A 287,182-nucleotide genomic window follows, 5' to 3' on the forward strand; every position below is an offset into this window, starting at 1 on the left:
CGAGCAAGATCACTTCGCATTTTTACACTTCACCTCACAATGATAAGAGTATCATACAGTTTGTAGACAGGCATCATGTAGTAATAGTTCATTAAAAGATAAAAATGGTTGCATTTGTCTCACTTTATTTCTTTTTTTTAAAACCCATTTGATGCAAGAATCAGTTGGCCCCCCAGGTATTTTCACATAGTTTTATCTGGTCCCCATTCAAAAAAGTTTGGACACCCCTGGCTTAGCTAATAAAGACAATGATCAACCTTACAATAGAGAACACACACACAAGACAACAAAGCCCCATAACAATGTTAGGGTGGACCTATAGATGGTGATATTTCCTTAGTAAGAGCTTTTATTCTGTTGATTTCCCAGCTGAGACTTAAGAGTAATAACACAAGGATGAAGATATTCTGACAAACCTGAAACATTCGGGGCTGAAGCTTCAGAGACCACACCGCCGCTCCCCTGTGGGATTTAAGTTCAGTGACATGGTGTGTTATCCTGCTGGAAGTAGCCGTCAGAAGATTTACACTGTCATAAAGGAACGGACACGGTCCGCAACAACCCCCAGGTCGGCTGTGATGTTTAAGCAATGCTCACATTGTAAAGGGCCCCAAGTGTGCCAAGGAAATACCCCCAACACCACGGTGAAGACGTACTTGATTTATTGTGATATTGTTCTGCCATAAACGGTTACACAATGCTTAAAAGCAATTGAACACATCAGAGTACCTGATATCACAACACGAGATAAATAGTAAGGAACGTAAAGTAATGTCATAAATCTATATTTATATGGAAGTGTCAGATCTTTTACTCACTGTGCGTCAAAGTATCAACACCACACTATAGTAATGGAATAGAACAGAAAGCCTTTATTGTATATACAACGAGATCAGGAGTGCTACATCGGATCAGGTGCCAACTAGTCATTACAACAAGCAAGTAAAAAAACAGCATAGTCATTCAAAAAATAAGGCATAGATAGTGGAAAACCTCATCACATATCGACGTTTGGTCATGGACTTTCCATGTCCACATACAATGTGCAAGGTACCCTGGGTGTGTTGGTTGTAGACGCTCTGGGACGCCGTGTCAAGTTCTGCCTGTTACATGCTGTGTCTCCCCCGACGCTGCCAGGCGCCATTAAACTATAACAGCAACCGAACGCATATCAGGGCGACAGTGAAGAATGTCTTCTTTTGTTGGTTTCTGATGCCGCATGTCACCACCCAAGCATCGGATTTCAAGAACTTCGGAGCGGAGGTCCTCAGAGATTTGCACCCCCAAGAGCTTTAAAGTGGAGACCCTCTCCACCCTGTCCCCGTTGATGTTGAAGGGGGGCAGGTTCTGCTCGGCGTCTCCTGAAGTCTATGATCAGTTCTTTATTTTTGCTGGTGTTGACAGACGGCCTCTGGATCTCATCTCTACACGCCGACTCATCTCCACCATGTACGAGCCACAGTGGTGTCATCAGCAAACTTAATGATGGTGTTGGTGTTGTGTAGGAGTGGGCTCGGCACACAACCCAAGGTGGAGGAACGGCGAGGGCCTGTTTGTGGCCGGTTTGTGAGGAAGTCTTCGATGTCGGGGATGATGACGTTGAAGGCTGAACTGTGATCAGCAGAAGGCATCGTGACGTAGTTAGCCAAGGTGGCGCAGAGCTGTGTGGAGGGCTGTGGCGATGGCGTCATCGGTAGATCTGTTTGCTCTATAAGCAAACTGATGAGGGTCAAAGGTGGGAGGGAGGCTGGCTTTGACTACAGATGTTAGAGCTGTTGGCCTGTGACTGTTGGCTCTCTGGGGACAGGGATGATGGTAGCTTGTGTCAGGGACAGGTTGAATATCCTGGTGAGGACCCACGAATACTGATATGCATCAATCTGAAATGAGCAACTTTGTATAATCAGCACTTTTGGTGCTTTAGGAATATTTTGCTGATACTTTTGTACTTTTATTCTGGACTTTTGCTTAATCTAAATACGTCTCCCACACTCTTCTTGTCTGAGTGTTTTCACACAGAACAATGTTCGATCTACAGAAATACATGCATTCATTATTTTCTGGAGGTTTTCCTCCTTTATCTCGTCTTGGTTTGACACAAAGGACCCGAGCACACTGACCTTTGTCTTTCTATCGTCCTGAGTGGAACATCCAGGTGTGAGCAATCATCCAATCACACCTCACCTGTTTAAAGCCAGCTCTGCTGAGACGCCTGCAGTCCGGTGCCTAAAATCTAACACTTGCGCTGCTGCATTTCTTTGATGCATTTCTGAGTTAATTAAAACGTAACTGATTTGGTGTTAATTATATACGTCTTATTTGTTCCAGAGAAGCAGCAAGAAGACAGAGCGGTGCTGGTTGGTAAGAGTTGCTCCAGTGTTGTAAATACACAAACTGCACCTTCACACTGCTGGACGTCGTCTCAGCTTTACGTCCTTTCAGATCATTTTTGAGCCTTTAAGTGTCTTTAAAAGTGAGTAGGAGAGCAGTGGTAGAATGTCACCAAGTGAATTTACTTGAGTACATTTTTCAGGTACTTGTACTTTATTATAGTATTTCCATTGTACCTCTACTCAACTACATTAGTGTCATTTGTAGTTCCTTATTTTACAGATTATTTTCATACAAAACATATGATGAGTTTCTAAAAACCAGGGGTGGAAGGTAACTATGTACAAATTTGGGACATATTGAACTTTTTACTTTACTTTTTACTTCTTTGTGACAGAAAAGTACAAGAAAAGAAAGTCGTTTTTCAAAATTTGAAAAATAAATAAAAATGAATATTCTTCCTATCCTTGTTAATCCATAAAGGAAACTCTGAAGCCAGCATTGGTGAAAATAAAAAATAAATAGATTAAAATAAAAAAACATGAAAAATTGTTAAACAAGTTGCTTTTAATATTTAAAACAGGTTAAATATAGTTAATGTATTTCAAACGCGTTCAAAACCAGCTCAACTTTAACCAACGACAACAAATAAGCGATAATAATCCTAAAATAGAAAAATAACACTTGGAGTTATTTGAAATTAAATATATCAGAATTTCAGCCGGGTTTTGTAGCGCTATGCTGGCAGGAAACGAAGCAATGTCTCAGTAACCACTTTTTGTGTCAATGTCTCGTCAAGAAATGCAGCAATGCCTTGGTAAAACATAACCGCTTTTCATCGCGCTATCCCCGCAGGAAACACAACGACGTCTTAGTAAAAAACAACCGCTTTTCATCGCGCTATCCCCGCAGGAGACACAGCGACGTCTTAGTAAAAAACAACCGTTTTTCATCGCGCTATCCCCGCAGGAGACACAGCGACGTCTTAGTAAAAAACAACCGCTTTTCATCGCGCTATCCCCGCAGGAAACAGCGATGTCTTGGTAAAAGACAACCAGTTTTGTGGCATTATCCCCGGTAGAAAAACAGTGACAAGTCACTAAAAAACATCCAAGTGTGGTGGCTAAAAAGTCATTGGAAATGCAGCAATGACTCTGTGTGGTCTGCTGCTTGGCAGGCATCTCACCTTGGTGTCACGCCTTCCACCATCGCCTCCACCACCTGGCGACAAAGTCAGCTCATATGCTACCTTGATATGGTGCGTATGAAACATACAAAGGTAAAGCTGACAGAGAATAGATATTTCAAGGTAACTTTATCCAACCAGAAAGAGCTGAATTATAAAACCTCTTTCAACCAACTCCTTGAGACACAAATGGGACTTTAACGAGGATCTGATCAGCTTGTTCATGAATAATTTACAGTATAAGAAATAAAAATGATTTTAAATAATTAATCTAACGCATTTTGAAATCAATAAGTTCCAGTGACATTGACTTCATGTATCGAGAGGGAGACACATGAGTGAGTCTGACATTGTGCAATGATGTGCAGTAAAGAAGAACCACCCCGAATAAATCTGCAGAGTCTGCAGAGTTCTGTTACCGCACTGATAATCTGTGCTTTTCTGAACGCAGGAATTTTTGTGTTTCACAGTGACGCAGGCTTTTACTCCTTTTTACTGAAGTGACGGATTGGAAACACGACTTCCAGCTGTGGAGAAGTGAAAGACAGAGAGTCTCACACACTCACTGCTGCCCTTCACCCCACTTCTCTTATCAAGCCTTCAGTCATAAAACAGGGCTGAACACACACGCACACACACTCACAGGGAGCACTGAACAAACTGCTCTCCCTGCAGTCAGTGTCCCGTGGTCTGGACCTCCGTCAGCAGCTCTTCTCACGGGGACTTTGTCACTTCAGCAGGTGAGCGATGAACTCTTTCGCACTCTTGTTGTCACCTGTATGAGGATTAATCTGCAGCAGGTTCAAGCACAGTGAGGTGAGAGCTTCTCTTGACTGAATATCAGTGGCGGGAAGTACTAAGTAATTTCATTTAATTTTCATTTTAATTTCAGCTACTTTGTTCCTCTGCTCTTCTACATTTTATAGACCAATATTGTGAATGTACTCCACAGCTTTAGTTGCTACCTCCTTTGCAGATTTAGATTATTAATACAAATTATGATGTGATATTACAGATTAAAATAAAACCTTATTGATCCTCGCTGGGAAATTCATTTGAAGTTACCCAGCAGTATATAAAGTAATTTAAATGAGCTGAATCTTTAAAGTGATGATGATTACTGCATTAAAATTTAAATATAATACATAATATTATAAAATGAGCCATACCGCATAATGAGCATTTTCACTTTTGGTACTTTTTGATTCCTAGATTTTTGTACTTTTTGCATGGACCTACTTGCATACTTTGTATTACTGAGTATTTTTACACTGTGGTATTTCTACTTATACTTCAGTAAATAAATAAAGAAAAGAGCCTGTGTACTTCTGTCACCACTGCTGAGTAATAGGAAGTTAGGTTTAACTGCTCCGCTCTTCCAGAGAGACTTCTGTTTTAGTTCAGTTTCTTGATCAGCAAAATTGCAGCGAGGTCAAAGGTCAGATACTCTACTGACCCTGGAAGAGAACCTTAGAGACGTTAATATGCAGTACTTTCAGCTGACTGAGCCTCAGTTGTAAGAAACCAGTTAAACACTGAAACTGCAGTGCTGGTTGTTGTGTACATTGAGATATAAATTAGGGGAGAACGGGGCTGGTTGTCACATACATTAGATCTCGCTCCCTACAGAGCGCTGTGTTACCGGCTCACCCTTTTCCACGTCCACGCGTGACTTGCAAGGTACCCTGGGTGTGTTGGTTGTTGTCGTTCTGGGACGCCGTGTCAAGTTCTGCCTGTTACGTTGTGTTCTTTCAAAGTACACTTCTGTTTTCACAGGAAATTTCACATTTACATTCATGTTAGGGTTAGGAGAAAACAATAGGGTTTGGCTTTAGAATCTTATGGGACGTGAACACCGCTCTCTGGGGTGAAAGTCTGTGTTCATTGGACCCATCCACCACTGCCGCCTTAACCTTTGTCCTTGTCCCACCACGCATTATTAAACTAACTAACTGGCCGCGTATCATGCCAACATTAAAGGGACATTGTGTAACATTTTCAGTTGTTTATTGGCAAAAATTGATGTCTGCATTCATAAATATGTCATCACTGGTGTACTATTACCTCCACCAATAATCTGACTTATTCTCGTAAAAGGAGAATTTCGGATTTGTTTGTACATTGTGCGGGTAAGTCGTGTGTGGGGTTCCATTACGTTTCGCCATCTTGAGAATACACCCGCCAGCAAGGGACATACAGCACCGCCTTCGGCGTTTTCGTTGAGAGCCAGGCCAGCACTGCGTGACTGAGGAGCCGAAGGAGAGGAGGAAGAGTCGCTTTGCTACTACCCTGGCAAATCTGAAACAAAGTCCCACTCTTTGAGCATAATGCAGGATCATGCATATGCAGCATCATGGGAGACGGAATCCTCGTCACCAAGAAAGCACAAAAGGGAATAGAAAAGGCAGCGTGACAGGCGAATTAAAAAAACAAAGGCCCACATAGGGGTAGCCTTTCCCAGGTTGAGAAAGCTGCTGAGGGAGAATGGTAATGCAATCACAGGCCAGCGCCGCTGTTGGCTGTTAGCCGCTGTTAGCGGCCAGTCGCTAACAGCCTCATCCCTCTCCTCGCATCACTGCGTCGCTGTTAGCGGTTAGCCGCTGTTAGCGCTGGCCTGTGATTGTATTACCTTTCTCCTTCAGCAGCTCTCTCCACCTGGGAAAGGCAACCCCAATGCTGACCCTTGTTTTTTTAATTCGCCGGTCACGCTGCCTTTTTGATTCCCTTTTGCACTTTCTTGGTGACGAGGATTCCGTCTCCCGTGATGCTGCATAATACATGATCCTGCATTATGCTCAAAGAGTGGGACTTTATTATGCGGCAGTAGTGCCGCTGGCCACTGACAGCTGTTAGGAGAGGGATAAGGTGTGTGAGGTTGAGCCACTTGTCAGTTGTCAAAGGACAAGACGTGACTGGTTTGTTTCAATTTACATCCGCCCCAACAGTCCTACGTTGTAAACACAGCCAGCATGGTGAGGAGGGGGTTTGTCAACTCACGTCGCGTGTGTCTGTGTAGGAGCCTGAATGAATACTCCATGTAGTATCGGATGACATGGTTTCATCAGTGTTATCATAGCTTTTTGGTACACAGCGGTTACAGTTGTTGCAATACGTGTTTGAAACAGTGAGGCGCTAAAGTGTGCCATCTGTTTGAATACAATATATTCATATATAGATTTCAACGTTAGATGGGAGAAATTCCTACACACTGTGGCTTTAAAGGACGCCTTTTTTCATGGGTTTCTGATGTCACTGCCCAAGCATCAGATTTTCACGACTTCAGAGTGTGATCGGGCTCTCTGCAGAGTGGTCCAGACTGCTAGAAGCTAGTTACCAGCTAATAACGAGCCAAGGTGAAGTTAACATCGATAAGCCAGTGTGTTCCCAACTACGATTCGGAGCCGGTAAGCTGACACAGAGAGAGGTAACAGCTGTTAAAAAAAGTTGGAACTGAAATCTTAAGAATCGGGCTCAGAAGTCAAAAAATGATACCGTATGCTAGGCACCCTTCTGCGTCACTTTTGGACATTCTGGGACGGCGTGTCAATTTATGCTTGTTACATACAGTGTGTCCACAGACTGTATATGAAGATGGACGACTCATCTCTGACAGTTTAGGCTCCGATTGCACATTGAAAGGGGATCTATCAAGGACACTATTTTGAGTGACGATCAACCCCATTTTCCCCCAATTCTTAACGAAAAAACTAAATAAAGTGCACAAAAATGCTCAGGTAGGATCGAGCTTTCTATAAGATGTGTTAGCTGCAGTAAAATGTTTCTTCGGGGTTTCAGGAGGAGAGAGGTCGAGGATGTCGGAGAGCAAAGTGACGATAGAGTTTGGGCAGAATGGAGCCTCAAAACACCAGGTACCTTCCGCTCTTTATGCTAGCATCACACATTTTGGAAATATGTCAGTGTTTTGGGTGTGAATTAACCCCTTCACAGTCTGCAGGTTTGGGCCAACAGCAGCATGGCGCCACCGTCAGTTTTCACAACATCAACTACAAGGTGACGCAGGGAGGAGGCTGCCTGTGTTGGAAGAAGGGTACGACCAAAGACATCCTCATTGATCTCAAGTGAGTTTCTTAAACTACTGCTACTGTCAAAAGGAACTCTTGAGTTTGTGGTTTCAACATAAGAACCCATGTACACAATATGCTTGTCATTAAAGAGCACCGCTGCTAGGCGAGGGCAACATGGATGCTACTGCTGGTGTCTAGAACATAGATTGGTTGCTCAGTGGCACTTGAAGCCAGCATAGTTCAGCAGGCAGGTATAAAATTACCCAGGTGATCCAGGGATTATTGGCACTACTTCTGCACTGTGCGGCCCGTAGAGCATGTGTACTAGACACTTATGTCTAGTGTGGCCAAGGGGCGAACTTCTGCCGGCCGATGGAGATAAAATGTTTAAATCTTGCGGCTCTTCCAGACTTTCCAGATGTTATCAGACCGAATGGATCAAATCCTGATGGTGGAGTGAGTCACTGAACAACACATTCTCACTCTGACCTCGTCACATATCGACGTTTTGGTTGTGGACTTTCTACGTCCACATACGACGTGCGAGGTACCCTGGGTGTGTTGGTGGTTGGTGTTCTGGGACGCCGTGTCATACTATGTTGAATGCTAGTGGTTACCTTGCTAGCTACAGTAGTTGACCAGCTAGCCATGTTAGTTTTCTCTCTGTCACAAAGCCTCAAAAACTAAATATTATGCAAAGACATGTGGACATTTTGCTGTTCAACTCTCTCGTGGAATCTGACCTTTAGCAAGTTTGTTAGCTCAGAGGAGGCTTTATAAAAAAAAAATGAATTGAATTGATTTTCTGCAACATGTCAAACTTTTAAATGCTGGAGTGGCTTTAGCACACAAAGACACCAAAGCATGTTTCAGCCCTCTGAGGCATGAAAGTTCGAGCCATGAGTTCGGTAAACTGAGGCTGTATGTGCACTTATTGTGTGTGTGTTTGTCTACGTGCTGACTGGAAGACACCTGGGAGGTAAACGTGACTCGAACAAGGCCCACGTGGATCAAACACACACACATTTACACACGTTTGGAGGCAAAGGAAGGAAGTTTGCTTTGTCAAGAAACTCACTTTTCCTCCGTGACACACACTCATACAGAAGCTTGAAGGAAAACAATGACCCTCAGCTTAAATCAACAAACAGAGACAGTGGCAGGATGCTGAACTGCCTTCGTACCTTTTTAAATTTGACTCACTGAGAAAGTTCAGGGTGTTAAATTCACAGAAATGTGTTGGCCTGAACAAATCTGTCTTTCCACCACTTTGGTCCGGACTGAAATATCTCAACAACTACTGGATGGATTGCCTTGAAATTTGGTATAAATGTTAATGGTCATCAAAGGATGAATCCATCTGACTTTGGTGATCCTCTGATTTTTCCTCTAGTGCCACTAACGGGTCAAACTTTTCACTTATCCTGTGAAATACCTCAATATTTACACAAAGGATTGGCACAACATTTACATTCATGGTGCTCAGAAGATGAATCCTCCTGACTGTCTTCTGACTTTTCTTCTAACACCATCATGAGATTGATGAATGTGTTTTAATGTGTGAGTAAAATATCTCAACGACAACAAACTGACGCAGGGATGATCTTTTTCTGTAGGCCGACGCCAAAGTTAGCTCCACCCTTGTTCCCTTGTCAAAAAGCCTCTAAGATCTGCAGCAAACTAATTTTTATGACACGTACACATTTGACAAATGAACACCTCTTTTATTTTTTTTTTAAGAGTAAATGCAATCACCAGAAATAAAAAGCTAACTTTAGGTTATAAACAAACTGCACTTCAGTCACATGACTTTAACGTTGCCACCACAACGGGGCAGTAAAGCCATGTTGTTGGCGTGATGATGCTCTGTAGTCTCATTTAGCCACTTTGTTTGCAACCACCTTTTTTAAGACATGAAAAGCTTCAAAATTCACCAGTGAAGTATTTACCGACGAATCTTATGTTGTAGAACAAAACGTGAAAGTATCATCAGCTTGCGTCAACCACAGACTCATTGACTTCAAGACGAAGGAACCGGAAGTACAAAAATGCTAATTAACATCCCCGTTTTAGGACTCATTCCTGCAGCACTCTATTAGGTAGATTGTCATGCTAGCTGGTTCAGACATTCATGTTCCCCTGTGGATGAACTGTAATAACTTTAGTGATTCTTTGACTTTTCATCTAGCGTCATCGTCAACTCAACATTTTAACGTGTACAATCTTACTATATAATGACGAAAACTGTCTGTGTGTCTGTTCCACGTTTTTCTCCTCACTGACTTGGTCAATCCATGTGAAATTTGGCACAGTGGTAGAGGGTCATGGGAGGATGCCAATGAAGCAATATTACATCAATTGGCCAAAGGGGGGCGCTATAGCAACCAATTGAAATTGCAAACTTTGAATGGGCATATCTCATGCCCCGTATGTCGTAGAGACATGAAACTTTGCACAGAGATGCCTCTCCTCATGAGGAACACATTTGCCTCAAGAACCCATAACTTCCACTTATATAGATTTTCCACCATTTTGAATTTTTTGAAAAACACTTAAAATGGATCTCTTCCTAGGAAGTTTGAGCGATCTGCATGAAACTGGGAGAACATAATCTAGGGACCAATATCTAAAGTTTCCTCTTGGCAAAAGTTGGAAAACTTACTAAAACTGAGCTTCTATAAGGCAATGAATATTGCGGAGGGCGTGGCTCATCACATAAAGGTGTATAACATCTCAAGGGTTTCACCCATCACCACGCAACTTTGTAGGCATATGACCACACATAATCTGAGGGGACCCCTCCATTAATGACCCCATCAAACAAAATGGGGGCGCTAGAGAGCTCATTTCTTATCTAGGCCTAACCGCCATATGGATTTTTACTAAACTTGGTAGATATGTAGAACAGGACGCCTCAAGGTGACTGGAGAAATTTAACTCTAATTGGCAACTGGGTGGCGCTATAACAACAGAAAAATGCTTAAAAATGGCTAAAATGCGACCGATCGCTGTGGCTCCCCCTGTGGACCAATGTTTTGTTTTTTTCTTCTAATTTTTGGTATGACTAAGTCATGGTATGGTATGCTGCTGCAACAAGGGCTAGCCACACCTAACCACATTCCCACCAGACTCCGCCGTACTTTGTGTTTTGTGCTAATTAGCCAACGTTAGCATGCTAACTTGTGAAATTAAGATGGTAAACATTATACCTGCCAAACGTCAGCATGTTAGTATTGTCATCTGTGAGCATGTTAGCATGCTCATATTAGCATTCAGCTCAAAGCTACAGACTGTAAAAATAATGGATGTAGCTACTGTGACATCACCCATTGGTTTGTGGACTGATGTTTTAAAGTCACTGTTAAAAGACTATTGGTATATGATTCTCTGACCATCTTTATTGTCTCTGATAATGATCTGTTATGAAAAAGATCTTTGATTATAAGATAAGATACACCTTTAAACACCTTTTTATGTATCGTGAGAAATGCAGTCTGACAAAGTGCAGTGTGTGTATGTGTGTGTGGTTTATAGAGGGTGGTATCTCTGGTATTTTATTGTTCAGTGTGTGTAATCATTGACCGGTCTGAGTCAAAGTTGAAGGCTGGTTCAGAGCGTTTTTTTCCCTCTGTTTTGTTTGGGGTATTTGCTGCTTCAGTTAATCTGCTCAGGTCCTGTTGTCTGTATTCTGTCATGACAGCTTGTTTTTTTTAACCCAGAGTTTATGAAAATGTATTTTACCATCGCTTATGATTTTGCATAGAACAGTTTCACCTGTTTGTTTTGAGTCAAGGAACCTCTGGACTTGATCTATCGTCCATTCAACAGCAGCAGTACGACCTTTTCTTTTTGAGGTTTCTTTTTTTGCTACAACCTGTAGTTTTGATTAAAAAAAAAAACCTCTGCGAGCACACTGTACAGGAGGACTGGTTATTCTGTCACCACAAGGAGGCAGGAAGTTAAACGTTTGGTCAGAAATAACATTTCTAAGCTGCAGGTTTCGATGACTTTGGAGTGAGACTGAACTAAAAAAAAAAAAACACAGACTGCTTAAAATTAAAAACTGAAGGAAGAAAAGAGACAAAAGATTAAAAATAAAGAAATAAGCCCCCATCATATTAAACCCAACAAAACTGCAGCATCATGGTTTGAGTGATGAAAATAAATCGCAGTGTCATGTTTTGCTGACGAATAACCTGACAGATGATTCAATCAAAAACTGAACTGTCATGTTTTTCTGAGAAGGCTGAAAAAAAAAACATAAAAACTCTCAGTTCCTTAAAAAGAGCTTAAAATACATATAAAGGACAGAATAACAGAACCATCATGTAGGAGGCGAAATAAAACTGCACCGTCATGTGTCAGCATCTGATTTGGTGATTCATTCAGGAGGAAGTTTCAGGTCCTGAGTCAGCAAAAACACCAGAAGATGAATCAGAATGTTTAAAACCAGCAACTGAAATGTCACAACTTACTCTGATTGCAAAAACCACAACAAAACCTTTCAGTTCCTTAAAAACATGAAAGAACTGAAACTGCCTCGTCATTGTAACCAAAACAGATGAGTCGAGATGAATGAGTCACATGAGTGTGTAGACCAAGAGAGTCAGTCTGTGAACCTAACGCCACAATAAATGTTGGCACTGTACGTTTCTTGATGTTCTCCTGCTGTGCTTCTTCAAACATGGAAAAAGGGGGGTTTATGTGGAAGTTGCTCTTTAATTCTGGTGAATAGACGAAAAAGTTGGCTGGTTGAAAATCTGAGTTTGACAGTTATTTGCTTGTTTGTCTTACAATTTGTTTAAACAAGGGCTGTAAATGGATTAAAATATTTAATGGCCATTAATCGCATGATTGTCTATAGTTAGATCGCACATTTTTTATCTGATCTAAATGTACCTTAAAGGGATACTTTAAAGTTTTTACAGAGTAACTAAACCCTAAAACCACTTTTTTCAGCTGATAATCATTGTTTCTGGTTGTATAGTAGTGTTACTGACTGATCCTGCACATTAAAAATGTGGTATGGAGCGCCCTCTACAGCTTGAAACCTGGTTACTACACTTGAATTCACATTACATGACATTGGAGGCGAATGATTCTTTTTCGAGGCGAATGACGTCACTAACCTTCCACGCTAAAGCCTGCCGTCCTCCCTTTAATCCTCCCCTTACTATAAAACCATTCTGTCCGCGCAGAGAGAGCCGAGCCTCGGGGGTATATGTGCGGGGCCGCGAGGGGGGGGGGGTGGATGGATGGATGGATGCGGTGGGCTTCTGCGCGGTGAGCCCAGGCTCCCAGAGAGGGAGAAATAGAACCAAGTAGAATAAAATAAGTCAAAGTGTGGAGAAGGGGACCGGCTGAGCTCCATCGGAACAGCCCAGAGGATTGTGGGAAGTCCTCTCCCAGACCTGGACTCGGTGTACGCTGGCCGCCTCCAGAGGAAGGCCAGCAGCATTGTCACAGATCCCACCCACCCGGGTCACAGACTGTTCTCTCCCCTGCCCTCAGGATGGAGGTACAGGGCCCTCAAAGCAAGGACAAATAGAGTGAGGAACAGCTTTTTCCCCAGGGCTGTGGCCTCCATCAACCCCCCTGCACTCACATACACACCAGCCCCAAACTGAGGAACTGACCTTTGCACTTTGAACTGCACCGTTGCACTTTACCTCACCTTGCTGCTGTTTTTACACTGCCTGCTGCCTCGAAGTTTTTATACTGCTGCTATATTTCTCACACACTTTATTGTTTTTATACCTTACTGACATCTTTTTATATTTATATTTATGTACTGTCTGTCCTTTTTATTGTGTTGTTATCTTGCCGAGGGTACTCCATGTAATTTCGTTGTGCAATGCACAATGACAATAAAGTCTTCTAAACGGGGGATGGAAACAGTTATGTTCGAATTAAGTCTGACGTAGCGCACCTCTCTCCATGGTGATATCCACACGCCGGGTCGGGAAGGCGGTAATGCATTTACAAGCTGGTTGCCAACCGCCAGAAAACGTAGAAGAAGAAGAATGCGAGACTTGTTTTGTTTCCGGTTCTGCGGAAAACTCGCGCGAGTTCGTAGTTTTCACCAAAGTCTGTACATTTAATGGAAACACACAGGATTCATAATTCTTTTAATGCACATTTCCCAATGATTTGAATCACTTTTGGACGGAAACATAGCTACTGTCTGTCAACCTGCATTAAGTGTTCGGCATGTGTCGGCGAAGTGCCTCTCCGATGTCTTCATAACAGTCAAAAGCATCTGACCAAAGTTCCCACTGTGGGTCAAAATAATGTGCTGTGGCCCCGAGGTAACTGTCATTACTGAGAGAATTGCATTTGGCGAGGGGGAGGACGTCTCTCTGCATTGGCTGTGTGCTTGGCCAGCAAGTGGTATTTGAGACTTGACGAACTCTGGTGGTTCACATCCACAGTAAATGCAGATAACGGTGGTGTTGTGGAGAGAACCATCTGGCAGGGCTTTGAAGGTGACCTTGCCATTCTAGAGACGCCTTTCTATGGGATGTGCTGAGGGTCATGATTACGGAACATGTGTGTTAATCATGTGTCAAGAAATTAAAGGAATGTGAGTTTGAATGTGAATTTGATCTAGTTCTCATGAGTTTGCTGTGTTTTGAATCTCCATGACTGGTAATATTAACTGTCTCTCTCTCACAGTGGGATCATGAAGCCGGGTCTGAACGCCATCATGGGAGCAACAGGAAGCGGCAAGTCGTCGTGAGTGTCTTTACCTTAGTGTTTCCATTTTGTGCTACCATTTACAAGAGGACCAGATCAAATGCCTTGTGTGAGAAAGCTGCTCTTGATTGGTCAGAATTTCCATGTGGGAAAAATCCAGGAAGTAAACGTTGAAGAAGAGTACACTTGCAAGATAAATGTGACACTTTCTAATGTCACAATGGAGGGACAACTACGCAGGTTGATTTTAGCGCTGCTCATCGTGGACCAGACCGAAACCACCTCTTCAAGAAGGTCTCGGTCCAGTCGTTTTGGTGCGCACCTGAGTGCGATTGCTGTGTTCACACCTGCCCAAACGAACCACACTGAGGGGGCAAACAAACTTAAGTTCGACTGTCCCAAACCACACAGGGCAGGTGTGAAAGCACCCTAAACTGAAGGATGAAGTGTTCCTGAATAAACTCTATAAAAACCCTTTTGGATCAACTTGAAAAGTCGTCGTCACAAACCTGAAAACAGGCTGTTTTCCTGACTTTTTAGAGACACCTGGTTCATGATGATCTTATAGCCCATGATGCATTGCTGTAGATTAAACTACCCACATTAATGCAGCAGGAATATTAATATAAATTATCAGGTAGCAAAATACTGACAGGAAACATCACCTGCACTACGAGTACTTTGAGAGCTGGCTGTTTCACATTTACTAAAATCTTTTTCAGGTTTCTGGATGTTTTGGCGGCCAGGAAGGATCCTGCCGGTCTGTCAGGAGAGGTTTTGATCAACGGAGCTCATCAGCCTCCAAACTTCAAGTGTCTGTCTGGATACGTGGTGCAGGTGAGTGAGTGAGACAGACAGGAAGTCATCGACAGGAGAACGGCTTTGATTCAGGGGAGTTTCTGCAGGCAATTATAAGATCAGCTTCTCTGGGCCATAATTAAAATCTACTGTGGAAAGACATCCTGGAAATGAAAGTTCATTCATCATCTGTCTGGTGTTGATGGTCGTTTCTTGTCTCCAGGACGACGTGGTGATGGGAACGCTGACGGTCAGAGAGAACTTCACCTTCTCTGCAGCGCTGCGGCTCCCGACGAGCATCTCTCAGGAGGAGAAAAAACAAAAAGTCGACAGACTGATCCAGGAGCTGGGACTGGGCCGGGTGGCCGACTCAAGGGTGAGGAGAGAGGGAGGAGGAAGGAAGGAGAGAGGAAGAAAGAAAAGACAGTGATAAAAAATAATGATTGGAAAACAGACCAGTGGGACAGAGGAGGGCTACAAAAAGACAGAGAAAGCAACGATAGAGGAAGAGAGAAGACAGAAAGGAAAAAAAGAGCGTCAAAAGAAAGAAACAACAGATTCCATCGTCCAGAATGCAAAACAAAACTGCAGCGTCATGGTTTAACTGGTAAAAAATAAACCTCAGTGTCATGTTTTAGGAGATCTGCTGACAGATGATAAAAAGAGGTTTCTCAATACATTATTTCGAAACTGAACTGTCAGGAGAACTGTCTCCGAGAAAGAGCTGAGGAAATTAAGAATAAGAGAGAAAGAAAGAAAGAAAGAAAGAAAGAACCATCATTTAGGAGGCAAAATGAAACTGCGGCGTTGGAGCAGAAGGACAAAATAACAAAAAGCAAAAAAAAGGGAAAGAAAGAGATAATTAAATTAAAATAAGACAAAGAAGAAGAAAAGAGGAAGCAAAAGAAAGAAGGAACAAAAGAGGCAGGGTGAGGAGAAAGTGAGGACGACTGAAAGAGTGACAGAAAGTATAATGACAGAGAAGACAACAAATGCAAAAAAGCAAAGACAGAATCAGGAAAAGAAATAAAGATGAATGGAAACTGAACTCCTTCAGGATGAGTTGTGACGATGGTTAGAGGCGTGGAGGGTCCTCACAAGTACACGAGTTCACACTTCTGTCTGTGTGTGTGTGTGTGTGTGTGTGTGTGTTCAGGTGGGCACTCAGCTGATTCGTGGGATCTCCGGTGGCGAGAGGAAGAGGACGAACATCGGCATGGAGCTGATCATCGACCCGCCCGTCCTCTTCCTGGACGAACCGACCACCGGCCTCGACGCAAGCACTGCCAACTCTGTACTGCTGCTGCTCAAGAGGTCAGCGCACACACACACACATGCACACACACATGCACACAGTGGCAACGGCAGGATTAAATTTCATAGAATGCACGTGAACTGCCTGCCCACTTGTAGGGTACCTTGAACACGTAGGTTTCCAGGTATGGACATACGCAGTCTGCCCAGTGAGTGAGCAGGAGATTAACATTAACGTTACCGACACAACGCCACCATCAAACTCTGATTAGCCGACCACGTGCCTTTAAAGCGGAAAGGATATAGGATTCATACTTCCCGGCCAGTAGGTGTCGCACTCACACTCACCCGCTCTCGCTCCACTCTTCAATTCTACAGGTTGCCAGGTTCGTAAATGACAGACACTAGAGACAGCGAGCCAAGTTAGCTAACATTAGCTATAAGTTAGCTGCGTTAGTTAGCAAACATTAGCTTACCTGTACAGAAGGAAAGCGGCAACCTCTGCGTGGCTTTTTAGCCCTTTTTCTGCCTTCAGCTGACACCAACGATCAAAAACTGAACCGATGTTGATTCTGGTTTTGCTTGCCGTTGGTTGGCTAGAATTTGTGCCGGATAGCGCTGGGACAATGCCATCCCTCTGCAGGTATCACAATCTGGCAACCCTGAGTCCTGCCCCCCCCCCCCTTAATCAACGTAACCAAATCAAAATATTGACATATTTTGGGCCCCTCAAAATTTCTAAAACAATTATTTCTCTACTGTAATTATTTTTTTCAGGAAAATTTAGACTTTAATTCTACACCTTTCTAGGCGTTCTGTGGATGTATTATTTTTGAAAAATTATTTGTTTTGATGAAACAGCTATACATATGACCTTTAAAAGACAAGCCAACAGACCTGACAACAGCAACATCAACATTTACGTTAAAAAAAAAAAAAAAGAATACAGCATCAATTTGTCACACGAAAGATCCTGGACATGTAGCTAGCTGCTAGCCTCTGTCATTGTAACGTTAATGCTAGTAGCAGCGACGTTAGCAGACCCCGTGCTCGTACAGGTGCTCTCTGCATATTCTTCTCTGCTGAGGTTTGTTCACTTTATTTCAAAAGCCTGAAAAATGCTAAGTTGTTTCTGTTAGCTCATTTCCAACTACTAGTGGACACCGCCAAAAAATGCATCTCAGGCACATGGAAAAAAAATTGTAGGCACAGCGCGTACAGGAGGACAGGCCAAAATGTCCTCACTTTGCAAAAATGTCCTCGCTATGTTGTGAAAATCCAATCTTTGGTCCTCACTATGTAGCATGTACAAGTATACAAACACACACAAACTTTTCTGTCCTCAGACCTTTGCTTTCAGTTAAATCCACACGTCTACGATTGATGAAACTTTAAACACGTTTTTCCTCCTCGTTTCCTCAGGATGGCAAACAGCGGTCGCACCATCATCCTGTCCATCCACCAGCCTCGATACTCCATCTACCGCCTGTTCGACCGGCTCACCCTGCTGGTCAACGGCAAACAGGTCGCCAACGTCTGCTAACTGAAATACATTTAATCAGATTTACAGTGTACCCATCCGTGGATGCTTCATGTTCGACTCTTCTTCTTTTCTGTTTTTCTCTTTTTCTTGCTCTCGCTATCTTTCATTTTTTCTTTCATTCTTTTTCGCTCCCTTTATTTTTTTTGTAACTTTTGCTTTCTTTATTCTTTTTGTCGCTCTCTTTTCTGTTGCTTTTGCTTTACTGTCGAGCGTCCTCACCTGTTCGTCTCAAAATCAATTATTGTAATATTGACTTTATTAATATAGAAACTGACCCAGACTCTTGTGTTCACTGTAATCAAACTGATCAGGTTTACCACGGCCCGGCACAGAGCGCTCTAGAGTATTTCTCAGACATCGGTAAGAGCATGAAATCAATCCAATACAACACGACATGATGCAGAAGTGATGTAATTGTATGTAAGCGGGTTTGGAACTTCATTTCCCAGGATACACCTGTGAGCCCCACAACAACCCTGCTGACTTCTTCCTGGACATCATTAACGGAGACTCAACCGCTGTCGCTCTCAGCAGCATGGACAATGAAGGTGTGTGTGTGTGTGTGTGCTCAGGTTTGGATCAGAGTTTAAAAGCTAAGTGGAATTGAGAGGCATGAAACTGTATCTTATGCAGTGCCCCTGTTGATTTTAGCACCTCCCTTCTGGGTGGCGCCCTAGGGGGTCACCTGTAGCCCCATTTCCACCAAACACCTTCGGTATGGTACCTTTGGAACCAAGACCCTCGGTCTGTTCAGACAGTCCTCCTCCGAGAGATTATTGGGTTACATGCCATCCCTGTCAAAATTAATATATGTAAATGCTAAAAGATCCACTCATTACTAAAAGTGTAATGCCAGGTTCACACTACATGATGTTTTTGTCTGTTCTGACAGTCACTGTGTCACATTAGGCGACCATGAAGTCATAAAATCATGCTGTGACTTCACGGACAGACATGACCGACAGGATTCTGAGTGCCCCTTTCTTCCCTCCAGATCCAGATCCAGAGCCAGACTCAGACACGGTGTCGATGTCCAGACGGGGGATCGAGGACAAACTCGTAGAGGAATACAGAAACTGTCACGACTACAAACAGACCAAAGCAGAGCTGGGTACGTACAAAAAGGTCAAGGTCAATACTTCACACAGAAACTCAGGTTTTATATGAATACAGCACATCTAAACCACTGTCCCTTTGTGTCTCTCTCAGAAAGGATCATTCAGGGTAGGCAGATCATCACCACTGCTCCTTCCAGAACCATCACCTACAACACCAGCTTCCTGACCCAGTTCAGATGGGTTCTCAAGAGAACGTTCCGCAACCTCATGCTCAACCCTCAGACCTCCATCGCTCAGGTAGGAACATCGAGCAGGCGTCAGTTTCCATCTTAAAAAGTCCGTAAAGTGGAAATTTAAGGAATCAAACTGACAATTCAGGGAGTATTTTTCGACATATAAATGAATGATACTGAATCCATAAAATTCAAAGTGAAGTCTAAAATGATGTCCTGACTGTCATAAACTGAGACATTAACATGAAAATGTTGAAAAATGAAATGATGTGGGGAGCTCACTCTGTCGCTGTTGTACATTTTGAGTGTAGTTGGAGCAGCATCTGGTGGCCATAAGACGAACTGCAGCTTCACATACTTAACAGTTTGACATTTTGTAAAATGTGTTTATTCATTTAGCAGAAAATCAATACCACTCTCATGCCCGTCTGTGAAATATAAAGCTCATCGGGAGACAAAAACAAGGTCCCCACAATGTGAGATCACTTCATCTCACTGTATTAACACACAGTTGTTGATACAGACACATTATGGGGACTCACCTCCCAACTGGGGACAATAAATCAGGTCCCCACAAGGATAACATTTTATGTTTATGGTTAAAGGAATGGTTAATTTTGTTAAATACGCATCTTCACTTTTACTTCTGAGAGTGATGACCTGTCTGCACAAACACAGATATTTTTGTAAATTAATATTTTCCCCCTTGTTTTAAAAAATAATTCTGTCCACATAACCTTCGTTTTAAAAATATCTCTGGGGTTATTTTTGCTTTATTGTGTGGACAAACAATCAATGGTGAGTGTCAACTTGAGATCTCATCACCGTTGATTACCCTTCAAAGTAAAGGTGGATTTATATTACACACATTAAACACACATTAAACATGGCTTAATAGAGACAGTTTCAAACACAAGTACACAAATCAGCTTCACTATAACTTGCAGCATTCACAGACAAACACTTGTCTTTATCTGGACACATTTTCCCTACAAATACAACATGCTAACGTTATTAGCACAAGTCTATGGCATTTTACATTGTATAAATTAGCCTAGCAGCTAGCCGAGATTTCCTCTACTCATATGAAGCCAGGGACAACAGCAACATTTAACAAAGGTAACATTACAAAAATCAGCTCCATTACAGTTCACAACATTCACCGACAAAACAACTGTCTTATACTAAACACATTTTCCAAACAAATACAAATGCTAACGTTATTAGCACAAGCCTATGGCATTTTACATTGTATAAATTAGCCTAGTGACTAGCGGAGATTTCCTCTACTCCTCTACCAGGATAAATCACACACAAGACTTAAAATGCTATTTTTGTGGAGGCTTTATTGTCTTCACAATTTATTGTTTCTTATCTGTGAAATTAAAGTAAATAAAGTTTTGTTTCCACTGAGGGAAATGGTTTCAGCTTACAGAAACAGACAGGAGGTCTGCGTCGCTGCGACGTTACATTTCTGGGGAGGTGTACGTCAGTATACAGCGTAGGTTCAGCATCAAATCAACGCAGAAGTAGATGAAAGGGCTCACTAACAATCCCACTCTTGAAAGTGTCCGGCCATCTGCTGGTTCAACCGCTCCTGATCCAAAACCATCGGTTCATGCAGGCAGACTTAAAACCGTGGATGCTGAGGTGGTGCAAAAACACTGGCGAAGTGGTGTAAAGTTGTCATCAGACCAAACAGTGTGAACAAAATGTCAGAAAACCAATAGTTAGCTGTTGTTTCTAGCCTACGCTCATCACACAAATTAAAAAGGGACATGCGTGTAATAAGAAGATGATGTCATTGTTTCCTAAATGCTCAGTTTTACACGTCTACACACATTAACAATAACCTGAGCTCCAATAAATCTTCACCTACGAAACCTTAAACTCTTTTTGCACGTGGACGAGAGGCCAAAACGCAGGGGAAATATTAACAAAAATATCTGTATACATGTAGACAGAGCCTGAGAATCTCATGTCTTTATGGTGGAATCAGGATGCAGTTAGCTTAGCTTAGCATAAAGACTGGAAACAGGGGGAAACAGCTAGCCTGGCTCTGTCTAAAGGGAACAAAATCTGCCCACCAACACATCTTAAGCTCACCAATTAACACGTTACATTTTAAAGTCAGTCAGTCAGTCATTGTTTTATGAGGTAGATCAAATTTCTTTTCTTACACTCCACCAGAATAGAATTAGCATGCCTCCCAAAATCTTCGTCTAAAATTCAACACTCAGTTGTTGTGGTTTGTTTATGGTATGTTTACCACGCTTATACCAAGTTTTTTTTTTTCTGTGCAGGTAGCAGTGACCTTGTTCCTCGCTCTGGTCGTAGGAGCTATTTTCTTTGATGTCAAGGAGGATCCAAGTGGAATACAGAACAGGTATTTTGTAATGTTTTATTCTGGTTTGATTAATTCCATACAATTCAGTATTTGGTGCCACTGCCTTCATCAGCTTGTAAATTTAGTTTTCCTTTTTAAAAGTTAGCAGCAGCCATCGTAGTCGTTGTTTCATTAGTGGAAACAAGCAGTGGTATTGTTGTGGCAGTAAAATCATACATGCAGTAAAACTATGAGCAGAAGCAGCACAAGGATCAGCATCAAGGTTAGTACATAGTAAGTTTTTACATACAAAAAAAATAGGTTGGTATTTTGGTGCAAAACGAAAAAAAGCATCGCAAAGGTGAAGAATTGGAAATATACAAATATTATTTTTTATTAATTTGACAGGGGTAATACATATGGGCATTGATGCATTTAAAATAAATAAATTAATTAATATTGAATAAAATAAAACAAAAGAGAAATTTGAAATAAAGATTTTTTAAATGGAAAAGATCAGTACAGTGTTTTAAAACGAAGAGGATGGTGTGCGCAAGTTTTCACTTCTACACTGTGCATATTGTGCTGGGTTTAACCAGAGATATTGGATGAAGGGCGATACCCAACTGTAGGCTTATCCAATGTTAAGAAAACGGTTACTGTTCCTGTCTCCTAAGTGGGCGTGGTTAGCTCTCCCTCCAATCAGAGCCTGTTCTCCGTCTCCAGAATATTGGGAAGATGTGTGGCTTGTGGAAAATGAACCCAATATTTACTTTTGTGACTACAGGGCGAAAGAACTGACCATAAATTGTGATCACGTTCATTTTCCTCATTGACGACAATACATTCAGAGCTGCCAAGTCTCCTACGGGGGCGTGGTGCTGATGTCACTGAATCAGGAAGTGAGCTGAGTTGGGTATCTCGCTTCATCCAATATCTCTGGTTTAACTGCTCATTTATCGGTCTGTGTATTGAGGAGTTTGTGGTTGTGTTTCTAGGTTTGGCGCTCTCTTCTTCATCACTGTGAATCAGTGTTTCAGCTCGCTGTCATCTGCTGAACTCTTCATCTCAGAGAGGAAACTCTTCATGTGGGTTTAACACAATAGTACACACATACTTATGAGGACATTATATTGATTTCCATGAATCCCCCCTAAAACTTTAATCTTTAAGTTGTTTAAAGAGGCAACAGATAGGATTTGTTTTTTTTTTTGTTTGGCATTAAACACACATTAAACACACATTAAACATGGCTTAATAGAAACAATTTCAAACACAAGTACACAAATCAGCTTCACTATAACTCGCAGCATTCACAGACAAACACTTGTCTTTATCTGGACACATTTTCCCTAAAAATACAACATGCTAATGTTTTTAGCACAAGCCTATGGCATTTTACATTGTATAAATTAGCCTAGCAGCTAGCAGACTTTTTCCTCTGCTCATATGAAGCCAGGGACAACAGCAACATTTAACAAAGGTAACGTTACAAAACTCAGCTCCATTACAGCTCACAAGATTCACTGACAAAACAACTGTCTTATACTAAACACGTTTTCCAAACAAATACAACATGCTAACGTTATTAGCACAAGCCTCAAAGCTTCGTTTCCACTGAGGGAAATGGTTTCAGCTTACAAAAATATACAGGTCTGCGTCACCGCAATGTGTAGCTACATTTCTGGGGAGGTGCACATCAGGCTATGGCGTAGGGTACGGCGTCAATACAATGCAGAAAGATAAATCCTGCTTAAGAGTAAAAGGGATCAACAGCACTGTCTTTCTTTGTTGTTGTTGTTGCGGGAATGAGGTTAGCTTATCTTAGCATTAAGACTGGAAACGAGGGTAAACAGCTAGTCTGGCTCAGTCCAAAATTTTCTTCACTTGATGTATTCACACAGTTTATCTAATTGGTTGAACTGGTGTATAAACAGAACTATTAAAGCACAATTTGAGGTTACAGGGAGTTACCTGCTAGTTTCACTGTGTTTTTAGTGTTTATGCTAAGCTAAGCTAATGCCCTGACTCTGTACACAAATATGAGACCGATATCTCATCTTACTGTCTGAAAAAAGTTAAGATGCATACTTCCAAAAATGTATGGCTCCTTCAAATTAAAAATAAATGTTACCCTTGTGGGGACCTGAATTTTGTCCCCATATGGTACACAAGTTCCCACGAGTGCACACACGCACACATATTTAACATTTTTGTGTATCTGTGCCTATTTGTTTTCCAGTGTCGTTGAATGAATGAATGAATAATCCAAAAGCTAATACTACTTGATGAGGTTTATTGATAAAATTTTGACGTATTTTTCTCCCATCAGTCACGAGTATATCAGCGGCTACTACCGGCTATCTGTGTACTTCCTGTGTAAGATCCTGTCTGACATCATCACGCTGAGGACCATCCCCGCCATAGTCTTCAGCTGCGTGGCGTACTTCATGATTGGTGAGTAGGAGGACACACACTGTGCTCTGAGCTTTGATTACACTATATTAATAACAGGAACTTTAAACATGAAAATTATAATCAATTTATTCATATTTTATATTAATTACATTTTATAATATATATATTGTAAATTGTAAACTGTTGGTCAGATAAAATGAACTGTTTGACCCTTCAGCTCTTGAAGCTTGTAACGGGCATTTTTCACTATATTTATATCTTTTTAACAGATTAAACAACTAACTGATACATCCCGAAAAAATATTCAACAGATAAATTGAAAATTTAAGTGATAGTTGCAGCTCTAAATGTATTTTCATATACAAATTTATACACTATGCTATGTTCTGAGCTTTGTTTATACTAAATTTATGACCAAAAATTAATCGTCAAAAATTTAAGTAATCAAGTGATCGTTTCAGTAATTTAACAAGAACATTTTTTGGTTCCATGTTCCATCTTTTATTTTAGAGCTTTAGACTGTAGGTTGAACAAATGAAACTACTTTAGGAATGGGAATTTTTCCAATTTTTGTACATACACTTTATAGACAAAATGATTGACACACCCCCCAATTATATTTTCGACATTGCTCTTTTTATTAGTGTTCCAAAATCAGTTTTTTGTTTGTTTTGGGTTTTTTTTTCCATTCTCCTGGGATTTTTAAAGTTTGGGTTTATTTTTTCTTCAATTGAAAAATCGTAGTTTAATTTCTTGTGACAGCTTTAGAGTATTTACAAAGTGCTGCTTTGGCTTAAAATTCTGGTAGGAGCGAAGTGCAAACAATTCAGGCCGTCCACAGTACATCGAAGTTGGAAATAATTATTTTTATGAAAAAAATAAATCCATAAAATTGAGTTAGTAATAAAAACCCTACATTTACTTTTATTAAAATGTGATCACAAAAGTAACTTTCTATGTTTTGGTGTGCAGCAGTTTCAAATTGTTATTGTTCTTATGCTCTGGATTTAATTTAATATATATATAATATTTTTTTATATATATTAATTGCTGAGAAATTATTTGTTTTGACAAATTATTTGACAACATTAGGTTTGGTTAGGTTAAATCCTTGGTCCTCTGATTGTTTGCTCGCACAGGTCTGAAGCCGACAGTTGAAGCGTTCTTCTTGTTCATGTTCACTGTGGCTCTGGTTGCCTACACCGCCACCGCCATGGCTCTGGCCATCTCCGCCGACCAGACTGTGGTGGCCATCGCCAACATCTTCATGACCATCGCCTGCGTCTTCATGATGGTGACACACACACACATCAAAACACAGCAGCAAAAAGCACTTTAACATGCAATTCATCAATCAATCGCCAAGCTGGACAATCGTACCATTCTCACAACACATACGGTTTATCATTGAAATTCATTTCTAGCTTCTCGTTTATAGCCAGCGATCAATTTTGTAGCTGAAATGACAACTGCCGCTGGCTAGCTAATTAGCTACTGTAGCTAGCTAAATAATGCTAACTGTAAGGTGGTAAAGAAAAAAAACACCTTTAACTCCACAAAAGTGGCATCGATTCAAAGCAGAAGTATAAATTCCACCTAAGTCTGACATGCTAACGTCTGCAGCGTACATAAGAGATGCAACTCTAAGAATACATGTTTACACATATAGCACTTTAAAAAACAAACACTGTTACTGAGTGTTTCCGAGGCAAAGACCAAGATAAGCAATCAAAGATAGAAATGGAAAGGGAGTGTAATTTTCTATAAAGATATCAATCCTTTTTATCCGTTTCATACTAATGTGGCATTATTAATGTTTACTATTAAATCTTGTTCTATTTCTACGTGAGAAAAGTTGTAGTTTGGAATAAAGAGCAAAAGTGAAGGCAGATTTCACTTTAAAAATCAGAATAATTATGACCTCTGTTTTAATCTTGTAACCATAAGACATGCGAACACTTACCTGTAAACCTGTTTTTCTGCAGATCTTTGCAGGTTTACTCGTGAATCTTCCCTCAATCGTCAACTGGCTCGCTTGGTTGAAGTACTTCAGTATACCACGATACGGCCTCAGTGTATGTACACACTCTCTGTCTCACACACACATACACACACACCTTTATTTCTTGTAGCTGTTGCTTATGATGTTCCTGTGTTTCCTTTCTTCTGTGGAGTCGATTTCACGTTACCGCCAACGCTCGTTGGCACCAGGAATACTAATCAAATAAACTTTTCATTGAAGTTGTTATTATACACAACTATGTGAAAATGTCATAATAATCAGGCACATTTCCTAAAGGTCTGTTGTTTGATAACTTTTATTTAGTGTTTTGTAGGGTACTCTGTAATGTTCGTAATGCACAGTGCAAAGCGCCTTCCATGTTTTTTCATTTTCCGCTCACAGAACACAAGGCAGGACTTGACAAACCATTTTCTGCACAAACACTGCACGAATCTTTGGATCTCTGTAAATTTAAAAAGATAATATGAGAGTATGATGGTGTTAATAAAGACCTCTGTCTCTCTCCAGGCTCTGCAGATTAATGAGTTTAAAGGACTGAAGTTCTGTCACGTGTCGAATTACACACCTGAGCGCGCGTAAGTACCAATATTTATGCCTCATTGTAAAGTGATGTCATTGATGTACGAGACATAAAGGTTCTGTTTGCAACCTTCGGAAAATCCTTGTTTTTAGTGACGCCTCTCTCTGAGCATCCTCTGGTGCTTGTACCCAGTAGGTGTGAGCGAGCACCTGAGCATTGGCCAAAACAAGAGATTGAACATGATTGACCGACATCACGTTGATAAAATGCTGGAAAATAAATTTCAATAATGGTACGATCAGTGTTACTATGTAGACCATTGGCAACATGATACGAAGTTGCTTCACATTTGGAAATTACTTCATCATCTTACAGCACAGCACTCTAGGGATGATGTTTTCCTGCGGGCCGACGTTAGCGACGCCCTGCATGAAACTGGGTGAACATAATCTAGGGACCAATATCTAAAGTTCCCTCTTAGCAAAAGTTGGAAAACTTACTAAAACTGAGCTTCTATAAGGCAATGAATATTGCTGAGGGCGTGGCTCATCACATAAAGGTGTATAACATCTCAAGGGTTTCACCCATCACCACGCAACTTTGTAGGCATATGACCACACATAATCTGAGGGGACCCCTCCATTACTGACCCCATCAAACAAAATGGGGGCGCTAGAGAGCTCATTTCTTATCTAGGCCTAACCGCCATATGGATTTTACTGAACTTGGTAGATATGTAGAACAGGACGCCTCAAGGTGACTGGAGAAATTTGACTCTAATTGGCAACTGGGTGGCGCTATAACAACAGAAAAATGCGACCAATTGCTGTGGCTCCCCCTGTGGCGGAATGTTTGTTTTTTTCCCCTAATTTTTGGTATAACTAACTCATGGTATGGTATGCTTTACTCAGTGGGTATGGACCAGTTTAATTAATTTGTGAATTAATTTTCTCGGTTAAACCTTAATGTCACATAATGTGTTTGTCACTCACTGATGATGTCGTGTTTCCAGGTGTACTGGGGAGGAATTTCTGGAGGAGCAGGGTGTAGATTTCTCCACCTGGGGCTTCTGGCAGAACCACATGGCTCTGGGCATCATGACCATCAGCTTCCTCACCATCGCTTATCTCAAACTGCGCTTCATCAAGAAGTTCACCTAGACCTTCATCACCATCATCATCATCATCGTCACTGTTGTAGTTTAACACAAGAAAGAAGTGCAGCTCAAGACTGTGTTCGTACATCTCACATTTTTTTGCAGATGGTTTCTATTTTTTTGTTTGTGTGTTTCATCTGCAGTTGATTCATGTGATAAAACATGACACAGTAATCCTCCAGATCAATACTGATGATTTGTTTGTCATTTGTTGTTTACGGAGCTGTTATGGCACAGATTAATTAATTATTTATTTACTCCTTACTAACCCCAGAGCCCTTCAGTGTAGTAACTACTAATAAACTGTATCATGATTTTTGCACTTTAAAGTTCAGAGCCAAAAAAGTAAAAAAAAATGTTCACACAAATACAAGAATATTATATTTATGATTTTGTAAAAAATAAAATAGTGAATTTGCATTCTGAATCTTTTTTTTTTATTCTTTTTTAAATTTCAGCCAGTTTTATAAATTACTTTTGATTTTATTCTTGGAAACCACTTTAGTGCTTTAGTTCAGGACACAAATATTATGCAATTTTTTTTTTCTGGAACAAGGTCAGTTCTTCTGAGCTTTCGCACGACGCGCTGTGTCACAACATCAGGACAATGGCGGACCTGCTGAAACTATCACGAATTTGCATTGCTGCCAGTATGAATAGTTTTGCTATGAAATATTTGTGTAATTTATTCTTCACACCGGTGTGTAACGATCTGAGTCTACAGCTGTACTTGAAGCTAAATGCTAACGACAGAATGCTATCATGCTCATGTTTAGCAGGTGTATTGTTCACTGTGTCTGCTAATCAGCACTTAAAGTACAACTGATACATAAGGCTGGGCGCTAAAACGATCTCGAAACTGGATCGCAATAAAATGTATGTCGATGGCGATGATAAACTATCATCATTTTTACTCAGTATTGTCAGACCACCAGTGTTTTCCATCGCCTGAAAAGGTGGCATCCCAGCGACTACACTGAGCATGAAAATCCGGGCCAAAACTGCAGTAAGTCCTACAACAAGTGTTGCTCAATGGCTGAGCACTTCTGCTGCTGTGGAAAACAGCAATCAGTTGTGTCCATTTTTGCCACTATAACCCTGTATGAGAAGCGATGGGAAAGGTACAGCGATATAACAGATGCACTGTCATACTGTCTAGCGCCAGAAAGACGGCTTCAAGAAATTAATTAAAGCGCCAAGACTGCAGGTACGAGCTCCCGGGCAGGAAATATAATTTTCAAACTTCTCTGCCCCAGCTTTACGATGAGTGCCGTGGGAAGCATCAAATTATCAAATCATATATCGAATCAAATATCGATATCAATCAATACAAGGAAAATTATCGTGATAGTATTTTTTGCCATATCGCCTAGCCCTCACTGAGGCTGGTGGGAAAGTCATTCCCGAGGGTAACATGACTGTCTGAACCAAATTTCATGGTCCCATCCAATAGTTGAGATATTTCACTGTAAACTATGACACTTCACCTTATGGTGGCGCTACAGGAAAAGTCAAAGGATCCCCAAAGTCTTCAGGATTCTTTGAAGAAACCAGAATACCTGCACCAAAATTCATGCCAATCCATCCAATAGCTTTTGAGATATTTCAGTCTGGACCAAAGAGGTGGACCGAATGACGTTTCCATCTGAAGAGTTTAAAAACACAAAGTGCCTTTTGTTTAGATATGACAAGATAATAGGAGAGGCTCATGAACACACACACAAGATTAGAGCATTACGGTTGACTACAGTAGGTGTGTATGTAAGCAGACACTTCCATAGCAACCATGGATATATAAGCAGTCACAGTGTGTGTGTGTGTGTGTGTGTGTGTGTGTGTGTGATGAAATCTCTAGTTCCAGTTGTGTAACATCAGTAATGGCTGGAGGGATACAGGTAACACACCTGGGTTGTGGTGTCAGTGTTAGGAGAAATCTTGGTGTGGGTAGTGAATGAGTCAATATCTCCATGAACTGTTGAATGTGCCTTTGAGCAAGGCACCGATGAAATAAAAGCAAAAGTAACAGACGAAATCAAATGGTCATTTTAAGAGCTGAAGAAAAGATGAATATGCAGACTACTGAGGGGAAAGATGAGAAACCTTTGGGTTTATGGCTGTGAGATGTTTATATTTTGCTTTTCATTAATGGGGCTGGGGTTAAAATGTCACATATATTCAGTGGAAGAAGAAAAAAAGGTATTCAGAGCCTTAATTAAAGTAAAAGTGGTTGTACCACACTTTGAAAAGGGTTCATTACAAGTAACAGTCCTGCATTCATAATCTTACTTTAGTAAACATACTGTAAATATTATCAGCAAAATGTACTTCAAGTATCAAAAGTAAAAGTACCAACGAAGAATTAGACAGTTTGCTACACTAGAAATAGAAAAAGTTTAATTTAAAAAAGTACTTGAAACAAGTCGGTTGGAGTAATCGATCAGTACTGCCAGACTTTGTCACCTGCCCTGTTTGGTTCAATCGAACTCAAGTTCCTTTCCCCCAAAGTGCAGTTCGTCCGTGAACACAGCAATCGCACTCGGGTGTGCACCAAAACAACCAGACCGAGACCTTCTTGAAGAGGTGGTCTCTGACCGGTTACAAATGATGGAGTTCGAGCCGTGCCTCGATTTCAAACTGTATGGTTTGACTAAAATGAACAATGACAGCAATATAGTCCACGATGAGCAGCGCTAAAATCAACCTGCGTAGTTGTCCCTCCATTGTGACATTAAAAAGTGTCACATTTATCTTGCAAGTGTACTCTTCTTCAACGTTTGCTTTGGATTTTTCCCACATGGAAATTCGGACCAATCAAGAGCAGCTTTCTCGCTCAAGGCATTTGATCTGGTCCTCTTGTAAATGCTGCCGTGAGAACACGAACCAACTCCAGGCAATTATACAACTTTGGAACAAAATTAGTCCCTGATTCGGACCAAAGCAAGACAACTCTTGGACTAAAAGCAGCCTTAGACAGCATGCCGGCATCACGGAGGCAAAAGAAGCATGAAGCGCAAGACATGTCAGCCTCTAGTGTGACATATAACGTATGCATCAACAGCGCTTTATAAACAATAACAATGGAATAACAATCATTTAACATTTCTCTATATGGTGGCTGATCTTGTCCTCTACTCAGAGGGTTCAAGGACCTCATTGTCTCCCCAATTTGCAGAACCTTTCGGCCACTGCTCTCCTGCTTTGAGTTAGCTGCTAACTGCTTCTTGCTGTTTTTTAAGTCTCCCGACAGAGGGTAGCACACATGACAAGTCATCAAAACGCCTCGCCCATCCTGTCCGTGGTCCCGTCCTGCAGGCTGTCTCTTTTACACTGACATCGAACATGTGCTGTTATTGTCTTGGCTGCCAGCTTAAACGTGAGAAAGCTCTGTCCTCCTGTTCCATGACTGTATCTTTTATAAAAACCGGCGAGGGGGATAACGGCGATGCATTCCTGCCTTGAACAGGCAGTGTGAAAGGGGTTTCAGATTTTAATTAATCAAACAAATTTCGTGCATCATAGTTTACAAACTGTCATGTTGCCTGTTAAATTTTAGTTTGCAAATTAACTTCAACTGTGAAAAATGTTTTTATGTAAGTGGTATAATTTCTCTCTGACTTGTAGCGTAGAAGCATAAAGTAGCAGAAAAATGACATTCATGTATGTGCAAGCACCTTGATAAGTACAGGATATCAAAATATCCGATGTTTGCAAGATAACTCAAGTCTAGACTGGATCCTAGATAAACTGAAACACCACACTGTGGTGATGATTTCTCTTTGCGTCACACTTCTACTGGTAATCACCTTTCAGAGATCAAAAGAAGATTTAATGCTTCACTGATCTCTGCGGGAATAAAATTACACAATCTGTTATGAGGTTTAGTAAGACGGCAAAACGGATTAGGAAAACCTGGCAGGGAAACTCCAAGTGGAAGAAGTGACGTCTCTTTGTCTGTTTCAACTGATGTCAGAGGGAGAAAAGCATTTAAAGCACAGACTTGTCTGGCTCGTCACCGTCTTCCATTCAACCTCAGACAGCAAAGAACACAACTGACTAACTCTTTGTTCACTGACATGAGCTATGTCTAAACAAATAAGAAGACCAGCTGTCAGCAACACAGTATATTATGCTTTTTAGCTAAAAGTAGTTTCACCGGATTGCTTTGCAAAGCAAAAAAAGGATGTGGTAGCTAAAAAAAAATTCAAACAACTGAACCAGGAGTTTGCATAAGTTTGCTAAACCCTTTCCCTGAGTAGGAATAGTGCAATTTTGGCAATTACGCTGTTGTTGTTTTGGAAAAGCAATGGGTCAGATATTAGCAAGCTAACGATAGCTTTGTCAGTTGGTTAGCTTTGTCAGTTGGTTCAGTTAGCTTACGTTAGCTTTGTCAGTTAGTTTAGTTAGCTAATGTTAGCTTTGTCACTTGGTTCAGTTAGCTAATAGCTTTGTCACTTGGTTCAGTTAGCTATACAACATTTAGTCTTATGCTGGGGTATGTTTTGAGGTATGTTGTATTATTTTTGTTAAGTGTAATTCAAAATCTTCCCAGTTTAAATTATCAGTAATAGCATTCTGTCATTTTCATCATGTTAGTCTTAAGGGGTTAAATATTAGCAAGCTTGCGTAAGCTTTGTCAGTTAGTTCAGTTAGCAATATTAGCTTTGTCCGTTGGTTCAGTTAGCTAACGTTAGCTCCGTCAGTTGGTTCAGTTAGCTACACAACATTTCGGCCTATGCTGCATTCATGTGCTCCTATGGTCCTATTTCACAAGTCTGTAAGTCGTTCCTCTGTCTTTGGTGCACTCATGAGCTTAAAGCTTGTAACTCATTTCCTAAAACCACTAAAATATTACTTAACCTGACTTATTATCAAAGTTAATGCTAAAAATTAACTTTTCGAATTAATCTCGATCACTTTATGTGGATAGCAACTACAACCAACGTGATGTTAGAATTGTGTACCAAAATTTTCACTGCTTTCCAAATTGCTGTTGTTGTTGAGACTTCAAGGGGCAATCGTGTGAATTTAATAATAGATAACAACAGCAACTGTCCAATCATAGCTAAGTAACAATAACCAAGCACAGCAGGCCTGTAAACCTTTGGCTTTCTCTCAAATGTTGAAGCTATAGTTTGCACTTTTGGCTAACTACCTTATGACCAGAAGTAACTGGCGTCCTGTTTTAAAACATGAAAAAGTCGGTTGAAGCAAATAAAGCAAATGCACGTTAGCTTAATTAGCTAGCTAGCTACATCTGATACAATCTGCTACAGTTGTGATTTTGGCTGAGGAACTGTTTGTCTACCTCTGTGTGAAATAAAGGAACCATTGTTTTAAAAATGACTCATGTTTAGTGGTAAATCTAACTGTTCTCATTAAGCTGCAAATCAAGTGAAGTGAACACAGTGTGAAACATCTGTAAATCAGGGTGTAGCTGAGGTTAGTGGACGTGTCTCCGTAAGTCTTCCCTGTTGCAACTCAGAACCACAAACCCTGTCAGATCTGCTCAGACGAACTTTACCGTCTAGACGTTATCCATCATTTCCCTTCATCTCTCCTCCCTCCTCATATTCCCTCCCTTTTTTATTCTATCACTTTCATCATCTCAGTCTTCTTCAGTCAGTCTGCAGTCTGTCCTCCTCCAACTCTTCTTCATACCAGCTATAATCCTTCTCCAGTTTTAATATCTTTGCCCTCTTCAAAATTTTTAATTTGTTCTGTTATTTCTGTTCGCCAACATGATGTCCTGCAGGCCCACAGCTCTGCCCTTCCTTTTCCTCCTCTTCCTCAGAGTTCAGAACGTCGACTTGACTCAAGGTAAGTATTAACATGCTCATCTTCATCTGAGGAAACTTTACTGAACACAACCATTTTTATATTTGCAGTGCATGTTTTAAAAAAAATGCCAGTTTGACCTCTGTGATTGTCTTGGAACACAGAGCTTGCTTCTAAAGCATGTTCTCTGCATCATAGCTTAACTGCAAACAAAAGGAAAAACACACCTTAGACCTGTCATCATGAAATATGCAACACAGACTAACAGATCAGATAGCAGCACAGACACCTTGGTGTTCACAGACAGGTAAAGGCAACAACACCTGTTGACCCCAGTAAAGATAAATAAAAGGTTCACTGTTACATGGTGTAAACACCTGTAAAAAAAGGGATGCAAAGGTTTTTAAAGAGCAAATATGGTCAGTAAGACAATTCATCAACATACTGAAAGTGTTTGGTGGAAACATGGCTTAACTGTAACATAACCTCCAAAAATGATGGGATTAGAGAGGCAAACAGTACATCACTTTCAAAAGCCAATTCTCCGTAGAGGTAAGTTTGACTTTTGTTTGATTTATATGGGCATACATGAAGAAGTTCACATTGACGGTAGACAACAAACCGGATATCATGCCAATGGATGAGAACAGTACGACAGTGTCAGGTCAGGCCAGCAGAGAATACCGGCAACTGTAACAGCAGACAGCATTGCTTTTGAAAATTAAAATATTTCAACTTTTTTGCGTGATGTTATGTAGCTCCCTCATATGAAAAGAAAACACAGGCAACCTAATCAATTACTGGACATTACTAGAAAAATTAGCCTACATAACATAATAAACATGAAATAGTTTTATTTAATATACAACCCCAAGTCCAAACAAGTTGGGACGCCAAAACGTAAATAAAAACAGAAAGCAATATTTGTTTGGGTTTTTTTTTACCTATATTCAGCTGAATACAGTACAAATATAAGATATTTAAATATTAAACTGATAAACTTCATAGTTTTCTGTAAAGTGAAAACCTACTTGTCAAAAAATCCTTTTCTGATTCTTAGACAACTGGTTTCTGATGTTCGGATATTTTTGGTCACTAACAGTACTGATTCTAATTTCTATAGTTGACACATCCCTTTGTACACTCCACTGATTGACAGTGATATTAAAAGCTGAAAATTAATCAACATGCCTTTAATCTCTCTCCATCAGAGTTTGAGCCTCCAGAGGTCGATGGTTCTGCCGTGGACATCTGCAGCATTTTCTTTGTCACCACGCCTGCACCCTTCACCACCACAACCACACCTACAACTACAACCACCAAAAAAACAACCACGACCACGCCTGCAACTACAACCACCACAACTACAACTACAACCACCACAAAACCAACCACGACCACATCCACCACCAAGAAGGTATGTTGGTGAAGAGTCTCAGTCATCCAAGTGGACTTGTTTGTGTATCTTGAGGACGTTTCATCTCTCATCAAAGAACTCAAGAAGCCTCTTGGATGGGAGATGAAACGTCTTAAAGAAACTCAAGCAAGTCCAGATGTCTACAATATAGCACTTAGAAGTTCACAACTCTGAACTCCTCAAGTTGAAAGAAGCCATCATGGAAGAGGAGCTCCTGGACCAACTGGTGGTACTCCCCATGACCCAACCTCTTGTTTAGGGTCTCACGTACCCGCACACATCTCAGTTTCTCTATGCCCAAGAAACTATTTACTGACAGCCTCTCACCCTCAACCAGAGCTACAGCAAGTACCCTCTGCCACAACATTTTAGGAACTAGACACTAATTATTGTGAAATAATTAACATAATTAAACAGTAGATTGATTACACGGGAAGGTTCACGTAAGGAGTTGATGGTGTGGTTGCCTGACGACAATAAAAAGGTGCAGCAAGCATATTTTTTTTCGGCATGCCTCATGTTTTGCAACCTGAAAACACTTTCTATATGATCAGGGCCTGAGGCTGAACTTGAGCTAAATGCTAACATTAGCTTGCTTACATGCTTTTACTTTTCTCCTCATTGTGTTTTAAATGTTGCTCCAGTGAATGTCTTTGCAACGTGTCTCACAAATAAGCTTCTCTTGCTCTGTTTTAATCTCTTGCGTATAATCCTCCAGCAGGTTGCGACCACAACCAAAAAGCCAGCTGTCCCATCATCACCAAGGAAACCAGAATCCAAAAACACGAGAACACCCATCAGGCCAAAGCCAGCTCCAGCACGACCAGTCACTGTCAGCCGCTCCAACGCTGTTGCCAGCCTCCTCCACTACCTCCTGAACATTAACAGAGCACACGCAGCTCATTCGCCCCCACGGTATATATATAACAATATATTCTCCAAGCCAATGGGATGGCCGCCTCAAAGAGGTTATGCTATGACATCAGATAGCGACGAGTCAGCTGCAACGCCTCTGAAAAGACTAAGGTGGACGGACAAGAACAGATGGAAAATAGGTTCATCTTCTTCAGAGGACTCCAGTGACGAGTCTTAAAATGACATCATGATATTTTCATCTTATTGGTATTTTCATATTTTTGGTTTTTAATGAAAATAACTGGAAGTGAAAGAGATTACAGTTTTGTACCAGTTCCTCGTTGGTTTACTACTGGCTAAAAGTTGTAGCTATCTGCATTGTTGTTGTAATATCAGTAAATATTTTGTATGTTGTTGCTATCAGAGTTCAAGGAAAATGTACATGTATGTACAGTTTGTTAGTTTACAGCCTTTAGCTTAGCTGCTGCTATAAACCCACACAAGCGATTTTCATTTTTTAAAAGCTTTATTCTTAAAATGTCCACGTAAAACTGTTTAATAACCACTTAAAAAATATTCACATATGAATATCCTGTTTGCAGCTTTGAAAAGGTGTAGCTAACTAAACAAAACAAACCTGGAATCTGAAACATTTGTCTCTTTTTCATTAAAGATGCTCAAAACTTATAATTCTATTCCTGCATTTCATCATTATTTGGCTTACCTCTTGATAAATAACCAGCCTAATTATGTCCATGTTGACATCACATTAAACTAGAGAGGTGCATGTCTGACAGGGGCGTCCGTTATGGTGATTGTGTCTCAGTGCTGTTGTGTCCGTGCTGCTGTGGTTCTGATGGAAGAACTTGCTGTTTGTCTTTCCTCTGATCCTTCGAAATTCCTTTGTTGTGTTTGCCTGAGAAAATATCGGAGTTATCACTTCATTTACCTTCAGTTTGATCAGCCTATCTTCAAACAACAGTGTGTATTATATCCTACATATTAGCACCCCACAAATGACATTACTTCCTTAACTTATGTAATTAATGTAAAGTTATGTTGGGTTTAGCAAAAGGAACATGGTGAGCACGGACCTTAAAATGACTCAGAGTTCACATGGTTCTGAACACCAGTCTCCTGGGGAAAGTCATGTGTTTTTTTGACCAATCCACCCCCCCAACGTGCCTCCAATCTGGGCAGCTCAGGACTGCTTCCTTGTTTAGTCCTGTCAGCGCACTGATTAAGTCATTGCAGGTTACGTGGGTTATGCATGAATTACTGGCTCAACATTGCACTGTATATGCACAACTTTTGGTGTATTACTTTTCGTAGGAAACATACGAATGGTGCATGACAACAGCCTGGTTCGACTGTTTGGTTCTAAGTATGAATAAATAAATTGGTGAAAGTATGAATATTTATTTGTTTGTAGCAACTAGCCACAAAAATACATCATTTTACATGTTGACCACAAAATCTGTTATCAAAATTAACTTGCAATGGATGTTTTATGTCTGTGTCTTATCTATCTATAACTCAGAAGCCACTGAAAGGACTTATGGCAAATGTAAGAAAACTATGCTTGTCATTGTTTCGGAGGCAAAGTCCTGAAATGCTTTTCTTTTTTGCGTACAAAAATGAATGTCCTGAAGGGAGCGCTACAACATTTCTGAATTTGTTTTTCTCTGTGCAATGAAGTTTCAGCCAGCACTTCCCATTTTCTAAAACCCAGACCTTAAGCCTGTGTTCACCTGGCATTAACGTGCGTTTCAGTTGTCCGAACACAAGTGGACAGCCGTTCATGTCCATCATGCATCTCCAACTGAATACAGATTTCGTGACTGCCCAAGTCACTTACACTAGATGGTCAAAGGGCCTCGGACACAGTTATGATGTAGACGATCTCGCTAGCTGCTTCCTAGCATGCTCGCCAGTCCCCTTAGCAGTTGGCAGAATTCAACAGGTCTCCTGGCACAGGGCAAAATGATGGACGATCACGCAAAATTTCGTATGTCGTTGTAAAATGGGCAAGTTATAGAGCATTAGCATGCTGTCATCAAAACAATCACCACGTTCTGCATTAATTATGTAGCTGATGTCAAGGACACATCTGAATACATTAGCGTTAACACTACAACAGATATGTGGTGTTTCAGACCGCCTCACCAACCAGTAATCGGATCACCTTACGACTACATTTGTATTTAGCGCTGTCCACTTGTGATGGGATCACCTCAGGGTGCTTTAATACCTGCCCTGTTTGGTTCTATTGAACTCAAGTTCGTTTGCCCCCTAAGTGCGGTTCGTTCGGGCAGGTGTGAACACAACAATTGCACTTAGATGTGCACCAAAACAACCAGACCTATACCTTCTTGAAGAGATGGCCCATGTTAATACCAGGTGTAAACAAGCTCTATGAACATTTCATTACTCATTTTTGAAATTTCTAAACCATTGTTCAGATAAAGGGGGTGGGTACAGTTAAAGTTAACATAAAGAGACTACCTATTAATTGGCCTTGACAGAGCCTGATACTTTAAAAGATGTTCTCTTTTGTTTTGCTAATATGTGGGTGCTATACTAAGGCCTGTTTGTATACCTTCTCTTCCTCTGAGCTCTGGCAGCACTGAGCTTCTCAGATCTGGGAAATGGATGTCTGACTTCTTTTTGGTTGCTGTAATGCCACTGCTGTTGCCAAGGTTACAGCGATCAGACAGACTCTTCTCTGACACCTGAAGGGGGAGAAAGTAATAACTTTGGAGGCACACTATAGCGGCCATGTCAACATACCAAAGTTCCTAGGCCACTTCGTCTTGAAGGTATCTCAGTTTTGACTCGTTTTCCTGCTCCTTTTGTGAAGATCCACAGTACTCACACGAGGCAGGGAAAAAGTTGAAAACGAAAACCCCCTAACAAACATTCCCGGTGTAATCAGGCCTTTACAAAAGCAAAATTCAAATCAATGGGGTAAAGACTTCATCAAACAATAAAAACTAAGATTAACCAAAAACACAGCAGTTAAAGACTGTAACCCCATTGCTTCTTCCACGCTTCACACTTGCTTGAGTACACCTGCCTTTAAATAAAGGTTCCTGAGGTGCCAGGTCAGGTGGTGCATTAAAATGACTCAAAAAAAAGGAAACTAGGACTTGCTAAAAATGGTTCTAACAATAACCTTAGCATAATCTACTACTATACACTACTCAAAATATACAGAAACTGTTGTGTAAACTTTAAATATCATCAGATGTGATACGTCATATCAAGACAGGCATTTTTACCAAATATAAATATGTTCTTAAGTGGCTTTTACATGCACATTCACATTCATTGTGATTCTGTTGTATAACAAGTTAAACACACACACACACACACACACACACACAGAGTTTACCTGTGCAGCGAGGGATCCGGTAATGTGGCCAGACAGTCGACTGTAAATGCCACCATGATGCCTGGACTTGTCTGAACACCTGTGATAAACACAAAGTTACACATTCTAGCATATATTTACAACAAAATATTTGATTAACAATGAACCTTACGGATGAAACAAATTTAGGCGCAGTTCAGGAATATTTTCACATGCATGGTTTGGTTCTAAAATATAGAAACTTACCAAATAATTAATGTATGTCAATGAACAATTACAACGCACAGCAGTAGAGACATAGACAGTTTTACAAATAAAACCAGCTAGCTTTAGCTAACTTTTTTGGCTAGGTGTTAGATCATTAATCATGAAAAATGTAAACAAACAAATAGAAGAACTTTTAACACTGGCCAATTTGTCAAGTTGTGCTTTTGTTCTTTTAGAATTTAACTTGGTTCCTCTAAATTAACGCCACATTGCAGATTTGTTGAGTGATTCAAAAGGGTTTGGTGTTGTGGTCATTAACAGCAGTAACCCTGATGCAAATTTGGGTTTCCTAGGACAGTGACAGCATGACCTGCCATACTCAGACTCTGACTGGCTTACGCTGATATTCTTTCCCGAACCTTAACCAATCTCAGTCCTCTCCAATAAAGGCAGCAAGTACAAGCCAATCAGAAAAGTGTGAAGTAGGGCGTGTCATGCCCTCACTACCCTTAGAAGTTCATATTTGCTTCCATTTGATAATTTATAGCTTGGTTCCAGACTAAGCTATAAATTACCATATGGAAGGTTCCAGACCTCTAAATTAACGGCACATTGGAGATTTGTTGAGTGATTCAAAAAGGTTTGGTTTTGTGGTCATTGACAGCAGTTTCCCTGATGCTAATTTGGGTAAAGTAGGGCGTGTCATGCCTTTGCTACCCTTGGAAATGCATATTTGCTTCCATTTGATAATCTATAACTTGGTTCCAGACCTCTAAATTAATGCCACATCATGGATTTGTTCAGTGATTCAAATAGGTTGGGTGTTGTGGTCATTGAAACTGGAAGACAATCGTCCAGTTGAGAGCTTTGTGGGTGGAAAATTTGTCTATGTAGTTAGCTAGCTACTTCTATGCAAAATAGCAACAAGAAATAGCCACAAAATGGTGACAAGTATTTAAATGACATTGTGACAATGACATGACATTGTCACCCCTGGTAAATTCTACCTCAAACTCAGAGTCAACTGAAAATGACAATCTTGCAAAAACTGTGCTTAAAAGGCTTGAAACGTTTGTGCAGTTCTTTATGGTACTGAAAAGTGAAAAGTGGAGTACCTATGGCTGTGGGTCCCAGGATGGACACCTGCCCCCGGGGAAAGGTGATTTCCGGCGGCTGGTTCGACAACAGAGAAGGGGGGGATAAAGGGTGTTGAGGATGGAGGGAGGAGTAGAGGAGTGGAAGAGGGAGGAGGAGGAGGAGGCGGTGGAGAGGAATGGGGTACACTGGGGGAAAACTCATGAACATCTGCAGTGTCCATGTTGTGAAAGATGGAGCTTCTTGATGAAACTTTGTGGTCTGGAGTCGTTGCAGAGGTGAATGAAGTTGAATCTGTGATAGTGGATATAATTGCTGTGCCGTCCCTTTCTGGGTTGTCTCTTTTCTTTCTTGCCTCTACAGGAAAAGTAGTTTTCTGAGTCTTTAGGGTCATTGTTGCAGTAGACTTGGTGTGGTTGCTAAAAGATCCAAGCTTTGTTTTTGGTTCGCCTGTCAAAGATTTAAAATGAGGAGGTTTCACAGATTTTGTGTTCGGTTCAGCTTCACTGCTGTTGTTCTTTTGCTCAATATTTGAGATTCCAGAAACCTTTGAGGTTTGATTTACTAAAGACTTGGTTGTTGGACTAATGGATAAAGAATGCTCTGAGTCCTCTTTGTTCTCTTTATCCGAGACGGTCAATGTGTTCGGAATAATGGCCTCTAGTGACATAGTAGTTTTAAGTATATTACTTGGCATGGATGTTGAAGTTGTTCTGGATTCTGTTATGATCTTGGATTTCGAAGTGCTCTGCAGATGGACACTAGAGGGCTCTGAAGATCCAGGATTCTCTTTGTAATCTCCACCTGAAGCATTGGATATCTCAAAGTGGTTTGCAGCTGGGCTCATCCTCAAGCACCCATGATCCTCATTGATACCCTGCTGATTTTTGGTTGTAATAGATACTTCTGTAAGTTCCCCGTCTATTGGAGCACCCCTTGAAGATTTGTTAGGTACACAGGTGTCATTTGTGGGTTTAGGATCTGATGATGAGTATGTTTTAGGCACCTTTGAAGTTGAGGTTTCTTGAGGTAGTGTTGCAGTGCTGTGGGCAGGACTGGCCTCCATAAAGACTGTGGAGGACTGCCTTGAATGATCTGAGGTTAGAGTCTTTGAGGGACTGGTGGACAAAGATGTGTTGTTTTTGGTCATTTTGGGGACCGAGTTTGAGGTATTCTTGGATGGCTTAGGATTTGAGGCTAAGACTTTTGGACACTCAGAGGTTCTTGTTTGCTCTCTGTCCGGCGCTGAGCAATTGGTGTGATGCTCCAGAGTTGTAGTTGTCTTGCATGGCTTGGTGTCAGAGGGGATAGTTGGGGGATAGATGTGGTCATTGCTTGACTGTTGTGATGATTGAAGTGTCATGCTTGTCTCAACTTGGTCACTGTTTGATATTTTAGAAGTTACAACTGTTGAAGCACCTTCAGGGCATTCTGTAGTGGAATTTTTACTAACTTTCTGTGTTAAGTGTGGGTCTGTATGATCAATGGTTGACTTCAAAGAGGCTTTCTGTGATGTACTCCAATATGAATGGTCAATGGTTGAGTTCTTAGACAAGTTGGGTACTTTTGTGTTTGAATTGTTCAAGCTCTTCCCAAAGCCTTGACTTGGCTCTGATTGGTAGGTCACACCTGACACAATGTTGTTGGGGTAACTAGAATGCAAGCAACCAGAATCTCTGCCTTTTGTATCCATAGTTTTCAAATGATCTTCCATGTTCTCTGGAGAAGCGACTTTCCCATATTTAGGTTTAGCTACCACTGTGTTGTTATCCCTCAGATCAGGCTTTTCTGCCCCAAATAAATCAGAATTAAGGGTCTTGATTGATTTAGAAATCTCAGGTTCTTTTCTCAGATCCACACCAGTGGCCTTTCCTGCTTTACCTTTAATGGCCACAGTCGTTTTTGCTGCATTATCAATAATCTTGGCGCCTAACGTTTTAGATTGTTTGGTGGAAATCAATGGTTCTGAAGTGTTCCGAATACTTTTAGAAAGCTTCGAAGGTTGCTTTCCTTTTGTTTTCATCATCTTCTCTTCTTCCTTCCTCTCCTTTTCCTTGTTAACTTTCTCACCGGCAGTCTTGTCTTTGCTTCTCCAGTTCTTGTCATCCCCTTCGCTCCTTTCTCGTCTTGGGGTTTTGGTTATTTTGGGAAGGGTTGAATTTTCTCTGTGGTCTTTTTGGATCTTGGCATTCAGCTCATCCAAAAATCTGTATAGAAACAGGCAAAAATGGTGGCTACTCAACAATCAAAATGCTGGTGGTTTGATGTGGTATGACTACTGCTCTGGCTAACACAGTTCAAAGCTTATTCTAATGACAGAACTGAAGCTATGACAAAACTCGACAAGATCTTGTGTACAATAAGCTCTGGTGGATGCATCTGTTGGAACTTTGTAAAAATCACACACAACTACTTGTTAACTTCAAACACACAGACATACCTTATATGGAAAGAGTCTTGTGTGAACAGAGGATGTTCTAGCAGTTCTGAACACTCAGCTCGTCTTTCTGGATCCATCTGGAGACAGTTCTGAAATAAACAACACAAAGATATGACTGGATTTTATATGTCTAACTTAGAATCTGACAGTGAATTGAAATACCAATACCAAATTCATAGCTGGCATATTTTGAGAACCAAAGATGCTGAGTTTTGGTGCCAATATGAAAGATGGTCAATAGATGATTTCCTATTGTGTCAACTACTGTACCTTGATTACTACTGCTGTTTGTATGATGTGACCTCAGCTTTTCAGATGGACTGACAAAACAAAGTCAAAATATGCTGGGTAACTAGCTATCAAATGTCGCATGTCATCTCGCCCTCCTACACCTAACAAGATGGCAAACTAAGGGCTTTGGAAAATCTCCATCAGAAACTTTAAGTTGAAGTCACAGACTTGTCATTTGATCTGATCTAGCTCTTGTTGCTATGGAGCTGAAGGCACTTATAGTAAGAACCTTTGGTCAAAAGCTGAAGTCAAATTGATATAATGTATATTTTTATTTGATCACGTAAAGTTATCTTAAATATTTGTATTGTGGTATTCCAGTCCGTAAAGTAACTAAACTGCACCTGAGCCAGGTCCAGAGCACTGGGTGTGATTGTAGGGAAGCGCTGCTCCAGTGGGACTTTTCCAGAACATTCAGGCAGTCTGACTCCAGAGAAGACGGGGTTCCTGTAGAACATCTCCTGGTGATGAGCTGTCAGGTTACCTAGGAGAATCCAAAACAACTGAGTTAACAGAGTTAAAGAAGATATTTTGCACATTTGTTTCTAAGGCTGTTTTCAGACCTTGAGTCGTCTTGCTTTGGTCCAGTTGTATAACTGCGTAATTGCCTAGAGTTGGTTCATGTTCTCACAGCAGCATTTACAAGAGGACCTGATCAAATGGCTTGCGCGAGAAAGCTGCTCTTGATTGGTCAGAATTTCCATGTGGGAAAAATCCAGGAAGTAAAGCAAACATTGAAGAAGAGTACACTTGCAAGATAAATGTGACACTTTCTAATGTCACAATGGAGGAACAACTACGCAGGTTGATTTTAGCGCTGCTCATCGTGGACTATATTGCTGTCATTGTTCATTTTAGTCAAACCATACAGTTTGAAAACGAGGCGCGGCTCCGACTAGAAAACAATGTTTTGATGCATTGGATGTGCTGAATGTGCATATTAAGGCAGTACAGGAGGAGGTGCATTAATAATCCTCCAGGACTGTAACATGCTCATGTTTAACCCAAACAATGTGTCATGTGACTGCAGTTGCTTCACATCCAGGTCGGAACACCTTCTCACACAAATGAACCGCATCAGAGTTTGTTTATAACCGGACTGAGACCACCTCTTCAAGAAGGTCTTGGTCTGGTTGTTTTGGTGCACACCTGAATGTGATTGCTGTGTTCACACCTGCTCAAACAAACCGCACTTAGGGGGCAAACAAACTTGAATTCAATTGAATCAAACCAAACAGGGCAGGCGTGAAAGCCCCCTAATACACATACAGTACTTACCAAAGCACCTGACAATGTGGTAGATTTGGTCGAGGTCGGAGTCTCCAGGAAAGAGAGGCTGACCTGTTAACATCTCTAATAACAGACAACCAACAGCCCACACATCTACCGGTCTACACACCACAGACACATACACACAGTCGTTAGCATCTTTATCAACAGACAATAAACACTAACACATCCTCGGGTGTACATGTCAACACCTACTTTCCGTACTTGGTGTCTCCCACCAGCAGTTCAGGTGCTCTGTACCAGCGAGTGGCCACATAGTCAGTGTAGACGCCCCCCTCAGCTGGCGATGTCATGGTCCTGGCAAAGCCGAAGTCGCACATCTTAACCACACCCCCCTGAGAGATGAGAATGTTCTCTGGTTTGATGTCCCGGTGGATGATCTAAGAAGAAAAAGGGATGATAACAACACAGGAAAATGTTTAATCCTTCCTCCGTCAGCCATACTGGAGAAGATGTGGTTAATTTCTCTGAGCTTGTCCTCACATTTTGCTGGTGGCAGAAAGCAGCAGCCCTCAGGATCTGGTACAGGTACTGCCGGCTGGTGTTCAGGTCCAGTCCACTGGGGTTTTGCTCCAGGTCATCCAGAAGGGTTCGCTCCACAAACTCGAAAACCAGATACCAACGGCGGCGACGCTTCCAGACTTCAAGAAGGTTCACCAGGTTGTCGTGATGCAGTTGCTTTATGGTGAGAAAGATGAGAGCGGAGAGGCAAATGTTTTATCACAGCATCTTTTACTTGGTACCAATTGGCCTAAACCTGGTGATGAAGCCTGATGGAGCTTTTCTCTTTGTGCCAAATAAAGGTTTGAAGTTCATGACTTCTTTAATTGTTTTAGTTTCATAAGTGTGCGATAAAAAGTCTGAGGGAATTTCTTTAAATTTAGCAAAACAATGCTTACAATCAAAAATGTACTTATTCAACTTTGGTGGTCAAAGGTCATAGTCACTGTGACCTTGTCTGTCTCATTTTCATGAATGTGATATCTCACCTTGACGGAATTTTTTTCAAATTTGACACAAACATCTAGGTTAGGTTAGGTTAGGTTAGGTAGGTTAATCTACTTTAAGTCAAGGATGAACTGATTAGATTTTGGTGGTCACACATTAAACGCCAAAATCACTATGTCCTTGAGTCCATCTCGTTCTTGTGAACGTAGGCCTTGAGGGAATTTCTTTATATTTGGTACAAATGTCCACTTGGACTCAAGAATGAATTGATTAGAATTTAGTGGTTGATGGTTAAAGGTCAAGGCCATTGTGACCTTGCTTCAGTCACGTTCTTGTGAACGTGATATCTGAAGAAGGCCTTGACTGAATTTCCTCGTATTTGACACAAATGTCCAATAAGACTCATCGATGAACTGACTAGGCTTTGATGGTCAAAGGTCGAGGTGACTGTTCCATTGTGTGTCTCATTTTCATGAAAGAGATATCTCAAGAACAACTTGAGGAAACCAACAGGTTTGTGAAGGTATACAACTGCGAGGTGATAATTCTGGTTCTGTTGACTCTTACATTAAAGACTGAGACTATACATTTAAAAATCCTGGCAACACGTCTCGTCTTCCAGTCCTTCCTCTCATGTCAAGAATATGACTCTGAGTTGTTCTGGGTTTGTCTCGTGATTGACAGGCTGCCTTTGTGTTTTGCTTCACTCAGGTTTCAGGCTCATACAGACCACCCGATGCTCAGTGACTGATTGATTGATTGACAGATACCTTCAGCAGCTTGATCTCCCTCAGGGCGATCTTCTTCACCGTCTTGTCATCGTCTGAGTCCACGAACTTCTTGATGGCGACGAGGCGTCCGGAGTCTCGGTGACGGCACTTCAGCACAGTGCCGTAACTGCCCTCCCCGACCAGACCCAGAGACTCATAACGCTCCATTAAACACTGGAGGGACAACAACACATCACTACTATCACTCAAAATACAGTACATAAGTATCTACTGTGAATGTTATAGGGATTTTGATCTGACCGTCACCCAAACAAACACAGCCTCCAGGAGGTTAACTGAATTTAGAAAGAGACAGAAACATGTAGAAATTTCAAGACAGTTAAAAAAAAGAAAAGTGAAAGTAATAAAAAGAAGCTCTTACTTAAGTTAAAAACATTTGATGGTTCCAGCTTATCAAATGTGACGATTTGCAGCTTTTCCTTTGAATAATGTTAATAATTATAACGCATTAGTGATAACGATGAGGCTTGGACAAGGGCTGGGTGATATGGACAAAAATTCATATCAGTATTTACAAGCTGACTGGCCATACACGATATACATCTGAAGTGCTGTAGAGTTTAGTTGATTTAAAACACACATTTAACACACATTAAACATAGCTTCATAGAGACGGTTTCAAACACAAGAACACAAATCAGCTTCACTATAACTCAAAGCATTCACAGACAAACACTTGTCTTCATCTGGACACATTTTCCCCACAAATACAACATGCTAATGTTTTTAGCACAAGCCTATGGCATTTTACATTGTATAAATTAGCCTAGCAGCTAGCAAACTTTTCCTCTTCTCATATAAAGCCAGGGACAACAGCAACATTTAACAAAGGTAACTGTTGCAAAATTCGACTCCATTACAGCTCACAAGGTTCACTGACAAACAACTGTCTTATACTAAACACGTTTTCCAAACAAATACAACATGCTAACGTTATTAGCACGTGTGTATGGCATTTTACATTGTATAAATTAGCCTAGAGACGAGAGGAGATTTCCTCTACTCATATGAAGCCAGGATAAATCACACACAAGACTAATATATTATATTGATATATTATATTAATACTTTAACTACATTTTACTGTTTACACTGACATACACTCACCGGCCACTTTATTAGGTACACCTTGCTAGTACCAGGTTGGACTCCATTTTTAATTCTTGGTGTCACAGATTCAACAAGGAGCTGGAAACATTCCTCAGAGACTTTGGTCCATATTGACATGATGACATCACACAGTTGCTGCAGATTTGTCGGCTCCACATCCATGATGAGAATCTCCCGTTCCAGCACATCCCAAAGGTGCTCTATTGGACTGAGATCTGGTGACTGTGGAGGCCATTGGAGTACAGTGAACTCATTGTCCTGTTTGAGATGATGTGAGTTTTGTGACATGGTGCGTTATCCTGCTGGAAGTAGCCATCAGAAGATGGGTACACTGTGGTCATAAAGGGATGGACACGCTCAGCAACAATACTCAGGTAGGCTGTGGTGTTTAAACCATGCTCAGTTGGTACTAAGAAAATCTCCCCCACACCATTACACCACCAGCAGCAGCCTGAAGCGTTGATACAAGGCAGGATGGATCCATGCTTTCATGTGAATGTGGTTTTTCCAATCTTCTATTGTCCAGTTTTGGTGAGAAAACCCGTGTGAATTGTAGCCTCAGTTTCCTGTTGTTAGCTGACAGGAGTGGCACCTGGTGTGGTCTTCTGCTGCTGTAGCCCATCTGCTTCAAGGTTGGACAAGGTGTTGTTGCTTCAGAGATGGTCTTCTGCACACCTTGGTTGGAACCAGTGGTTATTCGACTTCTTGTTGCCTTTCTATCATCTTGGACCAGTCTGGCCATTCTCCTCTGACCTCTGGCATCAACAAGGCATTTTGGCTCACTGGATATTTTCTCTTTTTGGGACCATCCTCTGTAAACCCTAGAGATGGTTGTGCTGAAAATCCCAGTAAATACTCAGAGCAGCCCGTCTGGCACCAACAACCATGCCACGTTCAAAGTCACTTAAATCACCTTTCTTCATCCTTCTGATGCTCAGTTTGAACTTCAGCAGCTCATCTTCACCATGTCTGCATGACTAAATGCACTGAGCTGCTGCCACATGATTGGCTGATTGTGTTAAGGAGCAGTTGAACAGGTGTACCTAATAAAGTGGCCGGTGAGTGTATCTTTACAGTGTGGTCGCCCACTAGTATTTTAACAGAGCTGACTCCTTCCAACACCGATAAACTTCCGTTAATAAAGTAACACCACACACACACACACACACACACACACACACTGACCTTACAGCTGAGCTCCTTTAACGGTTCGATCGCCGCGCTGAACTTCCGTTATCAGCGTAAACACTGGAGTAACGGTTTGTTTGCGTGTGTGTTTTGTCCCACGGTCACCGGAGAAGTCAACTCGACCCCTGCGCGCGTGTGTGTAAGCCAACACGTTGCCATGGTGACACCTCCTGCCGCGGAGGCATTTTGTTTGAAACACCGTGTGACGTAATGCACATGTTGTACAGTCTGTCCAGTGAATCCTGTTATTATTTCCACATGTGGACGTTGATTCATTTATTTTCTCAGTGCAGAGCTGCTCTGGTCTGATGAACAAAACAAGTGACACGTTTGTAGAATATTTTTAATTGAATTTTTTAATTTGGTTTTTGTTTTCTAATCTCCATTCTCACTTTATTATTTGTTCAACTTCAGCTCTTCGTTTTATACCTGGCATTTTTTTGCACATTGTATTGCTGAATTAAGTTTTCAATACAAACAAAAGTAAAAAATATTGTTTTAATTGTAGCACTATGATTTACATGTCCTTCAATTTAAAAAAAAAAGTCAGAAAAAAAGACTTTATGTGCTATAAGTGCATTTTATTTTAAAGGTTTAAATTTTCTAAAAAAAAATAGTATAGAAAAAAATAGTATTTTATGTATATATAAATTTAAAAAATGCTTTATGGTATTTATTTTTTAAAGTAATTTAAATATTAGGTCACTTAAATGAGGTTTAGCTATTATTGAAACCAAATGAATGAATGAATAAATTGCATTTTATAAAATCTAAATGTATTTAGCAGTTAGCAAACGAGCTGTAAACAAAGGACATCACCTCTTTTGATTTTCTGTCCTTGTATGAAAATATCATCTGTTCTTTGTCCTGTTTGTTGTGTATTTTAAGTTGAAGATTAAAGTTTAATTTGAATTTTAACTTCAGTTTTTACACATAGACACAAGTCAGACTACACACACTGGAGTTCTATACTAGACTATAAACAACACTAAATAAACAATACAAAACACAATCCCATCCTTGACAAACAAATAAACATAGAAGTGTTAATTATTAAATTAACTTAAAAAATTAGAATATTATCAAACTCCAAAAATCAAATGACCGCACAGCAGTAGGAAGAGTGACATGTGGGTTTAATCTCCCTCCATCTGACCTTTATTATTTTCTACTGCAATTATAACTGGCACTGAGATTTACAGCTTCAATTTACAGCCGTGACTCCGGTCATATAAACTCTGACGTGGCTCTGACACACTGGGCTCCTGTGAGGAAGGTAAACCTGACAAAAGCTCTCTGACGCCACCTGCTGACACTTCAGGTGGACTGCTGCTCCCTTCACTCATTCACAATTAAACTTCCCATTGTAGATAAAACTAACATAGTGTAATAGAACAGGACTTACATGAATCATCATCATCATCATCATCATGAAGGTATACATATATACATATGCATATACATTCATATATAAAGAGCCTCAGTGTGATGTCACTGTCACAGAGATGATGTCATCTGAAAAGTCAAAGTTCACATGTGAAGATCAGCGTTCGTCCATGAGATAACATGATTCATGACTCATGACTTTTCACATCACATTTTGTTTTTGTATTTTCAGTGTGTTTGTGTGAAGGTAAAAAAAAAACATCTGTGTAAGAACGTCATCTGAAAGTTTTAATGAAAAAATATTTATTTACAATAACAGTTTGTTTACATTTATGACGACAGTAAAAACAGTTTGATAATCAGCAGTATGATGATGATGATTTATGTGTGTGTGTGTGTGTGTGTGTGTGTGTTAATCTGGATTTTCTGCCAGTTTCCTGATTTCCGCCAGGAGCTCTGAGAAAGATGGCCGACCCTGAGGCTTCTACACCACCACCACCGAAGAGGATGAAGATGAAGATGAAGACGAATGGATGAAGAACAGAGGGGGTGTGAGGTGAAGAAGAGGAGGGTGAAGAAGATGTGAAGTTGTAGTTAAAGACAGGAAACAGGCAAGTGATGACAACATTATTACTGTGAACGTGTGAACACTTCGTTTAATCATCTGATTTGTCCCTGATACTTGTGAATGAGTGAATGGATGGATGTATAAATTAACCAATAAGTGAGTGGATGAATGAGTGAGTGAGTGAGTGAGTGAGTGAGTGAATTAATAAATCAACCAATAAGTAAGTAAGTGAGTGAGTGAGTGAGTGAGTGAGTGGATGGATGTATAAATTAACCAATAAGTGGGTTGATGAATGAATGAATGAATGAGTGAGTGAGTGAGTGAGTGAGTGAATGGGTGAGTGATGAATGAGTGAATTAATAAATCAACCAATAAGTAAGTGAGTGAGTGGATGGATGTATAAATTAACCAATAAGTGAGTGGATGAATGAATGAGTGAGTGAGTGAGTGAGTGAGTGAGCGAATGAGTAAGTGAATGAATGGATGAGTGACGAATGAGTGAATTAATAAATTAACCAATAAGTGAGTGGATGACTGACTGACTGACTGACTGAATGAATGAATGAATGAATGCATTAACCAATAAGTGAATGGGTGAATTAATGAGTTTGTGAATGAATGAATGAATGAATGAATGGATGAATAAATTAACCAATAAGTGAGTGGATGTATGAATATATGAAGTAATGAATGAATGAACCAATAAGTGAGTGGATTAATGCATGAATGAGTGAAGAAATGAGTGAGTGAATGAATGACAGCTGAATTTCCATTCAGGGATAAATGACGTTCTTTCTATTCTATTCTGAATGAGTGAATAAATGGATGGAGGAATGGATGAGTGAATAACTGGATGAATGTATGATGAACGGGTAAACCAATAAGTGAGTGAGTGACTTAACCAATGAGTGAGTTGATGAATGAATGAATAAATTAAAGGGGAGACTAATGAGTGAGTGGGCGGATGAATGGGTGAGTAAAAGTGTGAGTATGTGGGCACGTGAATGATCGAATGGATGGTTGAGTGAGTGAGTGAGTGAGTGAGTGAGTGAATGGATACATTGGTGAATGATGAGTGAGTGAAAGAATGATTGGATGAATGAATAACAGAATGACTGAATGAATGGATGAATGAGTAATTAAGTGAATGAAAAAATGGATGACTGAATGTATAAATGAATGGGTTAATGAAAGAGTGAGTCAGTGAATGAATAAATGGATGAATGAATGAGTAACTCATGAATGAATGAGTGAATGAATGAGTACCTCGTGCCAGCAGCGGTACATGATGGCGTAGAGCGACTGTGAGGCTCGGTGTGGTCGGTACAGTCGGATTCCTCTGGTGATTTCATTCACTACGTCCAGGTTGGATCTGTTTTCAAACGGAGTCCGACCCTCCGAGTAGATCTCCCACATCACCACACCTGTGAGCACGCACACATACACACACACACACACACACAGATACTTAATACACATAACCTCTGCTCAGTACGACCACAGTTCTTCTAGATGAACAGAGAAAGCCAGAATGAGCAGATGGTGGAGTGAGTCTGTGGTTCCTCACCGAAGGACCAGACGTCCGACTTGCTGCTGTATTTACTGTAGTGGAGAACTTCAGGAGGAGACCACTTCACAGGGAACTTGGCTCCACTGGAGCTGGTGTACTGGTTGTCTAGGACGTACCTGCGAACACAAAGTCAAAACAACACAACTGTCAGAGAACACCTGGAACACAACACACCGTTTAACCTCTGGAGACCTGAGCTTTTGTTTAGTATGCATTTTTAATTTCTCCAAGCTGTGTGTGATCTGCTGGACCTGATAAGTATGAAAAATTAAGCATTTTCTTTGAACAGGAAGTAGTTTTGAAATAAACACTGAAAGGACATTGGATTCATTTTTGATGGCCACAAGTATGTAATAAAGTATAATATGCTAAGCTAAGCTACGCTAAGCTAAGCAGCTGCTGGCCCTGGACAAATGTTGAACTCTTTTCCTTTAAAACTTGAAATAAAATGTCCGTCACACCTGGTCATTCCAAAGTCGCTGACCTTCACCACGTTGTGCTCGTTAACCAGACAGTTCCTCGCTGCCTGCATGAGAGAAAAATAACCACAAACATTTTACTTCAATACAAATTCAAGGTACTTGAATACTGATTACTTTCTGAATGTCTCTTCATACTTCGACTCCACTACATCTCAGAGTCTGACAGCTTTAGTTACTTTTGAGATTACAGAAACAATGTATCTCCAGATGTTTTGGTTTGACACGCTTTGAATGATACCAGCCCATTAAATGGCCGTGATCAGCTGTCATCAGGAGCATAGATTTGAGGTAGTATGGCTCTCCTCTGCCTCCTATATTTACATTTATTTTTAGGCAGCGACCTCCAGTGGCGGAAGCAATTATCACTGGAGCCGAGAAGGAAGTCTGGTGATTTATATTGAAGAGCAACAAAGTCTGCGCAGAAAGGAGGTCAGAGCAGATGGAAGGGTCAAACAAACACAGGACTTTGATGCAGGAGATGGCGGTTTGTGTCCCATGTGAAACCAAAAGTCAATGCCGACTTACTTACTGAGTTAACGTACATCAGTACCTTTCAGCGAGTAGTTACATAAGTAGAAGACGAACTGATCTCCAAAAGTCATGAAGTTAAAGATGAAACATGGAAGATCAGAGTATTATTTTTGTTTTGCACAATATCAGTGTGGAGAAAAGGAAAGGAGCACCGCAAGACATTTGAGCCCTCAGACAACTTTCATCAGGGCCTCAGACCTTGATGAGTTTGTTAGGGCTCATTTATGGGACTTAACATCCCATCATAGCTCCATCTGAGAATGAAGGAGATTACGTGAAGTCATTTCACAGCAATTCAATGAACCTCAGCCTAATATTGACAGAATGACACAAGTCTCAGCAAAACTTTCACCAGTCTGTACAATATCTTTGTGTTTGATCTGGAGTTTCTGCCCAGTGTGTTTGGGCCCCATCAGATTACAGCTGAATAAGAGGATACAGCAAATTATATTAACATATATAAACACTGTTAAGATATAAAAACACACACACTCAGTGACTCACCAGGTCTCTGTGGATGAAACTTTGCGTCTCCAGGTACTCCATCCCCTCACAGACGTCCTGACACATGGACAGCAGCCACGCCTCCTTCAGAGCTCGACTCCTCTGCCTCAGGAAGTTCAGCAGGCAGCCGTTCTCCATGAACTCGGCCACGATCAGCAGGGGGCGCTGCTGCAAGCAAACACCGTACAGCTGCACCAGCTTCGGGTGGCACAGCCTCCTGGGAGAGACGACAAACACACACAGTTTCACTTCCTTGCGTCAGCAATAAGGAGAAGTCGCCAAAACTGCGAGTCTGCTCTGTCTACATCTGGTCCCTGTCCTCCCTCCTTACATCATGACTTTGGCCTCCTCGATGAAGTCCTCCTCATACATGGCTCCCTCTCTGATGGCCTTGATGGCCACTCTGTGCTGAGCCCTCCACTTGCCGAGTCTCACCACACCAAACTGACCACTGCCCAGCTCCTTCATGAAGGTCAACTCACTGGGGTTGATCTCCCACTTCTCTGGAGGGAGAAGAAGAAGAAGAAGAAGAAGAAGAAGAGAGAAGAAATTGGTGAATACACCTTTCAGGTGTTCACGAGGTGCTCCTAATTTCAGTTTGCTTTAAAAATCTACTTCTTAATGTTAAATGGAGGAACTCAGAGTTAAGGTGTGATTTTACCTGAGCTGAATCCTGATGTGGCGGGTACACACCTTCCCATTGGACCCACTGCATACCGCAACCTGGTGACTAAACCTACACACACACACCGAACCATGTCAGATGAAGCATTATCTGCAGCACTGGTGTCTCGACTGTAGCATGTACAAAGAGTGTAAGTGTGTGTGTGTGTGTACCTGCTGCGTTGTGTTCGTGGTAGTGTATGACATCAGGTATGGATTTAAAGGTGTGTTTTTCAGCCAGGAAGAACTGACCAGTGTCAGTTATTTTGATCTGGTAATGCCGAATATCCCCGTTACTACTGAACACAAACAAACAAAACATGAATATTACAGTTTATTTTTACTCTGTATGTGTTTGTGTGTGTGTGTGTTTCTCAGCCATACTTTGGGTTTTAACCTTCAGTCTAGATGAATCACCTTAATGTTTTGGTGTAGACAGAGACGGTGTAGACTCCCTTCTGACTGGACTCCCGCACCACGAAACCGCCCTCTTTGTCCTGGAAAACATCCAGAAACAATTTCACACAATAACAATAATCTGTCCGTTATTAATATTATTATATGATCTATAAAATGTGAGAAAACAGCACAAAATGCTTCCCAGAGGTCAAGGTGATGCCTGTTTTGTTCGACTAACGGTCCAAAACCATGAGATATTCAGTTTATTATCACATCAGACAAAGAAAAGCTGGAACTAAAAAATGTTTTTGGCATTTTCGCTTTAAAAAAAAGACCAAAACAATTATTAAAGCTGTGGATTGATTTTCTTTCCATATTCTAATCGAGGGGCTTTCAACATTTCTCAGGCTGAGGACCCCTTAGCTAAGACAGAGATGCAGCAGGTTACATGTAGAGTTTAAAACTGCACTGCATATTAAACCAGGTGGATGAAGGGTGGCAAAAGGCCATATCAGCCTCATGCTACAGTCTTTATCTATATTTGGTTTTCAGGTAGGTGAGAGGGGAAACTCTAGAGGAATACTCCCAAGTCCGTTTTACGAGCCCAGTGTGGCTACACATTTTGACAAATAAACGTCAAATAAACGTCCCTGCTGGTTCATATAAACAGAAAGATAAACAAACATTGAACCAGACGGACCGACAGTAGTTACCTCTTGTCTCAGCAGCTGCTCGGCTTCTGTCCTGGTGATGTTCTTGCAGTACCACCTGCAGAAAGAAAAACAAAACACAGATACTTTGTTGCCTTTTGATCATTACAATTAACAGTTTTAATGTCAATGTTGACACACACACAAAAGAATTAAGGATTTGCAGAAGACCTAAATGGTACAAGAATAGAAGAGTGGTAAGTGGCATTCCTCAAGGAAGCATCCTCGGCCCACTTTTGTGTTCAGTATATATACTTCCACTTGGAAACGTTATTAGCCATCACCACGTTAATTACCATTTTTATGCTGATGACGCACACTTAATGCCCCCTTTAGTTCTTTTACTTGTTTATAAATCTTTAAATGACCTCGCCCCTCTATACTTCAGAGAGTTTCCATCATTTTATGTTTCAGACGGATCACAGAGGACCTCCACTGCTTTACATAGAAATGTTCCTCATGTGTCCCGTAAAAGCCCTGGTGAGAGCACTCTTCATGCCCCTAAACTGTGGAATACGTTACCTCTGGATATTAAAACAGCTGATGCTTCTTTGTATTTTTAAACGCAAATTAAAGACCCCTCTTTTTTAATCCGACTTTTAATGTGGAGTAGCGTTACAGTCTTGTTTTTTAACCATTGATTTTTGCCTTGCCAAACAAACATGAAAAATGAACTGCACTGAGACTCACGAGTTTGCCTCGATTCTGTTTTTCTCTGTCACGTAGTTGCTGGGGATGAAACCTTTGTTCCTGATGGAAACAAGCAGAAACAGAGAAAAACAAACTCAGAAATGTTTTAGCTCTCCCTTCAGGACATTCATTTTTGTACAGATAAAAGAAAAACATTTCAGGACTTTGGCACCAAAGCAACAACAAGCATAGTTTACTTACATTTACCATAAGTCCTTTCAGTGGCCTTTGAGTTATAGATAGATACGACACAGACATAAAATAAATGGTCGAACAGAAGATCGGGTTGATGCGATGGTGGAAACAGCATCTTATGAATGTATCCTCAGTGGAATAAATGGCGATCAGGAGAAAGGAGGATCTCTTTGGGAACCGTTATGGACTCAAATCAAAATGGAAGATAAGCTGACATAATTATGAACTTGCTCTGTGATTATGTGAGCCTGTGGAGTGATGTATGAGGACACGTGTGGCATGTTTTTATTTGTTAGTTTGTTTCCTTCTCTTTCCTTCGTTAGACGTATTTGTTCATTTTTCTTTATGTACCAGAGTCCACATCCATATGTGTAAAATACATGCCTTGTATCCTTGTATGCGTGGAAAATAATATATTAATGACACCACCAACCAAGCCTTTCAAACCAATAGAAACCTAAATTATTTTTTAAAAAAACTTGATATTAAATTTTCTTGTTTTCAATAAACAGTTTTATTTACCCGTGTTTGTCCTGCGCTCTCCACCACAGCTGGTCCTGTTTGTGTAGGATGACGTACTCTTCTCCCTGTGGACACAACACACTGTGTTATCGCACATCCACTGCTGGGTGTGTGTGTATGTGTGCGTGTTCGTGTGTGAATACCTGTTTGAGTGTGAGGTCAGTGTCCTCCTTGGCGGTGAAGTCGTACATGGCGACGACACTTAGTAACCCTTGACCTTCACCATCCTCATAGTCAGGAGGCGGCAGGGGGAGCTTCCTTCTTGACCTGTCAACCTGAGAGACACAAAAAGAAAGGACATTAACAGATAAAGACTAATAACACACACACACACACACACACACACACTTACCCTGCAGGGGTGCCCTGGGTATCGTCGGCTCTGGAAACACAGGGAGGTGCTTCCCTCCAGCTCCATGCGGGTGCTGATCTCCCTGAAATCAACAATCAAAAATCTTTTACATGAATTTTTTTTTTATTTTCCACACAGACACAGACATACACAGACACACACACACACACACATCCAGCCTTACAAAAAAAATGTATGTCTTTGATGACTGAAAAATCTCATCAGATGTTATAAAAGATTCTCGTCTTCCAAAGCACCACACCAACGTGTTCTCAAGTGTTAGTTTGTTTACTACAGACTGCCCACACATGACACTGTCAAACCACAGATACTCAAAGTTCCTTCCAGGTCAAAGTTTTCACTTCTCCAATGAAACATCTCAACATTTACTTGATGAATTAGCACAAAAGTTTGCACAGACATCACAAACTTTGGTGACCTCTCGCGCTGTCATCAGGTCAGACCTTTAATTTATCCAACACTTTATGACCTGCAGAACTAATGAATGAATGAGAGCCGGTTCACGGTTTTTAGAGCTAATGTTAGCTTGTTCATCATCATTACTTTAGTAGAAAATATGCTCTGGTTGAGTCAGATGTTGGTTCAACTTGAAATTTGTAAGCTGAAAACAATGTTTTGAATCATTTAAAGAAATTTGGACAAATGCACATTAATTCGGATGCAATAAAAAATATATGTTGGCATTGTGTGCTTCAGCAAACCACAGATATGTAACATTTGTACATTTCACATGTTGCTGAAATGTTGAAACTTTGCCACAAACACAGCTGGAAATGTCCTGACGTCTGGTTAAATTAATACCCTGTATAGTCGCCCCAAACACGTCTAGGAATGTCCTGACATCTCGTCAAAAAGTACTTCTTGAAAGATCCAAACGTCTTATTAATAAATACTCTGTTTGGTCACCAAAAACAAAACTAGACATGTCTTGAGGTCTCATTAAAAAAACCTGCTTTTGTTGCCACAAACACAGCTGGAAATGTCCTGATGTCTGGTTAAAAAAATACCCTTTATAGTCGCCCCAAACACATCTAGGAATGTCTCGACATCTCGTCAAAAATTACTTGCGTTTGTTGCCATAAACATGGCTGGAAAGGTCCAAACGTCCTATTAAAAAATACCCAGTTGTGTCACCAAAAACACAGCAGGAAATATCTTGAGGTCTCATTAAAAAATAACTGATTTTGTTGCCACAAACACAGCTGGAAATGTTCTGACGTCTGATTAAAAAAATATCCCGTATAGTGGCATCAAACACTTCTAGAAATGTCCTGACATCTCGTCAAAAAGTACTTCTTGAAAGGTCCAAACGTCCTATTAAATAATACTCTGTTTGGTCACCAAAAACACAGCTGGAAATGTCTCCATGTCTTGTTAAAAATATGCAGTTTGGTCACCACTAACACAGCTGGCAATATCCCTACGCCTCTTTTAAAAATACCCAGTATAGTCTCCACAAACATGTCTGGAGATGTCTCAATGTGTCTTTGAAAACTACCCAGTCTGGTCACCACTAACACAACTGACCATGTCCTGACGTCTCTTTAAAAACTTCCTGATTTTTGTCACCACAAACACGGTGGTAAATGGGTCAATGTCTTGTTAGAAACTACCCAGTTTGGTCACCACAAACACAGTTGGAAATGTCCCAACACCTCTTTCAAAAATATCTGCTTTTGTCACCATAATTTGGGCTGAAAATGTCCGATGATCTTGTTGAAAATACCTGCTTCTGTCAATGCATCTTGTTAAAAAATAGCTGTTTTTTTTTTCCTTCTGTCTCACTGAGGTGTCAAACCATCCACCATCCCCTCCACCTCCTGATGAGGAACTCAGCTCACATACATGTAATCAGAACTACGTCACCTCATAACATATTCATGAACCTACAATGCCAACATTTTATACATTTTGTAGGATTTAGTGACTCACATTTAAAACTGTCAGATTGAACATTAAAATGACGGGAAGCACAAAATACAAATAACAAAAACTAAAATCACACTGGAGTTGCACTTTGCACTGGTTGTATGTTTGTAGAAATCAAAGTGAAATGATTTAATTGCTTTATCACTGAGTTGTTGGTCACATTGACGTTGGTACCTGGTCTGTACGGCACAGCAGCAGCAGAAGACCGAGCGGATCAAGTGATCTGAAGGAGGAAACAAAACAAAAGAATCCAAATCATCAGGAGGTTATGAAATTTTATAGACAAAATTAATCTCCAGGGCTGGTACCTGCGGTTATTCCACAGGCTAGTTAATAACATGTCGGGCAGGAAATCCAAAGTGTGGGATCATTTTGAGAAGGTGAAGGACGAACCCAAGGTGATATGTAAACTCATCTTCATTGGTCGACTACAAACATGACGTATCATCTGAAACATGGAAGTAGCTACATGCCCATTAGCCCACAGCGTCATTAACAGGCGGCTCGCTCAGTGTGTGACGTGCACTTGTAGATAAAATATAGGCCTATATTAATGAAGGTTCATTAGTACAGTGTTGTATTTCAAGAACAAAAATGTTCTCAAACTCAGGTTTTAGTCGAATTAAACCATGATAGGAACCTTTCAAGATTTAGAGGTAAAGGCTCAGAACTAATAAACAACCAAACTTTGATGCAAAGAGGAGTTAGTGTGGTGGCTCTTTGTACTCGTCAAGATCGGGGCGATTGATCTGTTGACGTACAGACTGGAAATAGATCAGTTGATTCGGGGGCAGGGCACAGTCAAGTTTCTCACAGTCTCTCATTGTTTCTCAGTTTTGTTTTAGTTGATCGCTCTCTTTGTGGTTTTGAGTAGGAGGTCCTTCTCAGGAAGTATAGTTTCCTTTTCTATAGAACTAACACACTCTTCCTCTCGGTAAGTGTGTGTTTCTGTGGGTGAGCGTGTGTGTGTGGGTCATTTTCTTAGCGTTCGTGTTGTATATATGTGTGTGTAGATAACTGGCAGCGTGTCTTTCTGTTTCTCGTCTTGAGCTGAAGACACACACACACACACACACACACATCTGCAAACCGCTGGCTGTCATGTGATTCACTGCCAAAATAAAAGCCCACAGAGATGAGTCTGTTAGCGTCCCATCATGACGAGTCGATGCCATAAGGAGTGATGAACTCTTCTGGTGGTTTGTGGTGAACCAACATCCCATTAAGACGCACTGTGTGATGTTTCTGAAGGTGAACCGAGGAGTTCCTTCCTCCACAGGCTCACTGAACACTTCAGATTTGGGCTTTTTGGGTAAAATTAAGAAACATTTTCGTAACATTTTAAAAGGGAATCAACAAGATTTTCATGGTTTTGACAATCAGTACTCTACTGCACTACATTTGTCCGACAGCTTTAGTTACTTTCCAGCTTTTGCAGATAATTAATCATACAGCGTTGACACATCATTCGTATCAAGTCATTTTAGACTGCAACCGACTCCTTTGAAGGCAAATTTAAATTAAAAACATGTTAAAATATTCACACTGCACTGCAAGATAAGGACTCAGTTACAAAAGAAATGTCTTCATCCATTTATTTTCCTCCGCTTATCCGGACTGGGTCACGGGGGCAGCAGGCCGAGCAAAGTACCCCAGACGTCCCTCTCCCCAGCAACGCTTTCCAGCTCCTCCTGGAGGACCCCAAAGTGTTCCCAGGCCAGATGAGATATATAATCCCTCCAGAGTGTTCTGGGTCTGCCCCGGGGCCTCCTACCAGTGGGACGTGCCAAGAACACCTCTAATGGGAGGCGCCCAGGAGGATCCTTATCAGATGCCCAAACCACCTCAACTGCGCGACGCGAAGGAGCAGCAGCTCTACTCCGAGCTCCCCCTGGATGTCCGAGCTCCTCACCCTATCTCTATCACTGGATCACTTTGATAGAAAAGAAAACCTAAAGATGTTAAGATTCTCAGGCAGATTCTGAAGTGAAAAGAAACGGCTTCTTTGCTGTTTTCTGAGTGGATTTATGGACATTTGTTAGTAAAGGACTTCACAGACAATTATACTGTCAGAAAGTGTAAGTCACAAGAGTCTGAGAATGTGTGTATCATGTCTGTGTGTTCAGATCTGACTGAGTTATGTCGATTACTCAAACTGATCTGAAACATATCTCATTTGGCTCTACATGGTGATATCTCAGCAACTCTTGGATGGACTGGATTGAAATTTGGTACATATATTCATGTTCCCTTCAGGATGCATCCTGCTGACTTTGGTGATCATCTGAGTTTCCGTCTAGCGCCACCATCTGGTCGACATTTTAATTTGGTTTGTGATCCCATTCAAAACAAATGACGTCACAGTGCTACTGTGATATTTTCTGGTGTATCATTGAAGTGTATAAACTTCACTGGAGAGTGGAGTCTCTACTGACAGAGACAAACACTGACAGCTGAGTCATATGAACATCAGCAGCAAATTTGCAGGAAAGCCCAATCAGTCTTTTTCAGCATTGGCAGTATAAAAACAAAATCGGGGAGTGCAGCAAAATGCCGCCTGCCTACTTTTGTTTATACAGAATGCGCCTTTTTCAGGGCAGTGGGGGGCGTGAGCAAGTAACAAAAACGTGTAGCTCAGCGTGTGACGTAAACAGTGACGTGGGAGGGAAGCCGCGGCTGGTCAGTCCTTCGGCGATTCTCTCGTAAGTCAACCCGTTCTTCACCGTCCCCGTCATCTGACGGTTAATGGCCTCTTCGTTTGCAAGGACAAGGAGGGCGCACAATTCCTTGTCTCCCCAGTTGCTCATCTTTACAGTGTCTGTCAGGTTTGTGTTTCCCTCTTGCTACTAGCTGCTCGCTAACTCCTGCTATCAGCTGTTTCCTGTTTATCCACCGCCAGTGGGTCGCACATGCGGCGTCATCAACAGCTCCTCCAACAAGTCTTCAGCAGTCCATCCCGTTGCGGAAGGCCGCCTCGTTCATTTTAAACCAAAAAGGCTCCGCCAATATGTCTACCCCACGAGGCAAAAAATTGGGCACCTCGGATCAACTTGCCAATCCGGCTCTGTGTCTCTAAACACTTGCAGCTTGCCGGCAAAACCGCCCAACATTCGCCGAAAATCTGGCAGTGTAAAAGAGACTAATGATTCACCTCACACATTAACACTAAACCAGAGAGGTAACACACAAATAATGGCTAACTGTAGCATCACACGGCTAGCGGTTATTAGTGTGTATGATAAGTGTCGGATGTAGGCAGCTGCTGCTAATTAGCTCGTGCTAACACTCTGGAGGCGGTCCTGCAGCGCTGCTTCTATCCTGTGTCGGCCAGTCGCAGATCAGACCCTCGCAGCAATCCTGTTGTCTTCCTCTGGAACTGTGACAGACATCCACACCACGACATGTTTTGCCCTCCTGACAGTGTGCTGCAGTTGCTGTTGTTCTTCTTGTGTTTACTGGCGGCTCGCAAACAAAGTTTAAGGGTACATGTACCACCACCCACTATGTTGGGTGTGCAGGCGCTGCCATTTTTAAATCAATGAAAGCAGTCTGTCTTTGTATTATTGGTGCTGTTGGTCGTCTGATAATTTATCGGTCCGATATTTGTTGTGCTGGGTAGTACCATGTTAACTCTCTAGCTTAAGCATTTAGCTAAAGCACAGTTGTACAGCGTTGCAGAGCTGCCAGCCTGGCTGTAGACTCTTAGTCTTGTTCAAGGGTTTTCACAGATTCATATTTAAGAGAAACAGATGTTTAACTCTGACTCCACTGTACTGATGAACACACAAGAGACACAAACATGATTTAGCTTAATTCCAAATGATGTTTGACATTTTAAGGCCACTTCAGACTTAACCCCCGTGCGGGTAATCAGCTCTTTGTACCACCGACAGAAACATAACTGAAACTTCAGCCACTACATGTTTCTATGAACTCTGCAGACAGGTGGAGCTTTCAGTCCCCGTTTCCAGCTCTCTGCACGTCAGATGCACAACGTTCACATCACAATAAAAGGGCAGAAAAAGAACCACAACACAACAAAGACTGTGTTGTTCTGTCACATCCTGGAAGGACGACTCGAATCAAACCAGTGCTTGTGAAACACAAACAAACTGAAGGACGTTTTGAGTTCGAGATCCGTCGAACGATCTTAAACATCTGCCACCAAACTGTCACTGAATGTTTCTAACGCTGACGTTTCTGAAGGTCTGAACCAGCGGTACCTTTCATTCACACTGCCATAAGTACTGATTACTTCATGTTCCTATACATTCCTCCTCCGATACAAATAATAACAGACGAGGGTCTAACTCTGCTTGTTCTCTCACATCGTCACTGTGCAAGTTTTACACACATTTTCTTTAACTCAGTCGATTCTTTGTAGTTCTTCTCGTTTCACATCATGACAGAGCTGAAAATTAATATTTTCTACACAACATCTTTGCTGAAAGCACCGGCTGTTTTTGTAAAAGTTCCTTCTTATAACCCTGTTTACACTGTAAGACATTACCAGGTGTTTACTCTGCAGATAAAAGGTAAAGGTGCTTACTTGATTGAATCATGATCGCGACCCTCTCTACGTCTCCTCTTCTTCCTCTGCAGCTCTTTCTATCTCCTCTTTTATCTCCAGCTCTTCTTCTTTAGCTCGAGTTTTTAAGGGCGGCGTTGATTTCACAGCGATCGCTTGCATCGATGGGGCTGATATGATGCCACACAGGTGGGAAACCTCGCAATAACTGAGCAACAGAGTCAGAGTGAGAGAGAGAGGCAGGTGGGTGGAGGAAGTAGAGAGGGTGAAGAAGAAGAAGAAGAAGAAGGAGAGATGACAAAAGAAAGACAGGCATGAGGAGAAAGAAGAAGAAAGATGTTATTTCATGTCCGTCTTTGTCTGCTTCAGCTACACTGAGAAAGTTTGATTTAAACCAAATCTTTTAAATGTGCAGTGTTAAGACAGACAGAGTGGGAGAGACAAAGACAGAGGTAGAGAGGAAGTGAAAGAATGACGTACATGAAACCACAAAGCATCCGTCTCTGAATAAGTGCAGGAAGAACACACACACTCATACGAAGCATGTGCTGTACAACTCATAATACAAACATCGACATTAAAGTTAGCGACTCCCTAAAAGTCCGCACCAAGTTTCACATCAGTCCATCTGGTAAATATTTAACTATTTCATCAACAGACTGTATAAAATAATGGACATAGCCACCGTGACGTCACCCATTGGCTTGTGGATTTCCGTTTTGAAGCCTTGAGTTTGGCGTTCCTGGAGCCAGAGGTGACCAAATTTGACTTAGAGGGAGGCGACTGCCGGGACGCTAGCTGCTAGCTTCTTAGCACAGTGCATTTACAATCTATGATTAACTGTGCTAATGCTAATGCTAATTTTTGCTAGCAAAAAACAGGCTTAAAACATTAAAACAAAATGTAATAACTACAAAAACTGATTATCCAACTCCTCAGAGGGTGATTTAGCAACACATTCTCACTCCGACCATACGACGTGCAAGGTACCCTGGGTGTGTTGGTTGTTGACGATCTGGGACACCGTGTCAAGTTCTGCCTGTTACATGCATTGTCTTCTTTCAAAATACACTTCTGTTTTCACAGGAAATTTAACGTTTACATACAGTCTCTTTCAAAATAAAAACACCACATCAGTACGGCAACATGATTTAATTTTTTTTTCTCCGACAATGAACGCACCTGGTTGGGTTTCGGCAACAAAGACACATGGTTAGGTTAAGGCAAAAAGAACAGGGTTTGGCTTTAAAGTCTTACGGGACGCGAACACCGCTCTCTCAGGTAAAAGTCGGGTGAAAGACGGTCATTGTTCAACTCATCCACCACCGCTCCCACCCACCCTACTCAACCTTTTGCCACCTTAACTTTCGTCCTCGTCACGTCACTCTTCCCCCTCATGCCACTGGGCGCTGTTAAACTATAGCGACAATCAGCCACGTATTATGCCGACGTTTTAGGGCAGCTTTTTTCATCACTGTCTGATGCCGCAAGTCATTGCCCAAATGCGAGATTTCGACGACTTTGGAGTGAGATCAGGTTGGTTTTAGTACAACCAAACCCTGAACAAGACTTTTTCAGTGACAGCTACGACGACACCTTTGGATGGCTGGATGGCCAGCCAGCCGGATAGATAGATGGATGGATAGATAGATCTTTAATAATCCTTTACAGGATACTCTAGGGATCTACGGTTGCACCACAGTTATGTTGCCAACGCTGCTGTCAAGTCAAGAGTTTCACCAAAGTTATTCTAATTCATCCTCTGGGAACCATGGACGTTTGTACCAAATTTTGAACCAATCCATTTAGTAAATGTTGTGACAATTCCCACAGGAAAGGTTCGGGGTTCAGCAAAACCAGTGGGAACATTCTCTCGGCGCCATGAATACTTTGTGCCAAATTTATATGGAAATCTATCCAATAGTTGTTGAAATACTTCCCTAAAAACCAAAAAAGTTACCCTCATGGTGGCACTACATCAAAGTCAGAGATTCACCAAAGTTATTATTCTTGATCTTCTGGGGACCATGAATGTCTGTAACAAATTTTGCAACAATCCATCCTGTAAATGTCGAGAGAACTCACAGGATATTCGGTATAGATTTGACCTGCTGGTGATGCCAGAGGAACAAATTCAAAGTACCACCAAACTTGGTGGGATAAATGCTCTTGGCATAATGAATACTAGTGTCACATTTCAGAGAAACCTCTCCAATTATTGTTGAGATGCTTGACTCAAAATCACTAATGTGAATCAAGCTAAAGGAAAAGTCTGACATCACCAGCGTCAGCAGGATTCATCCGCTGATGACTATGACTGTTTCTTTTGTAAGTGTTAGCTGGTTCAGTGACTTCTCTGTAGTACAGTGAGAGAGGGGAAATGATGCAACACAGAACTCAATAAGAAAATCAGTCAATTTAGTGCTCTGTTGCTCTCATGCAAACAGCCTCACTTTGTAGAGCGTTACCTCAGACTGCCTCTGAATCTTTAAAGTGTCCTGGTGTATTCAGCACAAATGTGACCCACCAAAGGGCTTTTATTTTGATAAACTTTAGCATAGCTTCAAATCAAACGTGTGTGCCAACTGGGAGCCTTTCACAGTGTTTTCTACCAAGGTCTGGTGTTCACACAGTCACGTAGGCAAAGTAAGATTGTGTGGATCAGGGAGATGAAAACCTTTCCAGCGTGTTTAATCAGAAAAGAAAACAATCTGATGTGTTAAGACATTAACTGCAGCATTTTTACTTGTTCAAAAAGTGGCAGCTGCTCGTTTTCATATGATTTAGGGGAACACCAGCGAAGCAAGATCACTTCTTTTTCTTCAGTTTTATTATTACACGCTGTCATAACACTGTCTAGTCACGCTGTTGACTCCCTTTGAAGCAGCTGCTCTTTATCTCATTATTGCAGATATATGAGTCAACAGGATGTTGAGAAACAACAGATCCACAAATGGAATCTGGACTGAGAGGATTCAGTATTGAGCCAGAGTCACATTAGGTACATCTAAAGGTGATAACACATCAAACCGACATCAAAGAACTAGCGGCAAAGAAAGCCAACTGTTGGGTCGTCTACGTCGCCTCACGTCGCCCTGTGTCAGTTGCATTTGAACACACTACACGCACTACATCTGACGGCCAAGTAGCACGTACGTTCTGCGCCTGCGTGAGAGAGAGCGGAGTGAGAGAGTGATACATCCTGTCAGCCAAGGGGTTTCCTATCTGTGCAGCCGAGCACCGCAGCACCTCCACGGACTATTACATCCAGACAGTCCCGGTGTTTCCTCCTCAGGCTCCACTTCACTCAGCTGCCCGATAAACCCGCTGCTTCTTCCCACTTTAACCTGAATAACAAACCAGGGCTCGGTGCTCCGGTTGGATCCAAACGGAGAGCTGGGGCTAGCTGGGAGGCTAGCGGAGGCTAACTGGCTGTGCTTCCCTCTGGTCATGCTCCCAGCTAGCTCCGGTTTGTTATTCAGGTTAAAGTGGGAAGAAGCAGCGGGTCTGTGGGGCAGCTGAGTGAAGTGGAGCCTGAGGAGGAAGCACCGGTTAGCCCCGGTTTCACTACAGGCAGATTCACTTGCTACAGGGGCGAGGAAATAAAACCTGAACAGCCAATCAGAGTGATCTCTCTTGCCGACAAGCTCCGCAGCCGATTCAACATGCTCAATCGGCCGAAAAGCCGCCAACGCCGAAGTGCCAACAGTGCGGGACACACCGCAAAAACTAGGCCGACAGATGCTCACCATGGCCAACCTTCGGCTTGGTGTGTCAGGGCCATTTGGATATTCGACATTTTAAGTCGGGGCTTCCTTTTGCTCCAGATAAATGAACTCAGGCAGCCTTCAAGCACCTTGATAACCTTGTTTGATAGCAAAATAGGAATCATTTGTCAAGGGTAGAGTAGTCCAGACAGGATGCTCATTTTAATAAGAGCAATCCTGCCCAGCCAGGATAAGGGTAGGGGGGGCCCAACAATCTAGGTCTGCCTTTATAGCATCCAAGCAGACAAAGTGAAAAGGAAAGGGCACTAAAAGGCTTGGGATGGATGTGAGCAACCCCAGCAGCATGGCTTCACACTTTGCAAAATTAATTGCATTAATTTTATAGCCTGAAAAAGTGCCATATGTTGAAATGCCTTGGATCAAACAGGGAACAGAAGTTTGTGATCTCGATAAAAATATTAACACATCATCTGCGTACAAGGTAATTTCATGCTTCCTCTCTCCAACATGTGATATATGAGCATTCTGCCTTATTGCTTGAGCCCGTGGTTCAGTAGCAATATCAAAGAGCTGAGAGGGTCGCCCTGTCTTTTCCCGCTGTGAAGGGGGAATTACTAGCTCTCAGACTGTCAGAACTGCCGCTGTTTATTATTGTAAAGAACCCTGACCCAGCTAACAAATTTGTCTCTCAGGCCAAATTCTTTCAATGCATACAACAAGTAAGGAAACTCAACCTGGGCAAAGCCTTCTCAGCATCCAGAGAAAGCACAAGGGCCGGGGACAACAGGATGTTAAAGCACATGTAAGACTGTGACGGGAAAATGTGGATACTTTAAAGGCCTTTGTTCATTAAAGAGTGGGGAATCTGTCATAATATTTAAAGGTGTCCACAACAACACATCACAGACAGATAATAACTGTGACAGGATCAGAACTATGGCTCTGAGAAATCTAACCATCGCACGAAAGCGTTCAAAGTTGCCTGAGTAACGTGGCGTGAAAATGTGCATCATGTTTAATGTGAACACAACATAACAGTGTCGTAATGGAGCACACACAATAGAATTTGATGTTTTTGTCCATGTGTGGTAGAAATACGAGCAGTTAAAAATCCCATCATCCTCCTAGCTGTAATTTTCTGATGATACAACAGCGACAGAAGTGTCAACAAAGTGGCGAAAACCACCTTTTCAGGGAGTCTGGGAGTCATCTACTTACTGGGAGACTACAGTTTGTTTTTACATGATTAAATGTAGATTGTCAGTTTACAATTTAGGCAACACTGACATTCATCTGGTGGGTAATTAGGGTAACAATCTATGAATAACAAGCTGTCTGTGAACGCATCACGAGGCAACAGGGAGATACTTTCTCTTATCTGCTGATCCTCACTGCTACCACTAATTTGACTGTCATCACTCCTGCTGCCTCTGATAAAGACGCCGTTGATGTCAACTGTGTATCTGCAGGAAGTTCAATGTTTCTGCACACTGATTTTCTCAGATTAGAACTAAAACCACCTGCCGACAGTGGAAAACAACCTGGTGTGTGTTAGACAGCGGCCGTTAATACAGTTCAGTTTTGCTGTTTTGTATTTTGGTTCAAACTTTTTAAAGAACAGGTGTTGGAAAATATTTATCTAGAATCGTGCTCTGTGTTTACTGTACCGTCACAGATCAGCTGTTTAAGCTGTTTATGATTAAACTCAAAGGTTTCAGTTTCACTGTTGACACCCAACACACATTTGTACCTCTATACTTGTGAGGACCATTGTCAAGATAATGCACTCCCGTACCTACTTTCCAAAAACCACCTAACTGACCAAGAAGTCTTCACTTTCCGAAAACATTCCATCTTTCCAAAATGACAATGTAAAGAGCCAAACAGGGACTGCGTTGTAGCCGGTGCTGTAAAATACAGGCCGTCAGAGGCATATTCCAAACCAGTCCCCACTTCCCAAAGCTGACCTCACTTTTTGAAAACATCATTAATTTAAAAAAAAGAAAAAAAAAAAAAAGATGGCTACTCAATTTCCAAGCCCCCCCCCCCCAAAAAAAACTTCATTTTTTTAAACTGCTCCCAGTTTCCCAAAAAAAACTTTACTTTAAAAATCTGACCACACCAAAAAAAAATTTTTTCAAAAAACATCCTAAATTTTCCTTTGTTGTTAAAACCGTCCTCATATTCTAAACAAGTCCCCACTTCCCAAAGCTGACCTCACTTTTCTGAAGAACATCATTAATTTTCCAAAAAAAAAGAGGACTACAATTTCCAAGTCTCCCCAAAAAAACGTCTTCAGTTTTTGAAACTGTTCCCAGTTTCCCTACAAAAACTTTACTTTAAAAATTTGACCACACCAAAAAAAAATAAAAATCAAAAAACATCCTAATTTTCAAACAAACAAACTACTCAAAAAAAAGTACTCAATTTTTAAAACGGTCCCCAGTTTAAAAAAAAAAAAATAACTTTCCTTATTTTAAAAATCAGACCTCTCTGAAAAAACCTGTCATTTCTCATTAACATCCTGAAAAGTCCTCATTTTCAACCATATACATACCATCGTGTCACTTTCCCAAACTGTCCCCAACTTACAGAAACATCCTCTTTGGCTAAAACGTCCTCACTTTCTAAAAGTTTCTCCAAGTAATGTACAAAACTTTTTATTTTTAACTGTCCTCATATTCTTACAAAAAAACGTCTTCACTTTCCGAACATGTCCCCACAAGAACATAATTTTAAAAAGTCTTCACTTTTAAGGCTGAAAACTGGAGGTGGTCCTCACAAGGCCAGAAGACCTCACATATACGCACAGAGACAAAAGAGTCAGGTGAAACAGTCAGAGAGCAGAGTGGAAAAATATTGACTGTTTTAGATAGTCAAATGATCTCACACACCACTGACCTCTTCCTTTATCACACACTCACACACACACGTACACACACTTCCTCGTACACAGCTCTACCCGCAGTGTGTGTGTGGGTTGTCTGCGTGTCCGCCTCCTTCTCTTCATTTCCTGAATCCCGCTCCTCTGATTCACTGCAGCGACATGGGAAACACACCGATACACTGAAACCTGGGAGATGACGAGAGAAGGTAAGAACACCACTTTGTGTCATTTAACGAGTCTTGGTGACAGTTTTCATTAAAACAAGCTGCTGAGTGGGAAGTGTGCTGCTGTCAGTCACACACACAACCCGCGACCTGCAAGTGTGACAGCGACATCAGTCCTCAGCTCTGCTCTGACACTGTTAAACTGTCTGAGACACGTCGGTAAACACATATTAACGCTGTAATGTGTGTTTCAGTGACACCACGGGAGAAATAAACACCGTAAAGTACCTTTAACTGTCATAAAACCTTCATTCAACACACACACTTATATTATAACATGTTACAGGAGACATCTGCTTTTGTTTGTTAGATAAACATGTCCTAAACAATGTTAATAATCAACCTGTTGTGAACTTAAACCACCTGTGAGCAGGTGTACACAATGCAGGGAGCGCGCGTGCTTTTCGCTTCCTTCTGCTGCGTTTAGGCGCCGTCGGAAAACTCGCTCCACACGTTAAAGAGGCCAGTCAGATATAAGTACTTATTATGCAGAATCATATTTAATATTGAGTCATAATTAATGTGTTCATTACTGATTATTAGATATTGTTGCAGCTGTAAATGTGGAGCTCATACTGCTGGGTGGATTAACCTATAGCCTAATACTCACATCATAATTTCTTCGAGGTCACTATAGGCCTAGTTGTCAAATAAATGTAGTGGAGTCGAAAATATAAAGTACACGAAATGACAATAGAGTCCCTCTGCCAGTGTTTACAATTATCTTCAACTGCATCATAAAACATTCATAACTTAGATGTTATCATTTCCTCCTGTCAGGCTGTCCATCATCATAACAACGTGAGTGGGTCTGTAGTTTATTTATTCTTTCATCACGTGTTTCCTGATATAACTCAGGAAGCTTTAGGCTGTTTCTATTTTGCCAAACTTATGTGTTTAACACTAACGTATTGAGAAATTTGGTAGTTTCATTGTTGAGTTAAAACAAGAGTTAAAACATGTTCATATTCCCCAAACTATGGTTATGAACTATGTACTGAAACTCTTGTTTCCACTCTGGACTGGGCAACATGGTGAAAATCCAACATAAAAGTATTTTGGATTAAAGGAAATGACCACTTTAGAATGAAAGTACAGACAGTACTTACTCGCCCTCATGCCGACAAGAAGTCCAGTGTAGTTTTTTAACCCACAAAACTCGTTCGGGGTATCGGAGGATGACAGCTAGCTGTATTTTTCCAAACACTTGAAGTGCATGGAACCCACATTTTGAAAATGTAATAAAACTCCACTAATGCATTTCAAAAACGTCAGAACGACTCGTCTGTCGTAATCCAAGTGCCCTGAAGCTGCGGCATGCAAAATTGACTTGAAAAGACGTAATTTACTCCACTTTTATAGCATCATTTCTCAACGTGGTCAGTTAGCCTGCAACTTGTGTGAGACTTGACAACGTTCAGAATCGTTCTTGTTCTTGAGTCTCGAGTCTTGCGAGTTGCAGGCTAACTGACCACGTTGAGAAATGATGCTATAAAAGTGGAGTAAATTACGTCTTTTCATTCAATTTTGCATGCCGCGGCTTCAGGGCACTTGGATTATGGCGGACGAGTCGTTGTGACGTATTTGAAATGCATTAGCAGAGTTTTATTACATTTTCAAAATAATTTTGGATGTGGGTTCCATGACTTAAAGTGTATCCTCCGATACCCCGAACAAGTTTTGTGGATTAAAAAAACTACACTGGACTTCTTGTCGGCATGACGGTGAGTAAGTACTGTCTGTATTTTCATTCAACAGTGGCCATTTCCTTTAAATACCGTAATATTGGTATTGGTGAAGCTGTTGTAACGTGGATATGATGACTAAGAGGGTAAAGACAAATAACAGAGCAGCTACAACAGTCTGGTAGGTTCAGAAAATTACATCACTTTACTGTAAAGGCTTATTTGTGACAAACGTGGTCGATTATGGCGATTTGCTTTTCATGACTGCCCCTGAACGGTGCCTGAAGAAGTTAAGACACTGTGTACCGTTGTGCTTTGTGCTTTATTACTGGTTGTGGAAATCTCATACACCACTGTACTCCGGAGAAATACTGCCGGAGATCATAGGGGCAGTGCAGCGTAGTTTAAGCAAGATAGTAAGAGGCGAAACAGAACAAATCAGTAATATAGAATAATATATATTGAAAATAGTGAGAAGAATTCTCTGTCCAGATGTTAGGATGGATCTATATAAATATATCATGGCTGCACTGACTACCACCATCTACAATGCTGCCTCCTTCGCCCGCTAGTGCCACCTACTGGCTGTATCTGTGCCAACATAAAGGACGTATAATAACATTACTCAGATTCATAGTGTCTTAAAACTGGATAAACAAGTTGCTTTTAATCAAACAAATTCACTGAGCTGAAGGAAACAGCCTGTTAGCCAGTTAGCAACCTTTTAGCTAAGCTAGTACACTGTCATACGGTCTCTGCGACATCCACCACTAAAGGTTTTTAAAATCCTCGAGGTATATTCTGGACTGATATATTACGAACACTATCACTAACATCTATGAGGGTTAAAATGATTTTAATCGTGCGGCTCCTGAGAGAGTAAACATATACTTAAAGGGAGTGTATGGTGGGTTTTTAGATGTAAACAAAGCCAGCGAGAGCTGTTAATTACAGTTTGAATGACAACACCAAAACAAGAAGCTAAAAGACTCTAAAACAGTCCATGAAGCCAAGGGGAGTTGGTTTCTGGGGGTAAAAATGTGTCCAAATTTTAAACCGTGCGTCCCTCCTCAGCTCAGCTCCAGCCCGCCGTGCTCTGACAACAATCCACCAATGGGCTGACGACGTGGGGGCGGGGCCAGGATGAGTGCCGAGCTGCTACTGGAGGAGACGCTCATCAAGCGTTCGCAGCAGAAGAAGAGGACGTCGCCGCTGAACTACAAGGAGAGACTGTTTGTCCTCACCAAGAGCCAGCTGACGTACTACGATGGCAAAGCAGAGGTCTGTTGTATTAGTTTACATTTCAGTTACAGATTAGTTATCAATAATCTATAAAACCAGATGATAACAAAGTCACAATGTCCTCAAACGAGTACTTCCTAATTAACAGGGTCTTAGGCTTCACTCATGTTCACAAAGAGAAATTAAAAAATGGATCAGTGAAATGTTTGCAGTAGTTCAGACCTCACAAATTCAATTTCAATACTATTCAACGACTTTCAAGGCCTTATTGTTGTAACACTGAATTCAAGATGTTTTTAAGGACCTGTAGACACCCTGATAAAGACATGCTGTTGTTTCCATCGACAGAAGAGGTTCAGGAGAGGCTCCATCGAGCTGAGCCGCATCAGATGTGCCGAGATCGTCAAGAATGGGGGAGGAATCATCCCCTGCCAGAACAAATACCCTTTTCAGGTACAGACACACAACAAATATCGGCCTACCGTTTTTAACCACAGCTGCTCTGATCTGTGTTTCTATTAGGGCTGGGCGATATGTCCTGAAAATTATATCACAGTATTTTAAGGCTGTATCTCGATACTCAATATATATGTCAATATTTTTAAATATCCCCAAAGACAAACAAACAGACAAGACAGACAAAATCGATCATAATATTTCTCACCAAATATCCTCTCTGGCACAAAAAAGTTGGAAGTATAACTATTATTTATTCATTTACTTATTTCCATTTTTCTCAGACAATATTAACACAGTGACATTTCTGATCAATAATCACCAATTATGTGGATATAATGACTAGGCCGGTTCAGGCAAGCGTTACAAAGCCTTTAAAACAAAAGGAAAATACACCATACATGCCATATCATGATACAACGATGTCCAAAGTCTAAGACGATTTATACAGTCTCATATCTCGATAACGGTAAAATATGTTCATATCGCCCAGCCCTAATTTCAATCAGTAATACTATCAGTAAAAGAGGTCAGAGAGGTTCAAAAGCTCGAGCAGTCACAAGGAAACAAACCTCCAGGTTCACAGACTTATCTGGAATAGAAAAAGAAAGTACAAAGCAACATTATTACGCAACATCCATCAATGTTTACAGATCAGTTTCCTGCTTTAAGTCTGACCTACATTTCAGGTGAGCTCACTTTTCTGAGAAAGCTCCGACGTAATAATGTGGGAGGATTTTATGTCTGACTCAAGAGTGACTCTTCAAGCTCTCAATAATATTATTTACGAAGACACACTGAAAGACAATAAAATAAAAAAATCACCCTTTAGACAGGATGGACAGGTGTGAGGGGAATGATGGCAGAGTCTTACAAGACACATCTTTAAGGGGCAGTTTGTAACTTTTGAAGGGAGGTTGTATGAGATACTTACCAGGAGTGTAAATCACCAGTGTCATCACGATATTATATCGATTCTTTACATATAAGTCTGCCATGAAGTTTTTGTGAAGTGCTGTAAAGTTCATTTGATTCAAAACACACATTAAACACACGTTAAACATGGCTTAATAGAGACAGTTTCAAACACAAGTACACAAATCAGCTTCACTATAATTCGCAGCATTCACAGACACCTAACACACTTAAGGGCCTGTCCCAATACTACCCCTCGTTATGCCCCCCACCCGAGGGGTAGGGGGCATAACAAGGGGTAGGGGGTATGAAACTAGCCCTTCGGAGCGAGGGATTTCAGGTGCTGACTTACCAGCGAGGGGTAGACGTCACCATGGCTACCACCGAGCAAGAGATGGGGGAAAAAGTTCATACGTAGCTAACCGTAGTTACCGTTGTCAGGTTGCTTGTTAGCTAGCTAGCTAGCTCACACTATCTGGCGTCTGTCATCTGTCCTGTTCTGCAAATTTGTCGGATTTGTCACATTACGATAACACGCCAGCTAGTATAACTATGCTGCCTCGTAATGTTAGCTGGTTAGTTAGGTAGCTAGCTAGCAGAAGTCCCCGATGAATACAGCAAACGTGATTGGTAGGATGAACTCAACTGGAGACTCCATTGTAGATGCCAGTTGGAAATGTAGATGGCTCGCAACTTCTTGTTTAAAATGATGCAGTGACGTAGTGAGTGGTGTCCCAATTCCTAGGGAAAGATTTCAAACCCTATCTCTCGTTGCTTCATTTCGAGGGCCAAGGGCTAAGGGGTAGTGGACAAGGGGGGGTACTGGGATTGGGCCTAACTCGCAGCATTCACAGACAATCACTTATCTTTATCTGGACACATTTTCCCCACAAATACAACATGCTAATATTTTTAGCACAAGCCTATGGCATTTTACATTGTATAGATTAGCCTAGCAGCTAGCAGACTTTTCCTCTGCTCATATGAAGCCAGGGACAACAGCAACTTTTAACAAAGGTAACGTTACAAAATCGGCTCCATTACCGACAAAACAACTGTCTTATACTAAACGCGTTTTCCAAAGAAATATAACATGCTAACGTTATTAGCACAAGCCTATGGCTTTTTACATTGTATAAATTAGCCTAGCGACGAGAGGAGGAGTGAAATTAAAGTAAATAAAAGCTTTGTTTCCACTGAGGGAAATGGTTTCAGCTTATAGAAATAGACAGGAGGTCTGTGTTGCTGCGACATGTTGTCACAGTTCTGGGGAGGTGCATGTCAGGTTACGGCGTAGATTCACAGCAGAAGTGCAAATTCCACCTAAGAGTCATGCAAAGAACCTTGGCGTTATCCTGGACTCAGATTTAAATTTCCACAGCCACATCAAATCCGTATGATCATCTGCCTACTGCCATTTATAAAACATTCTTAAAGTCAGAGGAATAATGTCAAAGCAAGACCCTTAAAGTCTCACCCACACCTTTATTTCCAGTGTATTAGATTACTGCAACTGTCTGTTTGTAGGACTTTTAAAAACAACTAGGAAATATGACCACATTACTTCACGTTCTAACATCCTTACACTGGCTACCTGTCACTCAGAGAACTGATTTCAAAATCTTGTTGCTTGTGCATAAATCACTCTGTGGCTCAGTGCCTAAATATATCTCTGACATGGTTGTGACATATGAACTCTCCAGGACCCTGAGGAGATCTGGGGCTTGCCTACTGACCATCCCAAGAGTCAGAACAAAATATGGTGAAGCAGCTTTTTGTTAATGTGCAGCAGAAACCTTTGAATTGCCCTTGTGTGTGAAATGTTCTATACAAATGTGTCTATTTTTGGATATTAGTACTTTATTCAGCCTCACCTCAAATAATTCCAACCGTCCCTTCAAACTGCAGCTGCAGCAGATTATCTACACTACGCTCTTCACTTAAATATTTCTAACCAGTTTGTGTTTGTGTCCAGGTGGTGTATGACACCAGCACTCTCTACATATTCGCTCCAAGTCACGACAGCAGAAGTCTCTGGGTGCAGAGCCTCAAAGAAGGTCAGTCTCTGTTCTGGTGGAGAGAGCAGCACAGGAGCGTGCACAGGTGTTAACATGACAGTTTACACTCACAGTTTATATTCTGAGCTGCTGCAAAGATGTTTTCACACTTTAAAACCACACATCTGAGGCTGGTTTTCACACATGGGGCAAATTTCCCAGCAGCCCCTACTGTTTCCACCCCCGCTGTCTCTGCATGTGACGTTTCACCTGGGACATTGTGGACAGACAGGTACAACTAGGTCAGGGGCTGCTTTCGTGTCTCAGGCTTGAGATGCCCACAGGTTTAGTTACCATTTAGTCTTTGCACGTGTGGTTTTAGGTTTTCTGCAACAGAAGCTAAGGAGCAGGTAGTTTAATAAACTAATGTCACCGTTGGTTAGAAAATTACAAGAGTGTCACTAAAGCTTAAACACTAAATGTGTCAATTACGTCAAAAATCCCACTCATTCTCAGAAACCTAGCTCAGTCAGATCTGAACACACACACATGATAAACATATTTTTAGATTCAGTGCGACTTACATTTCCAGAGGATGTTATTATCTCTGACGTTGATCCCAAATAAACGTCTGAGTGTCTGCTTCACCAGGAGCAGTGAATTATTGAGCGTCACAGCCTCAAAGTTAACTGACTGTTTGCTAAACTTATTCCCTAAACATTGACTTTCCTTCATTGCTCTGTAACTGTAACTCTGTGTTCTACTGTCAACATGCTGACACGCACATTTTTAACTCTTGCCATTTTCAAATGACTCATTTGGAAACATTAACAAAGTCACACAAAGTTTCCAACTGACTCGGAGTTAGCTTGCTAGCTAGAGCTGATTAAAATCAGTGTCAGCAGTTACAAATCAGAGACATGTTTAACCTTAACAGGCATAGCAACAGTCAGCTAACGTGACAGTCAGGACCTATTGATGGGAAATCACGTGACTCAAACTGTTTAACCTTTAACTCAGCTGTTTAGCATTGTTCAGCTCACTGTTAGATTTTCAGGCCTGCGAATTTACTGTTTTGGTTCACTCTCACGGCTCTCATCACCTCATTTTTGGGACGCAGCAGGCGGCAGGTTTAAGCAAAAAGGCTACATAACAAATTAATGGGCAACGGGGTGCTAACATGAAGGGCTGGCAGTGTTAACGTGTTGATCCTGATGCGATTTGTTGAAATTAGGCGGTTAATCACAACTAATCGTAACTTATAATGCGGGATTTGTACTTGTGCGTCAGCTCTATGCAGAGCCTACGATGGAGCCTACGCGCGTAGCCTACACTGTTGGGAGCATTGATAGTTGTGCTAAAATTATTAAACAGGAGGTATGCGTCGCCATGACATTTGTGGGAAGGTGTACGTCGGGCTTCGTTGTAGGGTACGGTGTCGGCAGAAATATAAATCCTGCATTAGGGAGTCTGGTTTTCACGGCTTGTTCCTTCTGCCCCCTTGTGGCCAGAAAAATAAATGATTGCAGGTTTTAAGCCATTTGGGAAGTGTTTCCAGATTGTAACTTGTCGGTGAAGATTCTCAGTCATCCAGGTCACGGTAATCGTAAGTGCTATATCGTAGGTAACGCAAGCAAGTCCAGCTGCCTACGATATATCACTTACGATTTCCAGGTTGTATTATTGTTGGCACTGCTGTCTTAAAGACACCAGATCGTTTTCTGCTGAGCAGCTACCTACAGTTACTTTTGTCTTTCCAACGTCCGCCATTTCCGCTACTGGAGATAGTGACTGAGAAGAACTTACATTGATACTCTTTGGTATTTGGGGATAGTTACTGATGGCTACTGGGAAAAACAAAAGCGCTATCCCTCTCTATCCCTCAGCCTTTTTCCCCGGAAGAATGAATAATGTGGCAGTAAGAACTGTATGGTGAAAGTGAGGCTTGTAGGGAATCAATCTAAACACAGATGGTGTCCTTATTATTCAACGGTAATTACATTGTTTAATCAACGTTTACCTCACAATGAAGAGTTAAAGCAAAAAACTTGTCCAAATTAAAGTGAGTTAGTATTTAAATCCTTTGTGTGTTCGACATGGAAATATCACAGGTTTTGTCCATGAGCTGCAAAAACAAAGACAACTGTTACTGGGTGTTGAGGAGGATTATTATATCAGCATACAGACACTGGTCCACACAAACCTTAAACACAAAAACTTTTCTGTCTGCAGAGATCAAAGACAACGCTGTCATCGTGACCAAGTTTCACCCCCAGTTCTGGCAGGAAGGGGCGTGGCTCTGCTGTCGCCAGGCGGAAAAACAGGCTCTGGGCTGCGAGGAGTACAACCTGTTTGGAGACAGTAAGAAAACTGTTTGTGTTCAGTTTGAAGTAATTTTACCAAACTTATCAATGTCAGTAACAGAAGGATTCAGACTGTGATGCAGGCACTGTGCCGGTCCTTCCTGGTGAAGAGGGAGCTGAGCTAGAAGGTGAAGCTTTCGATTTACTGGTCCATACGTCCCAACCCTCACCTATGGTCATGAGCTCTGGGTAGTGACCGAAAGAATGAGATCGCAGATACAAGTAGCCGAAATGAGTTTCCTCCGTGGGGTGTCTGGGCTCAGCCTTAGAGACAGGGTGAGGAGCTCGGAGTAGAGCCGCTGCTCCTTCGTGTGGAAAGGGGTCAGTTGAGGTGATTCGAGCATCTGATCAGGATCCTCCTGTTAGAGGTATTTCGGGCACGTCCAGCTGGTAGGAGGCTCCAGGGCAGACCCAGAACACGCTGGAGGGACTACATATCTCATCTCGCCTGGGAACACCTCAGGGTTCCCCAGGAGGAGCTGGAAAGTGTCGCTGGGGAGAGGGACGTCTGGGGTGCTTTGTTCGGCCTGGTGCCCCCGCCACCTAGCCCCGGATAAGCGGATGAAAATGAATGGACGGATGGATGTAATGTTTGTGCTCTGTACCATGTGATAAGTTCTAGAGTCAAATAAATTAAATGAGAATGGGACAGACAACATAAAAAAACACAATGCCCCGACCACGACTATCGCCAGCTTGGAGGCATAAAATATACCCCCTGAAATAAGTAAACACATGAAACGAGTGTGTGCATGAAGCACAGCGCAGTACTTGAGGTATTTGGGTGCGTGTATATTTCCACCTCAGTCTGCAGTTATATTAAGTTGCTAAAACCTGCAAAAACGGCCAAATGTTGATGTTTTAAAAGACACAAAATTCTACGTGTTGGTCCTTTTAAAGTGCTTTTTTTATTTTGCAGTGTAGAATCTGAAACACTTGACTGACCAAGCTCTACGGAAACCCAGGAAACCGATCTTAAATTTAATCCTTCAGACTGACTCACTGCGACAGTACGAGAGGCTTCGGTTAGTGATGACTAATATTAAAAAGAGATTACAGTGAGAGGTCAGAGGTCGCAGTGAGCAGCAGAGAACGCTTCAACTTTCTGCTTGGTTAACTGTTTCTGTTCCTCTTTTCTAGTTTCCAGAAAACCTTTACCCCCGATTCCTGGTGAGGAGCACAACAATGAGAGGGTAACCGCTAACCACACACACACACACACACACACACACACACACACACACTTTTAAATTTATCATTAACATATCCACCAAAGCCTTGAAGCATTTTGTTGCTCTCCTTCCTCCAGCAGCGGCGGCCCCCTCCTCCCCTCCCTCCAGGTGACGATGATGACGATGATGAAGATGAGGAGGAGGTGGTCGTGGCGCTGTACGACTTCCCGGGCACTGAGCCGCACGACCTGAGCCTGATCAAAGGAGACGAGTACGTCATCCTGGAAAAGTGTGACGTCAACTGGTACAAGGCGCGCAACAAATATGGGTGAGTGTGTGAACCATCGAACACTGACACACTCATCGTGTTGATTAATGAGTGACAGCGTGTTTTGTCTCCTAATCTCGTTTCCTTGTGTGCGTTTCTGTTTCACAGTGAGGAAGGATACATTCCCAGTAACTATGTAACCGAGAAGAAATCAGGAAACCTGGTGCAGTTTGTGTGAGTTTGTTAATTATTTCTGTTTTCTGTCACAGTAAAGTTGAAGAAATGTGTGGATTTGTTTACTCTCAGATTCTAGCACACTTCCTGCAGAGTAGGGGCATGTTATTCACGTTATATTTTTCGTAGCACAGATTACCTACATGTATCCATAAGACACGCATATTTTATGTTTAATGTATGTTTGCTCACAGATTGGTGATGGATTCAGTTCAGCCAGTTTAGAGTTTTGCACATCCAGATCTCCATCTTGTAAAAGCTTAGGGAGGACCAGATAAAGTCTCATTACAATAAAAAAAATATATCCATTAAGATATATATGACTTATTGGGATGTTTATTTATTTGTTTGTTCCAGCTGGTACAGTAAACAAGTCAACAGGAACAAGGCAGAGGAGCTGCTGAGGAAAGAGGTGAGCATTTGTCGTGTCCTGTCTTCTTTTTCCCTTTCCATGTTGCTATCTTTCTTTGTTTTATTTACGTCCTCCTGCAGTGCCAAACTATCCAAAACAAAACCAGACCAACAGCAATGTCAGGCGATCATTGAGCGCCCCCAGTTTTTGTGTTGTGCCCCGCGCTATTGGCACTGGTCAATTGTTCTTTGGCTGATTCAGCATGTTGAATTGCTGTCGAAGACGGAATTTTTCTTCTGCGTTGAATGGACGCCATAGCTACGGCATCGGCTCTGCGTCAACGTGAAGTCTATGCCGTAACCTACACCGTAACCTCACGAGAAAAGTAACTTCACGTAGCGGAGATGCAGACCTCCTGTCTGTTTCTGTAAGCTGAAACCATTTCCGCTACGGAAGCGTATTGCATTTACTTGACAAATAAAAAAAAATCTGTTTTATTGAGTAATTTTTTCTGTTTTTCGGAGTAATTTTTTTATTTTTCTGTTTTTCGGTGTATTTTTTTCTGTTTTTCGTGGTAATGTTTTTCCCTGTTTTTCGTGGTAATTTTTTTTCTGTTTTTCGTGGTATTTTTTTTCTGTTTTTCATGGTAATTTTTTTTCCTGTTTTTCATGGTAATTTTTTTTTCTGTTTTTATGGTATTTTTTTCTGTTTTTCGTTGTAATTTTTTCTGTTTTTCGTGGTATTTTTTATGTTTTTTGTGGTAATTTAGTTTCTGTTTTTCGGGGTATTTTTTTGTTTTTCGGGGTAATTTTTTCTGTTTTTCTGAGTATATTTTCTGAGTTTAAAGAGCAATAGAACAACAGACGCTTTCATTCCTTTCTTAAGAGCTCAATATAATGGAAGCAAACATGACCCGTTTGTTTAGTTTAATCCAGTTTTACTTTGTTTTGGGTTTGAGACACTGGGAGATACTCGTCTTTAAGTCAAATAGATGGTGTTATCATTAGTTTGTTGACTTTACGCAGGCACCTTAAGACTTTGCGGTTGTTCAGATGAAAAGCCCATTCAGATCTGCTGGACACTGTAGTGTTTCTCCAGAATCAGTTGGACACATAACCCAAAACAAAGTAAAACTGGATTAAACTAAACAAGCGGGTCATGTTTGCTTCCATTATATCCAGCTCTCAAGAAAGGGATGAAAGCATTTTTTGTTCTATTGCTCTCTTAACTTATAAACAGAAACTAAATTACCACAAAAAACAGGGAAAAAATTACCACTAAAAACAGAAACATAAAAAAAATTACTCAGAAAAACAGAAAAAAATTACTCAATAAAACAGATTTTTTTTTAATTTGTCAAGTGAATGCAATATGCTTCTGTAGGTGGCTAGGTCAATTTATACAACGTAAAAAGTTAAATCTGATATAGCTTCAGTGTGTGTTTGTCTCTGTCGCCCCCTGCAGGACAAAGAAGGAGCCTTCATTGTCAGAGACTCCAGCACTGCAGGAACCTACACCGTCTCTCTCTACGCCAAGTCTGCTACAGGGTAAACACACAGAGCTGCATCCCTTACACACTGAGAGAAACTAAAACAGGCAGCCACTGTAAAGGACCATACCTGCAGTGTTTTATCTTATGAACTACTGAATCATCATGGTGGCACGGTGTCGCAGTAGTTAATATTATCGCCTCGTCAAACCCAGGGTTCCGGGTTCGGAGCCCTTCTGTGTGGAGTTTGCATGTTCTCCAGTGTCAGCGTGGGTTTTCTCCAGGTGCTCCAGCTTCCTCCCACAGTCCAAAGACATGCAGGTTAACTGGTGACTCTAAATTCTCTAAATCCAGACCCAATGTTCACTGAGATGGATTACAAAAAACAAGTTTCAAGAGCGTGCTAACGTATCTGTCTACTGCACAGAAATGAATGGGAACCAATGGCTGCCTGGAACATAGAAAACACAAAAATACGATTTCCAACAAGTCCTGTACAGCATGTTTTATTGTCTGTGTTTGTTGTTGTGTGATGTAGGGATGGAGGACCGGTGATTAAACATTACCACATCAAGGAGACGCAGGGCTCGCCTCCTCAGTTCTACCTGGCTGAGAAACACTTGTTCGGCTCCATCCCCGACCTCATCGAGTACCACAAACACAACGCAGCAGGTAAACAACACGCCGTGCGTCTACATCCACACCTGACGTCCTGAACCTGCTTTGTAGCTATCTGGATATTAACAAGCGTATTTACAGCCATGTTAGCAGCGCTGTGAGGCTGTACTCAGGCACAGCAGTGTTAAGAGATAAATGCAATTTTGGATGTTTTTTCCACCCGTGTTTAAAATATGAAAGCACTTACATGTATGTCACCACATCATTTATTTGCCCTTTTGATTGTATTTTATAAGGAACATATCTCGACTTTGGAAGCAGTTGTTCCCTAGCTTTTTTTGTGACACTGGGACAAGCAAAATATACTTTATAAAATCAGTAATTAATTATTTTTTATGCATTTTAAGCTTTAAAAGTCTCTTTCATACATGTCAACATTTCTCTTTATCATCTGTCTGTACCTCAGGACTTGTTGCCAGGTTGAGGTACCCTGTTGGCAAACAAGACAAATCTGCTCCGTCCACCGCCGGCTTCAGCTACGGTGAGTCCTGACAGACCTCTCATCAGTTTTTAAACAATCCATGAACACATCCTTACTTTCCTGCTCTCTCGTTTCCCCCCCCCCTCCAGAAAAGTGGGAGATCAACCCCAGTGAGTTGACCTTCATGAAGGAGCTGGGCAGCGGTCAGTTTGGTCTGGTGAGGCTCGGCAAGTGGAGGGCTCAGCACAGAGTGGCCATCAAGGCCATCAGAGAGGGAGCCATGTACGAGGAGGACTTCATTGAGGAAGCCAAAGTCATGATGTAAGGAGGGAGAAAATATCGGGGTTAGAGGAAGTTATACACACACATATAAAAGATTAGTCTTTCCATTAGAAAACAATGAGCCCATGTACCTTTGACCTCTGCTGCCTCCTACTGGAGACTAGCAGGCACTGCAACAACATGCACTCCAGCCCTCTTCCGCTCTTCTGTGGCCTGTACACGTTCTGGTTTCTGTTTGTAGTCCAAGAAATACTCACCAATCACATTTGAACAGGCTTTGGTTTCCTGCAGGTAAACAGTGTGTGTGGAGCAAAAGAAGTGGAACACATAGGGCGAAATGCTATATCACAGTCTATAAGCTATTGTCTCACATTGATTTCGCTTTTTTAAATTTGTCTGCATTCATTCATTCAACAACAGACATAGCCCCTGTGATGTTACACATTGGTTTGAGGACTCTGACACCTAAAGACTGGCATTTTAGCCGTCGCCATCTTGGACTTATGCACAACTTTTTTCATCTTTCAGCCCTGGAAGATCATATGCAGATATCAGTCTGTAGAGATTAGCCCAAATGTTGTTTGTATCATAAGTGAAAGATTGGACTGTAAACAATGACAGATGCGTTCTTGTTGGTTTCAGCTTCCTACAGTAATCTGATATCTCGATGATGGGTGCCAAGATTGACTTAGTGAGAGCTGATATTTACTGAGGGTTGGATTTCAGATTCATTTTAGCTTGAGAACAATGCCTCCTATTTCATACATTGTATAAACTCAATGATAGATAATTGGCAACACTCCTGAAGAAGAAACTGGAAGGGTATTGGGACTATTACACAGTAGTATAGAAACTTTGTCAAATTTGGCAAAAACCAAAGCAATGTGTGCTGTTAAAAGAGTAGTTCGCCCACAAACAATATAAATTGTATATAATACTCACCTCCCGAGACTCTCTTTGATCCCAGACAAAGTTTCTATCAAACAGCGTTAACGAAAGCAGAGTGTCCGAAAAACAAAAGCATATTAATACAAACAGACTTCACCAAAGGCTCCTATCATTCCTGGGCTGATGCAAACCAAGACACTTAGATGATGCTGCAAGTTACATTGTTGTTTTTGGGTGAACTATTCCTTTAACAGAAGCGGTATGGGCTGTAGAGTATTGCTTCAGTTTGCCAAACAGTTTAAAAGGGAGGAAGGAGGGCCAGGCCGTGGTCTTGGCACACACCAGAGACCCACAGCCAGCCTCCTCTATGGTCCAGACATCCCCCAGTGTCTGGATTTGGGACTCAGTCATTTTTTCCCCGCTTGTGCCCCTGGTCCATTGTACATCCCCCGAACGTAGGGTTCGGAGATCAGGTAGAACACCATATCCTCCAAGTTGACTCTAGATCCAGAGTCAGGGAACCACAGTTAATTATGCCGTGGGCGGGTGCTACCAGACAGCCACCCACTTCCTACAGCCACCGAGACACACCCACTGCCAGGGCTCACCAGGGACGCACAACGCCAAACACTGCTGGGCCCCAGGCCTACACCAGCTAACCCCGGAGAAGCCGCCTCCTCATTCAACAGCCGGTCATGGCACAAGACTCAACTGCGCCGCCGCAGTCGCCACTAACAAGACACCCAACCTGCAGGACGAGCAACGCCGAACACCGCCGTGCCCCAGGCCTACACCAGCTAACCCTGGAGGAGCCGCCTCTTCTTTCTACAGCCGGTCATGGCACAGGACACAACGGTGCCGCCGCAGTCGCACCCGGTGAGAAGACCCACCCGCACTCACACGCCAAAATCACTGTACCCTTGGCCTACACCATCCAACCCTGGAGGAGCCGCCTCCTCCCTCTACAGCCGGTCATGGCACAAGACACGACGGCTCCCTGCAGGCACCAGACCGAGCCCCAACAGCACACCAACCTCCTGTGTGCTGTTGGGGCCTCCTGTGTGGCTGCGGACTTCATCTTAGAATCAACTGGCCCGGACTAAAGCAGGAATGCAGCATGGAATTGCATGTCAAGTGAGCAGGGACGCCCCCATACACTCCACTCCACATCAGCCTCCCCTCCCCCGGCTACAATGTGGGCTAACTTCATTGTTGCTCACTACATCCTGTGTCCGCATTTAAAGGGACGAAGTCATGGGAGTGCCTGCGACACCTCAACTGCTGAAAACCAGACATGTCCCAGCCCCACGGCCAAGGACATCTAGCAGTCCGATTGTTTAGTGGGGAACTTCGCCGCCCTATCAGGGAACGTTGCCCAAAGACCACCACGTGGAGGTATGGCCAAACCAACTGCCGCACCCGTACCAAGCATGCCATCACTCCAGACATACCCGACAGAGAAGTGCTACCGGGACTGTGCATGTCTATCTCCAGCACATGCGCAGCGGAAAGAGGAACTGCCTAACACGCCTATCATCCAGCACATGTGCGGCAGGTAAAGCATCTGGGGACCTTCACAATGCTTTTTTTTGTAATTAAACAGTCGGATTCCTCTGGTCTGCACCAGTTCTACGTCAGCAGCTGGGCACCAGCCAAGCTTGCCAAGACCCCCTTAGTGGAGTCCAACTTCCTTGACCACCGTCCTGCTGTCTATATCAACCAACATCTTTTTTGGAATCTGATGATTGTCGGATCAGGCACCTTTACCCAGCATGCGGCTCATCCTGCACCACCAATTCTGCTTACCAAAAATGTCCCACGTGGTGGCTCATAATTCATTCCCGGCGCCAAGTCAGCAAGTCAGGCTTGTTACCCGTTTGAAGTTTGAGAATAGGTTGAGATTGTCTTCGTACCAAGACCTCTAAGCCGACCTAGAACTCTAAGCACCAGCTGTCCTGAGGCAAACATCAGAGGGAACTAGATACAAGATGGCTCGACTAGTCTTTCGCCCCTGTACCCAGGTCATGATAGTTTGAGTTAGTACAGTGTGGGTCATTGTGTGGCCTGAGTGGACAGCCGTGTTGTTTAACATTAATCATCTGAGTGAAACACAGGAAGGCAATTGTTTGACAGCCTTCTATTTGTCCGTGCATCACTGTCTTTACTTTTCTCCAGGAAACTGTCTCACCCTAAACTGGTGCAGCTTTACGGAGTGTGCAGTCAGCAGAAGCCCATTTATATCGTCACAGAGTTCATGGAGCTTGGCTGCCTGCTGAACTTCCTCAGGCAGCGGCGGGGCAGCCTCAGCCTGGGGTCCCTGCTGAGTATCTGCCTGGACGTCAGCGAGGGCATGGAGCACCTGGAGGCCAACGGCTTCATCCACAGAGATCTGGTAACTGCAGGTTACTCTGATTCTCCAGTCTGGGTTCTGCTTTTTCATCCTGACTGGATTTAGTTGCCACCTTTACACCACAGGAATGTTTTGTCTTATCCCCACATGAAGACATGATAAACTACACTGTGGCTAGTTTTCACAGCTACTTTGAATTGTATTGCTGCTTTTAGCTGCAAGATAGACTGAAGTTCATGGTTGCCAATCACGATCCATCCTAAAACAAAACAAAGCAGTATTAAGGTAAATCAACATGAAGTTCAGTGATGGAGGAATAGTTTCTCTTGTTTTAACGATCAGTTTAAGGCACAAACGACAACCCAGTTGCCAGAAGAAAATGTTGGTATTGCTTCTGCAGTGCACACGTATGTTACATTTGTGCGTTTCAAACGTATCACATCAACATCTCAAAAGTGACTGGCTACTCGTATATTTGCTAACTTTGTCATCCAGAGGACGAGGGGATGGCGGATGGCATGAGACCAAAGCAAGATGGCTGCCAAGCTGCAGACCTCTGTTCAAGACTGACAAACAAAAGATTTTTAAAGATACATTGCAGCATTTTGCTCGGTGCTTGTGGCACCAAAGCTGGGTGTTATTTTAAAAGACATCAATGCATTTCCAGTGGAGACAGGCACTAAAGCTGAGTTCTTTTTAGCAAGACACTGCAGAATTTCCAGCCATGATGGTGACACCAGGTGCAGGTGTTTTAACCTAAAACATGTTTTTTGTGCCTTAAACGTGCAATAATTTTCTGCCGCTAGGGGTCTCAAACTAAAACAATAACAGAAGACGGTGTTGGATGACATCACGAAGTAGCGTGGGATCATGGGAGTTGTAGTCATATAACAGATACAGATCTGACGTTCCTCACTCCATGAAACCGAAACTGACCGTGGCAGTTTGTTTGGCAGAGCGAGCTTCAGCAGCAGAGAAATGCTCATGTTTACCGGGACAGCTTCGGTGTCAGAAGGTGCAGCAACCGTCAATGCATAATCATGATCCATGACGAGTTAGCTTAGCCTAGCAACAGTAATGTTCATTCTCTGACGTCTCATCCGGTCTTCTTCTTCTTCTTGTCCTTCATTTAATGGCTATGGTAACTGGAGTTATGTGTACATTAATACAGTTAGCAACTTTAGCCACTTTCTTGCATATGTGTGAAATTTTCACTTTGAAACAAGAGAGTCTACGGCCATGCTAGCAGCTCTTTGAGGGTGAACTTAGTCATATAGTTCTGGACTCAGTAGCTAACATGCTGATGTTAAGCAGGTATAATGTTTACCATGTCCACCATCTTAGTTTAGTGAGTTAATATGCTAACATCTGCTAACTAGCACTAAATAGATTGGACAGCTGAGGCTGATGGGAATGTGATTAGTTCTGGAGGTATTTGGTCATAAAGTATTGCACAAATTTAAATGTTGACCTGATGATAGCAATAGAAGAAAAGTCAGGATTGCTAAAACTATTATCATTCATACACGATCATTAATGTGTTTACCAAATTTCAGATTAATCAATAAAATAGTTAAATATAGTTAAGTAAATATATTTGGCTTAAAAAACAAAGCAAATTTAGTACCGCCCACTACAGGTAGACTTTGTGTCTTTGACCCACGATATCGATATCATCATTTTTCTGTTTCTTCATCTTCTCTGCAGGCTGCCAGAAACTGTCTGGTGAACGACTCTCTGGTGGTGAAGGTGTCTGACTTCGGCATGGCCAGGTACAAATTTAATCCCAGCTCTTTCACATGTTTAAAGAAGTCAGCAGGTGGAAAAGTTGCATGGAAATATTGATGTGTATTTTGCAGATACGTGTTAGACGACCAGTACACCAGCTCATCAGGAGCTAAATTTCCAGTGAAGTGGTCGCCTCCTGAAGTCTTTAACTTCTGCAAATACAGCAGCAAGTCGGACATCTGGTCCTACGGTACGCACACTGTAGCATCACACATAGTATCACATCTCTCTTTTTATATATTTTAACTATTAACTAACTACACATTAACATTTCCACATAACATTCCCGGATCTTATTAAACCTCTGTTGTTGGTGTGTATCCAGGTGTGTTGATGTGGGAGGTTTTCACTGAGGGTCGCATGCCCTTTGAACAGAGTCAGAACCATGAGGTGGTTACCTTGGTAACCAAGGGTCACCGCCTCTACAGGCCCAAAATGGCCACGCCCACCATCTATGACATCATGCAGCTCTGTTGGCACGAGGTGAGAACCATGAGAAACAATCTGTTTCACAGCATACTGTATGAAGTACCATTTATTATGGTACTCAAACTGTTTGTTGGTCATAACAATACAAACTTTATTTTTAATCCACGGCTTGTGCTCATTTAGCATCCACGAGAATCTGAATGGAATAAATTCATGACTGTTCAGTAATGGTGGGGGTGTGATCAGTTCGACAGCTCCCTTTCAGCTAAAGCAACTTCACCGTTTTATTTTCACTAGCATTTAAATGTTTTGCCGCCACTTAAATTTATCACATTTACACATTAATCACAACGTGTTAAAGTTCTGAACATCACGCATTGTCTTTTAAAATCACGTGCCGTTTTTGCCACCGCCCGTCTTTCAGACGCTATAGATGGCTGAGTTTTAAAGCAAGTTTCTCAGGAAGGTGGCTAAATAACGCTCCAAAGTTCGGCATGGCCATTTCACAGAGGTCCCTTGACGCTTGTAAATTTGATCGGCGGCCGATGGACAGGTGCATCTCTAGTGTACGCCATATTTTAAAACTGATTTGACATTTGCCAAAATGGAGGTGATCACAAGCAGCAGATGTCGGTCTCCACATCTGACGGGAACTCAAAGACAACCCTCTGCTGCACTTCTAAAGGTCACATTCAGGAGGAGCTGAATTTGCAGCCTGTGTTCTCTCTTTGTGTTTCAGAGGCCGGAGGAGCGCCCGTCATTCTCTCAGCTCTGCCTGATGATCTCCGACACTCTGGAGAGTGACACCCCTCCCCCAGTCTGATCAACTAACCAATCAGCTGCTTCCACCATCCCCACGACATCTGTGGCGGCCATGTTGGCCCCTAACCCCTGCTCCATGGTAACCACCCTGCTGTTCCTCAGGGTGTAACGGCAGTAACTGTCTTGAACAGCAGAGGAGAAAGGGCATCAATATGGAGAACATGTAATGGTACTCAGTGTCTGGAACTCACCAATCAGATGGAGAGGATGGACCAATCACACCAGCCATTTGTTTACCCAGTCAAGACGCCGGTACAGCTCACAACCCTGACCTAAAACTGAAGCTATGTCTGTTTTTAGGACGAGTGTCTGACACCAACATGAACTGACAGCTACGTAGAAAACAGGTTCTCATGATGGACGCATCAGCTCAGTAAATTTCGAGTGAATGTTTCTCTTTTGTCCTACCTGTCTGTGGGTCGGCCTCAGTGTTTCCTCCCAGTCGGACATCAAGTCCTTCGGTCAGAGATCTGTCAGTTCAAAAAAATGTACAAAGCCACAAGACAAGCTTCATCTTCCTTCCAGTAAGGACTCAGCTGTGTGTTTTGTTCCTTCAACATTTATGAAATGACGTCTTTGTTGTGTTTTATTCCATAATTTTCTGACAAATTTAAGCTGCAGTGCAAATCTGTTTTCATGTAATTACCGTCACATCCTGCACATCAATATTAAAAGTAATGTAAAGAGAAAGTAAATGATTTGGGTGTCATCATCATCAGTGTCAAAAAAAGAACAGTCAGTTTCATTGAACGTTACCTTTGAGGCACAAATCAAGAGTCTACAGCCACGCAAGCAGCTCTGAGGATCTGAATGTATACATATAGGTTAACTAAGAGTCAAAGTAAGTGTTCGCAGATCCTCTTCTCCACCATCATAAACTGCTGAGGGTGCAGCAGAATTCACACTTCCTCCATATGTCTATTTGATATATGAGGAAGTCCGTCTGGTTTCCACTTCTGTCGAAAAATCAACACACCGTTTAGATGATTTCTGGGAATCCTGAGCATAAGATGGTAAGTTTATTCCCCTGTTTACGTCACTTTTATTCAGTTTAGGAGTTTCGTTCCTACGTTTGACATTGAAATTTACATTGGAAGCACTTATTTCTATTTAAATGAACTAAACCTTTTTCTTTTTTTTGCAATTTAATGTGTGTTTCTTGAAATTTTGAATATTGACGAAGCTATGATGTCACACTTAACAGTTCTTGCCATATGTTTTCTTGTTAAAAAACAGATACAGCCGTGATCTGTGGGTCCTTGCGGCTTGATTTTTAAGTGTACTTGAAAATGTCTTCATTAATAATGTTTTCAAGAAAGACAAAAAGTGTATTTTAGTCCAGCTGTTGGCCTCTTGTGACTCCTATTAATTTGGACATACTTGAAGTAAACTCAAATATAAAAACAAAATATGGAAGTGGCTACCCAAATATTTCACTTATTACTGTAGACTGTCTAAAACAAAAAAAATAGATACACTACTGCCAAGATACAGCAATAGATTATTATTAATAATAATTAGACAGCGATACATTTTTAGCTGGTGACAACTTGGCCGGCTGATATGACAACTGTCACTAGCATTGAAGATTTAGGAATTTAGGGAACTTTGGTTCAAGGACTTGTTCAGCAGTGTGTCTGTTAGGACAGATGAACACATGCAAGCTCCATTTCAGTCTTTTATTTGGAGGCAGTTTGAGCTGACAACATTAGAAAAGAATAAAGAAAATTAAACTGGGCATCATGATTCCTGATTTGAAATAATTAATAATCCATCACAGGTAATTTAACTTCAAACACAACAGCTATATACCCAAGAATCAGTAAATAACTTCACTGAAACTTAATCAACCCAACAACTAACGATCTTCTAATGATACTCTAAATACATTTAAAGAAACTCACACATCGTGTACTCGGTTCAAACAATTTGAAGGGAGAATGAGGGTGGGCCACATGCTCCTTTGTTCTCCAGGGGAAAAGGACTTTCCCCCTGTGAGCTGTGGCTACATCTCTCTCTGAGCTTCGCCCAGTCAGGAAGAGGGAGGCAGGTAGGAGTGGTTGGGGTTTTTTCCATACAAGTAGACGACAGGTAGAGGGGTACTTGAGGATGACGTTCTGTCGTCTCATTAAGCTACTTGTTAGCAACCAAGTTTTTAAGATACATAAAAGCTTCAGAATTCACAACTGAGGTATTTACTGTATTTTATGTCGTCGAGACGTGAAAGACTCTTCTGCTTGTGTTAATCACAGACCTCATTTCAGACATCTAACCACAAAAGAACAATGACTTTGGGACGAGGGAACCAGGAGGGCAAAAATGTGAAATCATTTCCTGATTTTAGGACTTATTCCTGAGGCATACCATCAAGCAGCAGCATATAAACTTACCTGTAAATATCACTTTGGTTCGTTCAGATGCTGGTGTGGTTCTTATTCTTTAGCACCACTGCTAACAACACACAGTCTATCCATGAGGTGTAAACTCGAGCCAACACAGACATGCCTCTTCATATCTCAATGTCCATTTAATTTCTGTTTTCTTTGATCTTTCATAATAATGTTGCCGTAAATGATAGACGGGAGAATGTTAGCAGTGTAGACTAGCAACAACGCACTGCTAGGCAATACCCATAGATGCCTGGCATTCACACCAACATGCATCTCTAAGACCGGGCTTAGTTAAGACTAGACTTAAGTTCGGTTGTCTACTTAGCAATCAGGACCAGACTTAGTTAAGATCAGTTGGTGCGACCTGCTCATATCGATCAAGCTCTGGGATAGCAAGAGAACTGGAATGTTTGATGATTGTTTTGGTTCTCTCTTCTGACAAAATGACACAGTCCTGGACGATGACGCCACCGAAGACATGGTGTCTCCTGCCCCTCGCTGTCCTCCTCTTCCTGTCCATCTTTCTCACAGTGGCTGAAGTGGTAAAGTCCGTGTCGGACTGCGACCAGTTTTTCCTTGAGGAAACTCCACCACAGGTCCCAGGCATCTTGGAGGGCGGAAGAATCCTGAACCAGAACCGATACAAACCCATTTGCCAGACTTTTGAGAACGAGAGAAGGTTTGTGACGCTCTACGACATCAAGAACAAGATCCCAGTGTTTTCTGCTTACAAGTACAGAGGGGGAGTGGGAAACAGACCCTCGAATGACTGGAAGATAGAGCCTCAGGTGTGTTCTTACTGACTAATAAAAGATTAAATTCATAAATATATGTTACTTTTGTATTTTGCTGCTAGTACATCCATATCCAAAGTTCTACTACTATTGGCCACTATAAATCAAGCTGGATTCTACAGACACATCCACATCAATAGTAGTATTATTGGGATTTCACAAGAACTTTCACAACCCTTTCATATACGGGACACATGTAGGACGCTGGTCTACTGAGCGCTTGTTTAACTCACATTGGACCCATTTATATTAGACATCCAACACAGGTTAATTAAACTATGGAAACTATCTATTTTCTCTGTGGCACTCTGCCCAAAACCCACTGATTCCTACAGAAGATGTAAATCTTTAAAAACAAAAATTGAGAAACTGTGTCAGACTGATCAAAGTATTATTCAACTAGTTCTTCCTGACCTTGTTACGAAATAAGACAAAGCAGAGCCTTTCTGCGGAGCTTTATCTATGTGCTAACTAAATTACTGATTACTGTGTGTTGTATTTACTTAATTGCTGCTCTCCCTGCATCAGTAACATAGACTCAAACTCTTACAGCTTGAGGAGGAAGGAGAAGACGAGAACATGATGCTTGTGGACAAAAATAAGACCTACATCCACCAGGCTGGGAACATTGATTACAGACGCAATGGTGTGTTTGACAGGGGCCATTTATTTCCAAGCTCCCATGCGTTCAACAGATCTGACAAAAAGTCTACCTTCACCCTGACAAACATCGTTCCACAAGCCGCCAGATTCAACCAGGGAAGCTGGAACAAAATGGAGATGTGCATCAAATGTGTGATGGACAAATACTGCAGAAACAGCAATAATATTACTGAAGGCTTTGTAGTAACTGGAGCGCAACCCAGCAACAACATCATCCTCAAAAACAGGATTAATATCCCCTCCATGCTCTGGTCAGCATTCTGCTGCTACAGCTCCAACATGCACACGTGGTTAGCAAGTGCACACTGGGGCGACAATGTTACGCCTAAAAACAAATATTTGGAGACCGAAACTCTGGAAGAACTCCATCAAGAACTGAGGACAGCGGACTCTGAATTTAAAGTGTTTCCTGGGACACAGTGTCCTCTCAACACAACTGTCACTGAGTTTTACCCAGGAATCAAGGACTGCCAATGCCCACACTCCACTTCACCCACCACTGCATCTCCCAACTCAACATCTGGCACTCCCAATTCAACATCTGCCATTCTCACATCATCTGGCAATCTCACTTCAATATCTGCCACTCTCACATTAACATCTGACCCTCCTACATTAACATATGTCTCTCTTTCATCTACATCTGCCCCTCCTACATCAACATCTGTCCCTCCCACATCAACATATGTCTCTCTTTCATCAACATCTGTCCCTCCTACATCAACATTTGTCCCTCTTACATCAACATCTGTCCCTCCCACATCAACATCTGTCCCTCCCACATCAACATCTGACCCTCCCACATCTACATCTGTATCTCCTACAACATCTGACCCTCCTACATCTACATCTGCCCCTCCTACGTCAACATCTGTCCTTCCTACATCTACATCTGCCCCTCATACGTCAACATCTGTCCTTCCTACATCAACATCTGCCCCTCCTACATCAACATTTGTCCCTCCTACATCAACATCTGTCCCTCCTACATCAACATCTGCCCCTCCTACATCAACATTTGTCCCTCCTTTATCAACATCTGCCCCTCCTACATCAACATTTGTCCCTCCTTTATCAACATCTGCCCCTCCTACATCAACATCTGCCCCTCCTACATCAACATCTGGCCCAATTACACCTACAGCTGGCACTCCCACTTTAACATCTGGCCGACATTGACATCTAGCACACCTTCTTCAACACCTGGCCCAATTCAATCTATATCTGGGATTTCCACTTTAACATCTGGCCCAATCACTTAAACATCTGGCAATCTCACTTCAACATCTGCCCCTCCCAAATGAACGTCTGCCCCTCCCACATCATCTGCCCCTCCCACATCAACTTCTGTCCCTCCTACATCAACTTCTATCCCTCCTACATCAACATTTGTCCCTCCTTTATCAACATCTGCCCCTCCTACATCAACATCTGTCCCTCCTTCATCAACATCTGTACCTCCATCAACATCTGTCCCTCCTACTTCAACATCTGCCCCTCTTACATCAACATCTGCCCCTCCTACATCAACATTTGTCCCTCCTTTATCAACATCTGCCCCTCCTACATCAACATTTGTCCCTCCTACATCAACATCTGTCCCTCCTTTATCAACATCTGCCCCTCCTACATCTACATCTGCCCCTACTTTATCAACATCTGTCCCTCCTACATCTACATCTGCCCCTCCTACATCAACATTTGTCCCTCCTTCATCAACATCTGTCCCTCCTACATCAACATCTGTCCCTCCTACATCAACATCTGTCCCTCCTTCATCAACATCTGTACCGCCATCAACATCTGTCCCTCGAACATCAACATCTGCCCCTCCTACATCAACATCTGGCCCAGTCACACCTACAGTTGGCACTCCCACTTTAACATCTGGCCGACATTGACATCTAGCACACCTGCATCTACACCTGGCCATCCCACATCCACTTCTGTCCCTCTTACTGCCACATCTGGTTTTTTCAACCCAACATTATATCTAGCCCCCCTATATCAACATCTAGTTAAACTGTGTAACTGTAACCATATGCTAACCTGTTCAGTGTAAATCAGTGTAATATCCAACTGGTTAGAATCCATCTGTCCTTCGTTTAATTTTTTTTAGTCCACTGAAGTCTATAATGGACTCATTTACTGCGACCCCAGAGCACCACCTACTGTCCTTATTGTATATTTCACTTTTTTATTAAACAGTACTAATGACAAAGCTGTTGTTCAATACTGTGAATGGACAATTGTGTCTGTAATGTCTTATCTTGAGTGCTGAAATGAATCAAATGTGGCAGCCACAGTCCTGTTTTAACAATTCTGTCATAAAATGTGTTGTCATATAGTCGGACCACCGGGGTGTAGGTGGGTTAAAAGTCCAAAAGGTGTTTGTTTCAGTCTGGAAACTCCCGGTGTGATTAGAGATAAATAACCTCTTTGTGGAAAAACAAAACCACCCAAAATCTGGATTTATCTTACCTCCACTTATCAAGAGCGACTGAGAGGACCTGTTCTTTATCAGCAAGCAACACGGGCACAGCGCCGGCCCTTGAGAGAAGACCTCAGTCTATTTCAAAGTAAAAGTCTGTGAAGCTCAGGGGAGATCGTGCTTTTTCAATTGTAGCCCCAAAACTCTTGGATTGAGTTGCCTCTTCATGTGAGGCTGGCCCCTATGCTGCTTGTTTTTAAAACCCATCTTAAAACACATTTTCATTCTCTGCCTTTAAACTCACAATGAACATTAACTTTCTGTTTTTTAATGTGCCTTATAAATATATTTAGACTGGATTGCATTTGATACACACGGAAACACAAAGCAGGCTTTTTAAAATCTTTCCACTTTGGAAACAATATTTTAGTGGGGCTTAGCTTTTGGGGTGAGAAAACACAGCTTTATTCTGGACTGTGTTTTAAAACTGATTGAAAAAGATGCGTTTTAAAATTTAACCGACGGAATGTGAAACTGTTGACATGATGACATCACACAGTTGCACATCCATGCTTCCATCTCAATGTGGTTTTTCCAATCTTCTATTGTCCAGTTTTGGTGAGAAAACCCATGTGAATTGTAGCCTCAGTTTCCTGTTGTTAGCTGACAGGAGTGGCACCTGGTGTGGTCTTCTGCTGCTGTAGCCCATCTGCTTCAAGGTTGGACAAGGTGTTGTTGCTTCAGAGATGGTCTTCTGCACACCTTGGTTGGAACCAGTGCTTATTTGACTTCCTGTTGCCTTTCTATCATCTTGAACCAGTCTGGCCATTCTCCTCTGACCTCTGGCATCAACAAGGCATTTTGGCTCACTGGATATTTTCTCTTTTTGGGACCATCCTCTGTAAACCCTAGAGATGGTTGTGCTGAAAATCCCAGTAAATACTCAGAGCAGCCCGTCTGGCACCAACAACCATGCCACGTTCAAAGTCACTTAAATCACCTTTCTTCATCATTCTGATGCTCAGTTTGAACTTCAGCAGCTCATCTTCACCATGTCTACATGACTAAATGCATTGAGCTGCTGCCACGTGATTGGCTGATTAGCTATTTGCATTAACAACAGTTGAACAGGTGTACCTAATAAAGTGGCAGGTTAGTGTGATTATCCTTTAACATACAAAAAACGACCTCAGTTTAACTTTCTTATCAGTGAATATTGCTCATGCTTGTCAATGATCCGTGAGTCTTATGGCGCCTGCAGCAAAAAGAATGTGATAAAATTTTTATGCACCACATGACCTCGACTAACTCCCAGCGCTGGCGTCAGATGACACAATGACATCTAAACTCTTTCAAAACTGTCGCTTTCTCAAAGAAAAAAAACCTGACCTCCTCACGTGTCGTGTGCATGAGAGCTAATCAATAAACCCGCCCCAGGTCTTCAGTAATCCTACCATGGAATCTTCGCTGGGAATTTTATCATATAAAGGAAGTAGAGATGGCATATCTCTGAGTGTTTAAAGGGCAGCGGGCCATTTCAGTGCTGATCAGTTCAGACCGGAGCTTCTCAAACCTGCTGCAGAGGAATCGACTGACTGCACCGACAGCACAGCAAAGAGTGAGTATTAATTATTATATGTGCAGTGTATGTAATGTGATGTGTTATAATGAGTGCATTTTATCAGGCTGATCAGAGTTTAAACATGAATATGGCTATAATATTACTTTTTTATATTATATAAAACTATATTCAAGTGGTCATACCTTTTGGAAACAAAAGTATGGAAGCTAAAGTGTGCCAATAAAATAATGTGATAATAATGATAAACCTAATGCATTCAAAAACCTTAACAGAAAAAATTTACCTTTCAATAATTTAATAAAAATACCCAAAGCACGGAAAGCATTTCATTATTCTGTCTTTCAAATTACAATTAACTTTGAAAAAATAATTTCAAGGAGCCTTTTAAAAATGTAACATTATTTTACTTTTAAATGTCTTCCTATTAAAATCCTTCTCACAATTCATTTTCTTTCTTACGTATACATTTTCTGTGTTTCATCCACATTTAATTAAAGGCAAGGCAAGGCAAGTTTATTTGTAGAGCACAATTCGTACACAAAGTAATTCAAAGTGCTTTACAGAACAAGAAAATGCATTAAAATCACAATACAAAATAAAAACATAAATAATCATTATAAAATGAACTTTAAAAGAGAAGAGTGCAGATAAGATCCTTTCAGTCATATGCACAGTGAAATAGAGCAGTTTTGAGCCTAGATTTGAACATTGTCAGAGTAGAGGCCTGTCTCACATCTTCAGAAAGACTGTTCCAGATTTTAGCTGCATAAAACTGGAATCCTGATTCCCCATGTTTAGTCCTGACTCTGGGCACCAGCAGGAGGCCGGTCCCTGAGATCCTCAGAGTCCGAGATGGTTCATATGGCACTAACATGTCAGAGATGTACTTTGGTGCTAGGCCGTGGAGAGACTTGTACACAAGCAGAGCTGCTTTAAAGTCTATTCTCTGAGCCACAGGAAGCCAGTGTAGAGACCTGAGCACAGGACTAATGTGCTCGTACTTCCTGGTTCTGGTCAGGACCCGAGCAGCAGCATTCTGGATGTACTGCAGCTGTCTTACGGCCCGTTTGGAGAGGCCAGTGAGCAGGCCGTTACAGTAGTCTAACCTACTAGAGACAAATGCATGGATCAGTCTCTCCTAGTCAGGTTTAGACACTATACCTTTGATTTTGGCAATGTTTTTTAGATGGTAAAAAGCTGCTGATGTTATTGATTTGATGTGGCTGTTAAAGTTCAAGTCTGAGTCCATTATTACCCCGAGATTTCTAACCTGATTTGTAGGTTTTAGAGAGAGAGACTGGAGGTGACTGCTGACACCTTCTCTTTGTTTCTGTGGACCAAATACAATGACTTCAGTCTTGTATGAATTTAGCTGGAGAAAGTTGTTTTGCATCCACACCCTGACCTGTTGGATGCAGTGACAGAGTGAATCCACTGGTCCATATTCACCTGCTGTCAGTGTGACATAGATCTGAGTGTCATCTGCATAATTGTGGTAGGACACATTATTACTTTGTATTAACTGGCCTAAAGGCAGCATGTAGAGATTGAACATTAAAAAATGTGCAATTTTATTTTACGGAAATAAAGTCAGATTTTGACACTAAAAATTATGAATGACCGATTTCCAGTCCAGCATGCACAATACATAATTCTACTCTACTGAGAGCATAAAGTTAGAAGAAGAATATCATTATTATCGTCTACAATAATAAGAAATTACCATCAAATCCAGCAACATAAATTACAAAATTTTAACACCTGAGAACTCAAAGCAGCATTCTATACTGAAGACATGAGGTGTTTGAAAGTGCACATGCAGTCTAAAAATCTGTCTACTGAAAATCTTAACTAATCCATCTTATCAGAGATAACTGATAACAACAGTATGTAGACTAGCAGGAAATTGGGTTAAGTGAAAATAAATACCTGACACCTAACTGCCGTAACAAGAAACTCAACCAGAGATGAAACGATAAAAAATAACTCGACAGACACCCTTACTAACACTGTGGTGTTAGTAAGGGTGCTTTCAGACCTGGAGTTGTCTTGCTTTGGTCTGAATCAGGGACTCATGTTGTCAGAAAGTTGTATAATTGCCTAGAGTTGGTTCGTGTTCTCACGGCAGCATTTACAAGCGGGCCAGATCAAATGCTTTGTGTGAGAAAGCTGCTCTTGATTGGTCAGAATTTCCATGTGGGAAAAATCCAGGAAGTAAACCCAACGTTGAAGAAGAGTACACACTCATTTTATCAAGCCACGTAGTCCCATGGTGTCTGGAAGTAGTTTAATGCATGACCCAATAATAAAACTAATTAATTCATTATAATTCTGTGATTATATTGTGTGTCTGTTCTAGTGATTAAGAGCTGGGACTACCACTGCAAGCCCAACAACATCGCTCATCGTACGATAGAAATTACAGATGATCAGCTGATTGTGAGGCGGGGCCAGTCCTTCCTCCTGACCCTGGAAATGAGGCATCCTTTCAATCACTATGACACACTCAGCCTCACCGTGGAGACGGGTAGGTCACCAAACATTAATGCTGTTACAGTGGTTTGGCAGTAAAAAATTAGCATTAGATGAAATTAGACATCAAATTTTTATTCTGTGTCTAATGTTGGAACTTCAATTGTGATTACACTGCAGCCAGAAATGAGCTGGAATGTAACAAACATTTGGGTAATGACAATGTGTGAGAATACAAAGAACGACACCTCGTTCAACCCCACACATCCCGCCCTTTTCTTGCCAGGTTCTGCTCCGTCAGAAAGGCGTGGGACCAGGTCCGTGTTTGGTAACCCATCTCCCATGTATACCAGTGACACCAAAGCCATATGGAAGTACAACATCGACAGGAGCGCCAACTTACAGATGGGCATCGTGACCCTGTCCGTGACCCCGCCAGCCGATGCTCCTGTGGGGAAGTACTCTGTGTCTGCAAGGACCGAGAAAGACAGGACGAATCTGGGGGAACTGGTGGTGCTCTTCAACCCCTGGTGCTCAGGTAGGTAGTGTTACTGGATCCCTGACAAAGAAAAGACATAAAGCATCTGTGACTTTCCACAACTGATGTCAAGAATTGTGATGTAGAGGTCTTCATGGGTCCATTGAGACCTGATCCAGGATCAGAGTTAAAACCATTTCACACGAAGCACTAATTTTCGTTTCAAGGAAATGTATAAAAACAGATGTGGGTTCTTGTGAATGCTTGCACACCCCTCTGGAACATTTGAGCGGGGGAAAAAATATTTGGTTGTACCTAGTTTTAAGCGGAAATATATGTGTGACCAAAGAAGTCCTTCCTTCCAACTGATGTCATACCTCTAGGTCATAGCTAGCTTGCTGCCAAAATGAAAGAACGTCCTATCAATAGTTGGTTCTTTAACTGGGATACGATGGTGATGCGGCTGATATGCACCTGCCAACGTTGTATGTTGATCACAGAATGGGACGAGCCACAACAGCTAGTCTTAGCCTCGAATTTGGGGTCCGATTAGTTGTTGTATTGTGTAGCTAACATTAGCCCCTCACACATTCCCTGTCTGCAGAGGTTTTTGTTGTGTGGAGTGGATACGGTACTATTTTTGGAGCAAACTTTTTTTTTTTTTTAAATGAAAATGGAACATGTCTTCATGGACAACTCGCATCGGACCCGTACGCAGAAAATCAGCACGAGAACTTTCTGTATCCCCACACATTTTCATATCGTACCGGTGAGACACAGCTTCAACCGAGTCCAAATTCTATTCTTTTCTAATGAGGCCAAGGAAGGTCTTGAGTCTGTGTGTCAAAACGTCTAATATCCAGGTGGGCCAGGCGCCATAACGGGGCTTAAGATGGCTTAGCCCCCTAAGTTGTATTTTTGCCCCCTCTATTTAACATCTGTTATTCACTAGCGCCCCTGCCTGTGGGGACTGGATAACTCCATCATGGGCAACATGATGCATCATAGGGAGTTTAAATTCCTGAGGACACAGTCTTTACACCATACTGTGACAATTTCTATCTAAACCAAGCTTTAAACAAACACAACCAAACTAAGCAAGTGTACCAGCCAGCGTTGCCAGGTGTACGATAATTATCGTATTTGTACGATTATTTGGCCCTCTGTACGATGTACGATCAATAATCCCAAAAAAAGCCAAATGTACGATAATTTGACCATTTCATTAATGTGTGGTTGTAATCAGTATGCCGGAGTTTTTTTGTGAGCCCTGAAGGCATCTGTTCCCATGTGACATGTTTCCAGCCAATCGCACTTTGCTTAGCGTGAGATACGGGTGACGTTTGTCTCTGAACAATGAGCACAATTGGCTGAATGGTCAGCTGTACCCGCCCCACGAGGCACTAGGACCCGTCAGGAAGTAGAGCGAGAATGAGATTCAAAACAGAAGAAGAGGAAAAACAGAAGCAAGGAAAATGGAAAAAAAAGTAAACACTAGAGTGACTATATTTGCCTATAGCGCATCAGTAGGATTGTTATTTTGGTTATGACGGATGTACGATAATTTCCCTCAAAATACGATAATTTTGAGTGTCTGATACGATAATCCTACATTTCCCACCTGGCAACGCTGGTACCAGCAAAAAGCATTCTCTGTCAGAACACTGTCTGACATGTTGTACGGTTCGGTACGCATTACAAACCTGACAGTATGTTGAACCAAACTTTACCATCAATAAAATAAAATATACAGTCAAACTGTGTTTACTTTAATGTTCTCAGTGCCACTGCGCTCAACAAGGCAGCCCACATGACAGAACAGGAAACATGATGTCTGCCCTCCCACTCCAAAACCAGAACATCCTAATCCAGTTAGACAGGTTGTCCCAGGGACAAAACATGTTACGGTCGAACAGAGATCTTCCCCTAGACGCCTTCGCCACAAACGGACGCAGTAAATACACAGAGGAAGCACATACTGTTTCTCTGATAATGTCACATTGTGAGCAATAAATCCATTTAACTCTGCAGGACGAGAGGTGGTTAACATTAGCTGTTAGCAGCCAATGGCTGGAACTAACTGCTGAGGGCGGTTGCACTGGGTTATATTACGATGTATTCAAGCTCTATTTAGTAAAAATTAGTATTGAGTAAAGAGAAAGTGTAATGTTATCATGATGTGTTCAAATGTAACCTAGTAAAATGTTATTTTTGGGGAGAAATTTGAATAAATATAGCGGTTAGTATAGCTGTGTATTAGTTATTCTTTGCAGCTATCAACAGTATACATGCAGTATCTGTATTGTCATAGATGTGTATAATATAGATTTTATATCATTTTACTTTTATTTAATTTGTATCTTTTTATATTGTTATCCTTATCTATTCTGATGTCTGACTCCTGAGCTGAGGTTACTTGATCTGTTCAGGTTGACAGGATCTTAGTCTGGGTTTAATTACCCTCTGGACAATCTGGATTGGGTCACTATTTTTTTAAGAAATTAAACTATGCACCTCAGGCTTGGGTAGATCCATTCTGGACTGGGTCCAACATTATAGGCCAGTTAAGACCTCGACTGCTGTAACTTTAAAACATGACTTCTGTGCTTTGTTTTAAACGTTTGTCACAGTCTGGCCTCCATTAATGGTGCACAATATGCTTTAATATCAGAACCAGGACAAATATCCAATTGACAACATGCTTTGTGTGTGTGTTTGTAGATGACTGGGTATATCTTCCCGATGAGAGGGAAAGATATGAATATGTGCTGAACGAACAGGGCATTATCTACACAGGAACGTCAAGATACCTAAGGCCTATGTTCTGGGACTTTGGACAGGTGAGCGTCAGAGTGGTGATGGACTTGTTTTTTTGGATCATACAACTGCTAGCGGTCTTGGTTTTGCAACATGTTGCCAGTAATTTGCTCTGTTTTTTTGTTGCTCTTTTCACCAGAAATGTTTATAACAAACTAAAAAGACCCACTCAAGGTGCAGCCATGGGTGAGTTGGTGTGTTGGTGAACTGGTAGTTCTAACTTGTGTCTTTCTGTCCAGTTTGAGAAGAAAATGGTGGACATTTGTCTCAAGATACTGGACGTCAATCCTAAACACGCCAAAGACCCGGCCGACGATGTCTCTGCTCGCTGTAACCCCATCTATGTGAGCCGTGTGATCAGCGCCATGGTAAGACCACAGTTTTCATTTCCCAGAATGCCTTTTGACAATAAACAATGGACGTTTTCCTAAATCACATATGGAATTACTTGTAATTGGGTACTTCCTGAAATGTGGGGAATTGGTGCTAACCAATATGACGTTTAGGGTTTTGTTGGGAACCAATATACAGTGTGATGATATTCATTTACATTTTGATCTGATCTCCAGATCAACTGTAACGATGATCGAGGTGTGTTAGAGGGACGCTGGCATGAAGACTATGCTGATGGAGTAAGGCCCACCCACTGGAACGGCAGCTTTAGCATCCTTCAGCGCTGGTATCCAAACACCCAGCCAGTCAAGTATGGACAGTGCTGGGTGTATGCTGGTGTGATGTGTTCAGGTACTGTCTGACGTGTGTCACAGTGGTGCCATCAAATATGAGCAGGACTCAGGTACTGTTTGACTCTATCATTACCGTTTGTGCCTGTGTGGGTTTAAATGTGTTTATGATTCTAGTGATGCGGTTCCTGGGTATCCCGTGTCGTGTTGTCACAAACTTCCAGTCAGCTCACGACACAAACACCAGCCTCACTATCGATGAGTATTATGACGACTATGGAATACGACCCTCAGAGAGTGGGGACAGCATCTGGTAAGACAGGCAGATGGATAATATCCAAGCAAACAGATTTATTGTTCTGTTTCGTTCCTTTTTGATTGAAATGGTGCATGAAATCTATCCTCCCATTCCTTGTTTCTGCAGCACATGAGATAGAATATCTGAAAAAGCAAGGTCATATGGCGTTTGCCAAAACCACTATGAGCAGCCTTGTCTCTGCCAAACAGTTTGTTTGTTACACATTAAAAGTTATTTTTGCGTTTCCTTTGACAAAAGTTGTGGATGGTAACAACAAAACCATTTCATTCCATCCCGTTATTTGGTTACTTCTCTGTTGAGAGACCTCGCACACTGATCTGATACTAAAAGGTAGCGCTAGAAACACTGCAGTCCGTTGAATGATCAAGAGAGAATTGTCACTCTACTCAACAAGGACTGAATGCGCAAACCTGCCATTTTTAAACATACCGTTGATTACAACAGAGATTGTAAGCACAAGGGTTGGGTACCAAACTTAGTACTTTTCAGGGTACCAGCCGAATTACATGTGTACAACCAAGTACCGATTCAAGTTAAACCCATCAGTGTCAAACGCCGGTGCCTGAGAGCGCATCCGAGAGACAATGCAGGGTGAAGACAAGAGACGGAAGAGCCACAAACAACCATCTCAAACAACCTAGCAATGGCCCAACACCCTGACAACCACTCAGCAACTAAACACCAGCACCCAGACAATCATCAGGAATATAATAGAAACGATAGTTACACCCTAGCAATCAATCAGGCAACCCTAGCAACCGGAAAGCACTATTTGGTCCCCACAAGAGGACTGTGGAACTGGAAAACCTGTCTTTGTAATGCAGGAACTTCCATGTGTGGGTGGAGGGATGGATGAAACGACCAGACCTGAAGAAAGGCAGCAGGTATGACGGTTGGCAAGTCTTGGATCCGACACCACAGGAAAGGAGTGAAGGTAAACACAAGCATCAAATAAATTTTCTTATTAATTATCAGAGATTAATAATAAAATTTACTTGATGGTTTTCTTTTAGTAATGAAGTGTTTCTTTAAGTGCATGGATTTTATTGTTTTGTTTTTCTTTTTAACCATGGTATCAAATTGAGTATGGAGAATCATGGAATTTCACTCGTATTGGTATTGAATACTAAATTTCTGGTGTCCTGCCTAGTATGATTACCACAACACTTCACCAAAAGATACAAAAAAATTCAAAAGCTGTTTTTCTTGTTCCAGGGAGGTACTGCTGTGGTCCAGCCCCAGTCGCCGCCATCTTCCAGGGAGATACTGACGTAAAGTATGACGTGCCATTTGTCTTTTCTGAGGTCAACGCTGACATTGTCAGGTGGCTGGTGAGTGCCAGTGCATAATGTACACACTGTAATAGTTTTACGAGCTTTGCATAATACCTCAGTTTTCACCTGCTCTGTGCTGCTCAAATGTAGCCTCTCACACAGGTTACATGTCTTGAAACTATACTATCGACGGAGTTCATTGCCAATTGCTTTTTTTGGGTGATTTTTGTCATTTTATTTTGCTAATTTAATGGTCTGCCTCCCAAGTACAAGTCAGAGGAGACAGTGGTACACGGTTGGAAAATTTTAACATATTGCCCAACGCTATGGAAGACTTTGAAAGAGCCCAATTCCCGGTTCATGTCACAGTTTTCTTCCACTTCCATTTTACCCCCTGTGAGCAATTTTTTGGAGAGCAAATCTTGGCTACCTTCATCAAACACAACTCATTCAACGTCTTAAATGCACACATATACAGTAACATTAAATGAACCAACACTGACAGTGCTTTCACTTCTGCCCTGTTTGGTTCGGTTCAATCAAACCCAAGTTCATTTGCCCCCTAAGTGGTGGGGAACACAACAAACACATTCAGGTGTGCACCAAAACAACCGGACCAAGACCTTCTTGAAGAGGTGGTCTCAGTCTGGTTACAAACAAACTCTGGTGCGGTTCATTTGTGGTGAGAACGTGTTCCGACCTGGATCTGAAGCAACTGTAGTCACATGACACATTGTTTGGGTTAAACATGAGCATGTTACAGTCCTGGAGGATTATTAATGTGCACCTCCTCCTGTACTGCCTTAATATGCACAACCTGCGTAGTTGTCCCTCCATTGTGACATTAGAAAGTCTTGCTAGTGTACTCTTCTTCAACATTTTGTTTACTTCCTGGATTTTTCCCACATGGAAATTCTGACCAATCAAGAGCAGCTTTCTCACAGAAGGCATTTGATCTGGTCCTCTTGTAAATGCTGCTGTGAGAACATGAACCAACTCTAGGCAATTATACAACTTTGTGACAACATGAGTCCCTGATTCAGACCAAAGGAGACGACTCTAGGTCTGAAAGCGGCCTTAGTGACAAGTCCAACAGTCATTCCCTTATTCTAACTGTAGTATGAAATAATTAGTGCGTATGTAAAACATGGATAAATTGTTTTCTGCTTCTTGTTTGTCAGTCTTTTAGTCACTTGCCATGTCTGTTTTTACCGTATTTGGTTTTTATCTCTTCTTGTTAAGCACTTTGTATCATTGTTAAGAAAAGTGCTATATAAATAAAGATTATTATTATTATTATTATTATTAAGTTCTTCTCTTTATTTTTCTCACTTTTGCACAAGACAATGCTGAATTTTCTTTTCTGATCTTGCTCCTGTTCTCAGGGCAGTGCTGGTGGTACAAAGAGGAAAATGCACTCTGACACTACCACAGTAGGTCAGCACATCTCCACCAAGGCTGTTGGCGTGAACATGAGAGAGGATATAACAAACTGCTACAAACACAGTGAAGGTAAAGATTGCGTGTTAATGTGAATTCGAGCAAAAGTCCTTTATGGATTTTCAATGAGTATCTATCTTTTGAATCTCAAATCTGAAGAGTTTTTGCTAGCTCCTTCCCAGAGGACAGCAGCTAACGTCATCTTGGATTTGCATTTGTATGATGGCTGTGACCCAAATGTTGAACAGACAATAATCTACAATTTATCTCAGGCAAAGAAGGACTAGTTCATGAACCAGTAAGCTATTTTTGACTGGCAGCCTTCAGATGGCAGTTTGTACTGATTAAACAGTTTAAGAACTCATTAATTTATATAATGTTCTAGATTCTTTAAGCTATAAGCACAAATCATTCAACTGTTTCTGGGTGTTTTCTCAATAGACTTGGCTTTTTAAGGCTACAAAACCTAAATGGTGCATAACGCTGCATTGACGCCAGTTTACCCATACAATGTCTGCAGCCACTCAAACAGATTATCTTGGGAAGTATGGACATATGGGATGCGGACACCTCTTGATTGAGCCCTAACCCTAACAGTACCATATAGCTGATGTTCTCACCAAAGGGAACCATTTACCACAGCAATAAAAACCTTAATTTCTAGGTCACAAACCTTGAAAGAAGCCAACAACACACATTACAGATCCCACCAAGAAACATTCCAGCAACCACCCTGAATCACCCAGATTACGAACTCCCTGTCAACCCTCTTTAAAGGCAACATCCAAGCAACCATTTGGCAACCCGCCAATCATGCCTGAACAACAAAGCAAACATCTTGTAACTAGATACCAGCTACCCTATGACTCTCAGATCAGATTTAACTGAATGATGGGTATTTTCCCAACAGGCAGTACAAAGGAGAGGGCAGTCTTCAAGCGTGCAGTCACCAGAGTGAACTCAGGAGATGATCAGGAGGATGATAACGGGGACAAGCCACTGAAGGTGGAGATGAAAATCGAAGAGGTAAAAACTCAAGATGGCACAGGTAATGTGCAACTTTATAATGCAAGGTGGGAATATGCACCAGTCCTGTATGATATAGTGATGAATGTCTGAGGCTTGAGGGAATTCCTTTTGATATATGTATGCTTGTATGTATGCGGGAGAATGTGCGCACATTTTGGAGACACTGGGAAGTGGCGACGCACACGGCGAGGTGGAGAAGTGGAGTCGGATTTTTATTGATGTCTCACACAAATTTAATGTAACGCTATATCCACCTTAGATCCACGTTATCATTGAAATTAAATCCAGCAGCCTTATTTTGCGCTTGGAGTGAGTGATAATTGTTTCATAAAAATGTTGTAAAATCCAACTCAAATTCTGAATTGAAATTCTTTCTAAATACGTATTTAATCTGCACTGCCTCTAACGTCTCATTGTCCACTCTGTGAGTGCAGGAGGGGGAGAGGACGGCGCGAATTACACGTTGTATTTTGGGACAGGGATACCACTGGTTCATGCTGTAGTTCAGGCCGGGTGTCTGATCAGACTAATTGCCATAAACATATAAATACTGCGGTGACCCTCGTGCGTAATAGCGCAAGATGGCACATACTCCTTTTTGCCTCCACCTTTAATAAATGTGATTCTTTATGTCGCACATCAATGTCAAACATCCTCAAATTTAAAAGCAACACATTAACTACATGTTGGTAAAGGAGTAGAAATATTTGGTCTACCTTTAGATCAGACCACTTTTTTTTTTCTCTGTCACTGTCTGTGCAGTCCCACAGACACAGCTGACAGCATCAGCAGCGTTGATGTGTTGCCATTTTTTTGCTTTCTTTTATTAGTGATCCCGCTGCTGTGGCCACCAAATAAAATCCTTCTTCAGTCCTCCACCTCCCGTTAAAGGGTCTCTAGCTCAGTCTCGGAGAAATTATGTTTTTTGGTTCGTTTCTCAAACCTGTCGCCGTGACTCACAACGAGAGAACACTTGCATGCAGCTTATTTATATGCAGATCGCATTCATGAGGTGATTTGCATGACCATTTATGGTTGAACTAGGGCGTGTAGAGGGCGGAATATGAGGCGGATCTGGGTGCGCACAACTCCAGGAGGTCTGTGATTTATAAAGAGAACATTGCGTGCAAGTGTGCATGCGCACGGTTTTATAAATCAGATTATTTTTTGGCACACGCCATTTTCAGCTTTTTGGGCGCACGTCAACTTTTAGTATGAATCCTAAGCACTCTTTTATAAATGAGGCCCCTGGAGATTAGGGTCCGTAGAAATGCAACATCTTTAACTGCATGGAAAACATGAGGTTGGGCGCTGGGTGTTACTCTTGTGCCTCTTTTGTTCCAGCCCTCAAGAGCACGGCAGCAGGCTGCTTCTTCTTAACAAGCATCATATAGCCTATTTACCTGAAATCCTGAGTGCAGAGCTGATTTTCTTCCAGGAGCTGTTTATAAGTGTGTAGGCCTATCGTCTGTGGGACAGATGTAAAGCTCTGGGTAGCCCTGCACTAACATGATCAACTTTTCTGTATTTATCAGACTGAATATTTACAGAAGACAGGAAAGATATCTGTCAGTGTGATTGGTTTGTATCGTGTCTCCTGTCTGACTGCTGAGTGTGGCCACTTCCTGTGTCTGTCCTTTCAAATTAAATACCTACATAGTCCAGTCATATAGGTTTTGATTTATTTTAAGGTGCAGCTCCTAATAGAGTTTCACATTTGTTTGTTTTGTTTTTTTTCTGAAACTAAGCAACCAATGAAATCTTGCCGACTAAGGACCTTTTTGGTCGACTAACGTTTGGTCAACTATTGAGGAACAGGCCTACAACGTGGGTGCTGACCATGTAAATGCAACTGAATTGATCTGAAACTCTTACGTCAGGTGTCAGATAGGGCCCAAAGAAATAGAACAGGACATATACACAGTCATTTGCAATTTTTACAACTGGAAGGTTTATTTACAACATATTATTCATAAAAACAAACAAAACAATGAAAAGTCTCAAGGGGCCACATTTTGATCTCAGCAGCGGACCATTCAAAATCTGATTTTCTTTTTTAATAGAAACATCACTGACCCGTTTTCTCTACACCAGGACTCCAATGTGCAGAGGGGTCAGGACATTAAACTAAAGCTCAAGCTGAGGAACAAAGATCGCACCAACAAGACAATGTCCATCCGCGTCAATGCCCAGGCCATGAGGTACACCGGCAACCCAGCAGGCAACATGCAGAGTGCAGTCCAGAACAGGACGCTATCGCCAGGACAAGGTCTACAGTTATTCTTTTCTACTGTGGCTCAATTATCTGCTGTAGAATCAAAATTATCATTAGCCCATTTCTTTAACACACCTGCAAACTCCCAGAATGCACGGTGACATGTATTTAACTTTCCTATCTCTTTATGTCCCACAGATGTGACCATACCTTATGTGATCCCATTCTCAGCCTACAGTAAACACATGGTGGGCTGTGACAGCATGAAGGTTTCAGCCGTGGCCATTGACCAACAGCAGCAAGATGACATCTACGAGACAGAGACTGACATTGTCCTGGAGGACTCTCCCATATCTATACAGGTTGGCAGAATGCTCAGATGTTTAATGTGTATAACTGCAAGGAAGTGACTGGAGACTCAAGTTTATAACAAGACAGTGTCATCTGCAAAGATAATGACTGGTTGCTTGATAATCAACAAATGACATCTTTGTACCGACAGTAACAGACCTAACAAAAGGCTCCGTCAGTCCATTTTATTACACTGCCACAAACAGAGTGCAGAGGATGCATCTTTATGGACCCACTACTTTTATTGGTAAATCTCACCTTTTGGTGCTGTCTCGTACTAGCCCTATCCATGACCTCTCTGCCCTGACCCTAAACGCCTCTGACCCCAAGGCGTTGACGTGATGAGTTCTAGCCAAACACAGTTCACAGTCATGCTGTCAAATCTGTGAGGTTGAGCTTTGAGCTAAACGTTAACATCAGCATGCTAACATGCTCACAAGGACAATGCTTCCATGTTGATGTTTAGCAGGTATACTGTTCATCCTGATCACCACCTTAGCGCTCACATTTGGTAATTAACACTAAACACAAAGTACGGCTCAGGCTGATGTCATTAGTTTTGCTGGTATTTGATCATAAACAAAATTAGTGGACAAACTGAGGTGGTAATGGCCACTAATTCACTGGAGGCTGTGCACAAAGTTTCCACAGCAATGGCACCATGTGTCGGGATGACGTTAGCAGCGTGAAATCGCCAAATTAGCAGCGATACTAGCTATTTCCTACCCAACTCGGGTGGTGCACAATACAGAGTGGTGACTTGCTATCCAGGGTAGCACGACTACCTTGTTGTGTTACAGCATAGTGCTAATACTACTAAACTGAGGAGTAGAAAAAAAACAACATGCACACCCGGTCAAAAATATTCTCTGCTAGTGGTTAACCGGTGCCTCTCCTATAGTGTGTGGAGTTTGTTGACAGCATGTATGGTCAGGTGACCACCCGGCGTGCAGCAGTGACCAACATGGACGCTGAAGAAGAACATGAGCACGGCCAAGAACAGGCTGAGCTGGAGGCGAAAAAACCCAACGTCTATTAAATGGCGATACTTTGGATTCAGGTACGGCGACATTGAACTGTGCTGTGTAAAACTTTAAAAGTTAAAGTCACCACGTCCCGCGGCAACTTGAGACAGCACAGAGAAAAGTATGAGGAATGCATGCGAGAGAAAGCCAGCCAAGTAACGTTAAAGACAAAGACACAACTGAAAGCCGCAAGAACATTTGTAAGTGTCACGTCTACGACAAGACCTCAAAGAGACACGGGGAAATCACAGACCCTGTGACAAACATTGATTCATTGATAACAAATGAAAAATTGAGCACAATTTTGCTCGGGCTCAGCCCACTTGACATGCTGCTGTGTTGTGCAATGGACTATTCACATGCTGGAATTTGTCATTTATGCAATATTGTGCACCAAAATCGCAATCGTATATTTTTATCAAATTGTGCAGCACTAGTCCAAATGGACGTTTGTGCCAATTTTTTTTTTTTTTTTTAAAAATCCTCAATGCTTTTTGGATCTATTGTGTTCAGTGTGCATACACACAGATGAATGGACAGATGGACAGAGAACCCAAAAACATAAAAAGGTCTGTAGCTGCTGCGGAGGCATAAAAATCTTACAACACGAATGTAAATGACTTGTATTGAATCTAAAGATGCTGTGTAAACATGTGTCTACGCCCTTGTGTATGCTTTGTAAAGTTCATTCATAACATGCTGTGTGTTTTAGGTTTTGGGAGAGGCTCGTGTGGGCCGAATAATGAATATGAAGGTGGAATTTAAAAACCCACTCAATGAGACGCTGAGAAACTGCTCTCTGACTGTCACCGGAAGTGGCCTTTTTGAATCTGACCATGTTGAAGGGTTAGTATGTGCTTAAACCTACAATTCATGGGATGGTATTATACAGGTATCATACAATTACTTGCAACTAAGGTTTTTCTTGATTTTGATGGCTCCTTTTCTTTAAAAGTTATTTTTCTTTAAAGACTTGATGCTAAAAAACAAACACTTTCAGCAAAGCTACTCTGCATCATCCCACCTCATTTTGGAGAGCATTTTGGGAAATGTGCTTATTCCATTTCTTTCTGAAACTTATATTAAAACTAAAATAATGCCTTGTGATTGCAGTTACAGTTTACATCCATGTCTGCAAAAACATGGCAGCACAGAAGATCGATACAATCAGCTCAGTTTCAAAATGGACACCCCTAGATTAGTGTCACCAATTCAGTATCTGTCAAAACGTCTCCCCCTCTGTTTCTGAGATATGACGTTATTGCTGAACTTTATGATGTCACAGTGAAGTTGACCTTTGACCTTTTGGATATAAAATGCCAACACTTCATTATTTTATCCTACTAGACATTTGTGTGAAATTTTGTCATACCTGGCATTTGAATTCCTGAGTTAGGGCTAAAAACATGTTTTGAGGTCACAGTGACTTTGACCTTTGTCCACCAAATTCTAATCAGTTCATCCTTGACTCAAGGAGGACATTAGTGCCAAATCTGAATAAAGTCCCTCAAGGTGTTCCTAAGATATAGCGTTCACGAGAATGAGAAGGGTCCAACGTCCCCATAACCTTGACCTTTGACCGTCAAAATCTAAATTAGGCATTCTTGAGATATCACATTCACACTAATGACACAGATGAGGTCACAGTGACCTTGACCTTTCCCCTATGACCACCAAAATCTAATTAGTTCAATGTTAAGTCCAAGTGGATATTAATGCCAAATTTGAAGAAACATCGGACAGGCAATCCGAAAGCATTCTGCCCCTGGCCGTGGCCATTGCCAGTACAGAGGCATAAAAAACAATACCACTTTCATGTCTGTGCCATAAGTATGGTGCTGGAGCTAGGGATTTATTAGCCTAGCCTTAGCATAGAGACTGGAAACAAGGGTTAGCAGCAAGCCGGGCTCGCTCAAGAGATCACTAATTATTAGAACTTTGTATTTCATTTAGTTTTTTTTTTTGTTTTTTTTTTTGTAAAAAGGTAAAAACCACAGTTTGTGATTTTAGTTAAAGTTAATTGACTGGAACATTTTATCCATCTGCTCAGTGCAGCGGCTATTCGACAGAAGACTGTTTCAGCACACATCTCCCCTGTAAGGTCACAAATTTTTGTTTTCACATTCCTGTTTGTGTACGGATTAAACACATGAGAAACAGCCTGCTGTGGAGATGTTAGCAGGCATATTTTTTAAGTTTTAGCACAGTCACGCTTCTGGTTTTTCCCTGCTTCCAGTCTTTATGTGATGCTAAGCTACTCACCTCCCAGCACAGTCATAACAGCGGTATCAATCTTCTCATCTAATTCTGCTATAAGCAAATGACCATATTTCCCAAAATGGTGCACTATGTAATACAAAATAACTACGCTGCTGAAAGCAGGTAGAATAGTGGGCCATTTTGAAAACTACATGTCCTTGTGTACACTGTACTTCAAGTAGTGTTGGTGGTAATGCACCATTTTAATGTTTTGGAACGTCAGTGTGAAAAATGAACTCTGAGAAAACACTTCAAAAATGCAAAGGTTGGCTGAACGTGTACAAAATAAAAACGCAGTCATTAAAATCTGATCATTTACCTCAATGTCATGTGTGTGTGTGTCATTAGTAACATTAGGGAGCTGGGGCCAAATGCCACACTAAAGATGGACATCACAACGATTCCCTACAAGGCCGGACAGAGGGTCGTGTTTGCCGACTTCGACTGCAGCGCCTTCAAAGACGTGATGGGCAGCTGCACCGTCAGCGTCAAAACCTAAAGCTCTGCTTCCACCAACTTCCTGTTTGTTTTGTATGTGTGTTTGCACCCTTTGATTCAGGCTAAAGTAAGAAGAATGTTTAATGACTTATTATTAATTATGCTGTGGTGTAGGGTTTTTCCCCCTCATATAAAGTATCCTCCCCTTTGTGGCGTTTGTCACTTAAACACGTGTATCCATGTAACCTAACCAATGTGTTGATTGGGCTTCTGGGAATATTCTGAGCAACATTTTTCACTAGTTTCTATTGTTCTGTAACAACGTGCATTGAATATTTTTTGATCAAACTGGAATTTAACCCTTTTATTTCCCTTATTTTTAGGCTTGACTTTACTTTTCATTTTTAATGTAATGATTTTGATGACTTTTTCACGGAAAGTGTTTCTATCTGTATGTTTTGCAGTTGCAGCTCACATTAATTCTTACATCAACTTACAAAATCAAAATGAAGCCATGCGAAGCTGATATGAAATGTCTGAAAGAGCTCAATAGTGCCCTAAAAATTTGAAACACTTGTAGAATCATGATTGTCATTGCAGAAATATTTAATCTGGGGACAAATGCAGAGTTACAGGGTGGTGGATTTTGAATAAGTTTAATAAAACTGACTGTAATTTGCCTTCATATCTTTAATTTGAATAAAAATCTAACAAAAAGGTAATGGTCCGACACAATACCTGTTAGTAGATACACTCACTGTTGGGTTGAGTCTAAACATTAAAAAAAACATAGAGAATATCACTAAATTTAGTATCAAGATAAATCTGACAGGTTGCTTGTTAGCGTAGAACCTGCAGAGGGCGCTGTTAGCCAGAGTAAAGCCTTTACTATTTGCCTCTCATTCATCCATTCACATGCTCACACAGCGATGGCACCATGCTACCACACACTGGCCTGACCCGTGGGAGCAGAGTGCAAAATTAAATTAAAACAGCAAACTGCCTTTTGTGTTACATTTGCATTATTTGCAGTACATTTCATCGATATAATGAGGTATTATTTGAATACAAAGTAAGACAGGTCAGAGCAAAATCTGAAGCTAAATTATTTTAATAATAATTATTACAACAATATTTTAATGGTTTAGAAATAACTTCTGGCATTGCCTTTTTTATATGATATAAAGGAAGTACGGTAAATCAGTAACACATTCTCAGCCTCAAATTCTGATTTAATACTTTTTGGCTATGTCTCATGAAACACTTGCGGTTTTATTTCTCATATCAATATCATATCAACCTTTGGCAACAGGAACAATCCCTTTTTGTTCTGGTCACATGTTCAACACACAGTTGCTGAAGACAAAAATTTAGCTTAGACTGGTTAAGCGGGATTTATACGCGCGTCGCCTTCGCCGTTGTGAGCATTTATACTTGAGTTTCTGTTTAGTGCTGTAAAGTTAATTCAAAACACGCATTAAACACACATTAAACATGGCTTAATAGAGACAATTTCAAACACAAGTACACAAATCAGCTTCACTATAACTCGCAGCATTCACAGACAAACACTTGTCTTTATCTGGACACATTTTCCCCACAAATAAAACATGCTAATGTTTTTAGCACAAGCCTATGGCATTTTACATTGTATAAATTAGCCTAGCAGCTAGCAATCTTCTCTTCTCATAAATCTAGGGACAACAGCAACACGTAACAAAGGTAACAGTACATAATTTGGCCCCATTACAACTCACAACATTCACTGACAAAACAACTGTCTTTCCAAACAAATGCATAATGCTAATGTTATTAGCACAAGCCTATGGCATTTCACATTGTATAAATTAGCCTAGCAGCTAGCAATCTTCTCTTCTCATAAATCTAGGGACAACAGCAACATGTAACAAAGGTAACAGTACATAATTTGGCTCCATTACAACTCACAAGATTCATTGACAAAACTACTGTCTTACTAAACACGTTTTCCAAACAAATGCAAAATGCTAACGTTATTAGCTCAAGTCTATGGCATTTTACATTGTATAAATTAGCCTAGCGGCTAGCAGAGGTTTCCTCTGCTCATATGAAGCCAGGATAAATCACACACAAGACTTAAAATGCTATTTTTGTGGAGGCTTTATTGTCTTCACAATTTATTGTTTCTTATCTGTGAAATGAACATAAATAAAAGCTTTGTTTCCACTGAGGGAAATGGTTTCAGCTTACAGAAATAGACAGGAGTTCTGTGACGCCATGACGTGTATGTACATTTCTGGGGAGGTTTGTAGGCTATGCGTCGACGCTGTAGTCTATACCGTAGCTACAGCGTCAATTCAGCGCAGAACGTACAGCAGGTACCAGAGCTAGTTAAATATTTGTTAAAAAAATAAATCTGTATTTGCTAATTACTTTGAATCAGCGTTGGCGGTTAACCACCAGCAGTAACCACAGACAACCTATGGGACTCATGGTGCGTTCGTTTTGTACTCGGAGGTCGGAACTCGGTAGTGAGAATGACGTCACCTCCAAGTTGACAACAGTTTTTGTATTCTAGTTGACGACAGTGGACAAGTCCGAAAAAAACATGGATACCCGCAAGAAAGCCTTTGTTGCCCTTGCACTTTCAGAGTATAGACAGCTTCAAAACCATTATGCACTCCAACTGATGAACTCCGCAGATGAGGCTGACCTAATGTAAAACAAGTAAGATGAAATTGCTATAAACAGGACTTTAGCAGAGTGTTTACTCACTATGTACGTGACTGGCAGCCATCTTGAATTCGGTTGCTCCGAGTTGGAAATCCGATCTCAGGGTGCATTCGAGTTTAAACTTCCGACTCGGAACTGGGAATTTCCGACCTCCGAGTACAAAATGAACGCACCATAACTAGCCTACTACTTCTGCTATCTCACTGGAAGTTGCGTACATAATCATTTCTACAGTCGTGCGCTCAGGAATAAGGTGGATAGGTGCTGAGACAAAAACCGTTACAACCATGCCCGGTCTCCCCTAACACCCTATTTGGGTTATTTTACCTGATGTCCCACATTACCTGACTTCACCCTAAAGTAAAAGCTCTTTATTTATGAACACGCTGCAGAAATACTGAATTTAAACATCTGATTCTTTAAAGTTTGGCGGAAGGAACGCGACTCGCGAGTTCGGAGATCACGCGACAAGTGCAAACAGTGCGAAATTAGCCCATCACTCATGCTATTTGTCGACATAACAGCTAAAACAAACAGCGGTAAAGTTACAGATCTGAACGATGAGTCAACCGTCACATCCACAACCTCAGTCAAACACCGAGAAACAACCAAAAAGCAGCAAACTACCGATGATTAACGAATAAACTTACTCACCATTTCCTCGGTTTGAGAATAAGAAGCAGCTTGACGTTAAATCCACGTTCAGTCCCTCCAGAGACTCATTAGTCTATGTTCCTCACATCTTGTACTCTCCATGTTCTCCGTGAATGCAGCTGACACGATCTGATGAGTCGCACCTGTGTAACCGCCTGTGTGTCCTCCTGACAGGGCCGTAGCTCTGGAGTTCACGTGAGAGGGGCCCAAGTCTCATGGTGTCTCGGATTCACTCACGACCATGTTAACCAAGTTCCACGTGATTACATAAATATTAGCTCGTATAATAAACGTTAGGTTTATGAATTAACTGGAATTAACTAGCTGCTTTTTGTATTGGAAACCGGTCAGATAGTAAAATGTTCTTAAGTGCATGGACAGTGTGGTCACTTGTCGATCTGGCTGCCTCCCATTTTTAAGACATAGCTGGCTGTGTGATGTCGGATTTTTAGGGTACATGTAAAAAGTAATTGTCGGTATAGTTGTGCATTGATATAGTGATCTGTCTTTCATTTATGTTCCCACGATGGAGTGAGTTCAAATCCTGTGAAAATGTTTTTTTTTCCACCTTTCAAAGGGCTGAGCAGTTCTTTAATATGGCACATGTTTATTTAAACGGGCACCAGAGACGGAACTGTGTGGGCCTATTTAGAAAATTAGAGATATGAGTTAAATTTACAGAAAAAACAACTTGCTTCCTGTTTTCAACATTCTGTCACAACAAGTGCGATTCAAACCGCGAACAGGAGTCCAAAGACGGATCAGGTTAGCTATTGTAACGAAAATAGGACACCTACATATTCTCTTCCTGGTAAAAAAAAAAAAAAAAAAAATCAAAACAGCTGTCACTATGACAACCACAGACGCTTTTGGCTGAAAGTGGCAAATAAATTCGAAACACTGAAAAACAACCAAGGCAGAGCATTATTTACATAAATATGTGGATGCATGTATATAGACAGACAAACCTGCATGACACATATTCATCATGGTACATTTCACAAATAACAAATTGTGTATCATATTATGTTATGTACACTAGTTAACACCTCAGATTATCAGAACAGGTGCAGTCATCAGTACTACCCTGCATCCAGTAATAAGTCCTGTCCTGCACTATGAGATTCAGTGAGTGTTAAGGCCCTGACACACCAAGCTGACGGTTGGCCGTCAGTCAGTGAGCGTCTGTCGCCCTAGTTTTTGCAGTGTGTCCTGCACCGTCGGCACTTCGGTGTCGGCGGCTTTTCGGCCAATTGAGCATGTTGAATCGGCGGCGGAGCTTGTTGGTGAGAGAGATCACTCTGATTGGCTGTTCAGGTTTTATTTCCTCGCCCCTGTAGCGAGTGAATCTGCCTGTAGTGAAACCGGGGCTAACCGTTGCTTCCTCCTCAGGCTCCACTTCACTCAGCTGCCCCACAGACCCGCTGCTTCTTCCCACTTTAACCTGAATAACAAACCAGGGCTAGCTGGGAGGCTAGCGGAGCGTTAGCTGCAGCATGACCGGAGGGAAGCACAGCCAGTTAGCCTCCGCTACCAGCTAGCCCCAGCTCTCCGTTTGGATCCAACCGGAGCACCGAGCTCTGGTTTGTTATTCAGGTTAAAGTGGGAAGACGCAGCGGGTTTATCGGGCAGCTGAGTGAAGTGGAGCCTGAGGAGGAAACACCGGGACCGTCTGGATGTAATAGTCCGTGGAGGTGCTGCGGTGCTCGGCTGCAGAGATGGGAAACCCCTCGGCTGACAGGATGTACCACTCTCTCACTCCACTCTCTCTCACGCAGGCGCAGAACGTATGTGTCACTTGGCCATCAGATGTAGTCTTTAAGCCCACTCATGTTTACACATAACAGACAAAGCATTGGTGTCTGGAATGATGACGTGTCTTGTCATTTCGGATGGCAGTGTGGGTTTGCCTGTTGCGACATCACTGCCACGTTTGAGGACTTAAGACTAAACAAGTAGCTCCAGATGAATCTGAAAAAATCACACGTGGTTTAGCAAGTAACAGTGTGAGGCTACCGAACAGGATGTTATCTCCTGCTCAGTGGTACAAGTTTGTAACTGTGGTGGGGGAGGGTGTTGTTAGACAAAGGGTGTGAAAGAAGGCCTTTTATGAATGTTATTATTAAAGTGTATTTTACTGTAATTCTACATTTCATTTGATGGGACATTTCAAGCTACTCTTCTATAAGTGGAAGACGGACGGGGCTTCGGCAGAGGCCTGTACTGTGAAGCCACCTCAACTTGGTCAGAGGTTAGGGTGTTGACAGGCTGTGATCCGGAGCAGGTTAGCTGTTCAGCATCAGTTACCACAGTGATTTATCCCAGTAAAAAGAGGACAAGCTTTGTAGTACTGAAAACCCAGAGCTTTCCCTGAAGTTACCTCGCGAACTCCAAATCCTGCTTAATCGTACGGGCCTTAGGTGGCTAGATCGACAGGATGACTTTAAAATGATACATGGGTATGAAACATCTAGGATACGTAAAAAGAACATGTGGCTCAACTTATCCTTTCACTCTTACCCTTCATTCGCGGCAAGTTGAGCCAAGAGATCCCTTTTTATGTTTTTTCACTAATGCCATGAGGGAATTTCGTCAAATTTGGCACAAACATCCACTTGGACTCAAAGATTAACTGATAAGAATTTCGTGGTCAAAGATCACTTTGGTCGTAACTTAAGAATTTATACACTAATGATGACAAAACTCACACAAATGTCAAACAGAATGAAATGATGAATGATGACATTTTATATCCAAAAGGTCAAAGGTCAACTTCACTGTGACATCATCATGTTCTGCATAAAACACTTCTCTGGTCATTATTAAACGTCATATCTCAGGAACAGAAGGGGAGACATTTGGTCAGAGACTGAGTTGGTGACACTGATCTTGAAACTGTGCTGACTGTATAGATCTTCTGTGTGTGAAGCTTCCATGTTTTCACAGACATGGATATAAACTGGAAGAGAAACCAGTTTGCAGAAGCGTACAACCACAAGGCCATAATTCTAGTTTTTGGAAAGTCATATTTTGACACTTTACTTTTAGATTCAAAGTGATTACTCACAGGGATGCACCAGACCCTGAAATACTGTACATGTAGATATTTTATGTGAAGACATTACACATATATTTTCATTCTTTCTAAATTAACCAGCAAATCTTAACAGGCACTTTGTTGAAGGAAGCTTTTTTGTGTGAGCAGGAAAACTTTATCAATACATTCGTTGTTTTTCTTCACTTAACGATCATGTCAGTGAGAAGCTCACTGACGTCAGCGTAGCCAACTGTGTCGGACAAGATCTTGAAACGGAGCTTTGGCTTGATGAGATCAGGAGGCACTCCCATCTGCAGAGCCGTCTACACCCCCAGGGTGTTCATCATCAGCACCTCCTCCAGCTGGTTTGTTTCCATGGGAACCTCCTGGTCCTCCCCGGAGCCAGACCTGCCGTTTGCTGCAAACAGGTCTGCGACCAGCTCCTTCATGTCAGTGTAGTCAGCGCCGTGGGTTTGGAGCCGGCGCTGGACGATCCCAAGGACCAGGTGTTGAGGGAGGTTCATCCTCAGCGCCTCACAGACAATCCTGCAGTGTTTTGGACAGCTCCCAGGACGGATGTTAGAGCACCTGGAGAGAGTAATGGTAACAATGATGATGATGTCGCTTTAAGAAAGAGGATAGCGTACCGTTAGCTAAGCGTTACCACTGGAAAACCCTGGTTCTGGTTCAGCACCACCCATAATTCATGCAAAGCATCACGGGCACTAGGAAGAAGGTGGATAGTGATGAGCGGAAGTCTTGGCGCAGATATCTGCTGGCTACACCGGATCTCCTAAAATATTTAGCATTGCCCCCAGAGGCTCATTGAGGTCAGTGATAGCTGATGGGTTCTGAAACTGGATGATTTTATTAAACCCTGTCTCACACTGACACCCCAAGACCAGGTATCAGTATCTGGACTGAAAAAATCAGATGGGTGCATCCCTAGCAGAGATTTTAGACATTATTTAAGGAGTTTTCTTACCACTGTGTGGTACCCAAAGGACGGGGGCTTGGTCCGAAAGAGGCAGCTAAGTGTGGGTTGGCATCCTGCAGACAACAAGCACAGGGAAAACACAGTCGTCAGTTCACAGTTCCTCTAATGTCCACCAGATACTGCCTCTTAAAAAATAAATACTCAGTTCTCCTACAGCTGTGAATGAATATGATCTGTGAATACATGAATCTTCTCACCGCTGAAATGACGCACTTCAGAGTGTGCTCCAGGCGGACTCCAAATTTCATGGGAGCCTCATCAGCTTTACTGCAGCCGGTTTGCTGTGAAGCCATCGAGATGCAGAGCACCTGTAGGAAAGAATCAACAACCTATAAGTGTGAACCTGAAAGATACACTGTGCAGGATCTCCCTGAAAACAGTGTATAGACTCATACAGAAGTAATCTTTCTTAGTCATCACTTACGAGCCCATCTCTCTCAAAATGACACAGTCAATGGAAAACCATCATCAACCCACGGGGGGCTGGGTTCAAAGTCACATCTGAATATCAAAGTAAGAGTATCCAAATCATAATGGGACTCAGTAGTGTGGGCTTGCAGGACAACATTCGCTGACTCATCAGGATAAGTCAGTGAATGTTGTCTGTGGTGGTACGTGGTGAAGACTGATGCACCGATACATAATGTCCCATAGGTGCTCAGATGGATTTAGGTCTGGCCAGTCAATGGCATCAATGCCTTCATCATCCAGGAACTGTCCACTAGGGCTGTCAAAAGCACCATGAAATTGAGTTCGAATATTTTCGACTTAATTTAGTAGAGTTCGAATTTATTATTATTTTTTTTATTAATTTATTATTATTATTATATATTTTTTATTATTTAAAAAACCAACACAAATATAAATAAGATGCTTATTGGATACTTCAGTGCGTAATTTTCCACCACAAGAGTGGATCCTGGATCCTGCCTCCTGTGGTGTCTCATTCTGGTAACGTTTCATCTCTTCTTCAAAAAGGGTAGGCAGGGAGGCAGCAGGTGCACCACTCTCCCTGTATGTCTCCCTGAACAGGTCCCACATTGCGGACAGCGCAGTGGGCGCTGTTGGCGCAGCGGGCTCCTCCGTCCATGCCTCTCCCTCCGTCTCTCGCAGGAATGCGGGTCTGTTGCAGAACGGCTGTGCTAGTTATCCGCTGCGTGCACAGACACAACCAACACGCATCTGGTGGAATCTGGGGGTCTGCGTCCCTCTCTGGCCCGGCTTGTGCGCGAGCCATTTCTGCCTGAACGGGATTCGCCGTGATATACGACGTTATTAATAGTATGAATTATTAATGATATTCGAATTATCAAATGTAGGTTCGAACTTATAAAAAATATATATATTCGAATATATTTCGAACTTCGAATTTTTTTTGACAGCCCTACTGCGCGACCCTCCAAGGATATGCCTCCCCAGACCATCACTGACCCACCGGTGTCTCCAGACTCTTTCACGCCTGTCACATGTGCTCAGTGTGAACCTGCTCTCATCTGTGAAGAGAACGGGGCACCAGTGGGAGACCTGCCAATTCTGGTGTTCTCTGGTGAATGCCAAACAAGCTGCAAAGTGCTGGGCTGTGAGCACAGGTCCCACTGGAGGACGTGGGGCCCTATGCCACCCTCATGGAGTCTGTTTCTGACAGTGTGGTCAGAAACATGCACACCAGTAGCCTGCTGGAGGTCATTTTGTAGCGTAAGGTCTGACTATCTCTTTCCTCACACATTTATTCTCGAGCCTCCTCCTTAGCACAAGTCATAGAGTATGAAGGTCTTTGTGTGATGACAGCCTCAGGTCAAGTGTTTTTTGGAAGGTGTACTTAAATATTTCTTAAGTAAAAGTAGCAAGACTACAGTGTTGGAAAACCACTGGTGGTGTTATCTTTGACAATTTGATGTGACCAATCTGATCGTTTCAAGTTCACTGGAGAAAAAAAAAACCATTTCCTTTTGTGGTTAACACACCATGCAGCATTCTGTAACTGGAGGTTGTTAGAGAAACCACAACCCCCGGTTATTTCAGGTGTTGCTTTTCTATTTGTATTTTTCTTTCTTTTTATTTTGTGCTCATTTAATCACATTTTGCAATCAAAAATAAAAGAAAGAAGAATGTTTGCACATAATTTGTCATAACTCAACATGTTTCATCAGTACCTTTAAAAACTGTAAACTGTACTCACTGCTGTGGCTATTCCCCCTCATAAACCATATTAGTCAGAGACTAGAAACTACTAATTTAAAGACCAAATACCTTCTTTATTTCAACTTTCAATTCTCCTTTTACTTACTTTGAGTATTTCAATAGTGTGCAACGTTATACTTTAACTGCATTACATTATGGAAACAAATATTGTTCCTTTTACTCCATTACATTTATCCAGAAGCTGGAGTTAGGGGATATCAAAGTGCCAGTCTTACCTGTGTTCAGTAGGTCTGATGTTGACGAGATGAGAACTGTCTGATAGTGTGTTCATCAGCCAGTCAGGGCATTCTTTAGATCTGCATATAACAGGAAACACATCGCCAGAGAGGAAACATCCCCTTGGTGGAACTCACATCACACGCATGACACTCAAGTTTTTTTTGCAAGGCATCACAAATGGGGGTGTGTTTATCCTAATAATGTCTTGTATTTTATAAGATCATCATGTGTTTTTAATGTAAAAGCTTACTCTGCATTGGAAGATAAAATAAGATAATCCTTTACTGATCTCCAGAGAGGAAAATAATGTGTTCACAGAAATCAGTTACATCCAAAACATTAAAAATATATAAAATAATGAGAGGTTAATAAAACTAAAATAAGAATAGAAATGGTTCGAGGTGAAGTGACAATGGTGGTTAATGGCAGCAACAATCAAAACCATGTAAGAAATTTAGACTTCTGTAAATACAGCAGCAGGGCTTCAGACTGAGACCACTTTTGGATTCAGTGCAGGTATATTTTACAACTACTCGCTTGTTTGTGACCCACACAGCTGAAGGCATTTTTTCTTTTTTTCATTGTTGTCAAAGAAAGAGTGAGTCAGCCAGTGTGGTTCAATGTGTGTGAGTGTAGGATTGGGGAAGTTTTGGTGTGGGCGTCCAGTAAGGGAAACCAGACCACAAACTCAAGCAGCAGGGTGATGGGGTGATAACAGGTTGTTGTCAAATCTACACACCCTTGTAGACTGCAGTTCTGCGGTTAGTGATGTTTGACACATGCATGAAGTATATATCATATAAGTTAGATAACGAGATATAAATCATGTTTAGCCTTTTTGTGACTGAACAAAAATGTATTAATGCGTCTCTATATAACAGGCTATATGTGTTCAAAAACAGAAATGTTTGTAAATAGGGACTATACGTCAATAAATTGGGTACTTACTGACATACATTACAACCATTAAAATATTGTCGGACTCATATGTCAGTTTGTTCTCAGTCTCCAATTGTTTTAATTATGATAGAACCCAGGGCCCTCTGCAGCGGGAGGAACCCAGGGCCCACTGCACCAGGAGGAACCCAGGGCCCTCTGCACCGGGAGGAACCCAGGGCCCTCTGCAGCGGGAGGAACCCAGGGCCCTCTGCACCAGCGTAAGGTCTCACATTCACTCTGAGGATTTCATCCCGGTACCTAACAGCAGTCAGGGTACTGTTGGCTATGACACGAAGGTCTGTTGTCTGCTGTGGCTATTCCCCCTCATAAACCACATTAGTCAAAGACTAGAAACTACTAATTTAAAGACCAAATACCTTCTCTTTCCTTCCTTCCTTTTCTTCTCTAACCTTTCAGTTCTCCTTTTACTTACTTTGAGTAACTCAGTAGTTTGCAACTTTATACTTTAGATGCCTCCTGCTGCTGCTGCCATCATTAGTCATTAGTCATACTTCTACTGTTATTATACACATATGATTATTGTCACACATGTATACTGCCAGATATTAATATATACTTTCAACATATTGTACCACAGTAGCCAGAACTATAACTATAATATTATTACTTTCATTAATGTTGTTGTAAGCTACTGTCATTACCGTCTGTCCTGCATCTCTCTCTCTCTCTCTCTCTCTCTCTCTCTCTCTCTCTCTCATTGTGTCATACAGTTTACTGTTAATTTATTATGCTGATCTGTTCTGTACGACATCTATTGCACGTCTGTCCGTCCTGGAAGAGGGATCCCTCCTCAGTTGCTCTTCCTGAGGTTTCTACCGTTGTTTTCCCAATTAAAGGGTTTTTGGGGAGTTTTTCCTTATCCGCTGTGAGGGTCCTGAGGACAGAGGGATGTCGTATGCTGTAAAGCCCTGTGAGGCAAATTGTGATTTGTGATATTGGGCTTCATAAATAACATTGATTGAACTCCACTACATTATGGAAACAAATATTGTGCTTTTTACTCCATTACATTTATCCAGAAGCTGGAGTTAGAGGATATCAAAGTGCCAGTCTTACCTGTGTTCAGTAGGTCTGAAGTCACCAGAGGAAACATCCCCTTTGGTGGAACTCACATCAGACACATGACAAGGTGCACACTCAGTTTGGTGACGTGGTGAAGAGAGGGAGCGACAGTGGTGGTTAATGGCAGCAACAATCAAAGCCATGTGTGGGTGCTTGTTCACTGAAAACCAGACCACAAACACTCATCAGTGCACGTGTTCGAGCAGTAGAAAGAGGTGACAACAAGTTGCTGTCAAGTCTTCAGACTTAGTGATGTTTGACACATGCATGAATTATATGTCATATAAGTTGATGAACAGTGCTGAACTCATCTGTTCCTGCAGATAACAAGATATAAATCACGTTTAGCCTTTTCGTGACTGAACAAAAATGTATTAATGCGTCTCTACATAACAGGGTCCTCTGCACCGGGAGGAACCCGGGGATCTCTGCACCAGGAGGAACCCAGGGCCCCCTGGGTTCCTCCTGTCCAAGGTCTGACAGTCACTCTGAGGATTTCATCCTGGTACCTAACAACAGTCAGGGTACCGTTGGCTATGACATGAAGGTCTGTGCGACCCTGTGATATGCCTCCCCAGACCATCACTGACCCACCACCAAACCGGTCATGCTGGATGATGTCACAGGCAGCATAACGTTCACCACGGCATCTCCAGACTCTTTCACGCCTGTCACATGTGCTCAGTGTGAACCGGCTCTCATCTGTGAAGAGAACATGGTGACCAGGGCGGACCTGCGACTGGGCTGTGAGCACAGGTCCACTAAAGGACATCAGGCCCTCATGGAGTCTGTTTCTGACAGTGTGGTCAGAAACATGCACACCAGTAGCCTGCTGGAGGTCATTTTGTAGCGTAAGGTCTGACTATCTCTTTCCACACACATTTATTCTCGAGCCTCCTCCTTAGCACAAGTCATAGAGTATGAAGGTCTTTGTGTGATGACAGCCTCAGGTCAAGTGTTTTTTGGAAGGTGTACTTAAATATTTCTTAGGTAAAAGTAGCAAGACTACAGTGATAGAAAACCACTGGTCCTATCATTGACAATGTGATGGGGCAGGTCTGCAGAATTTGTTTACCCTCGTGGTTAACCTATTCAGCATTCTGTCATCAGAGGTTGTTAGAGAAACCACATCCTTCCTGGAATGTGTGTTGTTATGGCAGGTGTTGCTTTGCCTTTTGCATTTTTTCTCTTATTATGCTGTGCTAATTTGATGACTTTTTGGAATCAAACATAATTTCACTATCTGAAAAAAAAGAAAGTTTGCACAAAATAACTCAACACATGTTTCATCAGTACCTTAATTTTAAAAACTGTACTTACTGCACAGTAGCTTATTGCCTTGATAAAGCATTCTGTCTCGAAACTTCTCAGTGTCAGTAACAGCGGTAGGAAGTAAAAATACCTTCTGTACCTACCACGTTTGGTCATAGACTTTCCACGACCACATACGCGACCGCATACAAAGTACAAGGTACCGTTGTTGACGTTCTGGGACACCCTGTCAAGTTCTGCCTGTTACATGCATTGTCTTCTTTCAAAATACACTTCTGTTTTCACAGGAAATTTCACGTTAACATACAGTCTCTATCAAAATAAACACACTATGTCAGTACAGCACTGCAAATTGATGTTTTTTTTCCTTCAACAACAAAAACACGTGGTTAGGTTTAGTAAAAAAACCAACAGGGTTTGGCTTTAGAATCTTACGGGACATGAATACCGCTCTCTCAGGTGAAAGTCGGTGTTTCCACCACCGCTCCTGCCCACCCCCATTGGACTTTTGCCACCTTAACGATCGTCTTCATCCTGCTGCATTTCCCCTGATACCGCCAGGTGCCACTAAACTACAATGGCAACCGGCTGTGCATCATGTCAACGTTAAAGAACGCCTTTTTTTGTTGGTTTCTGACAATGCAAATCACTGCCCAAGTGATTCAACGACTTCAGAGTAAGACCGGGCTCTCCATTCATCTTATCAAGAGCCCAGAACGAGCTCATCAAAAGTCCACTCCTCTTCACATCCAGATCCTCAGCTCCCTCTTCATCTCATCTCACCACCACCAGCATCTAGACTCCATTGGTGGGGTTCCCTAATTTACTGTGTCTTTACCACCACCCTGGAATATATGACATCACGATGAGGTCATACTTTTGTGCATGTGCAAACAAAAATGTTCTTTTTCTCAGGACGAGTCTCACCTGACTGAAATAGCGTCGTCTCAGTTGGGCAGGGCATTGGTTCTGTGTGTAACAGTGTGTGTGTGTGTGTGTGCAGTAGTATCGGATGTAGAGGGGTGTTTGTGCACGGGCAGCCGTGCATAAAGAGCTCCGCTAATGCAGAGGGGAGGCGAGACGTCATGGATCAGGAGTGAAAACACATACAGACACACACACTGCAGTCAGAAGTCAGCAGAACAGGCGACACAGCAGTTGTACCTTTACTGTTCGTCGGCAGATTAACCAGTGCTGTCTGTAGTACCTTGGCGGTAAAAGGTGGAGTCGTAGTGGTTGTGCAGTAACAGTAATGTTAGCAGGAAGAGAACTCAGTGATTCCTACATGACTCTATCAGAGGTAAGACAATGTCCTTTTACTTTCACTAAGCTTCAGGGAGAATTCGATGACTTTATTAGAGAACAGTCGAGAAATCATGAACACGAAGAGAGAGATGAGTCATTACATGCAATCGTTCCTCTTATTTGTTAAACTAGTGTGGCACTCCTTCAAAAGGTGATCGCATGGTCTTCAGTATTGTTGCCTGCGGCTTTCTTTAGAACAGCTCATCCAATCATCTTCACACTCGACACTGCGCTTCCTTGGATCCTGAGCAACAGGCGACACCTGCCGTGACATAGTTGTGTCTTGGCAATACCAGAGTGAACACGTCGTTTTCAAACAGCTACTTGTGACCAGGCTATTTCATTTTTAAAGTTGCACCACTCATGCTTGAACATGGATGTAATATTAGGTGTGGACTGGACTCTAATGTACAATGAGAACTGCTCGCCTCGTCCATGCGCCAAAAAAGTTTCTAGCTTCTGGCTTTACCTCTGTGATATGCGGCCCGCTGAGTATGCACAGGAGTGTTTCTCCTGCTGGTCCCACTGCGAGTTCCCACTCAGCTCATAGACCTTACATCGTGACGACTTCACAGATTTTTAACTCATTTGTCTCGCCTCAAGGAAAGTCTTTCTTTAACTGCATATGTCTCGTAAGGGTCGAGGGGAGCTGGAGCCTATCTCAGCTGATATTAGGCGAAAGGCTGGGTACACCCTGGACAGATCGGCAGACTATCATGGGGCTGACACTTCTGACAGATCACGCTGCAGGACCACTACGAAGTCCCTTCTTTACACCGCCTTTGTAGATTTTTCACAGTGGCTAGAATCCTGCCACTCCAGTGTGTGATGTTAGACAGCATTCAGGCATCATGGAATCACAAGAGGCGTGACAGGCGTGATATGTAACACAGCAGTAGCCCTTTTTAGACAGGAGTTGTGCAAATTTGCAGGAAAGCCCAATCAGTCTTTTTTCAGCATTGGCAGTATAAAAACAAAATCGGGGAGTGCAGCAAAATGCCGCCTGCCTACTTTTGTTTATACAGAATGCGCCTTTTTCGGGGCAATGGGGGGCGTGAGCAAGTAACAAAACATGTAGCTCAGCGTGTGACATAAACAGTGACGTGGGAGGGAAGCCGCGGCTGGTCAGTCCTTCGGCGATTCTCTTGTAAGTCAACCCGTCCTTCACCGTCCCCGTCATCTGACGGTTAATGGGCTCTTTGTTTGCGAGGACAAGGAGGGCGCGCAATTCCTTGTCTTGTGTTCAGTTTGGTACTGTTTTTTCTGTTCCCACTGTGAAAAGTCGTGGATGGTACCAATGGAACTGTTCCTTTCCATCCCCATGTTTGGTCCCCCCTCTGTTGGGGTACCTAGCACACAGATCTGGTACTAAAAGGTGGAGCTGTGAACACTGCAGTCTGATTGGTCAATAGGGGACGGTCACTCTCCTCAGGGCTGAGTTGTAATTAGTAGTATTAGTAATGAGTGGATCTTCAAGCGTTTATATACATTAATTTTAATTTTGACCATAATCCTCACTCGGAGAAAAAAAAAGCATTGTGGAGCGTTGTTCCTGTGGGCTACAGCAACACTAAACCCTCGAGCTTGTCTGAGAAGGACTAACTTACTTTTTCTATTCATTTGGATAATCTTGCCAAAAAACTCAGGATTAAACTAGGATTTTACTTTAGAAACAAGCATTGTTTTAATCTCACTGCCAAAAAGAGACTTGTCATGGCTACCTTTCTTCCCATGATTGATTATGGTGATGTTCTTTATATGCATGCCTCTGCTGCATCCCTTAAGGCTATAGACACAGTCTATCATGGTGCCTTGCGCTTCATTTTGAATGCCAAATCTCTCACCCATCATTGTTTCTTATATGAAGGGTCTGGTCTGACATCACTAAACTATCGCAGATGGCGCCACTGGCATATTTTTATCTACAAAGCCATCTTAGGGCTACTCCCTGGCTATTTGAACCGCCTACTCAATCACTCTACTAGTGGGTACAGCCTGCGCTCTCAGGACTTCTTGTTGTTTTCGGTCCCTCGCGCCTTCACTGAATTTGGGAAGACCGCTTTTAGTTATTATGCCCCTTGGTCCTGGAATCAGCTCCAGAAAACGCTAAAATTGGCTGACCTTGTTTCCTTGGGTGATTTTAAATGTTTGTTACAGTCTGTAAAAACAGAGCTCTGCAACTGCTTTCTTTGAATTTGATGTGTACTGTATGTACTTTATGTATCTATGTACTGCTGTGTTTATGTTTTTTGTTGTTGTATTGTTGTAACATTGGTTTGCTGCCTTCTTGGCCAGGACTCCCTTGTAAAAGAGATGTCAATCTCAATGGGACTCACCTGGTTAAATAAAGGATAAATAAAAAAAATAAATAAATAAAATTAAAAAAATGCACAAAGCTGCTGTTTTTAAACATCCCATGGAGAGAGACTCTCACTGCAGCCTGTTCTGTGGACGATAAACCAGGTGCAGACTTCCATCTGTGTCACCGCTGATGAGGAAATGCATTGAGTGCTGGACGGAGCAGTGAGTGACAACAACCCTGCCCACATTTAAAAGGACTGTTTGCACAGTAAACGCTAGGGTCTAGGTACCATGTCTGAAGGGTTACTGTTGGTTCCAAAGGTACCATACTGACAGTTTTGAGGCCTGTGCTACAAAGTTTTTAACCTCCATAGATCCAGTGCTGTGTGCAGAAAACTGTTGGCGTACAGCCCTGTTAGTTGGTAAGTAAAGATGATACATTGAAGTGAAAATGCTTGCCCTCCCCCTCTCTTCTCTCCCCTCTCTACAGTAAGCTGATCTCTTAAGCCACAGTAAAGGTCAAAGGTCAGGAGGAATTTGTAACAACAGGAAGTGAGTTTGTAACCGATGAATCTTTAATAACACGAGCAAATTGTTCTAGACGAGGGATTTATCTGTGTGTGTGTGTGTGTGTGTGTGTGTGAATGATTAAGAAGTTCAGTTACTGAAGAAATTGATTTATTATTGATAAGATTATGAAAGCCAATAATGACAGCTGATTGCATTATTGATTAGTCCAGATAATGCAGCTGCTGAAGTTCCACAACACTATTATGAGATTACACAGGACTGACACACACACACACACACACACACACACACACACACACACACCTTTCCATCCCTGTCTTAAAGATGAACCCATTACAGAGAGTGTTACTAATATTTTGTTGAAGTTACACTGCTGAATTTTTTTTAAGAACCTTTAAACTTCCTGTTCCAGATGTCGTGGCGTTCGTCTTTCCGCTGCTCAAAGTTTCGTCATGTTTTCGGGAAGCCGTCCACCAAGGAGCACAGCTATGACGGGGTGCCAATCACACGCAGCGTCCACGACAACCACTACTGCTCAGCAAATCCCTGCTTCATCGCCGTGGTGACCGAGTGCGCCGGGGGCGGGTCCTTTTTAGTCCTGCCCATTCATCATGTGCGTAGTCCTTCTCGGTCATCATCTTACTCAAGAAATATTGAATGTAAACACACACACACACACACACACACACACACAGAAAAGTATACATAATTTTTTTTCTTTTCTTGCTCTCTCAGACAGGCAGGGTGGACCCTCAGCACCCGAGGGTGTGCGGTCACAGTGGGAGGGTCCTGGACGTCAAGTGGAACCCGTTTGACGATCACTGCATCGCCTCGTGCTCAGAGGACTGCACCGTAAGCACTGCGTCCTGTTCATGTTTCCTTCTGTATGTGTGTGTGTGTTCATGTTCAGATGTTTGAGCTGAAACGACAGCCCAGTGTGTGTGTGTGTGTGTGTGTGTGTGTGTGTGTGTGTGTGTGTGTATCTATGCAGGTGAAAATCTGGGACATCCCAGTCTGTGGCGTCCAACAGAACCTCACTAAGGCCAGGAAGACTCTGATTGGTCACTCCAGGAGGGTGGCGCTGATTGAGTGGCATCCGACCGCTGAGAACCTGCTGCTTAGCTCCGCCTACGACTACAAGGTCAGGAGTCTCATTGGTCAGTGACTCTAACACTTCATTGTGTCCAAAGCTTTGCACAAATATATATACAGTACATATACAATATATTTAAAATCATATGTTTTTTATGATCAGAACTTTATTCAGTTTTAGTTAAGATAACCATTATTATATTGTGCTTTTGTTGTGATAATATCTGACAAATATTTTAATGCATCATGCATATTTCCGTTCTGTACTGCAATGTTTACACATTTAATTATAAGACAATCATTTATTACTTTTGCTGCATATTTCTCAAAGAAAAGTGCATCGAAATTTGTGGCACATTACGTATGTGGACGTGGAAAGTCTATGACCAAACGTCAATATGTGACAAGGTTGGAGTGAGAATGTGTTGCTTCTGGATACTGGACCCCAACATGGTGCCTGTCCAGTCAAATGAGAACTGCTCACCTGGCACATTTGCCAAAAAATTTTCTCGCCTCTGGAGTTTACTTCTGGAGGTGGCAGCCCACTGAACTGTCTTTCGTACGCTGGCCCAGCTCCCAGGTTCCCACTTGGCTTATAGACTTTATATTGTAAGCAAATTTTTTAATTTTTAAAAAATGTTTATAAATTTTTTTTAAAAAATTCTCAGCTCAAAGAACGTTTTACCACTTTAAAACCTCTGTGGACCAAAATGTACAATAGAAAGAGTCAGTTTTTTTCTCGCTGCAATACCAGAAGTGGCCACCGGGAATAATTGGACGCAAGGCTAAGCAGCATTCCTCTGGGCCTGAAAACAGCCCTGACGTTGTCTCTGTCTTTGCCCCAGGTCCTCCTCTGGGATGTGTCCCAGGTAGGCACAGTGCTCAGGTACCCGGTCCGCGTGGTCCTGATGCCCATCTACCACCGCTACCCGTCTGATGCGCTGCTGCTGTCTGTCAGCTTCAACAGTGATGGCAGCAGGCTGGCGGTCACGTCCAAAGACAGGCGGGTTCGAGTCCTGGACCCACGGACAGGAAGGATCCTACAGGTGGGTCAATGGAGTGTTAACTTCGTCTGCAAACAGTATCTGTACTGATGTTAGTCATGTTCTTGCAGGTGTCCAACAGCAAGTCCCACAGGGCCAGTAAGGTTTTATACATCGGAGGGTTGAAGATGCTTCTGTCCACTGGCAGCTCACCCTGGAACCACAGACAGATTGTCCTGTGGGACCCTGTAAGACACAACACACACTCATATCAAATTAAGTGATTGATTAGTTGAGTAGTTTGAGTGACTGATCTATTTACTGCCATAAACAGATTGGACAGAAAAGTGTCCTGAAATGGACGGGTATTCAGGAAATCTAGAGTCATGAATATCGTCTTGTTTGGTTGCAGGACGACTTATCTGAGCCACTGTATGAAGAAGATTTGGACGGTTCTGCAGGAGTCCTCTTCCCGTTTTACGATCCAGACACACACATGCTCTACTTGGCTGGGAAGGTCACACAAAACACACGAATACCACTACTAAATCTTTGCATTTTGGATTCATTTCCTGCAGTCAGTGGGGACTGCGCCTCATAAAACTTACCTATAAATCTCTTATGTGTCAGTTTGGTTGTTTATACGGTCAATTATAGTTCTTTGGAAAATGTAACCAATTTAAAGTTGTTTAAATATGCTAGTACCAAGTGTGACAGACAAAACTGGTGTGTCCTTGATATAGGGTGACGGGAACATCCGGTACTACGAGCTGAGCACTGAGAAACCTTACATCAACTTCTTGACGGAGTACAGGTCCCTGCTGCCACAGAAAGGACTCGGTGAGATCAACAGACACCAGCAGAAGAGCGTTACTTTAAAGTTTAGTGTGTTAATGCTTTTCAATTTATTTTAAATTTGCACCCTAAAACTCAAACCAAAAAATACCAACTTTAGCGTCCAGTCCCATACTTAGTTTAAAGACCAAATACTTCAGCTTGTCAGGTGTTTTCATACCTACGGTAACTTCTTCAACTCGCTGTAGCAGTATTTTCAGGAAAGTGGTGGATTGCCTGCTCTGACTTTGGAGTGAGTTGCTGCCTCAAGCGAAGGAGTTCAAGTATCTCAGGGTCCTCTTCACAAGTAAGGGTAAAATAGAGAGTGAGACAGACAGGTGATTTGGGGTGACAAACATTAGCTAGAGCAGTACTTAATTCGGAAAAAAAACATCAATCCCTAGTACTTATTTTATTTTAGATAAAAGACAAACTAAGATAGCAATACCTATTTTCTAAAAAGATCAATTTAATGAACTTAGCATAACCAAATTTAATTTAACACCAATTGAGCCAACTGTAATGTTGCAAGACCTATTGTAGAAAAAGTCCAACTTCACTCGCTGTACAAACACTTATTTCGGAAATATGCTAACTTAGCTAGCCTCACTAGCTTTGTTAGCACTTATTTAGTAAAAGATCACTTAAGCCAGCTGTACAAAACTAATTTTAGAAAATAATAACTGAATCAAATTTAGTTTTAGCAAACGTTACCTGTCATTTTTAGACATTACAGCATTATTTCTCAATGACCTCTGACCTTTTACTTCACTTCAGGGGTGATGCCAAAGCGCGGCCTGGACGTCAGTGCCTGTGAGGTTTTCAGATTTTACCGTCTGATCGCCATCAAAGACCTGGTGGAGCCGCTGTCAATGATCGTACCACGAAAAGAGGTTAGCAGGATACGTTCACCTCGCTTTTCTCGTTTTGTTGCCTTTACTGATCAAGACAGAAACTAAAGTCACAGCGTCTTCGTCCGTCCTTCCAGTCAGGTATTTTCCAAGAGGATCTGTACCCAATGACAGCTGGAAACCAGGCGGCCATGACGGCTCAGGAGTGGCTGTTGGGGATGAACAGAAGTCAGTAGTTACAGCCTTTGAACCAAAATGGCTGGCAGATGCAGTGATCTACTGTAACCACCTGTCTCTTACATGTCTCCATCAGGCCCAGTGCTGATGTCCCTGAAGCCTGAGAGTCAAGTAGCCAACCCTTACCCAGAAACCCCTGCTGAGAAGGGGCTAGTGAGGCAGCTGAGCTCCCTGAGGTTCCAGATGGGTCCGGCTGTCGGTGCAGTGACTGGGACACATCTGCACTTTATCGAAGAGGTAGAACACTCTCTGTTTGGTTGCCATGGCTTGAACCTCAGAATCAAGCACTGAAACCTAAAACAATTGGCAGATGAGTTACAATGAGTGATTTGTTACGCACACAATATTTATTAGTAGTTACATTCACTGATTTATAACACAAATTACTATTGATCACTCCATAATCCATTAAGAGGGATACATAATTATGTTTTATATAGTATTTATAATCGTGTGTGTCCAGTTCTTCAACACTTGCATGCAGATTTGCAGCACGTCTTCGACACGTCTACTCCTGTTCGCATTTTTATCCACTAGATGGCACTAACAGCCCATTAAAATTCATCCAGCTCTCCAACTGGTTGAACAGGTAGAGCTGCACAAGTTTTCTCACATACACTTCTTCCTGTTCCTGTGCTGTTCAAACCTCATGTGCTGCTGCGAAGAGAGACAGAGGAGACATGTTTGTTTCTTTTAACTAATTATCCTCTGGGGCTTTTTAGAAGTGATTTTTAAGCAAACTACACAGCAATCTATCACCATGAACTCTGTGAGGTTCAGAGAGTCAAACAATGAGGAAACAAGCTGCAGAAACATACAAAAGCAATCTCTCATGATATTTTGACAGGAAAAAGTAAGTTTCGGATGAGGCAGCCAAACCAACTGAAATACCGCAGAGAAACAGCCACAGAGTTACTTAATGAAAACTAGAATTACTGGGGTTGTATGCATCCAAAGTGTGGTTACGGTTTAAATCAATGTCAGTCCAGACTCATATGTAGTCATGACAACAGACTAGGCTTCAAATATTGATGTTGCTGCATATTCTATTCAAGATCAGTGTTACCAACTCAGTATCTGACCAAATGTTGCCCCTTCTGTTCCTGAGATATGACGTTTAATAATGGCCAGAAAACATTATGATGTCACAGTGAAGTTGACCTTTGACCTTTTGGGTATAAAATGTCATCAAATTTTGTCTTGAGTAGTGGATGAATCCTTTAATTGTGGGTTTCTGAGGTCACAGTGACCTCTGACACCAAATTCTAGCCAGTTCATCCTTGAGTCCAAGTGGACATTTGTGCCAAATTTGAGGCTATTCCCTCGAGGTGTTCTTGAGATTTTGTGTTGAGAATGAGACAGAGGCAAGGTCATGGTGACCTTGACCTTCAACCACCAAATTCTTATCATTCATTGTTAAGTCCAAGAGATCATTTGTACCGCCTGTGAAGAAGTTCCCTCAAGGTTTTCTGGAGATATTGCGTTTATGTGTGATAATTTTTGTCATAATTAGCGAATGAATTCTTGAGTTGTGGCAAAGAACATGTTTTGTGAGGTCAGAGTGCCCTATGACCACCAAATTCTAATCAGTTCATAGTTTAATCCATGTGGACGTTTGTGCCAAAGTCAAGGAAATTCCCTCAAGGCGTTCTTGAGTCATCACATTCACTGGAATGATACGGACAAGGTCACAGTGACCTTTGACCGCCAAAATCTAATCAGTTCATAGTTTAATCCATGTTGACTTTTGTGCCAAATTTGAGGAAATTCCCTTAAGGTGTTGTGGAGATATTGCTTTCAGGAGAGTGGGATGGACAGATAATCTGAAAACATAATGCCTCTGGCCACTACCATCACCGGTGTGGAGTCACACAAAGAGAATGAGGAGCAAATTAACAGCTTTTTGACAAACATGTAAATCGTTATTTATTATTTAACCTAACTTTATTTTGAAATTTAAGAACATTTCATTGTTGCAAATATAATAATGGCAGGTCCTCTGCCTATTTATGCTTTTGTTATGTTGCCATGCAGTTAACAGAAGAAAAATAACACTTGTCAGATCATTAAAAAGAATTGGCAAGAAGTGTTTTTTTTTTTTGTTTTTTTTTGTTTATGCATTATAGCATCTTGACATGACTTGGCATGAGTCGTTTGTCACATTATTTTATAACAAACATCTAAAAAAAATTAATTGCAGTGGGAAAAAAAAGAAAAACATTGAAAACACATTTTCCTGAACCAACGATGATGCAGTTGCTTATGACCACTTCAGCGCTTAGATTTCATTTAATTTTACAACTCTAGTTCCCTCTTAAGATCACTGAGGCACAATGTAAATAAAGGAAACAAGCAGACTTTGTCCGCAAGTTGGCAAGTTGTTTGTGCCAAATTTGAAGAAAACAAAACAAAACAGATGAATGGACAACTCAAAAACAGAATGCCTCCTGCCGAGCCCTTTCAACAAGTTCTATTTGTTCAACATTTTTACACCTGTGACGAAGACACAACTTCAGTGACATCAGCAGCAATAAGATCAATCTAGAAAGTGCGGTAGTGTTTGTGCAGCAATAGTCTGGTGGCCACAGGCCCAAAGTGTCATGCTCAAAGGTGTGTTGCGCCACAGCCACACCTGCAGTCTGCATGACAGCCTTTGGCTTCCACCCAATCCTGATAAAAAGGCAACATGAGCTGTTGTGGGCTGCACTCCAAACTCTGCTCTGCCCATACTTGGAATATCATGGCTCTAAGAAAAGAAAAAGTGCAGAGATGAAGAAACTCAAGATCACCTTGAAGAATCCAGCTCTATGATTGAACCCGTTCAGCTGTCCTCTGGTTAAATCTGCATGATTCCTCCGGTGTTTGATGCAGCAACTCACATCATACAAAATATGAGTCATACAGTCATCAGCAGGCGTTAAAGAGTCAGTCTTTGCAAATTCTCCCCGATGGTATTCTGTATCCATCACTGCTGCTGGTCTGAATCCCCGAACTCATGAGACAGATGTGGAGCCGTATGACGCTCCCATCTCCATTAACATCAATCACCAACTTGCTTTTGAGCAAGGCACCTAGGCTGGAGGTGGTCAGGCTGGGGCGACGTCAAACGCTGAATGCTGTTGAAACAATTAGTTTAAGAAGAAAAAATCCTTAAAAGGTCTGGTATGATTTACACAACAAGAGGCAACACTATATATCTAACTTACATTTTGTTTTTCACGCCTGTGTTTCAATAAATATCCAACGACTCCAACTCCCAGGGTCGGTACGACGCAGGCGACCCCCATAAAGATCCACAAACCCTGATTGCTCAGACCACCTGAGGTGAAAGAAAAGCAAACAAAGACAAAAGCTACAGCAACTGGAATACAACAAACACAAATGTGAGCACACTTCAGAGTTGGACCATTTTCTCACTTTCAAAATGCGTCTCGTTTTTTGGATCTGGAGTTTGGGGATTTCCAGGGTGATGCGGCGTCGTTTCCACAGAGATTACTTCTGAGAAAACACAAGATATGTAACGATTAACAACAAAATACAAAACAACGCTATAAGAAAACAGATTTCATTACTCTCGAAATCTTACCAACAACAAGCTTAATAACTGAAGCACTCCCCAGCTGTGGGATCTGACACCTGTATCTTCCTTCATCCGAGAGTTTCACGTCCCGGATCTGAAGAGATACGTTGCCGTGTTTCAGCTCGTCTTTGAGCAGCGCCGTCCTCCCAGCGTACAATGGCATCTTCATGTCCTCTTCATCGCGGCTGTTGTGGTAACTGTGGACGTACTTGTAGTTGCTCAGTGGATCTGTGGGGTCAGGCGGTATGTCAGGCCTCCACCACTGCACCGTCAGCTCCTCCACATTGAGTAGAGGCTCCACGTGACACGGCAGGATGGCATCGTCACCCAGAGTGGCCACGATTGGCTGCAATGAACCAATCACCTGAGGCCGACCTGGAACACAGAGGCAAATTTTTTTTCCTGTCAATTCATGTCACATTTCAACGACCATATGTCACATCAGCAGTGCTAATACGGAAGCTTATATGCCTTAAATTTTGGAATTACGAACAATCACGCCCATCGCTGATTAGAAAAAAAGGCCGATAACAGTTTCCTGAAGGTCAAACTAATGTCTTTAAACTGCTTGTTGTGAACGACCAACAGTTTAAAACCCAGAGATATTCAGTTTATTATCACATAAGGAAAAGAGAAGCAGCATATCACACAACTGAGAAGCCTCAGCTAGGAATTGTTTGGCATTTGTGCATGAACAGTCAGAGATGATAGCTTTAATTTGAGGCAGCTTTTAGCAAGCAAGCTGAAGCCATGCAGTAGCCAACTTAAAATGTTTGTCAGGAGGTCAGTTGGGGACGGTTGTCTCACGTGTGACAGCTCATATTAATGGCTGTAATTTCCTTCATTGTACTGTTTCGTCACAGAGGATCATTCAAAACAAACAATCACCTCATTCAAATTAATGGTTTAAACACAGGGATGTGATGAGTGGGCTACTATTCTAGAGGTGGTATTCATTTTAAAACTTATTTGGTCTTTTTATCTTTAAAAAACTAAGGTTACACATTTAGTTTTTTAAAATGAAACCCCATTGATAACTATAGTATAGGGACAACCAGCCTTGTGATGGAATTGGTTGTCACAATGTGTCAGAGTGTCTTTGATGGTTAACTACTTCTTGTTACAATAAGTTGTATCAATGAAAGTGATGCCCATTTCAAGCCAAGACCTCAAGCTTTCATTCAATGTAGGAATGACTATTGAAAGATGCTTTGATGTTGAGCAATTCACACGAGAGTAAAAAGTGTGACAACCAACCCTACCTTCACCGGCCGTCCGGACCACCATACCCAAGAGTACAGTGAAAGTCCAGAGTGCGAAACTGAAGCCGAGCACAAAGTCTCCGAGGTGAAACATGAATAGATCCATGAGACAGACGGAAAGCTGCCGGGTGAGATGAGCTCGACTGCCGTTAAACCACAAGTGAGCAGAGTCCAAGCAATTATATAGGCGGGCTTGCCTCACATCATCACGTCGCACAACCGGCGTAGCACGTTCCAGGTACATTTTGCAGGGTGGGGCTGTGATGCAAACTGTTTTGTATGGCAACCTTGGTGATAGTTGTGATGACATCAAGTTGGACCAAGCGCAGAAAACTGTGTGAGAGGGAAGAACTTCCGTTTCCAGGCAGACAATAACAAACACACATGGCACTGAAGGGCGTGACATAACAAACAGTGGAGGAAGTGACACATCGTTCAGAAATCTTATTTACCTCTGATCCTGTTTGGCTGCGCTTCCTTTGTGATGGTGACATACCAATGATTTTGTATCCACTTATTTTACGTCAATTCTACTAAAAAAGAAAACCTAAAAGAAGAACTTGCTGCTGCAAATGTTGTCCGAAGTATTTTTTGCCAATATCCAATATGCAGAATGGGTAACAACTCATTTGACCGATAACCAATACCTATGTTGATATCTCTCTCACCGCTCTTCCCCACCTAGTTTCAGTGATCATCAAGTCTCTGATCCTGTTTGGCTGCGCTTCCTTTGTCCGTGATGGTGACATCAGTGTAGGTGCACAACACAACAACAATTGTGTATCCACTTATTTTACATCAGGGTCGGGATAGGCCTAATTTGTGCAATATTACGCAGATGAAAAAATGCAGTCCTTGAGGTTTGTTTTAAATGAGAATTAAAAGACAAATCTTGATCAAATGTTACTCCCAGGTTTCTTACGGTAGTGCTAGAGGCCGATAATGTACCGATATTACTGTGCGTCACTAGTACTTTTGTGTCACTTTCAGTCAATGAACAAAAGACGTGGAAAAACTGTTCTGACTTCACCACAGACGGAAACAAATATTTTCTCTCAGCCATCATGGAACGTATGGAACAGCATGATGGTGTGTATGTAAACCTTGATATTATCTTTCAGGGAAGGAAATCAGCACCAGCCATCGGCCAAAGGCTGGTGAAATATGCAAGTGGTTGTGAGATTTGCTTCACTCACCAGCCAGAAGAACTGTTAATCTACTGAGCTGCTGTTAGATTTTGGATTCCACCAGGCACAGTAGCAGGTGGACAATCATTCATTCATTCATATTCTGTAACCGCTTATCCTGTTTGTAGTTGCAGGGGGGCTGGAGCCTATCCCAGCTGACGTTAGGTGAGAGGCAGGGTTCACTCTGGACAGGTCGCCAGACTATCACAGGGCTGACACATAGAGACAGACAACCATTCACACTCACATTCGTCACCAATTGACCTGCATGTGGGAGGAAGTCGGAGCACTTGGAGGAAACCCACGCTGACACGAGGAGAACATGCACACTCTAAAATCCTGTCTTTGAGTACTGCAGTACGGAGGCCCTCAGGGGTCATGTGGTAAAAACAGAATATTGATGATTAAAGCCCCCCTCCAGTCAGTTGGACTTCCTGTTGAATGGTTAACGTTCTCTTGTGGGAATGGGGATGTTTTTAATAATCCGACATAATCTTAATAAATTATTTTAGCAGCCAAACTGATGAGTTTACTGTTTATCAGAGGACTAATGAGGCAACAATCAGCACAACACTGACTCCCTGTCTCTTTCACTCTCCTCTTTACTTTCTCCTAGTTTTCTGTATTTTCTGAGCCCACTAGATGGCGCTCTTGGTTTTAAAGGAAAAAAGCTCAAGGACAGAGAGTCCAGTGGGGTTGTAATGCTTTGTTAAACAGAGATCGCCATCTGGTGGGCTCAGGAAATATAGAAAATGATTCATAAGGCTTCATCCTTTCATAAAACACAGACCACTTTCAGATTGCTTTGCGGATAGCTCTACTTTAATAACCGTGCATTGAAAGATAGAAGATGAGACACACTGAACTTCAAAGGTTCAGCGTGTCAGATTTAAGGAGATTTTGTGGCGTCTAGCGTAGAGATGCACCGATCCAGCTTTTTCAGTTTCGATACCAATTCCGATGCTGTGGCTTTGAGTATCAGCCGATACCTGATACTGATCCGATACCATGGTTGACCTAAAAAGCTATATACCTTTACACGTAGAACAGAAAAGGCTAGAGGCATCAGGCATTGATGACTACACAGTTCTTTCCTAAGATAAAATGAAACAAGTTGAAACAGATTAATGCAATGATGAGCTATTTATTTTGAACAAAAACAATTGTGCAACAGCAGTTGAAACGGTGTGAAATACCACAGCAGATTCTCTCCTTCGCTCCATGACGTGTGACGTAGCTCGCGTCGCAATAGTTTAAAGGGAAAGGATCGCCTCAGGTATCGGTTGCATTTTCCGATACCTGAGCCATCTCTTTTGGTGATATCGAGGCCGATATTCGATCCAGATATCGGATCGGTGCATCCCTAGTCTAGCGGTGAGAATTGTGGATTGCAACCAGCTGAAACTTGGAATTCCTTCAGTGTTCAATGTTCAGGAGGGTTTTTCTGGAAGATGAATCATCCCCAGGGGTCTGGGGACACCAGCGGTCTCGTTTATAAAACGGTGTGTAGGGTCCATATTAAAAATGTACGTACGCACAAAATCCAAAAATTGTGTGTGTCAAAAAAAGTTTGTTTTCACAGTCAACCTTATCATCTGCGTTGCCATTTTCCTGTCTCCAAAATGTTCGTAAGCATCAAGCCTGTTTTTATCGATCGCAACTTTTGCGTGAGAAGTGGCGTACGCCTCTTTTAGGTCTCCTTTTGTGCGGACGCAATGTTTACAAATGAGACCACGGGTGATTTAAATCAGTAAAAACACTCAATAAAGCAGTTCCTGTTTCTCCGACACAATTCTTGCCCAGCACCTGCTAATGTGTGCTCACATTAGGGGCTGCTAGCTACGGCTAGTTACAGCTATGTAACGTTACTGCCATTCACGTAACGTTAGGCTACATTCATAACACTAGAACGTCGCTCACAACAGCTGTTATCACGTTAATTCAATGAAATTGGTCTTCTCTTCTGCTAAAGCTATCCTTCGGTAAAGTTGACCAGATGTAAAGAGGTGGACACATCTGGATTCACCTCTCCTTACATGAATGGCAGTAACGTTACTTAGCGAAAATAATGCGTTTGGAGTATATTTGTGGCAGTGATAAGTAGTCAAGTAGTCGTGATAGATTTGCGGCAGTACTAAATTTAAAAGTAGTTGTATATTGATGTAACGGGGTAAACCAAAACAGGCTAAGTTAGCTAGCTGGCTGACCAGCCCTTATTCGCGGTAGCTCGGAGGTGGTCGGAGGTTTCCGTCAGGGCTCTGCATATGCGGGAGTGAGCGTGGCGATCTAAACTGGGTTGCGATTTGAGTAGATGCGATCTCCATAGACTAGGACCCGCTCCCTATGGAGATAAACAGCTCATATTTTAAGGTGATTATACACTAAAGAAAACAGTCTTATTATATTTAATTTCTGCTGATATATCCTCCTAAATCCTTCACACCGGACCTTTAGGTGTAGCTACAAGATAACAAAATGCAAAGCACCTCTGTGACTCATCACATAGCTCTTATTGACAGTGAACCCTGACGTGGCTCAAAGTTCTGTCCAGCTCTGTTTTGTTGCTGTTCTATGAACCAGCTGATCATCTCTCTCGAGGCCTTCCTTGAGGAGCAGCTGTCCTACCAGGACGCCAAATACCCAAGAGAGGTGAGCGATCTGTCGGGGTGGCAGCCAGATGAGACCCAGATCCCTCTGTGGACGTACTGCTGCACGCCACACTGCTGTGAACCTGCAGAGAGGCCGCCGCCTACGACCGAGAGCGAGGTGAGGCGCCAGTGGATCAGATATGTATGTGACAATACTGTGACTGCAAATGTTTTATTCATTTCTTTTCATTTCAGCTCCTGCAGGCGTTTTACAGACAGCAAGACGAGATCAGAGGCCTGAGAGAACAACTGAATGAGAAAGACGTTCGTATTCACACACAATCACACGTTCACACAGGACAGCCAGGCAACACGTGTCCTCTAAATCAAAGGCTCAACTCTCTTGTATTTTGGTGGATGACAGTGATTCAGACTGTTTCTGTTCCGCAGGTGAGGATCGCACAGCTGGAGCGCGACATCAAAAACACCAGAAACAACATGAGGGCGACCTTCTGATTCAACCCGTCAACTCTCACGCTGCTGTTTTAACACAAACTCCTCAACGTCTCCGACCAGTAAAGGAAACGCCGCTGACATCTTCACATCGCTATGGACCCAGGTGTCCAGAAGTACTCTGATCAGATATCGACCATCGGATTGGATCAAATCTCAAAAATGGGTTCAGAGGAAAAGAAAAGGATTCTGAAATCAGATTAGATGTAATCCAGTCTCGGTTCTGATCTGGATTGAACCTTCAGTATATGTTGTTAAAAACTCTTTAGTGGGATTGGGATACCTTTGATCAGGATAATCCAAAATTGATCTTTGTTTCATTCTCTTTAGTGGCACAGATTGTGACAAGCAGTAGTTGATGTGTACTTGTTGGCAGACTAAGACTTGAAACCAGGCTTGTGAATTTATTTGTATCAGACACCCAGGTTGTGCTACTGCAGATGCAACTGTAATGTACATTTATTACTTTATCTAGTCACAACAACACAGTCAAACACAGTCTGATAGCATCAACCTGCTGTTTCTGTCTCCTAATAAAAACACATAAGTGACCCCATGCTGGATATCTGACCTGTTCTTTACAAAGCCAGTATCCTACACTGTGATAGACACATTTAGAGCACTGGTTATCTGGATTTCGTCATCTTGAGAAGTTTGTATCTTGGCCAGTGTGACCTGGTTACAACTTTTTTATGATTTAAAACACTTTTAGCAAATCAAGATGTTTCTCTTGAACTCTTTTGGTCCAGACTTAAAACAACAATTGGACGAACTGAATTTATAAAGCGATGCGTTCATGGACCCCAGATGATGAGCTGTTAGACATCTGGATAATCATCCAATATTCATGTTTTTAGAGACAACTTGAGAACGAATCCTTAAAAAACGGGGACCAAACAACATACAATCACTTAAAAAAAAAAAAATCAACTCGTCAACACCACCTGGTGGGCAAACCATCAGGATTCCCACTCCCAATTTTCATGGACAAAATTTCAAAACTTTTACATGATTTTTTTAAGGACCGGATACATCGCATAAAAACATAATTCCGGCTAGCTGCCATATCTGGATGGAGACACAGGATGTGGAGACAAATGAAGAAACGAAAGTGATGGTAAACAAAACGTCACACAACCACGCATGTTAGAGCTACAGTAGGCCTACGTTACATCAACAGTTACATAAAATAAATTGGTTGTGGAGGCTTTATTGTCTTTGCAATTTATTGTTTCTTATATGTGAAATTAAAGTAAATAACAGCTTCACCTCCATGTGAAATTTGGCACAGTGGTAGAGGGTCACGGGAGGATGCCAATGAAGCAATATTACATCAATTGGCCAAAGGGGGGCGCTATAGCAACCGATTGAAATTGCAAACTTTGAATGGACATATCTCATGCCCCGTATGTCGTAGAGACATGAAACTTTGCACAGAGATGCCTCTCCTCATGAGGAACACATTTGCCTCAAGAACACATAACTTCCGCTTATATAGATTTTCCACCATTTTGAATTTTTTGAAAAACACTTCAAATCGATCTCTTCCTAGGAAGTTTGAGTGATCTGCATGAAACTGGGTGAACATAATCTAGGGACCAATATCTAAAGTTTCCTCTTGGCAAAAGTTGGAAAACTTACTAAAACTGAGCTTCTATAAGGCAATGAATATTGCGGAGGGCGTGGCTCATCACATAAAGGTGTTTAACATCTCAAGGGTTTCACCCATCACCACACAACTTTGTAGGCATATGACCACACATAATCTGAGGGGACCCCTCCATTATTGACCCCATCAAACTGTCTGTCCCACGTTTTTCTACTCACTGACGTGGTCAATCTATGTGAAACTGCACATAGGCACTGAGGATTGACATAGGTAGAAGGTGACAAAGCTACTTTAATGGGTTCAGTTGACTATTCAATCTGCAATTTCCTATGACCTGTATCCCAAACACACACCATGTGAAACTGTACATGGGCAACTGTGCACTCAATGGGTATGGACTAGTAAGTATAAATCCTGCATCGCTTTTCAGGCTCTACTCAGGTGAATTTCACACCTTGATTTCTGACCAAATACCTGCAAAAGTAACGACATTAGTTCAGCGTTTAGCTCAATTTGAATGTGGCGAGAAAGAATTCTATCAACCATGAAGACAAAAGGCCAGAGAGGAGACGCCAGGAGCAAAATGTTAAGATTTTATTTACAAAGTCCTTTTTGTGTGTCTTTTTTTGTTGGTTTTTCCTTTAACTTACAGAAAGTAAAAAAAAAAGAAAATAAAAGAAAACAACATCAACTAGTCAGTGTAAGTGTGAAGGATCAACTGGATCTCTCTACTGAGCAGGAAGAGAAAAGAAAGGAGAGACGGAGAGAGAGAGACAGAGAGAAAGAGAGTGTCCCCAGACAACCATACAAAATTAAACAAAAACAATTTCTCTGAAAAAATATTTCTTTTAAAAAGCTCTGTTGGCAAAAAAGAGAGAACACAGTTTGCCCTGAGCGCGCTCGGCCTCGGGGGGGGGGGGGGGGGGGGGTCGGGATGTGATCGCTGTGTTTGACTGTCCGCTGATGACATCACAGAGCCTGTTGGGAGGGCGGTGATGACATCATAACAGCTGGCTCAGTCCCAGGGTGGGTGTCAGAGGAAGATGGTAAAGGACCTCCCACGAGCCCTCGTTCTGTCTCCTTCCACAGCCCCAAATTTTCTCTTTATTGTTTACGTGTTTACAAAATAATTACCCGGCCATGTCAAAAACTTGCTGACACTGAGATTTACTTGACAGTTTACATGGTCAACGTCTCTCGTGATCAAAATAGTTTCTTATCTCACAACAACAACAACAAAAAAGCAAGAAAGCTCATGTTTTTGTATGGAGATTGATTTGTGCCAATATCATCCGTGTTATCTGTAAATATAAAACAACTTCTGCAAATACAAAAGTGATTTTTAAACTCACAAAAATATTTGGCAAAATAAAACATCAGCAAAAACACAAATTTCACAAAAAAAAAAAAAAAAAAAAAAAAAAAAAAAAAAAAGCTGTGTGAAATATAAATCTGCCAGCGTAGAATTGAAATCCACAAATAAAAAACTGGATTCACAAATATTTCTTCAAATGCTGAAAATGTTAGAAAGATATTTTTAATTTATTTGTAAATAAATTTCTTCACAGATTTTTTTTTATTTGTGGAATTTGAGCATTTGCAAAACAGTTTTGTGTTTAAAATTATTTTCTGTATTTGCGAAAGTTTTTTTTTTTATCTATACATTATTAAACCTCCGGATGCGTTTACTTGTTGTTAGCGGAGTAGGAATTTGTACTTTCATTTGTCCTAAAATTTCAATCATGTACCACTTGACGAATTTATGTGCAGAGACATAAAAATGGGGTTAAAGTAATAATACGACTGTGTTTTACATGTTAACATCATTTACAGATGCAGAAAAATGACAGTTTGTAATTCCTCGTCTAAGGTTCTGGTCTGCAAATTTTGGCCTTTTGTTTTGGGAAAAAAAGGGCTTTTTAAATGTAATTTTAGAACAGAATTCAGCGGTCACCAAAACGCCTTCTTCCTACATATTCTGTCAGACGTAACAGCAAAAACCAATAACCGACTGAGTTTAAGTGTTTTTTGTGAAATAAGATTCTGATTCAAATCAGTTGGTATGAATTTCTCTGAAAATTTAAGTCCTATTAATGTCACAGAGGTACTTTATGCTGCTTTTCCTTTTTAATTACTGAGCAGTGAGGTGCCTCAGCTTTTCAAGTTCTATCCATTGTAGATTCACTTATCAGTGACAGAGAATTTACAGAACATTAACGCAATAACTGAATAAAAATGCCCAAAGTTTTCTGGTTCCAGCCTTAAAAATCTGAAGATTTCTGCTGTTCTCTGACAGATCTGACAGTTTACTGATAATATTATTACATGGTTGAAAAACCAGACATCTGGAGACGTGACTTTCAGACGAGACATAATAACGACTATTTTTTATGATTTTCTGACGATTCAGAGACAAAATGATGAAGTGAAGAAAGTTCTGATTTGTTTTGTGAATCTGAAGATCTCTCACGTTACTGTGCCGAAACACGAAGATGCCAGAGAGTATTAACATTTAGGAGAAATATATTTGCATAATTAGATGTTTGTTCATCAGGGTTGCAGAAGGTTATTTTGGGATCTGATAATGTGAATTTGAAAAGACTGAAATAACCAAATAGTGACAGACTTTTGCATAACGGAGAGAAAGAAAAAAGAAATATGAGCAACAGGTGTTTTGATGTATTAACGGAAGTTGCAAACGTGTGTTTCGGTCTGCAGGAGGAGGCGAGGGCGCAGTGGGAGGTGACCGGTTTGATAAATGGAATGCAGCCCAGGAGTCACTGAGTGAAGGGGAGGAGTCAGAGGAGGAAGGCGAGCTTGGTGGGGGGTGGGGAGAGGTCATGTAGGGAGAGGGGGAGGGGGTCACCGGGCGAGAGGTCAGAGGGGTTTGTGGGGTCTTTGTGGGTCCTTAATCATCATCTTCATCATCCTCATCTTCAGGGTCCCTCTTCCTCTTCTCTCCTTTGGCCGGAGACGAGTCCTCGTCTGCAGAAGAGAAGCCACAGGTTCAACAACAAAAACAACACAACCAGGGTTTGAATGTTTTAAAATATTTTGAACTCATCACATCCCGAAAATATTCAGTGTGACTTTTTCTCCCCACGAAAATCAGGATGAGTTTGATTTTAAAAAGACAAAAACTATGGAAGCCCATTTCTGCTAATTTGATGAAAACATAAAAAGATACTTCAAGTAATTTTAATGACACAAATTAATGAGTCAGTATCTTAAAAAAGACTTAATATCTTTAAAATAAAGATAATTCTCAAAATGAATTAATATCTCAGGATATCGAGTTAATATCTAACAAAAATATCAACTTAATATCTCAAAAACAGTATTAATATTGCAAAATATCGACTTAATATCTCAAAACAGCTAGTCAAAAATAATCAAGATATCTCAAAAATATTGAGTTAATATCTCAAAAATACTGAATTAATATCTCCAAATATTGAATTAATATCTCAAAAATATTGAGTTAGTATATCAAAATATAGAGGTAGATTGTCAAAATTATGATTAAGCGTCTCAAAATAACGAGTTAGTATATCAAAATAGAGTTAATCTCAAAAATGTCGAATTAGTTTGTCAAAAATATTGAGTTAATCTAAAAAAAAAAAAAAATCGAGTTAGTTTGTCAAAATGATGAGTTAGTATCTCAATGAGTTAATCTCAAAATATCGAGTTTGTCAAAATTATAATTAAGTATCTCAAAGTTACGAGTTAATATCTCAAAAATAGAGTTAATATCGCAAAAATATTAAGTTAATATCTCCAAATATTTCTAGTAAGTTTGTCAAAATATCAAGTTAATCTCCCAAAAAAAAAAAAAAGTGTTAGTATCTCAAAATAACGAGTTAGTATCTCAAAAATAGAGTTAATATCTCAAAAATATCAACTTAATATCTCAAAAACATCTAGTTAGTTTGTCAAAATATCAAGTTAATCTCAAAAAAAAAAAAAGATGAGTTAGTATCTCAAAATATCGAGTTAGTTTGTCAAAATTATGATTAAGTATCTCAAAATAACGAGTTAGTATCTCAAAAATAGTTAATATCTCAAAAATATCAAGTTAATATCTCAAAAATATCTAGTTAGTTTGTCAAAATATCAAGTTAATCTAAAAAAAAGAGTTAGTATCTCAAAATAACGAGTTAGTATCTCAAAATATCGAGTTAGTTTGTCAAAATTATGATTAAGTATCTCAAAATAACGAGTTAGTATCTCAAAACATCAAGTTAATCTAAAAAAAAAAAAAAATTGAGTTAGTTTGTCAAAATGATGAGCAAGTATCTCAAAGTAATGACTTAGTATCTTGAAACAATGAGTTAGTAAATGAAAATAATTGATTAATTTTTTCCTTCAATAATCTTAGTGTTAGAGTCTCAGAACATTGGGTTAGTTCCTCATCATTTTTCTGACCCCTCTGATCTTCGTATTAGCGTTTCCTGTTCATTTAATCATGACGACATAATTTAAGTACAACAACTCCTTTTTCGGCAAAGGAAATACAAACATGTTTTAGCTGACACAGATGGACTGAGGTGTGGCAAAAGAGCCACACTGTTACTGACCATCGTCCTCGTCATCTTCCTCATCCTCGTCATCGTCTTCGCTGTCTACGTCTCCGTTCACCTCTCCGTCCTGCAGAGAGAGAAGCTGCTTGTTAAGATTTTCGCTGATGGATGAATCCCGACATTCGACTTCAAGAACTCAACAAACTTTAAGGTTTAAAATATGAAGACAATCCACGTCTACAGTCCTTCAAGCACCTCAAGAGTTACTGTCAAATACAGGTCTGCAGTTAAACTCTGTATTTCGTGGATGTTGAGGAACATAAACTGCTTTAAATGGCGCCTCTACATATTAGTACAGTCGACTCTGAAGGCGAGACTTGCTGGCGGGCTACGTGCTTACGTCTTAGCCTTTAATGAACATGCTCGCACTGGTCAGTCAGCCCTAGCTTCTTTCAGTTCAGTTACATATAGATCCTTTGTTAATATGATGACTACATCATTTACAAACTTAAACAGTCTTTGGATATAATGTTCACATCAGCCCCAGACCTCATCGTCAACACTGTCATCATCTTCGTCATCATCTTCAGCTACTACATCCTCCTCGTCATCCTCCTCCTCCTCCTCGAAGTCCTCCGACTCCCCCTCTGGAAAACAGATGGGAATAATTGACAATGATCATAAATAACAAGAAGCATCAATCTCATTTATTTTGTTCCATTATGAGACCATCTTAAATCAGGGCTCCTACACATTTGTAATTTCAAAATTCCATACTTTTCCATACCCTAATCTCCAGACTTCTCTGCGTTTTTTTTTTTTTTTTCCAGAGAATATAAAACATCTGAGTAAATATATCTGTGTATTATATTTCACATCATATTTAATTATTCTTAATAGGCGATTGTAGCCAAGTACTATAATGGCATGCAAATAAAAACTGAGGTAAGTTCAATGTTTGGGCTGAGGCAAAAAGGTTGGGACTCTGGGTGCAAGTGATGCAGTAACGAGATGTCGGTGTTTTATCCTTTCATGTGGCTCAGAATCGCCTTCTACCCCTTGTTGGCGATGTCAAACGATTTCACACAAAGCTTGCATCTAGCTGTGTGTGTGAATTGGGAATCCTTGGCCAACCAGGATTTATATACGGTATTGTCAAGCCATCCATTCAAAAACTTGCATCTACCCATTATAACCACGTGAAACTCGTCTTCTTGTTGAAGGTGCAGTGTTGGAGTGAAACTTGATACCTGGAGGAGGGTCATGGGGCAGCGGACTGGACATACCACTTGTCAATCAGGTAAAAGGAGCGCTATGTTTTCTGAGATGTTTGCTCTCACACAAACTGTGCTTGGCCCAGCATAAAACACGATCCGGATTGATTAAATTATTTTTGGAAATACCTAATTTTCTATTTTAGAAAACAGTATTTTAGAACAGTGGTAATAGTCTGTAAACATAAATATTTTTCCATACTTTATTTTTCATTTTCCATACTTTTTAATACCTGGAAATTGATCAAATTTATTTCCATACTTTTCCATACTTGCGTAGGAACCCTGTTAAATGTTTATATGTTGCTTTTACCCAAGCCCTCCTCGTCCTCATCATCGACTCCGTCACCCTCTCCGTCAGAGTCAGACGCCTCACAGTCGTCGATGTCATAGCCGTCCAGGTAGGTGAGCTGGGGGAGGAGCTTGAAGATGGACTCCCTGTAGTCACCCAGGTTGGTCACCTCGCAGTTAAACAGGTCGAGACTCTTCAGCTGGGGCAACTTTTTCTGGAGGGCAAATAGACACAGACGTGATTAAAGCTGAAGGTAATGCTGTGGATTACTAACACTTTCGTGCCAACACACTGTTTGGGATACAAAATTCATCTGAACAATTCATCTCTACAGATGAAGAAAGAATCTTTCGTTTCACTTTTTCCTGAAAGTCCTCAAACGAGACAACAATAAAGTCCCAATGTCCTCAAACGAGTACTACCTATTTAACAGCATTTTAGTTTGTTACTGTTGCTAATTTTTGGTCAAATTTGTTGCCATATCCAACTACAAGCATTATTAACGATAACTAAACAAGTTTCAGCCATAAAATGCGATCAGGTTTTGGACCATGTCCACTTTTGTGTCAGGATCGGCTGCAGACTGACTTGGCAGAGATGGCTGCCATCTTGTTTTTACATGGATTAGTGTACTGTGCTCTTACTACCACTAGGTGGCACAACAAAAGTGTCCACGAACGAGGACAACAGGTTGAGGTTAAGCAGAATGAAGCATAAGGTTCAGTAAACCCAAAATGTGCTGTCCTCATATGAGGTCACAGACACGTTTTAATATTTCAGCAGTTGATAATATTTAGGGTCATGAGGTCTCAGACTCTGCCTCCACCCACCAGAGGCTCCAGGGTGCTGATGTCTTTGAACTTGTTCCCACTGAGGTTTAGGTGCGTTAGGTTCACCAGCCGCTCTGCCAGCACCTCCAGACCGCCTGATATCCTGTTGTCACTCAACTCCAACTGCACAGAGGGAGAAGAACAAAGGTTATTTTCTGGTGCTGAAACAATGAGTGAATGAACAGTCGTCAAAACGATCATTAGCTGCTGCCTTGTTGGAGCAATACTTCCAATTTAAAGCTGTCTGAGTCAACAACAATAATCACGACTGCTTTGCTACACAGAGAAGTTCAAATACCATAAATGATGATTAAAAGGTTTGTCATTATTTTTTCAATTAATTGTTTTGGCTACAAAATGTCAATAAGCAGTGGTGGTAAATAGGGGTGGGAATCACCAGAGGATCCACAACACGATATTATTATGATTTTAAATGTGTTGCAAAATGCTGAGTATTGTGATAGAAGATATTGCAATATATTACTTTTTAACTTTGGAAAAACTTTGCAAAGGAAAACTTTGTCAACATCTGTTTTATCTAATAAGATTAATAAGTCATTTTTTATCTAGTGGACTGAAACATAATTGATTATATTATTATTATTATTATTACAATATGCTACCTAAAGTTTCATCATTTGAATTTGCAATATTAATCATTTGTATAATTTAAAAAAAGCAATACTTGGCACTGTGTGACGATACGATATCTGTCACAAAATTATCGCGATACTGCTGTATCAAATCCCAGAGTCCAATGTTACACTGGAACTGGATATAAGATATCATCAATTTGTCATTTTATCTTGTTCGACGTTTGCGTGAAATTTTATCGTAGCTAGCGTATGTATTCTTAAGTTATAGCCAAAAATGTGTCAGTGACCTCTGACCTTCAACCCCACAAACTGTAATCAGTTCTTTTCTGAGTGAAAGTGGACGTTTGTGCCAAATTTTAGAAACCCCCTCATAGAGCTGTGTCATATCATCTCCTTTGCGATAATATTAGTAAATTTTTCAATTTGATAGAAAAAATTCATATCATGATACTCGCGATATTTCGGCTTGTTGACATATGACATCACACTGTTACCCACGGCAACAACAAGCATGGCTGAAAGCAAAATTATTGGCAACTACGCGGTGGCTCCAAAAAGGGGAGCAGCTTCAGTAGTGTGGAGTAAACTGTGGCGACCAGAATGTTTTATGAACAGCTCCGGACTTCTCGGAGTCTTTCTCAAACTCAAGTCTGATTTATGGTCCTGCATTAAATCAACGACGTACCTACGTCGTAGGGTACGTGGCTACACAGGAGGCTCGCCGTAGCCCCCGGCGTAGCCTGACGTGCACCTCGCAAAAAATGTAACTACACGTCAAGGTGACGCAGACCCAGCACAGACCGAGAGGGCTGTGATTGGTTTGCTTGGTAGCAACGCATTTCCGGTTTCGTATTTCCAGATTGCGCCATCCCTGCCATCTTTAAACATCTTCTGTTGCGATGTAGATGTTGCAGTATTAACATACTTTCTTCAACATCCAACAACTCCAACTCCAGCAAGTCAGTCTCTCTCTCTCTCTCTCTCTCACTCTCACTCTCTCTCACTCTCTGGAAAAGCCGGAAGCTAAACAAAGAATCAACTAGAGACGACGATAACCATTCAGGAAAGGAACGCAGCCCCCTACTGCTCTGGCGGTGAATTGCACCGCGATGAAATGGAGTGACGGAGAAGTTCGAAGGGTTCATGACGACGTCACGGCAACAACGTAGGTACGTCGTTGATTTAACGCAGGACCATAAATCAGGCTTCATTCAGTGGCTCCTCTGATCTTGTTGAGTCCAAGTAGACGTTTGTGCCACATTTGAAGAAATTCCCTCAAGGTGTTCTTGAGATATCGCGTTCACATGAATGGGACGAACAAAAGAACGGACAGGAATCAAATTCACATTCAAGACGTTGGGGCTGGAGAATATTTGGAATATTTGCTTGGCAATTTAATCCAAAAAAGTTCCAGATTAAGTTTTAGTTGATTCGATTTTTTTTTTTTAGCTCGACAACTTTGGACATCTTAACACATGAAGGAACTAGATACAAGGACGACCACGCTGAGCAAACAGCCACATGCTCATAAAACATTTATATTAATACTTGACATACAACAACATGAATCTTTCTGACACTGTCCAGGCTGGGTACGTTTGCTTCCCTTACCTTTTTGAGTTTGTCCAGTTTGGGGATGTCTGCTACGCTGGTCAGGCCGACATTGATGAGGCTGAGCAGCTCCAGATTTGAGAACTCATCTGTGATTCCTTCGATCTTCCCTTCACCAGAGCGACAGTTGTCCAGAACCAGCTCCTGGACCTGAAGATGAGGAGAGGAGTTAGTCAGCGTGGGTCGAAGGCAGAGTTTAGAAACGATCCATCTACACTGCTGATTCATTCACACTAAAACAACTGACAGTGAAAGTTACTTTCTTAATAATCAAATCAAAGCTGAAACTGGTCTCTTTCTTTAACAACTGTTGGCACATGCAGCACCGCTACACAGAAATCTGTTTCAAACTGATTGTACGTTCTTGTTCTGCCCGCTGTGGTGTCAGTATGACTAAATCACATAGTCATTTTTACACCTACGAGCTGCTTTGTGATCAAAAGTGAAGATGAGTCACAGAGACAAGAGCACAAAACAGTTTCCACTACACTTACAACCGTTTACTAGAATTTATTTAGAGGTGACGGGACGTATCATAAACAGTCAAGCCCATGCAGAATTTTTAAAAATCTTAAATTACGTATTCTTTCCTCAGATATTCACTGAATTAAATTAAAATGATAATACTTTAATTGACAAAAAGGTCCTTCGCAGCCATTGGACACATTTTTACTTGTTGGCTTCTTTGATTCAATAACAGAATACTGTTGCCCACCCAAAAAGTCAAGTGCTAGATATACCAAAGAAAGGTTGACAGCTTTGCTAGATTTTTTTTTGGCCTGTATGCCCACCAGTTTCAGCCTTCTTGTTTGCTTTACACAGTTTTATTTAGTCCTGATATGTGTTGATGTTTTTTATTTTTATTGTGTGTCACTAAGTTTAAAGGGATAGTTCAATTTTATTGTGTGGGGTACTCATCCACTGACTACACACTGAGGCTGGAGTCCGACACAGAAGTTAAAGACGGGGGTCTGCAACAAAAGCTGTTTTATTGTGGGCGGACTTGTTGTAACTCACTGCTCCGTCAAGCACTCGCTGCATTTTCTTACCAGCGGTGACACAGGTGGAAGTCTGCACCTGATTTATCGTCCATAGAACGAGGCTGCACGACCGACATTTTCAGAACAAAAGAGAACAAACTGCAGTGAGAGTCTCTCTTCATGGGATATTTAAAAAAAGCAGCTTTGTGCATTTAGTCCTTCTCAGGCAAGCTCAGGGGTTTAGTGTTGCTGTAGCCCACAGGAACGACGCTCCACGATGCTTTCCCCCTCCAGATATGTTCAGTTCACAGAATCCAGTCGAAATTAATATATATTTTTGAATGCTTGAAGATTCCCTCATTACTAAAACTGTATTTCATCCAAAAGAGACATTAAAACTAAAGTGATGGTCAAAGTTGTCACAGTGAAATTTAAGGTGTGCTGGTGGATTCACCTCGTCAACTCATGCAGTGAGTAACATTACAACTAAACGCTCCGCCTTAAAAGTTGGTGTCATTCTGCACCAGAACTGTGTGCCACGTACCCGCCAAAAAAAAAAATAAAAAAATGGAGGCTTAAGGAACGATTCCACTGGTACCATCCACGACTTTTTACAGTGGAGACAGAACAAATCATACCAAACTGAACTGCTTGATGTAAAAATCTGAACCATCTCTTTAAATACCCTTTTCTTAAAATAATTAATGAATTATGTTGGATTAATATTTCTTACTTTGTGAGCTAATTGGTATTTTGAGGGTAATGGAAGGCCGATACAAAAATGGAGCATTCGAATACTGGTTTGGACACTGATTACCGTGGCAACGAATGCAGCTTTGAAGCTTTAAAGCCCTACATGTATCAAACAACAAAATCCAGCCCTAATGAGATAACTAGAGCTGCAACAGACAATGATTTATTTTTTTTATAAGTACAGCACAACCAAAGCCCAAACGGTCATATTCAAATATATTACTTTATCCCATCAAGAGAACAAATCTCAATGATGCGACATGAATCTGCAAAACCAGGAAATACTCACGACTGACAACCAGTTAATTTAATGCATTTAAGCTGAAAAACTAAAGCTGCTGCAGCCTCTTTAATACAAACCAAGTTGTCAGGATATCACTAAGACACGAGTGCACCACGGAGGAGGAGTTACAGCCTGTGTCTGAGTGCACAGGACTCCTGTGCGGCTTCATATTGGAACGGATCCCGGCCGACACTCTGTTTATAAACTCCCAGCACATGTGACGCTGCAAAGTTAGCTCGCCTGCTAGCGCTCTGCTAACTCTTCCTCTCACTGATTATCTCATGTAATGGCCCCCAGAGTGAGCCAGGCGGAAGATAACACGGTTTATATGGGTTTAGGGGAGAAATAACAGCGACACAAGCACAAGGGCGCATTAGAGTAGTAGCCACTTTAGCAAGCTAGCGCTAGCACGCCGCTGGCTACGCGCCCTTAGCACGCAAGGGCGCCGACTAATCTCTGGAGAGGCGACAATATCAACAACGCCAGTTTGAGTTTTTAAATGTATAAACTGGGCTTTGTTAAAACAGACTAAACTCGAGTTTAAAATAAAATTAAATATGTAATTATTTAACGTGTGTACGTGTTGGGAGCGAGAAACAACGCGCATTTCCTGCTTTCCGCGTCTGCTGAGCGTAACGTTAACAACGGATGTCGTGACGAGACATTTTTGCCTGCTAACGTTATCTCAGCTTGTTCCACGATTACGTAACTACAATGGCCAATTTAGTTTGATCACAGAATACAATAAAGGCGGTTGTGTGTTTAGAGCGTGTGCCGCGTTAGGCAACGCAGACATAACCCGCCTCATAACTTTGAAATAATACGGCCCCAGATATTAGTCAGGCCCTGGAGACACATTGTGCCTTCCATTGCTGTAACAGGAGGTGCGTGCAAGTTTAGTTTCACACATGCAGCTTGTAACCATGAATTCACCGACGTGCGCTGCAGTTTGGAGCTATTTAATATTAAGTGTGAGCATAGAAATGAAAACAAGGCGGTAAACAGCTGCGCACCGCGGTTGTTTACCCGTCATTAAACTGCCGAGCTCCGGATGCGAATTAAAGTTCTTAACGGAAGCTGATAAAATCGTTTCCCACACTTTATATATCAGCTTCGCTTTAAGCAGTAAATGTACATTAAGGCACTTTTCGGGACCTGCAGACTCCCTGCCATGTGCTCGCCACCCCTCCTTCTCCGGCCGGTGAAGTTTACACCGCAAACCGATAAACAACAACACAAACCGGGCTACTCACCTCTGTCGGTGACCGGTTCCTCAATTCTAACCCAACCCTCTTCTTCATCTCCATTTTCCTCTGGTTTCTGCCTGAGTTTGGATCTCTGCGATGCGAAAAACTTGTTTCTCCTCGGTCCTCTCTCTTCAGTATCAACACGCGGAACCAGCGTGAAGCTAGCTAGAGTAAAAAGTACGACTTCCGGGTACGACTTCAAAGTAAAAGTGTCGTGAGCTCAGCGGAAAGCGCCCATGAGGCATATTTTGGAAATAAAGTGTATTTTTAACTGCAGTTCAACGCCTATTGGGTAACTGATAATTGTTAGAGATGTCTAGTGGCCTATAACGCCTATATTGAGTTGCTCAGTTTATCATTTATTTTAAAGGCCCAGTATTTCACTTCCGGTGTGTCGCTATCTTTTTTGTAGAGCTTGATGGTGCCGACGTTCCAGTGGCGTGCGCGAAAAGTGGGTCAAGCCGTGTGCTACTTCACTGCCTGCGAAGGTATCAGAATTCTGAGAAGCATAGAAGAATAAAGTATCACAAACGTGTTCTAAAGCTTATATTTTGACAATTATTATTTGTACGCTTGTGAAAATCCCTTCTCTAACAGCAAATCTCACCTTCGCGCTTGATTTACCGCGAAAAGTCTTAATCTGCCACTCTGGAGATATAAAATTTGAGTTTTTGTGGAGTGCCTGAACGCACAATATATTGATTTGTAAAAGGAGGGAAACGGCCGCAGGGGGAAAACACATATCATATCCACCGCGCCTCCAGCGGCCATTTTGGCTCATCACACGAACAAAAACAGTTGATGGCTGCGTTCAATAACATCCAAGTGTTCAGACTCAAGAGCCCCGCAGCTACTGACACAGTTTAGGTAGTATTCCGTACTTATTATATCCTTATGTAATATTTGATTTTCATCCAAAAAACAACATTACATGTACAAACAAACTAAGAAACATACTCGTTCCACATACAAAAAGAAAAACAAGAAAAAAATAAAAATAAATGAATAGTTTGAGTCTCCCAAAGTGAAACTCCGAGACCAGTTGCCTAGAACATACGGCCCAGGGGCCAGAACCGGCCCACCAAAGGGTCCAGTCAAGCCCTTTAGATGACTTTGCACAGCTAAAGTTGATGCACATGTGAAGGCTGAGAGGTTTCAGGAGCAATTTAAACAGTGAGCAGCATGTGGCCCCTGAGCTAAAATGAGTTTGCCACCCCTGATCTGGAGAAACAGACAGCACTGGTAGCCTTCCATTCCTTTAGAATAATTCACATTGCTGCTAACATGCGAACCATCAGGGACTTCTGTGCAGTAATTGGCAGAGCAAGAGAAGCTTTGGAACAGCCAAACAGGGTGAGCAGTGGGTCAAGTTCAGTCCAAATGTCCAAAGAGATCCTGTCAAAAGGAACAATCTCAGGACAAAACCAGGAAGTATGACCAAGAGTACCTTTTGTGAAGTAACATCTGTCACAGATAGCAGATACATTAGGACATATTTTGTCAATCTTTTCTTTGGAATGATGTAATGTATGCAGATTTAAACTGGTTTGAAGAAACAACAGTCACATTAGAAAACAAGGACACAGATTATAAGACAAGATGTTTAGAGCCAGGATGTTGTTTCATCAAAACAAAAAAAAGAATGAATTCCTTTGGTTGGTTTTCAGAGTTTTTAAGATTATTTTCAACAAAATGTCTGACTTGTGAATAACAAAAAAAAAGGTTTGAGAAAGAGATAAAGTTTCAGCTCAATGAAAGATGCAAAATGATTATTTATGTACAGATCTGCAGCTTGGTCAGACTGTGATGGGGTAAAATTATGATTAAAACAAATAGGAGAATATGCAGAGAATTTAGGAGCTTGAAGAACACTTTTGATGTGCTTTAAAAATTCTGACAAAACTATCTTCAGACAGATGTACTGGATAATCCATGGTGGAAAACAACAGAGCTGAAAGAGAACCGTGTCTCATAACGTGGGACTCCAGGTGCAGCCACTTGGGGGCATCAGAGTGCTCACATGACTGAGGAAACTGATCTTGCCAATAAATTAAATGCAAAATAACAGTGTTGGACAGTGTTGGTTTTTACCAGTTCAAATCACCTGGTCCGTTTGTTCTGGAGAGGAAGATTCCAAGTAAAAACCTCTTTAATGTCTGCATCTCAAGTTATCAAAGACAAAAGGTGAGCACACATTAGCAGGTGATGGGTCAACGGACTGCCTCAGACATGCATAACAGCATAGGAGAAACACTGATCTGTAACATGACACTGCTTTCTTAAGTGTGTATACCGGTTTAATCACGTGGGCCATTTGTTTTTGGGAGGAGGAGACCTTAGCGGATAATTCGGCTCCCTGTAAAAACCTGAACGATAAACACTTTATGAATTCTAACTGGGAGAAGTTTCAGCTGGTTAAAATCTGCAGTCTTCTCCACTAGATGCCACTAAATCTGAGCATCACAGAGTGTTGTTCCTGTGGGCTCCAGCAACACTAAACCCCTGAGCTTGCCTGAGAAGGACTAAATGCACAAAGCTGCTGTTTTTAAATATCCCATGGAGAGAGAGACTCTCACTGCAGCCTGTTCTATTTTGTTCTGAAAATGTCGGCGTGCAGCCTCGTTCTGTGGACGATAAACGAGGAGCAGGAGCAGAATACAGTGAGTGCTGGACGGAGCAGTGAGTGACAACAACCCCGCCCACATTTAAGAGGACTGTTTGCAGTGGAAACGCTAGGGTCTAGGTACCATGTCTGAAGGGTTACTGTTTGCTCCAAAGGTACCATACCGAAAGTGTTTGGTGCAAACGGGGCTTCAGTCTTACACACTGTTCCTTTAAGTATTAAGTCACTGTACATGCTTCCTAAATACAGAGTTCATGTGAGGTGCGATCTACCGATGAAGGACAGATTGGAGTCTGGTTGTCTGCAGTGTCATCATAGTGTTAATTCTTTATTGTCATTACATTGTAGATCATCTTCACGACAAGCAGTTATACATACAGTGGTCTTAGATTATATCACCGTCCAATACGAGGAGAGCAACAGTTAGAGTTAGTATCACAGCTAGGTTTTTCCACTGACCACACCCCCCCCCACCCCCAAATATCCCCTCATCACCCCCTCCTCCACATCATACACCAATGTATTGACAATCGTCAAATACGCCACAGGTGCCGAACCAATAAATAGGACACAGGAATAAATAAATAAATACATACATTACATAAATAAATAAATAAATAGCAACGAGGTGTGTGTATATACTCACATACACACGTGTAGCTCACCAGAAGACACCAGGTTCCATAGGCATAGGGGGCTATTTTACAGCCACAAGGCATACAGTATAATGTCACACAGCCACAGGCCAGACCAAGGCCACGTTAGCAACCTGCAGACTGCAAAGCAGCTACGACAGCAGGAGAAATCCCATTGGTTCAGTTAAATCTTGGTGGGTGGGGCCTAAAGAAAGGCGCAAAAGTTAGCTAAACAGATAACTCAATAAGATACCTGATGAATGAGAATTGTTTTTTTATTGTAACAAATTATTTTATCTCTTGAATGTTCATTTAAGTTTTTAACCTCAAGACAGATGCAGGCCAGCTGTTTCCCCTTGTTACCAGTCTTCATGCTAAGCTAAGCTAACGGGTTGCTAGCTTGTGGTTGATTCAACATGGCAAATCTGACGTACTCAAAGACTGCTCTTGAACTTTAATTGCAAAGACCATGAGCTTTTAAAGTTCATAAAAATAAGAAATATGGAGTTTTGAGATTAATGTAGATTTCCTGTGTCCCCAATTTTCTAGCATGTGTTAAGCGGCACATGAATATAACGACAGCCTGATACAAACTTCTGAGGTATGGAGATACGTTTGTTTCAACATCATTTGTGTGAACAGATTGACAATCTGTGCACTAATGTGTAATTTGTAAATCTAATACACTTTCCACAAATACAAAAAAAGTAAAATTTGTAAATTCAAAAAAATATTTTGCAAATATAAAACACAAAATATCTTGAAATACATTAAATTAATTTACAAATAAATGTAAGGCATTTCACATCTACAACTTTTGAACAGATACTTGTAAATCAAATTATTATTATTTTTTAAATCTCAATTTTACACTAGTGGATTTCAATCCAACACACACTGAGTTTTTTTTAATTTATTCGTGTATTTGCAGATCTGTTTTATATTTGCAAAATATTTTTGTGAGTTGATTTGTCTGAGTTGTTTTATATTTACAGATTACACATTTACACAAGGGTTGTCGATGTGCTCACGCGAATAATACTGAGACAAATCTACCTCCATACCTTCGAAAGTTTAGCTAAACCAGTTGGAATATTTCTATTTTCAGAGCTGCTTTACTTCTGAGGAAAGTCTGGACGGCTGAAGCTTCAGTCTGCAGGTTTGGTTTGGATTTATTGTACTTGATCTGACAATCTGAGAGCAATGCTGAAATTAAAACCGAGGCAGGTAACGTGGCCGAGGTCCAACTCTCATTAAGGTGAAAAGGGAAAATGGAGCGTAACACTGTACAAGTCCCTCATTGAGGTTAGAATACATGTCGCCATAGAGGGCAAATCAGCACAAAAGAAAAAGAGAAAATACAAATAAAAGAGGAGAAGACCAGAAAAAAAACTGTTTGGAGAAGGTGCAAAATAAATAAACACATTAAATTCAAAAGGCCTTAAAGCACTTTGTAATCGGAGAGGAGTGCTATACAAATATAGCTCAAGCAAGTCAAAAGATAAAAAATAAATACTGAACAATAGAAAATAAGGAGTATGAGTTCACACAGGCTCCAGCAGGACAAATATCTCCCCATTCTGTTTTGTTTTCTTGTTATTTTTTTGGAAAACCATCTCAAACAGCCGTAAAGACGTAAAGTAGTTCAGTTGCATGCAGCTCACAGACTTTCCACAGGCGGACTCAAGAAAATCAAGTTTCAGACTCGGAACAAACAGACAAAGAAAATCAAAAATAAAAACACTGAACACAGTTGTGCTCCAAACCCCCGTCTTTTACAACAACCTGGAAGAGTTACAGAGAAGCCGGCATGTGGCAGAAAGCGAGTAAGTTACCGAGTGTTAGTATGATTGTGTTGCTGTCACATACTGTGTGCTTTGGCAATGCAAGAGATGTCTAAGTGGTGCAGCTCCAGAGATAAATCCACAGTTTTCCCTCAGAACCATCTCTTTCTTTTATTAAAACATTAGATTTTATTGTTAGATCATCATTATTGCCTTTGTATTCAATAATTATTGACTGCTGATAGATTATATTTAATCTACGGTTAAAAATGCAGTTTTTTTTTATTTTTCTTTGTTATTATTTGTGTCGAAACACCATTATAGCTTTCAAGAGGAACTCTGAAACTTGCCCATGCTCAAACATTTTATAAAATATTTTCTTCTCTGCGGCAAACCTGATAAATTATTACTGTCGTCAGCTAACTTGTGAAAAGCCGGCACGATCAGCCTATTTTATGGCTATTGGATAATGGACTGTCTTAACTTGCTGTAATGCAATGTTCAGAATACACCTTCGGAACACAAAATAAGAAGTATCTGTACATCTTTAAACACCAAAAGGTTCTTAATAAATTCTATGAATACTTTGATACCTCATACCTATATGCTGAACGTGACATGAGATGTCTTGTTTTGAAACAAGCTACATTTTTCTCCAGTGTGCATTACGCAGTGGTGGATTTTGGGTTTGGAAAAAAGTGACAACATACCAAGTAAAATCAGGGAGTTAATTTTTGAATTAAAGAGTCATTATCGCTGACATAAGTAAACATTAGGTTTTGGTTGAAGCAAAGTTTGGTCCGGTCCATGCTCATAAAGCCCATGCTAAAAGAAATTAGCATGGCTGTTATTGTGATACATCACAGTAATACTTAAATATATGTCAGTGATTTTTCACAGTAAGGAAAAGGAAGAAAATGTGACAAAAATTATGCAAAGCACAACCATTTTACATATAAACCGTCCTTTAAACAATGGATGCCAAATTAATTTTAAATATGTGACATTTCTCTGTATTTTAACAGACTCTTACATTTAGGATGAGATATTCAGGCACTAAATACTTTTACTTTTAAGTATTCTGCTCAACTCTGCATCACCAAAACACAAGTACGGGAATGTGAAGCGAAATGCTGGTTAGCTGCATCTGGCTCATTAGCATTAGCCGTGCTAGCACACACTCCTGCTGTTGTTTGACAAATTAATAAATAATGCCTGAACAGAAAAACCCTAGGCTTTTTAATTTAATAGCACAGTCTATGCATTTAATATCAAATATAATATTCATTAAATGTCAGTTTTTATTTTTAGAAATGTTAGCATGGTAAATGAGAACAAACATCAAGGTGATTAGCTTTAGCTTCCTGTGTACACCAGAGCAGAGAATTTCTGAGTACGGCAGACCTCCAGTCTTTGACACTATTCAGATGTTTTATGTACAATGGAGTCGATATAAACCCAGCACCACACTGAACGTCCTCTCCATCAAGTCATGAATGTAACAGAAAGTTCTTAAGTCCTATGTTTGATTTTAACAGACCAACAAAACATAAGTACGGAAGAATACAATTAAACAGATCTCTTAACATTGCTGGAACATTTCCGTTGACTCAAATGGAGTCATCTCTCTTGATTGTAAGACTTGTCGGCTTGTCTTGTAGCTACTAACAGTTGTTAGTGTTCAAGCTTCAAGGTTCAACATGAGACAAAAAACAGTAACATCCAAATGTTAAAAATGTTCTGCTGCTATCAAAGGTAAAACACGAGCTGATGGTTTCCACTGCCATTAAAAGGTCAATGTGATTAATGTGAAATCAGTGATAAATAGTTGAATTACGAGACAGCCTTTAACAATAAATGACCTTTTTTCACAAGGTCTTTCTCAGAGTATTATTAGTACTATTTAATACTGCCTTATGATGAACACTTCTGAGACATACAAATGTGTACAGTAGGTAGCTCTTCAGTTACAGCCACCAAGGAAGTCCTGCTTTTCTCTGTATGTGACGCTTCCTCCAGGGAACTAGCATGGCTAACAGGAAACACCAATACCAACTGCTAAACTGTTTAGAATATTCTTGTCTTAAGGGTTCTACGATGTTCTGGTTATGCCTGAAAATATGAGAACACTCCAGGATGTAAACAAATTCTAGAAATATTCTTATACAGTTCAAAATGTCACCAAGGAACTGTTAAGTTCAAAAGTTTCTTAAGTATAACAGGGCGTTCTTGAACGTTGTCGAGACTCTGGAGTGATAAAACATTTCTAGATCATTGTGTGGGCAAGAACGCTGTCAAGGTTCTTGAATGTTTCCATTACTCCTGACTATATGAGAACACTCCAGGATGTTTACAGAGTCTAGAAATATTCGTATACAGTTCAAAATTTCACCAGGGACCTATATACCTCAAAAGTTAAATGTAATGCAGCGTTCTTTAACGTTATCGAGATTTCAGAATGATAAAACATTTCTATATCATTCTAGAGAGAAGAACGCTGTCAAGGATCTAGAATGTTCTGATTACGCCGCAACATATGAGAACAATCCAGGATGTTTATGAGATCTAGAGACATTCATATACAGTTCAAAATGTCACCAAGAAACTATAACGTTCAAAAGTTTCTTAAAGGTAACAGGGTGCTCAAGAACATTATCAAGATTCCAGAATGATGAATCATTTCCAGATCATTCTGAGGGCGAGAACGCTGCCAAGTTTTGACACTCGAGAATGTTCACGAAGTCCAGAAACATTCTTATTTAGTTCAAAAGTTTCTTGAATGTTATCAAGATTCCGCAATGGTAACACATTTCTAGATTATTCCTAGGGCAAATATTTTGTCAAGGTTCTAAAATGTTCCCCAAGGTCAAGTTACCATTGTTGTAGTCTCAATATACAGACTCTACATTCAGTGAATGTAGAGTCTGTAGGCAAACCCCCGAGATCTTGCCTCCGGAAGAAGAGCGGAAGAGCCCTGGTTTCCGGTTGTAGGCTGTTTGTAGTCCGCGTGATATTGACCAATCACGTTTGAGCCGGCTGCAGTTGTTGCCAGGTTAAATAGTCCGTGCGGTGAACTAACGAGGCGGAACATAATTGGCGTCACTGCAAACTCTGAATCCATCGCAATGGTTCAGCATATTTACTTATATATAAACGGAAGTCGGAAACGAAAATTCGCCTCCTCCACCCAAATCAAACCGGAATGCCAAAAAATCGCCGTCTACTGGAAGTCAGACGGCGAATACAGCCGATGGGTTCCGAGAATGCCATTGTTGAAATACTTAGGTTGAAGAATTTTACAAAGACCCAGATAATGTTCTGCGAAGTGTAGAATGTTGCTGAGATTCTAGAATTTGAAAGATGCTAAGAGCCGTCTGAAGGTTTTCGAATTTTGTCACCATTCTGGAATCTGATGTCTTATTAATGTAATATTAATGACATTCTGTTTTCTTAAGGGGCCACTGAGCAGCAGCCTTCCTCCAGATAACTGCAGAAAGAGGACTAAAACTGGTGATTTTAGAATGGCTACCACTGATCACACAGTCCTGCATGCAAGAGCCACACATAAGACGAGTTAACAACCATTTACTCCACACAGTACACACAAAACACCGTGAATGGGTGACTGAGAGCAGTACACGGAGAAAAAAAAGCATCTTTTCCTCTATGTATACTGGAGGAACCAACCTGGCGAAAAAGTTATGTTCAATACAACTGGCCTGTCCTGGATTGTGTTAACATGTCGCTGCTGTCTGGTAAATCATGAGAGAGCTTTACTTTTCAGCTCTGGAGCTTACAAGTTTAATGATGTGTTGAATGACTCCTCCGATCCTCACACCTTTAAAACCTTATATGATAAATGGCTTTCAGAACAAGTGATCAAGTATTCTCTTTTTCATTCTGGAAAAATCTACTTATTGCAGATACGGCTTTGTTTCAAAGGTACTCTCCCGAAAACTACATCTCACATAGCATCTTACCACTCAAATTTCTGATTTGGCTGGTTCATGCATACAGCCACTGAGCTGAGACTCTGTGCAGACTCTTGAGGAAGGCAGAGTATGTTATAAGAGTACGAGAGATACTTAAACAAAAGTAGAAGGGTCTGGTGACCTAATGTAGCTCTGAAACATGGTTTAGAGGCCTGCATACAGTATGGAGCCATGCTGAAAGGCAGTGCTAGCCAAGGAGGGAAGAGAGAAAGAAAGAAAGACAGAAAGTGGGAAAGACTGTGACAGTTGCTGAGAAATCTAGGGCTGAAGAAGAGCACAGGAAGGCAAGTCAAGGTAGAAAAGACAGAAGTACTCTGAGAGAAAAACAGCAAGAAACTTAAGAAGAGAAGAAGAAGACAGCATCACAAAAAAAGCTGTCAAGCAGGACTTTGTGCTGGCTCGGTCATAATAGAGTAAGAACAGGTCGAAATGCACATACAGACACATACATGCACGTACATTTACACCGTGCCTTAAGTCTCCAAAGCCTCATTGGTTTCCAGTGCTGCCCGGCTGAGCGGAGCACGAGTGAGTAAGCGCTGTAAAAGATCATCATCTCTTCGTCCTCTCGTCCCTCTCAATCCCTCTCTTCTACCTCTCTTCTGCATCTCTCACGCTAAAATCCTCCTCCCCCTTTCTTCTTCACTGTCCTACTGCCTCGTCTCATCCACCCCGTCTTCATCTCAGTCATTTCAGTCCGTTTTGTGAAAGCAGAATCGCACAGAAGCACAGAAGAAGAAGTAGAAGGAGGGCGTGGTTTGTTTTTTTATGCAAATACAGGCTGTTTTCAGGGGTGTCTGGATTGGTCGAAGGGGTTAAGGGCCAGATCACTGGCGGGACCTAATGAGGGAGCGGCACCAGGATATCCACGTAGTTGATGGGGAAGAAGCCCGACTGGCCGTTGATCATGCCCTCGTACCAGTTGTCATCGATCTGATTGGTCAAGGTGATGACATCGCCCTCTTTGAAGCCCAGCTCGCCTTCGTTCTCTGGTTCGAAATCGTAGAGTGCTCGGCAACAGGGCTGGTCCATGGGGGCTGTGGGGGGACAGACACAAACAGTATAAGAATTGTGAATGGAATGCGACGACCTCTAGTGGTCATATGAGCTGAGCTGACACGTTTCAAGCCCTTTGTGGGCAGTGGTGCCCCCCAGAAATTTGTCATAGGGGTAGCCAGAGGGGGTGACTAAAAATCTTGAAGTGGCCCACCAAACCCAAAAGCCATGACTGAACTTCAAGAATTTGATTATGATGTTGAAGTACATGTCATATGTCAATATCCTCCTGAGACCCTGCGTCCCCATATGAGGACATCACATTGTGGGTTTACTGCACCTTATACTTCATTCTGCTTAACATAGACCTGTTGTCCTCGTTCGTGGACTCTTCTGGGGCAAAAAACACACATCGACACAGCTCTAATGATAAATACAGACTTGCTGTGATTATGTCTGTCTGATTCTAGCAGAAGGCTGTTTGACTAAAAAGCAGATATGATGAGTCTAAAAGTCAACAGCTGTTGTAGAAATAACACAAAGGTCTTTGATGTGGTCAAACTCTCATTCTCCCACCCAGACTGCTCTCCCACCCTGTACCTGGTGATCTTCCTGGTGATTTGGCCGAGTGTATCCCTCCGTTGTGGCTCTCGCTGGGGGGCAGCAGCTCCAGGGTCATTCGGGGTTTCGGAGTGTACTCCTTCCTCGGTTTATTTGACACCTCTTTTATCCTGGGTAAGGGCCAGACACAGTTTAAAAAAAGGTTCGTCTCACCACGTGAATCTTCTTTTATTGGGTTATTTTTATCACAGGTGGGCAGAGGGATCAATACCTGTCCTCCATCTTACTGGAGAGCTGTTGGAGGATTTCGGCAGAGCGAGTGTGGTACTCCAACTGAGCCTGAACCAACGCTGCCAGCTGGCTCACCTGCTCTATCTGCAACACACACACACACACACACACACATGCATAGTTTTTTTTTTTTTTTACTGCAGCACATCCTGTTCTGTGCCCATGCTGGGCCGGGGTCTGCTGCAACACAGCATGGCACAGCGCAGGATCACTGCCCTTTGTTTTCCAGTAGTTGTAACCATAGCAACAGAAAAAACAATGTCAACCACAATCATCACAGTGAATATTTGATTATATTGAGTCATTTTCTATTATGATTTCCACGTTTGTTGTTTTCATGATTCATTGCGGTTTAAAAATGATGTTTCCCCTCAGGGGATTAATCTGATTAGATTTCTGTTTCCATTTGATTTTTTGTCGTTGTTTTTCCAAATCAATTAGCTGTTTCTTCTGCAGTAAACGTCCACTGTCATCACTCACTGGAGCAGAGACATTTACTGGACTTTCAACGCAGTTTAATGTTGGCGTCATTGGACAGAAATCTCATAATAACCTTTGAGCATGGTACAATTGTGGTTGGAGGGAAAACTAGACTTCTGCACCTCCTCTTGGCTCCGTTTTCAGGCTTCAGAAAATCTATCCTATGATGGGAGATGGGAGCCAATCACACATCATTTCAGAGAGAGAGCGTTCCTGTTGGCTGTTCTACAAATGCAGATGATTCCTTCAGATGGTGAAAGCCTGACTCAGTGGCGGAGAATCCTGCGGAGAAAGTTGTTGTCCCAGCATTGGACACAGCTGCCTACACTGCGGAGCAACTCTTTGAACCCAGCAGTAGATATGGTCTGTCAGAGCCTACATTGATACTTTTGCTTATTGTGATGTCATTTGTTAGAGTATCTTCAAATGCGCCACATCCCTAAAATCTATACATCCTAACCTAAAATGTTACACAAGTCAATAAACTGTAATAATTTATAAAAGTATTGACATTGTGTCATGACAAAAACACAAAAATCAGACGTTTTGATCAGATTTTACAAAATAAAATCACAAAACATATCGATCCAAAAGATTTTTAAATTGAGGAACATAAACAAAATATTTCTAAACACCCCATAAGTTATTTGAACTATGTACATTAGTATTTGAGATATGCTCATTTTTATGAGCAGAGCTCAAAGGCGTAGTGATAGTTTCATTGTTCATTTGGGGTTTGCACCACACGTGACGTTGTGTAATGGCGTCACTACGAGCATTAACATGACGACATGGCAGACAGAAGTCTTTGCTTTCTGCTGCTAAAAGACTGAATGCTTTAGCTATTATGGTTCTTATTTTAAATCTGTTTAAACAGGATCATGCCAACAATGATCTCTCGTGTCCGTCCACGTGTTTAAAGGTCCATTTTTAAAGGGCTAACACTAAGTCTGACAATAAACGATGAAAACACGTGTCAATATTGGCGAAGCCTCTTAAAGATAGAGAGAAAATGTTGCTTATACTTTAGCCTTCTGCTAACCAGAGCTAAAGGCTCACGGCTGTGGCTTTATATGGCTAACAGTAGCTAGAGCCATGAATCACAGTAGGTTCTCCGCCTCACTCCCTGCCACTACAGACCACCCCACTGGGAGGAGAGTGGGCGGCAGCTCTGGAAACACACCCTGAGTCAGCGGTTGCAGCAACCTGAATCCAACCAGCGCAAACTCCCCACTGGATCAGCAAACTTTCTGTTGCTGCCGACACGAAGGTTAGACCTGGTGCTGCCTCTGGCCATCAGTGCGCTTTGACACCCGGCACTAGGGGGTTTGAGCTGGTAGAATTCAAGCCGCCCAAGCTTCCAAGCTTCTGCCCACTCAACTCCCAGAGAAGTGGGCCACAGCAGCTGGCTAGCTAATTCTTGTCTTATTTGTGGTCGAATGAACAGAGAAAGAGCTCTACAGTGAAATCAGATCAAATAAATCGACATGTGGGAAACACCGAGTTACTGAATGAAGTGCGATATGCCCACGGGTGCCTGGTGGGAGGGGCTTAGGACAGAAAATAATTGGCAGATCAATCGATGATGAAAACATAAATTAAAATGAAACATGAGAGCACCCTTACATCGCTCTCCAGCAGGTTAAACATGCTCTGCTCTGCGATCTCTTTACTCTCGTCGAACTTCTCCAGCGCCTGTTTGATTTCATCGTCCTGGACTTTCCCCTGACGCTTCTTCTTGTAGTCAAAGTCCAGGCGGCGGCCCTCCATCTTCTTCAGATGGTGCTGTGGTGGAGGGGAAACAAGGCAGGAGAGGAAAATGAAAATCAATGCAGAGAACACGTCTGATTCATTAAGATAAACAGGTGTTTTATTTACCTGTATCTCTTTGAGGTCTTTGTCGTGGAGGTTCTGCAGCGGGTCAATGAAGTTCTGTTTGACCTCCATGTCCAGAGCGTCCTTTACCTCCCCGAGCTCCTTCATCGCCTCGCTGGCATCGATCAGCGCTAAACCTGGAAGGCAGGGATGAAGAAAATGGGACAGAGTAAAAAAACACATACTCATTTTTTCATAGACAGTTTTACATGACTTCTGCTTGGGTCAGCTTGAAACTCTTGTATGGAAGACTAAAGATGCTATTATGAGATGAAATAAATAAAAACAGAAATGAATGTAGACAGAAACAATAAATTAAGACATGATAAAAATAAAGTTCTATTAAATGTGCCACCATTGTACGGAGGACTAATAATACCATTATAATGAAGGGGAAATAAATAGAAAAATAAAATGAGCTTAAACAGAAAAGAATAAATAAGGAAATGATGAAAAATTATTCTGTGCGCAATTAAAGTATGGAGGACTATAGATGCCATTGTAATGAAGATGAAATAAATAGAAACAGAAATAAATGTACACAGAAAAGAATAAATTTGAAATTTATTCATTAAAAATCAAATTATCAAATGACAAAATTAGTAAAAACAGAAATAAACATAGATAGAAAAGAATTAATTAGTCAGTTTTAAAATAAAATTTTGTTTTGTGTGCCACTTCTTTATGGAGGACTAAAGATGCCATTATAATGAAGAAGAAATAGTAAAAACTGAAATAAACGTAAACAGAAAAGAACAAATTAGTAAATTAGAAAAATGAATGAATACAAAAACAGGTATTTTATCAAGTAAATACATTGTATTCATTTATGTTCTATTTCCGTGTATATATATTAATTTTTATTTAATTTTTTTCATTATTATCATTATTATTATTATCATTTTACTCAGTCATGTATTTATTTATGTGTTATAATGGCAGCTTTGTTCCCCCCTAATGTTGGGCAGGAGCTACAAATTAAAAAGGCAAATCACTGTATTTCTGTTGTGATAAGTTGAAATAATAAACCAGTTTTGCTAACAGTCCTCTGCAGACATCTTCCCACGATGAATTTATGCACCCTCCCACTTACCAAAGCTTGACTCCTCCCCTAACTCCCGTCCAAACTTCAACATGGCGTCTCCGAGGACGGACTCAGCCTGAGGGTAACCGGGTCCCTTGTCCTGGCCGCGGATCTTTGACATGGTGTTGATCATACTCAGCTTGGCTCTGGATGCTGCGGAGCGGTGAGGGTCACATCATGAGTCACAGGTGTGTTGTTTCAAGCTGCATGTTGTGTCAGTTTCACTGTGCGTTTCCTACCTGGGTTAGGTTGGAGGTACTCTGTGGTTTTGGTCATGATGTCCAACACTGCTCTGCTGGTGACGTCCACCTTCTGCAGGACCAAAAAAATCAGGAGTATTGTGAGAAACAAGCACACAAACCTGCTGAGGAGATGATTGGTTAATTGGTGACTCTAAATTGTCCATAGGTGTGAATGTGAGTGTGAATGAATAAATCTACCTTTTCCATTTCTTTGAAGTCATCATCTAGCTTGGTTCCTTCCGCCCCTCCAACCTTCTCACTGACTTTCTGTAAACAGGAAACACAAAGAAAAACAAAGACTTTAGTATTATGAACCCACCCAGAGAGAAGAAAGAGGCGACTGCTTCAAAGTCGTTGATGAGAGCAAACTTTGATTCCTGCTTCGATATGAAAGCGAGCATAGAGCTGCTGAAGAGGAGGAAAGGCAGAGAGAGATGGTAGCAGCTGAGGACAGAGTGGTGACATTGGCTTCGTAGACGACAAGATGAACGATAGATGAAAACGAGGAGTGTTTGGTGTGACCTTTAATTCCTGTGTAATTGTTCATGCTCAGCATGGAGTCTCTGCCAGCCTTGTCCTCCTTCTATAATAAAAAACTCTTTCAGCGAGTGCGATCCTTTAATGGCTTTCACATTAAAAGCCAGTGAAGAGTTCATGGAGACATCATCTGAATCTGCATTCAGCGTTCAAACTCATCAGACGTCTCAGTAAACCGAAACATTGGTTTGGCTCAGTTTGTCATCTTAATGAATTCTTAATGAATTTTTTTTTATTTTACTGCTGCAGATGTTTAAGGTTGTGCTCATTTTAATCCTTGCATATACTGTTGGGTAGTTTAACCTACAGCAACGCATCATATTCTATAAGATCATCACATGTTTGTAGCGTCTTTGTCCTGCTGGGTCTGTCACTGTGACCGCAGGAAGAGCAGCAGAGTGACACCTCTTGTTTCTAATCGCCTCGGGTTGCAGAAAAAAGGAGGAGGGGCGAGGAGGAGAGTGGGATTTTCCACAATCGTGACTCACATCACCCACCCACGCATTAGTGGACACACACACACACACTAATGCAGCATATATAGTATATACCCATAACTGCATTCATCTGAGGTACATACAGCACCAACAGGAGAGATCTGCAGAGATGGAGAAATTCACACGAAAATGTTCACTATATAAAGTAGCTGTGAGAACAACACACTGTACATTCTGCTGCTATTACTACTACTACTAATAATAATAACTAGTCCATACCCATTGGTAGCTTTGTCACCTTCTACCTATGCCAATCCTCAATGCCTATGTGCAGTTTCACATAGATTGACCACGTCAGTGAGTAGAAAAACGTGGGACAGACAGAATGACCGACTGACAGTTTCCGTGATTATGTACAGCATACCATACCATGACTTAGTCATACCAAAAATTAGAAACAACAACAACATTGGTCCACAGGGGGAGCCACAGCGATCGGTCGCATTTTAGCCATTTTTAAGCATTTTTCTGTTTTTATAGCGCCACCCAGTTGCCAATTAGAGTCAAATTTCTCCAGTCACCTTGAGGCGTCCTGTTCTACATATCTACCAAGTTTAGTAAAAATCCATATGGCGGTTAGGCCTAGATAAGAAATGAGCTCTCTAGCTACCCCATTTTGTTTGATGGGGTCAATAATGGAGGGGTCCCCTCAGATTATGTGTGGTCATATGCCTACAAAGTTGCGTGGTGATGGGTGAAACCCTTGAGATGTTATACACCTTTATGTGATGAGCCACGCCCTCCGCAATATTCATTGCCTTATAGAAGCTCAGTTTTAGTAAGTTTTCCAACTTTTGCCAAGAGGGAACTTTAGATATTGGTCCCTAGATTATGTTCACCCAGTTTCATGCAGATCGCTCAAACTTCCTGGGAAGAGATCCATTTGAAGTGTTTTTCAAAAAATTCAAAATGGCAGAAAATCTATATAAGCGGAAGTTATGGGTTCTTGAGGCAAATGTGTTCCTCATGAGGAGAGGCATCTCTGTGCAAAGTTTCATGTCTCTACGACATACGGGGCATGAGATATGCCCATTCAAAGTTTGCAATTTCAATCGGTTGCTATAGCGCCCCCTTTGGCCAATTGATGTAATATTGCTTCATTGGCATCCTCCCATGACCCTCTACCACTGTGCCAAATTTCACATGGATTGACCAAGTCAGTGAGGAGAAAAACGTGGAACAGACACACACACAGAGTTTTAATTATTACATAGTAAGATATAGTGAGATAACAATAATATTAATGAATATTAAGTTGGCAAATGAACATATGAAACATACTTTAAAAACAGAATACTATTTCCGATGCAAGCATAAAACGCTGCCAGAAAATCTCTGTTTCTGCCACTTTCTCCTCCTCCTCCACTACATTTTACTTGAAAGTATTTACTCCACTACATGTATCTAAAATAAAACTAGAGGCAAGAGAAAAAATTAGTAGAAAAATTTTGTCAAATGCACAAAAAAATTTCACCACTCAACTGCTCCAGGTCTCACAATCATGCTTCAGTATTAATGTCACATGTGATAATCTATCAGTCCTAGGTGGAACATTTTCTGCAAAATGATCACTTTTGATAGTTTCAGTAAACTCAGGTCATCATCTTAGTCTTATTAGTACTTCATTACCTAATTTAAGTAGCTGAATATTTCTATCACTGCTCTCACATTCAAGCTCATGCAAACATATCAAAATGACATGCAGTTTGTTGACTGGGCTGCTAAAGCTGCGTGTGTGTGTGTGTGTGTGTGTGTGTGTGTGTGTGTGTGTGTGTGTGTGAAGCAGATGTCACACGTCTTCCTCATCAAACTAACAAACCATGCAAACATAAAGGTAGAAACGTATAACCGCTGACACACCTGAGCACTTCATGCCTGTGTGCATGAGTGTGTGTGTGTGTTACAGAGGACATGATTTAATCAAAGAGAGACAGATGGATGTGTGTGTGTGTGTGTGTGTGTGTGTGAGAGAGAGAGAGAGAGGCGAAAACAGTGATAAAAAAAAGTGCATTATGAAATATAAAAACAATAAAACACCATAGCAGGAAAGAAAGTGAGAAGGACAGACAGATGAGGAGGAAGATGCAGTTGCCATGGAGACAGGGATCTGACTGGGTCCTCTCATGTTTCCAAGAACCACACACAGACACACACACACACACACACACACACACACACACACACACACACACACACCAGCGGTCGTCCACTTGTCTGTAAGGAACACTCAGTCTGGTTGCAGAGAGGTGTACTGACACACTGTTGCGTAACTCTCTCAGCACTGTCAGTATCTTCCACCGTCTCACTGTCTCTTCACGCTGTATTTAGCATCAGCTTATTTTTGTTTGACTGGCTTTTAACGTTCAGGAGCAGCGCTGACATTTATTACACTTCCCATGATGTCCAATCTAAGGCTCCTGCACTTTTTGAAAAGTACCCACATGCTTGAATGCACTTTTTGTGAGGTGCTCTGGATAACAGCATCAGCTAAATAAATGTAATGTACAGCATGATCTCACAGAGCTGTTAACACTGCGGTACATGGTGGGGGCAGCTAATGTGTTAAAGTTATGTGACAGCACCATGGAAACAATGCTAATGGAAAATAACAAATTCTCTGGTTCTTCAACATCACACCATGGGCGGTGATTAAAGATCTTATGACCACATCGATAATTGATACTCAATTCGCTGCCTGCAAGAGTGCTGGGTGGCCCATTGACTATTTCAATTGATTCACACCAGGATGTTTTTGTCCTTTTGATGTAAATAAGGCGTCAGAGTGCATGAAAGCATCAATATAGAGATTGTTTATCAAGAAAAAGTGCCAGGGCAGGATCAGCCTGGACTCCTGGCAGAAGTCCGGGCTAATTATTTACATATTAAATACAATATTTATTCATTTAATGGCCCCTGGCCTTCTGTCATGATGCAAAAGTGGCCCCTGGGCGAAGCAAGTTGTGTATACCTGCCATAGGTTCGAAAAGCGCGAGAAAGTTTGTGTTGGAAAGATGTCAAACAAACAACGGACTTTCACCCAGGAGAATGCGAGTGTTCGTGTGTCTTATGGATCTAAAAGTAATCGCTGACGTCTTTTATCTTCACATCCTATATGTAATAACATTTATGATGCACTTTCGTCCCATACGCAACAAACTTATTTTAACCAAAAACACAATCTATGTCTAAAGCTAACCAAGTAGTTTTGGGGCCTAAATCTAACCGTGCGAACTTGTGCGTAACAAACACAGTTATTCTTAATGGAAACACAATGTTTTTCTAAACATAACAAAGTAGTTTAGGCCTAAACCCAACCGTGCCACCCTGTACGTAACAAACATAGTTATTTCTAATGGAAGCAAAATCTTTTTCTAATCTAAGTAATTTTGGTGCCTATAAAGTTAACCGTGTTGCCAGCATGTAATTTAACACATTACCTGCCACCACACGTAGAGCAGTGTTGAGAGATCGTGCTCATGTCATGTCCTCGTGTCTGTGAGATCACGTCGGTAATGTCATAATCCAGTTTAGTTCATACAAAGTTACAAAAACATTACGGGTTTAACAATTAAGCTAAGGACAGCTATGTTAGCAGCTAAATGCTAACTAGCTAGCTTTCTGTTTTTCAGTCCATGTAGTGCTAAACTTGGAAGATTTAAAATAAAATCTTTGCCTGTCAACAAAGTTGTTTGAAACAAATCTACAGCCGTGCTTGTCATCCAGTGACGCATGCATGCTAACATGCTCACAGTGACAATGCTAACATGCTAATGTTTATCAGCTATAATGCTAACCACGTTCACTGCTTTAGTTTAGCATCTGGGGATGTTACAGATAGCTAACTGTTGCTACGTCAGTTAGCAATGGGTTGCACCTTAACCTGTTTTATGCTAGCTTACATTTGTTTACATCTAGCTAATTTGCACCATCAAAAGTATGCCGAATTAGCCATTAGCAGGTCCTGTTTGCGATGTATCCACAGATGTACAGACAGCTACAAACGTTCTCTATAAGTAAAGTTCCTTCACTATGATTTCTCAGCGGACATATGGACATTTACTTTATTATCATTATTATTATTGATAATTACACACTCGAGAAGCTAAAGTCATACTCAATCTAAAAAACACATATGTATTATGTCTGTGTTCATTCAGGGGATACAAACAGGAAATACAATGTTGCTATGTCAACCACAACTTCAATCTGTTTGTTTTAATAGCCTATATTTGTTTACCATTTAGTACTGGCACCATTAGAAGTATGCCGAACTAGCTAGTAGCCTCCCCTGGTTGTATTGTAGCTACTCATGGACGTACAGATAAGTATCATTAGAGTACTTTGATGCAGAAGAAAACCTAAAAACGTGATGATTCTCAGACAACGTGTGAAGATAAAAGATGATTATTTTTTTCCTATAGTTTCTAAGCAGATATATGGACATTTATTCTGAATGGACATCAGCGGACAAGAGGTCACACTGAATCTAAAAGTGTGTATATTATGTGTTTGTGTTCAGATTTGACTCAGGTACGTATTTTCCTTGTAGGCCCAGTTTTAGTTGTATTTTCCCTTCCTACAAGGCCACAGAAAAGTTTGCAAAAGCATTAAAGTTTTGGTGGCAGTTATCACAGGAAAAAAGCAAAAAATGGACCCATGGGTGCTGGCAGTGTAAGTCATTTCACACCCACCAACCCGCCTAAATGCACACACACACAGAAAGTAGAGCTAACCACCTTTCAGACCAGTGAGGCAGTAACAAACCCCATCTGCTCTGCATCGCTCTCCTCCTCCACAGTTGCCTGTTAGCACTTTCTCTCTTTTGTTTTGGCGACTCCTACTTCTTCAGCTATATTTTCTCCGACCTCCTCCATCTCTTGCTCACTTGTCTTCAATCCTTCCTTCCTTCTCTCATCTCTCTTTGTGCATTTTACATCAAGGCCCATTTTTTGCTGAATAATTCCCGATGAGTTCTACAGAAAAATAACTGCAAGTTCGTCACTACAAGTGGCTGACAGCGAGCAGGTCAAAAGTCAGAGGTCATGGCGCCCGGATAGCAGATGGAGTAGATATCCATCCTCCTATCCAGCTGACATTAATCCTGTGTGAAAGAGAATTAGCCAGTCAGGGGTTAGAAATAAGAACCAGGGAGGAGAGCTTTGGCAGCCGGAGTCGGCTCATCTATCAGTCTGAACGGCTGCCAAAACACTCAGACGCCATCTTGGACTGTAGATAGATAAAAGACTGGATTTATGGCCAGCTCAGGCTATTTATCCAGAATATAATATGCTCAACCCAATTTCATTATTCCATTAATATTTATAAAACTGAAAAATGTTTTAGTGGCATGAAAATGAATAGTTTAAGGGGGGACTATTATGCTCATTTTGAGGTTCACACTTGTATTTTGGGTTTCTACTGGAACACGTTTGCATGCTTTATTGTTAAAAAAACACTTTATTTTCCTCATACTGTCTGAACTGATTATACCACGTCTGTTTGAAACGCTTTTTAAGCTCTTCTTCATGAAAAAGCCCAGTCTGCTCTGATTGGTCAGTGTCTCCAGGTTTCTACTGTGAAAAATCACCAATAAAAGCTTAGAAACGCAACCGGACACGTTTCAGCACGAATATGATCCAAAATCAGGAAAATTAACAACATTTGCAACCATGACGACATGTTTCCCTGAAGTTAGCATGTAGCCACACAGCAGTGTATTATTGTACTGGCAGCAACAAAGTATAGCGGCACTTTCTACTGTGAAGAATCACAAATAAAAGCTTCAAAACAAAACCCAACATGTACCAGCAGGAATATGACCTGAACTGGGGAGACATTTTTCACATCGGGAACCAAAATTCCATGTTTTCCTGACATTAGCATGTAGCTACATGTATGTTAGCGGTGTACTACCTGCCAGGGAATGACTGTAAAGAATAACAGCACTTTCAACCATAAGAAATCACCAATTGAAGCTTCCTTTGAACATGATCCAAAAGGGGGGGAAAAGTTTCAACATCTGCAACCAAAATGACGTTTCCCTGACATTAGCATGTAGCTGTTAGCAGTGTGCCAAGAAATGACTGTCAAGAGGAATAGCAGCACTTTCTACCATGCACCGACAAAAGCTTCTAAACACAGCCAGACATGTTCCAACAGGAATATGATCTGAAATCGGGGACAAAGTTTCAACATCGGTAACCAAAATTCCATGTTTCCCTGATGTTAGCATGTAGCTACATGTATGTTAGCAGTGTACCAGCAGCCGAAGAAATACTGTAAAGAAGAATAACAGCACTTTCTACCATGCAAAATCACCAATAAAAGATTATTTCGGCAGGAATATGATCCAAAACCGAGGAGAAGTTAACAATATCAGCAACCAAGTTTGCATGTTTCTCTAGCACTAGCATGTAGCTACATGTAGCTGGGAAAGAACTGTAACAGCGACACTTTCTACCATGCAAAATTACCAATAAAGGTACTAAACACAACCATACGTGTCAGCAGCAATATGATCCAAAATGTGCAACATCAGCAACCAAGTTTGCATGTTTTCCTAACCTTAGCAAGTAGCTAAATGTCTGTTAGCAGTACACTTGTAGCCAGGGAATGACTAACAGTGACTAGTTGCATTTCTACTGTGAAAAATCACCAATAAAAGCTTCTAAACATAATCGGACACATGATCCGCAATATGACCTGAAACTGGTGAGAAATCAATAATGTTATGTTTCCCTGACATTAGCATGTAGCTACATGTAGCAGTGTAGACTATGTAATGTGAAGACTTGCAGTAGTGTGTCTGAGGCAAATGACCATATTAGGAAATCCGTCACAATCCGACGTCACCTTGCCACGAAAGTATAAAAAAGTGTTGTAAACAGAGTATTGAGAACAATCTGAAGCCCGAGGTTTTGGCTAATTATTTGAAACTCTAACCATGTTAAATATCAACATTCAACATTACATTATATGACAGAGAATAACAAAAAGCATAATGTCCCCTCTGAAGCTTCTTAATTAGCCAGAAATTCTCATAAGTTTCAAAGTTAGAAATTCTTAGTTTGCGGTTCATGTTTTCTACTTTTGGTGCGTTCAAGTGCTCAAACAGACACAGAGATACATGGACGCTGCAGCATCCACAACTGCAAAGTTTAGTTTTAACCACTTCAAAGTCTTAAAAAAAATTAATTCATATGAAGCTAAACAAAAGCAGTAGGGCATACACAATGGCCAAAAGTATGTGGACAGACTTTTACACATATTTTCATGTACTTTTGTTTTTCCAGGTTTGTGCTGGGCATAGTAGTTTCAATGGGAGTGTTAAGGTTACAGCTTACAATAATTGTGTGCCCATCCACCTGCTTTTATGCACATTTTTAATTTGTGCATAAAAAACATGACATTTATGGAAAAAAAAGTTGAAACAGCAACAAAAATTTTTTTTTTTACGCCTGGCTGCAGCGGAAAACTGATAAAATGTGATAAAGTGCAATATAAACAGTCTTTGAGCATAAAGTTACAAGGATATGTCCAATGTCTGACGTTCAAAATGATCCGTCATTTGTGTTTTTCATGTCTGGAGAAAGTGAAAGAAAGGAGGAGCTTCCTCTTCCTCTTCCTCTTCCTTTAGGAGACTTTAACTTGTAAAAGCTGACTTTACTGACTGTTTATTTCGAGAAAGCAGAATCAACATATTGTGGGAAAGAGGTGGAGAAGCTCAGCTGTCAGTGATGCTGCTGTTGCTTGTTGGTTTCATCACCTGCTGTGTGAGAGCTGAATTTAATCAAGACAGACCAGGGAGGATCCACAGGGCTACAGAGACCTGATGTCCTGTGCAGCTTTAACACGATTCAGAACCTCCAACAATAACATTTGCTTCCCAGCCGGAGAGGATTTTATAACATAAAGTGTCAAACGTTTGTCTCTGAGCCAGGTTTCTGCACACGGTCCATTTATTTTAACAGCGGCGGGGAGGGTTATATCATCAGGTGCAGAGGATTGGTAAATGTTGAGGAAAACGACGCAAGCTTTCATTGACAGAGAAACACAACATCTATTATTTCTTACTGCTTCATATATTTGAGAAATTATGATTCCTCAAATCATCACAAGTTTCTCATCAGTGAGAAAATATGAGACGCAGCAGCCATTTAATTACCACAGAGAGAGGGGGAGGTTTAACCCGGCAGTAAATCACAGTGAAACACAGAAAGCCAAAAAAGGAGAAGACGACGATAGTTTTAATGACATGTAGCGCTACAAATCAGCTTGAAGAGATGAAAGTATATTTACAGAGACAGACAGGTTTTGAGTACTACTTATTGTTATTTTGTTTTGTTTTTTGCCGGGCAGCTGAGATAGCAGGAATGGGCCAAAATTGGTAAAGCTGCTGTTCCACCAAAGAAGAGACTCAAAACAGCTACAGAGATGCAAAATGACTTTAAAGAGACCGAAAGCAACTACAAACAGCCTCAAAACAACGACCAAGAGACTGAAAATGACCACAAAAATAGACAAAATGATCTCAGATGCAAAATGACCAAAAAAAGAGATTCAAAATGACACCAAAGAGACAGAAAGCGACTACAAAGAGATGCAATACACCTGCAAAGAGACAAAAAGACTCACAACAACCACAAAAAGGGCAAAAACAACTATACAAATTATTACAAAGAGATGCAAAGCAACTGTAAAGAAACTCAAAATAACTACGGAGATGCAAAATGACTTCAAGGAGACAAAAAGCAGCTACAAAGAAACTTAAAATGACCACAGAGAGAGACAAAATGATTTTAAAGAGATGCAAAATGCCTACAAAGGACTTAAATGATGTCAAAGAAACAGAAAACAACCACAGGGAGATGCAAAACGATAACAAAGAGATTAAAATAGACTTCAAAGACACAGAAAACAACTACAAAGAGACTCAAAACACCTACAAAGAGACTCAAAATGACCACCAAGAGATGCAAAATTACTTCAAGGAGACAAAAAGCAGCTACAAAGAAACTTAAAATGACCACAGAGAGACTCAAAACTATGTCAGAGAGACAGAAAACAACCACAGGGGGATGCAAAACGACAACAAAGAGATTAAAAAAGACTTCAAAGACACAGAGAGCAACTACAAAGAGACTCAAAACACCTACAAAGAGATGCAAAATTACTTCAAAGAGAAAGCAACTACAAAGACACTCAAAACATGAAAGAGATGTGTAATGACTACAAAGAGATTCAAAACAACCACAAAAAGAGGTTTAGAAACTATAACATGTGTGTCTTCGTCTTATGGAGGAGAGGTGGTGCATGGGGCCCATTGTTTTATAATCTGTCCATGCTGACAGGAAGTTGAGGAGGAAAGGAGACTAGCGGGGAGTTCTCCATCCAGGTGTTTTTTTTTTTTTTAAAAAAAAGATACCATAGATAAGTTAATGTCCATACAATTTAATGCTGCACCCTCATGTCCAGAGTCAATCGCCTATTCTTAGCTGGATCTCCTGCTTTTTAAAAAACCTGCATATACAGGCTTTTTGTTGGCAAAGTGTCTGTCTGAGTCTGTCTGTTTGTTCCTGAGCAGGCAGGGCGCAGCGGCTTTTTGCTGCAAACCAGTGACACCTTTTAATCTGCATTAATTCACTCCCGCAGGTCTCCCGATCCAGGTGAGATATTAACACCCGGAGGAAATGCGGCCTGTAATTGGGATTTCAGATGCATCACTTGCTTTTTGAACCACAGAATCACTGATTCTGGTCCAGATTTTTTAACCTCTTGTACCATTTTGTAGCGAAAACGCCTAAAATGACATACCCAAATTAAAATGACTGTAGCGTCTGAACCGCTCTGACTACATGCATACATGAGGTCTTGCCAGAAAGAAAACTCCCTGAAGTTTCTTGTGAAAGTGTCAGAGACAGAGTAATGGGCCTCTGAAGTCAGTAAATAGTTGAAGATTTTGCCTAAAATAAAATAAAAAATGTATTTCAGGATGAATAACTGTCTGTGGCTTCATCTGAGCAGGTAAATGACACTGCAGGGCTGTAGGCACACCATCAATGAACATTTGTTTCAAATTTGTAGAAGATTGCTCAAAGTATGACCATTCTACAGTGTTTTTTCCATGAAAAGATTCACGCGGAGCTCCAAATGACAAGATAGCTACGTGTCTGCCACCGGCTCCACATGAGATCGCGAGTAATCCTTTAACTTTTCCCGTCAAAAAACAGCATGACATGGCTTGTCACCACTCATCGCGATTTTGGACTTTGTGTGTTTAGGCTGCTCTGGTGCGAAATACATAGTAAATAAAGGAAAAACGATGTTATTTTTGAAAAGTCGAGAGACTCCTGAATCCGGCAGTACCAAACATCACATGGTTTGATGACGTAGTACGCCTGGGAGATACCATTTAAAAGAGGAGGGGGGGAGCGAGGACGCTGGCGTCCTGGTGGAGTTAGAGAGGTTTAAAGTTGTAACTAGATTTGCTTCTAACATTTTGACTAGTTTCTCCTGAGCTACTGCAGTCGTTTAAATAAAGGAATCTGTTCATCACATCAGTTCATCACATGACTTCAGATGCACGTTAAGATCTTCTGTTTTAGGGACATACTAGTCCATACCCATTGACTGCACAGCTGCCGATGTACAGTTTCACATGGTGTGTGTTTGGGATACAGGTCATAGGAAATTGCAGATTAAATAGTCAACTGAACCCATTAAGTAGAGCAATGTATTCAGACAGAGTTTTTGTGAAGTTGATAGTACGATTACTTTATTGAAAGTATAGTAGTACCATTGCCTATAGTGGGATAGTTAGTGGGCTAAAACTGTACATTAGTAGTTGAGGTAGCACATTGAAAGGCAGATAGTTAAAGTGTTTATATGTTGTATTGAGTGGGGCGCACTGGTAATTCACATGGGAAAGGTGTGGCTAGCCCTTGTTGCAGCAGCATACCATACCATGACTTAGTCATACCAAAAATTAAAAAACACCAACATTGGTCCACAGGGGGAGCCACAGCGATCGGTCGCATTTTAGCCATTTTTAAGCATTTTTCTGTTTTTATAGCGCCACCCAGTTGCCAATTAGAGTCAAATTTCTCCAGTCACCTTGAGGCGTCCTGTTCTACATATCTACCAAGTTTAGTAAAAATCCATATGGCGGTTAGGCCTAGATAAGAAATGAGCTCTCTAGCTACCCCATTTTGTTTGATGGGGTCAATAATGGAGGGGTCCCCTCAGATTATGTGTGGTCATATGCCTACAAAGTTGCGTGGTGATGGGTGAAACCCTTGAGATGTTATACACCTTTATGTGATGAGCCACGCCCTCCGCAATATTCATTGCCTTATAGAAGCTCAGTTTTAGTAAGTTTTCCAACTTTTGCCAAGAGGGAACTTTAGATATTGGTCCCTAGATTATGTTCACCCAGTTTCATGCAGATCGCTCAAACTTCCTGGGAAGAGATCCATTTGAAGTGTTTTTCAAAAAATTCAAAATGGCGGAAAATCTATATAAGCGGAAGTTATGGGTTCTTGAGTCAAATGTGTTCCTCATGAGGAGAGGCATCTCTGTGCAAAGTTTCATGTCTCTACGACATACGGGGCATGAGATATGCCCATTCAAAGTTTGACATTTCAATCGGTTGCTATAGCGCCCCCCTTTGGCCAACTGATGTAATATTGCTTCATTGGAATCCTCCCATGACCCTCTACCACTGTGCCAAATTTCACATGGATTGACCAAGTCAGTGAGGAGAAAAACGTGGAACAGACACACAGACAGAGTTTTCGTCATTACATAGTAAGATAAATGTTTAACTTTGAGAATGTAACAGGCTGCATGTCAGCGTGTCCCCTGCTTTTCTCCCAGTGTAAAGCTACTTTAAAAAGCTTGCCGTGCTTTTATGACACCGACTCATCCTTCTTTTAAAGGCCCGAAACAGAAAAAAGAGACAGAGAGAAGGCATGAGACGGGAATGAAAGGGATGCAAGAAAAACACCAGAAGCATCAGCAATTCTTTTTGAGACAACAAAGCTTCAAGAGAGCGAGACTCCAGTTAGACGTCTGTTTAACCCTTAAGGGCACGAGGACGCTTAGATGGGCAGGGTTTATCCTCCGGAGGTCCTCTGTGGACATTCAGCTCTGTTTGTTTCTGTTACCCAGCTCACAAAATCTGATCCTGAAACGTCTCTGAGCTGCGATGAGGATCTGCGCTGCCTTTGAGTGGATTAAACAGATTGATCTGAGAGCAAGTCTGAGACGAGACGAGAGAGATCGGATCAGGAGTCTGATGGCGGGGAGGACAAAGAGACAGAGGAGAGGAGGGGAGGTGAGGTGAGGGGAAACTAAGAGATAAAACAGGAGAAAAGATAATTAGAGGAAAAGGATGAGAGAACATTTGAAACAGAGGGAGGAGAGGGAAACAAAGAGTGTAAAGCTCTCTGGGTGTAAACAGCTCCATTAATTGTCGGGGAGGCGATGGTTAGATTCCTGCAGGAGGCCTCTGACCAGCTGCAGTGCAACACAAACACCAACACTCAGGCATTATTAACAACAACAGCAGCAGCAGCAGAGGAGGAAGAGGAAGAGGAAGTCGTCGCAGCTTCATTCAGAGGCACGGCTCACACTTGAAAGAAAGAAAGAAAGAAATGGCGGGCAGTGAGGAGGGCTGTTTCATTTCTTGTCAGCCCTTGAGCTGCTCCTCAGGGAGTCATTTTAATGCACAATCAATTCCTGATCAATAACTGGTCGATATGTGGCACAGATCCATAACTACTCCTGTTTATGAGGACAAACACCCTGGATCGATACAGCAGGGAGCGGAGAAGAGGCTGGAGGACGATACGTTTCCTTTGCAGTTAAATTAAAATCAGCTGTTTGAAATGTGTTTGTGGCCTCGTCTGCTGAGCTGCTCAGCGTGACGGGTGAAGACGCAAAGTCTCGTGTCGTCGTGACATCGTGACATCATGACACTTCTCAATTATTACTCTAGCGAATGAGACCATGTGGACACAAACTGTCGCTGTCTGGATGCTAAAGGTGGGAATCACCAGGATACGATATGATCATGATGCTCAGGTCACAACACAACATTATTGCATGGGTTGTTTTTTTTTTGTGATGACAAACATAACGATATATTGTGATCTATTACCTTTTTCAAATGTACGTTATGTCCTGATTTATCTAAAAGGATAAAATTTTCCGTCTATTGATTTTACTTTTACTGTATTCTATCTTTTTTGTCTAATTTTTTTAAAATATATTTTATGTTTTTTTAATTCCATTTCATCTGTTTTATTGTGTTTTGACTATTTCTGACTTTTACCTAGTATTTAATCTTTTTTAAATTAAATTTTATCTATTTTATTGGACTCTATTTTGATGTATTTTTATCTGTTTTATTGTTTTTTTTATCTTTATTTATTGTATTTTATATTTTTTTTATTTAATTTTGTCTATTTTAGTGTATTGTATTTGGTAGTATTTCACCTATTCTGTTGTCTTTAATCTTTATTTATTGTATTTGATCTTTTTTAAATTTAATTGTATCTATTTTACTGCATTCGATGTTGTTGTCTTTTATCTATTTTATTGTCTTTATCTGTACTTATTGCTTTTTTTTTTAGCAGTTTTATCGTATTTTATCTTTTTTAATTAAAATTTATCTATTTTATTGTCTTTTATCTTTATTTCTTGTTTTTATCAGTTTTATTGTATTTTATCTTTTTTCAATTAAATGTATCTATTTTATTGTCTTTTATCTTTATTTCTTGTTTTTTTTAATCAGTTTTATTGTATGTTATCTACTTCACTGGTTTTTATGTATTGTCTTGTATTCTTTTGTTTCTTAACAATTTTGCTGTATTGTTGTATTCTATTTGATTATCTCTTATATTGTCTTTTATATTTTTTATTGTATTTAAAGTCTTCTTAAAAATGGTATTTTATGTGTTCTACTGTCTTTTATCTATTTTATTGTCTTTCATCTTCATTTATTGTCTATTTTATTGTCTTTCATCTTTATTTATTGTCTATTTCATTGTCGCTTATCTAATTTATTATGTTTTATATTTTTATTTGAACATAGTTTTTTCAAATAACTGTATTTTATCTAATTTATTGTTGCAATAATTTGCAACTTTAATCTTTTTATTGCTTTATTGTGCAATTTGAATTTTAATTATTTGTTTTATTGTATTTATGTACACATATATCTATCCATGCATTCATTTAAAATAAAGTGTTTTTATTTCCTATGATGTATTTTATTATCTTTTTCCTCTTTTATTGTATTACATATATATTTCACTGCCTTTCATCTATTTCATTTATTCCTATTCTCATTTTTCTTTTGTAGTTTTATTTCTTGTGTCCATTAGTCTCAAAAGTTTGTACTGTTTATACTTTATACCATGTTATTAACAGCTGTGAGCGTGTTAGCATGCTGACGTTAGCATTTAGCTCTCACTGTCACATTTCCTGAGCAACCACTCTTCAAAATAAATTGCCCTTTTATGTCAGGGTTCATTAAGAATATCTCATCATCATCATCATCATCATCATCATTATAATAATAATATAACTCATATAACTCCATGCCAGTGATGTTGCAGTGTCTCCAGATCTCTGCAGCACATGAGTACGTGAAACATTACAAAATAAGAGTCTTTCATTAAACTGAGTGCATTTTGACACTGTTAACAGGCTTCGTAGTTTTTAATCGTACCGTGTGTGTGTGTGTGTGTGTGTGTGTGTGTGTGTGTGTGTGTGTGTGTGTCTGTGTGTGTGACGATAAGTTATATAACAGGGGTCACTTGCTACTACTGTAACACACACACAGAAAGGATGTGACATTACACTCAGTGACTCAGTGGTGGGAGAGAGTGTGAAGAAACGGCGAGAAAGAGTGACAAAGAAGATAAATGGCAAAGGAGAGTTGAAGAAACTCAGAGTGCAGCGTCTGTGACTCTCATATCTCTCCATTCATTTGTATTCACATCATAACGCCGACATAACGTACACCGCAGCAGCTCTGTTCATCAGTGTGGAGCTGCAGGTAGTCACAGACTGTGAAATGACTGTGTGTGTGTTTGACGGGGTTTGAGGGAATATTCCCATCACGCTGGTGAAAATAACAGATGAGCTGCACCGTAATGTGCGACACAATGATATGGTTTCATAAACTAAACTGGAGCCTTCTGGGAAACTTCCCTCAGGGAGGAATAACCACAGATCACTTCTTAAAGGAATAATCTGCCACTTTTTCCTCTGAGTAAACTGGTTTTCTGCATCACGAGACATTCAGCCTCTTCACTGCTCATTATGTTGCTTTAAAAGAGGTGGAAATTAACATTCAGTTTATTATCACGTATGACAAAGGAAAGCTTCCCATATTTAAGAAGCATGAAACCAGCAGACGTTTGGCTTTTTGCTTCAACAAATGACTAAAATGATTATTTAATTATCAGAATAGCTGCCAGTTAATTTTCTGTCAATCAGCTAATTGCTTAACTGACTAATCGCTGCAGCTCTAATTAGCAGAGCCTGGTTTAATGAATATACATGTCTCTCATGTCAGATTGTCAGACTGTGTACTTTAGGGCCAATGTCGGGGAAAAAACTGCTCTCTGAGATTAATGTCCCAAATTTACGAGAAGAAAATTGTGTTTTTCTTGTTATGGAAACAAATGGCTTCACTTTGCAAGGCTGAACTTCATCACACAACAGACGCCACCGCAGTCATGCTTTCTTTTACACAACACTAATAAGACATAATATACAATTCACAATACAATACATAAATTCATAACTTTATTCTTGTTTTTTTGTTTGTTGTTTGTTTAAAAGTAAAATTGTGACTCTCGAATTTTTTTACTTTAAACTCAGAATTAAAAAAAAAATATGGCAAATTTGGGGCATCGGTAGCGTAGTGGATAGTGCCGGCAGCGGCCCATGTACAGAGGCGATGCCTCGCTGCAGTGGTCGCAGGTTCAACTCCGGCTTGCGACCCTTTGCTGCATGTTGACCCCCACTCTCTCTTTCTCACCCCATTTCAATCTGTCCAATCTGTTTCTTAAAAAAGAAAACTAGCAAATTTATGACTTTATAAAATCAGAATATTCACTTTTTATTGTAAATTGTAAATTTATAATTTAATCTTGAAAATTAAATTCACAGTTGTGAATCTCGTAATTTAGGGGTTTTTTTCATTGAAAATTATGACTTAATAAATATCTGAGTTTTGAGTTTTAAACATAAATCACAAATTTCCGACTTAAAAGCTTGGAAATTATGAAGATTTGTTTCAGCTTGTTAGGACCTATATTTGTAAAATTGTGACTCTTGATTCTTGATTTTTTTGTACTCACAAATTTATGACGTAGACTTATGAATTTATGAGTTTCTTGTTTCGCGTAAACTGTAAATTTATGACTTTAATTTTGGAAAATTGTGAGTGTTTTTTTTTCCTACAATGGCCTATTAGGACCTTTGCAAGAAACGTTGTGACTCTCGTAAAAAAAAATTTCTTTAAACTCAAAGAAATTCTGTTTTTTTTTTTTAAATGAAAATATATGACTTTATAATCTCAGAATATTTAAGTTTTTTATTGGAAATTGTAAATGTATGACTTTAATCTTCAAAATTTTGAGTTATTTTTTTAAAGCCTACAATGTGACTCACAGTTGTGACTCTCGTAAGTTTGTGACATAAATATCAGAGAAATTCAGGGCTATTGTTTTTTTTGGCAAAATTATGACTTTATCATCTCGGAGAACGTTTGAGGTTTAATGAGACTGACTTTTAATCGTAAATCATGAATTTTCAACTTTAATCGTGGAAATTATGAAGATTTGTTTTGGCCTGTTAGGACTTTTGTATGTAAAACTGTGAACGTAAACTGTAAATGTATTAGTTTAATTTTGGAAAATTGTGAAAAAAAAAAAAAAATTCCTACAGTGGCCTATAAGGACCTTTGCAAGCAGCACTGTGACTCTCGTAAATTTTTGTGTTTAAACTCAGAGAAATTCTGATTTTTTTTTTTATGCAAATTTATGACTTTATAATCTCAGAATATTCATGTTTTTTATTGTAAATTGTAAATTTATGTTTGTGACTTTAATCTTAGAGAATTTTGTAGAGGTTTTTTTTCTTGCAAAATTATTACCTTATAATCTCGGAGAATGTTTGAGTTTTAATGAGTTTGAGTTTTAATCATAAATCGTAAATTTTCGACTTTAATCTTGGAAATTATGAGGATTTGTTTCGGCCTGTTAGGACCTACATATAAAATTGTGACTCTCGCAAATTTATGACTTTATTATCTTTTGAGCATATTCAAGTTGGGTTGTTTTTACGTAAACTGTTGGTTTTTTTTCATTTATGACTTTAATTTTGGAAAATTATGAGTGTTTCTTTTCCTACAATGACCTATTAGGACCACAGTAAAACTGTGACTCACATAAATTTGTGACTTTAATCCCAGAGAAATTTTGTGCTCACAAAGTTTTGATTTATAATCTCAGAGAATATTCAAGGTTTTTCTTATCTTAAATCAGAAATGTATTACTTCCATCTATGAAATTGTGACTTGTAGATGTAGGACTTTAATTTCAGAGAAATTTTGATTTTGTCCACACAAATTTCTGACTTTATAATCTCAGAGAATGCTCAGTTTTTTCTTTCTCTCTCTCTTTTTGAAATCGTAAGTCATAAATTTATTACTTTAATCTTGGAAATTGTGACTTTTTATTTATTTATTTGTATCTGCAATGGCCTATGCTATAAGTAAAATTGTGACTCTTGTAGATCTAGGACGTTAATGTCTGAGAAATTCCTTGTATATTTCATATAACTTTATCGTAACTGTACATTTATAGTGCCTACAATCTCTTACATAATTCTTTTAAATACCTGCTCACAGGCGCGGCATCTGGATATATGTATTACATTTAAAACATACTTCTGTTCTTATTTATCTGAAAACACTTACAAAACCAAAAACATTACTCACTGACCATTTAAAATGAAGGAGCTGAGACGCTGTGTGAGTGCTCAGCCCTCAAACACTCGACCACATTAGAAGACGCCTCCATTCAGAATATGAGGGAGCTGCTGGAGCCCTGTAGGGTGGCCACGGTGTTGTGGCTCTTTAGAGAGCCGCTCAGGATTGATGAGGCAATAAAATCGCCCAGCAAAGAGACACATACTGTTACAGCAGGCAGCTGTAATATAGACAATTACTGTGAATTGGGTTTCTGAGGGTTGGAAAGAGCAGCAGAGGGAGAGATGGTGTGGGAGGGGAGGCTATGAGAAAGAGACAGATTGATGGTGATAACATTAGTATGCATGGACGCCCGGCAATGTGTTTACTATACGTCTCAATATATGTGACAGAAAACACAAACATGTTTATGAGGACGGAGAAAAACAAAGATAAAGAATGGAAGAAAGAAAAATAAATCTGTGGCTCCGTCTCTTCTGCCGAGGATCGATTTTCTTGTTCTAGAAGATGAATAGGTTACAACCACTGCAAACAGTTTGTTCTCAGGCCATACACACACACACACACACACACACACACACACACACTTCGACCTCGCTGGTATCTTACAGGCGTCCAGGCTATCGCTGTTGTCAGTGTGTCACTTTAGCTGCCAGAGAGTGCTTTTATTTTGAAAGGGGAGCAGAAGGTCGGAGCTTTGGGAGGAGAGCCATTAACATGCAGAGGGAGCTCCCGTTTTCTGTGCAGATGTAAATAAAGATGGCCTGAAACAACACAAACGGGGTTGGCGTTCCTTCCTCAAGACATTTTGAGCATCAAACACTTTATTTCCTGCATTTTGGTGATTTTTTTGCAGCATTTTCTGCATCATCTATGGTGGAAATGTCTGGGACTGACACGAGCACCCAGTTTGGTCTCCGAAATAGCTGAAATCCGGTGCTTGAGCAGTGATTTGTGGCATCAGAAACCAACAAAAAAGGCATCCTTTAACATCTGCATGATACGCGGCCGGTTGCCATTATAGCTTAGCAGGGCCCGGCGACATCAGGGGGAAACAAGACGGAACAAGGACGAAAGTTAAGGCGGCGGGAATCTAACTGGGGCAGCTGGGAGGGGTGGTGGATGTGTCCAACACACACTGACTTTCACTCGAGAGAGGGGTGTCCGCGTCCCTAAACCTAACCACGTGTTTTTGCTGTCAAAGGAAAAAAACATCAATTTGCAGTCGTACCGTCGTAATGCTTTTATTTTGAAAGACACTGTATGTAAACTGTAAATTTCCTGTGAAAACAGAAGTGTATTTTGAAAGAACACAATGCATGTAACAGGCGTCCCAGAACGTCAACAACCAACACACCCAGGGTACCTTGCACGTCGTATGTGGACGTGGAAAGTCCATGACCAAATGTCGATATGTGACGAGGTCGGAGTGAGAATGTGTTGCAGCGCCACAATGAGGCATGTAGACGGGGGAAGCACTTCCTCATGATATCACTAATCCTTCAGTTTATTCTGCCTGCTGCTTCGCTATTGGCTTTTCTTGGCAAGACCCGCCCTACTCCGCCTCTGATTCACCCATAGAACGGTGGACAGTAGAGAAGTAGACACAACAAGGGTGGAGAGAAGAGCTGAGAGACAGAGGACAGTATGAAGAAGGAGAGGGGACAGACTGATGTCACGAGTAATTTGCAGGACATGTTCATACGACCTTAGCTCAATGATAATTAGCTATACTTAGCTAGTGTGCCACAACAGCTGCGTTATGATAGTTCCGTCCCATGAAGCATAACACTGCAGCATTTATTACCATGATGTTGTAACGTAGGATCAGACGATGTCTATTGAAGTGGCCTATGATGATGTCTACAGCGATGTCCTGAAAATGCACGTTAGCACAAACTGGACCCAGCGTGCACACTGCCAACTTTCTGCAGGACAGCAGCACAACTGTCCAGACGGAGGACAGAGACAATGAGAACTGAGCACTGCGACACTCTGCAAGGTGTGTGTGTTATTTGAGAGAGACAGAGAGAGGGGAAGAGAAGGACTGCAATGTCTCATAACTTACTCAGACTGCTGCTTGGTCACTTTGACCTCTGAGTCTTCAGTCCCAGTGAACCTTTGAGTGAAATTTAGAGAAATTCCTTCACTAAACGTTTTTCCTTATTTCTTTGCAATTTGCAGGACAATTCTTGGCAAATTGCTCGTTGCCTTTGCTCCTATGTTTTCAGAGAAACCAAACCAATTTGCTGAGTTTTAAAAAGTTTAAATGCTTGTGAAACATGTCTTAACGCACCACAACAACATTAATGACGATCCAGGTTTCAAAGGGTTAAGATAGTCTCAGTTCGGTGAAAGAGAGAAACTGGGATTGAGAAGGTGTACAGTTGGATTTCTTGACATTTAGTAAGTTTATATCGTGTTCCCAATGATTGCTTTTAAGCATTTTGTGATTCCAAACTGACAAACCTTTAACCTGACTAAAATAAAATCACATTTTGTCTGATGCATCACGATGGAAAATCCAAGCGGTGGTGCCATACACACCAAAAGTTGAGATGAACTGTAATGCACACATGTACGTGACATCATTTGAGTCATCGCCAATATAAAAAATATTGCAACCTGATTATGGCCACACTGCCCAGCCTCAGTCTCCCACATCCAACACTCCGGCTCCGCCCCCTGACGTTTAAACCGACCGGTTGGCGTGTTTCTGCCTCAGTGAACAAAAACTAAAATCTTCCAGCTCTCACTGATTTTTGTGAGGGAGGGTGTGAACTTCTTTACTGCCTGAAGGATGCAGCTACATCCCCAACACAACAAGCAGCTGAGGAGGTCAGGAGGTCGGAGGTCAAAGGTCACAGAGGAGCAGGGACGACAGCATCCAATAAACATGCCTGAAACCAAAAGGTGAGAACACAGGAAGCTCCGGCTCTCCTTGTGCTCCTCCGCCACGTGCAAAGACCTCAAGGTTGATCAATTATTGAGTGAGCAGACCAGAGCACAGTGTGTGTGTGTGTGTGTGTGTGTGTGTAACACGCCTGCTTTCTCTTCACATGTGTGTGGTTGCCACGACAACATGGCGGCGAGGGTTTGGTGTGTTTGATCAGGAACAGAGAGATACAGGCTGATTCAGAGTCTTCATTAACACTTTCACAATAATCTCAAACTAAAGCATTAATGGCACTACTTCATATCCTTGTTTCTGCTTCGATTGATTTTATTATCATTAGGCTGCCCCCTAAAAGTCGACCAAACGTTAGTCAACCAGAAAGGTCATTAGTCGGCAAGATTTCAATCGTCGCTTAGTTGCAGAAAAAAAGCGTGAAACTATCAGGAGCTGCGCCTTGTCAAAATAAATCTATATGACTGGACCATGTGTGAATTTAATTTGAAAGGACAGACACAGGAAGTGTATTTCTCTGTAATGTAGCACAGTGTTAACAATGTTACTGACACTATCTTTAATTACCTTCTCCTCATTCGTCCTCTCTCTCTGCTTAATCTGTTCATCCACATCATATATGCAGTACATTAGTACAGTATAAGTATTCGCCTGGGTGTGTATATTTATGTTGCTGCACCTTGTTTTACCACCTTGCTTTTTTATTGTTATACTTTTTAATGATTTATTTTGCACAGCTCTGTTTTTTATTGTTTGTACTTTTGCTTCATTAATCTGTTTTTATTTCCTTGTGGAGCATGCTGTAACATTTGTTTTGAAAAGTGCTATATAAATCAAATGTATCATCTTCTCCTATTTCTGTCTTCTTTCTACCTTCTCCTTTATTTCCTCTCCCCTCCTTCGGTCATTGTCTTTTTCAGTTCTATTTTAGTTCTACCTATTTCTCTCCCTCTCTTTTCTCCTTCTATAAATGATCCAATAAAAGCCAGTATTTAAAAAGCGTTCTCAAAAATCATCTCTAAAATGTCCATGTCAACACAAACAGAAGCCACTCCGTATAAAAAGCCTAAAAAATAAACAGAGGTGAAAGCAGCTGCACTCTGACCGCTCATACTGTTTGGTGATTTCACTGTATTGTTCCCACACTTGTAACTGCATACATAAAATCATCAGAGTCATATCAGACTCTTTTATGTTGACGAACCTAAGATTGATGTCAACATGGACAAGATGTTCTCAAAGTGAGACTTAAGCGTTATGTCGCCTCGCAGTTCTGTGTAAAAGGTACGATCATGGAATGGGGGACCGAGCTGTCTCGCTTTTAAGCCGGCAGCGGACATAGAAACAGTGACTAAACCACGTTTGTGTAAAAAGCACAGCCAGAGGAACGGGATCGTGGGAGGCACAGGTGTGATGTTTTGACCAAGTCTTATGCGTGTGACCCACTGCAGAAGATCTAAAAAGCAGCTGGTAGCAGCTAGCAGCTAACTCAAAGAAGATGAACAGCAGCCGAAAGTATCCGCAAATTCAGACATTCAAACACTGAGGTCCAGGAGCTCCTTATCATCTGAGCAGAGGATGAGATCAGCCGCCATATAACGGCGATGGTAAATGATTGTTATTGACATGTTTTGCTATTGTTATTGCGTGCAAAGTGCTGGAGACTGATGCTGTTGTGTCAAATGCCATGCTGGTCACGCCTCTTTCTGTTGCGCAATGCTGGCATGCTGTTTAAAATCACACACTGAAGCAACATGATGTCATTGTTGTTTGGTACTGGGTTAAAATGCAAAGGCAGTGTAAAGAATGGACTTCATAGTGAGAAACATAAGGCAGGCTAATGATCTGGTGTTGTCAACATAACAACATTATGACCTTGATATCACAATAACAAAGCTAAAACCTAAAACATCAGGAAATAATTTGACTACACAGAAAACAAGAAAATGTGCCCTGCAAACTGTAGACCTCTGCAAATGAGGTGCATTGAGCCTAATCGTCCACTAATCGAAGATCTACAGTTCCATCCCTGGCTCCTCCAGTTGAGTAGTAGGTGGCACATGCACGGTAGCCTCAGCCTCGTGTGTGCGAGCTAGCCAAAGACTAAAAAGGCTCAAAACAAGTGCAGTCAGTTTACCATTTAGTTTGTGTTCAGTCTACTAAAAAGCAACCAAGACATTTAGAAAATGGTGGAACGAAACAAATCGGTAATATAGTAAAAACAATTCCCCGTCCACATGTCTCAATGATGTCAACGACCTCACAGACCACTGCCTCCTACTGTATGTCACTGCCTTCATTTAAAGGTACGGTATTACAAACTCCTCCACCGTCACCTAGTTGGTTGTCGTGTGAAATTTTTGACTCTAGTGCCACCTAGAGGATGTGTTGTGGTGGCGAAAAGGCCTAGTAATACTTGACTCTTAAGGTCAAATTAGAAGCAAAACATGTTTACTAAAATTGAGCAAATCCCAATGGTTTCACTCTGGGGAGAAGTCTTGGAGCAGAGTGACTTAGCAAACATTGTGATGGAGAAACATTGTGATGGGGAAACATTGTGATAGAGAAACACTGTTATAGAGAAACATTGTGATGGGGAAACATTGTGATGGAAAAACATTGTGATGGAGATACATTGTGATGGGGAAATTGTGATGGAGATACATTGTGATGGGGAAACATTGTGATGGGGAAATACATGTCGCTGGCAGAACAAATTGTGGTAGAACACCAAGTATTAAGATGAAGATAAGCGCGAGTTCTGGAAACGGCAGGAAATCACACGCACACACATACACACACACACGTAAAGTTCGGTATTATGTTTATCTGAGGAGGAGTATAAGAATGTTCAGTGAACTGCTCTATGGAGCTGTCTCATTGTTGCCGTGTTTGAAGCTGTACATTGTGTCTGCAATAAGCCCGCTCAGGCTGTAAGATCGTCCCCGAGTCAAACAAGTCTTTTTTCAACAGTGTAGGAGCCAGTTAAGTTTTTCACTCAGCAGACGTGAATTGTATTTACCATTTATATACACTGGGTGGTACTGCATTGATATTTTTAGTATCAGGGTATAAAGGTAAGAACAACATTGTTGCCATCAGGTGTTGAAGCTGCACCAACAACATGAGCTCCTCGGAGGAGGTAAAGAGGTCAACATGGACGTTTTTGCATCCACAACAAAATAAAACAGTAGCAGATCAGAATACAGCAAGTCCTCTTCCTAAAATATGACGAAATATTGAGCCATTATTTGAGAAGTTTACTGTATTTCTGCCCTCAGTCACGCTCCCCCTTATACCATCTCCCCCTGATGTACATCTCATCATTGATCTCTCTCTCTCATGTTTTATTCAGCCAGGTGAGACCGAGGTGTCCCGTTTCCTGCCTGCTGGCAGCGGTGGCAGCGGCAACCATCTTGGTCGAGGGCACCCTGACTTTGGCTTCATACTGCCATCACTTGCTCAGCTCTGGTTTTTATCATCCATCTGTGAAAACACGAGAGCCACATGTATGAAAACACACACACACACACACACACACACACACACGCTGAGATGTGTCCTACATTCAGGTCTCAGTGGACGGGAAGTCAGCGTTCAAATCAAGTTTTAATGTTCCCTCAGATCCTCACACCTGATTGGCTGAGTCACCATCGACAGCCAATAAGCACACACCTGAGACCACAGGCGCAATCAACCCTGATCGGAAAGCGAGAGTGCTCACTCCCACCGACTTTCATCCTCCAGAATATTCCAAAAAAAGCAGCTGAGAGTGGAATTTTGACTGAAATAAATAAATGAAGAGGCTCTGTGAGAACTGAAATATGTGGGTCAGTCCTGTTATATGCAGCAACATTTCTGTTCCCATGAAATACTTCCTCATATTTTCTTAAAAATGTGTCAAATATTTATAAAAAATGGCTTAAATGATTGATTAAGGTCTTCTTTATCACAAATATAGAATAATGCATTTAGATATATATATATTTTTAACTATACTGAGCTTTTTTTGGTACATGTGCTTGATTTGTTTTTCCTGTGCAAAGTAATCAACTTCGACAACAACTAAAAGGCATAAAATCATAAAGTACTCAAATTATTTTAGAGGACATAATAACTGATTATATACTGCACATATATATGAGGAAGAACTGGACATTTATAATTACCATTTTCATCATTTACTGTGTCACTGAAGTCATTTTTCACCCTGTTTATAGTTTCTCGCCTGCAATTCCACTGAGACCATTTTCATGAAGTGACCCAATTTTTTGGGAGAACTCAAAGGAGAAAAGTAGGATAAGAATAAACTTTTCTTCATGTTTTATGATGTTAATCTGTTTGTCACAACACGTTTTCACTCACAACTGCGTTACATAGCTACGCTTTGTCAGCGACACATCAAACTACAGCCCGATTTCCACTAAGCAGTGTGGTACGGTACAGTTCGGTACGCTTTTTTTTTTTCAATTCCTGTGGATGGTACCAATGGAACCGTTCTGTACCGTCCCCATGTTTGGTCCCCCCTCTGTTGGGGTACCTAGCACACAGATCTGGTACAAAAAGGTGGAGCTGTGAACACTGCAGTCTGATTGGTCAGTAGAGGACGGTCACTCTGCTCAGGGCTGAGTTGTGGCTGGTTTTGAGGCTCATGTAACCACTGTTCATACTGTGGAGAGTTTTATTAGTAAACTGTAACTATAAAATGAAAGGATGTTTTGCTGCCTCTCACAGCAGCTGGAGTCTGAGAAAAAATAACTTCATTCACTGGGCCGACTGCCGGCGACTTTTAAGGTGGTTTTTATATGACAGACACTTAGTAATGAGTGAATCTTCAAGTGTTCAACTGGATTATGGAATCCTCAGCATCATGGAGCGTCGTTCCTGTGGGCTCCGGCAACACTAAACCCCTGTCCAGGTGGATAAATACATTTAACTGCAACCCTGTCCACAGCAGTACACTGCTTAGCTTCAGTATTTGGTAGACCTGGTATATCAAAGATGGGAGCAAAGCAACAAAATACATAAGCACAGCACACACAGTGTAGTCCAGAAAGGTCTCACCACCATTTTAAACTATACGTCTTTAAACGTTACAGTTATGACTGAAAATGACGACAAAAATCAACAAGTTTTCCGATGATATACCTCTCTGCAACCGAAATCAGTTAACAGTGGGGCAATATGACCTCAGATAAATATCACAAGTAACTGAACATTTTACCAAGTAACGTTCAGTTTGTTTGTTTGTTTTGCCCTCATAGGTCACTGACGAGGTTTGAACTGTAAATATGCTCAATGGGATTTTCTTTCTAATCAAAGAGTGCATATCTTATCTTGTGATTTTAAAGTGTCGTCGTCATGAAAGCCAAAATGTGTCCAAACGACATACTTGGCATTTCTCTTTGGTACAGGCTGCTTAAGTTGTTTGAATTCTCCTCCATGTTGCTTCAAGGTTGCGGACCGGATGGGGCGGAGTCACATAACTACACACAGTATAATTTTTTTAAGGGGACAAAATATGAAACCACACAGTGGGAAAGTAAGAACGGGAAAAAAAATGACATGGGCAAAATTATGTCAGTTAGAGGTTCTCAATGTTTGGTTTCAATTAATTGCCCAGCCCTGATTAACAGTTCTGGATCTGTTCTTGCTAGCATGACGTCATGGTGATTTGGTCTTTATATGTCCCTGACAGGTAAATAAGTGCTGTTCTCATATAATGCACGAAAACTCAATTTTTTTACACAAGTATGATCCGTTTTTTTATAAGTAGTAAATTGTAAGTATACACAAATTTATTTTTTAACACACTTAAAGTTATGATCCATGAAAGTCTAGCCTTTCTGTTCATTGTTTGTTTACATGTTTGTTTGTTTGCGATTTTTAGCTCCACAGCATCTCCTGTCACGACTGTCCAGCGTTTGTTATGTGATAGAATTTTAATGTGAAACTAAACGTCCAGGATTTGGAGGGAAATCTGCTGAAGCACAGAACAGGAAAAGGGCACTGAGAGTGGAGGAGGTTGAGAAGGAACATTCCCCCCCCCCCACGTGTCTTAAATTTATAATAATACACTCTGCCTTTAAATCCGCAGGGTTGTGACTTTCCTCAGTGTTTTTTATTCACACCGAGTGACATTTTTTGAACCTGCAATTACTCTGAAATGCAGGAAAGATGTTTTGTGTCAGCGCTGCATATAATCAGCTGTAATTATCCATCATCTCCCCTGAACAACATCCACCCTGTTGCCCCCGGTTACAGGTCCGCCTGATGTGTGTTTATGTGTGTGTTCCACTGTGCTCGGCTTTGCCATGAATAAACCATGTTGATGAACTAGATCACAGCGGCTGGTGATAATCAACACCAGAGAGAGACGACGAACCAGGTTCAAATCACACTAACAGATTAGATTAGGATATTGATATAAATACATGAATAGACTCTCTCCTGGTTTCCAGAGTTACCGCTCTGTGACGTCTCGTGCCACCCCCGCTCTTTCCGTTAACGTCTGCTGTTGATTCACAGATCTATTTTGGGCCTCGCTCCCCGCCTGCTCGCCATCACACTGTTGACATCTCACCTTGAAAAGACGCTGCCGCTGCAGATCAACCATGTGACTCCTGTGATTGGTAGTTTCTCATGTGACACAGGTCGGCTGTTTTTAGCTCATTATTACAAAAGATCCATATGATTCACACCTGTCTCTGTATTAACAGATATGAGAGGTGATATTCTGGGATGGTCGATAGCGTGGTCATCACCTAGGAACCTGATCATCTTGATACAGTGCAACATTCTCCTTGGAAACCTTTGGCCCTGACACGCTCCATCCACCCAAACACCATTACAGACCAAGTACTCCACTCGTGGCAACAAAACGTTCTTGATGGCAGTTGCGCCACATCATAAAAACTGCTCAGGAATGTGACAAAAAGCTCAAGGTGTCAACCTGGCCTCCAAATTCCCCAGATCCCAATCTGATGGAGCATGTGTGGAACATGGCAGTACACCAGAGGCCCTGGTTCTGTGCCTCAACAGATCAGAGCCAAGTCCGACCCATGGTGGATCCTCTGACTTGTAGAGGCATGAACACAGGACCTTTAAAGGAACCGTGGCGTTGGCGGTGAACCCTTTGAGTCCTGCAGGTTATGAGGTGGATTGATTGATTGGTTTGTAAAAGTAGGTGATAAATGTTCGTCACAGTGACCCAAAGTGACCTTCGCACTGTTAGCTTTGTCCAAACCTCAACATCATTAGAACAAGTACCTCCTGTTTGGACTTTTGTACAGCACTCGAGTAGTTTCCACGATGTGTTTGATGTCTGAGCCTTCAGGACGCTCTCTGTCTGCTGCTGCTGTACTTTTTATTTGTATTTCCTATTCTGATCTGCTGCAGTGACCCAGTTTCCCCCTCAGGGATCAATAAACATCATCTCCTCTCTTTATCAGCATCGCTTCGTCTGACAAATGCAACAAATGTGCAGGCATTTGTCTCGCTGACAGTCGGGAGAAACGACAGACATGAAGGAAACGTTCTGCTCTGTGTCGATGTTGATCCGGTTTCTTTTTTACACGTTTTAATGAAGCGCTCAGTATCAGACTGTGAAATAAACAACATTTTCATTGATTTGGACTCTCGCGCAGCACAGTGGAGGCAGACTAAACGGTTGTTTTGTTGAACCATAATTGGATTTTTGATGCTGCTATATTTATCCCCAAAACAGTTTATTTCATCACAACAGACTTCATAACAAATATCTGCATGTTACAAATGTACAAAACAAGAGTTGAGAGGCTGTACATTAGGGTAGCAGCACACGCTACAGTTTAAAAGTCGACATATTTACTGTGTAAAGGTGGCACTGTTTCTAAATTTACAGTTTTGTACTGCATCTCTTTTTTATAATTTTTTTTAATTTTTAATTTTAATTTTATATACTTCATTAATCCCCGAGGGGAAATTCAATTTTTCACTCTGTTGTCAATTACACACAGGTCCGAACACACACATGCACAAACAGGACCTATACATGCACTAAGTGGAGAGATGTCAGAGTGGGCTGCCCATGACAGGCGCTCTGAGCGGTTGGGGGGTTCGGTGCCTTGCTCGGCAGTGCCCAGGAGGCACCTCTCCAGCTACCAGTCCACACTCCATATTTTTGGTCCGGACGGGGACTTGAACTCTTTACTCTTTACCTATTGTCAGACAAACACTGATTAGTGCTGTCCTGAATACCATTTTTTGACTCTCGAGACTTTTCAACGAGATCCATCTCTGCACTTTTTGTGACATAATAACAGCTAGTGACATTTTTTTTTATCATGGATAAATTATGAACCTAATGCTCACAATAACAGGGTCAGAATCTGAGACAATTCAGGACAAAGTGCCTTGAAAACAGAAGCGCAGCGGCAGCACACTTGCTCCAACAAATCAACAAATAGATTTGAGATCCAGATGATTCAGTGTTTCTGTTACAGGTTAGACACAGCACTGAAGGACCGTCTCTGGAGCCACTCTCCTCCGGGCGAATGGTTAGTTCAATGTCTGCTTGGTTAGCACAAGCTAACACAGCAGCAGCTAACATCCAACACCGAGCCGTTAAACAGTCCCAACAAACTCACACCGGCACAGAAACTGCTGGACTCTGTCGTTAAAACCATTGTTAACTGGAAGGTAACATTAGCCGTGTGATGCTAACAGTTAGCCCTGTCACTGTGTGTGTGCTGGCTAACTTTCACGTGCACTCACGAGCACTCAGCAAGCTCTTATGATAAACAGAGAGAAAGAGAATGTGGCCGAATACTTAGTAAAAAAATTATACTACATTTTTTAATAAAAGAAAAGAAATAAGTGAAGTTCAATGTTGATATTGTGGCGGGCAATCACAAATAAATCAATGTATAGAAAACACTAAGATTTATTTATAATTAAAGTCCAACCCTCGTTGTTTAAAGGTGCGGACACACCAAACCGACATCAAAGACCTAGCGGCGACGAGAGCCAACTGTTGTGTCGTCTATGTCGCCTCACATCACCCTGTGTCAGTTGCATTTGAAAACACTACAAAGACTACATCCGACGGCCAAGTAGCACGTACGTTGTGCGCCTGCGTGAGAGGAAATAACACAAAAAGGGAAACCAAAAGTCAGAGGAATGCTTGAGATAAACAAAGTAGCAGAGTGAGAGAGTGGTACATCCTGTCAGCCGAGGGGTTTCCTATCTGTGCAGCCGAGCACCGCAGCACCTTCACGGACTATTACATCCAGACGGTCCCGGTGTTTCCTCCTCAGGCTTCACTTCACTCAGCTGCCCGACAAACCCGCTGCTTCTTCCCACTTTAACCTGAATAACAAACCAGGGCTCGGTGCTCCGCTAGCCTCACAGTTAGCTCCGGTTTCAACATGCTCAATCAACACGCTCAATCGGCCGATAAGCCGCCGACAGTGCCAGACGCACTGCAAAAACTAGGCTGACAGACGCTCACCAACGGCCTGACTTTGAGCAACGGCCAACTATCGGCTTGGTGTGTCAGGGCCTTAAGGGTTAGTTTGGATTGACCAAATTCACACAACAGGACAGACAAACTGACCGAGGCAGCGGTAGACCAGCAACTCCTGTCTTCAGGGAGGTAAAATTACTGTTTTTGTCAATGGAGTCTGGCTTTGAAGAGAGCAAAGATAAGTTCAGCCCCCTGTCAGACTGAGAGAATACAACTGGATAAATGAGACTTGGATTATACTGCACAAGTTGTGTGAGAGTTTATGAACAGATGTTTTGATGTAGTTTTGCTGTAGTTAAACGTGGACCCTGTTGACCTCAATTCATCAAGACTTTTCTCCTTTTTTGGATTCTTCGTTCTCCGTGGAGGCGTGTGACAATAACCGAAGTTCTCTTCACAAATGTAATGCCACATGGAGTGAGTCATTAGCTAGTTTCCACCAAACACGTCACGTCGTCAACTCATGAATTAAATAACGTTACAAGTTAACGTTCCACCATAAAATTTGCCGGCAGTCGACCAGGTGAATTATTTTTTTCTCAGACTCCAGCTGCTGCAAGAGGCAGCAAAACATCCTTTATTTTATAGGTACAGTTTACTAATAAAACTCTCCACAGTATGAACAGTGGTTACATGAGCCTCAAAACCAGTGCTCTTGTAGATAAAAGGGATTCCACGTCGAATTTACAGCAGACATGATGACAGGAGGAGGTGTAAGGTGTTTTGGGTGGAGTCTGAGTGAACAGACGTCTGGACCGTCTCATACAGCCACTGTCTGTCTGTCACATCAGCCTGTCTCTGCCTTCATCTCACATTCAGACTCGACACCACCGAGCAGCAGCAGAGGGGGTAAAAGGTCAAAAGGATTCCTCGTTTTTTGTTCACGTCAGCTTCTATTATTCTGCCCTGAACAGAAAAGGTCATAAAACCTGGTCAGCATCCGCAGACACTTTACTCATTCTTCCCCTTCATCGTGATCGCTACAGAACAAACATAAACTGAAAAACATCAGTCAGAAATACGAGGAAAAGTCAGATTGATGTAGGAGGGGTGACAGATGGATATATATCAGAAGATGGAGGAATATTTACAACAGGTACAGAGTGATGTCAATAAATAAAGATGTTCAGAGAGAAGAGATGGGGGGTGTAAAGAGGGTGAAAGGAGAGGGATGATGGAGGAACATCTGGAAGACTGGTGAAGGTAAAGGACGAAGGAGTGATTATAACATGAAGGATGATGATTGGTGGGTGATTTTCAATTTGGAAGGACAGAAAGGCAACATAAAAAGATGAAGGGGTGATAGAGGGATGTTTTGAGCGACAAGACAAAGGATGGAAGGGGTGATTTCAGGATAACGGAAGATGGAGGACTGACCACACAGATGATAGAGGGATGTAAATGAAAATGAGGGATGATGGAGGGATGTTAACGAGGTCGGGGTTTTGTGTTATGTTGATCATAGGGATATCAGTTTGGCTAATTTTGCTTTCGATAGCTTGACGCCCAATAATCCGTAACTAACTAGTTAATTTTAAGAAGAAAAATGCAAAATAATGTGACATACGAGAGACCTTTCTTTTTCGTCGATATGCAGTGTGTTTTCTTTAGTGTATGATCACCTGAAAATAAGAATCATTATGTTTTCGTCACCTTAAAATGGGCAGAACGGACATTTTATTAGCTACAGTTAGTTCTTAATTAGTTAGTAATTAATTCTAGAGTTAGTGAGCTCACACTGACCTTTGACCTTCAACTACAAAATTCCAATCAGTTTATTCTTCAGTCCAAGTGGACGTTTGTGCCAAATTTAAAGAAATTCCCTGACGGTGCTCTTGAAATATCACGAGAATGAGATAGATGCAAGGTCACAGTGACCTTTGACCACCAAAATCTAATCTATTCATCTTCGAGTCCAAGTGGACGTTTGTGCCAAATCTGATGAAATTCCCTTACAGTGTTGGGACTAACAACCCAAAAACATTATGCCTCCAGCCTTGACTATCACTGGTGTGGGGGCAACCTGAAACATCCACAGCAGTAAAATGTAACATTTATGCAGCAGTAATATTAATCTTTATTCAGTGTTTTTTTTTTACTGGTTTAAATCAACGAAAAACCTCCTAAACAATGAACACTGAACGAATCCTAACCAGGGGAAGTGTGAGCTGGTTGCAACCTGCACTCCTCATCACTAGACGCCACTAAATCCCCCCTAAATCTGACACATTAAACCTTTGATGTTTTGTGGCTGAGTTAACATGCGGCAACCTTGGACGTGGAACAATCTCCAAAAAAATCAAAAATTACAAACACCTACATCGAAAGATGAATTTGAAGGCATCGTGAAGAACGTGGTGATAGAGAATAGGGATGTGCAGGATTAGACGTCCGCCCCCTCGCTAGTCGGCACCAAAAATATTAGTTGGTTAATTCATATACAAGGCAGGTTAACTGTCATGCAGCCGCCCACCACTAGTGGGTGCCACAGAGCCGTCAAACAGCAGTCTCCCTCCCCACGGTAATGCTCGAGTAGACTGGAGTTTTAAAACAGCACGGTGGGAAATAAGAGAGATGACGGCTTGAGTGAGTGTTCCCACTGCCCACCCTCAGGTCTCCACCATAGACTGTATAAATAATGGAAGTAGCTACTGTGACGTCACCCATTGGTTTGCGGACTCCCGATTTGAAACCTCGAGTTTGGCATTTGGCCGTACATATAACTCTAAGCCTTCCCAGTACAGTTGTCATGAGGGATAACTTAACTGTAGAGACCAAAACTGTTTTTTGTACGAGGCTGTAAACATGTTTATTTCTGCTTTAAACATTTCACATTCAAACTGGCCTCTGGAGCCAGCCCCTAGTGGCCATTTGAGGAACTGCAGTTTTTGGTACTTCTGTGTTGGCCTCACTTGTCAGCCCTGATATCGTCTCCCTTCGATCACAGGCCCCGGAATAAAAACAAATCAAAAACGTATCAAGACAGTTACAGACTTGGTGATATCAGCAGAAACTGTATTGCTGTCCAAAAAAATCAAAACAATATGGTATCGTGATAAAACCTTTGATATAAGCTCCACAGAGGTGTATAAGAGGAGACGGAAAAGATGGAGGGATGGAGGAATATTTACAGAGTAACAAATGATGGAGGGATGACTTCAAGATAGACAAAGAGGGATGTAAAGACGATGTAAGGATGTTCGGAGGGCGTCATACGGAAGGATGAAGGACTGATGGAGGGATCAAACCGTGTTTAGAAGGACCACAGAAAGATGGAGAGGTGGAGGGTGGAGGGACGACTACAGAGGGACAGGACGTGGAGGGACTGCTTATAAGATCGATGCATGGATGGAAAAAGAAGGAGGGATGATCAGAGGCGTCACACCACAGGATGAAAGGATGACAGAGGGGTGTAAAGATGGACAGAGGGATGTAAAGGAGGATGGAGGGAATTCCCTGTTGCGTGTGGCAACAGCCAATCAGCTCTGCAGACACACACACACACACACACACACTTTCAACTCATAGTCTGTTACGTAACATAACATCCTGACGTGTGTGTGTGTGTGTGTGTGTGTGTGTGTGAGTGAGAGAGAGAGAGAGAGAGAGAGAGAGAGGGGGGGGGGTATACCCTGCTTTTGAATGTACACCCACGAAAACACCGCGAGAAAAAAAAACACACGTTGGGAGAAAAACATAATTTACGATTTGCACACATTTTTAAAACATAAATATTTATCTATAATTACAATATACATGTTCTCCATATTAGACAACAATGGATAAAAAGCTGATCCTGATTCTACTGGTGTTTTATTGTCGCTAATGGACCACAGGAAACGCGTTTTATAGCGGCATCACTCCACCGCAGAATCAAACGCATAAATAAACATCTGTGGTGATATAAGCTGTAAATAAATGAACAAACACACACGGAGATGAACACACAGGTTTGTTCTTACCTGGGTGGCTTTATGGAACTGCTTTTTCAACCCCGCGACAGACATCACTTCGGTTGAGGGGGGAAAAAACACACAAATTAAAGCTGAATTAGATTTTAAAATATATTTGCAGGCTGGCGGGAGGAGATACGAGCAGGAAATGGCGGTAAATCCTCCGGTTAACGGTCAGCAGACGTCGGTATTGTCCGTTTATTTTGGTGAAATCGGTGGCGGAGACGGATGCCGATGATTAACCAGACCAAACCCAGCTGGACCTATTTTCAGTCTGAGAGAGAGACACAGAGAGAGAGAGAGAGAGAGAGAGAGAGAGAGGGGGAGAGACAGAGATCGTCTAATGATAAGATGGATCACACGGGTCGTAAACTACACACATTTTAGTTTGGGCTGAATGTTATTAAAACTGAGATCATTTTGTTTTGTTTGTTTGTTTGTTTGTTTGCTTTGCACATCTCTGCTACAAATAAACAGCTGTTGTTTTTTTCTGGAACTTTTCGAGAACGTTTGGTTATTATCCGCAATTGTCTCCCCTTCTGTTCCTGAGATATGACATTTAAAAATGGCCAGAAAAGTGTTTTATGCAGAACATTGTGATGTCACACTGAAACTGACCTTTGACCTTTTAAATATGAAATGTCATCACTTCCAATCCGGTCACACTCCAGTCAAAATGTGGCGCTTGGGCAGTGACTTGCGGCGTCACACACTGATGAAAAAGCCATCCTTTAACGTCAGCACGATACACGTCATGCTTTAATGGCGCTCGGCAGCGTCAGGGGGAAACACAACAGGTGAAGACTGAAAGTTAAGGTGACGAAAGCCCCAACAGGGGGACAGGAGCGGTGGTGGATGGGTCCAACAAACACCGACCTTTACAGGAGATCAGTGTTTGCATCCCGTAAGATTCTAAAGCCAGACCTTGTTGTTTTTTCCCTAAACCTAACCATGTGTTTTTGTTGTCAAAGGCAAAAAAAAAGGTAAATTCTCAATGTTGTACCGACGTAGTGCTTTTATTTTGAAAGAGACTGTATGTAAATGTTAAATTTCCTGTGAAAACAAAGGTGTATTTTGAAAGAAGACAATGCATGCGACAGGCAGAACTTGACACGGTGTCCCAGAGCATCAACAACCAACACACCCAGGGTACCTTGTACGTCGTATGTTGATGTGGAAAGTCCATGACCAAACGTTGATATTTGACGAGGTCGGAGTGAGAATGTGTTGTCACTTCATTATTTTATCCTGTTAGACATTTGTGGGAAGCCTTGTCATAGGGATATCAGTTTGGCTAATTTTGCTTTCGATAGCTTGACGCCCAATAATCCGTAACTAACTAGTTAATTTTAAGAAGAAAAATGCAAAATAATGTGACATACGAGAGACCTTTCTTTTTCATCGATATGTAGTATGTTTTCTTTAGTGTATGATCACCTGAAAATAAGAATCATTATGTTTTCGTCACCTTAAAATGGGCAGAACAGACAATTTATTAGCTACAGTTAGTTCTTAATTAGTTAGTAATTAATTCTAGAGCAAGTGAGCTCACACTGACCTTTGACCTTCAACTACAAAATTCCAATCAGTTTATTCTTCAGTCCAAGTGGACGTTTGTGCCAAATTTAAAGAAATCCCCTGACGGTATTCTTGAGATATCGTGCTCACAAGGTCCAGTGTGTCAGATTTAGTGGGATTTGGTGGCATCTAGTGGTCAAGACTGCAGATTGCAACCAGCCCAAAATTCTCCCGGTTAGACTATCATTTTTTCAATTTCAATTTCTTTTTGCTTTACTTTTTTGGAAACCTAAATTCCCTTTCATTGGTGCTCCAGCAGTCATTCACTTGGTTTAGCTGCCTTTAGAGCTGAATCCTAGTGCAGAGGCAGACTAAACCATTTTGCATCTTGAAGGGGTGAGAGGGGCCTCGGAGAGCTTCCACTATATACTTTTTTTTCTGTGCACAAAGTTCAGTTTTTCAACCAATTTATGTGGTCATATTTTAATTAATCAGAAATAAAAGGGTTATCTTGGTAACCAGTCCCACTTTCACCCCACTATAATGCTCCTGGTCATGACAATTTAACAATATTAAATGTGAATTTTAGTGGATCTACTGCTCCTTGTTTTCCTCATATTCAGGCTGTGACATTAATGTTGGAATGGTATAACATGACTAGAATAGACCTAAAGAAAGACCGTACAATATATCAAAATAAAAAATGTAAAAACAAACTGAAGATAAATGTTGTCTAATAATGTCAAGTCATAAAGTTTTTAGAAGATTATTGTAGTTCCCGGAGATACAGGCAGAGTGACAACTCTTAAATGTTTTTGGTTCAAAAAACATTTAAAATATTCTTTCTGTTTCACCATTACAAGCGAACTGTGTGGTCATTTCCCTTTCTCCCTCTCTTTCAGTTGTGTTACTATGGTAACAATATGTTAATCTCTGCATTAAGATGTGTTTGAACAGACCATGATACTGGCCGAGCAGCGCCTGTGTCTCCATCTGTCAAACACAAACGATCTTCGGCAGGGAGGGCGCGTCACGTTCCGTGTGACGCTACCGCGTCGCCGTCCGCCACCCGCGAGCGTCCCCGCGTCGCACGGGGCATTCCGCCGTGCTCTCGTGCCGCTCTCAGAGAATAGCAGCATGTTCACGTGACGGCACGAGACGGATCATCATGTGAATATGTGATGAGGGAGAGAAGAGTGGAGAGGCGTTCAGGGGTTTCAGCACCGCGGACAGCTCCGCGGGGGTGCATTCAATTGCAGCTGGGAAATAAGGGATTTCATACAAATAGGAGAATTCCATCAGAAACTCAGAGAAATGACAAAATAATACAAATTATATCATTTAATTGGAATAAAAATTGCTTTATTTTTGTCCCATAATGCAACATGTGTCCACAGCCATGCCAGCTGCTCTGTGAGACTGTATTTAGACACAGTGCTAGGCCTGCTTTGAGCTAACGTCAGCGTGCTAACATGTTCACATTGTTTACAGAGGCGTAGATTTCAGGGGGATGTAGGAGACACGTCCCCCTCAATATGCACAGCATGAGCATTTGTCCCGCTTTTATTTTGATAAAATTAAAGACACTTCCTCTTTAAATAAATGCAGAAATGACACAAACTGGTGCACAAAAATTCACCATAATGCAGCAAATTGAATGTTTGATGCTCAAACTGTCCACAGGGAGGACCACCAACAACCTGTTTTACATGCGTCTCCTCCAGTGTTGAAACAAAACCTGCACCCTGCAGTGTTTAATTCATCCTGAGGGGGACATGAATGATGAACATTTCATGGTTGTAAGCGTCCACGATCTCTTTAAGAATGAGAGATTAAAAACACTGAAATCACTTAAGGATTTCATCAGAAAGGCAACACACTGGGATTTCCAAATGACTCTCACTGCTAGAGATGTCATTTATTTATTTATTACTGGGACCACAAAACCACTTTGTATCTAAATCTGATTCAGAGGTAATAAGTATGAACTTCAGGGTTCTCAGACATTTTTATTAAAAAAAATTCAAAACCTTTCCCACAACATTTTACCCCATTTCCACAACCTTATTCAGTAGTTTAAAACAAGTAGGCCTCGTCAGTCAAGAAGAAAAAAGATGTACAAGTATTTAACAAAATAAAACGAGATAAGAATAATCATGTTAATCTGACATGCTTTTATCAGAAATGTAGGACTCCCTCTTTCTGTAGAAGTCCACCAGTCTCCAGCAGATGGTGAGCAGGGAGCTGCGGGGTGCCAACTCACTGTGTTTCTGTCGCCGCCTGCTGACCAACTGAAGCTATAACAGCAATAAATGAAGGTTGAATGATAGTAACCAGGGTGACTGCAGGTTATCAGACACTTAAATGAAATGCTCTGAAAATAATCCACAGACCTCGCTGTGAGCAGTTTCATGTAGGAACTATTTTCTTTCAATTGAAGTACACCTACCAACCATATCACTGTTCAGAAGGAAGCGTGCATCTACTCATGGACAAGAGGTTCATGACAGCACGAGATGGAAACATATATGACGTCCTCCTTTGCTGAGCTGTAAGATTGGCTAGCAGTGGTGCTAGGTGAGCTTGTGGATGCATGATTGCTTGGCGGGTGTAGTTAGGTAGAAAGAAAATAGTTCCTACATGAAACTGCTTACAACAAGGTCTGTGGATTATCCTGAGTAACCCGATCCTGATTTCTGGAAAAAGATATTGTTGAGTTTTTCAAATGTATTTTTTTGGCACTTTGAGCACCACAAGCAGAGTGCCATCTGGTTCCATTATACTGGAGAGAAGGCAGTCATCTCGAGGGCCGATATCTCCAGCACCAAAACTATCTAGACCGACAAATTGCACGACAGGTAAGAGGAAACGTGTGCTTGATTTGGGGTGGACTCTTAAGTTTGAGGAAAGCAGAGCGCTAAAAAAATATATCCAAATGAAAGATGGCAAAAAAAAATTTAATAAAACAAATGCAAACCTCTGAAAATTCCATTATCCAAGTGTCTTGTGTCCAGGAATTTTTGGAAAATTTTTCAGATTCAACCCAACTGACTGAATAAATGCTGGCATTGTACGTTTCTGCGAACCACAGGATACATTACATGTGTATATTATGATGCACAGCAACACAAGAAACACTTGGTTATGGTGTGAAAAAGATCATGTTTTGGATTAAACAACTTTACATGGCACTACTCCCACTGCAAAAGAGCAGTAGGTCACTGAACAACACCCACATTTGGTGCCTCTAAAGCCGCTGGAAACGCAGTAATGGATCATTTGTGTCTCTGCTGTGCTGCTGTGTATACATGTAAATGAAACCTTGATGAAAATGCATTGTTAAAGAAAGGATAAGAACAAAAAAATCTGCATATTTCTAGACCGCACAGCAGGGCTAGACTAACAGTAGCATGCTCTACTTCAGCATATGTCATGATCTCTCTCTGACAGACAATGTGAGTGTGACAATGTGAACAAAAAAACTGTTCACATGTTAAAAAAACAGCAGTCTGCAAAGTCTCAAACCACCAAAACCACACGAGCAAGAAGCAGCTTCTCTTCCTCTGCAGGTGCTGTTATAGTTCTGTTTGATCCCCTGTGAGTGCAGAGACATTCTCCCTTTTAAACCACATTATTGGCTTGCAGTTAGAGTCTCTAATGCTTTGGTTTGCTTTGGTTTGGTAAATATATATTCTTCTGTGAGCCAGGGACAAAAAAAAGTACACAAATAAAATGTAATACAGGCTTACATAGACATTATAATATTCAATATGTGTGCGGTCTGGTCCTTTATTCCACCTCCATGATGACATCATGTCGTCTGTCCTCTGCAACGAGCTGAGCAGCTGCAACGTGGAGAAGAAACATGACGAAGAAAGAAGAGATGCACAAATGCAGCAGTCAGTTGTGTTTGGTTCTCACCTCTTCTGTCTCTGTATATGAGTCCCAGTATGATGGTGGACAGCAGGTACGGAGTCCCTACGATGACATGACATACCAGTCTGGAGACGGACATCACTGGAGCATCAGGAGCATCAGGAGCTTCAGGAGCATCAGGAGCTGCAGGGTCTGACACTGCAGTTTTAATTCATTGCACAAGTTAAATGACAACAAAATGACAAATATGCACGCGTTCTCTCTGAGTTTAAAGGACTATTTCACCCCTAACATCTAATCAGTTCATCATTGAGTCCAAGCGGACATCTGTGACAAATTTGGGGAAATTCCCTTAAGGTGTTCTTGTGATATCTGGTTCAAGAGAATACAGCGGATGCATGGTCACTCTGACCTTGACCTTTGACCATGGAAATCCAGTTCAGTATTGAGTCCAAGTGGGTGTTTGTGCCAAATTTTAAGAAATTCCCTCAAAGGCCTTCTTGAGATATTGTGCTCACGAGAATGAGACAGACAAGGTCACAGACACCTTTACCTTTGACTGCCAAAAACTAATCGGTTCATCGTTGAGTCCAAGTGGATGTTCGTGCCAAATTTGAAGAAATTCCCTCAAAGGCCTTCTTGAAATATTGTGTTCACAAGAATGTGACAGACATTAAAAATAAATCTATGAGCCTCAGTAGGAACAAATCTGTTTGTAAGCAGATCAGAATTACGTCCTCACCTCTGACAGTCAGCCAGCTGTCTGCTGATCCTCCAGCTCCAGAGACGTTACACTTGTAGAGTCCTTCATCAGACGTGGCAACACTGTGGATGGTCATGTTTCCTGTGGAGCTGCTCCTGATGAAGACGCCATCTTTGTAGAAATCAGCTGTGAGGTTGGAGGAGGAAGTCTTCCTGTTTGTACAGCTCAGAGTCACAGCGTCTCCCTCCATCACAGGAAGAGCAGGACTGTCCAGGATTACCGGATCAGCTGAGTGACAGAAACAAGCCAGTCTTAACAAACAAGACTGAAGTCCTTCACACACTCAGGCAGTTTTTTTATGCTATTAATATGCACATCAATATATTTTTTTCCAACTGTCGTTTGTGTCATGACCACTCACACACACAACACGAATACTACACTGTGAAAAAGGTAAATTATTTCCTTTTGAACCGAGTCAAACAGATTCAGATGTTCAGGGATGTCTGTGCATATTCGGGCAAGTTTTTTCAACCAGATTTTACCATCAGTCCATACCTGTTACTGTGATGTGTACAGTCTGGCTTTGGTCCCCTGATTCGGACTCACACCAGTAGAGTCCAGTGTCTGACACGTACAGTGTGGTGATGGTGCAGGTGGAGCCATTCAGAGCTCCCCAGCCGTACGGGCAGGACTCAGTTCCTCTGGTGGTTGTGTTCCTCCTCAGCCGACTGCCTCCAGCTGAGACCTCACAGCTCAGAGAGACACGCTCATACTGAAAGAACTGGGACCTGCTGGGAGTCATTTGTATGAAGACTGAAGGGAAAAAAATTGAAACTAGAATTACCACAGTTACAGTTTACATCCATGTCAGTGAAAACATGGAAGCTTCACACACAGAAGATCTATACAATCAGCAAAGTTTCAAGATCAGTGTCACCAACTCAGTCTCTGACCAAATGTCTCCCCTTCTGTTCCTGAGATATGACGTTTAATAATGACCAGAGAAGTGTTTTATGCAGAACATGATGATGTCACAGTGAAGTTGACCTTTGACCTTTTGGATATAAAATCTCATCACTTCATTATTTTATCCTGTTAGACATTAGTGTGAAGTTTTGTCGTAATTAGTGAATAAATTCTTGGGTTCTTCTTCTTCTTGGGATACCTCGTTCACAAGAATGCGACGGACATGGTCCATGGTCTTTGAACACCAAAATCTAATTAGTCCGCTCTCAAATTGGATGTTTGTGCCAAATTTAAAGCAATACCCTCAAGGCGCTCTGAAGATGTCACCTTCAGGAGAATGAGACAGAAGTAAGGTTACAGTAACCTTGACCTTTGGCCACCAAATTCTGACGAGTTCATCATTGAGTCCAAGAAGACGTTTGTGCCAAATTTAAAGAAATTGCCCCAAGGTGTTCTTTACTTATCTCGCTCACGAGAAAGGGACGGACAGATGGACCGGAAAACATAATGTCGCCAGATATGTTTGTGTTATTAATTTTTTTTTAACTTGTTTTTTTGTTTTCTGATTTTTTGGATCACTGTACATTAATTTTGTTGATCTGTTCTGTAAAACACTTATTGCACGTCTGTCCGTCCTGGAAGAGGGACCCCTCCTCAGTTGCTCTTCCTGAGGTTTCTACCATTTTTTTACCCATTAAAAGGGATTTGTTTGTGGAGTTGTTCATTTTCTGCTGTGAGGGTCCAAGGACAGAGGGATGTTGTATGCCGTAAAGTCTTCTGAGGCAAATTGTGATTTGTGATCTTGGGCTTTATCAATAAAATGTATTGAATTGAATGGCGGTTTCTCCAGCGCTGTTTGGTTGACAAACAAGAGATTGCTAGATTGCTAGCATAAGCATTAGAGAAAACAGGGGAGAGATTCAGCCAGACATGTCTGAGCCTCACTCAGACCCAGACTCATACAAGGAGTCTGTTTTGCACCAAAATCAGCAGCTAGCAGACATATCAAAATGATAAGTGTAGTTACCATCTTGTTTGTTAGCCTGTTAGCTTGTGGGCTAACTGGCAGTGGCTGCCACCATGGTGTTTGGGGTTGTGAAACGTACAACATTTGCTGCGATGGGGTTTTTGGAAGATGGCGGAAGGTCATCCAAAAACACTCTGCCATGATTGCTAACAAAATTTTCACAATGCTAATGCTAACACTGCTGCCTATACTGACAAGTCCGCTCTGTGCTAGAGGTTTCCTGTTTCTTTGGCGGTGTTGTGTTGAAGTTTATTCCCCCGGAGGTAAGTGTTTCCCATATTAGACAGTGCTTGGTGTTCATATTAGTGGCGTACCTAATCTGGCTCAAACTGCAGGAGGAATGTGAAAACACCTCTCTCGTGACAAACTTTGCACAGGTATAAGTCAGTAAGTCAAAGTCGGACATTTTAGGGAACATAAGCATTGCAAGAAGACATTCTTAAGTGGAGGGGGACCTTAAAAGCAGCAGAAATGCATGGGTTGGCAGTTTTTGTCAGAATCTTCAGGAAATAGAAATCTCACAGAAAATATATGAATCAAGTTTATACTAAGTGAATAATAAGTGTTCAGAAAGAGTTCAATACCTTCTTTATTGGTAGCAGATGAGGTGAGTGTATGAAGCACACCTAAAAAACACACAGCAGAGAGAAAAGAGAAGATTCAAATAATACTTAATATTGACAGTGGTGGTATGTAACTAAGTACATTTACATAGTACTGTACTTAAGTATAAATTCAAGGTACTTTGACTTTACTTGAGTATTTCCATGTTATGCCACTTTATACTTTTACTCCACTCCATATCAGAGGTAAATATTGTTTATCAGATTACAGTTGTTCATCCCCTTGCTGTCCAGGAAAAACCATGTGTTGATTTTGAGTGTTTAACCCCAGAAAAAAACATACATGGATATATTACATTTATACATTGTTTTGTATTGAATATGATGAAACTAACATGTGGGTAGGGTTGAGGCATAAAAAGCATTTGGTTATGGTTAGGAAAAGATCATTCTTTAGGTTAAAACACCCACTTTTGGGGGCACAAAAGCTGCTGGAAAAGCAGGGATGGGTTGATGAAAAACACCCTGTTTCAATGGCTCAAACACTGCTGGGAAACATTGAAATGTCACGCTAAAGACTCCCAGTTTTGGTTAAAAAACACCAAGAGTCGGTGGCTGAAACGCAGCTGGGAAACTCTGCAATGTGTTGGTAAAAAAGAGTAGCATATATATTACGCAACTTAAAAATGTTCAAATGATACATGTGAAATGTACAAATGTGACACAGTTGTGGTTTTGCAGAAACGTACACATTTTCCTCTGGAGACTGGTCTGGAATGTTTGTGATAAAGTGAAGGATGCAATGAAAATTCTCCTCCTTCTTAAGCTGAATAAACCCGAAAACAGGCTGTTTTTCTGACTTTTTGGAGAGCCGTGGTTCTTACAGGACAGCCACGCAACAAACATATGATGATCTGACAAAATATGTTCGCTATAGATTAAACTATCCAACAAGATATAAGGAACTGAAATGAGCTCAACCTTAAACATCTACAGCAGGAAAATGACACATACACATGAATGAAGCAGGAATATTAATCCACAAACGTCAGTCTGTTGAGTCCGAGACTTTCTGATACTGTCAGTCAAAGCACAAACAAAAAGACATGGTTACTCACAAAAGCCGAGATAAAACACACCGATCTTCATCCTTTCTCACTGCTGACTGACAAATGGCGGACGTCTACGGGGTCTGCTCACCACTTCCTCTGTGGAGCTGTGAAAAAAACAAACCACCTTGACATGTGCGACACCCAACCTAACCCAACGTCTGTGCCATTGCCACCTACACTTTGCAAAAACAACAAAAACGTTTGCAGCAATCTTCACGGGAAAACAGTCAAACCGTGACCTCACTGAGCCATCAGTTTTGATCCATAATTATATTGTGTCTTGAATTTAAAACCCTACTGACTGATCCTCACGGTTTCTTTCTAAGTATTATTCATAGTGAGTTGTTTAACAGCAATTACAAAACTCTTCAGTGATGCCTTCAGTTACTTTGATTACTCCACGAGACGGAGCTTTGACACTTTGACTTGTCACAGGAGGAAAAGCGCAGGTGAAACTGATGACAATAACAATAGTCTTGTTCCATTTGATGCCGTTTGATGTATTCTACATTCCACATCTAGAGACATGCAGTATCGTCCGTGGACCAAACTACGTCTCGTCCTGTGTCCTTGCAAGCGTGTGATCTAGCTGGCTAAATACCTGGAGCGCTTTGTGTTTACAACGCACAGGTTAAGTGAACTGTACTGTGGGTTTGAAGCAAACCGAGTATGGTTCGCTTCAGAAGGGTCTGAGTTCTCTTGGATACCCTGAGTCACTGCTCTGAGTCTGTTTCAAGGGCTGAAAAGGACACCCTTTTTCTTTAAACTTACAATCACTGACTTATTTCGCCACTTGGGGGCAGTAGAAACAAGTTCAGAATCAGGTTTATCACCAAGTAGGCTTTAACATAAAAGGAACTTTGCCTTGTGTCTGGTGCAGAAACAAACAAACAAACAAACAAAGCAAAACAAGTATTGTAAGAGTCAAAAACATAGCAGACAATAGAAAAGTCCAAAATATTTAATTCGTACAACAGGCAGAGGTTAAAACCAAGTCGGCAGAGAGAGAAGGTTAACTCAAAGCTAACCGAGGCTACTTTACCCTACCTACCAAAAGTGCTTTACAGATTATTCACAGTTCATTATAGCACAGTCACAAAGTCTGACTCTAAAGGCTGTACAAATACTAACTTCTATTCAATTTCAGTTTCAATTTTTCCCATAAAGCCTAATATCACAAATCACAATCTACAACTTAACCAAGCAAGTGGTAGATGATGAATCAGAGTTGGGGAAATCAGGCAGGCAGAGCTAGATGGTGCTTTCCACAAAATCTGCAGACGTGCAGCCCTTTCTGACTTTTGTCTCTGCCTTTCTGTTGCTGCTATCATCTGCCTGCGTAACATCATTGCAGCCCACAAGTTCCTCCCGTCCGATCAACCTGCTGGTCAGAGCGAGAGGCTTGAGCAAGCATCATGTGGCTGGTCTTAACCATAAACACATCAGCAGCCTCTTTGCCGCTGACAGATTTGTAGAAAAAAAAAAAAAAAAAAAAAAATCCTCTGCTGTCATCTCAATCAACCCCTCCTAATTGGTCCCTGCATATTTGCAAGACACACATGTTTTGTGAGGTCGTAGTGACCTTTGACCACCAAATTGTAAGAGCCCGGTCTCACTCAGAAGTCATTGAAATCTGGCGCTTGGGCAGTGACTTGCGGCGTCAGAAACCAACGACAAAAGGTGTCCTTTAATGTCGGCATGATACGTGGCTGTTTGCTGTTATAGTTTAACAGTGTCTAGCGGCGTCAGGAGGAAGTGCAGCAGGACAAGGATGAAAGTTAAGGCAACAAATGTCCTAATGGAGCAGGCGGGTGGGAGCTGTGGTGGACGGGTCCAACAAACACTGACTTTCACCCGAGGGAGCAGTATAAGTGTCCCGTGAGATACTGAAGCCAAACCCTGTTGTTTTTTCCTAAACCCACAAAGTGCTTTTGTTGTTGAAAGAAAAAAAAGGCCAATTTGCGGTGTTGTGCCAATGTAGCGCTTTTATTTTGAAAGAGACTGTATGTAAATGTTAAATTTCCTGTGAAAACTGAAGTATTTTATGGAAGAAGACAATGCATGTTACAGGGAGAACTTGTGTCTCAAATTGTCACGTCGTATGTGGACGTGGGAAGTCCATGACCAAGCACGTCAGCATGTGACGAGGTTGGAGCGAGAATGTGTTGATTCCAATCAGTTTATTCTTGAGTCCGAGTTTTTTGGCAAATTTGAGAAAACTCCCCCAAGACCCGTTCAGGAGAATGAGACAGGTGGAAAATCACAGGGACCTTGACCTTTGACCAACAAAATCTATCAGTTCATTGTTAAGTCCAAGTGGACGTTTGTGCCAAATCTGAAGAAATTCCCCCAAGGTGTTCATGAGAAATTGCATTCACTAGAATGAGACGAATACATGTATAGGCAACCTGACTCCCACCATGGCTGTTCCTGGTCGGGAGGTATAAATATCCTCTACTGTCATCTGAATCAACCCATCTTTCAGCATCTTACGGACACACACTGCCGCTGGGAGGAAGTGAACGAAAGAGAGGAAGGGACGTAGAGCACATTGCATTTTGGTGTTTGGTGTTTTCGTGGTGACCAAGCCGGCTGAAGGGAATGGATTTCCGTTTTCCGTCCTGGCCAATCGATGAGCCAAGTTTTCTTCTACCTAATGCTTTTTTTCTTCCTGGTCAGTGCTCGTTTGGGGCATAACCTCCCCCGAACGAGCAGCTGTTGAAACTGTCCAGGAGGTTTGGTCCACTTCCTCGCCCAATCGAACTGAGTCCCCTGGACTATCCTGGTGTGAATGCAACTTAACTGAGGGCATGATGAGTCTGTCCAGGCCTGAGGGTCAGTCTCTGAAAGGCTCAGTAAAGAATGAACACTTGCACCATAAATTGTTTTGGAGTTTGATTTGGATCAGGACCAGTAGTCTGATTATATGCATATTTGCCTCGTGCGCCTTTTGGCACTTTATTTTTATCTTTGTATTTTAGTGTCCTGGCAGAACCCCTTTTAGTTTTACTTTTGCTCTGGGACTCTTCCATTCCTGTCTCCCAACAGGACATCGAGTCAGAAACGTGTCCTTTCTCGTTTTTCTTTTCTGTTTACTCGGTGTGAAACTCAACACCGGCACAGGCCGGCCCACAGAGATGGCTAGGCCCAAACAATAAACACTAAAGATTAACACAGTGTTTTTAACTGCTTTTAAATGGTATCATTTAACATGCACAGGAAAAAAAATTCCAAAAGAGTCAAATCAATTATGCTACTCAACTACAAATTATCTGCAGATATTTCTTGGCAGTGTGACAGCCCTGCTCAGTCATTACAGCATCAGTTTCCTGTCTCAGTTTCTCTATGACTGCCTGGCTCCCCCCATGTCACTGAAGCATAGGCTTCACCTACTGGAAACCTGTTTAGGCCAGGCGAGGTCAAGATGGCTCCCTTCCTCTCCCTCCAAGAAGGCAACTTTTTGCGTTTGGTTACGATTGTGTTGACTTTTACCTTGTTTCACGCCACAGGAAGTTTAAGTTAACATCTACATTTTCCTTACACTCATCACCCTCACCTCTCACTGATTGCTGTGTACATACATTATAGTTTTGCTTCTGTTGAGTTATCATTAACCCTTTAAAACCCGGAGCAACATCACTTTTCTTGTGCTTTCAGGCATCTTTCAAAAATATTCAGACCTTTGAACTCTGAGCAAATTGGTGTGATTTCTTTCAAAGACATGGGGAAAAAAGGCAATGAGCAACTCGTTAAGAAATGTTTTACAAATTGCAAAAAAATAATAGATTCAGAAAATTCTTTTTAAAAAGCTAAAGCATGAAGAAAACTATATTTATATTTATCATTAATATATATATAAAATTAGGTTACAAAATTATTATAATGTTTTTACTAATTTTCTTGTTTTTAATTTATTTTTATTTTTTTTACAATTAATTTAGAATTTTTGAATCTTATTTTTCAATAATTTGATGCTATTTTTAAGGGTCATTTATTCTTTCACTGCTTCTTGCCTTCTTCCCCGTGTTTTTGAAAGAAACCAAACCAATTTGCTCAGGTTTCAAAGGCTTAATACATTTCTGTTGTATTGAAACGGTTGCTCTGTGGAATTCCCCCACTGTGCTTGCTGAGAACTGCCCTAGCTGTCACCAGATCAAAATCTGCATAAGCATGGCTAAAATAAACACAATTCTGACAGTGCTCGTGAAAAAAGGGAAGTCAGTTAATTTGCCTTCCTCTGTAAACACAGACGGGTGTGACCAGTGTAAATAATGATGAATGGCAGAAGGAGAAAAGAGAAAGGAAAAAATGCTCCTCAAAGATGATGACATGATGATCATATGCTGATCAATGACAGGACAAGAAAATATGCAGATGGTGTAGAATAAGAGATTTGAGTAATCAGTCTTACAAAGCCCTCACTCACTGACACACCACACAGACACAGCATTGACCTTGAAAGGACTGTATGGTCTGGCTGAAGTCTTTTTGTTCACAACTTTGTTTTCTGCTGTCAAAGGTAAGCTTTAAGACAAGTTCTTTATCCTTATGATCACCTGCTCTTTTTCTTCCTTTTTAAGAAATGTAAAAACATATATTTTATAATATGTAAAAGTTCATCCTAGTAGTTGATTCCATTTTGTACTTTGGCTGTGTGGTTCACTCAGGAGGGGACTTTAAGGGGACTTCACTTTATCAGGGATATTTAAAGATTTCATCTTGTAGGAAATTTTTTCACTTTGTTTCTTGCAGAGGATGTGGCGCTTTCAGAGAGTGTGTTCAAACATTATTTTAACTGGGTAACAATGGCTGTTCTCCCTGCTCAAACGTCGCGTCGAAGCCCTCAAATCTCAACTTCCAGAATGGTAGCATTGGTGTCAGTGTGACAACCGCACGTTTTAGTTGAGTTCATGGGTTGTAAAACAGTCTGAAGGTTGAATAGATCATGTGAAATCAGTGGAAGTTTACTTTTCACACAACAGTCTCTGTAAATGTGTTCATAGTTGTGGCTCATACAACAAACAAAAAATGTCCAGATCAAAACTTAAATCTAATCATTTGGATCCAAATCTTAAAATCCACAAGGGATAAGTGATGAACATTCAAAAGACTGTGAGGACTTAATTTCAGATGGCATTTAGCATGCACAACAAAACATAAAAATCCAAAACTTCCAAAATGGGTTCTTCAGTAGGCATGGTGCTGTATGCAAGGTCCCAGTTGAAACACAAAGTACAATGCTTCCTATTTTAGCTGGATCTTTCCTCTTCTTGTTACACAAGACATGACTCAGTGACGTGCGTTGTGGTCTGGCTCTGAGACAAGCACACATGAGGGAATAACCAAAAGAAATGTTTTCTATTTAACAAAGGTTGAATCAATTTAACAAATGGTAACAAAATACAGAGTCTACCAAATGAAACTGACAGGAAAAGGTACTGCCAGGCTAACTAAAGTAATACTTAAGGGCCCATCCCAATACCCCCCTTGGCCCTACCCCTAGATTTGTGCGTTCCCACAAAAGGGTAGGGGTGTCCCATTTCTTTTTTGCGTGTAGGGGTAGGGGGCATAACGAGGGGTAGTGGGTATGAAACTAGCCCTTTGGAGCGAGGAATTTCAGATGCTGACTTGCCAGCGAGGGGTAGACGTCGCCATGGCTACCAGCGAGCAAGAGACGGGAGAAAAAGTTCATACATTGCTAACGTTACTGTCATCAGGTTGCTTGTTAGCTAGCTAGCTAGCTCACACTATCTGGCGTCTGTCATCTGGATTTTTCACATAACAATTACACGCTAGCTAGTATAACTGTGCTGCCTCATGATGTTAGCTGGTTAGCTAGGTAGCTAGCAGAAATCCCCTGTCGAACGAAGCATGATGAATACAGCAAATGCAACAACTGGTAGGATGAACTTAGCTGGAGACTCCGTTGTAGATGCCGGTTGGAAATGTAGATGGCTCGCAGCTTCCTGTTTAAAATAGTTACGTATGCGTGAACATAACCAACGCAGTGACGTAGTGAGTGGTGTCCTGATTCCTAGGGAAAGATTTCAGCCCCTACCCGTTGCTTCATTTTGAGGGCCAAGGGCTAAGGGGTAGTGGACAAGGGGGGGTATTGGGATTGGACCTAACTGATGTATGCAGCAAATCAAAAGTCCAACGTGGAAACAAGGTGGTGCCAGGGCAGAGGGAGCCGGCAGACTACCAGGATGGGATGATTATACAATAGCCAGCTGCCTCCAACCTCCAATTCCTTGATGGTGACCTGCTCTAACCAACCAGGAACCAGCAACAGTGCTAGACACACCCGACATAGCAACAACACACACACACACAAGCCTTGGCAGAGGCCATGGGGCCAATAAAACAAGTTTGATCTCACAGCTGACAAAACAGGCACAAGAAATTATGGCGCTGCATTATGGGAAGTGCAGTGTTTTTGGAGCTTGACACATACAGATTAATGAATGTCTTAGCATAACGTCTTAGCTGTCCTGTATGACAGTATCAGTCTCCTGCCTCCCTCTACATTTTCCTCACACCCATCACCCTCACCTCTCACTGATTGCTGTGTACATACATCATAGTTTTGCCTCTGTTGAGTTATCATTCATAAATTTTCTGTTGTATGTAAATGGTTGCTGTGTGGAATTGTACTGTGTGTGCCTGCTGATACAGATCTGCCCAGTCAGCAGCATGGTTACATAAACATAATCTTCACTTCTTATCTGCTTCATTCATTCCCCTCTCTGTGTCAACACAGAGAAAAAGCTTTTTCTTTGTTTGTCAGATCAATTAGGCTACTCAACTACAAATGAATAATGAATGTCTTCACAGTGTGAAGATTTGAGTCTCAATACTATTTAGCATGCACATATGAAAAGGAAACCATGTCAGCCTCTTCCTTATTTGTGTGATCAAATAGTCAACTGTAAAAAAAAGGGGGAAGGCAAATGGTTCACATACCATGCAAACCACAACTTTAACTACCTATGCTTGTAATGCTGACACACTGGTCTAATAATCTGCAAATCACTCGCAGATAATGAGACACAAAACAGCCACATGATGCCACATGCTGATGAATGACGAGACAAGCAGATGTGCAGATAGTTAAGTGGATCATGAGAGACTTTGAATCAGTGATCGGTTTCATCCATCACTCACTCACACACGACACAGAAGCAGGATGACCTTGAGAGGACTGCGTGCTTGGGCCACACTCTTCTTGCTCACAACTTTGCTTTCTGCTATCAAAGGTAAGCATGACGAGTGTTTGTTTCACAAGTTCTTTGCAGCTTCCATACGTCTGTGGACGTCCAATACAAAATCAATGAAATACTTTGAAATCAAGTAACCTCTTTAACTTTTAGAAGTAGCTATTATTAAGGTAGAAATGTATCTACTTGTTTATTTGCTCTTTCTAGGTGAGCCTCAGTTACTCGGATCATCGGAGCCGGTCGTAGGGTTAGTTGGTCATCATGTCATCCTGCCGTGTAGCGTGCAACCTGCAAGGAGTGTTACTGAGAAGACAGTGGAGTGGACAAGATCCGACCTGAAGTCCAAGTTTGTCCATGTTTTCCGTCAGGGGCGGGAGTTGTATGACGAGCAAAACCCATCCTTCCAACAACGGACGAGTTTGTTTCTACATGAAGTGAAGAACGGCAACGTATCGTTAAAACTGAGTGATCTTAAACTCTCGGATGAAGGGAGCTACACGTGCAAACTGGTGCCCTCAAATCTGGAAACTTCCATCCAAGTGGGTAAGCCTGCAGAATGGCTCTACATTTTCTGTGTGACCAATGTGTTTAATCAAAGTATTAGGGCTGCTGTGAGACTCTCCTACTTAGGGCAACGAGAGAGTTTGTCTTGGGTGCGTCGGTACAGTGGATAAACAAGAAAGGATGACAGAGGAGATACCACAGAGAGGTCCACGAGCTGCAATCAATGCAAAAACTAGTCAATTTACTCAGGACATCCGTGCATAAGAAGGGTGCTCAAAGTGCAAAAAAGAGGTTAACTACATCAATGCCAACTGAGTGCAGTAGCTGGCTGGATTTGCCGACATATTGCAGACCACAGGGACATAGAATAAAGTTGATAACACGAGTGGAATGACTAGAAATACATTTCTTAATCTTAGATTGCTTTTTGGTGATAGGACTATAAAATTATCTGATCAAGTTTTTTATAGTGGGAGGCCCAGTGGATGAGGCATAGGAGCGAGCTTTGGATAAAGCTAAATTAAGCCAGCTCTCAGGGTAGCCCCTTAATACAAACTGATCATGGAGTTTTTTCACCGCCAACTCAAAATCAGCACGATAACTGCAAATTTGTTGAATATGTAAAAGTTAGCTGCAGGGCAGAAACCTTTTCAGTGGTAATGTGTGAAAACAAGTTGCATGAAGAAGACTGTTCTTGTCTGTGGGCTTCACATAAAGTGATGACGAGAGTGTTCCGTCAATCAGTGTAATCTGAGTATGTAAAAATCGAATAGTAGAAGTGCTGAATTCCCCTGAAGATCAAAAAATTGGCATCAGTGTAACGTCGATAAAAGATAAAGTTAGACGCCTCACCAGCTGATAGATTCATCACACCTTGTAGTAATCTGTCGGTGGTTATATCTGTTCTGTGAAGCACTCATGTCAGTAGCACTGATGATAGTCAAGGACTGAAACATTTGCTGCTGTTTTCATTTCCCTTTTTGCACTTTGAGCAACCTTATTTTTGTGCACAGATGTCTTAAATAAATAACATAAATAAACTATTTTTTACATGGATTTCAGCCTGTGGTTTGTGGCTGTCCAGCCCAGTTGCATTGGTGTTGGTGCAATTATGACATACTACACATTTTAATGAGGCCTGAAGGGCTGAAATTTTGTTGTTTTTGTGTCAATTTGTAAAAAATTTTCAGGAATGTTTTCATGAATTCCCATCAGCTAGTGCGTCATAGATACATGAAACTTTTTGCCAATGATTGGATGTCATGTGCAAATGCTGCCAAGGAAATATCACCCCAGTTGGCCTGATGGTGGCGCTGTAATAAAGGTCCACAAATTTTGTAAAGGCCATGCCCCTGACACTGTAAGTCCGATTGAATTGAAATTTTACACAAAAGTCTAGCTCAATGTGCTCTACAAAAACACCTATGCATAATTAAAGTTGCGCAGCTAGATTTTCAGCCTTTTGAAATTTTTGAAAATGACATATTTGTCATCTCCTCCTAAATCGTGGGTTTGTTTTACACCAAAGTTTCTGTGAGTCATTGTTGGACATAGCTTATCAAAATAATAAAAAGCCTGCTTATATTTCGTTGCATTTTGAAAATGTTGACCAATGAACTTCAGAAGGGGCGTGGCTCACTACATAAACACAACTAAATCCACAACCACTGAGCCAATCATCACAAAATTTGCTATATACTGTATACCCACATTAATACTTGAAACACACCCCTGTAAGTTACATTTAAATCAATCATAAATCAATAAATAAACTGGCGTGGCCTCACACAAATCAGACTATAATTTAGAAATTGTTTATCCAATCATTACAAAACTCCCAAATTATGTTTCACAATGATGTTGAGCCACTTGAATAAAATTATTTTGAAATGACTCATTGAATCACTGAAATCCCTCAATAGGGGGCACCACCACTTCCAAACAAGTGCATTGACCTTGTGCAAAATTCAGCCAGAAATCAATGACAGCTTGTTCAAACATCACCAAATCAGATGGATATATTTAATTAAGCCACTGAATCTTGTCCCAAAAATGTTTGTGCAACTGACCAATAGGAAGCCACCATGTTGTTAAAGAAGAGCGTCTCTGTCCGATTTTCATAAAACCTGTTTGTTATCTTTAATGCAGGTGTCAGAAACCGTCAGAGGTCTTGATCCTTTGCAGCCTGCAAGTTTTAACGGCCCATGTTGGCTCAAACCCCGAAATTGTTTTCTATTCCTCAGTTATAGGTGCTGTTTCTGAGCCAAAAATCTCTGCTGTGGAGGGCACTAGTAATGTTCTTCAGTGTGATGCCCTGAACTGGTTCCCAAAGCCTGAGATGGAGTGGAGGGACGGAAAGGGAAACATCATCCCTCATCATGACGACAACACAGAGCACAATGAATACTACTCTGTCTCCAGCAAAATCACAGTGAAGATGATGGTCAACAACAATTTCACCTGTACAGTTCGACAACAGAGCATCAGACAATCCAGGCAGACAAGTTACACTGTTCCCTGCAAGTCCTCTTTAGTTTATTTCATGATAAGACAACTCCAGCAGCCTCAGCTGAACTTAATGCTAACAGCATGCTAATCAATAACACAATACAAGCTGCTTTCTGTTAACATACTTACAAGCTCCTATTAACATGTGTAAACATTACTCAACATAACATTATAGCATGCTAACATAGCGCTGCTTATGGCTGTAGACTATGGAAATCAGGTTATTTAGCGTCATTTCAACTGTTATTCTTTACTGAAAATTCATAGTATTAACTAACGTAACTTAGGAATAATTAACTATTTTCAAACATATATAAATTGTTTAGAAATAAATCACTGATTTTGCTTCACCAGGATTTAAAGCTGTGTCAACAGCAAAAATCCCATCAACAATCAACTGTGGAGAAACATACAGAATATATGAATTGCACTAACAGGATTAACAACAGTGGCGTGCACAGACTTTTTGAAGGGCAGGGGCGAAAAGAAAAAAAAGGGCACTTTAGCACGCGTTTTGGCTCCCAGGATGGCACTTTAGCGCGCATTTTGGCTCCCAAGAGGGCACTTTAACATGCGTTTCGGCTCCCAGGGGGGCACTTTAGTGTGCGTTTTGGCTCCCAAGAGGGCACTTTAGCGCGCCTTTTGGCTCCCAGGAGGGCACTTTAGCGCGCATTTTGGCTCCCAAGAGGGCACTTTAGCGTGCGTTTTGGCTCCCAGGAGGGCACTTTAGCGCGCATTTTGGCTCCCAAGAGGGCACTTTAACACGCGTTTCGGCTCCCAGGGGGGCACTTTAGCGTGCGTTTTGGCTCCCAAGAGGGCACTTTAGCGCACGTTTTGGCTCCCAAGAGGGCACTTTAGCGCACGTTTTGGCTCCCAAGAGGGCACTTTAGCGCGCATTTTGGCTCCCACGAGGGCACTTTAACACGCGTTTCGGCTCCCAGGGGGGCACTTTAGCGTGCGTTTTGGCTCCCAAGAGGGCACTTTAGCGCACGTTTTGGCTCCCAGGGGGGCACTTTAGCGCACGTTTTGGCTCCCAAGAGGGCACTTTAGCGCGCATTTTGGCTCCCACGAGGGCACTTTAGCATGCGTTTTTCAACAGTTGGGCCCCCCCTGTGCACACCACTGATTAACAAGATCGATTATAAAGCAAACCACTTTAATCCATCCTCTGATCTGTTTCTTTTCTTTCTTTTCCAGATGTCTACACAGAATTATTTGCACTGAAAAATTCAAAGGATGCACTGATCGGGTTTTTCATATTTAGTTTGATGTTTATTCTCGCACTGATTTTGGCGATTGTGTTGTACATGAACGGTAAGTCATTCAGCTTTTTTACGAGACAAATGTCGCCACAAACATAATTATTTTGTTGTTAATGCATCTATCCGTACTGCAGGATCGACACGTCAGTGTGTGAGAAGGACTATCGGCATTGGTAATTTATTTAGATTCATTTTTATCTTTAACTGAATTTCGTCACCTGTGTGTGTGACAGTGGTTGCTACAAAATATCACACTTAAGAATAATACCCCATGAATACAGCATACAATCTGACACCAACCACTCTTCTTTCTCAGATGAGGTTGATGGGTCCACCAGGGAGCAAGAAAAATGTCTGCAGTGTGAAAATGAGCGTCTGGAAAAGGAAGTTAGTCGCCTCACAGCAGAACTTGGAAGGTGCCAGCGAGAAAATGAGCATCTGGAAAAGGAAGTTAGTCGCCTCACAGCAGAACTTAGAAGTCGCCAGCAAGAAAATTAGGACCTGAGAAGCAAGCTGAAGTGACGCTGAATGTCAGAGGCCTAAGTCAAATGTTTACTTTGGTCTGTGAGGATGTCCAACCAGGAATTTAGATTAATTCTTGATTGGTCTTCATCATGTCAACAGCCAATGCCAATGTAGTCTGTCCATCATGTCTCCAGACTTAAGTATTAAATATTTAAGCAGTTATTTGATGGATTGTGACTAAATGTGGTTCAGACATTTACATCCCCCTAACGATGAATATAGTATCAACTGTGGTGAGCCTCCGACTGTCCTCTGGCACCACCATATGGTTAGCATTGATGGTTTTGTAAAGGTAGACCGCACACTGGACTGCCATTCCTTGAGCCTTTTTCTGCAAATCAAGAGCGCCATCTAGTGTGCTCTGAAAGTAAAGACAAGGGTTCGTGAGGCTTCAGTTGGCCGACACTAGCAATGACGGAAATCAGATGACTCCCCAAGGGGAAGCTCTTTGTCCAGTACTTTGGTTTATGACCAAATCCCTACAAAGCTAATGACATCCCCATCTCCATTCCCAAATGATAGCATGCCACATTAAAGACTGCTTTCAAAATATAAAGCCATTTCCACCAGTGTGATAAAAAAAACAGATCCTCTAAGTCATTGTAAGGAGAAACTTCCTTGACAGGATCAGGCTTAGCATTTCAAAAAATGATGTAGTATTTCAAAAGAATGACTTAGTATGTTTAGCTAATTAAAGGCTTTCTCCAAATACTGAGTTAGCTTCTCAAAATAATGACAAACTTTCTCAGAATGACTCAGTATCACATGGTGGTTGTTGTTAGATGATTCTGTCAATAAAAAGGAATATTAAAACAAAACGTTACAGCTCTGCATATTGTTAAACAATAATTATGATAAGAATAATATTAGGAAATTAGGTTATCATATAAGTCACGTCATTAATGCATCCACTATGCCATCACTCTTTTTCCTTCTTAACAACAGTTTAAAGTCAAGAATCTTAGAACAATAAACACAAAACAATCTGTTAACTTTAAATAATACAGACAGGATTAACAAAATAAATAAAGGTGAAGCACATGTGCTCTCTTTGTTCTGCCCGGCGTGTTTGGAGGGAAAAAGAGAGTCACAGGCCTGAAGGGTGGAGTTATATAATCTTGGAGGAAGCGGTCTAATCAGGAGTGAACAAATGACTCAGTATCTCAAAATAATGACTTTCTCAAAAAAGAGAAACCCCTCAAAATCATGAATTATTATTTCAAAAATAATAAGTTATCGCAAAATAATAAGTTAGTGTCTTAAAAAAAATGAGTAAAATAATGAATGTTAAAAAAATAAGGAGAAAGTTTCTCACAGATAATGCATCTCAAAATAATACATTTCTTAAAAAAAATTATTTTATCTCAAATTGATAAGTTAGTATCTTTAAAAAAAAAAGAGAAACATTCTCAAAATACTGAATAACTAACTCAAACATAATGAGAACATTTTTTAAAATAGTGTTTTAACATCTTAAATAATGAATCAATCTCAAAATACTGACAAAGATTCTCAAAATAATAAATTATTATTTCAAAAATAATAAGTTTTCTCAAAGTTATGAGTTGGTATCTTTAAGAAAATGAGAAAAATTAACTCAAAGTAGTAACTCAAAAATAATGCGAAAATTTCTCAAAAATAATGTTTTAACATCTCAAAATAATTACTCATTCTCAAAATAATGAATAAGTTACTCAAAAATAATGAGTATATTTTTCAAAATAATGTTTTAACATCTTAAATAATGAATCAATCTCGAAATATATATATTAAATAGTGACTTAGTATCTCAAAGTAATGACCTTACATCTAAAAATAATGAAAGATGATACAAAGCCATTATTTTGAGAAAATGTCTTATAATGACTTTCAGGATCCTTCTTTATCGTACTGGAGGAAATTGGCCTCCACTGTTTTGCAAATCATGTGGTGACACATGTTCCTGTATCTCCTTTTTTTCTTTAAAAATACTTTCATTTATGAAATCTGAAATCAGATTATTGTGGGTTTGTTCGTGTCTAATCCACCACCTGCTTGTCCCGCTGACTCTGAATGACATTTCAGGGTTATAAAAACTAAAAGCTAGGTTAGTGTCACTTTTGTAACACTAGAGGGAGCCACACAACAGGACAAATGCAGAAGTTGTGACTTGAGAGAAGTGAGTGAGTGAACCTTTTTTTGTTTGTCAGACTTTGTCAGTTCAGAAATAAACATCTAAGCAACATGCTCATAAAATTATATTTCATACAGATTCATTTTTGGAGCAAAACAAAAGTTAGAAGTAAAATCACGCCATTCCAAATGAGAAACCTGTTTGTGATTCTCATTCCGAATAAATACCAAACATTCTCATTTTCATTTCACATTCTTCCCTCTGATATTCCGTTGTATGCTCATCTAATTCTCTGACTAACTTTTCATGCGTGGTCTTCTTTATTGTTTCCTGCTGAGATGTGGTGGCAGCAGCTTCACTTACGGATGGTACAGCAGATTTGGAGGGGAGTACACACTCACTGTGCACTGACTCTTCCAACCTGTTCAGATTTCTTTCCTCTGAAAAATGAACACTGTTAGAAGCACAAATGAACTCCTGTGATCCTCAGAATAAAAACAGTATAAAGACTGACAGACAGTGGAATATGCTGTATTTTAAAGGCAAACTCAAGACCTACCTTTTTAGCCTGGCTTTTAATTGAACTGCATTTTGTTTTATTTTTAGTTGATTTTATTTTATTTCAATTTTAGTCAATTTTATTTTATTTAGTTTTTAGTCTATTATATTTTATTTTATTTCATTTTTAGTTAATTTTACTTCATTTTATTTTATTTTTAGTTCATTTTTAGTTCATTTTATTTTATGTCATTTTTAGTTCATTTTATTTAAGTTCATTGTATTTTAATTTATTTATATTTAATTCATTTTTAGTTCATTTTATTTTAGTTCATTTTATTTCAATTTTAAATGATTTTATTTCATTTTATTTTTGGTTCATTTTATTTCATTTCATTTCATTTTTAAATCATATTAGTTTATTTAATTTTATCTTATTTTATTTAATTTTTAGTCAATTTTATTTTATTTTTATTATTATTGCATTTGTTTGTTAGCTGTCATAATCTTCTATTTTGTTATTTATTTCAACTTATTTATCTACTTATTTATTAATGGATCGAAATTTGTTTTCTATTCTGAGTTTTCACCTGCCTCTGGTGTTTCCCCGCTTATGATAGTGTTTCCTCAGTTTCCATTTTTCATGAGTGCTGTTATAATTTTAGTCCTTACCATTACAGTCTTTGCTTTATGTGTGTGTGTGTGTGTGTGTGTGATCATTGTCTGGTATACCACCATTTTTTTTCCTCTCAGAGAGCTCCTAGCGTAGCTTTCAAACTTTTGGTAAGGAGTCCTAGCTTAGGAGTGATTTAGGACATTTCTCAGAGCAACTCTGAGCAAAGACAGGACAGACATTTTCATCTTAGTGAGGAGGTGTGGTCGACCCTGACGCTAGGTGTGATGCAGTCTTTTAACAGGTGGGATTGGTTGTCACAGACACGCCCTTTCGTGAGCGTGTAAGATGTGGACACAGTGGAAATGAAATGACCTGCTGACTGTGTCACTGTTAGTATGATCCCTCTGCTGATAAAGGCTGTTAAAGTCATCACTGCTTCATTTTTCTGCATGTCTTAGTGTTGTGATCATTTTATTTAAAGCCATGTAATGTTCTAGTCTCTGTTTGTAAAGCCGGCCCCCAGTCTTCTTTCATATGAAGTCAAGGTGCAACAATTCACAGATCTGTTTTGGCTCAAACACTGTGAACGTCAGACAAAGGTCAGCTGAGAGATAAGCTGCCCTGATGGCTGTCACTCAAAGACACTTCACAAGGGTGAACATGTCATCTTGAACTTATCATTACGGCCAACATTTTTAAAGTCAGCCGTTGAGCTGACCTCAACAAGGCATGGTCAGAGTGTGGTATCTCTTAACTGACAGACAAATGCAGACAGACAGATAGGAGGGTGTGACATTGAACTCCACCTTCATGCAAAGCGAGAGCAGAAAGATTAAAGACAACACACTGTAGTTATTTTAGAAATATAGTTTATTCGGTCTCTTGTACCCTGTGTTCAATTAAACATTGAAGCATACAATACTTTAATGTAAAGGCATACAATACTTGTACGTAAAAGCATACAATACTTTGATGTAAAAACTCTAAATACTGTGCTGCATTGTAATATCCCTGAAACAGAAAGTAACATTTAATCCGCTTTTTTTCTTCAGATTTTAAGTCAGTGCTTAAACAGATTAACATAGCAGAGGTCAGTCTTATAAACTGATTCAAAGTGCAAGAGGTACAGAAAAACACATCCAAACTTTTTTGGACTTTTTTTTTTTTAAAATATTGAACATAACAATGCAACAATGAATATACAGAACTACAGCGAGGGCTCGGTGTCCTGCTCAAAGGCACGCTCACGGTAGATGTCAACAGCATGGAGATGGCTTCAACTTCAGCTGAGCTATTTCTTAATCTTAAAGAATCACATGTGCCAGAAAATTGCCGTTTGAAGTCTATCATTTTATCATGTTTCAATTTAGGACACACCCGGTCACACACCCTCACTGTGGGCTCACTTTCAGTCACACTGACACATGAAACAAGGTGTGGTGACCTCAAATCAGTTATTACTCAAACATAAGTAAGTGTCAGACACACCACCCTCTTTTAAATCACACTGATTATGTTTACATGCACAATATATTTCAGTTTTTGCCCTTTTTCCAAAAAAGACAACATACCGACTAATGAAAATGAATATCAAACTAAAATTTACATTTACATGCAGCCGTGCGCACTCTGATTAACGTGTCACAACAAGTCATTTATCACACCAAAATATGGAAAATTGGAACGGCTGTCACTTGTGCCAGAATTTGGCCAGAAATAAAAAAGCCTAATTCTTTATATCGACATGGAATATTGCTGTTTAAATTTGAAATAACAGCTGAATATTAGTGTGCATGTAAACATAGCCACTGTTGTAACACTATTAACTGTGATTTATAATCAGTCTAAACAGGTGGGAGAATTAATTACATGTTAAATAAATTAATCATAAAAAAACAAAAAATATACCCATTTTTCTTCTTCATCCAGTGTAAATAAGCTGAAACTCTGGATTGGGTTGCACCAGATATTCAGTGATTTGCTAAATCAAGTTGCACCATTAAACGTCTTAGCTCAGGAAAGACTTTGGCAATGTGTTGATCAATTGCTTGGAAATGCCAGACAAGTTAGCCCAACCTCGGAAAATAACAGTTTCACAGGCACAACAGATTAATCTTTTTTTATTCTGTGTATTTATTACTTTGGTTTAGCTTATGTTGGCAATCATCTGTTAAGTAACAAAACGGTTAAGTGTACCTTACAGTTCTGGTCATGTGATACATTCTGAATGGTCATGGGAATGCCATAAAGGGTCCTTGGAAAGTCGTGGAAAACTTAGGAAATTCTGTCCATGACAATGAGTCGGACTCTTTGCTAAGCAGACATTTTTACAATTTTGGCCCTAAAAAATACAAAGTGCCACACATGAGAGATGCTGCCTGGCTGACAGCGATTTAGGAGACAGGCATGAAATGTAAGAAAATGGAATATGCACAGATAACATCATGCTTTAGAGAGGTAGTTCTGCGTCACATCAGGCACTGCCCACGCTCATCATGAATATCGCCTCGTTAGACGACGATCACTCGCCCACATTTGCTCATGTGTTAACCTTATTCTTAACTCAGGTGAGATATTAGCAAGCTAACGTTACACCTGGAGATTAGTGGTTGCAGGGCGGAGCAATATTGGCTATAACTGATATCACAATATTTTTAGGCTAAATCATGATACACAGTCTATATCGTGATATTTTGAAATTCATCTTTACTACCGTAGACAACTAAAATGAAGTGCTTAAGTGCTAAATAACATATTGTTACAATAGATTTAAATAAAGTAGCTAGTGTTACATAATAACATTAAAGTACTGTCATAAAAATAATTCAAGTAAAGTAAATAAAGTGGCACCTTGTCTCTGGTAGGAAGCGTTGATGTTTTTGATGTGAACGTGAAGGTTCTGGTCAACAGTTGTTGTTAGCAGTTGGAGTTAAGTTAAACCGTGAGGATGTATTCAATGTGAGCAGGAAGTAAACTATCAGCTCTCAAGTTTATACATTCGTATTTGCAATTTGCACTGGTGCTCCATGGTCGCAAAATGCCACTACATATTTGCAGTCTGGAGCCCGGCAGATTCAAAAATATGCGTCTCAACTGCTCAAACTATTGTTAAACAAATTAGGTTAAGCTGTTACTGTAGTGGCTTTAACATTGATAGTTTACTTCCTGCTCACAGTGAATAAACTAACAGCTCTCCAATTCATGCATTAATAGTATTTGCAAGTTGCACGGGTGCTCCATGGTCGCAAAATGCCACTAAATAGTTGCAGTCTGGAGCCCGGCAGATACATAAACACACACCTCGCTTGCTCACACTATCGCCCAGGAAAGAGTGGTCTGGATGGGCGGTGGTGTGTGTGTGTGACGCATCATTTTTGTGATAGAGGTACTTTGTAAGGTGCAAACTGTTTTTATTTAGTGACTAGGCTAAGTTACAAACAACTGGTGCAACCAGCTCGTAGCAAAATGTCGTGGAGGTTACCAACAGAGCCTGATGTGTCATCTACTACAACAACAGGCCTAAAAAAGTCTGTTTGCTAATGAAGTATTTCACTCACAATTATCCTCTTTTGGAAGGGCAGACGATGACGAAACAAACTTGTCGTCATCCTTTCCATCCGTCATGGCTCTCTTTGAGGTCAGGTGAAATACCATAGCTATCATCTTCACGAAAAGATAGTCCAAAAAAAGTACTGCTGGCCTAAATTTGGCTTCTTTCTTTTAACAGAAAACAAAAGTCTTTGGCAGATGCACAGCAATCCTGTTGCTGATCGTGGTGAGTCCAAAATAGGGTTCAAGGTTTTGGCACAGTTCTTCTGCGGGCTGGACTTCTTTTGACCAAACATGCTCAGGAAGATTTCATCAGGTGTTGCTTTTGAATTTGCCTGTTTTCACAGGGATCGGATTCCTCCAGCGAATCATACAGTCGTCAAAGGCCATTGAGGGTCACCTTCAAATCAGACTGTGCATTCTGTTCCGATGATAATCTGCATCCATCAAGGAGATCTCTCTGCTGCTGGTCCCGTCAGATATGCTGATGATTTAAATCCTAGCTCCGATCTCCATTAACAAATACCTCAAACGTGTCTTTGAGCAAGGCACCTAGGTTGGAAGGGCTATGGTTGAGGCCATGTCATACTTTGTATGCTGGAGGGACAAGAAACACAAGTTTAATATTAATAATAAAACCTAAAAAAGTCTGGTATGATTTACACAACAAGAGGCAACAATATATTCTAACTTACATTTTGTTTTTCACGCCTGTGTATCAATAAATATCCAGCGACTCCACTGCCCAGGATCAGTAAGATGCAGGCAACCCCCATAAAGATCCACAAACCATGATTGCTCCGACCACCTGAGGTGAAAAAAAAAAAAGCAGTCAGCGACTGGAATACAGCAGATAGATGAATATGAGCAGCATACAGCGTCTTCTTTAACGCAAAGCACTAACAGAGCTGGCGACTCTTCATTTTAAGAATTTAAATGTTTGGGACCATTTTCTCACCTTTAACATCTGTCTCATTTGGATCTGGAGTCTGGGGATGCAGCGGCGTCTCTGTTGTTGTAACAGTTTTTGGTACTGAAAAAAGAAAAGATACGTGATGATTTACAGCACAATATTCAAGAGAAAACAATGACAGATTGCATAAGTTGTTGACAAAACAATTCTTAAATCCCTCCACTGATTTTGATGAAACAAGAGTCTTACAAACATCTACACAAAGTTACTCACCAACAGTAAGGTAAATAACCGACTCCTTCACTCTGCTTTTTAACTTGGGGATGAAACATCTGTATCTGCCCGCATCTGCAAGCGTCACGTTCATGATCTTCAGCGAAATGTTTCCCTCTCTCAGCTCGTCAGTGAACAGAGCCGTCCTCCTGATGTACGACTCGATCTTCATGTCCGGGACTTCTTGTCGGTCCCTGTAAAGGTGCACGTACTCGACCCGGCTCAGCGGGTCCAAGGGGTCTGGCTTGAGGTCAGGCTTCGACCATTCTACTGTCAGACGCTGCACGTTGAATTTGGGCTCCAGGTGGCATGGCAGAATGACATCATCGCCCAGAACAGCAACAATTGGCTCAAGGGATCCAATCACCTGAGGCTGAGCTGGAAATCACAGAGGGGAAATTTAAAACTTTTGAAAAGAGTTTGAAAATTGCAGTAGCAGCAGTGTTGTGTCACGACCAAATTTCCAGGACCAGTATAATGTAACGTGTATTTTACAACAGCAGTGCTAATAAGGAAGCTGGAATTTTGAAACTCAGGCCGCAACTAACAAGTATTTCCATCATGGGGTCCCAACACAGAGAATGGAATACAATACTGTATATTAGATCAAGTTATTTGGTGTCTATTACTTCATGTAAGTAATTGTCCACATCACCCTGTGCTTTCTCCTTGTTTGAAGGAGCTACATCACATCCAGTTCGAAATTACATCACGGAAAAAATGGCAAAAAAGTTCAAATTTTTTTAACTTTGAATCAACCGTTACCATTGCCGGTATTCTTTGCCAGCCTCAACTTATGTTACCCTCCTGCTCTCATCCACTAAAATGACATCTGGTTTGCCCTCTACCTGGTCCCATGTGAACACAGCTGGCCTAAAATACTGGTAAGCACAGTTTAAGCACAGATTTGTGCGTAGCCTATGCATTGTGTGTGAATGAGGTACGAGAGTCTTATAATCCCAGACAACAGATTAACAGTCTCGCTTATCAGAAGCATGAACAGTTGAATGAGTGCCAAAATTTGAACTTTGAAAAACAACATCCTGCCGCCATCTGTTACGTCACATTATTTAAATCTATATCTCAATGACCAAACAGATGGACAGATATCGGTCATCTCAGAGGATAGTTTGACTGATCAAGGTTGTCACGCTCATCCAGGAAATTGTTTCATGACTTCGTCTGGAGTCATTATATGTCAACCCCACATCGGGGACAGTGGGCTCCTGGGTCGATTTCCCTCTGTGAGAGATTTATGGCAGCAGTGGGCCACCTTGCACAGTCATCACGAGGTGTGCTGAGTCATATCAGCAAATCACGTGCAAATATTTCAAGAATTACACAGCAAAAAAAGAAAGATTTTAACCCTGAGAATATCATGACAGAGACTAACAGGGTGTGTAAAAAAAAAAGTGCTCCTTTCCTATTCAACCTGAGGCTATATTCAAGATTATTATAATGTAAATGTAAAAATCAGAATTAACACAAAGAGGTGAAATAAGACAGAGAGACATAAGTCTGGCTATTTTTTATTTTTTGCTCTATTGAAGCAAAAACACATTAGTAACTGATTAAATATTCATTTTAGAGCAGCCAGAAGTTTGTTAAACTAACGTTAGTTACGGTTGTAACCGTTTTATAAAAGTTACAGAAAAGCCACACTGAATATAACGAGCCATTTCAATTCACCCGACAGTTTATGGATAAGACTATAATCACAAGTCTTAACAGGTGTAACGTGAAGCTAACAGCTACCGCTCCGTTTGAACTATGAATGAATGACAAAGTTAGCTAACTAGCTTAAAGTAGCGAAACACATAAACTTACAATCAACGTCCGTCCGGGCTGCCGTAGTGAAGGGTACCAAGAAAGTCAAGAGAGGAACAGTGAAGCCGAGCATGAAGTCTGTGATGTGAACCATTAGAAGACCCGGGAGAAAGACTGAGGACTGCGGGCTGTGGTGCTCTCCAGCTGTGGTGCTCTCCGTCTGGTGCTCACTGAGTGACTGAGGTCTGGGACTGTGTGCGGCATGTCAAAACATGTCGGTTTGTTACGTCTATGAGGTTACGCCTCCCACGTCATCACGTTCACTACGTAAGGGCTTTTCCATTGCAAACCACAGACCGGTTTCCCTGGTTACATTGTTTTCTCTTTTTTTCTTCCGTCGAAGCAACGAACACCTTTCACCAAATTTCTGGAATTTTCTGGGTCTTTCTGTGAACATTCACAACAGAAAATTAAAACTGCCTTTACAGCTTTCACTGTTACATCAGCCAGCAGAATTTTATTTGATTTCCAGCTCCTAGAAGAGCAATGACTCACCGAGCGACTTTTTAGAAGGCTATGACTTAATGTTTATTTATACATCTATGATTCATGTAAAGTACCCTTGTTTTTCTTATTTTGGAACCAGAGTCCGCTTTACTGTCATCACACTCAGCATAAAACCAAACGTGAAATGGTGAAATACCTGCTGTGTCACAGCCAACAGATCCCAGAGCCCACAGTGTTTGTTTTTTATTTAAAGATATTTTTATTTTAGGCTATTTACAGTCAAAAAAGGCACTTCATATGACATCTGAATACAGATTACTTTGTTAAAATAACTGAGCTAACTACAGGACAGAAATAGATAATAATGAAAGACACAAAAAATAAATACAATTAAAATTTAATTTAATTAAAACAAAATACAAGTGGTCATTCTTAAAGACACACGGCCTTTCTGATTATATATCTTCTTTTTTTTAACATATTTTTGTACAAGATTGTCTCATTTAGAAATGCAGGAAGTACCTAAGTTAAAAAAAATGAATAAAACATTTTAACAAAGTAATTAAACTTTACAGCTTTGTGATTCAGAATCATCCTATTTTGATCACTATCAGTCAACCAATATCGAAAAAAAGTCCCAAAAGCCCCAAAGTTTTTATTTTTTATTGAACAATTTAAATGTACAAAACTTCAACGTATAGGCTACAATAACAATCAGCACACTGGTGACACTACATAAGAGTATATCAAATATTTCAGGGACAGTTATATATATTAAATAAAAAGTAAATCAGTACAAAGAGATGGTTAGGGAAAAAATACAAAAGCCCCAAAGTACACACAGCCAAAGAGCATGGATAACAAGAGGCAAAGCTCCGTTGAATTTCTGCCAACAGCCACCAGGGGCGCTGCCGCCATTTTGGACTGTTGAGCTTGGACTGTTGCGCCCAGACAACATGCAAGATGTCAAGGAGAGAGGAGGAAAAAAGTAAAAGAAAACAGTGTAGCGCAATTAACTGCAACAACTATCAGTGGAACACCCCGCACCTGGCCTTCCACCGTTTCCCCAAGGATCCCGACAGGTAAGAACTCCTGAGGTGTACGTTTTAAAGTGTTTTAATATCAATTTAATATGCCAGTTTTGGAGGGAAGGTAACGCACACACAAATATATATATATATATATAATATATATGTATATAATATATATATATATATATATATATATATTTGTGTGTGCGTTACCTTCCCTATATCTATCTATCTATCTATCTATCTATCTATCTATCTATCTATCTATCTATATATCTATATATATATATATATACATATATATATATATATATATATATATATGGCCTCTTGGACCATTTATATCAGAACTGATTACTGATTTAGCATTAAAATATATCATATTAAAATAGCTTATATATTATTATTATTATTACTGTCCCCTTACTGTACAAACTGTAAATAAATCTTTATTCCTGACTATGTGACGTCGCCATTAATGTGTTTCTAGTTAAAATATTGATTTTTTTATTTATTTATTTTTTTTAAAAAATTGTAGATTGGCTTAGGCCGTTTTTCTTCGTTTTTTTTTTTAAAGTCTATATTTTGCTTTACAAAAACGTGAAAAAGCAGCTGTGACCAAGCTATCATGAGGTGAGTAGCATTGTAAGCATAATTAATAGCGATATACTTCAGTTTGTCTGTGTGTTTTTGTATGCAAGCGGGTCTGCTGCGATGTCGACCTGGCCTCAGAAGTCCTGACATCCCAATCTGATTGAGAGCTCATGGGACGTGCCGGTACCACCAATCCACTGTGGGCCCCCTTTGGATCTGACCTGCCTATGACCCGTTGAGTCATACAGGATGTCTGGGGGTGTCCTGTGGTGTTCGGCACCGGGGTTGTGGATCCTTTGAGCCCTGCGGGTTGCAAAGTGGGGTACCAGTATGTCCCACGGGTGCTTGATCAAATTGAGATGTGGAGACCTTGGTGGCCAGGTCAGTGCCTTGAGCTTTTTATCATGTTCCTTGGGCACTTTCTGAGCAGTTTTTGCGGTGTGACATAGAGCATTATTGGGGGGGACACTACCATCAGGGGAGTGTCATTGCCATGAGGAGTGACGTGCTTGGTCTGCACTTGGTCTGGGTAGAACGTGTCAGGTCATTACTTAATAGTGAGTGAAAGTCAACGACGGGAAGTGAAAGGGGGAAGTGGTCCTAATGATACACAGCATGGCTCGACTCGGTCATGGTGATCCTCTCATCACGTTTGATTAGTAGTTCCACTTCCCTTAAGCCCTTCGTGTCGTGTCGTGTCGTGTTGTGTCTTGTCGGTTTGTCTCTTCTGAAATGTTGCACGCTAGTTGATATACAGGTTGTTTAAAACAACAAATAAAAACAAATTCCAGGTCGTCAGAGGAGTAAAAGGAGGCCAGGGTCACAGACTTTTTTACATTTGAGGTGTTAGGGGAGTCGACATAATAACAGGATGCTGTGGCCTCGATGGTACACACTCCAGTTTTAGGTGTGATACAGCCCCCGAGTCTGTCAGCCAGTCAGTCTGCAGTCAAGCATCATGGCGATAACAACTCTGTGCGCTGTCGTGGGTGAGTACTGAATGTGTGTTACTTCTAAAAATTTAATTGCATCTTGTTTCTGAACAAAATCAATGTTAGTATCTGAATGTTAAATTGAAAATTTTACATTTTCAGTGACTGCACTGTATTTCAGTACTTGAAACTCAGGCAGTTGATACTTTTCTCAGACATATCTGTTTGTGACTCGCCAAGAAGCACTGAGATATGAACAACTTAGGAGCCGCGCCGTTAATCTTAATTATATTTTTAGCATTATGCAAATTTTGGATGTTTGTTTCTTAATGGTTTTATATTTACACTCTCTCTTACACTGCACTGTAGCTGCTGCAACAGTCTCCCTCGGGGTAAATAAAGTTCTTCTTATCTTAATACTACATTATTTTATTTTATTAGTGTAAAAATACTTAATACCTACTAATGACCAAGTAAATACTAAATGATTACACTTGTGTTAACATAAAGCATACACAAGTTGATCAGGAAACAAAAACTCACCCAACCGCAAAAAACAGATATTTATCTTTAAGCAGTGATGACGATGCAGCTTCATCTTTAAAATCGGCAGCTACTTTTTTTAATGTTTCTTTTTGTGGGCGACATGTGAAGCTTTGTGTCTCCTGCAGCTGCAGATGCTATCAGCTTTATATTGTAGCGTTGCATTCTAGACAAACAGAAAAGGCTCATTTGCTATTCTCGACAATACACTTAAAAGAATGTTACATTTTTCCCATTGACCCCAACAGTGAATGCAGCAGAGTTTCATACAGTTTCATTGCTGTTGTTGTTATTGACGGCTGCAGAGAAGCCTCACACAGTGTTCTAAATAACATCCGCAGTGAAACAAGAAAACAAGAAAACGTGAAGGTGGCGAGCTTGCCGAGCGTCCACACATCAGCCACGTTTTCCTGCTCCACTTCTGCAAGAATCTAACGTTTTCTGTTGAGATGCTCTGACAATTAACATCTCAGTTAACCCTTTATCTGTCTGTTTCATGCAGCCACTCTGAGAGTCCTTCCCGACAGAACCCAGTTCTTCCAGTACGAGTCCGTCTCTCTGAGCTGTGAGCAGCAGGGAAACTCTTCTGACTGGACAGTTAAGAGGAACACAACCACAACTGTAAAGCGAGAGCCTTCTGGAACTTGGAATAATATGAATGAGTCCCACCGCTTCATTGATGTCCTTTACCCATTAGACACAGGAGTGTACTGGTGTGAGTCTGCAGCAGGAGAGTGCAGCAACACCGTCAACATCTTTGTGACTGGTGGGTTTAAACAAAAAGACAAGCTGGGGCTCTTAAGAGGAGATAAAACAATCTCCTCAAGCAATCCTCCAGTGAGACATTGGACATACAGAGGTTTAGGTCATCGACTGTACATTCAAATGTCACACAACACTCATAATGTAAGGATTTGACAGCTTCGACTTCTGATTCTGCATCCATGTGTCCATATGAATGCAGAATCTGTAGGAGACGAGATAAGACTTTGATATCAGACGCATTCTGGTTTCCGTTCGTAGTTTGAGTAGTATTGACCAGTCGTGTTTGAGAAGGCGTTGGTTGCATGCAGGTAAACAGTCCTTGTGGAGAGCGAAAGACGCACTGACCAAAATGCAATCTCTTCACCCACTGGCTATCATCTGAAAACGATCTAGCTTTTTATTAACTTTATTACCTGGCTACTGGGGAGATAATCCAGTCGAAGACATCGTCTCTCAACTCCATTCTCGCATCTCAAGTTGCTAATCGCACAGAAACAATGGCTGGCGCATGGGAGAGGAAGTCTAGGTTGGAGTAGAGGTCTAGCTACACCAGAGCCCCCAAAACAAGACGAATTTGAGTTTCGTAGGATAGCAAAGACATGACTGGCTAGTACTCATTACCTTTGTTGGTTGAATTGGTAAGGTTCAGGTGAGACGAGTGAGTTTGTTTAGGGTAGGGATGTCAGGGTTAGCCAATCAGAGGCAGACTAATTCAGTGAGGGGCAAGTCAAGCCTTTGCTATCCTAGAAAACGCAAATTTGCACCCCCAAGCCTCCAGGAACGGAGCCAGGCCTTGACGCTAATTTGGTGGCCAAACCATGTAATTTTTTTTTCCATAGACTTACATTGTGTAGCTGATATAGCTGAATCCAGAGTTATTTCCTATTGCCATCTATTATGTGTGTGAGGACGAGACAGAGTGGTTAAGAGGCAGAGTTAAAGGAAACGCTAGTGCGCCTGATCAGGGTAGTTTTATACCTGGTTATCAAATCTTTTGTGGCTTCATGCACCACTGTACAACTTTCTGAGGAATAAATGTGGCCTCAGTATCCAGTTCTCTTTACGTATCAAATGTTGACCCCAGAGGCTAAACTGTCATCAGAGTGGCAGGGCAATGTGTTTGGAGATCAGGTGCATGTAGAAGAAGGAAACACATTGGTCTGACTGCTGTTGTTCTGTCCTCTTCAAACGATCATGTGCAGACATCACTAATGATGTTTCTGTCTTTCTGTCACTCAGCTGGTTCAGTGATCTTGGACAGCCCAGTCCTTCCTGTGATGGCGGGAGATGCTGTGACTCTGAGCTGCAGAACAATGACGACTTTCCCCAATCTCACAGCTGACTTCTATAAAGACGGGCTTCTCATCGGGAGCAGCTCTACAGGAAACATGACCATCCACAGTGTTTCTCTGTTTGATGAAGGATTCTATAAGTGCGGAATCTCTGGAGCTGGAGAATCACCAGACAGCTGGCTGACTGTCAGAGGTGAGAGCAAAATGTTGCTCAAAGTCAGCATGGGCTCAGAGATTTACGCAACTTAGCACAAAACCTGCCACCCACGCACACTGAACTATTAGTTTGTTTGCATTGAGGCCAACCTGTGGTATTTCTGTTTCGAAGGAAGCCGTCCTGAGCTGCCTGACTCCCCCATCACACACATTATACTTCCTGTGGTGGGTGCCTGCCTCTCGCTGGTCTCGCTGGTCTGTGTGATGCTGCTCTGCCTCTGGAGGAACCACAAAGGTTAGCCTGTTTTCATGTCAATAAAATGACATTTTGCATCCTGTCGAGGAGGTCGTACACCGAAAGTGCTGAGTGCAGAAGTTTATTCTTGAACTTGCCAACAGTGGTGTGCATTAAAAACATTAATCTTAAGGTCCACGAACAAGATACATCTTTTTGTTGATTTTAAACTGAACTACCTCCATGACGACTTAACAGAGTCATTTTGCTGATGAAGGCCACATAAAGCTACAGGCTGGACCTGGAAGATGTTTGAGTAGTTGCTTTTCAATGGCAGCAAGTGTGTCCACCCACGTAACACTGACCTCAGTGCTGAAGCTAAAGCAAACATACTTTGAAGTCTTACTATTCATTTTAAATAGAGCAGTTAAATATTTTGAGTTTAAATGACGTCAGTAGGTGGAGTAATGTTCGTCACGCTGCTTTCCATCTCATGTTTGGTTCACAACATTGAGTTTTTGGAACCAAACTTGTTAATAGGACACCCTTTTCGTCCTGTAATGGCCAGTTCAGACCAAAGATTTGTGACGAGACAAGCTGAAACAGGCAACTACTTGCTGTGCGCCGCTCTGCAACGTTCTAAAAACCTGCCAGTTCACACCAATGCAACTAGATGAGATGGTGTATCATCCCTATGCAACAACTCTCTGTACTTCAGTTCCAATTTGCAGCTTTTCAGGTTTATTTTGTGGGTGAACATAATTTGTAGCTTGTTAAAATAGGAATGAGGATAGTGGTAGTGAGATACTGGCTACAGCTGCATTTGTAGTAGTGATGAAACGGTAAAAATTAGAAACAAAACGAGCATCAGATGGACTGTGTTCATAATAAATATGCCACAATAACATAAACAGGCAAAGCCAATTAACCTTTTGAAATGTGAGCAAACTGATTTCTTTTAAAAGCACGGGAAGAAGGCAATGAGCAACGAAAGAAGAAAGGCCCTAAAAATTAGCAAGAAATGAGTAAAAAGAGAAAATTAAATGCAAGAAAGAAAGAAGGTTAAAAACAAAGGAAATGACCTGGAAAGAGTGCTGAAGAAATATAATAATTATGTAATATAATTTTAAAATGTAATAATTATAAATATAGTTTTTCCATTCTTTTTATTTATTTATTTTGCAATTTGTGGGACATTTCTTACCAAGTTGCTCATTGCCCTTTTTCACATATTTTTGAAAGAAACTGCACCAATTTGCTCAACGTTCAAAGGCTTAAATACTTAAATACTTGCGAAAGGTGTCTTAAAGCAGCACAAGAAAAGTGATAGTGCTCCAGGTTTCAAGTCAATGTCAATGTATGTGCGTGTTGCGGGAGGGGGGGGGGCATAAGCACATTCTGTACAGCAAGCAGCAGCAGCAAAACTGAGAACCACAGCCAGTAAACACGCCATCTGTGGTCATTTTGACTTGACTTCACTACAAGCTGATTGGCTGGAGAAACAGGCGACATGCTTTACATTCTCAAACCAGTTGCTGGCAGTTAGACGAGCTGAGCTGCAGATGACACCATCAACCGGCTTGAGTTAAGCTCAGACCAGCCACTTCACACCTCTGCAACTCTGCAACTGCTTAAAACACATCCTACACAACCAATAAATCAGAGTCTGATGATTCAAAATGGAAAATATTAAAGTTGTTTCCATCATCATGTCTATGGAGCAGCTACAGACTTTCTAACCTATGACTCCAACTTGAGTTTTAGCACTCTAGTTTTTGGATTTCAGAGTTCATGATGTGTACTAATATTCTTGGACCGTCTTAGACCTTAGGAAGAACATGTTATAATTTTAGTTAAGTTTTGAGGGTAACTTCATGCTGATAATTAAACTACCCTTTAAATTAAAGCAGTGTGGCTGGTAGCCACCAACAATCTCCATTCACTGTTCACTATTTGTTTCCTTAAAGCCTCCCTCCAGTGTATTTTGGCATTCTTATGATATTCCATATTACTCTGAGTCCTGTCCTGACAATGTTGGTGAGTCACATTGTTTGCCAAAAAATTTTGTGACATAAAATTTTATGTTCAAAGTTGAAAATAAAAGGTTGTTGCGAACACACAAAGATGACTTATGGCTATAACAAAATCTACAAATAATACTCCATCCCCAAAGCTTGTTCAGGTGCACTGTCATAAACACCATACACATAATAAGCAAGCTAGTCAACTTATCTTACAATTTACCACAACTGTAGCATGATAGCTTTAGTTATATCTCTCTGTGTAGTTCTCCTTATTTAGTGTGTTGTTTATTTTGATCATGGCATTTGTGTGCAGTGAACTGCAGCAGTCAACGAATTACACCAAGTCACACCGGCACAACTAGCACAACACACGTGGCTATATGCACCACAGGGTGGATATATATATTACTGAGGTCCACCATCTAAAGTACAGAGTTTGGTGTTGGTGCTGAGCTGAGGCGAGTGTGGCTGATGCTGATGAACAATGAACCTCCTAAACATCCCATAACTCCATTTCAAACAGCAGACTTCAGCAGCAGCCAAAATGGCGCCTCGTCACCACAACAGACAGCAGGAAGTTTTTGTGCTGGTTGTTGTCTCATTTGTGCTCTGAGAAACAGTTAATGTGCCATATTGTTGTTTTCCAAACTACTGTAGCTGCAGTCTGGTTGCTAAAATAACAGATTAACATTATGTTTGACTACAGGAAGTTTACAGGTCCTTAAAAGTCTTAAAATTAGATTCAATAGGTTTTAAATATTTTGTCACATTACCATGAAAATTTCTCCAGCCTGACAGACCCAATGACAGTTTATATATTTTTGTTTAGTGGTATATGTACATGGATTGTTTGAAAACTTACAGATTATTAAAGGTTTCAATATTTTGAGTATGTAAATGTATAACAGGGTTGGAATTAAAAAAGTTTGTCCACCTGCCACTGTGGCTGGTGGAATCCAAAATCTAACAGCAACTCAGCAGCTTATCTGGCTGGTGAGTGAAGCAAATCTTTTTTCACCAGCATTTTGCTGATGGTGCTAATTTACTTCCCTGAAAGATAATATCAAGGTTTTCATACACAACATCATGCTATTCCATGATGGCTGAGAGAAATTATCTGTTTCTGTCTGTGGTGAAATCAGAACAGTTTGTCCACATCTTTGATTTATTGACCCAGAAATAGGTTTTCAGGTTTTCTTATTTTAGTAGTAATTGCGTAAAATAAGTGGATACAAAATTGTTGGTATGTCACAGTGACAGGTGTTGTGCTGCAGGTAAAGTCGACCCTGATGTCCCCTACACTGATGTCACCATCACACAGGAAGTGCAGCCAAACAGGATCAGAGGTAAACACACAATAACCACACTCAGATACATTCTCATCTACCTGTTCCCAAAATCAATTACAAAAAACTACAAAATTAATCTCAAATAATCATATGAGATTTAAACTGTAAGCCTTCAGCTCTTCTACTGTAGAACAGTCAACTTACCCGTGTCTCTGTGTCTCTGTGTGTGTGTTTGATTATCAGCGACTGTAACATGAGTCATTTCTTCCACTGTGTCATGTGTTATGTTACGCCCATCAGGCTCATGTGTGTTTGTTAATGTCTGCCTGAAACGGAAGTTCTGCCCTCTCACGCATTTTTTTCCTGCACTCTCATTGGTCCAACTTGATGTCATAAAAACTATCACCAAGGTTACCAGACAAAACACTTGGCACCAGATTGCGGCTCCACCCTGAACTGCATCACCACAGAGACTCACCTGCTATTATTAGACTGACTGAGTTTCTATTTTTAACTTTTATTGATATGAAGTGACATTATCAATATGATAAAACCATGACAAAAAATAAAAACATTGACATAGAAGGATAAATATTATGATTATAAAACAAACAATTAATACTTTATGACTGTAGAAAGTAACTAAGATATATATGTTTAGTCAAGTCTGGGTGTTACTTCTACATGCACAGTTCTGTTTTTATTTTATTGTTTGATTCTAATCTAATATATTATTCTTAATATTTTTCTCCACTATAACTCAGAGAGAAACTTCATCCCAGTTTATCTCTCTGGCAGCCATACCGATAGTTACTAATTATTTTGGAGTTGTTGTGAAGCCACTGATTGAATTCATAACAGTCAATTTAAAATTTTATATAAAAACATTAATTTTATATGACGCATTGTTACAATTTAAACTATCCCTTTTATTTTTAGTTTCTATTTTTTGTTTTGTGCCTGCACATATTGTTATCTGGTTTCTTTCACAGTAGATTCACACGTCAGAGTTATGGACAAAGGTTTTATTTCCTTTTTGAAAATAACCTGATACTGTTCTTCTTTTTAGTCATTGTCTTTTTGGACTAAAACACTCCTTTGTTCTCTGTTTTCTGCTAGTATCAATACGTCACACAGCTGAAACACATTGGACCACTTGGTTCATGTTGTGAAACTGTCATGGTTATGTTTAGGAAACAAAACTTCTTGGAGAGGTTTGGCGTTGCTTTGTTGCCGGCCATTTTCTCCGGTGTGTTAAATACACTTTAGAAAGGAGTGTCCCCAGACTATCAGAAGGCGGAGATCTCTGATTGTCTGGTGGCGAGACTACAGTGCATGATGACCACATGGAAATTACGTTATGCTATAACACTTTTGTTTTTAGATGGGACATGAACTACGGTGTTCTGCATGACAGTAGGTTAAAGTCTTATTTCATCTGATCTGGCCCGTCCACATCCTGCCACTTGCTCTACACAGACTCTCTCTCTCTGCTCTCAGCGTCAGATATGGCGGAGGGATTTACATTGGAGCCAGGTGCGTGTCTTTTAAAGTTAAAGGGGGCCTTTGGCGTCGATAAAGCACGCAAAGGGTCGTGAGAAATGAGAGCAGGCTGGTATTGTTCTTCGGCGATAAAGGCCTCGGCATAACAGTGACAGACATATGTTACAGTGTCTCTATTATTTTGTCCACCTAATCAGTGCTGTGCCTGGCATGTTAAAAGTTTTTGTCTTTCCTTGACAGATGTGGAGGCTGCACCGACCTTCTACTCAACAGTGAAACCTGGAAACACCTGACAGGAAACAGCAGCCGTGATGGGGAAATGTATATTTACACTTGGATTTAACAGGAGAAATGTTCTGTGTGCTTTTATAGACATTTTCTGACCAGCCTGCCTGAAAACTGTCCATGTTTTCAGCACAGGTGTAGACGCCGCATTGACTGTCAGACCATTGTAGCAATACATCAACGTTGCCACCATATTGAGAGGTTAACACTTGCCTGTAAACAAATGAAAGCAATCTGGAGAGCGCGTTCTTTTTCTGAATAAAAAGCACTGTAATGTTTCTCAACAGATTTCAATGAGTCGTTTTTTATATTCACGCATTTAAGTTGGAAAAAAGTTTTGTCTCCTGTTAATTATAATCTCAATATTAAGGCTAAATTCTGCTTGACACTAGAGGAGTGTGCATTAGACCAGTTAGAACCAATCACAGGGTCCAGATTTCTCCTTCATCATTAATTCAAGGTCCACACAGTTTAATACATTCAGGTACTGGTTTGGCCATGTTGTAGAGCTAGTTTCAGCTGGTAGCAATCTGCAATTCTCACCACTAGACACCACTAAATCCCCCTAAATATGACACACTGAACCCTTAAGTTAACTTTGAATGCAGGACTTTTACTCATAATAGAGTATATTCACATTGTGGTATTAGTACTTTTACTAACGTATAAAATCTGATGCCTTTTCCACCACTGTTTATTTCTAACATATCTGTCATGGTATTTCCCTTCTACTCATACAGTCTTGTGCTCAGTTCATGCTACTGTTATGTTCCCAGTCAAGGGGAACCTTGACATAACATGCTGTGACTCCCCACTCTTCCCACTATCAAGGACGGCCAGTTACACAGAAACAAATGTGAAACACAAGACAAAAACTCCTAACATACGAAACAAGGGAAAAGAGCATGGCAATGCCAAAAAAAGGTCTTCTCACTCTTACTAAAACTGCTTAAAAGTGCTTCATTTTCAGTGCTCAAACAAAAGAATACAAGAAAACCAACTGATAACTCTAAAGAATTAAACTGCAAACCAAAACTAAATTCACCTACTCAAATCTGATCAAAATACTTTCCTAAATAACAACGTTATCAACAACTCACACCAGTTAACAATGTCAAAAGGTTTTTGCCTGCAGGTACTCACAAACAAAATGTTGCGGGGTTGTTTTTCAAAAGTCCTCAAAACTGGGAAAGCACAGGCGAAGTCACAGTGCAGACAGACAAAAAAAAACACTCTTCAAATTTCAAGATGTCACCAAAAAGAGAGTGCTTCAATAACTCGTGACAAAGAGCTCAAGGCATCAACCTGGCCTCCAAAGTCCCCAGATCCTAATCCGATCGAACATCGATTGGGCATGCCGGCACCTTTCCTCACAACCTACAAGACTAAGAGGATCCTTCAACAACGCCTTGGTGCCAGACAACACAGGACACCCCAAGAGGTCCTGTCTCTATGCCTCGACAGGGCAGATGCCCCATCAGAGATCGGACTTAGCTCTGACTCATCAAGGATCGGACAAGGGACCTCCGAGGCACTGGTTTGTCCCACAGATGCTTGATTAGATTGGGATCTGTGGAATGTGAAAGCAAAGTCGATGTCTTGAGCTCTTTGTCATGCTCCTTGGGCAAAAATAAACAACTAACTATTTTTGGTGCTGCCCTGGGTGCTTCCTTTTTTGCCTCGAGGAAGATCGAAAATAGACGGAAGACAAAAAGTCCAAAGAGCCGAGGGGAACTGCTGAGTCGTGTCATATATCTCTACGGGTTCATGACATTTTGCACAGCATGTTGTTATTTGTTTATATTGCTTACGTTAACATTTTTAACAGCGCAGTTTCTAATCTTCAAGTTCCCATGGCTTTCAATAACTAATCTCTTCTGAGTGCAGTTAATTATTAGTGTTGAAGTGCTTCTGAAGCCTATTTTAAGCAAAACAAAGACTTTGTGTAATGTTCATAGATGATGAATCTGGTATTTCCTCATAACATACACTTCACTTGTTTGACAACAGGAACCCCTTCCTATTATCTTTTCACTATTTAAGACCCGCTTTACAACTAAACTTAGTCTTTTAAATGCTTTTAAAAATAAAGATTAGATGTCACATAAAGGGCCAAAAGACTTCCACTTTTCAGACAAGTTTAACCCAGATATTCATACATCCCCAAATCAACGTCTGTTTTGTAAACTTTTAAAGCGACTTGGGATCTTCTAACATGACACCATCACAGCAGCATACTGTTAAAAGGCAGCTTATCATTTCCTTGAAAAATCACTGAAAACTTCACCAGAAACTCTGACTCATCCACCTGTTTGTGTCTCGTTTCAAGTGAGCTTACAGAATGAACAGAAAATGCACACTGGGGGAAATAACAGTAAATAAATAATAAAGCGATGCTCCTCTCATTAGTATCTTGTGACTTTCTGGCAGCAGCATCGGGAAAAGTACTCTGTCATCCTCGTAAAGCCCAGCTCTGTCCCTTGTTTGTCAATTCAAGAAAAATTCCCTTTGTTTCCTGCCATCTAAACAAAGGTTTCATTAATAAATCCCTTTAACTTGGTGCCACCATGAGGTTCACATTATGTTTTCTATCAGAATGTCTTGACAGCTACTGGATAGACTGCAGCAATTTTAGTTTGGATAGTGATGTTTCTCTCTGGATCAGTTGTAAGAAGTTTGATCGTCCAACTTTTCCTCTAGCGCCTTCATCAGGTCAACATTTCCGTTTGTCTGATAACTTTTTTTTTATTAAAGGTATTTTTGACGGCATTTTTGCCTTTAATCGACAGGAAAGCTCAGGGCGAAAGGGGGGGGGGGTGACATGCAGCAAGGGGCCACAGGTTGGAATTGAACCCGGGCCACTGGGGCAACATCCTTGTACATGGGGCGCCTGCTCTATCCACTAAGTCACCAACGCCCCATTTGTCTGATACTTTTGGTTCACAACAAAAAGCCTGTAGAACTATTAACAGTCTGAGGTTTCATCCAAGATTAACTCTACTCTACAAGACAGAGCCTCAACATCAGGTAATGATACTGTTGTTGCCTTGAAGAGAAACTTCGGTACGTTTGAATCTGGACCTCATTTTCCCAAGTTTTTGTGTCGATGTGCAGCGAATCCAGTTTCGTCAGGTCTCTACATGGAAAATCAAACATAGATTTCGTCTTAGCTGTAATTATCAAGATCTACGATAAGCTTGTCATCATCAGGTTTTCGTCTCGTTCTTGTCCGACAACCTGGCCAGCCGCCCCAAACACTTTTCAGAAATTAAAATCCAATCCGGGTCCATCAGGGATCTGCACTGTAGTTGACAACGTAAGCAGCTAATCAGGGACTGTGCTGTAGATGATGATGTCAAATGTAGGCCGCAGCTTGCAGAAACAGTAATGGCAGGTCCTGAGGCAACAAGTGTTAATTCTAACTTGGGCAAGTAAACACAGCACTAAGTGAAGTTATTGCAGAAACAGAGTCAATAACAGAGTTTCTCTGAGGGAAATATGTTTCGCTGTTCTTCCAACTGGATTTGGCTGAAGTTTGTTTATCAACTGTGTCCGTTAGTGATAAAGAAGATGAATGAATGTCATATTCTACATATAAGATTTTTATACCAAAAATAATATATTCAGATGTTTCAATATTTCGATTAGTAACTGTAATTTAATGACATATTATTTCTCAGTAACTGTGACTAATTGCAGTTACGTTTATTTTGTAATTTATTATTTAACTCTGTTCCATGTAACTTGTTACTGTGCAGCACAGGTTGTACTTTAGGACATCAAGGCTCACTGAAACCGTTTGAATGGTGACATCTGCTGGACGATCTTTGATACTGCATTAGTATAGAAAGAATATGAGTTGACCTGCTTTAATATATAACCTTTATTTATTCTCGAGAGACATTGAGGTTACCCTCATTTTACATGCCATCAAGTTGACAAGCCATTAAAATATTGACAGTGATTACACACAACAATATACATTTAACAAGAAAGACAGTCATTTGAAACAATTACAACTAGAAACACAGTTATCTATGATTAAGGTCTGTGAGTGAAGGGAGTGTGTCTAATTTCAGGATGTATTGTAGTGCGTTCCAAGAGCTAGGGGCATCATAACAAAAGGCAGTCTTACCAATACTTGTACAGATTCGAGGAACTTTGAGTGGCAGCATTTCAGCTGAACAGGTCATGTAAGTGCCTGAGTTCCACTCCAACAAATTTGCAATATACAGTGGTAATTTGCCTAGAAAGGCCTTAAAAATATATAGAAGCCAGTGCCTCTTGTGCCTTTCCTCAAGAGAGGGCCAACCAACTTTTTCATACAGAACACAGTGGTGAGTATCATATTTATCACCAGTAATAAATCTAAGGGCTGAATGATAGACCGATTCCAGACCCTTCAAAGTTGAGGCAGCAGCATGCCTATAGATAATATCACCATAATCCATAACAGACATAAACACTGCTTCAATTATTACTCTTCTTGAGAGCACTGGGAAACAAGATTTGTTTCTGTACAGAAAGCCAATTTTTTGTCGCAACTTTAAAATAAGTTCATTAATGTGATATTTGAATGAGAAATCCTCATCTAGCCAGATGCCAAGATATTTGTACTCTGTGACTCTCTTGATTTCTGAGCCAGTTTTGGTGTATAAATGCACACTACTGAAATCAATGTTTTTGGCTTGGGTAAACATATCTTATTTGCATTAAGAAGTAGTTTATGTTTGCAAGTTATTGATGGCTGTATGAACAGAATCTGCAGTACAATATAAAATTGTGTCATGTGCATAAAAATGGGCATGACAACCAATTAAAGAAGGAATAATATCATTAATATAGACAGTAAAAAGCAATGGACCCAAAACAGACCCTTGACGTACACCCCCACTAACTGACAAAAAATCAGATTTTGTATGGCCAAGCTTAACACATTGATGCCTGTCAGTCAAGTAGCTCTGAAACCATACACATGCATTTTCATCCAACCCCATTGCATCTAATTTTCTCAAGAGCAAGCGATGACTGCTACATGCCTGAGTCCTGAAACAGACAATATGAATTATCCATTAAATTTTCTTCTGCAGAAAGTTTTGTTTTCTTGTAACAAAGTTGGTTGAGGTTATGATTCCTTGTGCTACAAGCACCTGAGGGTTTATTGGCTCAGTGGCTAACATTATTAGCACAAGTCTATGGCATTTTACATGGTATACACTAGCCTAGCAACTAGCGGGGATTTCCTCTGCTCATATGAAGCCAGGATAAATCACACACAAGACTTAAATGCTATATTGTGGAGGCTTTATTGCCTTCTCAATGTATTGTTCCTTATCTTTGAAATACAAGTTATTAAAAGCTTTGTTTCCACTGAGGGAAATGGGTTCGGCTTACCACAATAACTAGGAGGTCTGCGTCGCCACGAGATGTAGTTTCATTTCTGGAAAGGTGCACGTCAGGATATGGCGCAGGTTAAGCGGGATTTGTAGTTCTCCGTCGTTACGTGAAATCCGAAATCATGTCAAAATGACAAAAGCTCTCATCTGCTGAGAGGAGTGCAAAGAAAGAGCATGAATGTAAAGGTCATGGGTCATGGCGTGTTCAATGTAACCTCGTAAAATGTAGCTCTCGGTGAGTAACTTGAATAAATCCACCTGTTTGAAGGAGAAATTAGTTGATGTTTTCACAGCACGAAAAGTTTTTCATGTGAAAGAAGGTCATGTTGAAGGTTGTTTCATAAATGTGCGTGATTGAATTTGTGCGTATTCAAAATGAGGGACTGAATGATTTTAAAACTGTTCATTTATTTATTTTTACAGTGTGTTTCCCTGGTACACAAGAAGAATAAATAACAACAACAAACTTGTCTGGGGCAGCAAATAAGCTAGGATCACCACTGATTTCATATCATATGAAGCAGCCCACGTCTTTTATAGTTCTGATCATTTTAATCTTTCAAATGAACGTTCTCGTTGCTGAATGGGGAAACCCAGAGATGACTGAACAAGTTGGTAACAAGCACCGTGATACCGGTTATCTAAACGGCCAAACTTCCCCTTGCTGTCAGACAGCCCTGTACAATTGTAAACTGATGCGGTTACATGATGCTCTCCTAAAAGCAACCAGACCACTGACAGAATCAGTCATTTTCCCTCATAGAACACAATGAGTCGCTGGTCTTCCGCTGCCCTTCAATCAGACAGTTAGTTTGTGTTGTTGTGTGACAAGGCTTATCACCAGCCTATCATGTTTTCGTTATAGTGGGTGGCAGAATTGGAGTGGGAAAAGCCTTAGCTCCTCCTCTGCATGCAGCTCTACTCCTGGAGAGTACCCCTCCTTTACTCCTATCTCTTGAACAGTGTTGGCTGGCTTTTCATTTGTCTGAGGAAACATGGCTTCAGGCGCCTTTTCCAGATCTGACTTTCAGTTTTGAGTCACACAATACAAATACACTCTCAGCACATTTAATGATGTGATAGATAATTTGATGATGTACATGTGTGATCTAACACAGATGTTGTTGCCACTTGTAACACTTTCTTCTAACTTTAAATCTATCCTGCTTCCTTGTTAATAACAATCATAATAATAACAATAACAATACTAATAATAACAATAATTATAATAACAATAATAATGATAATAATGAACATGATTTATAAGAGATAAACACCTATGTATACATCTGCATTCATTGAAAAGGACAAAGACAAAAGGACCTACAATAATAAAACACAACAGAAAAGAACCAACTAATATTGAACATAAATAAATATAGAAAACAAAAAAACAGAGAAATAAATAATCACTAACAGTATCCTGTGAACACCTAGTGACTGTCACACCCCCACTTCATCTCTGTATCCCACGAAAACATATTCTTTGTATTTTGTTTTAGACTGTTGCATGTTTGGACATTGTTTTAACTCATCACCCATACTATTCCAAAGTCTTACCCCACCGAACGAAATGCAAAATCTTTTCTTGTTTGTACGGATTCTGTTAATTTTGAAGTTGTATTTTCCTCTGAATTGATAACCCCCCTCTCGATCTCTAAACAAGAACATACTCACTCACTTTTCCTACAGTCCAAATTATTAAAATTTACAGACATAGTGAAATTCAAAACAGCACAAATCATGTACAAAGTGAATAATAACCTTCTACCACAAAATATATAGACATTGATAGCCGACATTATGAATGACCCGTATTGTCCTTTTTTGAAGAATAGTTAGTGAAATGATTGAACTCATACAGTTACTGCCCCAGATCTCTGCACAGTAATTGAATTATGGTAAGACAATGGAACAGTATAGGATGCGGAGTGATTTATGATCCAGAATCTGTTTTGCTTTGTTTAAAACTGAAATGCTTCTTGGTAGTTTGGTTTGTATATGTCTGATGTGTGGTTTCCAACTGATTTTCTCATCTATTATCACCCCAAGGAATTTATTTTCATGAACCCTTTCAATCTGCACCCCATCTATCTGTATTTGTACTTGTTCGTTAATCCTGTGATTCCCAAATAACATTATTTTTGTTTTATTTAAGGTTAATGATAATTTGTTTCTGTCAAACCATATTTTCAATTTGCTCATATCTTTAGTGACTTGGTCCAGTACTTCTTTTAAATTCTCCCCAGAACCAAAAATATTCGTGTCATCAGCAAACAACACCAGCTTCAATACCTGTGACACCCTACAAATATCATTGATATACAATATAAATAGTTTAGGGCCCAACACTGACCCCTGGGGGACACCACAAACAATGTCCAAACATGAGGAACAAACATTACCCAGCATAACAAACTGCTGTCTCTTCTGTAGATAGCTCTTAATCCAGTCTGACACAATACCTCTGATGCCATATCGTTCCAGCTTTTTCAGTAATAGATTATGGTTGATTGCGTCAAAGGCTTTCTTGATATCAGTAAATATTCCAATTGCATATTTCTTTTGCTCAACAGCATTTGTGATTTCTTCAATTGCTTCTATTATTGCTAGTAGAGAGAAATTTGTGTTTTACTACGGATGTATCCAGTCTATTATTGAAGAGTTTTTCTGGTATTTTGGAAAATTGTGGAAGTAAGGAGATAGGTCTGTAGTTGGTGAAATGATGTTTGTTCCCAGTTTTGTACAGCGGAATGACTTTGGCTATTTTCATTTTGTTTGGAAATGAACCAGTTTGAAATGATAAATTACAGATGTATGTTAATGGTTTTGAAATCCCTTCAACGACCTCTTTCACTATTGTCATATCAATGTCATTATAATCAGTTGACTTTTTGTTTTTACATTTTTCAACAATGTCCAATATTTCTTTCTCTTCCACCGCTTTGAGAAACATTGAGTTGGGATTTCGTTCTATCAATATATCCATATTGTTTCCAACTGTCCCTGGATCAGAGATTTTTTCTGCAAGGTCGGGTCCCACATTTACAAAAAATTTATTTAGATTGCCAACCACATCACTTCTATTACAAATTACATTATCCTTATCCATAAAGTACTCTGGATGGTCTATTTGTTTAGAACTACTTCTTATAATACTGTTTAATATACCCCACATTCCTTTAATATTGTTTTTATCATCGTCTAATATTTTCCTATAATAATCTTTCTTGTTTGTCCTTATAATATGAGTTAACTTTTTTTTTCTTTTATATCTATTTTCTGCCTCTTTAGTTCTCAGTCTTATGAATTCTCTGTGTAGTGTATTTTTCTTTTTGCAGGCGTTTTGCAATCCCTTTGTGATCCACGGACAGTTGCTATATTTCAGTTTTCTTGTATATTCTTTAATTGGACAGCTTTTGCCATATAATTGCTTAAAAACCCTCAAAAATACTTCATATGCATTGTCCACATTGTTTTCTTGGTATACTGCCTCCCAGTGTTGTGCCAGTAATTCATTCCTGAATGTGTTTATTGATTCCCCTGACCTCATTCTCCTGTACTCTATTTGCTTGACTGTCTTTTTTGTTCCTGTGATTGTAATCATAGATAATAATAAAAAACAGGTAGATGATCACTGATGTCATTAATTAGAATACCACTTATTGTTTTGTCTTTAATGTCATTAATGTATATGTTGTCTATCAAAGTAGCACAACTGAATGTAATTCTGGTGGGTCTGGTGATTTTTGGAAATAGACTCAAACTGTACATTGTATTAATAAATGAATCTGTTGTTTTATGCATATGTGGATTTAATATATCAATGTTGAAAACACCACATATGAAAACAACTTTTTTGCTTTGTTTTGAAAACATACCCTCTATCCATTCTCTGAAAATGTCAATATTTGTACCTGGTGTCCTGTATATGCAGCTAACTACAATATTCTTATTCTTTTCTTCACATATTTCAATGGTTATACATTCTAGTAGGTTGTCAACCACAGTTGTCATACTTTCAATTACTTTGTAGTTCAGGTTTTTATCCACATATATGGCAACTCCTCCCCCACCTTTGTTTTTCCTGTTTATATTCCTTAATTCACAACCTTCCAGTTCAAAGTCCATCCTTTTTTCAGTATTGATCCAAGTTTCCGATATTGCAATTATGCTAAATGGATATGAAATGTCTGTAAATATTCCTTAATATTATTGAAGTTAGCATAGACGCTTCTGCTGTTGAAATGGATAATTGATAATTAGATATGAGTTTGAGTTTGATGAGGCTGTTACAGGACTGACCAATATGGTTTTTCTCCTGTGTGGGTTTTCATGTGTTGGTGCAACTGTCCAGTGTGTGTAAAAGATTTCATACATACACGGAAGCTGAAAGGTCAATCTCTTATTTGAGTTCTCATGTGTTTAAGTCTTATTCCATATTAAAAAAATGTACAAACTGAGCAGCTGAATCACTTTCCTGTATCATGAGTTCTCATGTGTGTATATAAATTTCCACTCTGTCTAAATGATTTCCCACAAACTGCACAGCTAAATGGTTTCTCTCCTGTATGGCAGGTCATGTGTGCCTTAAGGACTCCACTATTACCAAATCTTTTCCCACACTCAGAGCAGCTAAATGGTTTTTCTCCTGAATGAGATCTCATGTGTATCTTTAGACTTCCACTGTGAGCAAATCTTTTCCCACACTCAGAGCAGCCAAATGGCTTCTCTCCTGTATGAGATCTCATGTGTTTTTTCAGATTTCCACTTTGACCAAATCCTCTCCCACACTCAGAGCAGCTGAATGGTTTCTCCCCTGTGTGATATCTCATGTGGTCCTTCAGATGTTCACTTCGACGAAATCTTTTCCCACACTCAGAGCAGCTAAATAGTTTCTCTCCTGTGTGCGATTTCACGTGCTTCTTCAGATGTGCACTTTGACTGAAACTTTTCCCACATTCAGAGCAGCGAAATGGTTTTTCTCCTGTATGAACTTTCATGTGTTTCTTCAGATCTCCACCTTGACCAAATGTTTTACTACACATGGAACAGCTAAATGGTTTCTCTCCTGTATGAGATCTCATGTGGACCTTCAGATTTTCACTATGACCAAATCGTTTCCCACACTCAGGGCAGCTAAATGGTTTCTCTCCTGTATGAGATCTAATATGTCTTTTCAGATTTCCATTTTGAGCAAATCGTTTCCCACATTCAGAGCAGCTAAATGGTTTCTCTCCTGTATGAGATCTCATGTGTTTTCTACAATCATCACTGTGGAAAAATCTTTTCCCACACTCGGAGCAGCTGTATGGTTTTTCTCCTGTATGGGATTTCCTGTGTCTCTTTAGATGTCCACTTTGACCAAATACTTTCCCACACTCAGAGCAGCTAAATGGTTTCTCCCCTGTATGAGATCTCATGTGTTTTCGAAGATCTCCACTATGGCCAAATCTTTTCCCACACTCAGAGCAGCTGTATGGTTTTTCTCCTGTATGAGATTTCCTGTGTCTCTTCAGATCTCCACTTTGACCAAATACTTCCCCACACTCAGAGCAGCTAAATCGTTTCTCATCAACAATCAAATCACTGACAGGGACTTCATCATTTTCCAGAGAGTTTAAACCTGACTGAGGTTCTCTGGTCTCCGTCCAATCATCACTGTCATCAGTCTCAGGTTGTAAATGTGTATCTGGATCTGAGTTCCTGGCTGGTTCTGCTCCTCCACAGTCCTCTCCCTCTGCTTCTGTTTCCATCTGTTCAGTGTGTCTTTGATGAAGCTGTGAGGACTGAGGTTTCTCTTCATCATCTTCACTCTTCACAGGGACAGGAGTGGATGTGAACTTGGTGATATCATCCTCCTCCAGCCCTTGAAGCTGCTCTCCCTCCTGACTGATCCAGAGTTCCTCCTGTTCCTCTTTAATGTGTGGAGGCTCTGGGTCCTCCTGGTCCTCTTTAATGTGTGGAGGCTCTGGGTCCTCCTGGTCCACACTGGAGCTCTCTGGTTCAGAAGACTCTCCAGTCTTGTCATCAGTCTCAGGTTGTAAATGTGTATCTGGATCTGAGTTCCTGGCTGGTTCTGCTCCTCCACAGTCCTCTCCTTCTGCTTCTGTTTCCATCTGTTCAGTGTGTCTTTCATGAAGCTGTGAGGACTGAGGTTTCTCTTCATCATCTTCACTCTTCACAGGGACAGGAGTGAATGTGAACTTGGTGATATCATCCTCCTCCAGCCCTTGAAGCTGCTCTCCCTCCTGACTGATCCAGAGTTCCTCCTGTTCCTCTTTAATGTGTGGAGGCTCTGGGTCCTTCTGGTCCACACTGGAGCTCCGCTCCTGCTGCTCAGGGGGAACCTCTTCTTTAACCACCGACAGCTGCTGGACGTCTGCAGGACATTGACCAGCTGCAACATTAACATGATGAACACATTAATGCTTCAATAATTACATTCTTGAAACATACACTTTGATGGAGTGAAACATGATACAGATATGATCTACTTTTGCGTTTCAAAATAAGGTGTTACAACGGATAAATACAAAATACACTTTGGGAAATCGAATTTATTGGATCCTCATCACAGGAAGTAAACACTAGGGCTGTAGTCTCCTGGTCGACTAGTCGATTATTTGGTCGCTATGTTCTCGTCCGACCAAATTCTCATTAGTCAAATAATCGCCGTGTTACTTTCATAAGGAGAAAAGTGCTACATCAACAGCTTTCCAGGACTAATTCATTATTTCCTGAGGTGGGGGGACAGGCTAAGTTACCTGTGAAAATGGGGGTGTTTTCAAAACACCACCGTTGTTGACAGAAAGTTGGATTCGCCCACGCTCAGCCTCGCGGTGACGCAGACCTCCTGTCAGTTTTTGTATACTGACACCTTTTCCCTCAGTGGAAACGAGGCTTGTATCTACTTGTATTTCACAGATAAAAAACAATAAATTGTGAAGACCGTAAAGCCTCCACTAAAATAGCATCTTAAGTCTTGTGTGTGATTCATCCTGGCTTCATATGAGCAGAGGAAATCTACACTCGTCGCAAGGCTAATTTATACAATGTAACATGCCATAGGCTGGCGCTAATAACGTTAGCATGTTGTATTTGCTCGGAAAAAGTGTTTAGTATAAGACAGTTGTTTTGTCGGTGAACCTTGTGAGTTGTAATGGAGCCAAATTATGTGCCGTTACCTTTGTTAGATGTTGCTGTTGTCCCTGGCATGAGAAGAGGAAAAGATCGCTAGACACTAGGCTAATTTATACAATGTAAAATGCCACAGACATGTGCTAATAATGTTAGCATGTTGTATTAGTGGGGGAAATGTGTCCAGATAAAGACAAGTGTTTGTCTGTGAATGCTGCGAGTTATAGTGAAGCTGATTTGTGTACTTGTGTTTGAAACTGTCTCTATTAAGCCATGTTTAATGTGTGTTTAATGTGTGTTTTGAATCAACTATATAAATAAAGTTCAATTTGAACTAAACTTTACAGCACTTAACACAGTACTCCACCGTCAACTAGTGTTTTGGAGGTGTAACTGCAGAGTGACACAGACACACCACCGCAGAGGTAAAAAAAATAACGTGCAGATTTTTTTCCCCATGACTAATCGATTAGTTGAAGATTATGTGCGACTTTAGTCGACCAAGATTTTCTTTAGTTGACTACAGCCCTAGTAAACATGCTACCTGTGTCCCTTATAAATTAGGAAATCCCAATTAAATGTTAAAGAGCCTGTCTATAATAAATATCCAAAGCTACCGAAGCTGAGGGTTGAAAACAGCGTCCAGTAGTTTCCGTTGTCGCTCGTTCTCCTCTTTTGATCGACAAAGTTCCTCCTCATACTCTGCTATCGTTCTTTCAAACAGTCCAAATATCTCTTCAGCAGCCGCAGTTAGTCGTTAAAATAAATATCCAAAGAAAAAAAACATACTGCATTAGAGCCCGAAGGAAAAATAGCTAACTAAATCAGAGAAGCTAACGACACCAGAGAAGCTAACTACGACAGAGAAGCTAACAACACCAGAGAAGCTAACGACACCGGAGAAGCTAACGACACCAGAGAAGCTAACGACACCAGAGAAGCTAATGACACCAGAGAAGCTAACGGCACCAGAGAAGCTAACGACACCAGAGAAGCTAACGACACCAGAGAAACTAACTACTAGGGATGGGCAAACGATCAAAATTCATTATTCGATCATCAAAAAAATTAACGATCAATTATCAATTAATTGATAAGCGAGTATTTCAAAAGAGAGAAAACAAAAGAGTGCAGTGCAGACTGTCGCCGCAAGAGAGCGCAGCTGCCCCAGTTTTGAGCTTCAACCCCCCAGGCCAAAGAGGAAGAATGGCGCGCATGCGCAGTTCACCCCTGGGTGTTTACAACCGTTGCCAGCCAGGGTTACAGGCTTCGGTTTTCAGCAAAACCTCCGTCTTTCAATGGCGTAGTGTTTTCAGAGGCCTCAAGGGAAGCCGCAGAGGCTTTGGAGAGCGACGAGAGCCTCCGTCTGTCGTCTGTCTGTCGAGCCGCCGTGCTCGCCGGGCGCGGGGTCTCGTTGGCACGGCGGCACGCCGGACCTATGCCAGGCATTGTAGAGGAAACACTGCGACTATCGATCAAAATTATTTGTGATCGATCAAAAGCCTTAAAAATCAATCATCGATAATCGAAAATTGATGCCCATCCCTACTAACGGCACCAGAGAAGCTAACGGCACCAGAGAAGCTAACGGCACCGGAGAAGCTAACGGCACCGGCACCACAGAAGCTAACGACACCGGAGAAGCTAACGGCACCGGAGAAGCTAACGACACCAGAGAAGCTAACGGCACCGGAGAAGCTAACGGCACCGGAGAAGCTAACGGCACCGGAGAAGCTAACGACACCGGAGAAGCTAACGACACCAGAGAAGCTAACGGCACCGGAGAAGCTAACGACACCAGAGAAGCTAACGGCACCGGAGAAGCTAACGGCACCGGCACCACAGAAGCTAACGACACCAGAGAAGCTAACGACACCAGAGAAGCTAACGGCACCGGAGAACCTAACGACACCGGAGAAGCTAACGGCACTGGAGAAGCTAACGGCACCGGAGAAGCTAACGACACCGGAGAAGCTAACGGCACCAGAGAAGCTAACGACACCGGAGAAGCTAACGGCACCAGAGAAGCTAACGGCACCGGAGAAGCTAACGGCACCAGAGAAGCTAACGGCACCGGAGAAGCTAACGGCACCGGAGAAGCTAACGACACCGGAGAAGCTAACGGCACCAGAGAAGCTAACGACACCGGAGAAGCTAACGGCACCAGAGAAGCTAACGACACCAGAGAAGCTAACGCGGCATATAAACGTCGACAGACTGAATATTTATTGAACAAACCTGCAGTTATATTATTAATAATGAACTTGTAATGTTTAATGAACAAACCTGCTCTGTGTAACCGAAGCTGAGGGTTGAAAACAGCGTCCAGTAGTTTCCGTTGTCGCTCGTTCTCCTCTTTTGATCGACAAAGTTCCTCCTCGTACTCTGCTATCGTTCTTTCAAACAGCCCAAATATCTCTTCAGCAGCCGCAGTTAGTCGCTGCTTCACCAACGATCTCAGCATTTGGACTTTAGACATGTTCACACTTTAAAAACACAACAAAGACACTCTGCTAACACACGTTTCCAACAGACGCCATCTTGCTCAAACAATGTGACGTTCTTCTTCTTCTTTTTGTTTAACGGCGGTTGGCATCCAGCTTATTGGTGCATTACCGCCCCCTTCTGTTCCGGAGTGTGGACCAAACAGTAGACTTACATTCTTATTCTTTTACCTGACCAGATCAAAAAAACAAAACAATATTATACACATGATATATATATATATATATATATATATATATATATATATATATATATATATATATATATATATATATCTCAACACCCTTATCCTACTATAAACTCCCCACACCCATGTCAGCAACAGCAACCCTATTCTTCTAACCCTGCTTATCCATCAGATTCTATAATAAACACCTCTGTCCCTTAGGAAAACTATCAGTACCCTAACCTGTGCTCTCTCACCCTGCTCATCCTTCCACCTCTAACACACTTTTGGATTTGATAAAGATGCCTCCCTTTCTCCTCTCTATCCCACCTTTCTTGCCACATTAGATTGGTCTTTTCCCAGATTGCACATTTAACTTCTGCTTTGCTGATACTGAACTGCATGTCTACATTTCCTTTCTTTAAAGCCCTCTTAGCCAGCTCATCCGCCCTCTCATTCCCCCTCACCCCTACATGCGCTGGAACCCACAGAAACTTTACCTGACCTCCCTGATTGACTATTCTTGTCACTGACTGAAGGACTGAATACAGTATATCTTGACGGCTGTTTGAATAGAAAGACCTTAAGCTTGCTAGTACTGAAGATGAATATGAACATATCAACGTATTATCCAGACCAGCTTTCTCCACCTGCCGTAATGCAACCAGCACTGCCACCATTTCCACTGTGTACACTCCTAACTTATTAGATGTCCTTCTGTTGATTCCAGTTCCTTTTGCTGGTACTGGCACCCCAAATCCTGTCACTTCTGTCTCAGGTTGTTTAGCACCATCTGTGTAAATCTGTGTAAAATCACTATATTCTTTAGTTACAAGAAATCTGAATGCACCCACCAAATCAATTATGCCTTTTTCCTTCCTTTTAGCCTCTAACAAATACCAGTCAGTCTCAGGCCACAACATCCATGAAGCCACCTCTGGATAAACCACTGTTGGGCTTATATTCAAATTGAATACTCCAAATTCTTTTGCCACGTCATTCTCTACTCGCGTAAAGTTTTGCCTCTGGCTCCTCCCATTCTCCCAGCACTCCTGCAAAACTCCTTTTGTGGGGTGAGATTTGATGTGCCCCTGCAAATTAGCCCAGTAATTAGTCATCAGTTGCATCCTTCTTACTTCTAGAGGCATTTCACCCAATTCTACCTGTAGGGCAGGTACTGGTGAAGTCTTAATAGCCCCACTACACACTCTCAGAGCCTGTGCCTGAATCACAACCAACTTCCTCAAGAGAGACTTAGCTGCTGACCCATATTCTACACTGCCGTAGTCAATCACAGACCTCATCAATGCTACATATAGCCTCTTTAGCGCTGAACAGCTTGCCCCCTCATTCCCTTCCAGTCAAACATCTCATCACATTTTGCATTTTCCTTATATTCTCCTGATATGATCTGCCCATGTTAGCCGTGAATCAAAAAGAACTCCCAGAAATTTAAACGTTCCAACCCTTTCTAAAGCTTTTCCATACATCTCCAGCTTCATCCCTTCTTCAATTCTTTTCCTGGTGAAAAATACTGTTTGTGTTTTTTCCACTGAGAACCTGCACCTCCACTCAAACCCCCACTCCACCACCTCATCAATTGCACCTTGAACTTTCCTTATTGCATGCTCCATGTTCCTTCCTCTTTTCCACAAGGCTCCATCATCTGCAAAAAGTGATCTGCCTATATCTGCTGGCACTTTTGAAAATACATCATTGATCATGATGATAAAGAGTAGCGGGCTTATCACACTCCCTTGAGGTGTACCATTTCCAACTTGGATTCCAACGTACTTGGATTTTCCTTCCAAATAGAAGATCCTTTATCTAGTTGAAAACTCTCCCACCAACACCCATCTTGTGTATTTTGATTAACAACCCCTCCTTCCACATCATGTCATAGGCTTTTTCAATATCAAAAAACACTGCAATAACTGATTCTTTATTTGCCTGGGTCTTCCTTATTTCAGATTCTAACCTTATCACCGAGTCCATGGTATTCCTGCCTTTCCTGAAACCACTCTGATAACTCGCCAACACTCCCCTCTTCTCAAGTTCATACGACAACCTTTCCGTTATCATCCTTTCCATTATCTTGCATATATTTGATGTCAACGCTATTGGCCTGTAACTAGTGGGTTTGGATGGATCCTTGCCAGGTTTTCTTATTGGAATCACTACTGCTTCTTTCCAGGCTCCTGGTAACCTTCCCTCCTCCCACACTCAGTTATAAAGATGCAGCAACTTCACTAATGCTCCTTTCCCCAAATGCTTTAACATGATGTAACACACCTGATCTTTCCCTGGAGAGGTTGGTCGTGACCTCTTTATTGCTCTCATCATCTCTGCCAAAGTAAATGGCTCATCAATTACGCCATCTGTATTTTCCTTCCTGTTTAACACACCTGGATGATGACTCATAGTTCTTTCTCTTCTCTGTCTCCCTTCTTCTGACAAATTTTCTGAGCTGTGCACCTTTACAAAAGCCTTGACCATGATCTCTGCCTTTTCCCTGTTGGAGACTGCTGTCTCCTCCTCAGATGTTATGACCGGATAATCCCATTCCCTTCTGTCTCCTCCCATCTTCTTTATCATTCCCCATACCTCTCCCACTGGTGTTGTTCTTCCTAATTCATCGCAGAAATTCCTCCAGCTTGCCCTCTTAGCTTGACGTACTGTTCTTCTCACCACTGCCTGCGCCTTTTTGTACTGAATCAAATTCTGCATGTTATGGGTTCTTTTAACTTGTCTGAATGCTCTATTCCTATTTCTTACAGCCTGATGACATTCTTATGTCCACCATGGTAGCAGCTTCCTGTTCTTCCTGCCTTTACTCCTGGGTATAGCTCCATCTGCTGCCCTTACAATCGCTGATGTTACCTGTTTATTTATTTCATCAATGTCTCCAAGCATATCTATCCTGTTCATTGATTCCTCACTCAACCTCTGGAACTCATCCCACTCTGCTTTTCCAAATACCCACTTTGTGATTCCCCCACTTGCTCTCACTTCCACTCTCTCCCCCACCATGCATAAGGCTGAGTAATGATCGCTGTCTATTGTTGATGCTGTCCAAACTTCCCAGTTACTAATTCCAGCCGAGGTGTTAGATACTAGAGTAATATCTAGTGCTGATTCAGTACCTGCTGTTATGTTTACCCTTGTTCCTCTGCCATCATTCACACACACCAAATCCCTTTCATCCATCAAATCTTCAATGACCTGTCCATTCGTGTCTGTTTGTGGCCCTCCCCACACTGCACTGTGAGCACTGAAATCTGCACACCAAATTACCTTATTTCTCTCTTGTCCTTTTATCCTTAATAGGCTATCCAAATCCAACCTCTTGCATGGGTTATAGTAGTTGATTATAACCACCTTCTCCCCTCTTTTCCATACTTCCACCACTACATATTCCTGGTCCACTCCCCTTTCCAGTAGCCTGTATGGAATGTCTTGTTTGATAAACGTAGCACAACCTCCTCCTCCCCCTTGACTTCTGTCTTTCCTTATCACTGTATATCCATGTACCACAAAGTCTAGATTTGGTTTTAACCATGTTTCCTGCACGCAAATTACATCTGGTTTTTCAGCCATCTCTTTAATGAAATGCTTGAATTCTTGGCCATTAGTCAGTAGGCTCCTGGCATTCCATTGTAGTATGATTACCATAATTAGTATTAACCAACCCATGGTGTTTCCTGACTTGACTGATTAGTGAGGTTATCCCTCACTTCTTCTCATGTCAGTCCCACTAATCCCAAATGATGCACTGCTGCTTTAACAATCAGCTGGATTTTTTTCACTTTTTGACTTCACTTCAGCCGTACTGTTAACCACTCCTGCAATGAATGTTACCAAATCCCTTTTGTCCACATACATCCTGTCATTTGCTCTTTGTTGCAGCTCTCGACCTCCCACTGCTCCTTGATCATCAGTTTCATTGTTCTGTCCCCTTGACACTCTTACAGCTTCTGCATACGATATTCTTCTTTCCACTCTTACTTTTTGGATATTATTCTCCCTTTTCATAACCTCACATCCCCATATGCCACATTATGGTCTCCTCCACAGTTACAACATTTTGGTTGCACCCCTGTTCCACACTTTCCATACTCATGGTCTCCCCCACATCTAGCACACCTCCTCTTCTCCTTACAGTTTTTGGCTATGTGTCCAAACCTTTGACAGTTAAAGCACCTTAACGGCTTTGGTACATAAACTCTCACCGGGTAACTCATAAAACCCAGGAATACTTTCTTGGGTACACTCTCTCCTTCAAACTCAATCAATACAGTTTCGCTATCCTTTTTCATTCCTTCTTTTGTTGTCTTCATTCTTTCCACATTCATTATTTTCCCTCCTTTGAAATTCCTCTGAAGTTCTTCCATACTCACACTCAGTGACACCCCTGTAATCACTCCTTTGCATCCACCACCATTTCGTGCCCCCACCCTCCCTGTGCTTGCCACCTTGATTTTTCCTATCTCTTTCAGTTTGAGTGCCTTCTCAACTTGCTCTCTATTAGCACATCTCACCAATAGATTGCCATCATTCAGGACCTTTGCATATTGTATCTCCCCTATTTCACTTGCCAGAATTGTTGTTAGCACAAAGGGACTGAGCTTCTTCATGCTTTCTTGTGCCTTTTCATTAAACCTTATAATGACAACACAATTCTCAGGTGTCTCCCTCTCAACGCACTCAGCTCCTTCCTCCTCACTGTTATAGCTCTCATCATTGTCTTTCTTCCTTTTAATCCTCCCATTACTCCATCCGCTCGCTCCCCCTTCAAACACCACAATGTGACGTTCCCAACCATAGACATGCGTAGACGCCGCATCGAGTGGGTTTGCCCGTTGCTCCGATACGTCAACGTCGCCGCCATATTGGATGTGGCAAGGCTGCGCTATAAACTAATACAAGTAAATAGACTTAATTTCATAAAGCACCTTTCTACAAAGAAATGTACGTTAATGCCTCTCGTTTATTCATTCACACACGTACTAATATACTTGGGAAACAGTTAGGCACCAGAAACAATGTATTTGATCTTCTCAGATGGCTAAGATAAGAACTTTATTGATCCCACACAGGAGTAATTCACCTTACATCATTTGAACGAGATGGCGGAGAAACAGCGCAAGTGTACCTGTTACATGCATTCTTTGCAATGAAACGCTGTAATTCACATGTCTACGTGACTACAAAGAGTAACGTTAATGATGATTTCCTGCAAGACTGTCATGTTGTAATTAAGTTTATTTCATTCACAACCTGTTGCGTTGTTCAGCGGACTGTCGGTGATGTGTGGCTGTTAAATGTGCAGCTGCTCATTTGCCCATCATTAACTGTCCTGTATGTCATGTGAGTGGAATAATGTTTAACAGCTTGTAGGTGATATTAATTATTAATATTAATTAATAATATTACTTTCATTAATGTTGTTGTAAGCTACTGTCATTACCGTCTGTCCTGCAGCTCTCTCTGTCTCTGTCTCTTTCTGTCTCATTGTGTCATACGGATTACTGTTAATTTATTATGCTGATCTGTTCTGTACGACATCTATTGTACGTCTGTCCGTCCTGGAAGAGGGATCCCTCCTCAGTTGCTCTTCCTGAGCTTTCTACCATTGTTTTCCCCGTTAAAGGGAGTTTTTGCTGAGATTTTCCTGATCAGCTGTGAAGGTCCAAAGGACAGAGGGATGTCGTATGCTGTAAAGCCCTGTGAGGCAAATTGTGATTTGTGATATTGGGCTTTACAAATAAAATTGATTGATTGAGGCAGACTGACAGGTCTGATGTCTTATTCACTCAGCAGCTGACTGTTGAATGATGGCGAGTGGATTTAATAATAGAGATAATAATGATGGTGATAATAATAATGATAATGATGCTCATCACAGTGACAGTGGCAGGGCTACAGACCGTTCTTTAATTGTGATATGTCATGTCATGACATGTCAGCTTCATTAAAACGTATAGCTGCAAATTAAAAGCAACAATAGATGTAAAACACACAGAGACAATACATCTGTGATCGGTTCCCTAATTTAATTTTAACAAGTTTTTCAATCTTCTCCACTTTCTCGTTTTATTTTATGGAAGTGATCAATGTAAGTGCACTTGTCCTAGAACCGCCACAACAGTTTTTATAATGCAGATAACTCTGTTTAGATAAAACCTACAAGCTTCTCTGCCTATGACTTTTCCTAAAAATGTGTCTTTTCTAAAGCCTTTAAGTCACAAAAATGAAACACACTAGACTTCTGAGCATTTATACCTTCAACTGCGGCAGGTCACACAGACCGCTGCTGAAAATTATACATTTTGATAGGCTACATACTGGTAGGTTATACATATTGTAGCGACCCTGCAGTGAATGTTCTGTTGTAATGTCAGTGTTCTGTGAGTTAATGGCATGTTTGGGATTGAATGAGTATAGGTAGGTGGGCGGGGTGCGAGTGTGACGGGGATGAGGGCTGTGTGAGTGCGCGTGCTTGTGTGTTTTGGAGCGAGCTGGAGGGGAGAGCAGCAGTGCATGGTTTGAGTTAACATTCAGCTAAGTCCTTGTTTTGTTGTTTGTTTGGCGTGGTTACGGCCAACAGTAACCTGAGTAATAAATGGTGGTTTGCCGAATAACTGCGTCATCCTTCCACACGTCCTTGCGGACGCTACAATATTGTAAAACTCTGTAAAAGTACACCAAAGCATATTTTCGTTTCCAAATATTTATTTTAAAACAAAACCATTCATACGGTCAATAAAAAAAAACACTTGGTTTATAATAAAAAACAAATGTAATCTCAACAGTGACTGCGTCAGCCGGCGGGACTGCGGCTGAACTGCTTCTCATATTCATTCATTCACTCAAATAAAAGAGAGAGAGTAGAAAAAAAGAGAGTAGCCTATATAGTGTTATAGGTCAGTAGAATCATTTCATTGTTCCAGGGCTCTATTTCCACTGGTTTTAAAACAGCGCTTCTAACAAACAGAGAGATCATTGTACACACTAAAAGCATGAATTTAGCATGATTATAACTTAAATGAAGTTCATTTCAGTCTGCAGTGATGACTGACAGTGTTACTAATTTTACACTGCGATTCCAACACTGCAGCTCCGTGTAACATGAGACACCGGTGTGATGAGAACTAGGAGATAAATTCACACAATACAAATACACTCTCAGCACATTTAATGAAACAACTGATCATATACTTGATTACATATTTGATCTAACACAGATTTTATTGTCACTAATGGTTAAACACTTGTTACTCTTCCTTCTGACATTAAATCATAAACACCATTTAGCTCCACAAAAATCCTAATCCTCGAGCAGCAGGGCTTGATGCTAACTTTTTTCCCCAAGGAGCACATGTGCTCCTAAGTTGAAAAAGTAAAGAGCGCACAAAGAACTTCAGGGGCACAATGTAAATTGATCAAATAATATGTTTTCCATAATAAACGTGATGCAAATAGACATTTACAAGCAAAATTATTTAATGAATTTGTATACAAAATGTACAGAAAGGTAAAATCATCAAGTTTTGAAAAAGTATTGCAATTTGATTTTGTCTTTAAAGTTATTATCTTATATATATTATCTTTGCAATATGATTATCTTATATAATGTTATTACTATACTAAAACATCCTCGAGGTCCTCTGAAACTCTGCAGGACTTATTTCCACCCTGCCCAGCAGCGGTACCGTGGCGAACGGTCTCTAACTGCATGAAATTTAAAAAATTTCAATTTGAGCGCAGGCTGGCGGCACGCAGACGCCGCGGCCCTCTCATGCGCGGCTCAGCTCGCCAGCAGAGTGGTGCGCTCTTGCACCGCGGTAGCACATACACAATGAATGGGTTGGTCGGCGGAGGTCTGCGCTTTGCGCGCTCTGTGTGAAAAGGGCATTATTTCCAGCCAGCCGACAGCCTGGCTGTGGAGAACGGTCCCTAACTGTGGGGAGAATGGAGCAGGCTTCCCCGTAGGTCCGCTGCTTCCTCCACACTTTGACTTATTTTCACGCTGCCGACAGTGGGACTTATATTCATTGTGCCAACAGTGGCTTGGAAAACCACCTATAACCGTGTCACACGGGCAAGAGGGAAGAGGGAAGGCGACTGAAGTGCCTCCAACATTTGTGGTTAGATAATCATATTTTTTTATTGACAAAAATATAGGCTGCTTCGGCTTATTTTTTTATACACACATGTGGCCCTAAATATTTTTTACAGTTCGCACACACCTATTTTTAGTCGCAAATGCGAGTGAAACGTTCACACTGTCGAGCGCTGAGCAGCATGCATGGGAATGAAAAACAATATATTAAAATATATTTCCCAAACTTCAGCTTCTGTTTCCATCTGTGGAGCTGAGCTGCTGGCTGGAGGATCTGCCTCTCTGCTCTCCTCAGTTTGAGTTTGATGAGGCTGTGAGGACTGACAAACAACATCCTGTTGGTTTCTGTGTTGTTTTGGCCAAGTGAATCTTTGGTGACAAACACTACAGTCAGAAGGTTTCTCTCTTACGTGGCTTTTCATACAACTGTGTAACTGTCCAGTTTATGTTTCAGATTTCATGCTGAAAGGTCAATCTCTTATATGAGTTATCATGTGAGTTTTTAAAGCTTTCTACCATGTAAATGATTTTTGTACAAACTGAGCAGCTGAATTATTTTCCTCCATCATGAGTTCTAATATTTGTATATAAAGTTCCACTTTGTCTAAATTACTCCCCACCAATTACACATCTAAATGATTTCTCTCCTGTATGAGATCTCATGTGCACAGTCAGTTTATCATTTCGACTAAATACTTTCCCACACTCAGAGCAGCTGAATGGTTTCTCTCCTGTATGAGTTCTCATGTGACTTTTCAGATGTTCACTTCGTCCAAATGCTTTCCCACACTCAGAGCAGCTAAATAGTTTCTCTCCTGTATGAGTTGTCATGTGTCTTTTCAGATCTCCACTTTGACCAAAGCTTTTCCCACACTCAGAGCAGCTAAATGTTTTCTTTCCTGTATGAGTTCTCATGTGACTCTTCACATCCCAACGGTGACCAAATCTTTTCCCACACTCAGAGCAGCTAAATAGTTTCTCTCCTGTGTGAGTGCTCATGTGTTTCTTCAAATCTCCACTGTAACCAAATCTTTTCCCACACTCAGAACAACTAAATGGTTTCTCTCCTGTGTGAGTTCTCATGTGTTTCTTCAAATCTCCACTGTAACCAAATCTTTTCCCACACTCAGAACAGCTAAATGGTTTCTCTCCTGTATGACATCTCATGTGTATCTTCAAATCTCCTCTGTAATTAAATCCTTTCCCACACTCAGAGCAGCTAAATCTTTTCCCACAAACAATCAAATCACTGACAGGGACTTGATCATTTTTCAGACAGTTTAAACCTGACTGAGGTTCTCTGGTCTCCTTCCAGTCATCACTGTCATCAGTCTCTGGTTCAGAAGACGCTCCAGTCTTGTCTTCAGCCTCAGGTTGTAAATGTGTATCTGGATCTGAGTTCCTGGCTGGTTCTGCTCCTCCACAGTCCTCTCCCTCTGCTTCTGTTTCCATCTGTTCAGTGTGTCTTTCATGAAGCTGTGAGGACTGAGGTTTCTCTTCATCATCTTCACTCTTCACAGGGACAGGAGTGGATGTGAACTTGGTGATATCATCCTCCTCCAGCCCTTGAAGCTGCTCTCCCTCCTGACTGATCCAGAGTTCCTCCTGTTCCTCTTTAATGTGTGGAGGCTCTGGGTCCTCCTGGTCCACACTGGAGCTCCACTCCTGCTGCTCAGGGGGAACCTCTTCTTTAACCACCGACAGCTGCTGGACGTCTGCAGGAAACAGGAAACACACACACACACACACACACACACACACACAAAGATGTTACAGAGAAATGTGGTCGTTCATCCATCCATCCATCCATCCATTTTCATCCGCTTATTCAGGGCCGGGTCGCGGGGGCAGCAGGCCAAGCAAAGCACCCCAGACGTCCCTCTCCGCAGGAATGCTTTCCAGCTCCTCCTGGAGGACTCCAAGGTGTTCCCAGGCCAGACGAGATATGTAATCCCTCCAGCGTGTTCTGGGTCTGCCCCGGGGCCTCCTACCAGTGGGACGTGCACGGGACACCTCCAGGGGAAGGCGCCCTGGAGGATCCTGATCAGGTGCCCGAACCACCTCAACTGACCCCTTTCGATGTGACTGAGCAGCGGCTCTACTGCGGGCTCCCTCTGGATGTCCGAGCTCCTCACCCTGTCTCTAAGGCTGAGCCCAGCCACCCCACGGAGGAAGCTCATTTCCACCGCTTGTATCTGCGATCTCATTCTTTCGGTCACTACCCAGAGTTCATGACCATAGGTGAGAGTTGGGACATTCATTGTTAACCCATTCTTCCCACCTCGTCTATCTGAATTATGTTGCATGGAAGCAGTGGTAAAGCAGTTAACAGGGCAGTTAACACATTTCCCTGCAAGACGGGGAGATGACGTAGCAAGATGGCGGGCTGGTTTGAGCCTGGAGCAGAGCATTGCTAACATTTACTTCGACAAAAGTTCTTAATAATTCCTCTGAAAAGTTTGACTAAGAGTGATAAGAGACTAAGCAGCACAGGGAGCAAGCGAGTCTTTTGGTGTAACTGTAACTGCCTCGTATTTGAATAAAACGCACATTTGTAACCTACGAGGAAGCGGTGGAGGGATGGCGTCTGTGCCGCGTGGTGGCAAAACAACTCACTCTAACCCAAGAAGTAACCCAAACCCCAGAGAACCCAACAAGGTACCGACGGGGAAAGGCTCTGTGGATGAGGAGAACTACGAGGCCGAGGACAAAGAGAAGTTGGGCCGGGCGCAGCAGTCTGGTGCGCGAACAAAAGACAAAACCGCGTACACAAAGTCCGGTGCCGGTCACAGCGGTGGAGCTGAGGGAACACCACCAAGGTGGAAGAAACCCAAGGCTGTGAAACATGGAACATTCCTCTCCAACAGGTATGAGACAAGTGAGGAGGAGGAGGTTGTGATTAAAGGCATGAGAGGTGAAGAAGAAGATGAAGCAATGCACGCAGACATAGTGGCTGCAATTGAAGCTGAATCGGACTCAGTCCTGGCTAATTTCGGCACTGAAGACCTGGCTAAAGTCGTGTTGAATATCATTAAAGCAGCCATGCCAGCAATAGTCAAAGCGGTACAGAAGCAACTCAGCGCATCAGTGGACTGTTCAAGCTTGACAAATGCAAATTGGAAAGCAGGTATAAAGAGGATGAACTTGAACAGTACAGTCGGAAAGAAAACGTCCGCATCAATGGGATTGAGGAAACTGATGAAGAGACGGAGGACCAACTCGTGGAGAAGGTGTGTCAACTCGCTGCAGCGGCAGGTACAACTGTTACTGAAAAGGACATCTCCACAGCACACTGTTTGGGAGGCGCAAAAAAGCAAGGCAAGATCAGACCTACAATTGTCAGATTTGTGAGCAGGAGGAAAAAAGCGGAATTGATGAGGAATAAATCAACGCTGAGGGAAAAGGAAGAGCACAGGGATATCTTCATCAGCGATGATCTCACACGTCTGAGATATAGGCTCTTTTGGTATGCTAAGGAGAAATGCCAACACACATTTATCAGGGAAGGCAGAGTCATCTGTAAACTTGATGGCTGATATGTTACAATCCACACCCCTGATGACCTGTTCCAGATAGGATATGACTGTGTGGATTATAAAGACTTTGGCATTGACGTGTAGGACAGATACGGAGCACAGACAGAGGAAACCGCATCTTCATCCGCTAGGAGGGCGCATCACACTGGGTTGCGGATTCTTACCCTGAACGTCTGTGGGATCCGAAGTAAGTTAGAGACTCCTGATTTTGTTGAGACTTGTAAAAGCTATGATATATTGTGCTTCAGTGAGACAAAAACTGATGATACTGACACAACGGAGTTGCTGGACAAGTTCAAAAGGATGGGTTTCCAAATGTTCATTAGCAACAGACACAGGTACACAAACTGGCGCCCTGGTGGAGTGATAACTGCTGTGAGTAAAAAAATTGTTGATAAATGTGTGCAAAAATTGATAAATAGTGACTTATGTGTATGTCTGAAAATAAATAAGCATTTGCTCAAATATGACAAAGATCTTGTAATCTTAGCTGTATATATTCCTCCATATAAAACTAGATATTCCAATGTAGGCATGTTTGATGAACTGGGGCAAATCATTCTTGATATTGGGACTAAAAGTAATTATTTCTTAATATGTGGCGATATGAATGCCCACACCCAAGAAAGGGACGATTTTGTTGAAGTTGATGGTGATAACTGGAACTGGAGACATTGGTAATTATGGCAGTGCACTGCTAGAGTTGTGCAGAAATCTTACATTCTGTATATTAAACGGTAGATGTGGTGATGATATGAATATTGGGAAGGCAACCACGGTTGAAGACAGTGTAATTGATTATATGATAGGTTCTCCATTTGTCTGGAGCAAGGCTAGTGGTTGCTGTGTTCATGAGTTTTATCCCTTGTTCTCTGATAAACATCGTATGGTGGAAGTTGTTTTGGATGCGAATTTTGATAAGGATTATTTACAAACAGAAGGCCAGAGTACAGACCAGTTAATTCCCTCAGTTGTAAACTTTGAAAATCGAGTGCTTATTGGCAAATGGGATAAAAACAAGGTAGATGAGTTTGTAAGAAATATTCAGCCTGATAAGGTGGATAAACTGCTGCTCAATCTAGATAATTTATCAGTGGATGGAATTACAAAGGAGATCTGTAGTATCATGATTAATAGTGCAGTGATTACATTTCCTAAAAACATGGTAGTGGTAAAAACTAGAAATGTCTATAAACCCAGTAAAATGCAGCATGGTTTAACAAGGGATACAAACTAAGAGGGCAAGAATACCTAAAAGCAAAGAAAATACATAAGTTACATAGAAATGAGGCCAGTACTGAAAGTGTAAAGCTAAAAAGTAAAGAATATAAGAAAGAGTTGTTTAAAGCTCAGAGGGCCTGTAGGATTGAATTTAAGAGGGAGCTGTTGAATGTAAAGTCCAAAAATCCAAAACTTTTCTGGAAGATGCTTAATGGTTCTATCAGAAACAATGAGAACTGTCCAATTTCACCTGAAGTTTTTTATGAGCATTTCAAAAGATTATCTGACTGGGAAGTACAAATGACTGAGGTGCTTGAAGGTGATTGTGCTGAACACACTCATGATAGTAACGTCCTAAATTCTAGTATTACCGAACATTAAATTAAGGAGGTTATTGTAAAATTAAAAACTGGAAAAGCAGCAGGAACTGAGCGGACCCTAAACGAGTATATCAAAAGTACTGCAAGCATTTTTATACCATTATATGTTTCTTTATTTAATAAGATCCTTGACACTGGTATTTTCCCTGAGGACTGGGCAGTTGGTCTGATTGTGCCAATCTTTAACAAAAAAGGAGATGCTGCAGATTGCGATAATTATAGAGGCATCACACTTTTGAGTTGTTTGGGTAAACTATTTACGAATATACTAAACACAAGACTGCTTAAGTTCTGTGAGGACAATTCTACCCTGAGGGAAAACCAGGCAGGATTTAGAAAGAGCTATTCCACCACTGATCATTTGTTTTTGTTGAAACATGTCATTGATCTATTTTGTTTCAAAAAGAGGAGACTATTCTGTTCCTTTATTGATTACAGTAAGGCTTTTGATTCAGTCTGGAGGGATGCTCTCTGGTATAAATTGCTAAAAGCAGGTGTTAAGGGTAAATTCCTGGACGTAGTAGTGAACATGTATAAAAACATAAAATCGTGTGTTTTTGTAAATGCAATTAAGTCAGAATTTTTTTGTAAGTTTAGCAGGTGTTAGGCAGGGCGAAAATCTATCTCCATTGCTGTTTGCACTGTTTATTAATGACTTAGAGGATTATCTGATATGTAATGGCTGTCAGTCTATTAACTTTGATGATGAAATGATTGATAATTATATGCAACTTATGGTACTGTTGTACGCAGATGATACAATTGTCATGTCTACTTCAAAGGAGGGGCTACAGAAAGTAACAGACTTGATGTGTGGTTTCTGTGAGAAATGGAAACTGAAGATCAATAGCGAAAAAACTAAGGTCACAGTGTTTGGACCCAGAAAAGCTGACACCAGCAATCTAAAGTTTGTTTGTAATGGAGAAGATTTAGAAGTTGTTCATTGTTTTAAACATCTGGGGATCACTATGAACTATAATGATTCATTTAAAATTGCTATTGATGAGTTGTGTAAGCAGGCGTCTCGTGCTATGTATGCCCTCCTTTGTAAAAGTAGAACACATGACCTACCTGTAGATGTCACACTAGACCTCTTTGACAAGTTGGTTTCACCAGTCATGTTACATGCATGTGAGGTTTGGGGATTTGAAAAAATTGATGCGCTAGAAAAACTACATCTCAAATTCCTCAAATATATTCTAAAAGCTAAAACATCAACATGTAATAACATGGTCTATGGTGAGCTGGGGAGGTATCCACTGTGTATCGCAGTCAAAAAGAGAGTTATCGGTTATTGGGGGAGGCTGATTGAAGGTAAAGAAAGTAAATTAAATAGGATAATGTACGAATGTTTATTTAGACTGTATAATTTAAATGTATTTGTGTCTCCATGGATCCTGCAAGTGAAGCGGATACTGGATTATTGTGGTCTGTCTTATCTCTGGCTGTCTCAAGCATGTAGTAACAGTGGCTGGTTGAAATCAAGTGTCGAACAGAGACTTAAAGATCAGTTTCTGCAAAAATGGCAAAGTGAACTTTATAGTGTGACATCATGTGATATTTATGTTGAGTTTAAACAAGAATTTATGTTAGAAAAGTATTTATTGTGTGAAAATCAAAAGTACAGACAGGCCATCTATAATTTCAGGACGAATAATACCAGAATCCCAAAAGTCACTGGAAGATATAAAGGTCTGGATAGAAGCCAGAGGTTTTGTAATCTTTGTAATGATAACTGTATTGGCGATGAGTTTCACATCCTGTTTGAGTGTAAAAATGTAAGTACAGTCAGGTCCATAATTATTTGGACAATGATACAGTTGTCATGATTTTGGCTCTGTACACCACCACAATGGGTTTTAAATGAAACAATGAATACCTGCTTAAAGTGCAGACTCTCAGCTTTCATTTAAGGCTGTTTTCAAAAATGTAGTATGAACCGTGTAGGAATGACAACCATTTCTTCACACAGTCCCCCGACTTTAAGGGCTCATAAGTATTTGGACAAACTAACATAATCATCAATTAAACAGTCAGTTTTAATACTTGGTTGCAAATCCTTTACAGTCAATGACTGCCTGAAGTGTTGGACACATAGGCATCATCAGATGCTGGGTTTCTTCCCTGGTGATGCTCTGCCAGCCCTTTACTGCAGCCGTCTGCACTTCCTGCTTGTGTTTTGGGTGTTTTGCCCTCAGTTTTGGCTTCAGCAAGAGAAACGCATGCTCAGTTGGATTCAGGTCAGATGATATGACTTGGCCATTGCAGAACATTCCACTTATTTGCCTTAAAAATGCTTCAGGTCAATGTCCATCTGCACTGTGAAGCATTGTCCAATGAGTTTTGAAGCATTTGGTTGAATCTGAGCAGATAATGTAGCCCCAAACACTTCAGCTTTCATCCTGCTGCTCTTGTAAGCAGTCACATCATCAATAAATACAAGAGAACTAGTTCCACTGGCAGCCATACATGGCCATGACATAACAGTACCTCCACCATGCTTCACTGATGAGGTGGTGTGCTTTGGATCATGAGCAGTTCCTTCCCTTCTTCCTTCTCTTGTCTTCCCATCATTCTGGTAGTTGATCTTTGTTTTATCTGTCCATAGTATGCTGTTCCACAACTGTACAGGCTTTTTAGATGGTTTTTGACAAACTCTAATCTGGCCTTCCGTTTTTAAGGCTAACCAATGGTTTGCATCTTGTGATAAACCCTCTGTATTTATTCTAGTGAAGTCTTGTCTTGCTTACAAGAGCAGCAGGATGAAAGCTGAAGTGTTTGGGGCTACATTATCTGCTCAGATTCATCTAAATGCTTCAAAACTCATTGGACGATGTTTCACAGTGCAGATGGACATTGACCTGAAGCATATTGCAAAAGCAACCAAAGACATTTTTAAGGCAAAGAAGTGGAATGTTCTGCAATGGCCAAGTCATATCATCTGACCTGAATCCAATTGAGCATGCGTTTCTCTTGCTGAAGCCAAAACTGAGGGCAAAACACCCAAAACACAAGCAGGAAGTGCAGACGGCTGCAGTAAAGGGCTGGCAGAGCATCACCAGGGAAGAAACCCAGCATCTGATGATGTCTATGTGTCCAACACTTCAGGCAGTCATTGACTGTAAAGGATTTGCAACCAAGTATTAAAACTGACTGTTTAATTGATGATTATGTTAGTTTGTCCAAATACTTATGAGCCCTTAAAGTCGGGGGACTGTGTGAAGAAATGGTTGTCATTCCTACACGGTTCATACTACATTTTTGAAAAAAGCCTTAAATGAAAGCTGAGAGTCTGCACTTTAAGCAGGTATTCATTGTTTCATTTAAAATCCATTGTGGTGGTGTACAGAGCCAAAATGACGACAACTGTATCATTGTCCAAATAATTATGGACCTGACTGTATAATGAAACTCAGACAAAAACTTATGCCAAAGTATTATATAAATCGTCCATCTATGACTAAGTTAATTTTGTCATTACAATCCAATGAGCTCAAAGTTATTTATAAATTATTATGCCTTTTTGAAGAGCGTCCTTTTTTAATTTAAGTAATACATTTATTTTGTTTTCGTTGCAGGGATGAGAGAATTTGTACAGCCTTGCTACTAGCCATTTTTGTATAATTGTTTTCGTATAGCTGTGCTCCATACCATGTGATCATGGTCGTGAGTTAAATAAATAAATGAAAAAAATGAAAAGGAACTGTTTAGACTGTTTAGTTGTGCTCTCTTACATTCAATGTCCGATAGTGAATGTATCAATGTATCAACCAGAGCTGCAGCAAGTACCCTCTGCCTGTCCATTTTAGTAACTAGCTACTACTTACCGTGGAAAAAACAAAACAAACAAAAAACACGGTAGAATGATGACAGGGAAAGGTTAGCGTAAGGACGTCACGGGGTGGTTGCCTGGCAACAATATATAAGACACACATATATCACACACTCAGAATAGATGACTAAACACTATGTCCAATGTACTCTGATTTAATTCTACCATCTAGTGGACACGAATACAATGTACCGAATACTGTTACATCAGCTTCCCCTCCGAAACTGGTGAAATGGCTGCACCCAATAGTAAACGTCTTGGTACGTCAGAAATGTACCTGTTAACAGGCAATTAACCTGTTAACAGGCTATTTCTGTCGTCTTAATGTGTATTTGACGCGTTAAGACGGACGACAAAACAGACGTTTAGAACCCTTCCGGATTCCATAAGACAACAACACCGGAAAAGCTAACGACACCACAGAAGCTAACGACACCACAGAAGCTAACGACACCACAGAAGCTAACGACACCAGAGAAGCTAACGACACCAGAGAAGCTAACGCGGCGTATAAACATCGACAGACTGAATATTTATTGAACAAACCTGCAGTTATATTATTAATAATGAACTTGTAATGTTTAATGAACAAACCTGCTCTGTGTAACCGAAGCTGAGGGTTGAAAACAGCGTCCAGTAGTTTCCGTTGTCGCTCGTTCTCCTCTTTTGATCGACAAAGTTCCTCCTCGTACTCTGCTATCGTTCTTTCAACCAGCCCAAATATCTCTTCAGCAGCCGCAGTTAGTCGCTGCTTCACAAACGCTCTCAGCATTTGGACTTTAGACATGTTCACACTTTAAAAACACAACAAAGACACTCTGCTAACACACCTTTCTACCAGACGCCATCTTGTTCAAACAGTGTGACGTTCGCAACAATAAAGAGTACAGCTTCCGGTAGAGATGAGTTCATGGGCTTCAAAATAAAAGTCCAGAAGTGTTACATGGAATTGCCGGGTACTGTTGGGCTCACGCAGAAAAACACATGCAGGAAGATAAATGATTAAAATAAACTTTTTTGAAAGAATTACATTTATCGAACTGGAAGGTTCATTTTTTAAACGTGGAAAATAAAGCTTCAAAACATTTCACAGCAAAGGGTCCAAAAAGGTTGTTTAATAAACTGGTAAACACTGTGAATGGCTAACTTTAAAGTTGTCTGTGAGATTCTTCTCATGTCGAATTATAAAATAGTTGTTTCCCCTTCAGGCAGGATCAGGACATAGAGGAAAAAGAAAAGCATTCATCCTCAAAACATATATCAGACCTGAAGTCTCCCTCCTTCAGTTTCAACTTTAACAGGAAACATCACTTAAATGGAAGGATGCATTCCAGGAGGCTGTGCTACGAAGCAGGATTTGGAGTTAGTGAGGTAACTTCGGGGTTAACTCTGGGTTTTCAGTACTACAAAGCTGGTCCTCTTTTACTGGGATGTATCACTGTGGTAAGTTATGCTGGACAGCTAACCTGCTCCAGAGCAGGTTAACTTCTACGGATCTGATCACACTGACCAATCAGATCACTGAAGGAAAATGTATCCATGGGCAAAAGTGCAGACTCTCAAATAAAAGAGAGAGAGTAGAAAAAAAAGAGAGTAGCCTATATAGTGTTACAGGTCAGTAGAGCTACTAACAAACAGAGATCATTGTACACACTAAACGCATGAATTTAGCATGATTATAACTTAAATGAAGTTCATTTCAGTCTGCAGTGATGACTGACAGTGTTGCTAATTTTACACTGCGATTCCATCACTGCAGCTCAGTGTAACATGAGACACCGGTGTGATGAGAACTAGGAGATAAAAGATATAACTTCTTTTGTGTGACATATTCAGAGCGGCTTTGTCATCATCCAACTAAATAGAAAAATACTCACTCTATACTAATTTCATATATTTTAACATCTTCGCATATTTTAAATCTTGGCCTGTGTTTAATATTGGACAATGATTTCCAGTTCCAATTCTTTCTACATCTTCCGTTATAAAAACACAGGCTGCTGTTTCCATTTTACACTGATGAATCTTCACTGTCCCGAGAAGCTGTTGTTGTGGCAAAATCTCTGGTCCAAATCTCAAGAACGCTTTGTAAAAACTCTTGGTCGAACAATGGAGTCACCAAATTACATGGAATAAAACTTTTGCTGGAGCAAGTTCGGATACAAAAGACTTTTATTTTGTAGTAAATACACACACACACAAACACACACACACAGAAGCCCAGCCAGAGAACCCCCGGATCCTTGACAAAAATCTGCCAACTTAATGATTTCTTACATACCCAGATAGCCCCTTCCTCAGGCCACACTTTTCTTTAAACTCCAACCAACACCAGTAAATTTCCACTTCAAATACGAAGGCTCTTCCAGTCAGAATAAATTGTAGTTAATTAGGTCCTATGAGTCCAGAGTGAGCGTGGCTTATCACCAGCTGAGCATGACTTCGTTATAATATGTGTCAGGATCTCAATGGAAAGTCTTAGCTTCTCCCCTGCATGCAGCTCTACTCCTGGAGAGAACCCTTCCTTTCCTCCTCTCTCTTGAGCAGTGCGAACTGGTTTTTCCTTTTATTTTTCTGAGGACACATAGTTTATGGCTTCAGGGGCCTTTTTCCAGATCTGATTTTAGTTTTGATTCACACAGTACAAATACACTCTCAGCACATTTATTGAAACAAGTGACCATATACTTGATTACATTGTTGATTTAACACAGATTTTATTGTCACTAATGGTTAAACACTTGTTACTCTTCCTTCTAACATTAAATCATAAACACCATTTAGCTCCACAAAAATCCTAATCCTCTGAGCAGCATGCGTGGGAATGAAAAACAATATATTAAAATATATTTCCCAACCTTCAGCTTCTGTTTCCATCTGTGGAGCTGAGCTGCTGGCTGGAGGCTCTGCCTCTCTGCTCTCCTCAGTTTGAGTTTGATGAGGCTGTGAGGACTGACAAACAACACCCTGTTGGTTTCTGTGTTGTTTTGGCCAAGTGAATCTTTGGTGACAAACACTACAGTCAGAAGGTTTCTCTCTTACGTGGCTTTTCATACAACTGTGTAACTGTCCAGTTTATGTTTCAGATTTCATGCTGAAAGGTTAATCTCTTATATGAGTTTTTAAAGCTTTCTACCATGT

General features: G+C 41.0%; 17 protein-coding genes across 29 annotated transcripts in view; 7 read left to right on the plus strand and 10 right to left on the minus strand.

Annotated features, from left to right (window-relative positions):
• The first annotated feature begins 3,980 nt into the window (after positions 1-3,980).
• Positions 3,981-27,987, plus strand: LOC117245844 (broad substrate specificity ATP-binding cassette transporter ABCG2). 2 transcript variants are annotated; one of them, XM_033609413.2, is made up of 19 exons: positions 3,981-4,257; positions 7,313-7,386; positions 7,466-7,596; positions 14,218-14,277; positions 14,961-15,075; positions 15,260-15,412; positions 16,193-16,350; positions 17,713-17,815; positions 18,145-18,193; positions 18,283-18,381; positions 18,828-18,944; positions 19,043-19,188; positions 21,428-21,510; positions 22,449-22,538; positions 23,783-23,907; positions 25,008-25,162; positions 25,854-25,943; positions 26,399-26,466; positions 27,424-27,987. In XM_033609413.2, exons 2-19 carry the CDS (start codon positions 7,330-7,332, stop codon positions 27,569-27,571), a joined length of 1,947 nt encoding a protein of 648 aa, XP_033465304.1. In that variant the 5' UTR covers positions 3,981-4,257; positions 7,313-7,329; the 3' UTR covers positions 27,572-27,987. The 2 variants fall into 2 exon arrangements, with proteins under 2 accessions (XP_033465304.1, XP_033465305.1); XM_033609414.2 differs by having other exon boundaries at positions 3,988-4,333.
• Positions 27,988-32,081: 4,094 nt separating this feature from the next.
• On the plus strand, positions 32,082-36,115 carry LOC144459644 (uncharacterized). Of its 2 annotated transcripts, none has more exons than XM_078164007.1 (3): positions 32,082-33,384; positions 34,554-34,759; positions 35,481-36,115. In XM_078164007.1, exons 1-3 carry the CDS (start codon positions 33,306-33,308, stop codon positions 35,850-35,852), a joined length of 657 nt encoding a protein of 218 aa, XP_078020133.1. In that variant the 5' UTR covers positions 32,082-33,305; the 3' UTR covers positions 35,853-36,115. The 2 variants fall into 2 exon arrangements, with proteins under 2 accessions (XP_078020133.1, XP_078020132.1); XM_078164006.1 differs by having other exon boundaries at positions 32,091-33,384; positions 35,478-36,115.
• Positions 36,116-36,300: 185 nt separating this feature from the next.
• LOC117245817 (uncharacterized) lies at positions 36,301-46,869 on the minus strand. Its single transcript, XM_033609362.2, has 10 exons — positions 46,029-46,869; positions 44,794-44,988; positions 44,506-44,690; positions 44,299-44,411; positions 43,365-43,504; positions 42,730-42,818; positions 40,310-42,496; positions 39,009-39,087; positions 38,214-38,346; positions 36,301-36,530 (listed from the first exon to the last, which is right to left on the minus strand). The coding sequence occupies exons 1-10, from the start codon at positions 46,248-46,250 to the stop codon at positions 36,421-36,423; spliced, it is 3,453 nt and encodes a 1,150-aa protein (XP_033465253.2). The 5' UTR covers positions 46,251-46,869; the 3' UTR covers positions 36,301-36,420.
• A 3,150-nt stretch (positions 46,870-50,019) lies between these two features.
• On the minus strand, positions 50,020-64,243 carry txk (TXK tyrosine kinase). 2 transcript variants are annotated; one of them, XM_033609451.2, is made up of 16 exons: positions 63,419-64,243; positions 59,044-59,092; positions 56,920-57,001; positions 56,711-56,842; positions 56,568-56,632; positions 55,851-55,910; positions 55,164-55,218; positions 54,469-54,548; positions 54,226-54,347; positions 54,050-54,124; positions 53,720-53,891; positions 53,389-53,605; positions 52,333-52,397; positions 51,869-51,987; positions 51,568-51,725; positions 50,020-50,217 (listed from the first exon to the last, which is right to left on the minus strand). In XM_033609451.2, the coding sequence occupies exons 1-16, from the start codon at positions 63,429-63,431 to the stop codon at positions 50,146-50,148; spliced, it is 1,536 nt and encodes a 511-aa protein (XP_033465342.1). In that variant the 5' UTR covers positions 63,432-64,243; the 3' UTR covers positions 50,020-50,145. The 2 variants fall into 2 exon arrangements, with proteins under 2 accessions (XP_033465342.1, XP_033465340.1); XM_033609449.2 differs by having other exon boundaries at positions 54,226-54,350.
• A 5,806-nt stretch (positions 64,244-70,049) lies between these two features.
• On the plus strand, positions 70,050-90,751 carry tec (tec protein tyrosine kinase). Of its 2 annotated transcripts, none has more exons than XM_033609416.2 (18): positions 70,050-70,218; positions 72,996-73,202; positions 73,512-73,616; positions 76,510-76,591; positions 78,764-78,892; positions 80,035-80,087; positions 80,207-80,394; positions 80,503-80,568; positions 80,926-80,980; positions 82,385-82,467; positions 82,948-83,081; positions 83,494-83,568; positions 83,658-83,829; positions 86,854-87,070; positions 88,736-88,800; positions 88,888-89,006; positions 89,142-89,299; positions 89,985-90,751. In XM_033609416.2, exons 2-18 carry the CDS (start codon positions 73,065-73,067, stop codon positions 90,066-90,068), a joined length of 1,923 nt encoding a protein of 640 aa, XP_033465307.1. In that variant the 5' UTR covers positions 70,050-70,218; positions 72,996-73,064; the 3' UTR covers positions 90,069-90,751. The 2 variants fall into 2 exon arrangements, with proteins under 2 accessions (XP_033465307.1, XP_033465306.1); XM_033609415.2 differs by having other exon boundaries at positions 70,051-70,218; positions 80,204-80,394.
• Positions 90,752-90,879: 128 nt separating this feature from the next.
• LOC117246317 (uncharacterized) lies at positions 90,880-95,626 on the plus strand. The gene is made up of 3 exons (XM_033610175.2): positions 90,880-91,080; positions 92,910-93,245; positions 93,804-95,626. The coding sequence occupies exons 1-3, from the start codon at positions 91,051-91,053 to the stop codon at positions 95,091-95,093; spliced, it is 1,656 nt and encodes a 551-aa protein (XP_033466066.2). The 5' UTR covers positions 90,880-91,050; the 3' UTR covers positions 95,094-95,626.
• Positions 95,627-97,647: 2,021 nt separating this feature from the next.
• LOC117245838 (protein-glutamine gamma-glutamyltransferase 5-like) lies at positions 97,648-115,665 on the plus strand. The gene is made up of 15 exons (XM_033609401.2): positions 97,648-97,963; positions 100,287-100,454; positions 100,686-100,937; positions 103,599-103,717; positions 103,934-104,062; positions 104,264-104,438; positions 104,555-104,690; positions 105,521-105,630; positions 105,912-106,027; positions 107,356-107,482; positions 108,321-108,436; positions 110,534-110,708; positions 110,853-111,016; positions 112,743-112,876; positions 114,638-115,665. Coding segments are annotated over exons 1-15 (2,073 nt in total). The 5' UTR covers positions 97,648-97,962; the 3' UTR covers positions 114,789-115,665.
• Positions 115,666-132,155: 16,490 nt separating this feature from the next.
• Positions 132,156-145,433, plus strand: coro2ab (coronin 2Ab). Its single transcript, XM_078164756.1, has 13 exons — positions 132,156-132,592; positions 132,715-132,831; positions 132,971-133,120; positions 133,917-134,117; positions 134,186-134,302; positions 134,467-134,571; positions 134,798-134,894; positions 135,666-135,781; positions 135,877-135,967; positions 136,053-136,213; positions 144,547-144,771; positions 144,849-144,917; positions 145,044-145,433. The coding sequence occupies exons 1-13, from the start codon at positions 132,392-132,394 to the stop codon at positions 145,107-145,109; spliced, it is 1,716 nt and encodes a 571-aa protein (XP_078020882.1). The 5' UTR covers positions 132,156-132,391; the 3' UTR covers positions 145,110-145,433.
• Positions 134,162-140,981, minus strand: LOC117245966 (butyrophilin subfamily 1 member A1-like). 3 transcript variants are annotated; one of them, XR_013488478.1, is made up of 9 exons: positions 140,819-140,973; positions 139,563-139,931; positions 139,394-139,471; positions 139,183-139,295; positions 138,766-139,092; positions 136,103-136,270; positions 135,649-135,948; positions 135,070-135,187; positions 134,162-134,300 (listed from the first exon to the last, which is right to left on the minus strand). XR_013488478.1 is itself a non-coding variant. In XM_033609605.2 (5 exons), the coding sequence occupies exons 1-5, from the start codon at positions 140,922-140,924 to the stop codon at positions 139,063-139,065; spliced, it is 699 nt and encodes a 232-aa protein (XP_033465496.2). In that variant the 5' UTR covers positions 140,925-140,981; the 3' UTR covers positions 136,916-139,062. The 3 variants fall into 3 exon arrangements, 1 of the variants encoding a protein (XP_033465496.2); XR_013488477.1 differs by lacking the exons at positions 134,162-134,300; positions 135,070-135,187 and having other exon boundaries at positions 139,394-139,474; positions 140,819-140,972; XM_033609605.2 differs by lacking the exons at positions 134,162-134,300; positions 135,070-135,187; positions 135,649-135,948; positions 136,103-136,270 and having other exon boundaries at positions 136,916-139,092; positions 139,394-139,474; positions 140,819-140,981.
• A 1,861-nt stretch (positions 145,434-147,294) lies between the features above and the next one.
• On the minus strand, positions 147,295-159,272 carry LOC117245958 (acidic leucine-rich nuclear phosphoprotein 32 family member D-like). The gene is made up of 7 exons (XM_033609596.2): positions 159,108-159,272; positions 155,839-155,988; positions 153,632-153,754; positions 152,823-153,015; positions 151,785-151,882; positions 151,293-151,362; positions 147,295-149,700 (listed from the first exon to the last, which is right to left on the minus strand). The coding sequence occupies exons 1-7, from the start codon at positions 159,159-159,161 to the stop codon at positions 149,624-149,626; spliced, it is 765 nt and encodes a 254-aa protein (XP_033465487.1). The 5' UTR covers positions 159,162-159,272; the 3' UTR covers positions 147,295-149,623.
• Positions 159,273-162,031: 2,759 nt separating this feature from the next.
• On the minus strand, positions 162,032-209,350 carry LOC117245915 (endophilin-A1-like). Its single transcript, XM_033609523.2, has 9 exons — positions 209,084-209,350; positions 173,863-173,931; positions 173,662-173,734; positions 173,432-173,575; positions 172,342-172,475; positions 172,090-172,248; positions 169,964-170,067; positions 169,732-169,862; positions 162,032-169,172 (listed from the first exon to the last, which is right to left on the minus strand). Exons 1-9 carry the CDS (start codon positions 209,126-209,128, stop codon positions 168,976-168,978), a joined length of 1,056 nt encoding a protein of 351 aa, XP_033465414.1. The 5' UTR covers positions 209,129-209,350; the 3' UTR covers positions 162,032-168,975.
• A 3,231-nt stretch (positions 209,351-212,581) lies between these two features.
• On the minus strand, positions 212,582-257,261 carry LOC117245948 (Fc receptor-like protein 4). 3 transcript variants are annotated; one of them, XM_078163999.1, is made up of 7 exons: positions 257,138-257,261; positions 218,849-218,946; positions 217,752-217,793; positions 215,730-215,987; positions 215,211-215,459; positions 214,514-214,660; positions 212,582-214,437 (listed from the first exon to the last, which is right to left on the minus strand). In XM_078163999.1, exons 2-7 carry the CDS (start codon positions 218,877-218,879, stop codon positions 214,382-214,384), a joined length of 783 nt encoding a protein of 260 aa, XP_078020125.1. In that variant the 5' UTR covers positions 218,880-218,946; positions 257,138-257,261; the 3' UTR covers positions 212,582-214,381. The 3 variants fall into 3 exon arrangements, with proteins under 3 accessions (XP_078020125.1, XP_033465469.2, XP_078020124.1); XM_033609578.2 differs by having other exon boundaries at positions 214,514-214,666; XM_078163998.1 differs by lacking the exon at positions 257,138-257,261 and adding an exon at positions 250,160-250,219 and having other exon boundaries at positions 214,514-214,666.
• On the minus strand, positions 234,938-241,083 carry LOC117245962 (butyrophilin subfamily 1 member A1-like). The gene is made up of 5 exons (XM_033609600.2): positions 240,648-241,083; positions 238,821-239,198; positions 238,593-238,667; positions 238,330-238,442; positions 234,938-238,231 (listed from the first exon to the last, which is right to left on the minus strand). Exons 1-5 carry the CDS (start codon positions 240,739-240,741, stop codon positions 238,187-238,189), a joined length of 705 nt encoding a protein of 234 aa, XP_033465491.1. The 5' UTR covers positions 240,742-241,083; the 3' UTR covers positions 234,938-238,186.
• On the plus strand, positions 243,428-252,027 carry LOC117245954 (contactin-3-like). Of its 5 annotated transcripts, none has more exons than XR_013488475.1 (6): positions 243,428-243,708; positions 244,697-244,960; positions 246,199-246,444; positions 246,580-246,702; positions 249,921-251,491; positions 251,699-252,027. XR_013488475.1 is itself a non-coding variant. In XM_078163996.1 (6 exons), exons 1-6 carry the CDS (start codon positions 243,678-243,680, stop codon positions 251,732-251,734), a joined length of 792 nt encoding a protein of 263 aa, XP_078020122.1. In that variant the 5' UTR covers positions 243,428-243,677; the 3' UTR covers positions 251,735-252,027. The 5 variants fall into 5 exon arrangements, 3 of the variants coding, with proteins under 3 accessions (XP_078020122.1, XP_033465476.1, XP_078020123.1); XR_013488474.1 differs by having other exon boundaries at positions 249,941-251,491; XM_078163996.1 differs by having other exon boundaries at positions 249,921-250,012.
• Positions 255,609-266,861, minus strand: LOC144458270 (uncharacterized). The gene is made up of 2 exons (XM_078163873.1): positions 266,566-266,861; positions 255,609-263,539 (listed from the first exon to the last, which is right to left on the minus strand). Exons 1-2 carry the CDS (start codon positions 266,756-266,758, stop codon positions 261,612-261,614), a joined length of 2,121 nt encoding a protein of 706 aa, XP_078019999.1. The 5' UTR covers positions 266,759-266,861; the 3' UTR covers positions 255,609-261,611.
• Positions 266,862-274,435: 7,574 nt separating this feature from the next.
• Positions 274,436-284,917, minus strand: LOC144459623 (uncharacterized). Its single transcript, XM_078163914.1, has 2 exons — positions 284,636-284,917; positions 274,436-276,787 (listed from the first exon to the last, which is right to left on the minus strand). Exons 1-2 carry the CDS (start codon positions 284,826-284,828, stop codon positions 275,682-275,684), a joined length of 1,299 nt encoding a protein of 432 aa, XP_078020040.1. The 5' UTR covers positions 284,829-284,917; the 3' UTR covers positions 274,436-275,681.
• A 1,730-nt stretch (positions 284,918-286,647) lies between these two features.
• Positions 286,648-287,182, minus strand: part of LOC144458295 (uncharacterized) — a 1,911-nt gene continuing 1,376 nt past the window's right edge. Inside the window, exon 1 of the mRNA XM_033609405.2 lies at positions 286,648-287,182. This exon is cut by the window's right edge and continues 1,376 nt beyond it. The gene's annotated coding sequence lies outside the window, so the exon portion shown is untranslated.

This window comes from Epinephelus lanceolatus, chromosome 22 (genome assembly GCF_041903045.1).
Source record: "Epinephelus lanceolatus isolate andai-2023 chromosome 22, ASM4190304v1, whole genome shotgun sequence".
NCBI classification, from domain to species: domain Eukaryota; kingdom Metazoa; phylum Chordata; class Actinopteri; order Perciformes; family Serranidae; genus Epinephelus; species Epinephelus lanceolatus.

What these genes read in the sequence shown, in the direction of transcription:
- LOC117245844 (XM_033609413.2), top strand. Translation starts at nt 7,330, where the DNA reads ATGTCGGAGAGCAAAGTGACGATAGAGTTTGGGCAGAATGGAGCCTCA. An exon ending in AGAGTATTTCTCAGACATCG is followed by an intron (nt 18,194 to 18,282) that starts GTAAGAGCATGA and finishes TTCATTTCCCAG; the next exon opens with GATACACCTGTGAGCCCCAC. An exon ending in CCAAGTGGAATACAGAACAG is followed by an intron (nt 21,511 to 22,448) that starts GTATTTTGTAAT and finishes TTGTGTTTCTAG; the next exon opens with GTTTGGCGCTCTCTTCTTCA.
- LOC144459644 (XM_078164006.1), top strand. Translation starts at nt 33,306, where the DNA reads ATGATGTCCTGCAGGCCCACAGCTCTGCCCTTCCTTTTCCTCCTCTTC. An exon ending in GAACGTCGACTTGACTCAAG is followed by an intron (nt 33,385 to 34,553) that starts GTAAGTATTAAC and finishes TCTCTCCATCAG; the next exon opens with AGTTTGAGCCTCCAGAGGTC. An exon ending in CCACATCCACCACCAAGAAG is followed by an intron (nt 34,760 to 35,477) that starts GTATGTTGGTGA and finishes ATAATCCTCCAG; the next exon opens with CAGGTTGCGACCACAACCAA.
- LOC117245817 (XM_033609362.2), bottom strand. Translation starts at nt 46,250, where the DNA reads ATGTACTGTATTTTGAGTGATAGTAGTGATGTGTTGTTGTCCCTCCAG. An exon ending in CCACATTGTCAGGTGCTTTG is followed by an intron (nt 43,505 to 44,298) that starts GTAAGTACTGTA and finishes GGATTCTCCTAG; the next exon opens with GTAACCTGACAGCTCATCAC. An exon ending in GTGCTCTGGACCTGGCTCAG is followed by an intron (nt 42,819 to 43,364) that starts GTGCAGTTTAGT and finishes TGTTTATTTCAG; the next exon opens with AACTGTCTCCAGATGGATCC.
- txk (XM_033609449.2), bottom strand. An exon ending in ACCCAGGGCACCCCTGCAGG is followed by an intron (nt 56,843 to 56,919) that starts GTAAGTGTGTGT and finishes TGTGTCTCTCAG; the next exon opens with GTTGACAGGTCAAGAAGGAA. An exon ending in AGCAGCTGCTGAGACAAGAG is followed by an intron (nt 54,549 to 55,163) that starts GTAACTACTGTC and finishes GATGTTTTCCAG; the next exon opens with GACAAAGAGGGCGGTTTCGT.
- tec (XM_033609415.2), top strand. Translation starts at nt 73,065, where the DNA reads ATGAGTGCCGAGCTGCTACTGGAGGAGACGCTCATCAAGCGTTCGCAG. An exon ending in GGAAACCTGGTGCAGTTTGT is followed by an intron (nt 80,569 to 80,925) that starts GTGAGTTTGTTA and finishes TGTTTGTTCCAG; the next exon opens with CTGGTACAGTAAACAAGTCA. An exon ending in CCACAAACACAACGCAGCAG is followed by an intron (nt 83,082 to 83,493) that starts GTAAACAACACG and finishes TCTGTACCTCAG; the next exon opens with GACTTGTTGCCAGGTTGAGG.
- LOC117246317 (XM_033610175.2), top strand. Translation starts at nt 91,051, where the DNA reads ATGATTTCTGGGAATCCTGAGCATAAGATG. An exon ending in GGAATCCTGAGCATAAGATG is followed by an intron (nt 91,081 to 92,909) that starts GTAAGTTTATTC and finishes AAAATGACACAG; the next exon opens with TCCTGGACGATGACGCCACC. An exon ending in ACTGGAAGATAGAGCCTCAG is followed by an intron (nt 93,246 to 93,803) that starts GTGTGTTCTTAC and finishes AAACTCTTACAG; the next exon opens with CTTGAGGAGGAAGGAGAAGA.
- LOC117245838 (XM_033609401.2), top strand. An exon ending in GAGAGTGGGGACAGCATCTG is followed by an intron (nt 104,691 to 105,520) that starts GTAAGACAGGCA and finishes TTTGTAATGCAG; the next exon opens with GAACTTCCATGTGTGGGTGG. An exon ending in ACTCTCCCATATCTATACAG is followed by an intron (nt 111,017 to 112,742) that starts GTTGGCAGAATG and finishes TGTGTGTTTTAG; the next exon opens with GTTTTGGGAGAGGCTCGTGT.
- coro2ab (XM_078164756.1), top strand. Translation starts at nt 132,392, where the DNA reads ATGTCGTGGCGTTCGTCTTTCCGCTGCTCAAAGTTTCGTCATGTTTTC. An exon ending in GCTCCGCCTACGACTACAAG is followed by an intron (nt 133,121 to 133,916) that starts GTCAGGAGTCTC and finishes TCTTTGCCCCAG; the next exon opens with GTCCTCCTCTGGGATGTGTC. An exon ending in AACAACTGAATGAGAAAGAC is followed by an intron (nt 144,918 to 145,043) that starts GTTCGTATTCAC and finishes TCTGTTCCGCAG; the next exon opens with GTGAGGATCGCACAGCTGGA.
- LOC117245966 (XM_033609605.2), bottom strand. Translation starts at nt 140,924, where the DNA reads ATGGATCTATTCATGTTTCACCTCGGAGACTTTGTGCTCGGCTTCAGT. An exon ending in AAACGAGACGCATTTTGAAA is followed by an intron (nt 139,296 to 139,393) that starts GTGAGAAAATGG and finishes CTTTCACCTCAG; the next exon opens with GTGGTCTGAGCAATCAGGGT. An exon ending in ACAGGCGTGAAAAACAAAAT is followed by an intron (nt 139,093 to 139,182) that starts GTAAGTTAGATA and finishes TTGTTTCAACAG; the next exon opens with CATTCAGCGTTTGACGTCGC.
- LOC117245958 (XM_033609596.2), bottom strand. Translation starts at nt 159,161, where the DNA reads ATGGAGATGAAGAAGAGGGTTGGGTTAGAATTGAGGAACCGGTCACCG. An exon ending in AACTGGACAAACTCAAAAAG is followed by an intron (nt 153,755 to 155,838) that starts GTAAGGGAAGCA and finishes CCCTCTGTGCAG; the next exon opens with TTGGAGTTGAGTGACAACAG. An exon ending in ATGACAGTGTTGACGATGAG is followed by an intron (nt 151,363 to 151,784) that starts GTCTGGGGCTGA and finishes CTCTCTCTGCAG; the next exon opens with GACGGAGAGGTGAACGGAGA.
- LOC117245915 (XM_033609523.2), bottom strand. Translation starts at nt 209,128, where the DNA reads ATGTCTGTCGCGGGGTTGAAAAAGCAGTTCCATAAAGCCACCCAG. An exon ending in AAGACCTCAAAGAGATACAG is followed by an intron (nt 172,249 to 172,341) that starts GTAAATAAAACA and finishes CCTCCACCACAG; the next exon opens with CACCATCTGAAGAAGATGGA. An exon ending in TCCAGTAAGATGGAGGACAG is followed by an intron (nt 169,863 to 169,963) that starts GTATTGATCCCT and finishes GCCCTTACCCAG; the next exon opens with GATAAAAGAGGTGTCAAATA.
- LOC117245948 (XM_033609578.2), bottom strand. Translation starts at nt 218,879, where the DNA reads ATGAAGATCGGTGTGTTTTATCTCGGCTTTT. An exon ending in ATCTGCTACCAATAAAGAAG is followed by an intron (nt 215,988 to 217,751) that starts GTATTGAACTCT and finishes TTTTCCCTTCAG; the next exon opens with TCTTCATACAAATGACTCCC. An exon ending in CAGCTGGCTGACTGTCAGAG is followed by an intron (nt 214,667 to 215,210) that starts GTGAGGACGTAA and finishes TTAAAACTGCAG; the next exon opens with TGTCAGACCCTGCAGCTCCT.
- LOC117245962 (XM_033609600.2), bottom strand. Translation starts at nt 240,741, where the DNA reads ATGGTTCACATCACAGACTTCATGCTCGGCTTCACTGTTCCTCTCTTG. An exon ending in AAATGAGACAGATGTTAAAG is followed by an intron (nt 238,443 to 238,592) that starts GTGAGAAAATGG and finishes TTTTCACCTCAG; the next exon opens with GTGGTCGGAGCAATCATGGT. An exon ending in ACAGGCGTGAAAAACAAAAT is followed by an intron (nt 238,232 to 238,329) that starts GTAAGTTAGAAT and finishes TTGTCCCTCCAG; the next exon opens with CATACAAAGTATGACATGGC.
- LOC117245954 (XM_078163996.1), top strand. Translation starts at nt 243,678, where the DNA reads ATGGCGATAACAACTCTGTGCGCTGTCGTGG. An exon ending in CCTCTGGAGGAACCACAAAG is followed by an intron (nt 246,703 to 249,920) that starts GTTAGCCTGTTT and finishes GGTATGTCACAG; the next exon opens with TGACAGGTGTTGTGCTGCAG. An exon ending in GCAGCCAAACAGGATCAGAG is followed by an intron (nt 250,013 to 251,698) that starts GTAAACACACAA and finishes TTTCCTTGACAG; the next exon opens with ATGTGGAGGCTGCACCGACC.
- LOC144458270 (XM_078163873.1), bottom strand. Translation starts at nt 266,758, where the DNA reads ATGTCTAAAGTCCAAATGCTGAGATCGTTGGTGAAGCAGCGACTAACT. An exon ending in GCTTCGGTTACACAGAGCAG is followed by an intron (nt 263,540 to 266,565) that starts GTTTGTTCATTA and finishes TTAATGTTGCAG; the next exon opens with CTGGTCAATGTCCTGCAGAC.
- LOC144459623 (XM_078163914.1), bottom strand. Translation starts at nt 284,828, where the DNA reads ATGTCTAAAGTCCAAATGCTGAGAGCGTTTGTGAAGCAGCGACTAACT. An exon ending in GCTTCGGTTACACAGAGCAG is followed by an intron (nt 276,788 to 284,635) that starts GTTTGTTCATTA and finishes TGTTTCCTGCAG; the next exon opens with ACGTCCAGCAGCTGTCGGTG.